This window comes from Catharus ustulatus, chromosome 9, assembly GCF_009819885.2.
Source record: "Catharus ustulatus isolate bCatUst1 chromosome 9, bCatUst1.pri.v2, whole genome shotgun sequence".
NCBI classification, from domain to species: Eukaryota; Metazoa; Chordata; class Aves; order Passeriformes; family Turdidae; genus Catharus; species Catharus ustulatus.
Genome location: NC_046229.1, coordinates 31,594,346 through 31,855,658, shown reverse-complemented (window position 1 = coordinate 31,855,658; position 261,313 = coordinate 31,594,346). Strand labels below are relative to the sequence as shown.

At 47.2% G+C, this 261,313-nt stretch overlaps 10 protein-coding genes and 1 long non-coding RNA gene across 24 annotated transcripts; 7 read left to right on the top strand and 4 right to left on the bottom strand.

Annotated features, from left to right (window-relative positions):
- Positions 1-14,791: 14,791 nt before the first annotated feature.
- On the top strand, positions 14,792-41,347 carry SOAT1 (sterol O-acyltransferase 1). Its single transcript, XM_033067866.1, has 16 exons — positions 14,792-14,854; positions 17,268-17,401; positions 24,668-24,726; positions 28,472-28,620; positions 28,715-28,774; positions 29,088-29,195; positions 30,848-31,130; positions 32,234-32,312; positions 32,933-33,014; positions 33,661-33,706; positions 34,779-34,908; positions 35,310-35,407; positions 35,887-35,985; positions 36,466-36,601; positions 37,358-37,503; positions 37,924-41,347. Exons 2-16 carry the CDS (start codon positions 17,278-17,280, stop codon positions 37,978-37,980), a joined length of 1,656 nt encoding a protein of 551 aa, XP_032923757.1. The 5' UTR covers positions 14,792-14,854; positions 17,268-17,277; the 3' UTR covers positions 37,981-41,347.
- A 13,861-nt stretch (positions 41,348-55,208) lies between these two features.
- On the bottom strand, positions 55,209-60,981 carry NPHS2 (NPHS2 stomatin family member, podocin). Its single transcript, XM_033067669.1, has 8 exons — positions 60,705-60,981; positions 59,044-59,147; positions 58,124-58,196; positions 57,721-57,803; positions 57,251-57,454; positions 56,861-56,916; positions 55,978-56,056; positions 55,209-55,595 (listed from the first exon to the last, which is right to left on the bottom strand). The coding sequence occupies exons 1-8, from the start codon at positions 60,979-60,981 to the stop codon at positions 55,317-55,319; spliced, it is 1,155 nt and encodes a 384-aa protein (XP_032923560.1). The 3' UTR covers positions 55,209-55,316.
- Positions 60,982-63,400: 2,419 nt separating this feature from the next.
- On the top strand, positions 63,401-75,531 carry TDRD5 (tudor domain containing 5). Its single transcript, XM_033067677.1, has 10 exons — positions 63,401-63,422; positions 63,781-64,019; positions 64,972-65,571; positions 66,368-66,498; positions 68,468-68,673; positions 69,351-69,557; positions 70,132-70,198; positions 71,147-71,347; positions 72,203-72,362; positions 75,079-75,531. Exons 1-9 carry the CDS (start codon positions 63,415-63,417, stop codon positions 72,356-72,358), a joined length of 1,815 nt encoding a protein of 604 aa, XP_032923568.1. The 5' UTR covers positions 63,401-63,414; the 3' UTR covers positions 72,359-72,362; positions 75,079-75,531.
- A 9,205-nt stretch (positions 75,532-84,736) lies between these two features.
- FAM163A (family with sequence similarity 163 member A) lies at positions 84,737-101,487 on the top strand. 4 transcript variants are annotated; one of them, XM_033068139.1, is made up of 6 exons: positions 84,737-84,990; positions 85,110-85,256; positions 96,660-96,755; positions 97,125-97,147; positions 97,623-97,737; positions 98,559-101,487. In XM_033068139.1, the coding sequence occupies exons 5-6, from the start codon at positions 97,645-97,647 to the stop codon at positions 98,964-98,966; spliced, it is 501 nt and encodes a 166-aa protein (XP_032924030.1). In that variant the 5' UTR covers positions 84,737-84,990; positions 85,110-85,256; positions 96,660-96,755; positions 97,125-97,147; positions 97,623-97,644; the 3' UTR covers positions 98,967-101,487. The 4 variants fall into 4 exon arrangements, with proteins under 4 accessions (XP_032924030.1, XP_032924033.1, XP_032924031.1 ...); XM_033068142.1 differs by lacking the exon at positions 85,110-85,256; XM_033068140.1 differs by lacking the exons at positions 84,737-84,990; positions 85,110-85,256 and adding an exon at positions 86,280-86,344.
- A 211-nt stretch (positions 101,488-101,698) lies between these two features.
- On the bottom strand, positions 101,699-121,950 carry LOC117000368 (ADAMTS-like protein 2). 3 transcript variants are annotated; one of them, XM_033067934.1, is made up of 18 exons: positions 121,845-121,950; positions 115,273-115,415; positions 113,178-113,253; positions 112,609-112,711; positions 111,789-111,934; positions 111,429-111,552; positions 110,092-110,172; positions 109,581-109,756; positions 108,938-109,355; positions 107,846-108,254; positions 107,010-107,116; positions 106,698-106,824; positions 106,143-106,356; positions 105,394-105,549; positions 104,842-105,012; positions 103,079-103,255; positions 102,303-102,447; positions 101,699-102,194 (listed from the first exon to the last, which is right to left on the bottom strand). In XM_033067934.1, the coding sequence occupies exons 1-18, from the start codon at positions 121,911-121,913 to the stop codon at positions 102,076-102,078; spliced, it is 2,961 nt and encodes a 986-aa protein (XP_032923825.1). In that variant the 5' UTR covers positions 121,914-121,950; the 3' UTR covers positions 101,699-102,075. The 3 variants fall into 3 exon arrangements, with proteins under 3 accessions (XP_032923825.1, XP_032923826.1, XP_042635516.1); XM_033067935.1 differs by having other exon boundaries at positions 101,699-102,191; XM_042779582.1 differs by lacking the exons at positions 101,699-102,194; positions 102,303-102,447; positions 103,079-103,255 and having other exon boundaries at positions 104,891-105,005.
- Positions 121,951-128,129: 6,179 nt separating this feature from the next.
- On the bottom strand, positions 128,130-134,621 carry LOC117000441 (torsin-1A-interacting protein 2-like). 2 transcript variants are annotated; one of them, XM_033068061.1, is made up of 6 exons: positions 134,475-134,621; positions 133,535-133,735; positions 131,340-131,909; positions 130,898-131,209; positions 130,352-130,516; positions 128,130-129,587 (listed from the first exon to the last, which is right to left on the bottom strand). In XM_033068061.1, the coding sequence occupies exons 2-6, from the start codon at positions 133,566-133,568 to the stop codon at positions 128,827-128,829; spliced, it is 1,842 nt and encodes a 613-aa protein (XP_032923952.1). In that variant the 5' UTR covers positions 133,569-133,735; positions 134,475-134,621; the 3' UTR covers positions 128,130-128,826. The 2 variants fall into 2 exon arrangements, with proteins under 2 accessions (XP_032923952.1, XP_032923953.1); XM_033068062.1 differs by having other exon boundaries at positions 130,418-130,516.
- Positions 134,622-136,437: 1,816 nt separating this feature from the next.
- Positions 136,438-137,426, bottom strand: LOC117000243. Its single transcript, XR_004418723.1, has 2 exons — positions 136,746-137,426; positions 136,438-136,624 (listed from the first exon to the last, which is right to left on the bottom strand). It is a non-coding gene; the product is annotated as an uncharacterized LOC117000243 (long non-coding RNA).
- Positions 137,427-137,689: 263 nt separating this feature from the next.
- LOC117000378 (torsin-1A-interacting protein 1-like) lies at positions 137,690-148,194 on the top strand. The gene is made up of 6 exons (XM_033067949.2): positions 137,690-137,891; positions 138,118-138,186; positions 141,115-141,216; positions 142,019-142,078; positions 144,546-144,605; positions 145,668-148,194. Exons 1-6 carry the CDS (start codon positions 137,723-137,725, stop codon positions 146,459-146,461), a joined length of 1,254 nt encoding a protein of 417 aa, XP_032923840.1. The 5' UTR covers positions 137,690-137,722; the 3' UTR covers positions 146,462-148,194.
- A 4,542-nt stretch (positions 148,195-152,736) lies between these two features.
- CEP350 (centrosomal protein 350) lies at positions 152,737-225,353 on the top strand. 6 transcript variants are annotated; one of them, XM_033067252.1, is made up of 39 exons: positions 152,737-152,835; positions 163,349-163,434; positions 166,676-166,719; positions 167,628-167,742; positions 168,369-168,501; positions 169,469-170,055; positions 170,600-170,710; positions 173,101-173,214; positions 176,463-176,606; positions 177,388-178,040; positions 178,375-178,496; positions 179,760-180,811; positions 181,389-181,542; positions 183,534-183,697; positions 184,014-184,203; positions 185,514-185,734; positions 185,849-186,012; positions 186,642-186,752; positions 186,995-187,126; positions 188,576-188,712; positions 189,092-189,211; positions 189,652-189,818; positions 190,300-190,496; positions 191,035-191,219; positions 192,107-192,194; positions 192,546-192,692; positions 193,642-193,799; positions 197,306-197,428; positions 200,898-201,097; positions 202,829-203,040; positions 204,230-204,374; positions 208,176-208,336; positions 208,934-209,073; positions 209,927-210,009; positions 210,652-212,708; positions 213,002-213,403; positions 213,491-213,637; positions 214,750-214,872; positions 221,309-225,353. In XM_033067252.1, the coding sequence occupies exons 2-39, from the start codon at positions 163,362-163,364 to the stop codon at positions 221,471-221,473; spliced, it is 9,441 nt and encodes a 3,146-aa protein (XP_032923143.1). In that variant the 5' UTR covers positions 152,737-152,835; positions 163,349-163,361; the 3' UTR covers positions 221,474-225,353. The 6 variants fall into 6 exon arrangements, with proteins under 6 accessions (XP_032923143.1, XP_032923141.1, XP_032923142.1 ...); XM_033067250.1 differs by having other exon boundaries at positions 169,439-170,055; positions 177,391-178,040; XM_033067251.1 differs by having other exon boundaries at positions 169,439-170,055; positions 189,655-189,818.
- A 6,899-nt stretch (positions 225,354-232,252) lies between these two features.
- Positions 232,253-242,760, top strand: QSOX1 (quiescin sulfhydryl oxidase 1). Its single transcript, XM_033067920.2, has 12 exons — positions 232,253-232,547; positions 234,647-234,747; positions 236,053-236,101; positions 236,281-236,383; positions 237,179-237,269; positions 237,502-237,647; positions 238,094-238,231; positions 238,327-238,456; positions 240,305-240,427; positions 240,537-240,681; positions 240,922-241,101; positions 241,476-242,760. Exons 1-12 carry the CDS (start codon positions 232,280-232,282, stop codon positions 242,195-242,197), a joined length of 2,196 nt encoding a protein of 731 aa, XP_032923811.1. The 5' UTR covers positions 232,253-232,279; the 3' UTR covers positions 242,198-242,760.
- A 1,866-nt stretch (positions 242,761-244,626) lies between these two features.
- Positions 244,627-259,959, top strand: LHX4 (LIM homeobox 4). Of its 3 annotated transcripts, none has more exons than XM_033067711.1 (6): positions 244,627-244,695; positions 253,312-253,483; positions 256,439-256,641; positions 256,820-256,974; positions 257,529-257,700; positions 257,791-259,959. In XM_033067711.1, exons 2-6 carry the CDS (start codon positions 253,419-253,421, stop codon positions 258,186-258,188), a joined length of 993 nt encoding a protein of 330 aa, XP_032923602.1. In that variant the 5' UTR covers positions 244,627-244,695; positions 253,312-253,418; the 3' UTR covers positions 258,189-259,959. The 3 variants fall into 3 exon arrangements, with proteins under 3 accessions (XP_032923602.1, XP_032923600.1, XP_032923601.1); XM_033067709.1 differs by lacking the exon at positions 244,627-244,695 and adding an exon at positions 247,848-248,006; XM_033067710.1 differs by lacking the exon at positions 244,627-244,695 and adding an exon at positions 252,014-252,189.
- The last annotated feature ends 1,354 nt before the right edge of the window (positions 259,960-261,313 follow it).

Here is a 261,313-nt window from a genome sequence, read left to right as displayed (position 1 = left end):
CCTCACGGCTCAGAACTGTGTAGCTTGTGCATGTATCTGTCAACTGTCAACAGCAGCACATTAACCATGCTGAGGCTTTGCAGGAGCTGTACCCATCAGGGTATAACACATAACCTCACCCAGCTTCCAGCAGAGTGGAGCCAGAGGTGGGGAGAGATGGAATTAAGGAGATTGTAGGACTTCTTTCCTGTCCACTATATTTTTCTGAGTACTACAGCTGCACCACCCTTCCCAAGCATCTGTTCTAGGTACCAAAGGCCCCCTGTCCCCATCCCAGCCATTCCCCTCCAGTGTTCCTTGTTCCCAGGGGTGTCACAGGGCCTTGGCTGCCCCCCAGCATTCCCAGCCTCTCATCTTCCACACCCTCAGCCTTCCTTGTGCTGGGAATCTGAGACAGCATCACTGCCAGAGCCACTCTGGTCACACCTGGGAACATGGCCTTTTTCCAGGGTATCTCCAGTTAGAACAGGCTCCAAGGATTTAATGGGATTTTGCTCATAAACCCATTCCTTTGCAGCAGGGGCAGTGGCAGGCACAGCTGGCTGTGGGGACAAGATGCTGCGGGTCCTGAGCTCCCACCTGCTGCTCTTGCTCCCATTTTCACTTAAGTTTTCTTTCAAAGCAGCTCCTCTGTTGCCCAACATGAACTTTTCATTCCACTGCTCCAGGTTTGGGTCTTTTTTAAAAGGTGCTTTGTCCTGAGAAGAATTTCCTTCCTTGGAAGGCTCCCCCTCAGCTTCTTGCAGCTTCTTGCAGCTTCTTCCTCCTTCAAAGGAGGCTTGGAAATCATCAATCTTGTCCTTCAGTGACCTCACATTTGCAGGTTTAAAAGGAGTGATCTGGGTGAAAGCTTCTTTCTGCCTGCTACTCCTCTGCTGGGCCAGGTACCTGATCAGGGAGTTGTTTTCTGGTGATCCCCTCGAGCCAATGGTTGATCTTCTCCTGAATTTTAGTGAAGCTAGGGAAGTGCCCATGGGTTGTTTGCCAAAACCTTCCTGAGCGATCCCAAACTCAGCACTTACCACAGCAGCAAAATCAGGATTGCTCCTCTGTTCAGACAGCCCAAAATCAGGATTGCTCCTCTGTTCAGACAGCTGCTATCCCAAATGCCCACCTGAATCCTTTTGGGTCTTTAAAATACCCTCTTCGGAGATAATCTATGCCTAAAATGCATGGGGCCTCTGGGCCAGTCACAATAGGGTGTTTTTTCCATCTTATTGATGACCTCAGTGGGGATCTGGTGCCGTCCATCTTGCCACTTTACTCCCAGGAGCTGGATCTCTCAGGCAGGTCCTTTGACTTTGCTCTTTTTAATGGCAAAGCCGGCTCTCAGCAGAATCTGGATGATTTTCTCTCCTTTTTCAAATACCTCCACTGCCGTGTTCCCCCACACAATGATGTCATCAATTTATTGCAGGTGTTCTGGAGCCTCACCCTTTTCCAGTGCAGCCTGGATCAGTCCATGGCAGATGGTGGGGCTGTGTTTCCACCCCTGGGGCAGACGATTCCACGTGTACTGCACGCCCCTCCATGTAAAGGCAAACTGAGGCCTGCACTCTGCTGCCAGGGGAATGGAGAAAAATGCGTTGGCAATGTCAATGGTGGCATACCACCTTGCTGCCTTGGACTCCAACTCGTACTGGAGCTCCAGCATGTCCGGCACGGCAGCGCTCAGCGGTGGAGTCACTTCGTTCAACGCACGATAGTCCACAGTCAATCTCCATTCTCCATTAGACTTGCGCACGGGCCAGATGGGGCTGTTGAAGGGTGAGTGGGTTTTGCTGAGCACCCCTTGGCTCTCCAGCTCACGGATCATCTTGTGGATGGGGATCACAGCATCTCGATTCGTCCGGTACTGCCGGCGGTGCACTGTTGAGGTGGCAATTGGCACTCGTTGCTCTTCCACCTTCAGGAGTCCCACTGCAGATGGGTTTTCTGACAGTCCAGGCAAGGTGTTCAACTGCTTAATGCCCTCTACCGCTACAGCAGCTATTCCAAAAGCCTACCTGAATCCCTTTGGGTCTTTGTAATAGCTGCTCTGGAGGAAGTCTATGCCTAGAATGTGCGGAGCCTCTGGGCCAGTTACAATCGGATGTTTCTGCCACCCCTTCCCACTCAGGCTCACCTCAGCTTCCAGCAAAGTCAATTCCTGTGATCCCCCCGTCACCCCAACAATGGAAACAGGTTCTTCCCCCACATGTCCTGATGGTATCAGAGTACACTGTGAACCAGTATCAACTAACGCCCTGTGTTTTTGTGGCTCTGATATGCCAGGTCATCTGATCCACACCGTCCAATAGACTCTGTTATCCCATGCCTCTCCCTGGCTAGAGGCAGGGCCCCTCTAGCCCTGGTTATTATTTCCTTCCTGGGCATACATAGTAGAGGTTCCTTCAAGTGTGTCTGACAGATTATCCTCCCTTCTGTAATACCCTACACCTTGATTATGGGAGGTTGAGGCTACCTTCACTTTAGTAAACCTCTCTTGGTTAGTGTTTCCCTCCCTGAGCTGATGCACCCATGCTGCCAGGACAGAAGTGGGTTTCCCATCCCATTTTCCCATGTCCTCCCCATGGTCACGCAAAAAGAACCATAGATCAGTTTGTGGGGTGTACCCTCTCTCCCTAGCTGGGGGGCGTTGGGCTCTGACTTTGGGGCTTGTGACTCGCACTAGTACTGCATTGACCTTCCTTACCTCTTCCCTTATCTCCCTCATCTCCTCCTTAAACTCCTCTTTGAGTTCCTTAACCACAGCAGAGACATGAGCCTGCATTGGGCCATTGATCATGCTTTCAAAATTTCTGAGCTTGTTAGCAACAGAGCCCACTGTCTCTTGGCTGTTGTCAGCATTAATCGTTGCAATGAAGGTGGTGTATTGAGATGGCCCTCGGTTTGCCAGATTCCACAGCATCTGCCCTGTGCACCTGACCTTGTCAGGGTCATTGTCATGCTGTCCACCCCTCCCAAAGGGTACCTCCAATACTGCCACTTCCCTCAGCTGTTGGATCCCTTCCTCAAGGGTCTTCCAGCGCATTCTATAGTGGTGCTCCTGCATTCTTTCCCTGTGCACGAATCTCTCTCTCTCTCCCTCATTAAAAGCCGCTCCCAGAGGGAAAGGGGGCCTGTCTCTCTTACGAATACCTGATCTACACCTGAGTCCTGGGTCAAAGGTCCCAAATTCCTTGCCTCAGTATCATCCAATTGCACACCTGCACCCATAAGGTCCCAGACCTGAAGTAACCAAGTTGTAAAAGCCTAACTGCCCCACTGTACAATGTCTTTTCGCAGATTGCAGAGACTTTCATATGACAGGAACTCAGTGACAACCTCAACCTCTGGTTCCCCTGCTCGTTGTGAGGGCCCTCCTTTATTATCCTTATTGTCTAGGTGCTTTGTTTTTGTCTTAGACTTTCTGTTTTCCAGAGGGGCAACTGCTGCTGGCTGCGAGTGCCCCTGTAGTTTAGCTGGAACCTGGACAGATGTAACGTTAGTAGGTTCCACTGCAGCATCGCTGGGTTCTCCCTTTGTAGGGCAGGGGGAGGGTTTCTCGCCAGCTGGGGAAAGGTACTTCTTTAACATCTGGCCTATCTCTTTCACTAGAACCCCCACCCACTCTGGGTGGTTCCTTTCTGAGGTGGGCTGTGGGGCAGGGTCAGGCTCTGGGGCAGCATCCCTAGTCTCTGGGGCAGGGTCAATGTCTGCAGCACCATCCCTATTTCCTGGAGTAGGTATCAGGGTTGTTATCCAGCTCAATCCCCCTTTATCTCTAAATGTTAAATAGGACAAGCCTATCAGTAACACCAGCCACTGTATAATATAATTAGCATTTAGAGGAGAACTGAACCCTTCAAAAAGTGGTGGGGTAGACCCAAAACTCTGGGTGAAGGGTTGGGAGAAAATTTCCCCTGGTGTCATTCCCTCACACTAAGTACCATTATTAGAGTAACCCCAAAAATGTACAGTGAGTGTGTGATAGCCCTGAATCCATATACCCGCCTTCCAAAGGAAGTTAAAAATCCATGAATTCCTCACCTTGTTAACCCATAAAGCAAACTGGATAACAGCCACAGTAGCCTTAGTTATAGGGTCCATGTTGAGATAAGGGCCTGCAAATGGGAGAAATACAGCCGCAACCAAGTGCCAGCCAAACCAGGCTAAACTAGACAACATATTGCCACCTAATGAGGTTTCTGTATCAGCACACAAAAAATTAGGTGACTCAAGAACTGTTATTCCTTTTATCTCTTGATGCCCTTGAGTCCCATGTTGGGTGCCAAAATCTGTCCTAGTTTGGAGCACAGGTGTCTGCTAAGAAAGCCAGGACCCTCTCTTTGAAAATGGAGAATGTAAACCCCCTCCCTCCAAATTATTATAATTTTGAAATCAAACTGCTCTCAGGCAAAGATAGGGGAATTAGGAATAGCAGTTCTTTACTAGGGAAATTAAAATAGAAATACAATACTACAAAGAAACAGACCCAAACCCTGACAAAGTCAGAGTACAACCTGACACCCTGTCAGGCAGGGTGTTGATAGCAGTTTGATTAAATGGTGGCTGTAGTCCTCTTGTAGTGACAGATGTGATTCAGTTGGAGCAGTGCTCCTGCAGAAGGTGCAGTTTCCCTCTGGAGGTCCAGTGATGATGTGGAGAAATCCAGCTTCCCTCTGGAGTCCAGTGGAGAAGGGGGCTACCTTGGTGTCCCCCACACCTCTGTTTTATCTTGGTAAGAAATGTTGGGCTCTTCCCCATGGCTGGAGCAACTTCCAATGGGATGAAGTAATTTTATCAGTCACACAGTGGGACTCAATGGGCCATTAGCAGAAGATACCTCCCTGGAGGAAGGGTGAGTTGTGAAAAGATAAAGAACAATGCCCCACCTAGTTTCAATGGATGGCCCATTAGCAGAATATCTCCCACGGAGATAAGGATCACTGCCCCCACCCTGAACAAATGGTGATAGAATAGACCTTTTATCACACCCTGTATTGTAACCCAAGACAGTTACAATAATGAATCCCACAGTGACTGCACTCCTAACATTGTTTTCAGTTGTACACACTTCTGAGTATAACCTTGGATCTCATAAGGAAGCCTGAGGATACAGCTTCTTACAGGATTGCTGCTCTGTGTCACGTGTTTAGGATGGTAGGGATCCAGCTTTGCTCTGGACCTGTTGTACCCTGGCCATGCATGGTGTAGTGCTCTGTGAAATGTTCCTAAACAGTTAAATCACTTTGAAAGTCAGAGTTGATTCTAAAAGATTGTTATTGTTTCATTCCACAAAGTCTGGAGAGATTCTTCCTTGACAGGCTTTTTTATTTGATTATGCAAGAATTCTAAGTGCTTACTTTATCTTTCAAATGACACTGTGTTCCTTCCCCAAACAGTTATTAAATAGCCATGCTTTACAGTTTCAAACTTTAATGTTAATCCTGTAAAAAATGCTTACTAATGTGAAACTCTAAAAAAAATGTAATAGTAGCAACTGAAGCAGGAGAAATCACCAGAGTTTTGTAAGATATTTCTGTGAATGCATTTGTGTATGTGTGTACAGAATAGACTGGTACTCAAGAAAGCAGCATTTGCATTTATAATCAAATCTCACTTAAACCTAAAACTTGTTCCTTCTGTTAGACATGCAAATATTTCCATTCTCTTTGCAAATTCTGCTTCTCTGCTCATTACTAAACCTTTCAGGAAAGACATAGGCCTAAATCTTCCTCTGATCAGGCTCTTAATGTGTTCTGTGTGGTCTTTATTTAGACTGTAAACTTGCTGAAATAGGAAATGTCTTATAAAAAAACCAACTACACTGTCTCATTTCACATCCAAATTCTTCTCCCATACCAGCTGTGTGTGTTTGCCTAGCAGCAAGTCTCCTGTTAATGAATGACTTGTTCTCATTAACTTGTCAGGCTGTATGTGTAGCTTGTAGTTCCCACTCATACAGAGCAGCACTCCTTCCCTTGTAGCTTCTGGTAAATCAAACAATGGGATACACAAAGCCTTGTGTCTTTGCATCTGACCTTTGTACTTGGAATCATTAACTACCACAGAATGCCAAAATAAAGTAACTAGCTGCTGGTTAAATATATTTAACATAAGCAGAGCCTTATGGACTGCTTGGTGTGGGGATTGTCACAGGCTTTACCATGGGCTACTGCTTCTATATCTCCTTTAAAAGAGGGGGAAATGAATTCTCTGATTGGCAGAGCCAAAGGTGTTGCACTCAGAGTATTTGTTTTGTGAAACTGAGGTCCAGAGTAGATTCCTGACACCTCAGAGGTTTTCAAAATGAGGTCCTGAGCAGCCTCATCTGACTTTGAAGCTGGCTGTGCTTTCAGCAGGAGACTGGACAAGCAGTCGCTGCCAACTTAAATTCTTATTCCAAAAAAAGTTTCCTCCATTCCAGGCATTAATTAAGACTCTGTGCTCTAACTAGGCTGAATTTTTTACAAAAGCCATTGGAACGGATTATTTCTTGAACCTTCGTCTCTCCATCCGATTTGCATAAAACTGGCCAAGAAGTTCGAAAGTTACTGGGAGAAAAAAGACAGCTGGGCCAGAGAGAAAGATATGCCCTTCCTCATATACATAGGACAACTGTATAAGCCTTGTTTTGTTAAGAAAACCTTTCTTCCCTTTATGTTAGTGCAGAAAACTTGTCAAGTGTGCATCTAATGAGGCCTAAAGTCATGCTACATACTCCCAGCTGCAGCCGACCTGAAATAATGTCTCCCCAGAGCCAACAGCACGTCTCATGCAGCCGAGGCATTTACTGTGCAATCTGAACTATGCAGAGAAGTTGAGACATTCAGGAGCATCCCTAAAACCCGGGCATCGTCTTTCTGATGGCAGAGATTGCATGGTTGTGCTCACAGGAGCGTGTGTTTCAGTCTGCCTGGGGCCTCACCCATCTCTGCCAGCAGACACGGGAGTGTGTCTGGTACCTCTTTGTCGTCCTCAACTTTCCCAGAGCCGAGAGTGGCAGAAAGGGGAATTTGACCTCAGCATGCTAGAGACCGCCTGGCTGTCTGCCTTTCCCTTTTTGTCTGCTCTTGCTGAGGATGCAGTCACACTACCAAATTACCTTGAGTCATCTGTCCTGGAAGTTTTTCCCATGGGTTGCCTGTGATAAACTGTGAATGTACTGGGAGCATTTTAATCTGTGCTGCAAGGGCAGGCACTGGTGTGGTGTGAATCCACTTGTGGACCCTTTGTACTTTTAAGATATCTATCTACCGGAGCCAATATCACATGCCTCCCCAGAATCTTTTCTGTGAGGGACCAGTTCCATAGCTTCAGTCCACAGAGCTTGCTGATCAGCCAAGAGCCTCCTTTAGCTGCCACAGCAGCAGATTATTCTGTTTCCCTTTCTCCCAGATTGCAGAGAGCACACCTATCTTCCTCTGCTTTTGATGGCTTTGGAAAACGTTACTTCTGTGTTCCTGGGAAAGAGCTTCAGAGCACTTCTATTTTCTGCCTCACAGGGAAGCAGAAACTGTGAAATTATCAGCATCCTCTGGTTGTGCGTTCCCTCGAGCTGTTATACTGTGCAGTCTGAAATAGACATCCAGCCCCAGGGAATTGCTAATGATGCATTCAGTCTCAGCATGGCACATGCTCATTCCTGGGGAGTTACTGAGTTAGCATTTATAGTCCTACTCTTTTCTTCTGAGTAGATGAAACCCTCTGATTTTCCCTAAGCACTGAGGTCTTGGGTGTTGGATTCTCTTCTCATGACAGCTTACTTGGAATGTCACCAGAAAGCTTTCAGCCTGGATCCTTCCTCCGAAAATCATAGACTTACAGTAGCATCATGCCACAGATTCTTCCATAACTTGGTGTCTGATCAGCAGGCAACAGGAAACTGAGGTCTTGCTAGACACAGTTGCAGAATAATAAACCAAAAACTTCTGTGCTGAAGATAGGTGATTGATATTGGGGGCACTGGAAGCCTTTTGCAGCTGGGGGAGAAAGCTCACAAATAGAAAGCAGAGTCAGCAGCCACCAAGCAAAGCACAAATGGAAAAACTGTGGGGAGTGAACACTGCTGGATGTTTTGATGGTGGTCCTTAGTGTGGATCCCTACTGTAGAGAAACAGCAGATGGTAAAGGATGAAGTGAATTCACTTCAGGTATACCTTGTTCTCTGGTTGCTTTGTCAATTTGTGTTTCTCCGGCCTCTTTTTGCAATGAGAGATTTTTTTGTGTGGGCAAGGTTGAACTAACAGGAACACTTTTACTATATTTCACATTAACTTGCTAGTGAAGACAAGAGCTCTCTTGCATGACCTACATGCCTGAACTCAGAATCCCTCTCCTGGGCCTGCCATCTTCAGATTTAAATCCTTTAAACAAGCTCAAGTTTTCATCTCCTCATCCATATTTCCAAAGCGTGTAAGCCTCAAGGCACTAGGCCAACAACGGAATAGTGCTGAGCACAAAGATGTTTTTGTAACCACATCAACTCGGCCCAAGGCAGATCATCTGCAGCAAACCCTTCAGATTGCTTCACCTCCTGGTGTAGTTCCATTAGAACCTCCCATTTCTGCCAGCTGATTATCCTCAGCTGATAGCAAAAATGCCTCTTTCAGCTTTGTAACTCCTATTTTCTCCACTTTCAGTGAAATATTGTTGGGAGCTGCCAGAGACTCAGCTGTGACACAGATCTATCTGAATTCAGAAGTTTGGAAGTGTTCCTTTACGCTTGTCATCTCCTTCAATAAGCACTGCATTGTACCAAGTCTGTACATTCTTTACTGCTCTATTTGTTGCTATGGCCAGTAATGCCAAGTTTCAGTGCGATTCTTTTGGGAGACTAGACAGAATTCTGGATTTTCCTTCCTTCCGCTTTGTTTATGCTCCTGGCCTCTGCAGTGCTCTCCCTTACCATCATCCAAAACTTCTTCCCAAACAGGAAAGCACTGCCTTGTCCGGTCCCTCCACTTGTACGCCCAGCAGCAGTCCCTTATTGGCCTGAGTCATTTCAGCAGAGAAGCAATGGATGGATTCCCCCTCTAGCCAGGTGATTCTAAAATCGAGGAGAAGCAGGAAGGAACAGATGGGACTGGCCTTGAGCAGAGAAAAGGGAGGTTTTTGGCAGGGGAGCTACAAAGGCACAGTGTTGTCAGTCTGTGTCAAACTTTGGAAAGGCGCTCATGGAAGGGAGAGCAGCAAGATCTGCTGCCTCATTGCCATGGAGACAGCCAAAGAGCTCGCTGGGCAGATTTAGAAATGTCTCCTTCTTGGGACGACTTTTAGTACTTGTCATCTATTTTTGCAGAGATTAAAACAAGGTGGAAAAGAGGAAATGTCTGACACTGAGAGTAAAAACCTGTTTTCTTTCTTAGTTTACAGCAGAGAGTCAATCTTTTGTGGCTTAATGGAGATATTTGTTCTCCTCTGAGAAATATCCTGGTTTTGATGGAGTTATTTTTCCCCCTGTCCTCTTACTTTTTGGGGTCTTTCCTCAATCACTTTTGGCATTATGATTCTAGCTGCCATTTCAGTGTTCTTGGACTTTTCCATGGTGTTCCCCATGTGCCCTTTGTGACATTTCTCTGCAAGGTCTCTCCTTGATGACCCTGAGGATCTCATATTTCCCCCAAAGAGGGGATTTGGTCTCACCATAGCACCTCAGTGTTTTTTGTCTCATGTCTTTCCCACTTGATTACTGCAAACAGAAAGTTATTAGTCCCCAGAACCTGCACTTTGCAAAGTACAGGACAGGTAGAATGGCATGATTACCTGCAAATAGCTTGGGAATCATCCTGGATCTGTTATTCCATAAGCACTGATTCTCCTCCATGTCCATCAGCAGCCGGCACATTTGTACTGTAGCAAATAAACGGGAGACAAGGAATGGATACAAAATACTGGCATACATTGGTTTTTTCCACCTCAGCAGCTGTGGGGAGAGCAATAGCAAACTGGTTTGTATTTATTTAGGAAAAAATATAAAGTATGCACATGCTTACAAAAAATTGAGAGGCAGGGATTACCACAAGAGTAGTAAGCCATCCTTAAATAAGGTATAAAGTGCCTGCCCTTCCACCTGCTGTGTCTGACCTTAACAAGGAGGGGTCCCAGGTGTGTAACACAGCTGGCAGTCTGTGGAGTCACAAGGAGCACATACAGTTGCTACTGTAGGAGTGGGAAGGAGATGCTGGCCAAGTTCAGTGCTCTGTTTCCACAAAAATATTTAGAAAGCCATTATATGCAGAAGAGTCAACACTGGTAACTAGATCTGTTTGTTTTGGAATGCATCTCTCTGAAGTCACCCTTCCAGGATTGACTGCACATTTAAGTCCATGTTTTCCTGCTGAAACAACTTCAGAGACTCTCTCATTGAGGCAGTTCAATATTTTCATGCATTTTTAATAAGCAGCAGAGTATGCTGTAGGATAAATTGGAGGCTGGTTTGAGCTGGTGTCACAAGGAGAACAATGATATTATATAATGTGGTTGGGACCCAGGTGAAATTGTTTCTGAGCCCAACAGAAAGAGAAAGCTGGTGTGGCAGAGAGGGTAAAGAACAGCTCAGGAAACACAGGTCAGCTTAGCGGGTGAGACAGTATTTACACAGGGTCAATACCTCTCGTGATTTGATGTTTAGCCAGACGAGAAAGATCTCCTCCTTTTAAAACATACTGAAGAAATAACCTCCTCAACTTAAATAAATAAAACCCCAATTATTACAGCATCCCAGCTGGAAAGATTCATTCTATTAACTAAAATGGCAGGGAAAGGCAAAATTAATTACTCCTGAAAAAAACCAAAAAACCCCAAAAAAAGCAAGTTTCCCTTTCAGCAATGGAATCACAGAAATTAAATTGGCTGTTGCATCTCCTGCTTGGTCATGGCAAGTTCATCACTTGAAATTCTGAGCTGGGAAATGAGACCAGGAACTCACTGGTTTGCAGTAGGGCTTCACTTTTATTTTTTTTTTTTTTGTTCCCCAAGGATGATTTCGGTTCAGTAGCAAAAAGCAATGTGATTCTGAGTAAGGTTACCACTGCCCTCTGCCGAGAGGGATGGGGGCATTTCTTTCTAACTCATCTACCAGCAAAACCAGCAGCTTCATGGCTTGCAAAGTGAGTGTAACTGCTGCTGCTTCTGCCTTTTCTCCAAAGTTTGCTGATATGAATCTCTCACACCAAATATTTTGAAAACTCCATGCCTCACACAGAGCAAAAAGGAGCAAGGGTATTTATGCACAAAATGTTGACATGATGATAGCAGAAATTGTGAAAGCTTGAGCCAGAGTTTTTAAAAAGCAAACTTTATAATTTATAAACACTTCAGGCATCCTCAACAATGTGATATTTGCTGGATCTAGTTTTTTGCTTTCCTGCCAAAATTCAGTCATGCATTATCAGATCAGGCTTAAGTCCTCCACAGTTTATTAAATTATTTCCTTTTTAACTGTAGCACTTGCCTGACTGAGTTCTGGCCTCAGTCTTACATGCGCACCATTATTTCTGGTTATATAAAAGTGGAAGCTCATTCAATGCTACATTTATAACTGGCTTTGCATTCTAAATCTGACATTGCTGTCCTTTCCTTAATGTTTTTAATAGGAAAACATTTAAGTGGAATAGGTAACAATATTTTTCACCACTTGAGGGAGCTCCTTCATTTATCCATCCCGATGTTCCCATTACACCTGCACATTGGGAAGCTCTAAACCACACTTTTAAACAGTTAATTGTAGGATCTGCTGGCATATGTGAAAGCCATTGAGGCTCTCAAGTGACTAAAGCTAAGACAGAAGTTTTAAAGGAATTAATCATCCTGGTCAATAAATGTGGGCATCAGAAAGAGCCACAGCTGCTCACTCCTAGGCTGACTGATACCAAAATTCTTCAAATAGAAAATAAATTACACAGAATTAAAAGTAGGCAGCATTAATCACATCTGTCTTACAGCAGTGCCAAAAATGGCAGGAAGTAGCAGGATCCAGCACAGCAATAATGGGAAGGAAAGAAAGAAACATAGAATGTCCTGAGTTGGAAGGGACCCTCAAGGATCATGAAGTCCAACTCCTGCTCTGCACAGAAGACCCTCAAAAATCACACCTTGTGCCTGAGAGCATTGTCCAAAGAAAGAAAGAAAAAAAGAGAAAGGAGGGAAACAAGCAGTACTTTTAAAGTCAAGTTGCTGCCTGGTGCTGGCAAGGTGAAAGCTGAGGCAAGAAATTGGGGTATCTGGGCCAAGGTTCCCATGTCAACAATGGGAACGACCACGCGGTGATTCAGCCAGGAGTGCTCAGGAACGACTGTGGTTGGGCAATCATTGAGCAATGCAACCAGAGGATTAATGTACAACACTCCAGAAAATCAGGATTACAAGCACCGTGGTGACAAGCAGAGTAAATGATGCCGCTGATGAAACGTTGCAGCAATTTAGAGTGGGAAAGACAATAGCAGATGATGGGCGTGAGTGGCAGGAAGCAGAGGCGGCAGTGCCTTCTCCCAGCAGCTTGTCAATAATGGGGAGGAACGTAAGGAGAGCAGCCACTTCGTTTTTCGGTGAGCTGCAGGTAAACAGCCTCTAAAGAGAAGGGAAGGAAGGGTGTGAAAAAGCTGCGCTAGGGAAAAACCCAGAGCCCAGGGAGGTAGCTCAGTGCTTGTCACACTGCACTGCTTTGGCCTGAGAGATTTGTCAAGAGCTGCCGATAAAATCTGGTGGCACCTCTGTACAGCCTCTTTAGGGCAAAATAAGCAAAGCAAACTTGTTCTGAAGGTTAGCTGCACTTTTCTTTCTATTAAAGGAATCTCATTTTCCTACCACCCAGTCAGGCTTTTATTAATTGGATGAAACGGTTTCAACAAGAAATTGTTGAATCTTATACTTTTGTACATTGTGCATTATTTTGTTGGGTTTTGATTTTTATTTTCTTTACACTTGCTCGCCCAGCCGATGCTAGCCCCGCAACTTCATTGTAAGTAGCTGGCACAGCATTTTTGGCATGAGGCCACCACAGATCACATACAGCCTGACTTGAAGTGTCTCTAAGCAGCACTGGGTTAAAGTCCACTTCTTAAGAACAGGGATGAGTTTATGTGAAAATTCCTGCTGCTCTCACCCATTGCATTTCAGCAGGGATAATAGTGTGAACGCACATTGCAAAATAAATAATTTTTGGACTTTTTCACTCTGTGGCTCTGGTCAAGAGTCCCCACAGATATTTAAAACAACTTCTGATAGTTTCAGCAGCTACAATTTAATTGTGTGTCCGGGGTGTGTGTTGGTCAAAATAAATTTTAGTAACAGGTCTGATAGGTGAAAAGTGACAGAAATGTTTTATTACCCCATTGTAACTTTGTACCTTGTTTTGGGGTGACCTTTCAAGGTGCACCTGGGGACATATCATGCATAGCACAGCCCTGATGTCGTGAGGAGGAAGAAGAGGAAAGACGTGTTCTTGCCAGTAACAGATTAGTGGATAAGTTCCCCTGGCTTTGGGAAAACTTTCCCATTTGCAGTGTGAAATGCAGCTCACAGGAGGTTACTAGAGTTTGTTTGCTGGTGACGTGTTCTGTGACTCACTCTCCATCACGAGCCTGTGTCTGTCTGGGGAGAGGGAGAAAGCAAGGTACAAACCCCAGCCTTTGTCCCATTTTTGGCCCTCTGGAGCAACCTTTGTCCTGGTTTTTGTCCCTGTGGAGCACAGCTGGGACTTAAAGGAGTGCTCTCCAGCCAGGCCCGTTCTCAGCTCCCCCAAACTGGTGAGCTGAGCTCCCACTCCCCGGGGTAACATTTGGAGGGAGAAACCCCCTTGACACAAAACACCACTTCTTGTGGGACGACTCAAATTGGGGGGCACTCCATTTTTACTTCCCTGGCTACCGTTTGGAAGAACCTCAGGGGATAGGACACACATTTGTGCTGAGCCTGAGTGCTGGGGGAAGCAACTGTGTTGTGTTGAGCAACCCGTGTGTTCCCATTGAAGGACAGGGACAGATAACACCGCTGGGTCCTCCCAGCCTTGACTTCCGTGTCCTCCCGGTGCCTTTAAATAACTTTTCCTTGTGCCTGGGGTGTGGGGAGTGGAGGGGGGGCCCTCAGGGCAAGGACAGTCCTTGCCCGTGGTGGGGACAGAGCCCACCTGGACTGGGTGGTCACAGCTGGAATCGACACCCTGGGACCGGGACTGACATTCCCTCAGCTGGATTTTGGCCAGAACCAGTGATGTCTTTTTCTTCATTTTTTCCCTCTTTTTCTTTTCCTTTCTTTCTCTCTCTCTCCCTCTTTAATTAATCTCTTTCTCTCTCTCTTCCCTTTTCCCCTACCCCTTTATCCAAAACCCACTGCCTACTGCTTTATGAAGAACCCACTGTTCTTATAGCAGGTCAGGGACCAACATACCAATTTGCATGCCAAGTCTGTAGCTTGCTGATAAAACTTTGATTGCTCGCGCCCCCTCTGACTTCCGAGCATTTAACAACCTCGGCTGTTCCCTCACACTTAAGGGGGGTCACCACATTTTCGGCGCCTCTCTTCCCTCACTTGGCTTCCCGCCTGGGGAGCGCCAGGAGGAGTTGGCGGTGCCTGAGGGGGTGTGAGGGGGAAGGCGGGAAACTGAGGGGAGGGGCGGGGGGGGCGCCCCCCACGTGCGCCTCACGTGCCGCCCCCCAAGCCCCCCCCCCCCCCATGGGCGCGCGCCTCCCGGCCCGCCCCCGCGGAGCCGCCTCCTCGGCCAATGGGCGGCGCCGCCGCGACCCCCGCCCCCTGCGCCGTGACGTGCGCGAGCCCCGGGAAGAGGCGGCGGCGGCGCGCGCGGCGGGCGGGAGTGGGGCAGAGCGGAGCGGCGGCGCGCGGAGGAGGCAGCGGCTCGGCCGCCCCTGAGGTGACGCTCCGCGGGCTGGCGGCCGCCCCGACCGGGGCACCGGCCACGGGAACGTGCCCGCGGGGGACGTGGCTCCCGCAGCCCTCGGGGCTGGGACTCGGCGGAGGCGCGGGGGTGTGTGGGGAGGTAGCGGGGCAGGGGCTGGCTCGGAGCCTCTCTGGCTCCCGGTGATATCCTTAGGCTTCGGATAAAAAACGTTTTGCTGCCGAGTGTTGTGCGCGTTGCGAATGGGCCGTGGATTGACCTTAACTTTGGTTTGTGGAGTGACCTTAACTTTGTTCTGGTCCCTGTCCGGTTCGCCCTGCAGGACCGAGGGTCCGGGGCTCCGAGCTGGCGCTGTGCCCGAGGACCAGGAGTCGAAGGAAAACTTTAGACAGCTGAAAGTTTTTGGGATAAGGTTGTTATCTAGTGTGATTAGTATTAGAGGCAGGGGATTGGAATGAAGTGATCTTTAAGGTCCCTTCCAGCCTAAACCATTCCATGATTCTTAGCTGTTCCTCACCGAGCCTACTGAAATGCAAAGATTAACTTCCTGTAAAGTGTTGCTATTCTCCCAAGGCATCTTCTAATTAATTACTAGTTTGTCAAAAGGGAAGGCGAAGAAGCTTGAGGTCTCCGAGCCCTCTACAAGTACCGTAAATCAGGTGCAAGTGAAACCAGGGAGTTTCTGCTAGCTAATCTTTTTTAATGGGTTTGTAGCTCTGCAGACCTCATCTGCAGTTGTGGGTGTCCTCAGAGTGGGGTGAAAGGAGTGACTGTTTACTGACTGTGAGGAGCGATTTCCTCTTGTCAGGGGATGGTGAACATCTTGGAGTTATCGTGGCATTAATGTTTGTTTCGGTCAAGCAGAGATGGGGGGAAAGGCTGATATCCTCTTTAGGCTCTGATAATAAGCTGATAATTGCTTAGGTACTGTAATGCTGCGCCTCTGTTCATATGGGAACTAGACCAGGAAAATATTTGTTTTCATAGATTTCCCCTAGCAGACTTATTGTTTTTGTGTGAAAAAGGCTGTGATAACTTAGCCTATCTGAACTATTAACTCTTTAAGTGAATTATTTGAAGTTTTATTTCACGCCACACATGACTTTTTCTCCCCCCATCCCAAGACTGGTGATTTTTAACTCCATTCTGTTAACCTTTCAGTAAGATACTTTAACCACTCTGCACCGGTGAGGAAGGAATGCCTTCCTAACCTCTTGAAAAAGGTGAAAAGTGTCCTGAAACAAAAATTAAACTTCTGGTCCTATGTTTGAACTGGAAAACTCGCCCAACTATTGATTTGTTGTTTGGTGGTTGGCTGGTGTTTCTACCCTGTATGCTGTGTAGCCTGAAAGGAGAATAGGAGACTCCTACTAGAGGGACAAACACAGGAAGCTGAGCTCTGAAAGCCTCTGGTCATAGTTTTATTTCCCTTTTGTCAGCCTCCTTATTCTGAGGAAATCCATCCTTAACTAGTTTTTTCACCAGTTCCTGAGTTTTCCTGGCCTGTCTGTAACAACTCGTCTGTGCTGGTGCACGTATGCTGTTCACTAGCAGCTAAACACATCTGCTGCAGAGTTTCTGCCAAGATGAAAAAAATATATAAAGCTTAAAAATGTGGTTACATACATACCTGTGAGGTTTTCTGGAAAAAATCTGCAAATTGTCCCTGGTTGTAGCTACGTCTCCAGGAGATTCTTGAGTTGAGTTTTATGGAGAATGTTCTGGGATAGCACTTTGTGACCAAATTAGTGTCTCCTTGTTTACTTCTCATTAGCTGAGAATTTTGTTTCATCCTGCCTGTGGTGCTTCAGGTGTTCCCTGCTGGCAGCTCTGTCCCCAGCAGTGACCTTTGTCATTGAAAATGGTGTCATTCAAACTTGATTCTCTTCCTGTTTTTCCTTGGTTTGCAACGAAACCACTGCCTGGCTGTGCAGAACTCGAGTATCCATTGAGGAAGCTGCTCCTGCAGCAACAGCTGAGAACTTGATAAGGAAGGGATTTGGGTCAGGTCAAACATTGCTGGTGATTTCACAAAATAAATCTGCCACATCCCATGGAAGACAAGTCTTGATGTCCACCTGGCTGTCAGAAAGAATTGCAAGGGTGTTTTATAATTTTAAAGATTTTGCAAAAGCTTAAGTTATTTTAAGTAGTTATAAAGTCTGTAGGGACAAGAGTGTGGGGAGGTGTTTTGGTTGTGGTAGGGGAACTTGGTTACTTTGTTCCTGTACTGCTTGTAGTAAGGGAAAAGAAGTGTGATTAACAGTAAATGACTAAGTCAAGTGTGTGCTGAATTTCTTCCAGCCTCTGAATTCACAATGAAGGGGGAAGAAAGTCTAACTACAATATGAAAAAGGCTATATCAATATATTATTGAACAATATATGAGGTTTTTATCATTAATTATTTCTCTCCTTTTCTGATCTAGCTAGGTAACCATGGCTGGTGATGACTGTGTAAGGAAACGCCAGTCTGGCTCCACTGCAACCTGCAAAACCCCTGAGAATGAAGAAACGCAGAGGAGACCCGAGAGTGAGAGGCCCTTCCAAAACTCAAGCAATGGTGAGACTCAGTGGCTCAGCACTGGCTGCATCTCTGGCATGTCATCTCTTTTAAGGTGCCCTTTCTACTCATGGCTCTACATCTTTGCTCCTTCATTTCTGTTTTTCTATCTCTGTGAGGGCTGAAGGTGGAGCTCCCTGTGTCCCAACTGCACTCCTTTACCAGGTATTGGTTGGTTGGGGTGCTGTCCTGCAGAGCTTTCCCTCAGGAGCTGTGCACTGCAGTGCTTGAAGGGATCTAAAACAGTGATTAATTGTCACAGGAGGAAGAGATTCATTAATGCTGCAAACGATGCAAATGCCTTCTGGCAACACTTTTGAGTAATCCTGGTAAATGCTTTTTCTGGGACTTCATGTCACTTCCTTTACAATCTTTAAGTGTCTGACTTCTCAAGGTGTAAGAAAATGGTCTTTAACACACCAGGCTAAGGTGGTGTGTCCACCTGACAGACAGGTAGAGGTAGGATGCCACAGGGAATGATTCTCTGCTGCTCTGGGGTTGTGTTCGTGTCAGGACAGCTCCATTTTATTCAGCCTCAATCTTGGCTACCAGAAAACTGAACAATAAATGGTTGTGTCTATGTTCATTTGTTTTGTGGTCACCTTAAAAGTAATGTGGCTTAAAGTTGCCTTTGTGGAAGGATCACTGCTGCCATACCCTGTCCCTTGGGTTGCAGGGACAGTTGTGTGGCACTATGAGTGGTTTTGCCTATGGACTCTGTGACCCTCTGTAATTCCTGGTTTATGCTGTACCACATTCCAGCCCAGTGATAGGGAGGCTAGAGATGAAGCTGCAGCTTGTTTCCTTTCTCTTTGTGGGATAGATTAAGCAAAAAACTAAAGTAGGTTATCATAATATGTCATGTGAGTATGAGATCCAAAACCCTGGTGCCAGTGACTCAAGAAGGTAATTCTTACTGATATGCTTCTGGATATCCTCACTATTTCAATAGTGCTTCTTTCAACTGAAATGGAAGTTGGAGCAAGTTTAGTTTAGGACAAGTCAGATTTCTTGTTGGAAACAGAATGCATTGGAGAGAAAGCCATCCCACAAACTGCTTGGAGAACTGGGATTTTAAGATGTTGGTGACACGATTATTTTAATTGGATCAAATGGGACTGTATTAGAAAATTGCAGGGAGTTGGTTCTACTGGAATCCAGTAATGCTGGGTTTGGGAGTAGAGTTCTAGCACTTTAACCTTTTTGTGTGTGGAAACTCCTTAACTGTAATGAATGAAGGGTAAGAAATAAGTAGAGCAGTGATAATTAGGATTTGATGGGTGGGTGTGTCTGTCTTTTAACACCTCTGAGATGTGGCAAAACCTCACTGCAGGTGAGATAGAGTGTGTAGCAAATAAACATCTTGGGGTAGATCTCTTGGAAGTGTCCATGTGCCTAGTGTGTTGGCTTGGAGGAGTGCAGTGTGGTTTTAATCCCATACAAACTGCAGTGAAGGACAGCAGGGAGGAATCCTGGTTAGTCAAGACTTGAGTGCATCCTACCTGCCAAGGTTGCTGTCAATTAAGCAGAGGTGTCACAAAGTGTTACTTAGCCCACTGTTGGTGACAAGAAGAGTAACACAGGGAGGTAGGAGGCATGAATCTGATGCCTTGAGGCGTGGGAGAAAGATGCATCCCTCTGGTCAGGAATTCCTCTGTACAGGGGAGTTAAATCAGCAGCTCTGTAACCCAAAGGTTGAAGATTTATGAAGCTGAGTTGTAGACAGTGGCCTCTTCATGTAGTCCAGGGTGCCTGTGAAACTAGGTGAGACTTGCATGGCTGAGGTGGGAGAATTTCTCGGAAGAAGCAAGAATGTTTTTTCTCTTTCTTTTGTCCTGGCTATTCTCTCCTGAATAGCTGTTTCTAAGGCATTAGTGCTGATGTGCACAAAGGCAGTGTGAGGCTAATGATCTGCTGTCTGGCAACAGCTTTTTTTGGTATTGTAACAACTTAATGCTGGGTGTTGCGAAGATTTTTCGACAAAATGGATGTTTGTTGCAGTCAAGGGATTCTAGCCAGGACAAGAATGCACAGAAGTAAATATTGTAGCATGTTTGTGGCAGTTATTGCCATAGAAAAACTCAAACATTAACGTGATTACCCACCCTTGATCCTCTCTGATTATAGCAAACACAGGCTCCTTTCTGCACTAAGAGTTACGGTGTTGAGGGCCAACTGACTTGTTTCCAGAAGTGTATGAACTTTCTACAGAAACTCTTGAGCCCTTAATCCTTTCTTCATTAAAACTCAAATCTATTGGCTGATCTGGAATTGCTTAGAGGACTAATTTTAGTACATGTATTGGTTTTTGAGCTACAGTAGGTCTGACTCTTCTGTTTGTACAGTTGAGGTTGTTTTTTTTTTTTTTTTTGGTTCTTCAGTACTTCTGAAGACTGTCTCATTGTTTGGGTTCTAAGATCAAATAGTTTTTATTCAGGTACACCAAATTTTATAGAAGTGTGGAAATACAACTTGGAGACTGCCAGAAGATTTCTTCTGTGCCTTGATTTGTTTCTATCTTGCCATTATTCAGCCTACAATTTCACTTTGACAGTGTAGCTGAACTTCAGTCTTGTACATCATTCTCTTCCTTGAATTAGTTCTGTTGTAATTAAACAACTAATTTGGTCCTGGCTTAGAGTCAGCAGATGATCTAGGCGGCAATAATCTCTGCCAAAAGCCAGGCTTCCTTAATAAGATTAGTCTTGCATTTAGTCTTGCATTAGTTTTCAGCAGGAGATACATTGAGAAATATAAAACTGTTCTGTCTAATGGGATATTGGTATTGGACTGTACCAGTCACCTGGAATGAACATAACAGAAGCTGCATGGACAGATCTCAAAAGGCCAGAGAGGATGTGGATCATAAGTGTGCACATGAATACCTCTAAAATGTTCAGATAGTCCATTCAGAGCAGTAAAATTGTGGGTTTGGAGTCTGTTCTTGTTTGCTGAGAAATCAGGGGAGGATTGGAAGTGTCTCTAGAGGCTGATCTGCAAACAAGCTGTGTAGCATATCTGTTTGGTGTGAGTAAGCCTGATTGGTAATCTTAGAAAGGGCTGTTATCTTCCAGTGGAGAGGTTACTATCGATCATCCCTGGTGCAGAAGTTCATGGTGATGCACAAATGGTGTGTGCCTACGGAGAGATGGAGGAGGAGAGAGCTCTCCAACAGGGAGCAATTTGGAAAGATTTAGCCTTTGCTGTATGACTCACAGCAATGATGTTCACTATTTCAACAGGCTGCTTCTTGTGGATTAAGCTGCTTGAATTAAGTATCTGGGATGTGTTTCTGAGAGATAGATCAAAAAGCTGTTTTCTCTAAGTGGATTCTGGTAGTTCTAGGGCCTGTCATGTTTTGGAACCTGTGGGTTGGGTGCAGGTTCAGCAGTTTCTTGTGAAGAGCCTGTGGATATGGTAGCATAATGTAGAGAATGCTGGTGTTCCTTCCTGCTAGTGAAGAGGCTGTTTGGGTTCCATGTCCCTGCAAAAAGGACTTTTAAAACTAAATACTCGACCAGCTGCAGTGCAGCGACCTATGGCCTGTGAATTCTTTAAACAGATCAGCTGAGTCTAGTCATAATTTGCCTGTACTTGCTGAGTGGGCAAATAAATTAGCATAAGTAAGGATAAGGGCTCATTAGCATCAAATTATTAATGTGTGTTATATTGTAGCAATATGGACTCCTCCTCTCTTTATAGTAGCCCTGCACTAGATTGGCTTTAATGTGGCTTTGCTTCTGATAACATCTTCAGTGTTTTTGGAGAGGGAGCCTTTAAATCCAGGTGACTGACAGTAATGAAGTCCTTCTGCCTGTGTTGCTTTAACCTCTTGAATGGGAAGTTGTCTTACCAAGAAATAACAAAGCTGGGTTTTTTGGATCCCAAGCTGTGAGTGATTTTTTGCTCTACCAATTTCAAATGTCACTTATCAAATGTCACTTATCTGTAACGTGTGCAAGAGTGGGTTGAAAAAGGGACATCAAGATTCTTTAGAAGAGGCACTTTGTCAGTCTTATGAAACTTTAGTTGCTCAACTTCTCAACAATTAAGAAACTTTCTCAATCTTCAGGTGATTTTTTTTTTTTTAAATTGGCTTGGTTTTCAGAGGGAAGCAAAGCTTACAATTAAATTGTTCATTAATTTTTGCTTCTGACTTTTGAACCTGCTTGGAATTCGGTCTGTACAGAGGATCAAGCCCAAGACCAGCGATCCTCTAAAGATCTAGTTAATGTCCTTGCTAATGGGAAGGGAACCCATTATATAAAAACTTCTCTCTGTGAAAAAAGCTCTTCCAAAGCCAGCCCCGCTTAAATCTTCTCTGAACTTGGCCACTATTTCATACTAGTCTTCAAGACAACTTTATCATTACTTTAAATATTTTTTCTGTCTTCTTAAGGCATAACTCAACTTCTTTTAAATGCAAAGATGTGCCTCCTTGTATAGTGCAGCCTTGAGTCCATTTTTCTGTAATGCTGTTGCAATCCCAAATTGATAGAGAGATCCAGGCTTCATTTGCAGGGTCAAAGCAAAGTGAAGATTTGGACTTCTCAGCAGTGCACATTTCCTTTTAGACTCAAAGTCATGTGTTGAATCTCTTCTCCAGTGACCTGACAGAGCATAAGTGGTGTCTTGTGCAAGGGAAGATGAGTGATTAAAGATGGTGTGCTTTTTCTTTGGTATCTGCCTTGTGACACAGCTGGATTTATGGGCTGATGCAATACAGCAGAATGGCTTGGTTTGGGGTGGGTTTTCTTCTACAGAAGATTTTGTATTGAGAAAGACAAACTCACAGGTGAGTTTACTTTGTCATATGAGTTGCTTAGACTGAAGCCATGAAGATCTTAATTTTAAAACCAATTAAAAGAAACTGTTTCTAATGTTTTCTGTGCATGCACACTAGTATGAGGGCAAATAAAGCGACAGGAGGACACTTTAAATTCCAATTTAACATTTACATCAGCAGGTTGGAGACTGTTGTCATTTCTTGTACAACTGTTAAAGCTGGATATTTGTTTTATATATAAAGCTATACCCAATTATTGTAGTCTACAAGGATACTTTATTTCCAGAGTGAGCCATATCTGGGTAGTTTTTAATGTGAGTATTTAATGACTGAGACTTCAAAGGCAAGATCAGACAGGAGATATACAGTCAAAGAATTGGTTATTTTTAAGTTATCTTAAAAATGAGATAATGCATTTCCTTAAGTGCCATGTGTCCTGTCCTCTTTGGCTGTTGTTGGGTGGCTTCAAGCAAACTTGATATAATCTTGAAGATTGGCAGCTGGGCAAGGGACACCAATTCTTTGTTTTTTGAAGGAAAAGGTTAGTTGTTCTTTGAGCTCAGCAGCTCTGTTCTGCTTTCTAGCAGGTCAGTACAAGGTGGTTCTTCCCATAGTAGTAAAAGGAGTGGGCCAGGAATACAACTGTGGGGTGGCACTGTGAGGGAGTAGAGCCACTGAGAACATCTTAACAGGATACAGTTCTGCTGCTTGTGGAACAACTTGATTTATTTTTGTGTTGGGGGAGAATCTTTTTGAGACCAGCAAAGTGCATGAGCTGAGTGGGTCAGGGGTATTATACATTCTTCTCAGGCTGTTTTCCAAACTACTGTTGTTCTGCAAATGTAGCAGCACAATGGGCTTAAATGCTGAGGTGTTTGAGTTTTTTTTGTCTTGGAGGTGAGATGCTTAGCAACCAGGAGTTCTATTTTTGTAAAAATGGATCTTGGATAAAGCCAAAATCAATGGTGTTAAGCAGTTTCCTTGTTTGCTGTTACATTAGAAGTCTGCTAAGTAGTAGCAGTTGTTGCTGGTCTGTCCTTATGTCTATAGCTTGTGTAGCAGATAGAAAAAAATAACAAAATTCCTGCTTGATCAATGGGAAGGGGAATGAATGTTAACAACTGAGTATAGCTGCACTGAAAATGAAGTTTCTTGTGCTGTACTCTTTTCTAGTACTGGAATTGGAGTCAGTTCTAAAACGAGTCTACCTAAAGTACTTAAAACCAGTTGCTCAGACAGGTTGACTGAGACTCCTGAGTGTCACAGAGCATCACAGAAGCACTTCCTGCTCTGAAAATGAGACTGCATTTTGTGTAGAGGCTATGCTCATGCAGGAGGCAGTGTTATGCACCATAACAGTGCTATCAGTCTGTTTTCCTGTCTCACAGCAGCACAACTTTGGCACCTCTACAGCAAATCTGTTGGCTTATGCTTCCCTGGAATCTTATTAGGGAATCATTTCAGTACCTTCTTTTTCTAAAAGTGGTAATGTTGTCGTAGAAACCAAACATGCAAGTTGTAATGCTGAGTATGTGTCGGTGTGTAAGGTGGTGCTGTAGCTGTAGATGCCAAAGGGCATGAACAAGGCAAGGTTTGCTGCTAGCTTTTTACTCTGAGTGGTATTTTAGGGGGATGGATGCTGCTGCTTCAATCTTGATTTTTCTTCATGTGCAAGACTCTCTGTTTTAAGTAACTTTATCTTCTGTGTTGTTGTTATTGGAGAAGTGAAACACCCCAGCTGGTACTTGTCCTAAAACACAGCTAGTCTGAAATGTCTGACCCGTGGGTGTTGTTCCTCTTGATGTCACAGAGGCATCTCAGTTGTGAAGGAAAAGTGGCATTTGAGGCTTTTACCTGTTGGCCAATGGTGTTAGTAATGACAAAAGTCAGATTATATTGATGGCATGTTAGACCTGACTGTTTATTTAAAAACATATTAAGGAATACAGTCACACTGATATCTAGCACTTCTCCTGGGAGATAAAAGGGGTGGAAATAGCCAGGTTTGAACACAGGATAATTGTCCAACTTGCCATTCAGTCTTCTTAGAGCTGATCATGGTATTTTACTAATAGCTGTGACCGACTGCCTTGTCTGTTGGCAATGTAGAGGCCTCCAGACAAACTAACCTTATGTCTGGTTAAGATAAAACCCTGATAAAAAATCAGCACATTTGGAAATGACCTTCTAAGGGTCGTTCTGATTGCTGCTTCAAGGCTTAATATGCTTAGGGACCTTGGAAAATTTTTCAGAGTTGCTGATGAAAAATAAAATCCAGCATGTTTTCAGCTGTTGACTGCCTTACAGTGCTGTGATCCTAAAATACATGGTCATAGTTCATGGAATTCCTGCAGCTTTGATTTGAGTTTAGTGGGACCCTCTTAGGAGTCAGAAATGCTATTGAAAAACTGGTGTCTGAACTACTGTATGCTGTGCTTTTTTGTAACTAAAAATATTCAATATTTGCTTTCCTTCCTTAGGCTGGGTTGATGTCGACCACGTGATAACGAGGAAAATGCAGCTCATAGCAGAAGCTGAGGTAAACACAATACTTGCTTGTGGTGGGGAGCAGGACAATTGACCCTGGAAGTCTTTTGGAGAGTCACTAGCCCTGGAACATAAATAGCCCTATTCAGTCCTAGCTTGAGTGCAGTGACTTTTCCACAGCCCTCTTTCTCTCTCCCACTTTGCACAAGAGGGGTAGTGTTATGTGATGAGGTTCTGTCTTACTTGACCCCAATAGGTTGAAGTCTAAAGATAAGAATGAACTTTGAGACCTGTAAATAAAATGAAAATTGCCTTACCACTAACTTTTGGCAGTGTGATGATTAGCCAGCCCCCTTGCATATTGAGTGTTTAAAATGCTCTGTGTCCTGTTATCCACTGAATCAAGGGCAGCATGGAGCCTGCATCCCACAGCTTCTGCTGCCCTGGCTGTGGAGATGACCTTCCTGAGCTCTGGTCTCATTCTTTTTGTCAGTGAGCAATATCCTCAAACAAAGTAGCACTGGGTGTTTCTGGCACTGTCTGCATCTGCGTGGGCTGCCTTTGTTTTAGATTATATTAAGGTGATTTATGCCCAAATTAAATGAAATTGGCTGACAATGAACTGCACCCTCCTTGTTAACCATTGTTTCGTGGCACCCATATCCTTCAGGGCGAATTGCCCTGCACTCTTGCATAATTTTATTGCAGAAAATTCCGTGGTAGATCTGAAGTAATCTGAATGGACCATCTTGACCTGAATAGCAAGTGTGGATACTTAGAAGACAGAGAAAAATACCTTGTATCTTTGAGGTATTTTCCTGTTTCACTTTTTTTTTTTTTCTTCCTTTTTCTCCCTACCTTTATAGGTGGTGTGTCATTTAAAGCAGGTATAACTAAAGTGTGTTTAAATAGTCTTCTGCAAAGGGTGTGCTGCTTTTTTTTTTCTGAAATTCTTAAAATTCAGCCCTTTAGAGGGATAGCCAGCTCAGAATTTTATTTTGGATGTTGTCTTATCCTGTTTATCCTTACTGAGAACAGGAGATCAAGCCTGGTAACTTCTTTGCAGACAAAACAGTCGTTGTTAATCACTGTTGGCAGCGGGTGTTTGCAGGAGAAGGCTTTCACTGTCAAGCACAAGTAGCTTTGAAAGGACCAGGGAGCACTAGCTGGTTGCAAGGGGACAACTTGACCTTGGACTTCTTTCTTCAGGAGTGTCTCTTAGGGGGTTTTTTTGTTTGTTTGGGGTTTTTTTTCTTGGTTTTTTTTTTTATGGTCACTGGCTTTGAGACACAGTTTGTAGAAAAAGTGATCTCTTACCCACAAAGAGAATCCTAGAAAACCAGTAGCGTTTTAATTGCTGAAGTTTCTCCCCAAACACAGGGAGTTCTGATTTTAAGCTTTCAATTATGCAGCTAGCAGATTTGTTTTAGTTGCCTCAAGGCTGAGGAAAAAGAAATCACCCTACTGCAAAATACCTGAGAATTTCTGTAATGCTGGGCCCTTTTGTTGTGGGAACAGAGGCTTGGATTGCAGTTTACCTTTTCTGTGATAGATACCTAAATTCTAGATGCTTGACTTGTGAAAAGGTCAAGGTGTAAATGGGATTTGTAGGAGCTGGGTGTTACTCATGCATAGGAGGTCTTCAGGCACCTGCAGTGTGAAAGTCCAGTCCTTTATTCATTCTAAACGCAGTTGAGAATTGTGTGCTCTGTCACTAGGTCAGGGCTGCGTGTTGTCATATGCCAGTGACAAAAATTACCAAATCTGTTAGAATGAGTAATGTTCTGGGGGACTTTATAAGTAAGGGTTACTTCCTTCAACTTTCTCTGACTTATTACCAATTTTTTGTTTTTGGCCAGCTCTGCTTTTGATGGCATAGCATTCTTTTAAGGGTTTTTGGTGTGTAATTGCAGTTATTCACAACTGCTGTAGGGTCTGTACTATGGATGGGATTGGGAGAGCAGGGCATGAGTTCTTAATAGTTTAAATAAAATACAAACACGTGCATGTGTTAGTGTCAGCCCTCGAGGGCTGCAATCTCAGCAGAGTGCCAGCCAAAGGGAGGAGGTACTTTAGGGAAATACCACCTGCTAAACCCTCACTTGAGGAGAGATTAGGCTAAAAAAGGGGAGACACTATTTAAAAAAAACCGGCATTTTTATGGGAATGAATAATGCTTTGTTTAGCATGGAAATTTGAGCACTCCAACAGAAGTAGGAATTTCTATTTGACTTTTTTGTAGGGATATGTGCATGTATGCTGTAAAATTAGGCTATACCAGAGAGCACCAGTGTCTTCTGTTACAGATTATATTCACAAGTACTCAATATTTGTTGGTTTTTTTTTTTTTCTCCTGTTTTTAAAGGAGCAAGTTCATCTCTCTTGCAGAGACAATCCTCTGCCTCCCAGGAAAGCAATATCTAAAAGCAGCCAGATCCTAAGAATTTTGTTAAGCACTGGTGAAGCTTGTTTAATCTGTTCTGGAAGCTGCCAAATAGGAGAAACGTTTTTTTAAAGTTAAATACTAACTTGCTCTTTCTCTTACTGCAGCTTTTGTTTCAAGAGATCTCTCTGGATCTGACCACTATAGAGTGGGAGGAATGTAGAGTTCTGATCCATTGTGATTTCAGGGTCTTCTGCTTGTGTGTGGTCTCACTTTAGATCATCTTGTATTTTCTGTCAGAGAGTTAGACTTACTTGGCTGTTGTCAGATTAAATAGGAATATTTTGTAATAATACATCATCTTTTCATGTATTTTATAGGATCATGGCATAGTTTGAGATCAACTTGTTAAAGATAGTTAAAGTAGTTAAAGATCATCTTGTTCTACCCCTTCCTATGGATAGGGACACCTTCCACTATCCTGTCCAACCTGGACTTGGACTTTTCAGGGATGGGGCAGCCACAGCTTCTCTGGGCACCCTGTGCCAAGGTGTCACCACCCTCACAGGGAAGAATGTTTTTCCTCATATCTGATTTAAATCTACCCTTTGCCAGTTTGAGGCCATTGCCCTTTGTCCTGTCACTACAGTTCCTCATGAAGAGTCCCTCTCTGACTTCCCTGAGCACCCTGGCAGGTGCTGTGAGGTCTCCACGCAACCCTCTCTTCTCCAGAAACTTCCTTGAAAACAGTTTTTTCCTTGTCAACCTTCAAGACGAGAAAGTAGATAGGAATTGGGAATTCTGATCTGGGAAACATGTGTTTCTTGAGCAGCTGGTCACTAGGAAAAGCAGATGAAATGATGACATGTAATTATCATGTTGGAAGACTGTACCTTGAATCTGGAGGCAAATTGGGAAAAATATCAGGCAAAGGATGGTCAGCCAAACATGGCTAGTAAACACTTGCATTAAGAAAACAAAATATAATGTGCAATTAGACTTTAAATCATTTCTTGAAACTTACCTTTGCCTGTACTGAAGGTGATGGCTGCCTGGCAGTTCAGGAACTTAGGGGCTGCCTCTCAGCTGTGCTTCCTCACTAGGTTCATCACATTTAGTGTTTGAGGACTAAATGTTAAGGAACTAAATTCTCAGACCTCTGGTAAGTCTTCTAAAAGGCCAGAGCAATTCTGTGTTGAATCTGATGGAGAAGGTAAATGTTATTCAAAGTCCTCTGGCCTGAGGTGTGTGAGCAAGCCAGGATAAGCCCCAGTCTTTATCCAAGTAGGGTCCAACTGTTGGCACATGGTACAGAAATGCTCTGTCTTGCTGCAGGATAAAAAGGAATATAAATATTTTATGAAAATATATCCAGCAAGTTAAACAGTTTGCTGCTGTGTTTTCACTCTGTCAGCAACTGAAGCCAGCTTTCATGAAGGAGGTGGACAGTCACTTCACCGAGTTTGTGAACAGTTTGGTAGCAAAATCAGCACTCCTGGATTCCTCATCTCCAGCCTCCGTTTTCCCAGCTTCCTGTGCAGAGAAGGAACTGCACAAAGCCAAGTAAGTCCCTTTTAAACTGTTGCTATAACAAGGTTGTGTTTCCTGCAGGCTTTATTTCCTTTTTTGTCTCAAACATTCTCTTCCTTGCTTGCAGGACTTCGAGGGCCCCTCCAGAACATGGGAAAATCTTTACTGCCAGGAGATCCCTCTTGGAGTGAGTAACAACTTCATCAAAGTAATTTCATCACATTCACTGAAAATGCCATTGGTATCAAACTAATGAGCCTTTGCTATGAGGTACTTTCCCTGCCACCACCCACAGTCTTATGTTCAAGTCCATGGGGATTAATCTGTTCAAGCTTCTCTTTCTAAAATATCTGGACTACATCTTGGAAATACAAACATTAATTGCAGTGCTCTCAGTACCACTGGGGTCATGGCTAATTACCCTTTGTCTGAGGATAAGCTGAGGAAGTGTCTTTGTCTGTGGCCCCACAATTGTACCTTAACTCTGGTCTCTCCCTTAGTGAGCTGTTTGAAGTGAGTCACATCAGGACAATCTACCACATGTTCATCGCTCTTCTCATTGTCTTCATCCTCAGTACACTTCTAGTAGACTTCATTGATGAAGGAAGGTAAGAATGCCATGGAAAGACAGGGATAAGGGATGGGAATAGCTCTTCCAGAGTACCAAATGCACATGAAACTGCAGAATGGTGCAGAAAGAAGGGGGAATCCTTCTCAGGGTGTTGTTGGAAGTATGGGTTTCAACTTAGCATACCTGGAATACATGCTGGAATTCCTGTTGAGAGGGTATGACCATTTCAAATTGGAAAGCTGGATATTAGGAAAACACTGCTAACAGATGTTACATGAGAGTTGTGGCCACACAGTTCAGCCTAATGTGCTTAGTTTATCACGAGGCTGGCAAAAGGGAATGTGGAATACTTCAACTGAATATATTTAATGAGATGGCAGCTTTCATTTGCTTGTGTTACTTGAAGAAGGACTCAACTTAGAAAAACTTTAAATACTTCAGCAGTCTTTCCTCTGTTTAAAAATGACAGTTCTGGAACACTGTACTTGTACTTAACTTAAAATAGTACTTTGTTTTTCCTGGGGATAAATCTCAAGTATGTTGGCAGAGCCTTTGCTAAGATAGTGCTTTGCAGGTAGCCAGTTGTGAACAAGATTGTGAAAGGCTGCTTTCCTCACTCTTACTTGTTGCTTAAATAGTATTTTGGCAAGCTGTATCTCATGTACACAAGTAGGATTACATGTTTATCTTGCTGATTATCTGCTCTTCAGTGTACAAAACCAGCTGTATCTTGATTATAACCATTGTCTCTTTAGTCTGGGTATAATAACAGGCTCATGTGCTATTGAATGTTCTTTAGCTGATCCTAACTTACTAGTTAGGACTTACTAGTATGGACCTTGGGGGCAAAGGGGTATTTACCTTAAAACCAACTAGGGCTGGATATCCTGATTACTTTAAAAATAATCTGTTTTAGCTAGATCTAATAATTTGGATCCAGTTTGTAATTAAGCCTCCAGCTGAGAAGGAATAACTTTTGCTGGTGTGTTCTGTACTGTTATCTTCTCTGGTCCTTGTTTAGAAGAGCTGCTTATTGTAGGAGTAAGCTCTGAGTATCTAAGTTGATCAGCCTTTTGTTTATGTCCTTATGTTTTAAGCTTGATTAGTGGACTAAAGCACCAGTTGCACACTGGTTGGTCGTATTTGGACTGACCTTCTAATTACCCTGAGGCTTATAGGTAACTTCTAAATGGAATCCATGTGGAATCCCCACAAAAAAAGGATTAAACTAGGTTTGAGTGCCAGATGTTAAAATGCCCCATGCCTGTAGCAGCAGGGAAAAAGGCTCTTCAGGCTTAAGCCCCTGGGAAGAGCTGAGTTTCAGTGAAGTAGTGATGATGTCTTGGGAGTGTTCCCCAAAAGCTCTCACGGACCCTGTTTCAGGAGTGGATTGTTCAGTCACGTGCTTGTTCTTAGGAGGGATGAGTTCGAGCCTACTCTTAAAGCACATGCTGATCTTAGAGATGTGCTTAAGCCCTGTGGGCTTTGAAGGTAAGCTGTGTCTGACAGCACTGATGGCATCAGTCCTTCTCTTATGTTCTGGGATACTTGAGGGTGGCCACTTGAAGCTGCCACAGACAACCCTGAGCCAAGTTGAGATGGTCACTTCTATCCAGACTGTCAAACACTTATGATCTGAAGGCTTTGTGTTTGTAGCTCAAAAATTGTCTTTTTCTTTGTGCATTCTAGGCTGGTCCTTGGATTTGATCTCCTGGTCTTCGTTTTTGGAAAGTTCCCAGTTGTCTTCTGCACTTGGCTGTGCATGTTCGGTGCCACAGTAGTTGTTCCATACAACCTTTTTGTCTGGTGGGCCCAAGGCTATTCCAGTTCCTCCCATCGTGCAATCCACTCTTTCTTCTATGGCATGCTGTTCACACTCTTCCAGATAGCTGGGCTTGGGTTTGGACCAACCTATGTTGCTGTAGCCTATGCCCTGCCTCCAGCTTCCCGCTTCATTGTAATACTGGAACAGGTGAGTCCCTACCCTGTATCCTCTGTATCCTGGGATATGTTGAATTCTATTTTCCAAGTGGAAAGGGTCCTTTTTCCTAAAGGAGTCAAATGTTGCTTTTATTCATTAAATTAAGCCAAGGCCATGTATGCAGTATCTCTCAGACTTCAGGGCAGTTACATGCAGTAAATCTAATAAGAAAGAGTAGGGAATAAACTTCATTTTGACCTGGAAACTTGTGGCTTTTTACCCAGTATTTAAGTTTTTACTGTGGGTTTTACTGAAATTCCCTTTATTTCTGGTTGTCTTGCAGATGATAAGTGCTTAAACCAATTTTAAGAACATGTTGTGCCATAGTGCACAAGGAAGCTGTGTAGCATTCCTCTTTAAGAAACAAAACCCCCAAAAAGCAAATACATAGTCAAGAAGTGGTTCCTGTTGGCATTTCTGTTCTCAAGAAGCAAGTGTCTTGCCTCTGTAATCAGAACTTGTTTGGAAGTAGATTTTATTTTTGTGGCAGGGAGCAGAGGAAGAGAGTGCAAGAGTGGAGGTCTGGTCACACCATCAGGTTAAACAAGGATGATCAGGGATGAGTTTTAAGAATTAACTTTGGACTGGCCCTACTTTTGGTTCTTCAGTATTAAAAGAAATTTAAAGAAAAACCTGCTTCACAGCTGTGGACTATTTATGTGGAACACCACCTTATACCCAGGTAGTGATAATTGCTGTACAACATCTGTAACTTCAAGAAGTCATCTAGACTTTGAAACATCCTGGCCTGCTGAAATGGAGAGGGGTTTCCCTTCAATTTTAAGTTAATGTTAGCTGATTGGTGACTTGCTGGTGTTATTCAGAGTCCTTGTATATGTGGTGGTCCTGCAAGTGTAGATGAGATGTGTTTTGACTCTCCTGAGCCATGGTTGCTGCTGCATGTTTCCTCTTGCAGAGTCTGGAATTCATGTCAATCAAACAGGCTTGTGGCCAGAGCAAGCAGCCCTTTCCTTGTAAAAGGGCTAAATTGGAAAGAAAGATGCTGAAGGTTTTGCTGTAAAATGCTTGATCCAGTCTTCACTGGAAAGTTGTGAAAATGAGAGCACTAAGCTGCTCTTCTCTTGGCCTTACAGGTTCGTCTTGTTATGAAGGCTCATTCCTTCATCCGGGAGAATGTACCCAGAGTCCTGTCCTCAGTGAAGGACAAGTCTGGTGAGTCACTTGACCTGCTTCGTTTTACACAGCTCTAGCTTTCCTTCTATTGCTTTGAGCTGCCCTCATGAGCTGGAGAGGTGGGATTTGAATAGGTGACTTTGGATGGGGAGGTCGAAGGTTTTGCATCATAATTTCAGCCTGAACCTTTTCATTTGTATTCAGCTGTATTAGACAACAAGCTATACTGTTGTTCAGGTCTAAGTCCTCTCTGTGTGTTAAGTCTTTGTTCTCCAGGATTCCCTATTTCTGCTTTTAGGAGTAAAAGGTGTCTAGATGTTGCCTGCAGACCTCCAGCTCAGTGCTCTGGTTGAAGTGACAGCAATCATAGAACAAAAGGCCTTTTAAGCAAGGCATGCTGGAGTTGACTGGACTGAACCTGGAAACGTGATACCAAGGTGTTAGCAGATAGTTGGTTACCCTCACTTGTTAACTGTCTTTCATGCATACCATCTGAAAGGTCAAGTTTGTTTTATTCTCTGCAAATCCCACACCTTTAGTTCCAGACTGAGGTTTCTGAGGTGGAAGGGTTCTGTTTTCTGAAAGGATACTGGAGAAACTGAACTGTCAGTAAAAAGATTGCAGCATGTTCTTTTGTTTTTTTTTTCTCTCTCTCCCAGGGACATTACACATTCCCAGAATTTCTCAGTACCTGTACTTCCTCTTTGCTCCCACCCTCATCTACAGAGACAACTACCCCAGGTAATGTGAGCACAATAGAATACTAAAGTAGTCTGAAAACTGAACAACATTAAGCACCCCTGGGTGTGATCAATTTATGAGTTAGAGCTTTCATAAAGATGTGGTTAAGCTGGCAAGGGCAAAACTTGCCCATGGACTTCTGCTTTTATTTCTTTGGGAAACTCACTTGAAGTTTAACAAATTAAGAACTTGCTACAGAGTGTGTAGTGATAGGCAGTTCTGCAATAGGAACATGTGTGTTTTATGAGCTGCTAATAAGCAGCCCTGTCTCTGAGTTTGAGGCTAAAGCCTTTAAAAGTGGCAACTCCCAAACTCTTCTGTACATTGCTGGGTTGCACTTTGGCAGTGTGAAGTCAGCTGTCCTTCACACAACTGTTGGCAGATCCCCACCTCCTATGGAACCGTGCAGTGCTGCCCTCCAGACACCTTTCCATTTATGGAATTGCAGGAGTTGTGCTGTAGTTGAAAGCGAGGAACCAGCAATTTGGGCAGACATCCTTAGATACCAGGAGATTAAGAATTCTGGAATTTAAAAGCCTTTTTTTTTTCCAGATAATAGGTCAGTGAAATTGTAAAATCCTTCAAGTAATTAAGAGGGCTTGCTGCTTAGAGGTCCAATTTAGCTATATCCTGTTCTTTTTCCTAGGAATCCCACAATAAGATGGGGCTATGTAGCTACCAAGTTTGCCCAGGTGAGTGGTGCAGCTTTCTGCAGAATACACTCTTGGAGATCATCTAAGATGTGTTGCTCAATAGCTCTCTTTGACATTAAATTATTCTACTTGTTATGGGCTTACCAATAAAGAATGCTTTTCAGTGACTAGCAAACTGTGATCTTGCTGCACTAATGGTTGTGCCAAAGAAAAAAAAAATTAAAATCTTTGCTTAAACAAGACTCCAGATAAAATAAAAACAGTGTATGTATGTAGAGCAATACCCATGCCTCTTTCTTCACCCTGATTCTAGTGCACTGACACAGCTTCCTCTCTGCAGATATTCAGAGCAATTTTGAAATAAGGAGGCCTGGATTCCAAATCCTCAGTGCTTATTTGAGTTCAAGGTTGACTCCTAATTCACATTTGTAGCCATGAGCTTCAGTAGTTTCTTGAGTGTTTTTCCAAGTAATGGATTTGTGTGAGTGAAACCTTTGCTGTCACACAACACATTTATGGTTTTAAAGAGCAAGACAATTTAAAAAAAAGGCAGCATGAACAGGCCTTTGGCTGTTGGACAAAGAGGGTGACAGAGCACACATCTGCCTTACATCAGAGTATTTCAACAGTGACTGACATTTTGACCTCAACACCAACAGCATCAGTTCATGAGCCAGAGAAAGCCTGAGATGCTTTGGCCTGTAAACATCTCCTTTGGAATAAATAAATATAAGATTTAATATTAGATTTAATTACAGTATGTATTTTACAACTCTTTTTGCCCTTACCTTGGATGTAGATCAAGGGTACTTTCCCCACTTTGGCAGCGGCATGAATTTTTTGTGTCAAAATGTGAGTTGATAGGACTGGGAAAAACTGACAGCTGTTGTAGTAGAAAAGAGAAGTTGACTTTGCTGCTAGCTGTCAGCATGCTCCAGGGAATTGCTGGGGGTTTCTTTCTGCCTGGATTGTTAGGGAGGTTTGTTGGCAGCAATGTGAAATAAATTATTTTGCCTTTTGTTGGCAGCTGCTTTTCTCTCCTAGAGCTGGCAAGTGGTGTTGTTAATTGTGTGTTCCTGTTATGAAGTCGGGTTTTGGGATATTGTTCCAGGTGCTTGGTTCACTTTTCTATGCCTACTACATCTTTGTGAGACTCTGCATTCCTCAGTTTCGCAACAGTAGTCAGGAAACCTTCAACCTTCGAGGGCTTGTCCTCTGTATCTTCAACTCCATCCTGCCAGGTAAGGCGCAGATCCGTGAGTGACTTTTATCTTTGTGAAAGCGGTGGAAGGGAGAAGTGTTTAATTTGAGACGCGTTCATGACAGGCAGAGATCAACAAAGGAGATCTTGTGGGCAGACTGCGGCATTAAGGGGCAAAACTTCAAAATCAGCAATACAAAATAAAAGCAGGGTTTGAATTTAACTGTCTTCAAATCAAGTTGCAGGCTCTGGGGCAGCCTTGCTGTTGCCTCTGGGGCAAGCAGGGCCTGGTGAGGTGAGAAATACTGTTGTGCTACCTGTACAAAACAATATAGCTCACCTGTCAGTGCCTATATGAACAATTTTTGACTGTGTTAGGTGCTCTTGCTTGTGGCTGAGAGAGAACACCACAAAACTGGTGTGGATGTCCCTTGCTTCCAGGTGTGCTGATTCTTTTCCTGGTGTTCTTTGCGTTCCTTCACTGTTGGCTCAACGCGTTTGCTGAGATGCTACGCTTTGCAGACAGGATGTTCTACAAGGTGAGAAGCAGGATCTGCACTTTATAAAGCTTCTGAAAGTCATTGTCGTAATGAAAAAAGAGGAGGAAACTGAAGATTGTTTTACCAAACAAAACAACCATGGAATTTTGCTTTTGGCTTTATGGTGTTAAGGCTGAAGTTTGTTGCTGTGCTGTAGAAGAACAAATTTGATTTCTGCTTGGCACTCTTGAGTTGCTTTAAGGTGAAACACCCCTGTGCATGAACAGAACCAGTCAGCAGACCTACCCAATAGCTCCATTAGCCCTCTTTTTGTTCTTTTACCACATCAGCCACTGTAGTTTGGGGTAAAACCAGACCTTGATACTCCAAGAAGAATGTTGAAAGTGCAATGGAAAACTTGGTCAAATTGTTATGTTAGCTTAGTATTATTTTGTTCAATATTTTTCAATTTGATATCCTAGAAAGGCCCTCTAGAATGTTTTATAGTTAGATTTATAGTCTTTCAATTGTGCTTTCAGGACTGGTGGAATTCCACATCCTATGCAAACTATTACAGAACCTGGAATGTGGTAGTACATGACTGGCTCTATTACTATGCCTACAGGGACTTCCTCTGGGTGAGTAACAAGCAGATGTATTCTTTTGTTAATTAAACTTTCAACTATTGGGCAAAATGGTACATTTGTCAAGATGCAGCATCCCTGTCTGTTTAGAAGCACGAACATGTTTCATATCAGCTGTTGTGGGGAGCCTCTGTGTGTTTTAGAGAGATCCATTGCTCATTTCCAAGTCCTTAATGTGTGCAAAACGTAGGGCTGAGATGTAGAAATGCAGGGACTGCCTCAGCAGTCAGAACTCATGTTGCACTGTTTCTATGAGTGGGCTCAGCACAAGTACTAATGCAGGAAACCAGAAATATACCTGAAGAGAAACACCTGAACCCCATGGTGCTCTGTAAGGCACTTAGCATTTCACACATGCCTCTTGGCTGGAGGAGAACCTTCTTGGCTCAGGGAAGAAAATCCAGTGTGTTGTAACAACCAAACAAAAACCACAGCAGAGTAGGTCCTAATACTTGGCATTCTTCTCTCTCCCAGTTTTTTGGTAAGAAGTTCAGAGCTGCAGCCATGCTGTCTGTCTTCACTGTGTCAGCTGCTGTGCACGAATATGTCCTCAGCATCTGCTTCGGCTTCTTCTATCCAGTTCTCTTCTGCCTGTTTTCATGCTTTGGAGGTAAGTTCCAAGGAAGAGAGCGTGGGAGTGGCTGTGGGGTTTGTGGCTTTTTTTAGAAAAGCATGTTTTGTGCTTTTGATAATGATGATGCTATTCCTTCAGCACTTACACACAGTTCTGCTGCCCAAGGGTTGCAATTGTGAGTCCAAGCTTTGTGAATGGATTTTTGCAGCTCAGTAGATACACACCTATATGCACACAGAGGATTTGGAAGCTTGGTGCTTAGATGATCAAGGTCTTGGTGGTGAGGAAGAGAGATTTGTGTGATATACTGCTGTTCCTGTGACACTGCACAGAGTTTAACAGCACTGCTTCCTCTTTGCGAAGCTGTAGTTGAATGGCGGTGTGCCGGCAGCTTGTCAGTCTTACTCCATAAAGTCACAGTATAAGACAATTACTTCACTACTGCAGTGAGGAAGAGTCCATTTATAGTCAGAGCTCTTGAATTTTTTTGTGTTTTGAGTTAGAGGGCTCTAATAAGCTCTAGGCAACCCCTGCCATGCCTTGGTTACCAGTGTAGCACAAATGTTGATCCCCAGAGGCACAGAGCTTGTTGGCAAACTTACTGGAAGTAAATGTCAGAATCAGCTCAGAGTATTTGCTCTATTGCCAAGCATAACCAGATTTTCGTGCTGTAGCCTTGTTGCTCCAGAGATGAAGTGAAAGGAGCAGAAGATCCAGTAAAATCAGTTAGTCTTTGATTCTTGAATCTTAGGTTTGTTTCTGAATAATACTTTTCATTTCTCACCTTTTCAGTGGTCTTCAACTTCACCCTGAATGACCGTCGGAAAGGGCCCTTCTGGAATGTGATCATGTGGACTTCCCTCTTCCTGGGCCAAGGTGTCATCATCTGCCTCTACAGCCAGGAGTGGTATGCCCGCCAGTACTGCCCCACAGAAAATGTGAGTGCTGGCTCTTCCCGTGGGATAACCAAGTGTCCTGTCTTGCTGTGCAGGAAGAGTGAAAGTTAAATGGCACAAGCATTTCTGGCAATGTGCTACATCCATTCCTTAGGAGTTATTTAGCCTAAAGGCTGCATAACAGAAGTGCTTTCAGTAGTGCTCCTGCTGTGCTGTTAGTATTTCACTGCTTGAAAGTGAGGGTGGTGTTACCCCATTTCTGAGGATGTGCTAGACCTCATTTAGGCTGTGGCAATGGAAATGCAGCACTTAGACAGTGAAGTCAGAAGAAACTTCTTGTAGGGTTGTAGGGTGCAGAAATGTGGTTTGATCTTTTCTCTTAGAGAAGTTTGACTTCAGCAACTCATACCACAGCTGGTGCTGTTGGCCTGTGACTAATTATTGCCTCTCCATGTTTTGCAGCCCACATTCCTGGACTATTTAAAGCCACGCTCGTGGTCCTGTCATATGAAGATGTGAAAATGGGGTGCTCTGGCTATGTCATCACAGAAAAACAGAGGTGTCCTCCAAGTATTTGGACCAATGATGTAACTCACAGACTTTTTCTAAGGGAAGTTGTGCCTCCTGATTATTGGGGAGAAACTGTAATTTTTTTTAAACATTGCTGGAGCAAACCAGTTGACCTGGATTGCAACAGACTTCAAAGGCAGCATCTATTACATGCTGTCCCACTTTGAGCCATTTCCATGCCAGTAAAGCATTGAAGGTGGAGTCTACTGGAATCCTACTCATCCAGGGGTCCCCCCAAATGCTACTTTTCTGGACGAGAGGCAAGCTAGTCAGATTTGCTGGTAGCTCATTGTTGGTATCCGTCCATCTTTCTTAGCCATTCCTTTGCAATTATTTTTCTCCTTTTTGGTAATGGGATGTCTACAAAACTTCTGTTCTTCATGATCCAGCCTGCCACTGTGACAGGGACAAGTGGCAGAGCAGCAGAGTGTTTGCCTCCTTGCTCTGAAGATGGCTGAAGTTTTCCTGGCTGGCTTCAAACTGGATCCTGTGTATGCTGGCTGCCAACACATAACATGGGCAGAGGAAGAGGGATTGTCACTGTGCTGAGTTAGGTTCAGAGGCAGGGCATGGTGTGTGCAGTCTTTATATGACTTTTTACACCAAAAATTTGTTTTCTCTGTATTCATTTAGTTTCCAACTGCCTTACAGCAATTTTGTTCTTTGAAGGCCCTTGTGACTTTCTCCTTGCTCTTCCTTTCTTCTGCTCTAGGTAATCAGTTCTTTTAACATTATTAACTTGTAAAAGAGCTTTTGCTTTAATTTGGCAGGTGCTTTAAGGTATACAGGTTGTTAAGGGTTTCTTTACTAAGAAAAACTTGAAATACTACGACCAAGTGTAAGGAAATGGGATCAACTTTACATGTACAGAGCATGATCTTGTTTGAAATGGCCACGTGCAGCTCAATGTGCCAGCACACCTTGTGTATTGGAGAAGCTTCTAGTGCTGCTGGGAAATGAGGATTGGCCCAGAGCTGCTTTGTCACCTGCCTGTCTGCCCTGACATCAGAGGGGGCTTCAGGTGGAGATCAGCTTCCTGGGTACTGCCCTCTTGGTGAAGAGGTAGGAACACCCTCCAACACACACACACACACACACTAATAAAGGCATTTGGTGATTTTGGTGTTTCCATAGAAATTAATCAGTCAGAGTTTTTGCAGCTCCCTTGTTCTGTCAGGTGCCAAACAGAACAGGGAACTTCCAGAGTGTCTGAGTTCAGATCATTCCAGCTCCCATTATTGGAGGCAGGGTCACCTGATGGACATACCTTAACTTTAGTGGAAAGGACCACCTGATAGAGATATCAGAATTTTGGTGACAAGTATTTTAGAATTACTCAAATGTTATGAGAAACTGCCAATGGAGAACAGCATTTCTTTATTACCTACAGCCCTGGGTATTTCATACTAGCAGTATTTGGGACCATTGATGGACTTGTCTCCCAAGCCACTTCAGCCTCTCCTTTGGGCTTCTGCTTTCACTAATCTCAGTCAGAAATAATTTCATGAAAGTTAGGCAATACTTCAATTCTTCCAAGTCTTCAATAAGAAGCAATCATGCTCTTGAGAAAAAGGATATTGTAACAGGTCAAATTTGCCAAATAGTGTTTCTGTGCCAGATTCTCCTCTGAAAACAGCTCCTGCTAAAATTAATGAAACTGTTGAAGTGATTTGAGGGGAATTGTATGCTCAAGTTTGGCAGTATTCATTTATAAATTTCTGAGAATTAAATGGATTACTTTATTGTCAGTCAGAATGAGTAATCTCAAATACTTCACTAGACCTTTTGTGGGAGGAAAGAACAGAAGTTCTGGAACAACTAAGCTTCCTTATTGAAAAGAGTAAAATATACAAAAAAGCACCCTTTGGCCAAACAGCTTTGTCACCTCCTTGGTACATGATGAGATTCAGTCCAATTCTTTTTTGTTTGGTGCTCAAAACACTTAGAGGTAACTGCACTCAAAGAGGGTGGGATGGATTAAGAACTTGTTTTGCCATCTTGATACAGTTGGCAGATCTTGATACAGTTTCAGTGTTTTCAAAAAGAGACCAAAGGATGGCACTTTGTGCCCTGTTTTGGCACTTCCCTCACACCTGGCACTGTGTATGCCCAGAAGGAATATCAGCATTTACCGTGTCAGCATTATCACTGTTTGAAGCCTGAGGGCTTGAGCATCTGGCAAGCAAAAGGCAACCAGAAAGGGATGCTCAGCTGTTGGAACTAGTCTTGGTTTTTGACAAGTTGAGGTTTTCAGCCTTGTAGATCAAGGCATCTGGTAACCCTCCTGTCAGGGCATTAACAATTTGGATTAGTTACAATTTTGTGGGTTTTTTTAATTGCTTTTTAATGTGGGCTTATTTTCATTTTTCTCAAGAGTGCTAGAGGGAAAATACTAAGTCTTTTGCATGTTGCTTATTTAATTAAAAGTCAGTCATACCATGTTTGAGTTTCTTAAACTGCAAGTGCCAGAGCACTTGAGCAGAGCAGTGCAATGTTCTGATCAGTGGTGAGGATGTGAAGGTTCCCAACCTGCCCATTATCAACTCTTAATGTAATACAATACAATCTGTTTTCTGTGGTTCTTTCCAGCACGAACTGTGCAGCTCACTTCCATGGTACCTCCCTCCTTTGTGAGGTGGGAAGCTCCCAGCTTTGGAATGGCAGCCAGTACAGCTACAGCTCCTTGCTCAATAACCTCACGAAAATCAGTGTTACAACAGCAAAATGTGTCCTGGTTTTCATGCAGAAAATAATTTGTTCCTGGGAAGGCCAAAGCTCTGTGGAGTCCTCATCCCTAGTCAGTCTTTTCTGTTGGGGTGTGTGGCTGCCAGCCTTGGGGCTGAAGCAGTCCTGGGTCTGATCTGTGAGCTCTGTGCTCTTCTGTGACAGCCATCCACGTACTGTGTATGCTGTGGTGGGAGCTGGGGGAATTCCTGGTGCATTTGTTCAATATGATATTACATGGATGGCACCCAGCCTACCTGCTGAAGGCAAACTGAACTGGTTGAGCAGATGTGCCAGAGGGAGGGACAGCAGCTTCCAAGAGTTCATGTGCTCTGCAGCATCAGGACCAGCTCCCTACACACCTCTGAGCCAGCCTCTGCTGGTCCCTTCTCCTGGTGCCCCCAGCCATGGTGCCCTTCCCTGGCTGTGGCAGAGGACACCCCAGCATTGGTCCTGGCGCTGGCACCAGCTGTTCCACGATGCAACCTGTACATGTTCTGTCACGTACAAGAGCTGTTTGTAATCTACTGTATGACAGCAGTTAAAATATATTTTGCTATTAGGGGAGGAAAATAAATTGCCTTGGCCTGTTTTTTTTTTTTCTCTGAGGCTCCTGGTTTGGGGGGAGTTATAAGAGAGCACAGAGGGATGGGATTGGGAGCAGAATAAGATATTGGGGGGTTTCTTTTCTGGGAAAGGTGGCTGCTGTGGGGAGATTTTGGGAAGAGCGTTGTGAAAGAAGGGAAGAAGGAAAGCCTGAAGCTGCCTCTCCCCATAGCTGTGTCCTGTATGGGGCCGCAAATGTCTTCTTACTTTCCAAGGACGGGGAGAGGGATGGAGACATTCATGCCATTATCAGACCCAGGCTTAGAGGCACCAGGCAGGATCATGGGATGATAGAGGAGAGATCTTGGCTGAGTTTGGGGGGAGACACTTTTACACAAGCCCTTCTTGAGTTCCTGGACACCAGCATGAAATGTCCAAGGTAAAATAACAGGTGAGAAGGGAAGTTGGGGGTTTCCAAACTTTGTATCAGCCATTGCATCGCTGAGAAGGGAAGGGATATCCTTGAGGTGTGGGACAGGGAGACAATACCTCTGGGAACAGACCAGAGTTTCTCACCTCTCCTGATTTAATACACATCAAATCGGAGCAGCTGCCAAATGTCTATCATGTTGGTGACTTCTGCCTTAACTTTGGGCCTGAAAAGGGTTTGTGAGCCAAGAATTTAATGTGATATTTTTCCAGCTGTGTACCATGTGCTCCAAAGTCCTGTCTGTGTCCTTAAGCTGTAACAGCTACAGAACAAGGCCATTAATCTTCCCATTCTTTCTGGTGGGAATATCGAGTACTGCCAAAGAGGCATGAGATGGAAAACAAAACTTGTGTCAAGATTTTTTTGCAATTTTTTGTATTTCTTTCCAAGAAACCATTTGCACAGCAAGACAAGAAACTACCTGTCAGGGTTACTCCTAGATTATACCTACACCCACCACCATACATCTGAAGGCTAAGAAATGTAATTAACAAAGTTAAAGTGCACAGTATGGGGATAGAGCTGGTAAGGAGGTCAAAAAGTCTTCATAGCAGAAGCATTTATAAAAACACATTTGGCAAGGTTGGTGGGGGAGGAAGGCCCAGAAGAGAATTCATGAAGAAGAGACTTCATGGGGACTATGAGACTAATATTTTTTTTTCATTAGTAAGATACACTTCCAAGAAGAAAAAGTGGTAAGATTATTAATTGGTGACAAATACCCTTAAGTCTATTAAATCTCTGGCCCAGTAAGATCTATTAAAGAAGCAGTTGTGCTTCAGGCAGTTTGTAGGTAGAAACCAAGCAAGTGCCCTTTTGGAGGGTGCAGCAAAGCACTGAGGGCTCCTGAACATATGCACAGAGTATCAGGTGTAAGGAGGAGTTCCATAATAAATAATAGCAAAAAAAACCTTAACCTTATGAAGTATAAATGTGGGTTTAATTATGCTACTGGACCATTCATTACTGCAGACAATAAAAGAACCCCACTCATGATGCCTACAAGTGGAGTGCCTGTTCCTGGACAAAAAGCCAATGGCAGGAGGCTCAGAAGAGCTGAGGGCTGTGGGGTTCTACATCTGGCTCTCCATCCTTCCAGCTGCCCTTTAATAACAGGATCTTTCCCTGCATTACATTTTGCCTTCATGCAATTGCTGGTGTTTTAGGGCACTCCCAACTCTGCAGGATGATGACTGCTAGCAGTCCCCCAGAAGGAAAATTACTTTACAGGCACACAGACCAGAGTTGACTTAGAGCATCCCTTTGTGTCCATGCACCCGGAGCTTCATCTCCTACAGGTAGCAGGTAACTTGTCCTAGGCTTCACCAAAGATCTCACAACCACTAAATATGGGATTAGCTGCCCATGGTTTAGATCCTGCTTTGGGGTAAGGGACCAGGAAATTTTCCACTGTTTTTCTCAGTCCTGTATTTTATCATCAGTTTTGCTTTCTCTTTCACCAGCAGAGTCAATGCTGTTGAAGAGGTTCTGATGTGTTATTCTTTAGAAATCCCCAAGCTGTGGGATACTTCCAGGGTGGTTGACCACATCAGGCCTTTTCTTTCTCTCTGGAGAATAGTTTTGTTGCAGAGGAGGTTTCCAAAGCCTGACCTGTGCCAGTGCTTCTCTCCCACAGCCCAGGGTACTTACAGTCCCCACAAACCACCAGAGGCCTAGGAGATTTTGGGGCAAGTATTTCCATCTCCTGTCTTCTTCTGTGTAGAATAGTCTTCCTAGGTCATGTGTTTGTTCCCTGGGCAAAAAGTTTGCTGATCTCCTAAGTTAAATTTATCCTATATTGCATCACTTTGCTGACCACACCATCTGACTCAGATTTGAAGTGCTACCTTCCAGTCCCTGCAAACATGCTCAGAAATGCCCTGTGTTGATGTCAATCCCTTGCTGAGGATGTTTTGTCCACACTGGTTTCTTTAGCCTCAAGAAATAACACACAGAGCTTGTTTAGATAGTCACCCTGACCTCTCCCATTCCCTGACACATTTCTTGCTCAATAGTGACAGCCACATGTGCCTTGTCTGCAGAGCTGCCTGCAAATGCGAGATCAGCTTTGGCATTATTCTAATCGCTTGAGCAAATTCAGACACCTGACAGACCACCCTGTCAATTTGATGGGCCCTGGAAGGTAGGCAAAGAAGGGATAAGGAGTTCAGGGCAATGGAAAGACAGGGCTGGGAACACATAGCAAGGTCTCTCCCTTGGTCTCTTCTGGTAAGTGGCTGTGCTGCCTGATGTGGCTGATGTGACCAGCTGTCCTGTCGGAGTGTGGGCCAAGAGGTCTGAGGGAAATATGTTTGGGGATTAATGAATAAGAGAGTTACTAAATGAGAACTTCTTAGAACCATCCTTCCAAAGGATGCCAGGCTGGCAGGGCTGCTCTGTGATCCATGATTAAGAAAAGAAGCTCTCCTGGCTTTAATTGACTTAGCAGGGAATAGCTTTACACTTGGTACATAATGGCGCTTGGAAGGGAGGAATGTTTTGGTTTGTAGGCAATAGGGCATTGGCAGCAGGCTGAAAAATGGTCTTTGGCAAACCACGGGCAACACAAACTTAATCTGCCTAAAAAGCATGATCTCATCCATCTTTCTTGACCCAAGGGAGGGAGCCTTGGCTGTAAGGTTCAGGCTGAGCAGAACACAGACTGGTGCATGTTTTAGGTTGCAGTAAGGGAGTCGTGGGCTGCTGTGGGGTTGGTTAGAAAACAAGATCTTGCCCTCCATTTCAGAGTGGGACACTGCAACTTATCAAGAATCTAAGGAAGCAGTGACTGGCAGAAACTCTTTTTCTGAGTATCATTAGGACCATGGTAGAGTCACACTTACTCCCATCAGTGCTGTCATTCAGCTGTTTCTCTGAGTGTATCACTTGCTGGGAGAAGGGACACCCTCATACATGTGTCCCAGTTTTACCCTGATCCTAAAACTCATCAGCTTCCCTGGCACAGTTAAGGGTTGGCTGTTTCCATCTGCTTTCAGATGCAGATTGTTTCTGAATCATGTAGTAAGAAAGGTAAAAGCATTTTGAAAAGCCATTATATGAGCTTTCCTCTTCCAGCCGCCAAACCTCTGTCCTTTTTGGGAGGGAACCAGGAATATGTGTACACCTTTCATGTTTTTACAAGGGCAGTAGTGACAGGACAAGGGGGAATGACTTCAAACTGAAAAGAGAGTAGGTTGAGATTAGATATTAGATATTAGACAGAAATTCTTAGATATTAGAAAGAAATTATTCCCTATGAGGATAATGAGGCACTGGCACAGGTTGCCCAGAGAAGCTGTGGCTGCCCCATTCTTGGGCAAGAGTCCTTGACTACTAATGGAGTTTTTCCTCAGTTCTTATCCCTTTTTTCCCTCTGCTTTAGCTACTCTCTGATGATGAAAAGGCACTGGATGAAATCCTACAAGACATCACGGAGTTGATAAATGCTGAGTTGATAAAATTTTGGGAGTTGAACATATTATCAAGCAGTGTTTGCTCAGCAAATGACCTTGTGAGCATCTAAGTCCATTGCAAGTGTGAACAAAACTACTTCAGCTCAAACCTTTTGCGCTGAAGCTCAAGAGTCTCCACATGAGAAGTTATGATTGACCAATGTCATAGTTCAGGCAGTGAATTAAACTCAGTCCCATTTGAGCACTATCTGATCAACAGCTCTGGTGATTGACAAATTACATTAATCTGCAGAAATGCCCAAAACTATCACCAGCAGATTTTCAATTTATTGTACTACTTACTCACGGTGGTATCTTTATGCTCATGGATTCCTCATACTTCTCTTACCTGATTTCCATCGCGTTTCTGTCACAGTCAAAGGCTGGTCCAGCTTTTGGAGGCAAGGCAGGCTTATGCTTTTCTTTCAGATGCTAAAAGCAGACACAGAGCAGTAGGGAGGCATTACCTCCATGGCAGCCTGCCCTGGAAGAAATAAACTGAAGGGCATGTAAACTACTGGGAATCCAATAGAAGGAAAAGTGGGGGGAGTGGTAAGGCGTAACCAGTTTTGCAGCTCAGTCTTTAGCTGGGGATGTCAGGAAAGCAGCAGGGACCAGCAGGGACATAATGTGTACTGCCCTTTTCCAAAGTTAAAGTATGACCCCCACATATAACGATATGTGCTGGGAATCAAGAGCATTCAAGGGATAAACTTCAAGAAACTTGATTTGCAGTCACAGGTGAAAAGAATTTCTGTAATTTTAAATGTGATACAGTGCAAAGAACGTGCAGTGCAGATATGACACAGGGAAGTCATATGTTTAGTGGGAGAGTGGGTGGTTTGTGATTGTGTGGATGATTTATGGAAAAGAAAATAAAAAGAAATTATGGATATTTGAAATGTAGAATAAAACATCACTTTGAAGATCATTAACTAGATAGCACTCTCTGAGGGTAATACTTTTTTTTGCCTTATCAGTAATGAAAGTTATCTTCATCTAGATACGGAATTATCCTGATAATAAAGTATGTAAATAAATGTTTTCTTTGTTGATACAAATTTATCATCTCCTGTGTAAGATAACAAACAATTGTTGAGTAATTTGCCACTAACCTTCTCAACCTTTGCCTCTGCAAGACCTTGACTCTGCTGATTGCCAAAATGTTTCATCTCTGCTGTTTTTTAAATCATCTTACTTCCTTTATTCAGACTAAAACTGAACTGCATGTGTGTTTGCTGAGCTGCTTCTCATATTGTCATCTTATTCTTTCACTTAAGAAGCTGAGACAGCTAAAAGAAAGAAATAAGTAGTTGTCCTAAGAAAGGGAGAGCAAGATGAAGGAATGGGGCCAGAATCAGCCAGACACCATCATAGCTAAAGGTTAACAGCTGATTGTCATAGTCAGCCAGGGTCTGAGCACAGGCACAGCATGGGTATCTGATCCAAAATCGATTCAGCCAGTAGAGCCCAGAAAAAGAAATCTTAGCTCATTTTCACAAAGACTTTGGGAAGTGGGCCACAGGAAAGATATTCTCTTGATCCACACAAGGCAACGAGTTTTGAACGGCTTGGATTCATTTTTGCATTGTAATGTGATGAATGGCCTTTCAGTAGAAAACACAAGGTATCCTTTCTCTTTACACTGGCTCTTTGGTAAGAAACAGTGAAAATGAGAGAGATTATAAAGAATAGCTAAGAGACAATATTGAGAACATGGTAATTTTGTCCTGTAAGGCAAGGGCACTCAGTTACCTGAAGTATTTATTATCTTCTAGGATCCAATTACCTGGTCTCAAGCAGCATGTAACAGAAATACAAATGTTTTGATGATGAGGATGAGAGAGGGAGAGAGAACAATGATAAATGAGATTTTCTAAAACAAAGGCAATGTAAGAAGGTACTTACAGGAAATTTATAAGGTTTGGCTTAAGGTCTTAGCTTTTATTTAGTCTTCCTTAATCAGTTCTTAAAGCCTTCAGAAAGCACCTTCATTGTGAGAACAAGGTGTGTTTTTACCCTGAAATTTGTACTTGGGACTAGAGTGACCTCTCCAATGAGCTTCATTTAAGTCTCTCTGTTGGGCTTTAGTTAAGTGCTAAGAATAATGCAATGACACAGACAACCTTCCCAAAGCAAGATGTAAGGAGTTAAGGATAACAAAATGTTTGTAAGGGCTAATATGGCCAAACCCCATAGAAGTGTTCCCAAGTGACTGCTCTCTCTCATCCCATGCCCTTATGGGATCTACCTTTTCTTTCCCCTTAAGCTGATGCTGCACAGCAGGAACACTTAAACAATAATGATAGTTTAAATAGTAATGGTTATTACTACTGCTTCTCTTTGGCTTCCTGATAATTCAAAACTACTGACTGGTAGTGGCGCTCCCATTGTGCATTCTAAAAAGTTCCATCATCCTATAGAGGGTAAATAACTCAATTTCTTACCAGTCTGGACATCTCAACTCTGCTTCATTGCACTTCTCCCAAACCAGAGAAGTTAACCAGCCCTACTCCACAGCTGTGCAGAGAGGAAACCAAGCTATGCATCAAAACCATTGAAATATAAAAGAATTGTCATTGCCTTTGCTACAAGATGTCATGGAGACTAAGACCTCCCCAGGATTTTAATCAAGCTTAAACATTGGCTATCAAGAGCAGGCATTGTTACATCTCAAGCATATTCCCCAAGAAACGGAATATCCATCAGCATGCACCAGATAAGTGAATGAACAAGTAATCATTACTGCCTTGTCCAGGCATTTTGCACATCTGCATCACCTACATCTTTGAAGAATGTGGTTGTAACTGCAAAGCTCTTTTAAAAATAGTTATATTAAGCCTTTATGCAATGAGGGAGCCCAATCTGCCAAGACAAGAAGTTGGGGTTTTACACCAAGCCTATTTTCTTTCCACTTGCTTTGTATTCAGTGTTTATTAAACAGCTAATTCTTAATCCTCAGTGTAGCCAGTTCCCACATAGGCTGTTCATCCCTCTTGGCATCCTTTACAGAACCCAGTTTTATTTTTGTTGGCTGAAGGCATTATAATTAAAGGTTATATTTTCTTTCCCTGTAGGCACAGCTAGGTTTTTGACAGCACTGGGGAGAAGTATCCAAGGTGTGAAAGTTGAAGTGAGGTTCTGGTATGCACAAAGCCAAGCTTCCAGCATTTTATCACAAGATTCCTGCCTGACTGGCCCAGTGGATGCAGTGAGGAGCTGTACAGGCTCCAGCCCATTGCATGAAGCTGAGAGTCATGATAAACCACACTTCCTGTAAGACAGAGGTGTTAATTGGACATGGGCTGGCCTTGTACAGAAAACTACACTTAAAAATGTGCTTTTGTGAGGCTCCTGGTGCAGTGGGATAAATGTGAGCATCTAAAGTGTTAAAATGATTGGTGACTGCCATTTATTTACTTTGGTTTGGCAACACCTGTAGAAACAGTTGGAGATTTCAATATCCTTTCTGGAACACCCCCATCTCCCTCAGAACTGCCACCTGTTTTGGAAATCTTGACATTTGAAAAAAAAAACCACCAAAATGAGTGATTCATATAGAGTCAGATATGTGGGGGCATATTCTTCTCCATAGTGTTCCATTGTCTTTAGTAAATATCAAGAAATAAATAATTTCCAGAACATACCCATAATGTGTATGTGCAAGATTCCTTGTGAATGCCAGGTTTGCCCACAACTACAGCATCAACAAAAAAGTCTGGGTCAGGTTTCCAGCAAATGGTGTATTTAAATATACTGGGGCTTTTTGAGCTGGGAAGCAAAGGATATTTTTAAGACAGGAGATCCTTAGGGTGTGGTGCTCTAGATGTCACTTTGCTCCTGGATTTGGGGCTTTCTTTGTCAGTACCTGGGGATTTTTTTTCAGATGATTCAGCAATGGGTTCCATCCTTGAATTAATTATGTTCTTATTGAAAAAGGAAGTGCAAGACTCCAGTTGCAAGGGATAAGAGCATTCTATCTAGTATCCAGTCCTTCATCTCCCTCTGGTCAGAGCACAGTTGTGAAGAACACTTGTTTCTTTTCGACACTTTACTTCCTGTTTGAGTTGTTTTTAGTTTTTTTTAGCCAAAGGAGCAGAGGAGAACTCCTCTAAAAACAGCTGCAAGGTCTCCTGTACAGTGTATGAGCATAAATTTAATGTTTCACCCTTAGTAAGCATTTCCTCTGGAATAATACTGATGTTTCCTGTTCAGAGAGCAGCTGTGCCTGCTGTGGCTCTCTCTGGTTTTACTTCCTTCTCCTGGGTCTGTAGATTCCTAGGGAGTTTTTCTCCTAGGGTTGCAGTGTAGTGTGTGATTTTTGGTTTATTGCTGAATTCTGAACATAAGAATGCACCACATGGCTGATAAGCAGCATATGATCCTAAACAAGAACTGGGAGAAGGATATATCCATAGTAGGAAAAGATGTGTTTGTAACGAATATGGAAGGAAAAAATGGCAAAAATAAACCTTTCTGTCATTAGATCAGTTTGCAAATTGAACAAGGTGGGACATTGACTTATGTGAAATACACCAACTTCAGATTCTTGGCAAGACCAGTCGTTCATTAGTGTCTTAGGTTTGCTCTGATGCTTTGTGCAGGTCACAGAACTACACAGAAAACTGGTTCTGTGGCTGGTGGACTTCCTGTGATGCGACAGCAGACTGCTTGTCCTGTGAGTGTCTGTTTTACCCCCTGCTAGATCAGTTCCCATGGTGCATGATGGCTTTTGTTTCACCCATTGAGGTGGACTTTTGCTGCTATCCTGGTGGTTGCCTTGCCCAGGAGATCAGGTTGAGCTTCTAATTTAATTCCTTATGTGGAAGGATGTTTGAGACTGCCTGTGACAATGAGCTGCATTGTATAGATGGTTGGCCTGGCATTAGTCTGCTTCCATGAAAAAGCAGGTTACCTTCAGATGACAAGGAAATGGATTTAGATTTATTATCTTGGGCAACTTCTTCCCATAGGTTCTGAACTCAAACCCAAGGCAGAGTGATGTTGTTCATTACTCCAGTGTACAGCCAGTGCTGCAGCTTTCATGCTGCCTTTTCTTCCTGCTGATGTAATATTAAGTAATTAGCATATTCATTTGTGTTTAGAAATATCTATACTCAGGATTCCCTAGCTGGCTGGAATTTAAGTCTAGATAGGTGCAAGAGAAAATCAGAGACCAGCTGGCTTTGTCTAGGTTATTTGGGATGGACAAATGGAGCACGTTACTAACCTGATCCTGATGGTGCCTTACAGGAATTGCAACTAAAGATTAAGTTTAGGGACTTCAAGGACTATAATTTCTTCAACTCAAGAAGAGTTTGAAGGTGAAGATGCCAACACCAATAGTAAATGTGTAACAGAGAAAGAAAATTAGAAGAAAAAGAGGAAGTTGCTATTATGCAGGTGACAGCAGTAGTTGCAATGTGCTACTTTCTGACAGGACATTTTTATTTATTACTCACAGTGTGTGATCTGACGTGGCCCTACAACTCCCCTGAATGCCACTAGGCCAGTGGTATTTCCTACTTCTCTTTTTTCCTTTCTTCCTATTTCCTCTTCTCTCTCAGCATCAGCCAGGTGCTGGTATGAATTATCTGGCCAAGCCCAGCAGTTCTGCATACCAGTGGAAGATGCAGGAGCATTTCTTTATGGACTTTGATTTGTTGTACAGAAATAAATACCTGGAAATCACAATTATGTTCCAAGGCTTAGAGCAGGAGCCTCTCATCAGTTACTTTTACTGAAAAATCATGGTTGAAAGCTGACTTATGCCTGTTGGATCCTGTAAGGAGCTGCTTCTTTCTGTATTCCAAACATTTTGGTGTGTGTTTTGGGGTTTCTTTTGCTCTTGGTCAAGCTACAGCCATCTCCAACCTCTGTTGGAGCAATCCAAGACTATGAGCCAGTCAGAGTTTCATGTCTGCATCAGAAAAGGATTTCAGTCTGGTTTTAATGCCAAGATGCATTCAGTGCCTGAACTGGCCTCTGGTTGTACATGTTTTGCTGCCACAGCGCTCTTGCCTGGGTTGGGACTGTGAACTGAGACCTGCATCAAACTGGGCACACGCTGCTGATGACATGTGGCACTCTTGGTTTCATGTTCACCTAAAAAAAAAATGGTTTTTCCCTTTCTAACCAGATGGAAGTGACTGCCAACAGGTCCTCCACTCCCTTTCTGAAGGAAGACTTTGAAGTTCTGGCAGCACTGGAATGTCTGCAAGTGCAGATGCTCTGAGTGCTGCCCCTGTGCTGGAGGCCTGAGCAAGGTAGGGTTTCATTTCAGGCAGGCGCTTGTTTTATCTGAGAGCTTGCATTAACCATCTAATAGAACTGACTCTGCTCCATTTTTATCCTCTCACAGTGAAGATCAGCATTACCCTCTGCTAGCAAGCACTGAATTTTATAATTCATTAAATTTGCAAAGTTTACCATAAAAACCTTTGTAGATATTTTAACAATGCCCTTCTCTGAAACTATAAGCATGTTTTATAGAGTCAGCCAATCCCACTGGACTTTTCAGGTCTCCAGATCTTTCTCTTGGGTCTCCTGCCAGCAGCTCCTTAGATTGCAGGTTTTTGCACTGACTTTGCTTCTGTGTTTCAAAGAAACAGACATCCGTGCTCAGAATGCAGAGGAAAGATTTGAAGGTCTTGAAGAGAAGCAGGAAGAAGCTCTGCAGGGAATCAAGAGTGTGAGCTGGAGAAAGATGAGGAAGGCATCCAAGAAGCAACAAACAGGGAAAGGCAAAGTCAGGATAATCAATATTCTGAACCTTTTTCCAGATTTGGAGACTGAAGCAATCTTTGAGAACACCTCACTCATCTATCTAATGCAGAACCCTCCCCTGCTGTACACATTCTGGGGTTTTTTCTCAACTCTTTCAGTGGTCAGGCAAAGAGGCTTTTAATGTGATTCTAGATCAGGGCAGAAAAAAACTGCTGAATGTGGTCTGGTTTTGAGAGAAACTAATTTTGATTTTGATATGTAACATAGGGTCTGTATCTAGCAGATCACTGTAACAGGCATCACGTTCCTTGGGAATGAGTACTCTCTGTGACAGTCAAGAAGATCTGTTTAAGATCGCTGATTTTGGATTAGAAAGAAATTACATTCCAGAGGCCACAGATCTTCGTGTTCATAGAATTGAGCACTCTTGCTTTCCCCAGGAGGTATTTGAACAATGCTTACCTACTGTTCTTGCCCATTTGGTGTGGCAGTGAGTTCCTTGGGGCACAAGCTTATTAGACATTAAAGCATTTCCTTGTGTCCTTTCTCAATTAGATTGATGAGATTTAAATGTGGAGAAGGAGAAAGAATGGGAATTAAAATTTCTTCCTTTAGTCCTTCAGTATATCTTGTCCCTTTGACTTCAAAATTAAAGGAGGGTCTAACTTGTTTGTTAAGGATGTGATACCTTGGGCACATTTTAACTCTGTGATATTTTCAGTGGTTTTGGTTTGCTGGATTTTTTTTGGAAAAAAATAAAAAAAAAATCTCAGAAGTCGTGACCTGCTCAAGTCTCAAAGCTTCTCCCTCTGGTCAGCTCAAAGGATCCAGAAAAAGCAAACACTGAAGAACAGCAATGGCTGAGTAGTGTCTTGGTGCCCATTTCCAGCAGTATTTCACCCTGATCCTCTGCTGTTACTCCTTACCTACTACCCTGACATGTCTCTGCCATTTCAGCAGCATTATGCTGCTCTTCTTCTTGCCTCTGCCACTTCCACAGGTGTCTTGCTTGTCCTCTGCCTCCTCCCACAGTTCTAACATCTTTACACATCCTTACAGTTTGTCATCCCTGTAAAACTATTGCTACCTCAACTTTCTATGCAACACATCTCTCTTGCCTTTGCCTCTCCTGTTTGCACTCATCAATCTTTCTTGATGCTTTATTTCCTTCTGCCTCATCTCTGTTGGATCATGCAAGCATGTTGTTTGCACCTCCTCCTTCTCATATCAAGAGGTGGTTTTTTACCTCAGTGCCAGCATGGCCTGGTTATGTATCTGATAATGCGTACCCTCTTCATCCTCTGAGCTTCAGATGATCCAGCTACCAGGTGTCTGACTGATTAGGAGGAAAATGTGCAAGAATCAGGATGACTTTGCTATTTGATCCATTCTCAGCTTAGAAGAGCAGGCAGTGAAACTGTCAGGAATCACATCGCTCAGATAACACCTGCCCACTCACTCAGAGTAAATTCTCTCTTGGAAACTTCTTCTGTCACTAATCCTTGAGTACATTTTTAAACTATGTTTTCTTTCAGCAAGGTTTTTGAGCATAGTATCTCCTGATGGTAAAATGACAAGTTTCTGCTGGCTCTGTATATGCAAAAGAGAGAAGATCCTGCTGGAACAAGGCATGTTTTTTGGAACTGAGGATGCTCTTAGCTATAATTTGCCTTTCTCTAAGAAAGTGACATGTTTGAAAAACCCAGGCCTGGCTTCTGCAGATACAAGTGCAAACAGGGTAATGGGTGTGCCCTGATGTAATGCTGCATGACTCCTGACAGTCAGCTCTTGGGCTAATTGCTGCTCCTTTGAGACTTTATCTGTTGGTCCTTTGTGTGCCAAGAATCTTGGTGGGGATGGATCATTTTACGTGGAGTTCGAAATGCAGCCAAATAAGTGTTCAGAGAAAGGATCAGCTGCAGCTCAGTCTGTAGTATCAGGCCCTTTTGCCCTAGAGGTTGGGAAAGAAGGGCCTATTCCCGCAGAAGCGAAAACAGCTTTAGAGGGATAGCTACACAGTTCATGTTCCCCAGTGGAAGATGACAGAGCTGTTCAATTTCCCAGAGCTAATTTTCCATGAGCAAATCACTCCTGAGATCTATCACAGACACACCAGCAGAAGCCACAGTGCTGCCCCTTCCCCTCAGAGGGTTACAGTGACAAATTATGTAAGTGGGAGGTTACACTTGGAGGTAGGTGCTTGCGTAGTCACTGCCAAGTTCAGAGTTGGATTTTTCCCACTTTCCAGCCACCTGCAAGTGGGCTGGTTTACCAGGTGTCCTTGCTGTAAAAATGCTGGCATTTACATGTAGATTGATTATCATGGGAGCACTTAGAGTTACCAGCAGGCAAAGAGCTGTGAATAAATGAAAATTTAAGAATGAGTGATTGGCTGAGTATCCTCTGCTATAGGCATGGGCATCATGACCAACAATGTGGGGGCAATTAAGAGAAGGGCAACAAAGTGCCCTCTATCTTGATCTGTACAGGACACCAACAGCAGAACAGTGGTGCTGGGAATGGCTGTGCAGGGAGATCTGCTTTGAACCAAGGGGAGATGCCACAGGGCAAGTAAAAGGGCAGGAGCAGAGCTGATGTCCACACAGAGGGCACCAGGATCAGAAAAATCTGAGTGCAGGGATATTTCCTTTGACAGCACTCAGACGTTGTCCTGCCTCACCACCCTGTGGAAGTGAGCAGCAGCACATCCTTCCCTCTGCACAGCAGATGTGCCCAGCAGGGAAGCACCAAGCTTTAAAGGCTGCCCTCTCCTCCTCTTCCCTTTCCTTCTACTTCAGAACTAAGGCTAAACGCCTTGGTTATGGGGATGTATGTGGGTGGTTACTGAAATGCCATACCCAGGACACCACAAGGACCCAGCTCATTCCCTCCTTGCAAGACCACTGGGATGGCAGCACCCACCATTCTCCCTGTGTTCTGCTCCCCCATGGATTGTCATGCTCCCACTCCCACCTGCCCGGCTGCTTGGTTTGTGGATGGGGGCATGTAAGGACATTGGGGAGGGTCTGTCCTTCCTTCCAAGGTGATGGGACAAGATGGATCAGACCCCGGGAGCTGGGCTGTAATGTGTCAAGGATGCATCTGGCTCTGTGGAGGGGAAGGGATGACACTCCACTTCCCTCAACCCCCTGCTCACGCACTTGCCAGGCCTGCTTCTTTCATTCCACATTTTTTCCTTTCCAAAAGAAGTAGAGGCTTTTTCTGTGTACAATCCACTTTATATTGCAGGCCTGGGCTGCTTTCCCTCCTGCCTCCAGGTCAGAACCTGATGGTGGGCCAGCCTTCCTGCTCCTTTCTGAGCAGGAGCAATGTGGGAACCAATTCTCTCAGAGCATGGGTGAGTCCTTCTTGTCTTTTGGGTTTTCTGGGAGCTTTGTGGTGCCTGTGAGGAGGCTGCTCACAGCTGGAGGGCTGTGGGTAGCTGGAGAGACTAAGTTCATGGCATCCAGAGGCAAGGGCAAGATGAAAGCAGCAGGCTTCTCTGTGGTAAGGGAGTGCAGTGCATGGAGATAACGGAGCTGAGCAGCAGCTGGAGCACTGGACAGGATCTCAGCTGCCATCCGCAGGGACTCGGAAGCAGCCTTCTCCCCCTCTGCAGCGATCACCTATCGAGCAGGGGAAGAAGGAAGGTTCTGTGAGGCTGGGAGTGAGGGGGCATGGACTGTTTGTTACAGAGGGAGGTTGCCATGGTGAAATTTTCAGGGTCAGTGTGATTATAACATTCCTGCTCCTTGAAGATCACAGCATGTACTAACCTCTTGGCATTGCCAGAAGTCTGGAAGTTCATGTCTAGCACGTTTTTACCAGGCCCATCAGAGCTCACAGCTGAGCTCCCCTTGTTAGACTCAGCTCTCGTTCAGGAATTAAAGAAACATCAACTCAGAGCTGTGTGCCTGTGTGGCATGTCCCAGGGACCTCAAACCAGAGGTGGGAAAGGGAGGAGGAATGCTTTGGAAGGAGATGAGAAGTGTTCAGATGTTGGCATACCCGCACTTTGGCCTGTCTCTGGGCCTCCGCTTCCACAGCCAGGGACTGCCGGAGCTCAGCAGGCAGCTGCACGTTGTTGCTGTGGTAGTAAAGACAGGCATTAGCTCTTGGCTCTCCTGGCAGCACTGGATGGTCAGTCTGAGGCTTGGGCTGGGTTCAGTTGGTCTCTGCAGAGCAGCTCATTCATATTCTTTGCCCCCCTGGGTGTCCCTCTTTCAGTGTCTCATTTCAGCCTTCTACCTCTATTCCCATCCTTTTCTTTCAGCCTGGTCCTTTAGTAACCATGCCTGCATGATCACCAGGAGACCTCTTTGCGTCTCTGAGGCTTATAGTTTAAGCTCACTCTTTGTGAGGTAGCAGAGATTCCACTAGGAGACAGCTCTCAGGACAGGCACAGGAATGCTCTGTTCACAGATTTATTCATTCACTGCTTGGCTTTCTCTTCCATGTCCCTCTGTGTGATCAGTGAGCCCCACCTTTCTGCACAGACTTGAGTGATGAGCCCATCCCTACCAGTGCTGAGACCCCAGGGCTTTGCTCTAGAGTGTGACACAGAGAGTTCAGTGCTTTGCTGTGCCTTTTGGGCTACCAGAACTGGGTGCAAACTCTGCCTGCAGCAGCAACAAAATGGTGATGAGATCCCAGCTAAGGATCCTGCTCTGGCTGTCAGGGCAGGAGAAAGAACAGTCTTACATGTGGAAATTTTACATAAGAAGGGCAGGGAAAAATAGGAAAGTGAGAGGTGAGGCTCTACCTTGTGCAGAACACCTGCAGGGAGAGAGTCAGAGGCAAAGCAGGAAGAGGAGCAGGCAACAGTGAGCAGCACAGGACAGGTACTTGGAAAGGGAGAGACAATGCCCTTCTACTGGCATTTCCTACCTACATTTCTATTCTCTCCACTTTGATCCCCCAGCAGCCTGTGACCGCATCCAAAGCCACCTATGAAGACAAATATTTGTAGAGCATGGAGAGAACAACAGCCCTGGCCTAGGTCCCTTACAGGGAGCAAGACAGGGTAGGGACTTTAATTGCAGGACTGTAAGGCAGATTTATCAGGTTCAGTGTGCTACTGGGCAAGGCCCCTCAGAAAAAAAAGGACTGCTCTCACTTCCCATTTGGGTTTACCCCAAGGGCTTAGGGTGATTTAACTAGAGTCCACACTGATTCCAAGTGAGGAGCCAGTGTCTGTGATTCTGAGGGACTGGCCACCTAAGCTTCCTTGTGGAGCCTCAACTCATCCCTTGCTTTGCTGTCTCCCTCCCCACAGAAGCACCTTTATCTCCTGGCTGATGTTCTTCCTCTCCAGCAGAAGCTCAGAGAAGGCTTGATGTGCCAGGAGGCGCTTTGTGGTGGTCTGCACCAGTAGCTGGATGGCACTGGAGATGCTGGTCAGGTTGGTGAGGAGAAGAGAGGCATTTTCCAACCGGTAGTAGCAGACAGCATCTATCTCCAAAGTAACCATGTCTTTGGTCACCACCTAAGTAGAAGATATTAGGGGAGATGGAGCTGGTTCTGGCAACTCTAAGGTAGCACAGAAAAGCACACAACTGAGAGAATTATGAAGATGGCTGAATGGTTGAGTCTTTGTAGCTTCCACCTCTGCTACTGACTGATCATGGGCAAACTAGAGGTTACTTTGAGATGTTTTTCCAAACTTTTCTTTGCAAGGAGTAAGGTTTCAAGTATAAGCTTTAACACTGAAAAGATCCCAAAATTAATGTAGAGTGGGGGTGTCAGTCATACCTGATGGAAAGGGATCTCTAGGGTTTTGAGGCGGAGGTCTATCTTGTGGTAGGTGTCCAAACAGGGAAGGAAAAAGAAAAGGCCTGTGGGAGGAAGAGAAAGACAGCAGGTAATCACCAGAACTACAGAAATTACTTCTGTTTTGGAGAAGGCCGGGGGGGAAGGGGGGGATGGTTTAGCACGCAGAACTACAAAACAACAGCAATTAGCTGTTCAATTAGCAACCAGGCTGCTTCTGTAATGGAAAAGCCATCAGAAACTACTGGCCCTTAAAAGGAAGGGAAAAAAAGCCATCCCATCTCCTGTCTGGCCATGTCTGCTTGGAGGGTACCAGCATGTGAACTTTGGTAAGGCAGGCAGAAGAGGAGCAGCGTGGCTGGGGGGAGCTCAGTAAACACCTTACCGGGTCCTTTGGCTCTGCCAGGAAGGAGATGCCCAAGTCGGAAAACAATGGCTCTCTCATACTCCCGCACTACCTGCAGAGGGAAACAAAAGATAGGCTGGAGAGGAAGAAGTAGGACTGGGAAAAGCAGCCTCACCAGCATGGGAGGAAGATTATTCTGGAAAAACCCTGCAAAGGGAGGATTTCAGCAGGTTGTGGCATCACCTATCACTAAGTCACTAACCCTTTGCCCAGAACTGCTGACCAGCCTTGTATATGAGGAGTCCTGTGACAGAGAGATTTGATTAGAGCAGCTTCCCAAGATGACCCAGAATTTTGCTTCCTTACACTGGCCAAACTTAAATAACCCGAGTTAAAATGTTTCATATTGCTTGTTTCCCTCCAAGGCAAATATGTGCTCATCCTAAGAGCTGAACACTGACATGCTTCTTACCAAGACGAATGTGAAATCTCCTGAGAAGTGGTAATCAAAATGCCTACAGGTGCCTACTTGTAGCCATGCTATAAATCTGAATAAAAATGAGAGGAAGAGGGAAAATCTGCTATTAACTGAGAAATCAATCTCTTAAATTTTGAATTTAAAGCCTATTTACCCTGCTGCTGTCATGCAGCCATGTCTGGGCCAGGTAGGCTGAGGGACGTGCCTGAAAGTGAACAGACTTGCAATTTGTTCTAGAAAAGAGAAACCTTAGTTCCTTCCTGCGGGTATTTCAGCAGGAGTATTTGATAGGCAATGGTTGGACCCCTGTGCTGTAGCAACATGTGATGAAGGACAAATCAAAATTAATGATGAGTTGAAGAGGTATAAATAGGGGCCTTTTACCAAAAAAATCTTTATGCTCATGTCCAACACATCCTGAATCAGTGTGTGACATCCTGAAAAGACATCAAATCCTGAGAGACCCCATGGCTATTCTCACCTTCATGCAGAACCAGACAGAAATGGGGAAGGTCATTATGATGAACAGGAAAGACAAGATGGTCAAAAGCCACTCACAGACACCCAGACCAGGAGACTTTACACCTAGGGAGAAATACAACAGGACTGTGTTAGAAGAGGACTGCTCCCAAAATACTGACAGCCTTACAAGTGCCTGCACACATCAGCTTCACTGTTGTCCTTTGCCTCGACTCATTGTAAATGAACCACTTGGCTCTCTCTGGAGGTGAGTTAAGGAGCACTCCCTGCTCCAGATTGCCAGGAGCTGCAAGGATGGAGGGATAAATTTTGTCTCTGCTTTACTGACAAAAACTGAGCCATGCTTCTCCATGGTTGCTGGACTAGAGAGCAGACTTTATCTTGAAAAACTGGGGCTACCAAGCAGGGTTGAAAGGCTTGGAATAGGCAACTTTGCTGAGCTGCAGTCCCTGAAGTTTATCTGGAAAAATGAGCTAAAGATTGAAAATAAGAGAGAGCTTTATACATGCACAGCCTGAAGTGTCCCTCTCTATAGGAGTATTTCAAGTTATTTTGGAATAGGATTTCAGTTGCATCCCAACTCCCTAATGCAGTGGGATGAAGCCTCTGGTGCCAGTAAAATATTCCTGTATTTTAAGAAGTCACCTCAAGGTACTGGAGGCTGATTGAGGTGGTCAGCCAGATTATTATTACTTTCTACATCTCCCCAAAGTGAATGTGGCTTGCTCTGGCTGTCCTTTGTTGAGCTCCTGTCTGAGGGAAAAATCGGCAGGTATGGTATGAGGTCAGATGGAGCCAGAGAGTAGACCAGGATTTCAACTGTGAAGTTGGAAAGTTACCATCCCTCCCATTTTTAATCCCTTCCAACCCTTCCATCCCTGCCCCTCTGCCTTTGAAATACTTTGCAGATCCACCAGGTCCTGAGGGAGCTTCAGATCCCAAGAACCTGTGTAGACACCAGAGCCCCTAAGCACTGCCCAATAGCTGTAATTCCTGTAATGGAGGCAGAAAGATGAAGCTGTGAAAAGCTATCTCCCAGTGAGTCAGGAGCAAGTCTGAACCTTTGTGTCACTCTGGGGCAGCAGAGGTGTGAGCATGGAAGGGCACAAGTGGTGCTGGCTCCTCTAATACACATCTGCATGCCTGTGTGATGCGTCCCCAGCCTACTACAACAGAAGGGATGCTCCCTTCCATTGTAGTAGGCTGGGAATGTGCCTAGCAAACACAAGGAGAGGAGCTGCTTCTAAAGGTTATCCAGCAGGTGAGCAGCAAGTGTGCACCTCAAGGGCAGTTCCGCCCCACAGTGAGGTCCTTTGGACTATGAACTGGCAGTAAGGCCAATGCCATCCACCTAAAGGAGGCCAGGCAAGGAAAGGAAGAGACCAGAGCACGAACAGAACTGGGGAGTAGCAAGGTGAAGCATGAAGGATGCTGGGAATGTAACTGCTTGTATCCAGGTACACTGCTTTGCTGGATGGTGCTAATAAGCCTGCAGAAGCTGGCTGGGAGGCTGGCTGGAAAATCTCCCATATCCTATCCTGAGGATAACCACACCTGTGCAAGGCGGGTGTGATGAAACCATGCAGAGAGCAGCCATACTGTGACCCACGCAGCAACAAAGAGCCCACAGTTTTCCAACCCCTTCCCTTGTTTAAGCCATACCTTCCTCTTGCTGCTCACTATCCAGCAATGCCATTGCATCCATTTCTTCATCAGACACCACATCATCCACGTCCACCACCGTGGAGGTGTGCACCCTACCATCACTCCCCATGGTGCTTTCGGTCTCCTTGGCTTTCTCCTGCTTTACATCTCCCTTTCCTTTGCCAGCTTCTCTGCTGCTCTCTCTCTTCTGTCGTTTGCTCTGCGCAGCCGGGGACTCTCTGCGTCTCCTATGAGACTCCTTGGAAGAGCTCCGAGACCTTTTCTCCATCCTCATCTGTGCCAAGGAGCATGCCGCTGCCCAGGGAGTCGAATGAGTACATGCTCAAATTTATTGCTGCAGGCAGGAAAAGTAGGCAGGGGAGGAGAGAAGGGGAGGTGTCACATCAAGAAGGCTCATTTCAAGTTCATCACAGGCTTGTCAGGCATAATGGACAGTAAAGTGAGCAAGCTGTTTCCAGCTGCTCTGCCCTCATCATGCACGGCTGTGGAGATGGGAAGGAAAGTTAGACCTGGACAGGGTGGACCCCAGGAGGACATTCTATTTGTATCTTCCTGCTTTTGGAAATAAAATACAATCAGAAGCACTCTGGTGATTTTTAGTAGATGGTTTCTGCACAGCTGTTAAAACCTACCTAAAAGTAACTGTCAGGCATGTGGCCCCAAAGATATCAAAAGGGGATTGTGGCTCAGAATAGACAGCAGGGTGAAAAACCTTTGCTAGTGAGACCAGTGGCTTACTTGGGAGTGGCTGGAGGGAGTGTTGTGGTGAATGTCTGGGTGAGTACCATCTCACCCTGCTCTGCTCTCCAGAAACCCTTTGGTTGGGACACTGGCAGCAACCCCCTTCTCTCTAGGGTCAATATTTCAGCTTTCCTGAATTAGTGTTAATTTGAGAGCCATCAGAGAGTCAGAGCTGTTGAATCTAAATTGACAAAAGAGTTTGTGCCTAAATGCCTCCCTAGTTTTCCACAGCGGGAGCATGGCAGAGCAAACATAGGAGCTTTCTCTTTTCATGCTCCTCAGCCTGTGTTGACGTCTGCAGAAAACTGTGAAAGAAACACTTTTAAAGTCACCAACTATCAGCACCTGGCTCGAAATTAAACTACAGAAAGACACACCTGAGACATAAAGCAGGGCAGGGCTAAACAGGGCAGGGATTCCAGTCTCTGGTGTGGAAGAGCGGCTGGAGGGAGCTGGGAAGACAGCTGGAGAGGTGCTGATCTTGTTTTCTCACAGATTCCTGTTTTATTGGCGACTTGTCCTCCACCTGGAGTCAGGATATTGCAGGAAGAGAGGGCAGGAGCACCAGCTGCATGCTTTCTCTGCTGTGCTGGGTGCTGTGTCAGCAGGTCACCAGAGAAGTGATAGATGGAAAGGGCTAAAGGCAGAAAAAGGCTGGGTGTAAATGGGGTGTAATTAATAAATTTCTACTGTGTATATTCTTTGGAAGTGCTCCAGGAACCTTTTGCACTTTGTGTTTATCACTTGGCCAATATGGGACTGGCAGAGATGGTCCCCAGCTGCTGAAAATGTGGTGTTTTAAGCAGCAACAGCAAAAGGCAGCTCAGGTCTGGTTTTGGATTCCAGTTGGTGTCTTGTCAAAAGCACCCTGGCATGTTTAACACCTCCAAACCTGCAACATACTGTTTTTGTCTGATGTTTTACTCAGCCACTGGGTCGTGACTCCACCATGCCTAGATGTGTTTGATTACTGACTTTCGAAAGGAGATTTTTTGAGGACACGTGCTGATGGGTGTCCCAAAATTCACAGGTTCAGTTCCCGTTTTAATCTGAAAAGCACTCCTGTGTGGAAATTAGCTGTGAGCCCGTAGGAAACAGCCATTGCACCCTTCTTTAACTACACTCTGTGACCTCTGGGAAGTCAATGTCTCCCCTGTGGATTTTCCTCTCAAATGGGACTGACAAAAATACAAGGCTCCTCTATAACCACATCTGGCTTTAAATATTGTTATGTCGAAGGAACCAGACCTGTTCTGTGCACAGCTCTTTCCTAATGTGTTTTTTGTGTTTTCACTGTGGATTTTCCTCTTAGATGGGAGGAAAAAGAAAAAAAAGACTTCTTGGAAGACTGCTCTTAGTAGCACTAGGACATGGAGGCTCTGGAGGAAGTCCAGAGAAGGGCAGGGAAGGGTGTGGAGCCCAAGTCCGATGAGGAGTAGCTGAGGGAGCTGTGGTAAGCTCAGTCTGGAGAAAAGGAGGCTCAGGGGAGACTTTATCACTCCCTACATCCACTGGATAATGTAGCCAGGTGGGGGTCAAGCTTATTAAGCAGGCAACCAGGACAAGCAGACAGTCTCCAGCTGCACCAGGAGAAGTTTGAGTTGGACGAGGGAGAAACTTCTTCACGATAAAGAGCTGGGAGGTGGGGACATCACCATCCCTGAAGGTGTTTAAGGAAAGCCTGGGCATAACGCTCAGTACTCTGTTCTGGCTGACGTCGTGGTGCTGGGTTATGGGTTGGACTCGATCATGTCAGAGATCTCCAATCGTTTTCCTGCCGGTCGTCCTCAACCCCGAGGCAGCGGAAAGCCCATCCCGCCTCAGCGCTGAGCACGGCGCCGGTCTCTCGCGCTCAGGGGCGCAGCAATGGCGGCCCCGGCCGATGTGGGGCGGAGGGGGCCGGCCCGCCCTCGCGCCCCGGAAAGGCGGGAAAGGGGCGGCGCAGGCGCACGGGGAGCCCGGAGCCATGGCGCCGTGCGTGTGGGAGCGGGGGCTGTCCCGGCATGGGGATGAGGGGAGCGGGAGCGCGTGTGGGGGACAGAAAGCCTGTGGGGCTGAGGGGCGAATCCCCGCCTTGGGAGCCGCTGGGGTTTCTGCGAGGAGCGCTGAGCCCGGCGGTGGGTGGGGTGTCCTTGGGCAGCAGTATGGACGCGCAGGGTGTCTGCGCCGGCAGAGGTTTAGGGGTGCTGCAAGTGACTACAGGGGTTGTTGGTGAACCTGCTGCCCACTCCCCCTGCCAGCTTTCAGCTGCTGAGTGGGAAAAGTTAAAATTCCATGTAATTATGAGCAGCTGTGGTATACAAGTTGTCATCTCCTTGCTTGTGTTCTTTAGTACAGAGGCGTCGAAGCAGGCGCCGCTCATGGAGGTGCTCAAGAAGGAGGTGAGGGCGATGCTGATAGCGGCCAAAGCGGGCCTGACGCCGGAGCAGCTGGAGGAGCAGTACATGGCCATGGTCTGCAAGCCTCTCCCTCTGCACGACCTGGGCTTCCAGTCCACCTTGGAGCTGGTGACACAAATGCCTGAAGTTGTCCGAATCTGTTCTTCTAAGACAGGCACTTTAATCCTCAAAGGTGAGGTTTTGTTTTCCAAATGGGTGGAGGAGTTGTTTGGAGCCTCATACTGGAGTGAAGCAATGTTCAGATGTGCGGAGCTGTATGTGACACATCTGTTAATGTATTTCTCATACGACTCTGGTTAATTTTGTGTCTTTGATATTTCTTCTTGTATTTTGATCTGCCTTTTAACACTTTTGTGCTCTTCCCTCCATGAAAAGTCACCCATGCTTCTAGTTATTTTTGTACACTTTTTCACTCTGCACTTGGTTTAGAAACTGATGTAACATTTCCTTCTGGGTACACTAGAACTGGTGAGTGTCACTTTTCCTGTAAATGCAGACTACAGCAGGAGCCAAAACTAAAGATGGGGCCTCTTGAAAGAAGCTGTGGAGGTTTCCGTACCTGACCCCATAGGAAGCTTAATTTCTATCAAAGAACTTTTTAAATTTCCTTTTCCTTTGTGGAAGACTTGTGGAAATAAATGGCAGTTGCAAAGGGTTGATTGGGAAGGGTGAAATGGCAGGGGGCTTTTTGAGTGCTACAGTAACACAAGAAAAAGTTGTTTAGAAGCTAGGAAAAGGCCTGGGCTGTTCTCCAGAGAGACCTTTCCTGGGCAGGGGGTGCTCTGTAGTGAGAGTTTACTGTGGCTCTGTTTTCCCAGCAAAACTCTCAGCAGCTCAGTTTTTGTTTGTGATTCTACATCCAAGAATTTGACCTGCGTTCCTGCCTGGTCTGAATTTCTAGGGATGAGGGTGCAAACTGGTTGCTGGCTTTTAAAAATAGTTCATTCCAGTTTGCGAAGGGCAGGATTACTGGAAATCAGCTATGGTTTAGTGTGATTGCTATTTGGAGACAGTTGCTTCTGGGAAGGGTGTGGAGAAGAAGAAAGAAAGGAGAGAAGTTTTACCAGTGTAGAACTTTCAATGGTTCATTGTTCTGGTTGTCTGTTCATTTCTTTCTGTTGCAGCCATTGCAGATGACTCTACCAAAGGGATTGCCAGGCTGGTTGCCAACCAGAAAGTAAAGACACGTAAGGCATCAAAGAAAACTGCTATGAAGGCAAATGCTACTTTTCCCACTAAGAATTCTAAGTATCCACAGAGTTTCCAAACTCTGAGTGCCAGGACTCCCGTCCTGCCAGCAGCAGTGAAGGCTGAGCTGCAGGACCTGCTAAGCTCCTCACCGCTTCTGCTCACAGACTTGGACAAGGCCTTCCTCAGACGCTTCGGCCGGGCGTTCCAGTACAGGCAGTACGGATTTTTGTCCATGTTTGAAGTCCTCAGGAGCATGTCTGATTCCATTGTCATTGAGGAGACAAAGGCAGGTTCCTTGGTGGTCCTGAGGAAGTACTTGACAAGCCAGGTAGAACAGGAAGAGGTGTCTCAAGGTGAGGCTGAGGAGGAAGAGATGTCTCAGGGTGAGGCGGAGGAAGAAGAGGTGCCTCAGAGTGAAACTGAGGAGGAAGAGATGCCTCAGGGCGAGGCTGAGGAGGAAGAGATGCCTCGAGGTGAAGCTGAGGAAGAAGAGATGCCTGAAGATGATGCACAGGAGGAAGAGATGCTGCAAGGTGAGGTGGCGTGTTTAACTGAAAGGGTGTAGCTCTTACAATCTCTGTGGCCAAGCAACTGCCTTTCAAGTATCTGTTGCTGCATTTCCAGTTGCTGTAGAAGTCCTAATTCCCCTGGGGTTTAGCACAGAAGGGCTGTTGAGTGCAGCAGAAGCAGCTGTCACAAGGCAGTTGTGTTGGTAGCAGAGAATTTAAGGGGAAGGTTTTGACAGGTTGCCACTGTTTTGTGGTGTGAGGTGAAGGAAGCGCTGGTTAGTCCATTCAGAGTATGGACTTGCTTGAACCTGTGTGTGGGACTGGAATTTCTAGCCATTCCAGGGAACAGGTGAAAAAATTACAAGGATCTTCTGAATGTCTGCTCTGCAGGCTGGTAAAGCTTTTGTCATACACTTTTTGAGACTGAAAGTTTAACACTGACCTGAAAGACATGGCTGCAGGTTCCACAGAAGAGACAGGACTGCAGATGCCTTTATCATTCTCATAAAACCTATGGGAGAGGCTGGATAATCTCATACAGTTCTAGCCAAACTCACAGCTTTTTAAGGGAAAATTAGTTTTAACATTATTCTAGCAATGGAATTTAACCCTTAGTTTGCTTACAAGAGCAAGTGATTCTTGTTTTAACCTACTGGCACATTGAATCCTCATGAATGTGGTGGATGTGAATGCTAGAAGTATTGAGGAAATCAAACCCAGTGTTTTCAGACTTCCATTCTTTTATGTTTTCCCTTTCTGTTTAATATGCAACACTGTATCAGTCCAATGAAGAATAACAACCAAATTATTGTCTTTGCAGCCACATCTGCAGCTGAGATGCCTACTTTGGAACCCATCCATGAGACAGAGAGCTTCCACCAGGCAGCACTTCCGGTGGATTCAGAGCCAGTGCAAACACAAGCAGTAGATTTGGGTGATGACCTCAAACAAGTAAGTGGCTGGACAAATGATCTGTAGATTTTTCATGTGGATTTCAAGGGGTGATGCTTTTTTTACTATCTTTGTTTCTATTGAGTTTGCATTGTTGAGGCACCACTGCTTCCAAGCGTTTTTTGTAGCTGTTTCAGATGTCTCTGGAGGTGACCAGACTCACAGTGACCTGGTGGATAGCTTTATGTGGCACCCAAAGTCAGTCTGGTTTCCTTATGGTCTTGAGGTCTAGCAGATCATCCCAGGCCAGTTAAGTAACTGTCTTGTCGCTTACAAGACTAGTGATACCTTTCGGTATAATAACATGTAACTGGATTTTAATAACTTTGTTGTGAGATGACTTGTGTGAAATTTCCCCTGCTGCTGTTGATGGGGCTTCAGTGTCAACCAGTTTGACAGAGCTGGGGAATGTTCCTCAGTGACCTTGTTTCCTGCAGTCTCAAGTCTGCTATTTGGTAGGAAATTGTCATTATTTTGTTTTGTTTTGCAGTGTGTTTTTAAAAAGGGATGGAGAACAGTGGTGCAGAGATTCTGAGCTGCCAAATCTTTTTGGCAGAATTTGTTTGTCCCTCCTTTAGGTTTTTTTTTTCTGAGCATCTTTAGGCCTTCTTTTTCTCAGGAAAATCTTCCTGCTTAGAGGTGTTTCCTCTGCCAAGCTTGTCTTGTGGCTATACCCGGCTGTACAATTGGAACTTAGAGATAGGGCTCACATCTGCAGGGACTATACAGAGGAAATTAGTGAAATTGTAAGGGGTTTTTAGAGGTGATACTGAAGCTCAGGCCAGAATTCCCTCAGTTGCTCTTAGGCTCAAAAATGTTAACTCACTGTTTGATTCAAATGTTTTAGTCAAATTTTCAAAATCTTCAAATCTCCAAAGAATTGAAGGGCATTAGGCTTTACTCAGTCTGCAGGAGGAGAGACCAGGGAAGTGGTCACAGCACCAAGCCTGCCAGAATTCAAGAAACATTTGGACAATGCTCTCAGGCACATGGTGGGATTCTTGGGTTGGTCCTTTGCAGGTCTAGGAACTGGTCTTTGATGATCCTTGTGGGTGCCTTCTAACTCAGAATATTCTGTGATTCTATGATCTACGCCTTTACAAAGTGATTAAGAGAGCCACTATTGCAAAACCCCGTTGTTTGCAGTTGAATTTAGATATAAGCAACAGGAAGTGTGCTGGAATGTGAATTGCCCACACTTTGCCTAATGTATGATGCAGTGATAATTTGTGCTGTGTTCACAGTGAGAAAAATTGAAGTATTTTTGATTTCTAATCATTGGAGAAATGCTGTCTGCTGGCACATAAGAAAGCTCTTGAGGCAGTGAAAGTAGCTGATGTCTGATTAAGGCTCCCATCCATACTACTTCAAAGGAAATAATGTTTTCAGCAGTTAGAATAATGAAATATTGAAAACTGTGTGAATAACTCACTTGTACAAATTTGTCTAAAGTGAGAAAAGAATAGAATTTGTAAATTTTGACTGGTTTTGTCTTTGGTAAGTATCGCTAGTGTGTAAGTGGCATGCATTCATGTCTTCTGTCACTGGTTAAATCGTGTATTTTTTTCATAGTCATGGAACACAGAAATAATAACTTTTCAGTAAAGTACAGCAAATGAGTAGATTGGGTTTGGGGTTTGATTTTGTTTTGCTTTTTTGGCAATAGTCATTCACTACTTGTACCTAGATTAGTGATCTGACTTCGATTCCTTGAAGGGATATGAGCAAGGTATTTTTGTTGCACCCCTCTTAACACTGGAGGGAAGAAAAAAAGAGTTGAAAATGATTGTTTCTAGCACAGGGAAAGTTTTTAGCCAAGTTTATCCAATTTGTTGGAATTCTCTGATACTCAGTAATTCACAATTCCCCAGGAAAACAGAACTATTTTTTTAATTAAAGGAAAGGCCAATTATCTGTGTTCAGTGCATGATGAGACATCTGAATCTACCTCCCGCTTATCCCCTTGTAGCATCAAGGTTCTGAGCAGTTCCCACCGACTCCAGAAATCCCTCCAGATGCTGTTCAGGACAGAAGACTTTGCAGTTTGCCACCTCTAAAGAGAAGGTGTTTGGTGGGAGTCATTGTGGAATTCGTTGTCTCTCCTAGCCAGTTCTACATCCACATCTGCAGCTCAGAAGCGTCCTATAAACTGCAGGACCTGATGTTTGAGATGAGGTGGGAGCATGCTATGGCAGTGCAGTGGATGTTTGTGCTGAGGGAACTGGGCACCCAGCTCTTGGTGATGGGCACTCCTGGCTTCAGTATGTAGTACAGAGATGCTGGTGCTATCCTGAAACACTACTCAAAATGTTTATCCATTACTTTTAACTAACAAGCAGTAAGTGTGGTCACCAGCAGTTCCTGTGGTTTGTCTGTGTCCTAGCAGTTCTGAACTTTGGAAAGGTTATGGAAAGGAGGTTGAAGGGTTCTTTGTCTTGTCTGTGCAGCTGTTGCTAATGTGCTCAGTTAGGGTTTTTACTTCCACGTCCAACACTGCACCTGGGCCAGTACTCCAGAACCTGGTTCATGAGAAATGCCGATATGTCAAGGTAATGGTAAAAAACTAATGATTAGGATGACTGTATTCGGCCTCTGATTAATCCCCATTAGTTAACTTTTTGTTGGACACTGAGAGTATTGTTCCAATGTTAAAAGTTTGGGGTTGCAGTTTGATTCCCATTTCAGTTTTAAGTGTGGCAGAACAGAGATATGAAGGGTCTGTTTAAACAACTCCTGAAAATTCATGTCATGGGGACTTTAAAAAGTGAGGATTCTTTTGATGCCCTGTATATTTCTCCTTGTTCATGTCCTGCATCCTCCTAAACCTGGTTTCTCACTGTGATCTTTTGCAGACATGTTTACTCACATAAGGTTGCTTCTGATAAATACATCATGCCTGAGTCTGCAGTGCGGCCTGGGCAGCTCTGCTGTGTCATGGTCTGCAAGTGGTGGTATCGTGTCATCATCCACCGTGTGATCAATGACCAGGAGGTAGAGGTGTTCTATGCAGATTATGGACACCTCCAAATTGTCCAGAAGTCTTGGCTGAGATTCCTCAAGTAAGTAAATTACATGAGAGTGGCAGAATCACAGAACAGCTAAGGTTGGATCAGGCTATTGAAGGTCATCCTGTCCAAGCTTCCTGCTGAAGTGGGGCTGTCTAGAACAGGCTGCCTAGGACACATACACATTCTCTTGAAGGCTCATCCCCTAAGTGGCAGTTCTTTGCAGGGTCAGAGGTACTTTTTCTCTGCTGTTCAGCATATTTTCCATATTTGTATCTTCCCTCTCGCTCGCCTCTCCTGGTGCCTGGCTGTTGGCATTCTTTGGTTCAAAAGTCATGGTTCTATGTCTGTAACTTTGTCTTGTTTCCATCAAAACAAGGGGTTTTGATGTGAATATGCTTGGGCCAGGGAATGCATAAGGGACTGATTGTTATTACTGTTTTTGCTGTGCCCATTCTCTGGATACCGAGTGTTTTCTGAAGTTACTGTTGGGTTTTAGTCATGAGTGTACAATCCAATGTATGCTTCTGCATTCCTAAACTGGTAGTAAAACCCAAAGAGGAGGAAGCTCTGTTCTTCTGCTGATTTATCCCTTCTTTTGCTGTAATGGTTCTGCTTTGTATTTTAGGTGGCACTACTTGAAGCTCCCTGCTCAGGCCATCCCATGTTCCTTGGCATGGGTAAAACCCGTGGAGGTACGTGTCCACATGCAGTTTTGTCTATTGACATATGCAGAGGAGTTATCAAGTAGAGGTTGTCTTTTTCTCCTGCCAAGGGCAGACATTTGGATGACATCAGGTCCTGTTGATATTTACAGCAGAATTCGTACTGTTATGTTCAGCAGAGTGTGCTGGGTGCTCTATAAGCAATCACCCTTTCACTGCTTTCCTTGTCATCACAGCATTTTTGCTTATATTCTTGCAGAAACAGATGGCTACTGTTAAGCAACACAGCAAACTTGTTCCTCTCCCTACCAGTAGTTCCCCAACATCCTTCTGAAGCCTTGGTAGCCCCAACCCTCTGTTTTAAAAACTTATTCTGTAACAGAGCTTTAAGTGAGTTGGTTTGATGCAATTAGCACAGCCAGAGTTATAGATGCCATAAGAAAGTTTCTCTGTGATGGAGAACCTCTTGGTCAAGAAGCCTGGTACAATCTCTGAAGGAAAGCATGTGAGCTGAGTTGTTGCCTGTGTGTTTTTAAAGATGTTGCTTTTCAAAAGTTATTTACCCTGGGTTTTGAGGGCTTATCTCACTTTTCCTTGTGGTGAGGCTTTAGCAGCATCTTAATGACTTTTGGTACTTTTAATATTTGTCAAGTCTTGTGATTCCAGGAATTAAAAAAAAGAAGACCCAACAAACAACTGTATTTTAGGCAATTGGGATAAAATCACTGGTGAATGTCATGGAACTGTGTTTGGAAGTAGGTATTTAGGGAGAAAGGGCATTCCCAGTGTAATGAGAATTGCAGGCTTTGGGGTAGTTTGGTTTAGTTTCAAGCTGGGAAGCTTGTCTGCCTGACTTTCCTGTATTTGTTGCTAGCCTGGCCTAGCTCAGTTGGCTTTTGACAAGTGCCCATCACCAGGAAAAGTCTCAGGTGGTGGATATTGGTCTGTTTATGGTAACTTACATTGTTTCCTCTTCAGGGTACGTGGTCCAGTGCTGCAGTTCTCCTGTTCAAGCATCTCTGTCGCTTCAAGGAACTTGTGGGGATTGTAGATGAATACGTGGATGGTGTTCTGTACCTCTTCCTGTGTGACACATCCAGCAAGGAGGATGTCTACTTCCACTCTGTCTTGAGGGATATGGGATATGCTGATGTCTGTGGAGAGAACATCCCTTCCCAGGTCAGGGGGGAGGCGAGTGCTGCTGAAAGGAAGGGAAGGGAAGGATCCCTGTTTGGGTGCCTGTAATGGGAAGATTCTTACCTTGAAGCAAGTGGTTTTGTGGAGCACAAAACTGGTATTCCCACTTTCCTGTAGCTTATCATTTTGTGACTGCATCTCAGAGTGTTGAACTCTATGTGGAGAGCTTGCTTTTTGGTTAAGGTGGAATCTGATGGTACAGCAGAGATGTTCTGTTTAGTAGAACAAACTGTTTTCAGCCTGTCTTCTAGAAATGAATTAAAAGTTGATACAGAAATGGTTTTAGTTTACAAACCATTGTACTTTGCCAGTGAAATGTACAGTGCTGGATGGCATAACCATGGTAATTGCCTATTGTCACACCAGTTGTAAGCCAGGTCATTTGTGCTTTTGGCTTACCTGTGCCATTGTTTGCATGTCTCAGCTCAGTTCCAGTAAGAACTGTGTGGATTATGCAAACCTGTGGAAAGGTACTGCCACAATTTTATATTTCAACAGAAACTGAGTTTTAACAGCCTGGAGTGCTTCTATCTGTTGTTTTATTCAGCAGATGCAGAGTTCAGGTTCTGGCAGGATTAGATCCTGTGATGGTATTCTTGCATGTGTAGGCCCCGTTTTGAGGAAGAGAGGCCTTGCTGAGAAATTTGCTACTGGCAAAAAAGAAGTTGATTTTCTTAATAAGGCCATTTGTGCAAGAATTTGGAGCTAACTCTTAGGTGTTATGCACCGTCATCCATTTGCTGACCTGTTAGAGATTTTCTGAATCCTTTTTATTCTTCATGATCATTACAGTGTAGAGTTTTTTTACTGTTCTGGTGTGGTTTTTATTTGTTCTAGGAATTTGAGGAGCTGAATCCTTCAGCCTTGTATGTTCAGCCCAGTGGAAAGCAGGAGAATGCTGGAGTGGTGGAGCCAGACCTTTGCTTGCAGCAGGAATCTCAAGATGAAGACAGTGAAACAGCAACCTTGAAGCTGCATGGGGCTGAGCTGTGACCAGGTGAGAGTTTGGCACAGCTGTCATTACATGAAATCTGCTCTAGCCTCAGCAGATACATCTTGTTTTAGTCCTGTGGAGTTTTTTTGTGGAGTTGGTTTTCTGCTTTTGTAAAAAGCAAGAAGATACATAATATGAAAACTATTATTTGTGTGGACCCCAAATACCTTTCCAGCTGACTCTCCTCTGATCCCTTTGCAGACTTCAGGGGGTCTGTGTGCTCTCTAACCTCCCATTTGTGCACCATAATTTTTCAGTTTGAGAGTGGACTCTGAGAGCACAGAGAAGTGCCAGATTCTTGGGATCAGTTTGACTTGGCATTTCCTTGGTTTTGTGCCCATGGGAGCCAGAAAGTGTGTGTTTTCCTCTTAGATCTCTGGGGCTTGGCAAAGGATGTGTAATAGTTCAAGGCAGTAGTCTGTAAATGCAGGGAAAGACCAGAAGTGTGCTAGTGGTGAATATTTGCAGTAAAGGGTCTTGCTCATCCTAAACTGACCTGAAAGGAAGTGATTTGCAGTCCTGTTTGTTGCTGGGGATAAGGTTCTATACAACTACAGGTTTATTAAAAAAATAACTCTAAGGGTCAGTGTAAAGCATATGTGTATGCTTTACAGCTTGAGTTTCAGAGCGTGTTCAAAGAGATGCCCTTGGCTCTTTAACAGTTTGATTAACTGCTGAAGAAGAGTAAAAGGAGTGTAATGTTAGTAACTTGTAAAGTAGTCATTTTCTCTGTTTTTTTTCTAGCCAGCTTAGGTATCTGTGTAAGCTGCGTGTCTTGGGTATTAATGTCCTTGCTCTGTCAATTTATCAAATGAACGAAAAGACACAAACCATCATCCTATTGTATGTATTTGGAAGAAGGTAATGTGGGGAGGACTGCAAATCTGAGTTTGTCTTTCAAATGCAGGGATCTGGAGAGTTCTTGACCTAGCTGACTAAAGCAAGATTCATAAATGTCAAACATAAGTGGTGATTTGAAGACTAGAGGAATGTAAATGCATCCTGTCCCTCAGTAAGAATGGCGTGGGTGGCAAGAAGAGATAAAAATCATCTTGTAACCTTGTCCTAACACTTTTTTTTCCCTGCATGTTAAGCAGAAGTTTTCAGTGGGCTGCTGGTATCCAGTGGAGTAGTTGGCTAATTGGGTTCTAGTGATGCCTGTCTTGGCAGCCTGTCAGCACTGAATTCCTGCTGCCCAGCCATCCTTACTGCTGCAGAAGTGCCTCACAGTCCCCTCATGCCCTGACAACAGAATCAGCCTAGAGAGCAAGTACCCAGTTTTTGAGCAGCTGTGGTTGAATTGCTGCTTGTCTGTCATTTCACCAGTTTTCTCCTCCATACAGAGTTAAAAAATACAAACATCAAGCTCTCATCTGTGGCTGAGGCATGAGTGAGTGAACATTCCTGAAATGTAGATTTAATTTGAATTCTTAAGCAAAAATGCAGAGAGGCTTCCTCTGACTCAGCTCCTACCTCCTTGCAGAAACTCCCTCTGTCATTGCTGATGCTGGTTCTGTGTGGGGCTGCTCAGAGATGAGACAGCTGTTAATGCTTTGCTGAGAGAGGGTGTATTGTGTCTTGTAATAATCTGCTGACCATCCACTTCTTTGTAAATTTTGAGAGATAATTAAGATCAGGGCAGCTAATGAGCCGAGTGTGCACTTAATTGCACCCTCTCGATTTTTTTACATACATTTACAGACACCTCATTCTCTTGGAGAGTCCTCAATGCCTGCTGTCTTAGTCAAGTCAGTAGAAGACCTTTACCCCTCCTTTATTTACTCCAGGCAACCAGAGGAAATGAAGCAAGATGACCCAGATCAGATAGAAAGTTTTTCCAGCAGGGTCCAGCTTAAAGCTGTACATCCCACTGTTGGATTCATGGCAGCACCATTCCTGCTGTGCCTTCTTGACAGTATGAACAGATCCATCAGTCAAAACTGAGTGACAGAAAGTTGAGCAGTCTGTTATTGTGCTGTGAGTTTTGCAGCCATTCTTGGGTATCCTAAGGCTGGTGCTGCTGGAACAGATGGAAATGTTGGTGTTTCTGTGGGCTGGAGATGCCACAATAATAAATAGCTGGATGCAATGTATTGGGTTGACCTTTGTACAGCAAAATGGATTTCTCATTGTTTAATGGGAGCAAATGAATTGAGGGTTAGTTCTCTCATTGTTGGATTTTGTTCCCTTTTCTAGACTTTCTGCTGCTTGTGTGCAGAAGTATTTGTTTCTCCACTCCAGTGTTCATTTCATATTGAGTCTCCCAGTCTCTCAACCATAAGGAACTAAAGCATTTTGTAAACCCTCTGAGTTCCCTGTGTGGGTGTTTGTCTTCCATCTTCCAAATGATGGAAGAATTTATAACACCCATACAAAAGCTGCTCGTTTACAAGGTGGGTTAAGTGACTTACCAAAGCCAGTGGCTGCTTATGCCTTGGGACTTTATCTCTGGAGTTCCCTAAACAAAAATACTGAATTCACATCTGATTTCCCACCTCTGGGGAAGTGGAGGTGGAGCAGCAGGAGGACAGAGAGAGAGGGGGGTCCCTGCATTATGCCGTGTCAGTCTCATCAAGTAGGTGTGCAGTAGCAAGTCCTCTTTCCATGACCTGGTGAGGTCCAGGCAAAAGGGATTTCAGTCTAAACTGGAGCTCTTGGGTCTGCCTGTGTAGATCTGATCTAGATTTGATCCTTCTTTTCTGTGTTCCTCTTTATGCAGATAAAGAAAACATGAAGACCAAGACCTTCCTGGGAGTCTCACGGTTGGCCTCTCTGGTGCTCTGGGCTCTGTGACCAAGGGCCACCTCAGGATGTGTGTGTCCCTCCTGCCCTGCTCTCTGCAGTGTTGGCAGCTGCATGATTGGCCACTTCCCATGCCTACTTCCAGTGGCTGCCCAGCCTGAGAAGGAAGGTGTGATAAGAGTGGAGAAGCTGGTGCTGCTGCCGAGGAAGGTTGTCTGGAGCAGCGTACAGGCTCTCTGTATGACCATGCTGTCAGGGGTTTTTTTAGTTCAGAAATGTTTAATCCCTTGAAAAAACCTGGAGTGTGATGTCTCAGGTGTGCCCAGAATGTGTGATAAATGTTAGTTTTACTTTCAGGAAAATAGTTTGGTTTTGTTGTACCAGTGCTGTACTGAGTTACTGCTCTTCAATATAACGGTTTAGGAGAACATCCAAGTGTCGCATTGTGTTATGTATCCTTTAAGTTTAGGAGAGGGAAACTGGCTGCCCATCCCTCCCTCCTTTCAGTGCATGAGCTGTTTTGACATTGTGTGGGGATGTGGTTTTGGTTTTTAACACAGTGGCTGCTCTACACATACCTTGCTCTGAGGAGAACCGAAGAAATCTCCTTCCCCAAGAAGATGATGATGTGATTTGTTGGGCGTTGCCTGTACAGAGTGTCAGGAATCTCATCTTAAAGATATGGAATAAAATCTATGAGGAATCCAGTGAGAGCCTGAAGCTTGACTGTGTTTGTGTAGCTCCTTGCCTATGGCAAGTGATTCTAATGGGTGTTAATGCAGAGAAAAGCTGTGAAAACAGACGTGCCCTGGTTAGGAATGCTGGCATCCAGCTGCTTTTCTGGTACCTGCAGTGTTTCTCACATCTTCAGGGGCTTCAAGGGCCATTCTGTGCCCACCTGCAACCATGCCAGAGGTATCTTCCTCTGCAAACCACCAAGAAAAGCTGAATTATACTAGCAGTAGTAGTGGAATGGGTAAAAGCCCAGCATAAGATAACATGTTTGTGGATTGGACTAGCTGATCTTTAAAGCTCTCTTCCAACCCAAACCATTGTATTATTCTTTCACTTTTTTTTCTTTTTTTTTTTTTTTTTTTTAATTTCAGCATTTAAGGGTGGTTTGGAATGTGAAATAGTTAAAAAACAAAAAATCTGTGGCTGGTTAGAGAGTAGCTGCTGGTAAAGCTAATGAAGGAGGTGAAAGGAGAGTGCTGAGGAGTGGGGGCTGTCCAACCCTGTGGAGAGGTTCAGAGGTTTCCTGACTTCTCTGGTGCTGCATTTGGGTTGGGGCAGTCACTGCACATTTTTGTCATCCATCACTATAAGGAAACTGATCTTGCTCAGAGCTCACCTTCTGCTGCAGAATCCCCTTTTGGTTTCAGGGAGGTGACAGCTGGGGCCAAGGTGGGGTGTCCTGAGAAGATGCCCTGATCCTCTTTTACTGTTCTCTGGGCTGCAGCAGGGCCTGAACTTGGAAGAGTTGACAGCGTGTCCCTGCTGCTGCTGGGTCGCTGCTAGGTGGCAGCCGAGGGCAGTGCTCAGCAGCTCAGCTCCCTGCATCCTCAAACTCCTCTTGGCTGAGGGCTTGGGAAGGCGAGGGAGGTGAGGAGCTGAAGAACATCCTGCTCAGCAGGCAGGTCCCCGTGCCCACCAGGAGCTGCCTCTGTCCTGCTCCCTGCCTGGGGTGCAGCAGGTCTCCAGGCTGCCTGGGCATGTAACTGGGAGCAACTGGGAGCTTTGGGGATGAGTCCCAGTGTTGCTCAAGGAAATTGGGAATGGGGTCTGGAAGGTGCTGTGTGGACACTAGGAGCTTACATGTGTGCAGAAAGGTAGCAGCAAGTGATAAACAGTATTCCTGCGATTTGGGAGCTCCCAAACCTGCCAGATTGGGTATGGAGGGAGCATATTCTGGGCCCATCACTCTTTCTGCACCCTGGGTACCTGCTGAAGGTGGGCTACAGAGCCTTGCTGTTATTCCATGTACCTGTCCTCCTGCTGAACTGATCAGGATTTCTTCTTTCTTTGAGGTTTTGCCATTCACATGTTGTCTGCAAGTGCTTGGTTAGTTTTCTTGCACTTTCAATCAAGATAAAAGGTGAAGAACTGAACCTTAACCCTGAGCCTGGACCCCCCCCAGCACCTGAGGGACAGAAAACCCATGGACCTGCTCCCCTACTCCAGGGTGATCTGAGCTGCACTTCCCAGCTCTGTGATGACATCTCCCTTCCCAGAGCAGTTCAGCTCACATTCCTCATGCCCAGCAGGTCCCTATTTGTACATTTGTTGCCTAAGGCAGTGGAAAAAAGAGAAAGATGCCTCAGGGACTGGAAAGCGATGCTGTATTTGTGTCCTTGCTCTTGGGCCAGTGCCAGGTGGTGGGGAAGGAGAAGTGGCTGTGCCAGGCACTAGGATAAACTTGTCAATTTTGGGGCAACCCAGACCCACAGAGGTGTCTGATGGAAGGAGGAGGGCACTCTGCTCTGCAACAACCCTGTCTCTGCAGGTGTCATGTCCCTCCTGGAGGGATTGGAGTCATCCCCCATCCTGCTTCTTGTGGAGCACCTCCATGGGGCACTGGGGAGCCTGGTGTGGATACCTGTCATCCCAGGGTGCGTGTAAAGGGGTCCTGCTCCTCCAAAGGAGCTTGGGGTGGAGATGCTTTCCCCTTCTTTGCCCCTGGTTTCTTCCTTCCCCACAGCTGTGGGGCAGCTGTGCTGCCAGCAGAGGTGATTGAATCAGAGTCCCTGGGGAGAGGACCAAAATGTTTAGAGGAAATTAAAAATTGAAAGGCAACAGAGCTCTGCAGCTCTCCCTAAAAGCCAGGGTTAAGCAAAACACCAGCAAGGTGTGTGCTCCAGGGATTTGCTAATGGACTTGGGGGTGGGAGGGGTCTGGGGTCAGCCCTGGCAGGTGGATACAGCTGGGGCAGGTGGCTCTTCCCCTGCTGGGCTGGTGGGAAGCAGCTTCTGGAAACGTGGTGTCCCTGTGGCTGGGGCCATGCACTTGAGAGCAGAGCCACACCTGGACCCCCTCAAGAAAGACCCAGGTACTCCTGGCATGTGGGTGGGTCTGGGAAGGGTGAAGAGCAGTGCTCTGGACAAGGATTTTGTTTTGGGGGGTGTGTTTATGGAAGAGTTTCTCCTGGCTGCAGCGGTAATTGGGTACTTTGAGTTTTAAACGGGATGTCAGGAAGTATTTGGCTGGCAAGGAGGATGGGAAGTGACAGCTCACTTCGGATGAGCAAAGTGCTGCAGAGGTGGCCAAACACCTCCCTCCCTCCCGGCACTGCAGCCAGACAGGAGTGGAGCTCAAGGTTCTCAGGCTGCACTCCAGGGACACGGGTGGTCCTGGTGGTGGTCAATGTGGCTGAGCCCTCTCAGCTAGGGTGACATTTTCCAGATTGATGCCTCAACTCATCCCTCCCCACCCCTCTGCACTTTTGAGTCAAGCCATGCTTTGCAAAGTGGGGCTCAGTTAAGAAAAGCATTTGGGCTTGAAAACCAAAATTGAGTGCTTCTGACCCTAAAAACGTTTTTATTTTTAGATGGGTTTTTTTTGAGATGGAAATTGAATCTTTTCCTTGTTTGGGGAGGATAAGAGTGCATTCAACCCTGCATCAGATTGTTTCACTTGACCCATGAGTAAATGCTTTTCTTTCCTCTAACCTGGAAGGCTTTCTTTTTCTTTCCATTTGGCAAGAAAAAGGGAAAAGCCAAATCTTGGTACAGGTCACTGCAAAATAAGGTCTGGAGCTGGAGCTTTTCAGCCTGAGCGCTGTGCCAAGATCCATCAGCTCTTCCCACCGGTCCCTGGAGTGGCTCTCTTTTTTTTGCAGTAAAGCCCTGGGTTTGCCTTGCATCTTGCTGGGAGAAAATGACTGCCAGGCAGGAGAGCAGCCTCTGGCTGCTGGGTTTCAGATGAGCAGAGATGGGGACAATGCTTGTGCCTTGCTGGCCTTTTGGAGGACATCCCTGGGATGGCTCATGCAGGCTGGCCACCACTGCACCTCTGAGAGGCCCCTTTGGGTGGCTTCAGGGGAAATGCCAAGATATTCCTGCTGGCAAGAAGGAATGTGAAGGAAACGTGTGGCAGCAATTCTGCTGGAGCATCCCTCGGGTGGGAAATGGGTCAGTGCTGCCTTTTGGTTGAGCTAGGGCTGTGCTCTGGGGCTTGGTGCTGGCTGCAAGGACCTGTGTGCACCCTGTCCCATGGAAACGGGGCTGTGGGTGTCCTCCTGAGCACCCCTTGCATCCAGGTGACTTCTCCTATCTTTCTCTTTGACCTAGCTGCTCAGGTGTCATTCCCAGTGTCAGTGGCACCACTCCAAGCACAGCATTCAAAGGAGAGGGAGAAAGGAGGGAGCTCCTTGTGGATGCTGTGGAATGATTTGACCTCATAGGCAGCAAGAAGAAGGGGGGCAGATTGCATGAGCTGTTCTGCATCCAAAGTTTAGGACCAGTTGGAATTGGAACTGCTGCTGGTGAAACCCTTTCCTGGTGCTGCTGCAGTAGGGAAAGATTGACTCCTTCCTACTGACAATGAGTTGGCAGGGCAAGTGAAGAGGGCTTGGGATGGACGAGGCTCCCCCTGGCCCCTGCTGCCCTCAGCCTGTGCAGGCTCCTCATCCCTGCTGCCAGATTTCTTTTCTGATTCAGCTCTTCCAGGGCAGAAGCTGATTGCAGAGGGGTTGCGATCTCACTTGTGCTTTTAATCCCACTGCTGTCAAGCTCCATTAGGAGGTTTGGCATCATCTCACTACCTCTGGGGCCGGGCCGCCGTTTGCCCAGCCTGAAATGAGGACAAGTCTGGGCTACGCTGGAGCGAGCAGGGGCCGGGAAGGCAGGGATGCTTTAGGGGCCCTGGCTGCCCCCACTGCTCTCCCCAGCACTTCCACACATAGGGAGGGGCTGCAAAAAGTGTGAGACCTGCTCGTTTCGGTGGCCTGGCCCACTTGGGAGCGGGATGGAGAGGAGCTGGGATGGCGCTGAGAGGCACTCCCCAGGCACTGAAGGTGCTGGGAAAGCTTTCGGCTCTGCAGCCTCAGCCCACGCGCTGCTCCAGCTGCGTTTGGGTGACCCGGGGCCACCTCCCCGCGCTGCCGTGCACACGTGTGGCCGTGGCCGGGCTGCGTGCGGAGCCGGGCATCCCTTCCCTGCTGCTGCATGCGGCTCCTCGGCGGAACCCAGCGGGAAGGGAGCCGAATGGGCCAGAACCTGGGGCTGAGCGTCCTCCCCAGCCTCACCAGTTGGGCTGCACTGCGCGGCAGTGCAAGGGGAAGGTGCTGTCACTTGTCCCTGTCCTGGCCACCGATGCCCTGTGAGTAGCTCCCTGGGTTTCCAGGCCCATTTGCTGCAGGGGGGTTGCCCTAGGACCAGCCTAGCTCATCATTGCTCTCCTGGGCTTGTTCACAGTAGTTCTGTCCGTCTGTCTGCCCATGTGCTTGCAGTTACCTGGAAAGGAGCTGACATATGACAGGAACATGAGGAAGGGCAGGTGGGAATACAGAGAGACAGAGCCCTACAGGCTCCTGGGGGCTGTCTGGGTGGTCATTGGGGTGGTGTCTCAATCTTCCCTGATCTCTCTCTCAGCTATGCTGAAGGAGAGTAGAGCCAGGCTTGTCTGCCCACAGTCAGGAGCAGCCAGTGCCAGGGTTTGGGCAGGCACTGCTGTCTTGATTATGGCCAGAGTGTGACTGAAAGGCTCCTGCCCAGCCAGGAAGGTTGGAGAGGGCTCTGCTCCCTAAAGAAAGAGAGGAGAAAACATTCCAGTGGAGGTCTTAGCCCTGCCCTTTGCTGGGACTTAGGGGTTCTGATTGGGTTGGGGTAGCACCACTGCACCCCTTGCTCCTCACTGATGGCTCCTGAAGCTTGCCTGTATATGAGCCTGACTTCTTCCCTGTGGGTTTGCCCCATGCTGCCCTATGACGTGGATAACCCATGGGTGATCCCTGGGAGGATGCTCCACCAAATCACGGAGCTTGCGTTACCATGAGCCTGGAGAGGTGATTGGTGTATGTGTGGTAAGGTCACACTCGGCTGCAAGGAGTTAATCTTCTACTCTGTCTGTCCTTCCTACTCCACTAAGCATCTCCCAAACTCCCCCTTTAGGGCTGGGATGGGCTTTTCCCTGTGTCTGCTGCTGGCCCTGCTTGGCGCTACAGGAACCACAAATCCCTTTGGGCATGTTTTCCCTACCAACCCAGTGCTGTGGCTGTGCCCACAGTGATCGATGGGCCTCTGCCAAGACAAGCAGGGCTGTGGCTTGGCAGGCACAGAGACCCCTCAGCAATCGATGCACCAAGGATATCCTTGGCTCTCACGAGAGCCAAACAGCATCACCCTCACAGCCCATCTCCCCTAGCCAGGGGAGCACTGGAGCAGGGTAAAACCTCCCTGCTGGGGAGCTGTGCACAAGGTGGGATATTTCCTTCCTGGAGCCAGGAAAAGAGGTTCAAATCCATCAAATATTTAAGCTTCATGTTTGTGGGTGGGCAAAAGGAAAGCTGTCTCATGCCAGAGCCTGTATCCACTAGTGAAGGAAAGAGCATCAGCACTTTCCCCGCAGGATCACTGTGTGTTGGGGAAAGCCCAGCCTCCTCACATGTGCTGGGCAAGGAGGGTGAAAATCAACAGGTTTTTAATTCATCCAAGTTTGCTATGGGCATCACCATTCTCATAGCTGTGCCAGGGATACAGCTGGTGGTGCTGTCCCTTCCTGCTTTTTTGTCCCAAAATTGCCCAGACCCTATGTGTGTTCCCTTTGTGTGGCTCACTCTGTGTCTCGTGGGGTGGATGAACCTGGAGGGATGTGTTTAGGATGTGTTTACTCAGTTCATCCCAATTTTAGATTGAACAGTCTAAAATGTAATATGGGATGTTTTCCCCACATCTAAACTATCTCAAGGTAAGGTAAAGTGCATCCTTCGCTCCTGGCAGAGTCTAGGAGCACACGGGTAAAGTACCCCATGGGCTACCCAGATTTGCCCTCCATAGCTTTAAACCCTGTCCCTTGAACCACCTGGAGCTTCTTCCCATGCCTTGGGATGGGGAGAGTGAGCTAGCTGAAGGAGGGAAGCAGCTCTTGCTCCTCCTCCATCTTGCTGATGCTCTGGGAGTGCAAGGGGTTAATACTACCCTGCTGCCTAATCACAGCCCAAAGCTGCAAACCCCTACCCAGGGGGAACATCATTGCAGCTCTGGATGTGAAATACTCAAGCCTGAGCATTAATGATATTTATCTTTGGGAAGGAGAAAGCATAACTCTTGGCTAACGATATTAGCCAAGGCTCATTCTGTCTCTCCTCCAGCACACAGATGGGCAGCCCTGTGTGTCCCTGTAGACAGGGTCGTGTGGACAGCCCTGGTCCTCGACACCCGGGCTGGAGTTCCTAGATAGCTGTAGTGATGGAGAAAGATTCTCTTTTGGGCGATGCACCTTGCCTCAACCATCTGTCTCCTGGGGGAAAACAACCATCTGCCCCATTCAGTGGGTGCACAGGTGCCACAGCACATCTTTCCCCCAGCCCACTAAGATGGGGCGTCTCTGCAGTCCCCTAAACACATCAGATTTGGGAGGGAGTGCAGCTGTACGGAGACCTTCCTGTGACACTGGTGCCTGGGTATGTATGATCCCTGGATTGCAGGATGGACTCATCCCTCAGATAATGGAGATGTCAGGGCTGCTGGGCAGCTGCTGCTGAATATTCCTTGTGTGGCTGGGCTCATTTTTCAGTGTTTGTGCAGGCAAAAGCAAACCCACTGAGGTGCATGATGACTAATGAATGCACATCTGGCATGGGAAATGTGCTGTGCAGGGCAAAGCTGTGCATTAGCTCTGCTGAGCTCTCCCCAGGGAGCAGGCAGGCTTGGGAGGCTGTGGCCATATGCACCTGGACAGGGATGAGAGGGATGAAGGTCCAGTGAGGAGTAAGGGTATCACAGGATTGTGCTGAGACACTGTAACCTATGCATACACTCACTCCCCAACCAGAGACACGGAAACACGCTTTGTCTGACTCCCGAGGAACTTTTCCATGAGTTAATCCCCCGTTATCTGCCTGGAAGCCCTGATATTGAGTGCACAAGGCAACTAGAGAGCTTGAAACCTGTGAGGAGCAGAATACTTGCAGGTGAGGACAGAATTTGGCACTGTCAGGCTTTTTTTGATTGATACAGCAGCCTTGGCCTCTGCTAAAATGAAAATAAAAGCAAGATCTAGCACAGAACGAAATAAATTCTCCTGCCAGCAGCTGCAGGTTCAGCTCCTGAGCATCCTTCAGCATCAGCGTTTTGGGCTGGTGGAAACGCTGGCCTGAACAGGAAGGAAATGATTGATGTGCTGGAGTGCAGGGGGGTGAGGTGTACCAAGGCAAGGGCACCCAGGAGCAGGGCTCTGTGGCAGGGCTGGGGCTCTGTGCACACACCTGGGCATCTCACAGGTTTTCTATGAAAGAAGCCTCTAAACAAAGAACTCGCTGAGTTATTTACCTGAATATTCACCTCATGAATAAGGTTGTGGAAAGAGAAGTCTGGGGGCTTAGACTTTTTTACAACTGAGAAAAACCCAGAAGGAACCAGAAGTATTTTATGGGTTTTTTTTTTAAAAAAACTAGTCAGTGAAATCCTTTCCAGCATGGGAAAGGTGGAACTTCATAAAACCCACAAGAGCTTCCCATGCTGAGCCTCACAGGATTAGCTGCGACACTTACAAGCTTTAAAGTCAACATCTGAGGGTTGCAGAGGGTGAGAGTCTGGCAGGCTCATGATCCCTCTATTGCCAGGCTACCCATGTACCTGGGGCCTGGGCATGCTGAGCTGTTTGTGGTGCCCTGGCAGCAGCTGATCCCAAGATGCCAACAAGGCAGGATGCTTTGCAGGTGCTTTGTGTTGCTCTTGCCCCAAAACAAACTGAAATAAAAACTTGACAAGTATTTTGTATCAAACTGCTGCTTGATTTGCCAGCAGTGCTAACCTCAAACACTCTGAACGTGCCAGCTGAGCCTCCCAAATGCTGTGTTTTATTTAAAACCACATTGACTGAAAACCAAAACTTCGGCTTTAATTTTCTTCCTGATTACAGAGCATCTGGTACTCCTGTTTCTGAGCTTTTTCCCAGCCACCACAAAGTGGGAATCCCACCTTCTCTGTTCTGTTTGGTCACCCATGCATTGCTTTAAAAAATAATGAAACAACAATAGGAAAGACAGCTTGAGGGGGAAAAAAATGAGACCAGCATTGGAATCAGGCGAGCTGATAACCTGCTCGCTGGAGCGATGCTGTTTCACATTCACTTTGTTGTGATCTCCTGCAGTGCCCGCCTGCTTTGGGCCAGAGCCACAGGGGTGATGGAGGAGCATCATCTGGATCTGGGCAATCTCAGCTCTGTGTAAGCCAAGTGACTCCTTAATCCCAAATAAACTATTTTCCATGTCCATCCATGGAAACGGCAAAATCTCAGTTCCTGAATTAGCTGTGATAATGCCTCCCATGGCCCTGGCAGCACTTGCCGAGGGGAGAAGTGGCTCTCCCTGCATCCTGGGCTGTCATCACCTCCTTGCATCCTGCTCAGAGCAGCCCAGGAAATGACTTTGTCACTTTTCCTGGCCTCCTCCTCCCTGCTCGCCTGGATGTCTCCAATTCCCATCCCTCCAGCAGCTCTGAAGCCCAGCTAACGGGAAAATGCGCAGAAATACTCCTCGTGCTTGCTTTTCTCGCCCAGTGCTCCTCTGTATTTGCCAGCCCTCTGATGTGCTGGAGTGGATGATGTGGATTCCCCTATCGGCAGGGGAGTAGGGAGGCTGTCCCTGGCCGGGCTGAGTGCAGGTGTTTGTGTGTGCCACGCAGCCCTTCATCCCGCAGCCAGCCGGCGCTTGGATCCTGCAGCACCGAGGGTAAGTGCTGTGGCAGGATCCACTTATCTCGCCTTTGCATTTCATAATTCATCCTGCCCTTTTGCTAAAGGCGCAGAGCCATTTGCATCCAAACGAGCGCTTATTTCCTCCCGCCTCAGCTCTGCCGCTGGATCCCGGGGAGAAATCAGCGGCTCGGGCTCCTGGCACTGGCAGCGAGCAGCTGCAAGGGCTGGGCTGGAAGAACAGGGAGAGCAATCCGTGCCTAACGGGATGCCCTGACGGACAGCAAGGTGACAGAGGAGAAGGTGAGTGGTGTTTTCTGCCCAGCTTTATAGCTTGCTCTGCAGGGAGGAAAAGTATCAGTGGTATCTTGTCCTTAGAAACTGAAGCACAGGAGAGTTTGCCTCGCTGTAGCAGAGGTTCTGCATTGATCCCACCAAGCTGCACTGCCTTGCCATGCCCTGTTGAGACCGAAATCAGAGAGAAACAGGCAAACACATATTCTCCTGGCACAGTAATCCTCATACTCGCAGCGGTCAGCTTGTGGTGCAAGGCATGAGATTCAATTATCTTTATCATAGCTCGCAGCAGTGAGCAGCTGTCTGCTTCCAAAGGCGATGCCAACTGCAAACTGTACCTTCTCCAGCTTAAACTCTTGCTTTGGAGCTTCAAAGCTTCCCAGTAGCTGGAAAATCTTACTGGGGACAATACCTTTTATGCTTCCCAGTGCCAGCATGGACTTGGGGCACCCAGCAGTGGGCTGAGCTTGCAGCAAAGCCAGCAGTGGCTCCAGCCTCACACTGAGGAACCAGTGTCTGCTCAAAGAGATGTGTTTTACCGGGAGTCGTGGGGAGGGGACGTTGTTCTGTCTGAAAAATGGTGGACAGGCTTGGCATCCCCACCCCCGGGCCTGGCTCATCCCTGTGGCAGTGGTGTGTGATGGTTTTTCTCCTAGCTGTTTGCAGAGGCAGAGGAGTATGAGTAGCTGGGACATGGTGAATGGATCAAGCCAGACCCTCCAGACATCAGCATGGGGCCGAGGCAGTGGTGACATCAGGGGATGCTGTTAGGGATGGGGGTGCTCAGGGGACTGCCAAGAGTGGCTTTGGGATGTCTGGGGTGCTGCAGGACCAGAGCATGGGGATGTTGAAGACTTGACAGTGACGGGATGCTGTAGGGCTTGGCTTTGAGGGTACTGAAGGGTACTCAGGAGTTCGGGGGTGCTGCCAGTGCGTGCTCCCGGGGAGAAGACTAGGCTTTGTGTGTGCTGAGTGGGTGTCCTCCCTCTTTCCCTACCGTGGGGCCGGGGGCGGTGCTGGGGGCGGCAGCTCCGGCCCCGGCAAACTCCTCCCCCGCGGCCGGACCCGCCTGGGCGCTCCCGCTCCACTCTCCGGTGATTATTCTTCTTCCTATTATTTATTATTCCCGCTGTTATTGCTCTTGCCCTCCTCCTCTTCCTCCGGCCCTCCCCCGCGGTCCCGGCCCGTCCCCGCCCCAGCCGCCGCGCTCCGGACCCGCCGCCGCCCGCTCCCTCCCGGCCCGGGTGCCCAGGTAGGGCTCGGGCACCGCGACCCCGCTCCGCCGCTCTCCGGGGCGTCGGGGCCGGGGAAGGGCTCTGCCGGGGATTGGGGCTGCCATGGGAAGGGGGAAGCCCGAGTGGTGGGGGGCGCCGAGCACAACGGGCTGGGATGCTCGGGTGGGATGCTCCCAGCATCATCCTGCTCCCTGCATCATCCTGTTCCCTGCATCATTCTGCTCCTTGAATCCCGGGGCTGCGCCGAGTCCCTGCGCCACAGCTTCGTTTGGGCGAAGCTGCTGGGTTGTGGTGCCCTACAAGATCCCGACTCGTTTTTTTCGGGCTTGTGTGGTCCGACTTAGCACTGTGCTGGGTTTGTTCAGTTCCCGTGAGCTCTGATGGCAGCTGGGGTGGGTAGGACAGAGTTTTCCCATCTCTAAACCTACTTTTTGGCAACCACTTGAAGTTTTGGAAGTCCCAAGCCAGGGTACCAGCCTCCTGCTCCTTCTCTTGGGCCCAAAGCTTTGCTATTTATCAAGGACATGTCAGCCTATCAAATCCCCAGCCTCACCACCAAACCTCTCCATAGAAATGGTGGCTGCCTTTGCTGAAGAGGAGGAAATCAAATCCTTTTGTTTATTCTGAAGGATCTCTGTTTTATCTCTCACTGGGCTGCAGTAATTAAAGGAGACCTGTGCTTGAGCTATTTGCCTGGCTTTTGTTTTCTCTTAAGGTTATCCTGAAGGATTTTACTCCCTCCAAAACGGCATGTGGGAACATTTAGTGTTTTCAGCTGTATTTCATTTGTGTACTATTGATTGTCTCTCCAGCAGAGAGATTTTCTAAGGGGTGGTGGAATATTCCACCCTGACAGAGGCTTTGTGCTTCTGGAGCTGGTTTTTTCCCCTTCCCCAGTTTTGCCCCTTGCTTGCCTAAGCCTCAGAATTCCCTGTGAGGCTGTTTGAGGGTTACTGTGTGTACTGGGGCTACTGGTTGGGATTCAGCATCATTCTTGTAGGATCTAAAGGTTCAAACCGGGGCTTTGCCAGGGATTAGGAGAAAAGGCTTTTCCTAGGAAGGACTTTTTCACCTGTTGAAAATCCGAGGGGAGAGCATCAGTAGGCTGCCATTCTCGATGTGATGGTGAACATCAGATCAGTGAGTCCGATCCTATTCCAGCACCATCTCTGCTGTGATGTGAAATCCTCGTCCATCTCTTTCCAAAGTGCTGGATTTCAGCCTGGCCACAGGCATGAGGACAGCCAGCTCCAGAGATCTGCTCAGGAGAGGCAGCTCAGCCCTGCGCTGTTCCAGCCCAAAAGACCCTTTCCGCTTGGCAAACCCTTCTCTGTGGAAAAATGCAGAGCATCCTCCAGCCATTTTGTATGGGGCATTTTGGGTGCACGGACTAACAGGAGAGTTGGGCAGCTGTGTGTGTCTACTGGGAAAATTTAGGATGGAGCATTGGTTGAGCTGCTCTCAGCTAGTGCAGGATCACCCACTTTAGCCATGGTCACAAACAGGAACACAGGATATGCTCCTATTTCTAGGAGCTACTTTGTGGTCATGCCTCAAATTCAATAGTCCCCAGGGCAAGTGGCAAACAGAAATAAGGTCAGGCTGCGGTGTTCCTTTTGTTCCCTGCCCCAGCTGCCTCCACCTTCTCCCACTTCATCCTCCATCCCTGCTGCCCCCTGTCCCTCCTGGCATCTCTGCCCTCCTAACCTTCCCTGTCGCTGCTTTCCCACCAGGATGAAATATTTATCGTGGCTCTGTTATCCTTGTTTTCCTGAAAGCGAGTTTCACACTTCATTTGCAGGAGACATTCAGAGGCTTCATGTTGGGTTTTCCTTCTCACTGGGCGCAAGTGGCTGTGTGTGCGTGACCACCCCGGCCAGCCCCACTCCTGCCTGATGGGGCTGCGGGAGGTGGAGCATCCTGAGTGATGGATGAGTCTATAGCCCTGCTGTGTGATAGATCAATGAGAGAAAAAAAATAGCTGGTCTGAAATCCAGCAAAGAGTTTAGCTCTTGCAGGGCCAGCTCACCCGTGCCCAGTGCACCTCCTTGCTCTGGCTGGGATGCAGTGCGTGAAAGGAGTGCGAGTAGTCCTGTAAAGCAACGGCAGGTGAGCCTCCCCTGTAGCTTTATGGGAAAGTCAGTCCTGGACCTGATCCTGGAATGACTCCACTTGGATTTACCACAAATAGTGGGGTTTGGGTCAGGTGCTGTGCCCTGCCTTTGCCCCCAGAGCAATGTGTGGCGTTGCTTTCCCTGGTGTGTGCAGCCATGGGGCCTGGTCCAGGATCCCAATGGATGGTCCTCTCTAAGAGATGGATTCCTGGTGGCTTGGAAAGCAGAGCTGTGGCTGGGTAACCCTGGCCATCCCACGGGGTGTCTGTCTCCAGACGGGCTGTCCTCCCACAACACACCGTTGGCATCGTTGTGGGTACTGTGAGTGTCTCACTCTGGTGACAAGAGCAGGAGGGGCTTCCCAGAATGTGTCCTGAGGATGGGAATCTCTGGAGGTCAGAGTGGCTGTAAGATCCTGTTCCCATGGGTGGCCTGGCTGTCACTAGGTCTGCACCCCGCTGGGAGGGATGAGGTACGTGGTGTCAATAGCAAGGGTTTCCCTGGATCTCCAGGGGTGGGGTTTGGCTGGTTTTTAGCATGGCCACTTCATGGTACCCTCAGGATGGGAGGAGCAGCTCATCCCTGTGTCATGTCCAACTCTGCCTGGGTGACCTGGGGTGGCTCCCGTGCAGATCCCACCCTGCTGCTGTTATTGGGGTCCTTGGAAGCCCAGGGGGAAGTTACAAACACTTGTGTCCCCAGGGCTAGGAAATGGTCACCCAGAGCCCTGGAGACGGCAAGTCACATCTCCCTGGAGCTCAGGGATGAGCAGCTGGTGGCAGCTGCCACATCGGGCAGACAGAGGCAAATGAAGAGAAGATCAGAGAGTTTTCTGGGTTGTTTTTTGGATCCTGATCACAAAGCCACACTTCCAGAGCCAGCAGCTGGCCCTGATGTCTGGCCCCACTAAAAAGAGACAGTCTGTCTGCCTTGCGCTTTCGGGGAGGCTCCGAGAGCCCTCCTGACTGTAGTACTGGTGCACGTGGGAGGCTCCTCTCTCTGTATTGCTGCCTGAATGCAATTAGGCTTTAATGAGTCATTAAAATAAATCTCTGTTTCTACTCCAAGTGAACATGCCGGGGGGATGCTGGCAGTCGGAGCAGCAGGTCTTGCATCATGAGGAGGAAGAGGCTGCCCCTCCCTGTGCCCTCCTCCCCGGGACTGGCACCCTCCATTTCCTTTTCCCTTGGAAAAAAAGATATTTCCCATGCACCATGCAGATTAGCAACTACTGTGAGAGTGGAATTAAACTATAACCAGGCCTAGGGTTGGGTTTTTTGTTGGAGGAGCTATGATCTGGGGGTTGTCTGTTCCCTGGTGCCAAAGGGCACCTGCCCATCTGGAAGTGGGCACAGATGTACGTGGTTTGTTAGAAATGCTGATGGCCATTACCTGATAACCCTTACCTGGATCTGGTAGGCAGATGGAAGACATCTCAGCTGGCTTCATGGCTGGATGGAGATGAATATGAGGCAAGCAGCAAAATGTGAAAGGGAAAGTGCAGTGGATCATCAATAGGCATCCATACAGTTTTCCTAACTGTAATGTAGATGGAATATAAAGACCTCCTAAACCAAGAAGGATGGTGGTGGCCCCTCACTTTATGGGCAAACACAAGGCTTCTCTCCCTTCATTCCTCTTGACTGGTAAGCAGTGCAATTACTCCTAATGATGTCTTTGTTAACTGAATACCTCCACAGTGGCTGTCTAGCTGGCACACTTGCAGGCAGGAGGGCAGATGCTGGCAGGACACAGGGACATCCCATGCTGAGGAGCAGCACCCCTCAAACACCTGCCACTGTTTCAGCCACTAGTTCCCATGTTGTGGGAGGGCATGGGTTAAACCCAGGGGATGAGACAGAGAATTTACTTTGTGTTTTATTTTAGCAAAACATATAAATTGGGTGATGCCATGGCACAACAGATCTGCCCCGGTGTGCCGTGCCGGGGGACTGCAGCTGATGGGATTACAGAGGCTCCAGCCTCATCCAGAGCTTTTCCCCTGGGCTTTGCTTTCAGGAGCAGGGCTTGCTGCTGCATGGAAAGGTTTTGCACAAGTTGTGTTTCATGTGTCAGGCTAGGAGGAACTGGGATAGGGCAGCAATGACAGAGCTTTGTGGGAACTGGGAAACTGGGGAAAGAATTTTCATGGGAATGGTGGAAATGAGGTGGAAAGGGTGAGATGGCATCGATGTCCAGGGCAACAAGGGTGATGATGAAGTGGTGCCTTGGAGAAGAAGCTGTCCTGGGGGTTGTTTCACAGACAGCTGCTGAGAAACTGGCTTAATGAAAAAAATCTTTGGAGGGAAACTCACTGCTCATTTGGATCTTGTTGGGGATGCTCTGTGGGGTTTCTCTGAACAGTGCTACTGGGATTGGTCCTCCTCTTCTGCTGTGTGCCTGGGATGAAGATGCATTTGGTGTCACTGAGTTCCACTGGAATTAGCCTCACTGGAGAGGAGAGCATGCACCTTCCTATGTGGGAGGAGCAAGAAAATCAAACCAGGGAGAAGATCATATATCCACAGAGTGTATTTGTAGCCCCTAGGGAATGGAGGGATTCAGCTCAGGTTTTCATGTCCTTGCCCTGACAGGAAGAGCCCACTGGCGTGCAGAGTTGAAGGTTTCATCCTGAAGCAATGAGAATGCTGGAGAGACCAGGGCTGGGAATAAACAGTGGAACATCTTTGATGGGAGGCTGGCTCCATCCCACTGCTGGGGAGTGTCTGGGGCGAGTGCTGGGAATGCTGGCTGATGCTGGGGAATACCTGCAGCTGTGTTGGTGCCTTGCCATGGGGTTAAATCAGTTGTGGGGTACCCACAGCAGTACAAGGTGGAAATCAGCAATTCCAAGAGTGGAATCAGGGTGGAAGCAAATAACCTTTCCCGATCCTTTCCAATCTCACAAGGATCCATGTCTTTTGCTGGACATTGTAAGCACCCACTGTGACAGGGGCAACATGGGGTGCGAGTAACATCCAAGCCTTTGCTCTTCAGGTCTGTGTTCTCCAGGGGTCCACAGTATGGCAGGATCCAGCCTGGGCTCTGGCTCTCCTCAGGCTGTGGCCATAGGCAAGGTCTCAAGCCTTTAGCACACGTGTGTGGGAAAATTCTCCAGGTTTTTGGCAAGGGTCAATCTCACCTGGGACACACCCAGCGTCCTGGCCTGTTCCACTCCTGGCTGCTGCAGCTGGTCCTCATGGGGATGGATGTGTGGGTGCTGGGAGGGACAGTGCCTGCAGCAGGGATGCTGGCCAGGTACTGGCCGGCTCCAGAGCGCCCGTGGGGATCTGACGTGCAGGATAATCTCAAAAGCCTTTCTCTGTGTGACTTGGCTTCATGCCACCGGTTTTGTCCCTGGTTATTTTGGGAGCACGGTGGAGCAGCTCCCCGGCACACATTCCTGGCCTTGGCCACGCGGGGCTTTTGCCAGGAGCTGCCCCGGCAGGAGCCCTGGGCACAGCGGCGGGAGATGAGCCATGTGGATCAGGCCCAGGATATTCCCATCCCGCTGTGGGCTGCCCACGTCTGACACCTTCCCTGTGTCTGGGGCTGCTCACCGCCCTTCCCAGGACTGCATCCACCCACCCTGGCTCCCGAACTGGGCTGACTGGGAGCTGGCTGAGCAAACACAGCGGGTAGGAGACGTGCGGGGGGGATGAGGAGGGAGCTGCCATTCTCCTGCCCTGGCATTTAAAATGCCCAGGCTTAAATGAGGAGGAGCAATGAGGAAGAGTGCAAATGGGGTTGTCATTATGTAGAGACTTGCCTTGATCCGGGTCTAGCCCTGGCTGAGCCCATGGGGTTTGGTGTCTGTGTTTTTGGGGACAGGGTGGGGTGACAGTCCCTTCTGTGTTCCTCCATCCTGTATCCATGGCTGTGGTTAATCCACACGGGCAGGCAGGATGGGATCTGAATAGTCGCTTAAGGAGATAAAGAGCAGATGAGATGTCCAAGTAACAAGATACCAGGATAATCCATGCCTGAGAAGTCCCACCCTGCAAAGCTGCCCTTCCTCCAGAAGTCTGAGAAGTGCTAGGAGGGCTCCCAGGGAGAGGAATGTGGATGTTCCAGCTGGTCCCAGGGTGTGCCGGGGCTTCACACACCTGGACAGAGATTGGAGGGGGATGCTTGGTCCTTTGTGGCTGTAAAGACAAATTGCTCGGCAGGGAAGTTCTCTGGGGCTCCCACCCCAGTGATGGGGTGGATGGGCAGGGTGAGGTGTGGTGTGGGAGGCAGTGAACCTGGGTGGGCGAGGAGGTTTTTGATGGAGTTTGATGGCCAGGAGAAGGGATCTCCTGGAGGGTCAGGAGCACAGTGCTACAGCAGGGGTGCAGCCCTTCATGCCCACCCGGGAGCTGGGGTATGCTGGTAGCTGCCACCATTGAAGGTGTTTGATTCTTTTTAAATTGTGATTGATATCTTGCCATTTCCACAAAGCTTTTGCAAGAAGAGAGCTGGTTTCACATCCTTGTTGGTGTTTTGTCTTTCCCATTGCCGGGCTGGGAAGAGGCAATGGGGAGCCTTGGGGAGCTGGTCCAGCTAGTGGAGAGAGAGCAAGGCAGACTTGCAGCAGGGCACAGAATTTTTGGTTTCGTTGTCTGACTGATTCACTGGAGTCTCAGCTGGGGGACAGTGTCACCTCTGCGACCTGGCTGCCCTTGTGATAGCCAGGTGCAGGGTGCTGGCTGCAGCAAAACTGCTGGGAAACTCCCACATGGCTCAAGGCACCAAAAGACATCACAGCAGGCAAAAGCCTCCGGGAGGAAATGAGTCACACAAAACACCCTTTCTGCTGGGAAAAACCTTATTTGGGGTTTTCTGCAACAGGCAGAGATAAAAGTTTTCCCAAGTGCTGCTGTGATTTCTGTCTGCAGACTGGTTCAGACTTCAGTACAGCTCCAGCAGAACCAGCAGCAGGTTCAGCTGATTTGGCTTCACAGTGAGCCAGGGCTTTGCCACCAGGGCAGGAAGCCTGGAGGTGAGCACTGGGACCAGAGGGAGGCTGCTGGGGGGCTACCAGCTGCATCACACAGTGCCATTGCTCTAGGCAAAAATTCATCCGGCTTGGCTTGTTTGTGTGGCTCTGCCCCCTGTGGCTTGGTTTGGCCCCTCATGCTCTGCTGCACAGAGCACCTGACACACAGGGAGTTTGGGGGACCCCAGCCTTGCCTGAGCATCTATCCTGCCCCATGGCTGAGGGTTTGCAGCAGAGAGTTGATCCCCCTGAATCTCGCCAGGCCGGGTCTGTACGGGGCAGGTCACGGCTGCCTGGGAGCTGCCCTGTTGTTTGCTGCCATAATCTGTTTTGAAAAGGCAGCCCCTGATGCTGGTTTTTTCCAATTAGGCCCTGGGAGATGACTCTGGTGAGGCAGCGGCCGGGCTAATTTACCAGGCAGACATTTCATTGAATTATCCCGCGAGCTGCAGAGCAAAACCAGGAGAGCAGAGCCTGGTTCGGGGCAGAACTCGGGGCAAGGTTCGGCGTGATGCTCTTGGTGTACAGCCATGCCCTCCCCCAGTCTAAACCTGCTCCCGAGCTCTGGTGTGAGTGTTTGACCCCTGTCGGGTGGCAGGACTGAGCTCGAGGCTGTGGGGACACCCTGGGTGAGTGAGGATGGAATGTCTCAGCTGGGCTGGGAGGGCTGGTGGCTGGCAAAACCCTCGCCACTGGCTTGCAAACCGTGCAAATCTGCTATGGACATCATCGGAGGAGAATAAATATAGAAGCCTGAGATGCCGCTCATTCGCAGAATCACTTTTCAGGCCGTAACTTTGAGCAACGTTAAAGAAAATGTATCTCTGCAGCAAGGGCTCTGCCCGGAGGAGTTGGATAAAGCCCTGGACCCACCCTTCGCTCACTCCCAACCCACAGGGGACAGAGTGACACTGCTGAGTGTCACCGCTCTGCTGAGTGTCACTGCTCTGAGTGACACCGCTCTGCTCACTCCCTGAAAGGCAGGGAGGGTAACGCAGCCCTGCTTGTATAAATCCTGATTTTATTTAGATGATTTGTGTGCCAGAGGGTCCCTGCGGCCACCCTTGGGTTGTTGCCTCTTCTGAGCCACCCGGGAGCAGGTGACCAGTGAGTGCAAGATACCTGCTCGACCTGGGATATTTAAATATTTAAACAACCCTCGACTCCCCTTTTAAGCCGGAAGGAGAAATGGGGCTGTGCCTCGGAGAATTGGGTTTGTCCAATCGGATCCATCCCCTGGGATGCCTCTGTGTCTTGATCCTCTCTAGGACAGCTCAACTCACAGTGCAGCCCAGGCTTTTATAGGATGCACAAAGATGCATGTCCTTTTGTTGGGATGGAGTGGTGGGGCTGTGTGGAGTTGAGCCAGTGGAGCCCAAAATGCTCCTTTCCCAGCACGCTAGGATGTGTTTGGGAAGGGTGGATGGAAAATGGGTATGGGCTGGTTCCTGGTGGCAGAGATGTAAAAAGCCTGCTGTAATTGTTTCTGGACATATTAACTTGTGATTCCCAAAACCCCAGTTACTCCTGAGACTATGGCTCTTGCTCCTTACCTGGGAGGTGTTACATTCCCTTATTCCATGCAGGAGAGAGCTGTGGACTAATGAAAGTTTCTTACAGGCACAAACTTGGTAGAAAATGAGCTTCTGGGTTCACAGTGGGTTGGGTTCGGGGAAGGAGAAGGGCAGGAACTTCCTCCTCTTGAAAAACACCTCCTCCAAAGAGAAGAGGAAAGGCAGCACTTCTCTTGTGCTTCATTTTCATTTTTGCCTTTGTTTAACATTCACTGTTTTAATAAGGAAGGGCCCAGTTCCTCAGCAGGGCTAGTGAAATGCTGATCCTGGCATTCCCAGAAATGGGAATACCAGAGATGGGGCATGTGGAAGCCCAACCATCCTCTAAGGCACTCAGATCTCCAAGGTGACCAAAGGATCCCCAAGGCTAGTCCCTCCTTGCCCAGGGTCATTCTCCAGGGCTGCCTGTTCACTCCAGTCCTCAAGCTAATTGGATGTTGCTCTCTAAGCTCTAAATCAAATCACAGCTCGCATGAAACGAAGTTTTCTGGACGTGAATAGCCGCCTTCACCATCCATCACTGCCCAGCTTGCGGCGTGTCCCTCTTGGGGTCATCAAAGGTCAGTGTTTGCCATTTTCAGCCACCCACTGTCACCTTTTTCCTGTTAAGGAAGGCACCTGGGGAGGTAAAAACTGCACCAAAGGCTCCCTGTGTGTCCCCTCACACTCCTGGCAGCGGTTCAGGGTACAGTTTGGTAACAGGGAGAAGGAGCTGAGTGTGTTGGTCTCTATTATTAGCTCTGTGCTGGGTCTCCTGATGGATGGAGATATTAGCTGGGTTATGGACATATTGATTTCTTTGGGGTTTTTTTTCCTTCGTTTCGTGTGTGAGAACGGCTCAAGGAGGAAATCCAATGCGTGCCCTCCTTTTGGCTTCCTACAGGAACTTCCCATGAGCTGAAAATCAATTTGTGGCAGGCAGGATGTGCAAACCACTGCAGCAGAGTGAGGAGGGTGGGTGATTTTTTGGGAGGAAGGTTTCACACTGTGCCTGCTGGGGCGTGCGGCAGAGAGGGGCCAGGGCAGAGTTGGGAAGGTCTCGCCTGGAAACTGCCACCTCTCTCCGTTAATTAGGGCCGCGTGGTGAGTGGGTAATTAGATCTCCTAAGCTGCAACGGGCTGGCACTTGGGCTCTATCAATTATCCCTGCTCTGGATGAGGCACAGAGGGACACGGGGGCCAATAATGAAATGCGGCTGCGCTGGGCATTGCTGGGGGGGTGGGCAGTGGTGGGGGGGAGGCGATGGCTGTACCCATTTCTTGGTACAAGAAGTGTCCTCAGTTTTGGTGAAATGGCAGATCTGGGACACAGGATCATCCTTTCCTGGCAGTTTGCTTTACCCACCTTTGCAGCACCCACCTTTCCTGACAGTCTCCCTAAAAAAAGCAATTTCTTTAGCCCCACTGCGGTGACAGAGGTGGCATTGGTGGGGATGGACAGTGGGCAGCCCCTTTGGGAAGGGAGATGAGCTGATGGTGGAGTTTTTCTGCTTGTTCTCCCCTCCCAGGGCTGCCGAGTCTCCCTGTGGCCATGTGGTGCTGCCTGTCCCCACCGTCCGGCCTGGGGCCAGTGTGACTGCCACATCCTGCCTGTCCTTTTCTGGGTAAGTGTCTGTGGGGTGGTGGGGGGATGCTGGGGCTCACCTGTCCTGGGATGGATGGAGGAGAGATTTCATTTCCCAGCGACACCTAAAACATCAGTGAAATGATGCATCTGCCTTCCTTGTAATAAATTTTAAAGTGGAAAAGCCAAGTGCTGACTAAGCCAGGCCTGCGCCCTGTTCCTGTAGAGCATTGCTCCAAGCTTGGGAAATGCCTCCTTTCCCTGCTTCAAATTAAAGAAAATGACACGGGCTGAAGCAGGGCTTCCTGCAGATCCTGAATCAAGGCAAATTCCTGGGAAGTGGGGAAAGGCAGGCAGGTGCAAAGGCTGCTGTCAGGCCACGTCTAACCTCTCCCTCCACTTCTTCCAGGTCCAACGCCTCCGTCACTGAACGTGAGTATCCCCTGGGTACCATGGCACAGGGATGGGGGTGGGGGCTGCTTCTCCTGGTGAGGGCCTGACAGGCAGCCGGGCTGCAGTTTTTGGGCTCAGACTGGTTGTGGAGTTCAGAGGCTCCTCTTTGGCTTTGCCTGATGAAAAGCCCAGGTTTGTTCCTGCATTTTGAAGCAGGAAGTGGATTTTCTGCTGGAGGGTGGAAATCATCCCTTTTGGGTCAGTAAGGGTGAGGTTTTGCCAGTGGACTGTGGGGTGACAAAGACCCCAAGCCAGAGCAGCAATAACAGTGAGGGGATGTGATGCTGCATCTCAGGTGTCCTCTCACTAAGAGGAGGAGGATAATATTAGATGATGCTTTTCCAGCTGGGGAGAGGGGAATGAGGATCCAATATTTTGGAATGGCTTGTGGGCATCACCTCCACGACGTGATGACAAAACCAGGGAAGGTGAGTTTTGTGTCCCTGCTTTCCAGAGTTTGATGGAGAATCGGTCGGATGACAGCGGGAACTGTTGTTATCACCGGGGGAATCCTAGCGACGGTGATCCTACTGTGCATCATTGCTGTGCTCTGCTACTGTAGGCTACAGGTGAGTGTCCTCTGCCTTGCCACCCCCAACGAGCACTGGAATGGGCACCCCAGGGCAGTGGTTACAGCCCCATGCCTCCCAGACCTTAAGAAGTATTTGGACAATGTTCTCAGGCACATGGTATGATTTTTGGGCTGTCCTGTGCAGGGCCAGGAGTTGGACTCGGTCCTTCCAGCTCGGGATATTTTATGATTTTGTGCTGCCCAGCCCAAGGTGCTGCTGCATGAAGAGTCTAGATGGGCTTTTTTTTTTTTTTTTGCCTGTGATGGCAAGGAGTTGAAACCTCCTATCCCCCCGGGTGCTGCAGTCATGTCCTTCCCTCCCCTAGGTGTGGAGGGTACTGCCCTGAGGCTTTTGAGGCTCTGCAGCACTTACTGAGTGAGGTGCAGGCTTGGCTGGGTTTGCAATAGCAAATGGAGATTTTTATATAATTTTTTTCCCCCTTGTAAATCAACCGTGGAGGCTTTCAACAACGGCTAGCTACAACCTCCTGCTCTTTAAAAGTTAATGTGAAGTCTGTGCCATGCAGCAATGCCCGTGTGATGAAAAGCGCAGCGCTTACTTGGAGCAGTTTTCAGCAGGCAGGATGAAATACCTTCCCCTTGCAAACCTCACGGGGGATGGGGGTGAGTTCCCCAGCAGGTGCCTCCTGCAACATGCTCAGGTCCAGGTTTTGTCTGGCTTCTGCCGCTTCACAGGACGCAGGAATGATGGAGCAGATCAGCAAGAGGCCCCGGAGGGATGAGGGGAGTGGGGATGTGGCAGGGCTGTCCCACCGGCTGCTCCGCTTCCCCTCACACAACCCCTTCCCTTTCCTGCAGTACTACTGCTGCAAGAAAAATGACTCCAATGAGGAAGAGGAGGAGGAGGAGGAGGAGGAGGAAGAGGAAGAGCCCGACCTGCCCACGCACTCGCACCTGGTCATGTGCAACGCCTGCAGCTCCCGCATGGTGGACGGGCAGGGCAGCCCCGCGCCGCCGCCCAGCGAGCTCAACCAGCACGGGCCTCACACCTACTGCCCGAGCTGCTCCCCCTACGGCTCCCCCTTTTACATCCGGACTGCCGACATGGTGCGCAACGGGGGCGAGAGGGTCACCTACACCCCCGCGTGCTACAAGGAGATGGGGCCGCCCCTCAACATGGCCACCCTGCAAAGCTACACGGTGAGCCGCCACGGCCTCCTCCGCGACAGCTTCCCGAACCCGCGGGCCATCAGCACGGAGGTGTAGTCACCATTGCCACTAGCACAGGGTGTCCCCAGCCGGCAGGGCTCCGAAAAAGGGGCTTTGCACTTGTCTTTGAGGAGAGGAGCCCGTAGCCCAGCCCAAGGCCGGCACGGTCCTGCGGAGCCGCCTGGCATAGCCTCGCGGGCCAGAAGGCGAGCGAGACCTCAAAGGGCAGCGTTGAGCCGGCCACCTCCGAACCCATCGTAAGTGTCATTATTATTTACTCTCTCTCCCAAAGGGACTTGTCTAACGAGGGCTATGTACAGTACAACCTAATTTAATTACCACTGGCTTGCTGAGCCCAGCGAGGCCTTTGGTGTCCCCACACAGCCACCCGAGGTGACGCCCGCAGCCTCCGGCACTCGGAGCAATGGGCTGACCGGCCGCCAGCTGCCATCCCCAGTGAATCCCAGTGCTGAGCGGGGCATGGCAGCGCTCCTCAGCGATGGGGAAGTGAAGAAGGGAAGATCCAGGTCATCCTGCTCCCCTCGTACTGCGTCAGTCGCTGCTAGCAGTTCGCTTTTCTGTTCAAGTGTAAGATAGGGCACCGTCTCCCACCTGCTTCGGTTTTCACACGTGCTGAAGAAGTTCCAGACATGAATTTAGGTCATTGCTGGGGAGGCAAAGTTCCTCGCAAAAGTGCTCACCCACGCCAACAGGCACAGGCCAGTCCTTCTGCGGCCAAAGCCCCCACCTCTTCTACTCTTCACGAGCTTTCTTAGGAGCAATTTTAACTTGGACCCATGAATATGGCAAGATTTTACTATGGGAAGAATTGAATACCTAAATAACTGCAGTTTTGGTTACCTTCAGCTTTCAAAGCTCCACCCTGACAGCTCAGACAGCCAGAGGAAGGTTGGCTTTAGGATGGATTTTGCTTTTGACAGCAACAGCAGAGCCCACTGGCTCATGTCTGCTTTGCAGGGCCCTCCCACTGGAGAGTGGTGGTTGCTTTTGCTTCTGGAAGAAGAGGGTGCAAGACCTAAATGTGTCTAGAACATGTTGTGAACATGGGTTCACCGGCACTGCAGCTGGGAGTGACAGCCAGTGACTCTGCCTTTCTGCAAAAATGAATGTGGGAAAGTTTCTTCTTCCTCCATAAATCAAATTAAGTGAAAAATTACTAAAGGGACATCTCCATCATTCCTAGGCACTTCCATAGCAACCAGTGCAGGACTGCTCTGCTGAGCACTTCCCATTCATGGCAGGGAGGAGGGACTGGGACAGCAGTGATCCCTGCGGATGCTGTTGGAGGCGATGGTAAGAAACCTTTGCCATGCCTTTGCAATATAGGATAGGACTGCTCAGAAACGTGAGTGGTGGGGTTTTATTTTTACCACTGCAATTTAGGAATGATCCCACTGCTCACAGAAGGATTTGGACTTGACCTCCCCATTCACACACAGAAAAAGTAGGTCTCAGCACAGAGACACAGGGTGCACCAGCCTCAAATGTCCATGCTGCCAGGCAAAAGGCTGACATACCACATTGCACCTATCCATGCCTTAGCACTTCTGGTCTGAAAAAAGGAGCCAGACAAAACATGGTGATGGTCCTTGTAACCAAACACCTTGCCCCAGCCTGCATTTTACACACACTTCTGAGCAAATGTTATGCACCATCTCCCTCACCTCCAGCCCAAAAAGACATTGCATTCCCATTATCTGGAGACTTGGTCTGGCCACATCGCTTTTAAAGTCTCTTTCCATTCTCCAAATAGTGATAGCATGTTTTAATGTCCTCTCACATTAAGGGCAGGCAGGAGGGAAGATGAAAGTTACCAGCAGCAAAGCTCTCTGGATCCCACTGCTCGATGATCTGTAGCTCCTACTGCCTCCCATCCGGTGCTCCTCCCTGAAAACATGGTTTGTAACTGGAGAAAATCTTGGCTAACTTGATAAATCCCATGCTTTCCCACTAGAGCATCTGCTCAGCTAGGTCTCATCATGCTGGGAGCCATGAGAAGTTAATGTGTCCCAGCGTGGTCTCTGCCAGACAGCCCCATGCTGCCATCCCCTTGGCAGGCGCAGAGCCAGCACATGGACACAGCAGCTCCCAGCATCCAACTCTACCTCTTGGCACACAAAAAGGCTTTCCACTGCCACAGCAGCACTGTGACCTCCAGAGGGTGGGGATAACACACTTCTGTGGGTTACCCTTGTAGTTGAAGGAAGGCCACTCCATTGTCATTTTCGTCACAAGCAAATTAAGCGTGACCTGTCGCAGGCTAATGAGGCGCCAGGGCTGGGGAGGCAGTTCCAGAGCAGCCAGATGGCCAAGATGAGGGTTGGCCTTGCAGCCAACACACACCCTGGGTCTGGCACAGCTACAGGGAAATGGGTGAGTCTGGAAGGCTTCTAAAAACAGGGGATGCAGCTGAGAATTAGAAGGTTTGGGAGCTGGTGGAAGAACAGGATGGGGTAGGGGTAGGGGCAGGGATCCCAGATTTTTTTCCACTTCAGATTCCTCCTGTTACTATTCTCTGTCTTTGTTGTTCAGCTATGGGTCCAAATTCAATGTCAGAAATAAACAAGGACTTTGAAATACAAACTAGGAGTGGTTTCTGTTCTTTTGGCAGGCAACACTTGGGGCTTTATCTAGTGCTGCCTGGAAGCTCTACTGGTGCAAGGCTTTTTCCTCCCCACCCTTCCTACTCCTGCTTTTGCTCCTCTTGTGTCCCCTGCTCCTCCCTTGGCTCCTCCCTAGGCACATGCATTCCAAATCCACAGTTTTATAGTTTATCTCTTTATTATGACACAATTTTTCAGTGTGTTTTGGCAGTTGTCCTTGTAGCAGGAAGCCTGCAGGGCAGAGCAGAGGGATGCTGCTGTCCCTGCCCTGCTGCAGACTGGCCTTGGCACCCTGAGAGATGGTGACAGCAGGGACAGGCTCTCCCAACTCACTCCTCAGTAGCTTTCTAGGCACTGATGGTTTGTCTCTCGGTGGAGAGGGAACAGTGGTGACTAAGTCATAGGAATCCTTCCTTGCTGAACAGGCTGCTTTACAGGGACTGGGTCCACAGCCAAGCCAAGTGGGGTGGCTTCAAGTGGAAAGTCTGGCTCGAGGGGACTGCTGCCCCTGAACTTGGAAGGAAAGTATGGCCTGGAGGCGCTCAGGGTGACTTGAGGCGACAGGACCAGCAGCAGGCCTTCCTGTAGTACCAGTGTGAGCACAGCTTCACCTTCAGCACCAGCACACAGTTGGCCGTCGCTTTGTCTTCACAGGCATCTTCTGGGAAGCAGAAGCACACAAGGGGTTACAAAGGAGATGTGCTTCCCCAGCATGGACATCATGGTCAAAGCCAAGGGCTCCTCGACCTCCCTGCCCTCCCAGATGTACCTGGTGCCTCTGTGGGGCACGGCTGGAGTTGGCAGGTCTGCCTGGCCTCTGGTTTGGCAGAGGGGTCACAGCCCTGAGCCAGCGCTTCCCCCTGGTAGCACTTCACCTCCCGCAGTCGCACGCCAGCACCACACGTCTTGCTGCACTGTCGGGGTGAAGAAACAGGAAAGAGAGCATGAGAGGCATTTTCTGTTTTTCTATAGCTCTCGTCCCTGTTCTTGAGGAGGTTTGGGTCAAATGCCACACTGATCTCAAACTTACTCTCCCTTTTTTTTGCCGGAGGAAAGCATCCCCAAGTTGGGGCTGGGGCAGAGCAAGGGAGAGTTTGCTTTTCATTTCTTTGTTGCAGCTCAGAACTATTTTTGTTTGGAGCATTGATGCTGTGACAAAAAATTGAGAAAATGGCTGCTATAAACCAGACACAGCTCCCCACTCTTCCCATACCCTAAATGTTCACCAGTTACGAAGGGGAAAGAAGGAAAGACAAAACATGGATTCCTGGCAGCGGAGGAGACATGGCCATATCCTGCATGCCTGGAGTGTGGTGCATGCTCTTCCTGAGGCAATAACCCCCATGCCCCAAGATTTTCTCCAGCCTGGGTGTGCCAGTCTCTTATCCTGCTGCCTGTTCTGCAGAAGAACAGAACTTGGGGTCCCATCCAGACTTGGCAGATCCGTGGCAGAGCACGCTGTCAGAGAGTCTCAGCACAGGTCCTACTCCACCAAACAGGGCTATGAGGCCTCCCCTGCCCCTTCCCCACCACCCCCAGCCCTACCTGGGACCAGGAGGTGGTGAACCACGTTGAACACGGCCTCCTGAAGCAGGCAGCTTGTTCCTCAGGTTTTGGAGAGGTCTGGCAGCGTTTCTCAGGGTACTCTCTGTACAGCCCATTTTCCAGGCCCACGCACAGCACCAGCCGGGTCTTCACTCCTCGCCCACAGCTGGCATCGCACTGCGAGGAGACAGAGCAGCCTGCTAGCAAATGATGCTTGAGCTTCAGGCAAGAGGGCATTCTGCTCAGAAGGAAGGCTTAATGCCTCTGCTAACACCAGTCCAACAGAGGGAAGAGCTGCCCAGATTTCCCAGGGAGCAGGGATAGATGCTGGTAATTAGTGGTCAGTTGAGTTCACCTTGGCTGGCCCCGAGAGCAGCTACCGCAGGGAGCCTGGAGCAGCCAAGCTAAGACTGCAAGAGGCTGCTTCTGTCTTATTTTGTGTGTATTTATGTTCTGAAAATCCACATAGCATATGCATGCAGCAACCTACATCTTGGAGTACTGCCAAGCTTTGTGTGGGCCCAAAAGGGCCGAAGTGGTGCAGTGCAGGTGATGTGCACAGACAAGCACTGCTGAACCCAGAGCTATGCAGGCTTAGCTGGGAGGGCTCTCACCATCAGGACACCACCAGGAAAAGCAGCAGGAGGCAGAATCTGCTCCCTGATGCCCATGCAAGCAGTTGCCAGTTTGAGATTTCACTGCTTTGACTCCTTTTTCACCACAGCAGGGCCAGCACAAGTGGCTTGCATCTTCCCTTAGTCATCCTGAGAACCCAGAGCTCATCAGAAGAGAGTACACAGCAAAGAAGCTGGCACAGGCAAAGGTGGGGAGCTCAGCTGGTCTTTCAGAGCTCTGATGGTCTTCATAGCCGGGTCACAGCTGAAAATGGCACCTCAGGACTGTGTGTGACCCACACAGAGGGCCAGAGCAGGGGAGGGTTACAGAACTGCCAGGTTTAACCAGCCTGTGCTTGTTACTGGTGCTGGAAGAGGCTCAGCTGAATGCAGTCAGCAGCTATAAAGAAGAGAGGCTTAGCCATGACTGGAGAGAAGAGGGCTTGGCTGCTTCCCTTATTTCCTAGAAACCTTCTTCCTTAGTGCTATATGAATCCCAGTTTTGCTCAAGACTTCAAAGAAAAAGCCCAAGCCTCACAACTGACTCAACGTGTTTCTTTGGATACTCTGGGATTTGGATCAGCATGTATGGGGAAGCTTGAAGTCTTTAGGCCTTGAGCAACAGAAAGACAGTAAAAAAAGTGCAGAGACTGAGTGTTGGGTGGAACAGAGCACCTGAACCACATTCACTGGACTGTCATCCCTGAAGCAAGTACACAGTTATAGTCTGGATGTGACTTTCAGCACAGGGATCTGGGCTGTGGTTCAGGTTTACCTCCTGCTGTTACTTACCAGGGACGAAGCCGGTTTTGTTCAGACTTTACTGGTGGGAAACTGGTATCCTTTGTGGGGGTGAGTGAACTGAGGAGCCAGGTGGGAGAGCAGTTTCCTCAAGGTATTGCTGCCCTCCCGTGGAGCTCTTTGGGAAGGCAGTGAATGCCACAAATTTTGGGGGTTTTATGGGGTATGACAGGGACAAGCTGGGATATTCACTACTCCTTCCCTCTTTCTCAAAGGAGCTGGGACAAGGATACAGATCCATGTCTGAAGGTCACACTATACAACTGTGCTCTGCCAAGCTCCCACCACATCCTGTGGGATATGAGGTGGAAAGGAGGTCTGAGGACACACGGGTGGGCTCGGCTTTACCTGCTCCCATTCCTGCTCCACCCAGTGTGCGGGGCAGTTCTTGTCTCCACACGGGTGGACAGCCAGGGGCTTGGTGGCCAGGTCACACTGCGAGCTGGAGATCACCTTGCCCTCCAGGTTGCGACACGCGATGAAGCGGCTCATGCGCCCCTCTCCACAGGAACCTGAGCACTTGGAGAGCAAAAGGCATTTAGACACATCAGAAAGCAGGGAATTGGAGAAGTCAGGGCTGGTGGTGCCAGTAAAGGTGAGTCCAGGGTCCAGCCCTGACACCAGGACTGTTGCACTGGATCCCAAGGGACTTTAGAGGTTCATTTGGTCAGGGGCTTCCATTCTCCAGGCACCATGAGCTTCCCAGATTATTGAATGGAGCTCAGCTCACACTTAACCAAAATTTACAGCAAGGAGAGGCAAAAACAAAGGTTATTTCAGTTTCTGTAGCTTGGCCTCTGCCAGAAGAAAGCCGACAGATGCTGCAGCACATCTGCCCAGCTGCTCCCACCCTCCAGCCCAGCGCTGGGTGCCAGAGGCACGGCAGATGCCAGGACTCACGGGGCCCCAGTCGGAGGCAGTCCAGCGGCGGTCGCAGGGCGGGCCCGTGCACGGCTTCTCGCTGCTGGGCTTGCGGGATTCGTCGCACAGGGGAGCTTCCACGGAGCAGCGCACCTCCCGCTTCATCGTCCCCGGCGTGCCACACCGCGCCGAGCACTGCAAGGGCCACACGGAGTCAGCCCCGGGGCTCAGGAGCACAGAACAAGGGCGGGGAAGCAGCTGTGCCGCCTCCCATTTTCCTCCTGGTGCTCTAGGAGAGAGGGGAAGGGCCCCAGCAAGGACAGAAAAAGGTGTGTCCGCCTCTGTCTTTGCTGCTCATTTAGTTTGGGACCCAGAGCAATAATACATCAATGTGCTGATGCCTAAACTGCTGTTCAAAGTCATCGGGTCACAACCCGAGCACGCTATGGGAAGTCAGTCAAAGGGACTGCAATGGGCTTTTAGTCTTTCTGTATCTCCATGGTACTGTTTCCCAACTGGCCCTCAGTTTGATTGTCTAAAAGAAGCTCTTGCTGGCAGGGCTTTCATTTGATCAATGTCCTGCTTTAGAAGTGACCACAGAAAAAATGTTTTGCAATAGCCTTTGTGTGCTGAGCAGTGCCAGAACAGGACAGCTGCAGATAAAGGCACTCCTTGTTTCCCCAGGGTGCAGTTGGCCAGGGGCTTCCTCAGCACCCAATATCCACCAGCCACCTTCCTCCATGCCCCACCCCTAGCCCTGGCTGCTCAGCTCTGGGAGCAAAGCCTACCTCGGACCACTCGGAGAGCTCCCACTGGGGCCCACAGGCCTTGTTCTTGCAGGCTTTCCTCTCCATGGGCCTGGGCAGCCCCGCTGCCTCGCAGAGGTCATCATAGACAGAGCTGTCGAAACCCGGCGCCAGCATCTTCCAGCAGCGCACAGTGCGGTACTGGAAGCCCTCACCGCAAGTCCGGGAGCACTCGCTCCACCGGCTGGTCTCCCACCTCCACGAGCAGAGAAAGCACAAAGGAACACCCAGGTAAGGGGGACCAGGGGCACAGGGGGGCAGGGCTGTGCCTGCACACCCAGGACACCCTCACCCAGCAGCTGCTGCTGTGGCTCTGCTCATCACATCTGAGTAAATGCAGTGCTGGCCTTGAAGCCAGCTTTGCCCTTAGCAGGCAATTTAGGTCCCAAATTCTTCCCCTCTTTTTGCTTACAAGGGGACACAAGGTCTTTTTAGTTTGAGCGTACCTTTCAGCCCAAAAATGGCTGTATGCCTTGAGCAGAAAATGATCCTTAGAAAGATATCTCCCTGTGGACAGCTGATGTCACTTCTACTCACCTAGGCTGGCAGTCTCTCCCTGTGCAAAATTCGTGAGTAGGTTCTGGTCGCGTCAGGGCATCACAGTAGGATTCATCCACTTCCACTCCATCATAGCGCACACACATCACGTGGGAGGTGCTGATACCTGCTGGGCCAGCAACACCCTCAGCCGTGCTCCATCAGATGCAAGAGCCTCCTCCCACCAACATTAAATAACTGGAGTGCTCACTGCATCTGAACCTCTCCCTGTCACATAAAAAAATACCAGGCTTCTCTCCCTCAACAGCCCAAAAGGACCTCATGTGATCAGTCACCTGAAGCCAAACCTACCTGAAGTGCAGGTGGAGCTGCAGGGGGCATAAGCTGAGACTTTCCACCTGTACATGTCAGCCAAGCTGATGTCATCATGGCCCACGGGGCTCATGTCAAACTCATTGCTGTGGAAAAAGGAGGTGGTGTGAGCTAAAAATGAAAAAAATTGCTACAAACATGAAATACAGGGAAATTCCTCCTTGATGTCTCTGAAGATGGAAAGAAAGACAGTGTTTCTGCAAGGCAGACCACTAGTGAACAGAGAGTGCAAAGCCTTGATCCAGTTCTCAAATTCAACTAGGAAGGAGGAAGCATCGCTCATAGTGAGCCTTGTGTGTATCATGGTTTGCCAACCACGGGAGTGCCCTCAGCCTCAGCTCATACCTAGCCTGGAGGTATGATTTGGGCTGGGAAGGGAAGCTCAAGCAAGGTCCCTCTCATATCATATAATGTGGTGGGGAGAGTTCATATGTGGCTTGCCAGAAATATTTAAAAGCTGGTCCTCAGTCTCCTGCCAAATGTTTACAGAAGCTTCAGAAGCTTATGTGCCCAGAGGAACGGGACAGGAGGGGCATGACATGATGGTATATGTGTATATGTGACATGCTATGGATTCCAGGCCTTCTTTACAACCACACCAGGTCCTTCAGCACCCATTTAAATGGACCCTGAAATATGTTCCAGGAACTTCGTGTCAGGCCAGTTGTAACAATCAGTCTCTGGAGGAAATACCAACAGCAGCTTCCATGGATAGCCACTGGTGAATGGGGACATCGAGGACAGCAGGGAGACTCCCAGAGGACTGGCTTGGCCCTCCCTCCCCAGCCAACCATGCCCAGGAAATCAGGCGCCACCTTTCAGTGCCAGGGGCTCGCAGAGGCTCTGCCTGGCTGATGTTGGTGGTCGTGCTGGCCCTGAGCAGAGGGCTCTCCACAGATGCCATCATGCTGTAGTTGGCTGCTTCCCCCTGACTCCCAGCAAATGCCTCCACCTTCAAGTCCTCCAGCGAGTTCTTGCGAGCCAGTGCCTTGTGGAGGCCCTGTGGCCAGCGGGGCCAGAGCCCAGCTGTGGAGTTCCTGGGGGCCAGCCTGGCTGCCAGGGGCTGCAGCTCCCTGCAAAAGGCAGCGTTGTGAGGGTCTCGGTGGCAGAGGCGCCTGAAGAGACGGAGCCTGGAGGATGTCACACGGCTGCTCTCCGACAGCTCAGGTCTCCTCCTGCTGTAGGGCACAGCCGTGCTGATGGAGATTTGGTTGAACCTGACGGCTGGAATTAAAATATATACTTTAACTATATGGGATGGTTTGTACTTCAAAGTGTGGCATTTAACAGTACAAAAACCATTCAGTGTTCAGCCTAAAAATAAAAAATTTCTACCAGGGAGCATCAGCAGGCTTTAATTACCCTGGCCAATCCCTCCCTCTGTCTGCCCAGTGCTCTGGAGCCCCATTTAAGCTCCAGTCTGGGCCTTCAGTCCTGGGCTGCACAATGTTGCACATGTTCTTTATTCCTGGATTTTTCTGTGGCTCTCCCAGATGGACCCCAGATAAGAGTTGTCCCCTTGCTGTTCCTTGATGATCACTGGACTGTTGCTAGGCCCTGTTGCTGTCACTGCCCTGCCCGCCAAGCTCAGGCACTGAGTGAGTGCCCTGCCTAAGCCGTATTACAGAACCCGGATCACAGAACCACAGAATGAGCTAGGTTGGAAAAGAACTTTGAGATCATCAAGTCCAACCTATGCCCTAACACCTCCTCACTGTAGCCATCCTCTTGCAGCCTCCCCTTCCCCTACAGAGCTACTGGCCCTTGCTGTTTCCTGACAGTCTTCACCCCAATATTTACTACCCTTCCCTCCTGTCCATCCTGATGCTAAAGCCACCTTAGATTTCAAGAAGAGAATATCTGCTTTCAGTCAATAAAATGGGGGACGGAAGAACAAAGCAACCAACCCAACTCTGTTTCTTCACCAACTGCTGCTGCTTCCTCCTCTTCCTCTCCTGCTGTGTTTGCATGGTAGACCTGTCTGATCTGAAAGTCGTACTTCTCCTTCTTTTCACTTTGTTCCCAGCCCCAGTCCCGGGTCTGACTGGTAGAGTTGAAGAAGTGTGGGGGACCAAAGTCTAAATCTTCTTGCCCTTCCCTTAGAGGAAGCTGCTCACTGGTGTCATCTGGTGACAGGGAGAGCCATGTGGCATTGGAGTCCTGGGCAGCTCTGGAGTTCGCTGGAATGGGATGGCTCTGGCTGGTTTCTGGTAGGTGGTGATAGAGAGGCCTGGCAAGAGCAGGGGCTGCAGTTCGGAGAGGCGGCGTCCGTGGGACAGTGTAGTCGTAAGTTATGTGAGGCATCTTCCCATTAAAGTTATAGTACTGGAGGAAATGGGGAAAGAAAACAAAACTGCTTTTATTTTAAGGATATGACTTTCCCAAAAGCCTGCATCAGTTTGGTGATGGTTGCTCAGAGAAGACAGCATGCTCATAAATCCAGAAGGAAAGCCCCCCTGCCCCCACCTATCTGGCTTCCTCAACCCACCCACGCATGCAGGTTTGGCTTGGGAACCAGGTTATATTCCTGTTATCTGGCTCCTCACGTACCATGGCATTCAGAGACTGGTTAGTGGGCCCGTGAGCTATGATATACTCCAGCCCATCCGAGTTCAGGCTCAAGGGCCGCCGGTACTTGAAGATGGTGCCAGCTACCCTGAAGTTCTGCGGGTTGTCAATGGCAGAGTTGCCGTTGAAGAAGAAATGCCCGGATTCATCTGCAAGTGCTTCAAAGAGAGAGAAAACAGACAAATAGGACATTCTGTAGAACTCTGGCACTCAGGAGAGCAAAGAGCTCACGAATGAGAAATGCCCAGTAGAAACAGAACCGCAGGCCCTGCCCATAGTGAACTTGGGTTCCAAATGTCTGTCCTGGTACTAGAGATGTGGTAGCCTTGGTTTTTGGAGAGAGGAAGCACCCATGTAGGTGAGGAAACCACCATTACCCATTACCCTGGAGGAAATGCTCTCAGTAGCTCTCTCACAGCATAGGTGGGAGTGCAGAGAGCCTCTCCAGGCAGCTGAACTGGGGTCTCCACACCCATGCAGCTCCGCTGCTCACCCAGGATGTTTTCTGTTTTCCTGCGCTCAATGATGAGGATGTCCATGGCACCAGCAGGGATGTTGGTGATGAATACGTAACCTGAGGAACAGAACAGAGTGTGAGGAGATCCCGAGGACAGAATAAAAAGGTTTGGGTGGGAAAAGCAGCTCATGGGACAAGTGTGTTTGTAGGGAGGCAGTGCTGCCCTTCAGGAGCAGGGTGCCAAGGAACTAAACACACATTGCACCAGTCTGTGAGCTCTCATCCCAAATCTCCTCTGAAATCCCATTAACAGAACCCCATTACGGATGTCAGTCTGAGCACTGCTGGGTTTAGAGTCGGGAAGGAACTGCACAATGAAACAGTCTGGCTTTGGGGGCGTGGATGAATGTGCTTTCACACTCCTTCTGGCAAGAGCACACAAAAAAAGCTTAGTAGCGATCAGGGCTGATGCTGAACAGAGGGTGGAAAAAGACCATAGGTCCCCTCAGCTCCTGACTCCGTGGAATTTGTCTCAGGAGTAACATAAAAATTGACCTTTAAAGGGAGAGGAAATAAGAGGCTCTTAAAGTTGCCTGGTTTGGCAGATTGTCTTTCCCGCTGGAAGTGCCAGTCTTGTCTGTTCTGTAAGGTATTATGAGTGCTGGAATGGGAGGCCAAAACTGTACCCATACTGCTACAGGGGGTAACACCAGTATCCCTGCCCTCGAAAGGGGCCTGAGTGCTTTTCTAGGCTAGTGTTTGTAGGGAGTGAGGCAAACTAGTGAAACAACAACAGCGTGAAATGTTGTTCCAACACATCCTCAAAACATAGTTCATTAATTACTAATGAGCAACCTCCATTCCTTTTGTGGTTGGAGGACTGGCCCATCAGGCTGCAGGGATGAATCTCAGCCTGATTTCAGAGGGGACTGTCCCTCAGCTGTGCCAGCCACAGGACTGGGGAAAGCAGGAGATTAAGTGCTGGCTGAAATAAATGCTGTGACCCTCATCATAGCTTAAGTTTCAAATGAACACGTAGCACAAATAAAAGAAGATTCATTGATCTCTTCACATTATCTGAGGTGGGCAAGATGCCAAAATCAATAGGAACAAACAGATCCCCAGCTGCTTCCTATTCTAAACAGGTGAAGGGAAACCTTACCAGCCCAATATAAAGCACATCAAACCAACCTCCTCTAATGATTAAGTGAGAAGGACAAAACACAGGCATTTAAGCAGGGGTGGTGGCACTCCTCAGCTCTTTCCACCAAGCAGCTGGGAAGCTCCTACCCACGTTCAAGCCAGTTCCCCCTCCGTGCCAGCTGGTGGTAAGAAGCAGCAGGTGAAGTCTCCAGGCTGGTAGCAGGGAGTACCTATCTGTGAGAGTGTCTTTCGGAAGGTGCCCGAGACACGGTGGCAAGTGCTGCCGTCCCCTCCACACACCCTGCATCTGTCCATCGTCCGGGGCGAGTACAGGCTCCCATCGCACCCAACTGGCTGCAAAGGACAAAACAAGACAGGGTTTCCTGGGGTCAGCTTATCCCCACAGGGGCAAGGTCTGTCCCACGAAATGCTACTGTGCTCTTTTGGGGAGGTTCTGGGGGGTTGTAATGAATGAATCCAATACAAGGCCTCTGTTCCAATTTCCTGCTGGGACCCCTTGGCTTTGCAATGACCAGGAGGTCCAGCCATTAAAATCCCAGTTTCTCTACTGCTTCCTCCCAGAGCCTCACCTCACACTTCCCATTGATGCAGACCCCTTGGTAGGTCCTGTCCTTGCAGGAGGTGCCATCCTGAGCTCGGGCCAGCAGCTGCCTCTCTCCGCTCCGGGTGGTGCACTGGAGGTCACAGGGCTTGTTGGAGATACTGGTGTAGTCATCTGCAGGGACAGAGGCAGAGGGTCACCAGGCAGGTCAAGATGCCCAGAGATGGGCAGTGAGGAAGGGGACCTTCCCCTTGTCCCTGCTGATGGTTTGATGTCACCTTAGATGTTCCTGCTACTAGTGATGACACCCCAAGGCCATGGATTTTACAGCAGCCAAGGGGTGATGGTGTGAGGTTGCACTGGGGACTGTGCCAAGCAGAAACACTTCTTGCTGGCAAACCCTCACCCTTGCCATGCCCTTGTAGTGCCATCACTGTGCCCAACATGGGAATGTGCATCAGCAAATCCCCAGTCACTCATAAATGCCCAAGAGCACAAAAAGGGCTGTAAGAAGGGCACTGGCTGTGTGGGGTGACGGCCAGCTATGCCCCGTTCACCTGAGCAGCTGGAGGTGCAGATGTTCCATGCCCCCTTGGCAGAGAATGGAAATACAGGTGAGTCCAGAAACAAGGTAATATCTTAGGTGAACTCAGTCTGGGTCTCAAGGGACAGCTAGACACCCATGTGAAGTCACTGTGTAGGAAATGGATGAGCATCCTGCTCAGAACAACCCAGAGCAGCCAGGAGCATCCATCCCTTGTCCCCTAGCACTTCACTTTTCTGTGCCTGAGAAGATCCCGTGGGTGTGTTCTGACCGTCACCCCTTGTGTGAAGTTGTGAAAACCCACCTGGATAGAGGGGCATCCAGTGGTAATAGCGCTTCCCAAAGGCTTTGGCATTGAAACTGGAGCACTGCTGCTGTTTGAAGCTTGCTGTGTTGGCTGGGCAGGGCTATGGAGGGAATAAATGCAATCAAAAAGCTCCCTATCTCACAGCCAGTCTTGTGACACCTGCTTGTCCCTGCTGCATCCTTGCAAGATAAAAATGTCCACCCTGGAAGGAATTGGTGATGGACTTGGAGGTCCCCTAAGAGAGGCAGAAAAGCCAGGCCTTCATTGCCAAGGGCCTCTCAAACATTTAACAGCCCAGCAAAAATTCCTTCCAGCAATAGGAAAAGCGGCAATGGGAAAAGCATACTGGGAAAACTTCACCCCTCCCCTCACCTCACCCCACAACAAACATGCTTTTACATCCTTTGGTCCCATCTCCCACATCCTCAAAGGCACCATATCCCTTGTCTCCATCTTCTGAGGGATCAATCCCACTCCAAGAGCTGGTGATTTTGCAGCTCCAAGCAGGACCCCCTAAGTCCCACAGCCTCCAGTAAGGACCAGTCAGAATTGGAAGTGGTTCTGACCTGCTGCTGGCACAGTTGGTAGTGCTTGGCTTGACCAACACACATGGTGCTGTTCATTCCCTGGGGCATCTGGAGCCTGAAAAGCAGAAGTTTCCAGACATAAGCTGGAGGTCTGTGAAGTACCCAGGTACTGAGGATGACACAGGAGTCAGGCCTGACTCAAGGGGGAGAAACAAGACAGGTGTTCCATCAGAGCAGAGCTTTCTGCATCTAAACTGGCCAACATCTCTGAAACAGATCTTCAGTGCTTTTAGATGGGCTGTGATATTCTGATTTTGGGGTAGGCTGAGCATCAGGTAGAACCTGATGGTCCATCACTCCTATGGATGTGCCCAGGATTTGCAGTGACTGGGGGAGCTGATTTCAGAATCCACTGTGCAACAGGCAGAGAGATGGGGGGGGACTGGGGACTGGCACCCCAACAGATTATCAGGGAAGGCTTGGTACAGGTGATGAACCAAAACCACAGGAATTTCTCAACACTTGAATCTTTCACTCCAGCCAGCTTGAGCTATCCAGGAGATACTGGACTGACGCAAAGACAGAAAAAATTTTTGAAAGCTGAAGTTACATGGAGAATGGCTGAGACCACAGGTTAAGGCAATGCAGTAGTGATTTGCAAAATAATTTAGGCAGTGTGTAAAGATCTGCAGCAGACAATGTGTTAACATCACTGGGCACCGAGGACATAAGGAACAGCATAAGCATATTCATGCTGGCCTAGCTGGAGGTACTGCAGCTGTCCCTCTAGAACAATGCTTTACATGACACAGGCAGAGCCTAAATTTGCAGTAAGACTTCAAAAGTGCCATGCCTTTCAGAAGCAGAGGCTTCCTGCAGACTCAGGCAGAAATTGTTTCGTTGCCATACCTGGCTCACACTTAAGCCATTCACCTTAAAGCTGTAGAAACCTGCTGAGATTTCTCTTTTTTTAATTCAAATTTGATCCCTGGACCAAAAAACCACAGCAAACTCTTTCCTCCCCAGCTGTGGAGTCAAGCATAGAGCTGGCATCAAATGGAGAGAAAAATATCTCTTCTGGAAGCAGGCAAAGGGCAGAAGGGCTGCTCTGGCTGTAGGGGTGCAGGACAGCCCCAGGCTCACTCCCTGTGCTGTTCCCCACTGCTTTCCCAGGGTGCTGGAGCAGAGAAGCAGCAGCAGAGCCATCCAGGGAGGCCACAGCCAGAGGGAAGGTCCTACAGCACATCTGGACCTTCACCATGCTGTCAACCAGCTCACACGAAAAGTTTTCTGCTGCAGGAAGGAGGGCAGGTTGGGGGCCCTGGTCTGAGCTTGCTCTGCTCAGGAGTGCATTCACGCAGAAGGGAAAACTCGCTGTGCTGCAGGACGCCTGCTCTCATTAACATCCCAGCAGCCTGGAGTAGCAGGTTACAGAGCTGCTGGGGGAAGAGGAAGAGGGGGAATTGGTGGCAAGGTAGCCCAAGAGAGGAAAGCAGAAGTTCAGGCAGCAGCAGTTCTCCTGGTCTCCCCACTCCCACAAACCCAATCTGGCTGATCCCAGGACTGTAGCAGCTGTAGGGGACAAATCCAGATGCTGTCAGGTGACACAGCCAGATAAATGACAGAGGGGAAGAAACCTGCCAGCTCTGCAGGGAATGAAGTGGGGAAATTGTTGAGATGTGGCTGAGCTGGCTGCTGCCAGGAGTAAATCAAGTCCCCATAGGGTGTCTGGCAATATGTGTCCACATCCTGAGCACAGAACTAGCCACAAATCAGGGGGTGGTCAGAGCAGCCATGGCAATGAGGGTTTGTGAAGGGAAGGAGAAGAGGAACAGAGCCAGCCCATAACCCCCTCATCATCAGTACTCCAAGAGAGGACCAATCCCTTGCTCTCCATCAGGTAAGTCAAGCTGAGTGGGTGACATGTTCAGGGAACCTGTCACCTGCCCCACTGCAGCATGCTTCTCCTGTCACCCTTCCCCACCACTGCCCACAGACAACAGCTGCCTTCCTTTCCCAGAGGCCACAGATGAGGGAATGGCTGACCCTGCAAACCCAGCAGGTTCAGCCCCAAAACAAAGGTCCGGGGCATCCCCTTTCCCTGGCCACAGGCTCAGGCTGGGCCACAACTCACCTCTGTCTCAAGCAGTGCCTCTCTCGGGACATCACACCCCCTCCACAGGACCGGGAGCAGGTGGACCAGGAGCTCCACTCTCCCCACCACTTGGTGACTTCTTCATCCCAGGCACCAGCTCCATCTGCTGCCTCACTACTGTCCTGACAGAAACAGAGCATTGTTAGCTGGAGAACCTGGCTTCTTGCCACCAAAGGTAGCTGTCCTGTCACCTGGATGCCTCCTAAACAGGCAACAGGATCTGAGTCCTGGGGGGGCCACACCAGGATCTCAAAATTAAAACTTCCCTCCAAGACTGAGTTCTGCATGGGAAGCAGGATGCCTTGGGATCTCACGGAACAGAGAAGGGCTGGACATGTGTGGCAGTAACAGCAGCTGCAGCCTGGCCCCACAGCATCACTCCCAGCCCAGGTGAGGCAGAGCAGCAGAGCACAGCTCACGTCTGGCTCAGGAGGGAAGAGGAAGAGCTGCAGTTCTTGGCTGTGCAGGGAAGCTGGGAGTACACAGGTGTCAGTCCTCGGAGCTGCATTTCCATGAATAACCTTCCCTTTGTGACTAAAGCAGCTTAGATCCAGGCTCCTCATCCCCCAATCCTCACAAAAATCACTTTCAAGGGAGCTTCAGAAGCGGAGCCTTTCCTCACAAACCCCACTATGTTCAGAGGAGGAATGCTCTGTCTCCCAGCACACCTTGCTGGGGCTCAGCCTTTACATTTAGCAAACCTGAGCTCCTCTGGCCCCAGCAGGGTCCTTGCAGTAGGCAGCTGTTGGCTGTGCCACCATAATTCCCAGCAGGTAAGTAATTCCACGGTTTAGTTAGTTATTTTGTTGTTTTTTTTTTTTCCTGGCAGTATTTTCCTGTTTAATGTCTGATGGTCTGAAAGCTCCCAGGGACTTTGGCAAACTTGCCTATGCAAGAACTAATCTGCTGTTCACTGAAACACAGCTGTGAGTAGTGTTGAATGCAGCCCCGAGTTTAACACAGGACAGTGACTGGAAAGGATTTAGCCAGCTAAAATGCCAAGTGTTTAAATATTAATGGACAAAAATTAATGCACTGTGTGTGTGAAGTGTGCTTTCCTAAAGCAAGGGCTCAGGGAAGTTGTATCAGTGCTGCTGTTAGCAAAACATGCTGGTGTTGATGGTCCTGTTGTAAGCAACCCTCTGCAAAGCAGAACTGATGGATTTGAGAGAAAACTCAGCAGGGTTTGCTCATCACTAGATGCGCTCTGCTCACTACTTGGGCTGTCTCCTGGCTTTATGCTCTTTCACGGTGTAACAAAGCCAAAGTGCTCTTCATTTTGTCATGTAATTCCTGCCTGAGAACTTGTGTTTCCTCAGTGCCTGCCAACAGAACAGCCTCTGGGCAGAGGAGATGCAGCTGGTTTATGCAAATGTTTTTAAGTTGTAACTTAAATGGTTGAAATGTGCATAGTGCCTCTCTTTGATGTCAGGAAGGAACCTATTCTGCTGCAAAAAAAGCACCCTGCTACCTGATGCTTTGCTCTCCAGTGATTGCAATAGTTGACTTCAAAAACAAGACAACAAAACTCCTTGTTGTACTTCAGTGTTCTGGCTGAAGCTGACTTGCCTGACAGGGACCAAATGCTGTGGCCAGCAGCTGAGCTGCTCATTAGGAAAACGAAATTAAAAGAAACAGACATGTTTTCTAAAATACCTTTTTCTGTTCTTCCAAATGATCATCTCAACCAATTTCCTATGAGAATTTTTGTCTCACTGTATATTATCAGGCTGTAAATGGAAATTTTGACTATGCTTCCACATTTACAAAGCAAACAAACCAAAAGTCTCTCATTGTAAGGTATTTTCAACTAAAATTTTTCCCTGATCACTCCTATGCTTCTTTGTGATACATATTTCAAGGCTGGGGTGGAAGAGCTCTTCACAGCTGTCAGGAAGGAGAATTCCAGTGATTTATCTGGTGTCGGCATGGAGAGCTCAGCACAAAACTCATTCTCCCAAAGCTGGGGGAAAAAACAAAGCTGGTGTCTTACCCCTTCCATGAGGCACATAGACCAAAAGCTGCAATATTTGCACAGCTTTTCCCCAAATGGAAAAAAAAAAACCATAGGGTTTTTTTTTAAAAAAAAACCACTGGTTTTTAAAAACTGAAAACTGTGTAGCTGTAACCTATAAGGTAGTCCTGCCCTGAGGATCTTGTGATCCAAACAGGATCACAAGGTGAGAAGGGGCAGAAGGAAAACAGGTGAAGTAAAATACTCTGCTCTCTTGATCTACCCTCAGATACAAAGCAGGGTTTGTGTATTTGGAATGGTGAGACATTGCAGGCTCCTTTTCAGGGTTCCTGAAACCTGAACCTTCAGATTCCTTGGGGTGTTCTTCCAGGGTGCAAGGAGATCAGCCATGTGGGTGCAGAGCTGAGGTTTGGGGGAGATCAGCATCCTTACCTCTGTGAGCTCCTTTCTCACGGATAGGATAGGGTGCATCTCTGCACTGCACCTCACTGACAGGAGCCCAGCTGAAGATTTATTGAAAGATTTTAGTCAGGGAGACTTGTTCTTTTAATAGAATGTGTTCCTCCATATCCATAATCCCTGTGCCTGCTTCCTCTCTGCGTTGGAGGAATCAATCACTTCTTAAGTAGATTGATTTGGCTCTCAGGTTTTCCATGACTAAGCTCCCTTGCCAGACCTTCCCTAGGAGCATTTATTTCCTTGTGTAAGCAAGGACAATGCTGAGCTGTCCCCTTGGCCATGTCCCTTATGGCATGACCACATCCAAGTCCTAGGCCTGGACTAGGAGTGGGAACTTCAGGTACTTAGAGCTGGAGCAGCTGGTTCTAATCTGTGCTGAATTTATTGTATTGTCAGAAATAAATCTGCACTGACCACAACACACAAATGGTTCTTGTTTTTAATTGAAGATATATGCATTTTCCTAAAGTCCAGATAATAAATTAAGGACTGTGAGACAGACTCCAGATTAGATTAACTCCTAGCTTCAGTTTCCCAAGCCTCTCAACAAATCCCAAGAGTGGATTCTGGACAAATTAATTCCCCTACCCACCTACTCCTCACAGAGGGAGAAATGAAAGGGGCTGAACTCTTTTGGACTGTCATGGTTATGGGAGATGCTGGAGCTGCTCTAATTTGCACTCTGCTGCAGAATCCTGGAAAAGGAGCAGGCTGAAGGAGCATGTGCGTTTCCTGTGCTTTAAACACCAGAGCACATGGGTCCAGCTTTTATAAGGCTGGCTCTGCCTGGGCTTGGCCAAGGGCTCTGTCTGAAGAAGATATGATTCCTTAGGTGATGAGAATTTCCATCCCTAGAAAAGACAGACCATATTCCAGCTCAGCCAGGTGCTCCCCACAAGAATTTCCCCTGAGGTGCTTGTGGTTTGGCACCTGGTGGTTACAGAGCTGCAGCTTTTCCTCTCTGAGGCTAACCAAGGAATTCCAGTGCCTCCACACCTGTGCTGGAGGCCATGTGAGGGCTGCCCTCCCACCCCTCACGGGGGGAGCAGGGCTGGGAACCCCAACCTGCAGGGAACTTCCCAAAATACAGTGCCTGTCCCCAGATTTGCCAGTATCAAAGGAACATCACTCTCCAAGCTCTCCAAACCAGTGCTACTGAAAGCTCTTTCTGCCCAAGTAAAGCACCAGCAGCTGTTTCCCCTCTCCCCCCTGCCAAACAAAAGCTGCCACAAGCAAGAAATGCTTCAGCCCTGCACAGGAGGGTGGGCCTGGCCTGACATCCTATCAGATTTCCAGGCGGCCTTTCTGAAGAGTTGAAAGGGATAAAATAAATTCTCCTCTGCCTCTCTGTCGTGCTCTGGATCAGCTTGGACTACACTGGGTTTCCCAGACACCTGGGAATAACTTCAATTACTGTGTCGGTGGCCCAGTCCCCTGTGTTGCTTATTGTTGTGCCTAATCTTGAGATTCATTAGAGCCTGGCTGCTGGAAAAAAAGCTGTCTGGGAAGAGAGACCACAAACATGCCTCCTTAATAGAGGAGCTGAGGGGAAAGGCTCTCCCTGCAGCCTTGAGGGCTGGCCCACCAGTGAAGGGCACAGTAGCTGTCGTAAAATGTTCTGCTCAACCCTGTCTGAGCGTGTACGACAACTCGAAACAGCAGCTGAAAATGAAATAAATTCTTCCCAGACCTTTTCCAAAGCTGTTAACTGCATGTCCTCTACCAAAAATTTCCACGACCCCTTTACTTATGGGCTTCTCTCTACAGCAAACCACACCACTTACTGAAATACTAAGTAGCTTCAGATGTCTGAATGCCTGGAATGAATGGCAGATTATTATCTGGGAATGAATGACCATGTTCAACGCCCCTGGTTTGGATTCCCCATCTCATTCTCTGACTAAAGCTGTGATGATACACTCTACCAGAGCCCTGAGAAAAAAAACAATAGCAGTTGCAATTATACCCTGATGTTTTACTAAAGAAGTGTGGTTTGTATAAAGCTATTTCTCATCCTGTCATTGTTTTACACTATTTATGTAGACTAGATAGTCTGCGTGAGAGATTCAATATTGGAAGCAGACACAAACCCAAATTTTCCCTACAAAAGCTGAAACAAGATATCGAAGGAGTTTTTCATAGGGGCAGGTATCCGGAGGTGAAACAAGCAATGCAGGATAATTTTTAAGGGATCAGGAAGAACAGTAATCTGTGAGAAATGGAAGCTCGTTAAGAATGTGGAATTGCAGCCGATCAGTAACAAAAATCTGGACATATAATGAGGCATAGATGAAAATCAAATTAGAAAACCAGTGAACAGAAGCCAGTGGAGAACTATCAAGTTCTGTTCATAATCCTGTCATGACAGAAAGGTCACAGGCAAGTGCTGCACATCATTGCAAAACACTTGGTCCAAGTCGGTCAGGTCATTCCCTGCAAGCAGGATAACGCCCTTACCCTGGGACAAGCCTGGCAGAAAAGATGTTGAAAACTGTGAAGGGGAAAGAGGGAGCAACAGGCAGTGAACATGAGACATGCCTGTCACCGGGTTTTTCAGAGGCATTGAATGCAGTTAGGAAGGAAGTAAGCTCGGAAGTTGCCTGCCCAAACTACGGATTGAGGTTTGCTGACACTCTTTGTATAAAGTTTTATATGGAAAATGGGAAGGCAGGAGGAACCACAGGTTAATTCCCCAATGAGCAGAGATGGACAACAATCAGTACCAGCAACCACGTCATCTGTGATCAGATTGCTCTGTGGGGATCTCCAGGAGCAAGGGCAGAGCTGGACGCAGAACTGGTGTGTGTTTATCCTGGGGAGCCCTCCTCCCACCCCGGGATGCCCTTGTCTGTGTTGTGCAAACACAGCTGCTGGGGGCAGGGAGAATGGAGCAGCCTGTGCACGCGTGTTGATGGAGGAGTCCGTCCAGGTCGGCCCCCAATGAAGGAGTTCACATCTGTTTAGCTTGACCTGGCTTGCTCTGCCTGAAGCTTCTGACTTAGCCCTGCAGCTCAGGGGTAAACACAACAGGCAGCAGATGTGCAGGAAGGTAAAGACAAAGTGGAAATGAGATACTTGAGCCTCAAAATGAAGACAAACCCCAGAACAGAAGACACTGCTGCTCCTCAAACCTGAGTTATCCCCAGTAAATCTGCAGTATCTGGTCCTCTCTGCGTCTAAAATGGCTCATGTGGGATTGCTTTATCCCAGCCATGAGTCTGGGGGTGGGAAACACAACCCAAAATCCTCTTCCTTTAGCAGAGCAGAATTCCTTAGGCAGCAAAGGAATCCGGCCAGGTTCCCCTCGAGGAAACGGGAGCGCCGAGGCACAATGCAGGCAGTGACCCGGGGAGGCAGGGGCACCGCCGGCGCCCCGCGAAGTCGGGATTTCTGCCGGGAACACGGGATTTCTGCCCACCCTGCCACGGGAACGGGGTCCATTCACCACGGCTGGGCCTCGGGAAGGAGACGGGACAGGGACAGGGGTCTCGCTGCTGCGGTGAAACAAGTGCCGCGGGAGGAGGGCCAGGCTGAGGGTCCTTTGTGGACGAGAGAAGAGATGAGGGGAGCGCGGGGCTCTGATGCCTGAACACGCACCCCGTGGTTAGTGGGGAAAGCAGCTGCCTAAAGCCATGCTCGGGGCTGCGGGAGGGACAGGGAAGGGGGAAATCTGTTTGTTTCCAGCCCTAAACTTGGGCCAACCTTCTGCTAGGGACGAACGCGGAGGGATGAACGTGGTGGGCAGCTCCGGGAGAGCCCCCAGCCCGGGAGAGGCGCCGCGCCCCCGCGGTCCGTCTGGTGATGCTGGGACCCTCTTCGTGCATCCTCACACCCCCATCAGCCTTTTGTTAGTGCCAGGCACGGCAAACGGGCAAAGACCTCGAGGTCAGCTTGGGGGAGAGGCGACGAAACCCCCTCGCCAAGCAGCGCATGAGCGAGGGAGGGAAGCGCGGGGATCCCGGGGCACGGGAACATGAAACCTGCGGGGAAGCGCGAAGGGCCGCGGGTCGGACCCCTCTCCGTGCCTGCCCCGCCGCGGCTCCCCGAGGGGAGGGAAGAAGGGAAGCAAGGCAGCAGGGAGGAGGGCGCGGGGGGAGGCTCGGCGGCCGCCGCTTACCTTATCGCCGAGGGGGGCGGCGGCGCGGAGCAGGAGGAGGAGGAGGAGGCGGCGGGGAGCGGCGGCCATGCCGCACTGCTGCTGCCGCTGCCGCGGAGGAGGAGGCGGCTCGGCGGCCCACCAGCGGCGGCAACGGGCGCGGCGGGGCCCGCGGAGCGCGGCCCGGCATGGCTGGGGGAGTTAATGACTTTACAACCTGCCGGGTGGCGGGCGGCGACCCGCGGCGCGGCCGCTCGGCGGGGGAGGGATGGAGGGATGGGGTTGGGATGGGGCTGGGATGGGATGGGGGCCGGGCGGTGCTCGGGCCCCGCCGCGCCCCGCCTGCCCCTCGCACCGCCCTGCTGCCGCCGCCCCGGGGCTCGCAGCTCGCTCCGTGCCGCTCCTCCGGAGCCCCCGCAGCGGCCCCGGCACCGAAAGGTCCCTGCGGAGCCACCCTCGCTCTCCAGCGGAGCCCTCCGTTCGTTTCCTCCCACACAAAACTTTTTTGCTACCTGATTCCTCCTTCCTGCCCTCTGTAGGCAAGCTCTGCTTCCCAGGGCATCCCTCTGGCCGGGCTGGAGCAGCCTGTGCTCCGTGCTGGGGCAGAGCGCAGCATCCCCTGGACATGGGGAGCTGCTCTTGCTGGGGGGGGAGGTGGTTGAACCCCAGAATCCTAGTATGGTTTGGGTTGGAAGGGACCTTAAAGACCATCTTGTCCCACCCCTTGCGTGCCACGGGCAGGGGCAGTTTCCACTATCCCAGGTTGCTCCAAGCCCCGACCCAGGTCTTAAACAATGTCAGGGATGCGACAGCCACAACTTCCCTGGGCACCCTGTCCCAGGGCCTCGCCTCCCACCCAGGGAAGAATTTCTTTCCAATATCCCGTCTAAACCTGTCCTCTGGCAGTTTCATGCCATCCCCCCTTGACCTGTCACCCCATGCCCTTAACAAAACATCCCTCTCCAGCTCTCTTGGAGCTGCTTTAGGCACTGGAAGCTCGCAGATCCCTCGCCTCCTCCTTTCTGGGTTGTCCAGAGGGCAGCTTGTGGCAATCCCCATGCTGGCACACCTCGGCCCTCCCGGGAGAGCCCGCTGTGATCCATGGCCAGGCTGTGCAGAGCTGGCATCAGGCGCACCCGGCCGGGGCGGGCAGCTGGGGAGCAGCGGGTCCTGCCTGCCAGATGTGCTGTAATTAGCGTGGGGAGGCGATCCGAGTCCTCATCGCTCCCTCACCAAGGGTTTCAGCCTCAAGGTGGAGGGAGGGGAAAGGAAAGACAGGGATGTCAGCAGGGGGACTCCTGATCAAAGATGTTTGCTGGCAGGGAGGGGCGAGGGGAGGAGGGGGCGATCTGCTTCTGACCCAGCCGGAGAAAATGAGGGTGAGAAGCACTGACAAAGAACACGGTTGTGCCTACAAAAGCAGGGAGGGGAGAAAAGCTTCAGTCAGTTCCTGCCTGTTCTGCCTTGCTGCAGCCCCTTGTAATGTTCCTCCGAGCTAGGTCCTGCCCCGCAGATAAGAAAAATTGTGGAAGGGCACGGAGATGTGGGAGAGGCTGTGCCTAAAAGAAAAGGGGGGCTGGCTGGCTCCAGCTCAGCAAGTTTCAGTGTGTCTGATGTTCTTCAGGCCCTCTCTAAAGCAGTGTCCGAGCAGGAGCCCTGGCAGGCAGAAGGAAGTGTGCAGCACGGATGATTTGGAGAGAGGGGTCTGCATGTGAGGCTCTGCGGGAGCGTGACGGGGCAAATCCAGGTGGCCTCCAGTGCTCTCCCCTCCGGGGCCCCTCCGTGCCCCTCTCTCCTGACCCTTCTTGCTAGTCTTGCATTCATCCCCTTTCATCACTCCTGAGCCTCCTGTGCTTACAAGGGTGACATAAGTGCAGTGTGGAAGGCAGAAAGACAATGTTTGAAATGCTGCTTGTCATTTCACATCCTGAGTTTAGGCAGTGTGATTGTTTCCTCGAGGTGCAGAGGAGGATTTGAATACTCTCAGTCAATGTGGGAATGAGGATATGGGAGATAAAGGTTCCCTTGTAGTCTTGAGACACCCCCCGCATTTACCAGTGTCTAGGAAAGTTTGGAAGTGTTACTCAACTGATTAAATACGTTTTAAATCTTGTTAACAAAGCCACCACAGCTTTGTTAACTCCCAGGCTCCTAATAATTTCTAATCCACTTTTCTCAATTAATTTTTTCCCCTACTGTCTTTATTCAGACCTTAAAGTAAAGCTGCCTCTTTCTAACTGGGCCAGCTGGTTCTGCTGTGGGATTTATGTGTGAGCAGACTGAGCCTGGCAAGTGCAGTAGCTCTTTGTGGTCTTGTATTCATCTTTACCATCACCAGGGGCTTTTCTCCTGTTGCTTTCCAGTTTTATGTGTCCTATTAACAGAAAGCAGGTCTGTACTGCCACCAGGCAGTGTTTGAAGGATTCATGAGTTTGAGCATCTCCCCTGTAGTAGCACCCATGGTTTCATCCCAACTGTCTCTCCATAGCCAGTGTTTTTCATTATAGGATGCCAATCCTGTTTGGAATGGATTCACACTCATCCCCTGCCCTCTGGAAGTTGCCTGGGATTATCTCAACCTCTTGTTTCACTGAATTTGGTTCCATCAGCCAACAGTTTCTCAAAAAATATTCCAAACACAACCAGGAGAGGAATCACAGGCTTCTGGAATGGAGAAGCAGTGTTTGTGACTGCTGTTGCATCAGGTCCTGAACATGACCTGAAGGGATTCCTTCTGCTCACAACTCACCTGTCACAGGTAGCAGCTGCCTTCTCATGGGGAAAGTCTTGGGATCATAATTATAGAGGTTGAAGTTAAGCAAAATGTATGTGAGACTGGCCTGGTGTGGAAAGGCCTTTAGGCACCTCTTTATTTCTCTGTTTATTCCTGCTGCTGGAGGGGGCCTGTGCCTGCCCCAGAACAGATGGCCCTCCTGGCCCAGGGAGCAGGAACAATTGGACTTCTCTCTCCCTGTGAGGAGGAACCTGAGTGATCCAGACACTCTGCAGACACAAGCTTTGCCCAGGGCTGTGGCTGATCCTTCTTTCTACTGTTCTGAGCAGCCCTAAAGATTCAGCTCTGTTCATACAGAAAACAGGGGCTTAACTCAGCTCAAGCTGTCATTGTGGGAAGAGGCTAGATCTGCTCCTCTGTGGACATTGCCATGTCCTGGTTTTTGTTTTCCAGAGGTGTCTGAGTGATCCCTGGGCTGCTGGGGCAGGGGATGGAGTAGACCTCAAAAGACCGTGAGCTGTGTGGAGGCTGTTTCCATCCCTTGTGTTGTGCTGTCCTGATGCCTCTGTTTTGGCTCAGAGAAGATCCTCAGCTCTTGAGTGCCCTCACGAGGGATCTGCAGAACCTCTCCTCAGGCTCAGCACAACTGCTCAGTCCAGCTACAGCAGCAAGAGGCCAGGGGGATGCCTGCCATGGCTTAGCCCCCTCCCTCTGTGGGGAACACACTTCTAAGCTGCATTGTTTGGGCCTTTTCATCACAGGCTCTTGGATCTGTGTCCCACAGAGGGGGACAAGCTCCTTTTCGTACAGCTGCTTCCCCTGCAGAGTCGAAGGTGGGAAATAAAAACAGATTCCAGCTCCCAATATCTGCAAATCTCAATCACAATGGAGGTTTTGTAGGCCATAAAGTGGCCCCCGAGGGAGCAGCCCTGTGGCAGTGGAGTCTGTGCACGGAGCTGCAGGAGGGTTAAGCTGCAGATGAGCTCAGAGATTAAAGCTCAACAGGAGAGATGTGGCTGAACTGGGTTCACTCCTCCTCTTTGTGCCCTGCCTTCTCCCAGCTCCAGCCCATGGTGGTGCACAAAGGTGAGAAGAGATGTGCAGGAACGTACCTGTCACAGGGTCAGGGATGCTGCAAGTGCCACACCTGGACAGCACTGGCTGGGCCACTTGGCTTTAAATGCTGAGGGTGAGAAAGTTACATTGGCTTGCAGGAGAGCAGCACATTCACAGGGATCATCAGCACCGATTTTGTGGTGGAGCAGTCCAGGCTGGCCTTCCAGGACTGGTTTTGTCCCTCAGATGTGCTCCTGTGTAATTTTCAAGGTGATTTTTAGGATTGTTGAGCACCTTGTGGCAACACATCCTTCCCTGCAGAACTGCTGCTGTAGAGATTTGGACTCAAAAAAACCCACCAGTGACCTTCCTGCCTCTGAGTTTGTTCAGCTGCTCCCTTTGGACTTGCTTTTTGATTCATGTGCAAGACTTTAAAAAAGCAGCCAGGTTTTTGCATCCAGTGCTGCTGTACCTGGGGACACTGGATTTTCATGTAAATCTTCAGTGTAGGACCAAATCTCTTGCATTAAACAGGAGAGGGATGATGTTTACCTCTGGCAATCAATCACATGGACATCCATGTGAAGGCAGGTGATATTGTTATGAGTATTGTTGTTAGAGGACTGAAGAAAATCCAAACTAACAGCATAAGTCCTCTTTTCTTTTCCAGACCTTTCTCTCTTCAGGCTAGAGCTGGGCAAAATAATGCATCACAAAAGTAAAAGTTTGTGTGTGCTGAGGTGGTGGAATATCAAGTGGAACCAATCTGCTGAAATGAGAAATATTTGCTTTTCCTATTTCTAAAACATTTCAGTTGTCAAGTGGATTTCAGTTTCATTTATTATCATTAAGTATTATGCAAACCCCAGTGTATTTCAGCCCGGGTTCAATCCAGCAGCTCTTTGGGTATTTGTTTTTAATTTTGTCTCAGTTGAAAAAGCTGCAAATATTTGCCCCAAACAATTGAGAAAAATGTTGTTTACAGTTTTTTCCAGGAAAAGCAAATATTCACTTTGTTTGCACAGCTACAGCCCTGATGTAAATAAAACCTTGCCTAATATGATGATCTCTTTAGCTAAGAAGAAAGAATGGAATACAGTCATACTCCAATCTCAGTTTGCCGGCTTCTTTCACAATCTCACCATTTATTTTTAAATAGAAATCCTGTTCCAGAAGCAAGCAGATACTTGTCTTTGAAAGGCCATAAAAATATCCCTGTATTGGAAGAACTCAGGTAGGTGACACTTTCAGCAATGGGGAGTTGCCTTTGCATACCTGGCTATGCATTGCAAATACAGTATGTAAAACAGAGAGAACATTAAAACACATGTTTTCATCAAAATATCGGCATAACATGATTAATGCTCTGCTGGTTCTTACATCAACACCCACACTTAACCCTGCTGAGCAGGATACAGTGTTTTCTCTCACAAAAGTAGTGTACAGCAATAGAAAAGAGGGAGAGGAGAAAGCAATCTGTATATCCCATATCAAACCGTGCCCTGGGCTCCAGCAGGTAGTTCTCACATTTAGCCCAGTGTTTATCACAGTTAAAACCCCAGTGGTCTTGTCTTCACATCCCCAACCAACCAAAAACATCTATTCTTTGGTCAGAACATGAACAAATAACTCTCCCTCTTCCTTCATTTTGTCCCCTCCTCCAAGCTGAGGGCCACTCATCTCCTGAGACAGGTCAAGGCACACGGCAGGGGGAAGAAGAGGCAGACCGTGGTTTTTAGGGTTTTTCCCTGCATCCTTGGAGGGGCAAATCAGCAAGGCACTGTTGGCTTGAGACCCATCCAACACCAGGGTCCAGTTGCTCTAAGGAGCACCCTGATGTGCAGCTGCTAAAAACCACCATGGTGGAGTGGATTTGTTCTTGTTTGGATACAGAGCCTGGCTCTGCAAGGCCTCAGTCTGTGCTGCTGCTGGGGAAATGAGCCACGATCTGCTACAGCTGCTCCTTCTGCACAGGCACATGGGGCTGGCACCTGCAGGTGTCCCTGAGCTGGCTGCTCTGCCCCCCAGTACCTGCAAAAACACAGTGTGCAGGGGAACCACAGTGTTCCCAGGACTTGGATTTCTCTGCCTAGGATGCAGAAAAGGAGGCATGGAAAGAAAATAACCTGCTTTGTCAAGGACTTTCAGTGTTAATGGCAGAGATTTTGTCTTTACCAGCTAACCCAGCTCTGCTTCTACTTGCTTTGGCAGATACCAGACTTCTATCTGCCTAGCAGGGAGGCAAACGAACCCTTGGAGAGCAAGGATGCTGTGTGTTACCCTACATGGTTTGAAATATCAACGTTAACCTCTACATTCATCAATGCAAGTCACCTGGGGAGAGGCTGGCAGACAGGTTTCCAGCCCTGCACACAGATCAGAGAGCCAGGTGAAGAAAATCTGTTGTATGGGACCAAAACATTGGCTCGAGGAGAGAGTTGCAGCCTTTGTGTGGCAAAGGGATTGTGTGGACTTGTTTCAGAGGTAGCATTAAATTACATGCTATTATTCATTTGTTTACCTGTGTAATCCCTTGAGGCTTCACACTATCTGAGTGACAGCAATGTTTCACTGCTCTCTGGTTCTGGAGCTTGTTCTTTGGCACGTGGGATCCCCTCATGGGATCCCTGCCATTAGGGTAGTGTTCAAGTGCTGACAACCTGAAATTTCTTGTAGTTGATGTTACAGGGATCTGGGCTTTGCCTGGTGTCAATCAGGCAGTGCAAGTGGGACTCTACTGGGGCTGACTGGCAAACTGCTTTTCTTTTCAAAGCATGCCTTCAAAATATTTGGCTTTGAGGAATTTGACCTTTCTGCGTTCTAGCAGCTCCCTGGATTAGGTATACTGAGAGACTGATGTACACAACTTTAGCAAGCAGAGGGGCAGGGAGAGATGAAAGAGCTGCTGAATCACAGCACCTTTCTGTTGTCCTAGTTGTGAACATAATTTGTCTATTTCTGCAAGGTCCTGTTTTCCCTCCTGCCTCCCCACACATTGATGTTCTCCTGTGGAACTCTACCCACTGTTTCCCTGTGCCAAAAAGAAGCTAGTGTATCACCTCCAGGACTCAGCTGCCCAAATGTCCTGGATCAACCTGTACCTGTCAAACTCTTTTCAGGAATCTACAAGAAACCAACTGAAGAGAAGTAACACTGGCTTTGCCTGTACCAGAGCCAGCCAGGACCATCTGGGGGCTCTGTCCCCTTTTGTCCCTAGGGTTTGGCATAGCAGCCCTCCTCCTCGATGTTCTGCACTGGGTGTATGGGCAGGACAAGGTGGGAGATGCGGCTCCACAGCCCGCTCAGCTTGTCGGAGTCCATGTGGTTGTAGGAGCTGGGGGTGCTGGTGCTGGTGAACTTGGCCCAGAGGAAGTCACGGACCCTCTCCTCCACCTGCCGGAGGCTGATGTGGCTCTCCAGCGTGTCCTCCTCCAGCAGCACCGTCAGCAGCAGCGCCACGTCCTTGAAGGCGGCGCTCTCGTGGTCGCAGTACTTGTAGAAGATGAGGGTGGCCCCCGCGGGCAGCAGCTCGAAGCGGTGAATCACCGCGGCCCGGCCCCCGGCCTGGAACGCCGAGGTCAGCTCCGAGTCCACCTCCAGCTTGGCCCGGTCGCTGTGGAGCCTGGCTTTATCCCTGCCGTCGATCTGCACCGTGGTGCCGTGCAGGGCGGCCGAGTAGGAGTCGGCCAGGCGGGCGCTGAGGCAGCGCAGGGTCCGCTCGGCGCGGCGGGCGGCCGTGAGGATGATGATGGCCGGCTGCATGTGCTGGGACGCGTTCAGGTGCTTCCGCAGGAACGTGCGCCCACGGCGCCACAGGTCGGGGCTCTGGCCTGGAAACCTGTGCTGCAGCTGGTCGAACTGGGACAGGAATGCCTCCACCGTGGGGTTCTTGCGGGGCTGCTGGGAGCTGGAGGTGGGGCTGCCGAAGCAGAATATGCAGAAGCCGAGCAGTGCGAGGCCCACGATGAAAAGCCCTGCTCAACAGGGGAGAGACATGAGACGGGAAACAGGAGTCAGTCCCAAGTGACCTGCAGTGGCATGCTGGAAAGCAGCTACAAGGGCTAATTTTCCCTTCTCAGACCTTCCCCCCTGCACTAGGAAAGTGGAGCGAGTTGGCCAGGAAAAGTGAAGGTGCTGTGTTGGGAGACTCCCTATCCAATACACCAGGTGAGGGGGCTACAGCTCCAGGGATGAGGGCAAGGTTACAGCGTTGTGCAAAACCTCCTGAGGAAACTGCAGCTGCTCACGAGCTTTCTTCACTTTTCCCCTCCTCTGTTTTTCTTAGGGTTTGTGGCTGTTCAGAGCACCACATATGGAAGTGTCTGACCCAGGTAAAGTGCTGCATTCACTTCCCTCCTCCATGCTATGAGTGAACAAAGGCCACCATACTTCTGCTCAGAAAACATAAGGCAGCAAGGTCCAGACACAATGGTTGTGTCCTTCTCCAAGGCAAAGCAGAGTCTCTTTATAATAGGAGAAATGTGCTGATGCAGATCAGCATCACTGTTCCTGCTTAGAGCAGGGCTGGGGAGGGGAACCCAGACCTCCCAGGACACCCCAGGGCACTCACAGCATGACAAGCACAATATGCCAGCTTTTGAGGATGAAGAGCTGGAGGGGAAGCTGCCACTATACGCTCAAACTGAGCCTGTGTTTAAGGGGATTTTTTTTCTCTCAAACCCTCAGAAGAGGCTGACAAAGGCCCCAAGAGAGAACAGTAATTAATGTGCTTCATTACTTGTTCCTGGAGGATCAGTGCCTTCTGGTCGATGAGTAACATGCAAGGGAAGCTTCTTTTCCTCACCTTTCCACGGGAGGGACTTTTTGGCCTTCTCCTGCTCTGTGTTTTGGGTGGCGACATTCTGCAGGGAAGACTGAGTCTCTGGGTTTGGGGTCGTCTCCCCTGCAGCAAGAGAAAAGAAATGTGCCACTCACTGCTGAGGGAACAGGAAAATGGGGCTGTAGTAAGCAAAGCAGGAGGTCCCAAGTGAGGAAAGAGTTAGAAGTGAATACTGCTTTGAGTTAATACTGCTCTTGAGTCTTGGCTCTCTCCTCTAATGCTGGATAAGGAGAAAGACAGTGCAGAGTGCAGTGTTGCTTCATGCCTTTCAAAGCATGACAGGAGCCAAAGGAGAGAGAAAGAGAGAAGCCAATTAATTTCTTATACCTTCTTTCCTGCTTGATTCCAGGAAAATGGCTCCTAGAGATCTCACCCAACTATTGTTCTAATGCCTATGGGAAGTGTAGGAAGCAGGAGAGCAGCAGTGTTCAGCCACCAGCTCACCTTTTGGTCTTTTCCTTAACATGCCTTGGGACCCGCTCTCCTGTGTTTCTTGCTCTCTGGGTACCTCTGGCTCCCAGTCTGGGAGAGTGGCACTGCTGCTCTTCTCTGCCAAGAGGCCACTGGGGACATCTTCCATACCAGTCACATCTAAATGTGTTTCACTGCCAGAGCTTTGAGCCTTGCTTGTTGATGAGGCATCTTCCTCTGCCTTGCAGAGGCTTTCACACCGCCCAGGTGTCCCCTGGTGCTCCCATGGTTGCTGGTGGACAGGGCTGTCTGCTTTGCTTTCCACATTCTCATGGCCCAGTACAGCTGTGGGGAACAAAATTCACAGACCTACACTTAGTCTCTTTTAGCCCAAGAACCAACAACTCTTTCCCCTGTTCTGTCTCCTCTAAGCCAAGGCCCAAGTTATCAGGTCCAAGGGTGGGGAGAGACTCACCTTGATCCAAGTCCTCTTTTTCCTGGGGTCTTTTTGTAACATGTTTTTGTGTCTTGTCAGACTCTGGTGGCAATACATCAGTTTCCTGGGCAGCTTTCTCCTCTAGAGTGGAACCAGCTGAACCCAAGAGTGTTGTCTCTCCCCCATAAGCAGCTGATTCACACACTGAAGAGTCCTCCTCTGGTTTGCAGGATATCTCAGGCTGCCTGCTTGTCACTTGGTGCACAGGTGATTCCTGGCTAGGCTCTTGGTGCTCAAGAGGTTCCTGGGTGGCCTCTTGGAACACAGGTGTTTCTTGAGTGGGCTCTTGTTGCCCAGATGTTTCCTGGGTGGGCTCTTGGTGCCCAGGTGTTTCTTGAGCAGGCTCTTGGTGTCCAGGTGCTTCCTGAGTGGGCTCTTGTTGCCCAGATGTTTCCTGGGTGGGCTCTTGGTGCCCAGGTGTTTCTTGAGCAGGCTGTTGGTGTCCAGGTGCTTCCTGAGTGGGCTCTTTTTGCCCAGATGTTTCCTGGGTGGGCTCTTGGTGCACAGGATGCTCTGTTGTGCTCCTCACCTCATCCTGGGCTGGTCCAGCTGTTGGGATTAGAGTTCAAAAGCCCAGTAAGCCACAAAGGAGTCAAGAATGCCCAGTGCTTTACCACCACCCATACAACTCTCAGTTCTGGCACTAAAGAAATATTTACCCCCAGTGAGACAGGAGAGAACAGAGTGACCAGAAGTGAGAAAACTCTTGGGTTGTGATCCAGACAGATCAGTGAAGGGAAGGAGGGAATCAGGATGCAAAGGGAATTGCTCAACATCTCCTACAAGCAGACTGATGCCACTCCAGTCTCCCAGCAATGGTCAACTTGGAAGCCACCCCTTTCTACCTTTCTTCCTGTGCCTCAGTTTTTATTGCTGATCATGATACTATATTGTATTCAACAGCCCTTTTCCCACCTTGGATCCCTGCCTACCCCGGGGTAATTGCTGGGCAGGAGCAGAAAGCCTTGATGCTGTGCCAGCTCTGATCAACAATAGCCAAAACACTGCTCTGTTTTCAACATTTTTTTCACTAAACCCACAAATCCAGACCACAGAACTTAGACCTGTCATGCTAAAGCTAATTCAATCCTAGTTTATGTCCTACGTGGGATGGGCAGGCAATTCCTTCTCAAGTGGTAGGATATGTTACCACATCTTCCACAGACAGTGGGTTTTCACAGATAGTGATAGATTTGAAGAATTCCTATGGCTGCTGTTGAGTACAGTTATGCCAATGCATTTCAAGCATCGGTCTGAGTGTAAATTATAATTTTGCTCATGCTCTGTCTCTGTTTCTGTCCTGGAGCTGCTCTCCCAAAGAGCTATGGCAACATTTAATTAGAAACAAACACTGGAGCATAATTCAATAGAGAGATTCTGCAGCTGAACAGCATCTGTGACATATTCTGACTCTTACAGAACCAAAGCAGCTCATGTTTCAGGCACTATTTGTGAAAAATTGCTTATGAATGATCAAGCACTACAATGCCAAATGATTATGCTATAATTAGAATAGATACTGATAAAAAGGGCAAGGAACTCCTTTCTAATTTGAAAACAGAGGAAAAGCTGCACTTGTCACTTGTCAGAATATGATTTTTACATTCTTTGTTGCTGATTATTACAGTAACACTTGTGATTATCCAGGACAGATCACAGCTGGTGATGGCATCACTGTATCAGTGACGAAGTCATAGGTACTAGTCATAACAAGGCTCCCACGAAATGTAAGTACACAGTAGAAATTGAAACACAAGGAACTTGGATATATCCTGCTGTTCGAGCTGGGTACAAATTACTCCTTGCCCTGCCTCTTCCAGAACTTTTTCAACCACAGGTGATGGAAAACTGGTTTATTATTTAAGCATCTGTGGATGGGAAGCCCAAGGATGTAGAGAAGAAAGCTCTTCCAGTCTGGATCTCTCTCTTCAACATTCCCTGTGCTGCCATCTTGGGACACAGAGTGTAAACCTGTTGCAGATCGCAATCTAAAACTGAAAGTAACTTGTTCATCTTTCACCCATTAAACAATGACGTCAATTTGCTTTCCTTGGCCTGGAAAAGATGGGATTTTTTTACTGTTTTTTCTTTTGCATGGGGTTCCCATGCCACTGCTGAAAGCTTGCAGGAAAGGGATTTTCCTAGCAGATGGAGTAAGCCTAGGATTCACTTACCTCCAGGCAGATCCACGCTTAGATTCTCTTCCATTTTCCTTTTCCCCTGGAGCTCTGGCTTCTGCACTGTTTGCTTTCACTTTCTCCGATGCTCGTACGGAGCTGGATCTCCCTGCTGTTCGAGAGGCTGACCAAGTCCTACCCCCCTCACAGGCACCATCCCGTCCTGGTCCGGCCAATTCCAACTACACGCCCACAAACCTGATAAGCAGAAACACAGGAGCCGTGATTCCGGTGGAGGAGACTCCTCCTCCATAATTCCCAAGGTGAAAATGGGCGGATTTCGCCTATAACCGTGAACCTTCAGCCCGCGTTTATCCCGGGACATGCCAGGGGGGTGAGGCACTGCGGTGTCATCCCGACGGACTCGGCTGTGCTCCGGGACGGCAGGCCTGGAGTCTGGGGCTCGGCAGGCTGCCCCGTGGGCTTTGGGACACCTGATACCGGCAGCCAGGCCGGCACGGAGCGATGAGCCCGCTCCTCCCAGCGGGTCGGACCGGGAGGCGATCCGGCAGAACCGCCCCTGGCGGGGGCTGCGAAATCCGAGCCGCAGCCTGACTCCTGCACCCCTCCCGAGATGGTTCCCCCCTGGATAAAGCACTTGGGGACAGGGCACAGACGGAGCCGGGCTCGCTGGTGTAGCCCAGCCGATGGCTTTCCCAAGCACAACTAGGGCGGCATGGAAAACTCCCAAGAAACTTTCCCCGCTGGAGAGCGGTCCGTGCGGCTTTCTGCACAGAAATCTCTATCCCGGCCTCCTCAGCAGCTTTTGGGCACAGGGGGACACCTCACCCCCCTGCACTCCCTCCAACACGGGATTTGGGAGGGGGTGCAGTCGCTGCCCTGCCGCCCGGCTCTCGTCCTTCCCTTCCCAGTTCCCGACGCTGACGCTCCAGCAGGAGAAGCAAGTCAGCACAACAAAGTGGAGCCGGACGCTTACCCAGGCAGCTTCGGAGCCGGTCAGGGCGGCGATCAGGAGCCAAGGGGTGGCAAGAGGAGGCCAACGCAGCCTTTTCCCCTTGCCCTCCGTCCCCGAGGCCCTTTGGTGGCAGGACACCAGCACACACCCTGAATCCTCCGCTGGAAACGTGACGGTGAACCCTGCCCTTCCCAGGCTCCCGGCTGCCTGCTGGGAGCTGTAGTTTTCATTCCCAGTCATTCTCGGGAGCCTTCAGGAAACAGTAACTTGCTTTTTTTGGCCGCGTTTCCGCGACTCAGTGGTTGTGTGCTTTTTTCAGCCCCACAGCATGACTGGCGGCTTCCTGCATTCAGTAACAGTGTTGCGGATTGAAGCAAGGAAATAAGAGTGAGGAAGGAACTGGTTTGAGAGATTGTTTAGGAAAAGGTCTACAAGAAAAGCCGCCCAAGCACGTAGGCAGCAAAGCCCAGACTCTGGAAATATCACGTTGCCAGTACAGGGAGGCTGGCAAGGACACGAAATGGAGGGTCTCCAGCATCAGCCTGGAGGGAAAGGGGTGCAGAGCCCACTCAGTGTCCCCTGAAGTGGTCCAGAGACTGCAAGGGTGGGGGGAAAGGTCTGAGACTGTGTGTCAGCCCTTGGCCTCATTTAGGCAATGCTTTTAAAAAAATTTCTTTTCTAACTTGTGATGCCTGCACAGTGGCATGTATAGGCATGCCATTCCCTATTCCCCTTCTGCCCAGGAATTTCATGGAAAGAAGCAGCATGGAGCACACCAGGGGAAAGGCAGCAGCACAAGGAGCAGCAGAACAGAGACACCAACCCCCCTGGAACTCAGCTCAGTGCCTTTTCACCAGCATACCCAGAGGAGCCCAGTAAATGGCTGAGACAAAACACAAGGAAAGGCAACTGAAATAGAGGCATGGAGTGCCTGGGACTCCTCAGTCTGGGGGTTGAAGGCTGAAAGGGGGATTGGACTAATGTGTTTGATTTGTTTCTATTTGACTACATCTCCCCCTTACTAGTACTGGAGGCACTTGTTAAACAGGTAAGAGGTTGGGTTCAAATGGGCAGAACAAAATACTTCTTTATGGTGTGTAGGAGCCCTTACTGGCCCAGGGAGCACACAGGCAGTGTCAGAGGGGTCACTAAAATGCATGTGCCATGTTACCCAGGGTGTCAGCATGTGCACAGTTATCAATACTGACACTGCTCGTGTCAGGAAGGTGATGAGAAGGCGAGGTGTGCTGGCTACTGCACCCTATTTCTGTCAGTGGCCTCCTCTGTCACCCACAGAGCCTAGGAGGGGACAATGGCCATGGCAGACTCAGAACATTCCCTTGTCATGACCAACCTCTCACCAGGTACAGGAGAGGCTGTAAAACCAGGAGAATGGAAAAGCAGGAAGGAAAAAGTCAACGTGGCTGATCCACAGAGGCCAAGGTCACCTTGAGGGCCCTGCTCCTGGCTGCCATCAACCTCACACCCTGACTTGATCTCCATCAGTGAGGAACAGCCAAGGAACAGCAGAGAGGAACTGCAGGTGGCAAGGGTTTCATGAAAATCCAAGTATTTTCTATCCCTCTGTCCCTAAAACCATCCAGTCCCTTCACCATAGCAGGTATTTGGTGCTGAGGGGCCACCCTTTCCACAAGAAGCACAAGTGTCACAAAACTGGTGGCAAGTGTGTGACAAAACCAGGGGGTCATTTCAGCCACTCCAGGTTGAGAACCTGGTTCCCAAAGTCGTTTAGCAGGAAAATAGGGCATGAAGTCATCACAAAACAGTTACAAAAAATGATCTTGACATTGCTGATTTTTTTTTTTCCTGATGTGGTATTTGTAACATCCTCTTTAATTTTCGCTTAAGAAAACAGTGTTCAGTGTGTGTGTTCTGCTTTTAGGACTGAGAAGAATGACAATATTTACTGCCGGTACAGTAGGAGATATGTATAAAATCTCAAAAATATTCAGTTGCTTTTGGGTGAAACAAAAACATTTATTGTGTGTTAGTAAAGAATTTAAGATATTTTTTGTTTTGAAATCTTTGTACAGAAAAGACAGGCAGAGGAATGGAGGCTGAATGGCACTCTCCTCACCCAGCCTTCCTGTTGGATTGCACAGGAGTGCCAGACTCTCTGCAGTGACAGGACAAGGAGCAATCACCATAAACTAGAACACAAGAAGTTCCACCTCAACGTCAGGAAGAATTTCTTTACACTGAGGGTGGCAGAGCACGGAACAGCTGCCCAGGGAGGGCGTGTCTCCCTCTCTGGAGACATTCCAGACCTACCTGGAGGTGTTCCTGTGTCACCTGCTCCAGGTGACCCTGCCTTAGCAGGCGGGTTGGATTGGATGATCTCCAGAGGTCACTTCCAACCGGAACAATTCCGTGAATTTGTAAAAGGATTTCTATTTGTGTAGCAACTCATTTCCAAGGTGGTCTTGGACTGCTCAGGAGGGAGTCTAGAGGCGATCTTGTAGTCCCGTCAAATTGCATTTGAAAACCTCCGGTTGTAGGAACTCTGCCACGTGCCTGGGTAAAAATGCTTTATCAAGAATGCAATCAAATGCATTTTAAAATCTCTGTTTACCAGTAATGCATCTGAACAAACGGGTAAGAAAATTAAATGCCTAGTGAGATAATCCAGACCTGATTAAAATGATTACCACTCTAAGGAACAGAGCAGTGCAACGTTATCAGCGCCAGAGGATCTCACGTTCCCCGAAGTACCTCCTAGTTTTCTCTCTCTGCTATTCAGTTGCTATTCGTGCTTATTTTAGAGGGTTTTTCTGCCTCCGAGAAATGCAAAACTGGCCCCGTTCCGCCACGATGGGGTCGCACAGAAAACACCGCGGCAAGGAGCGGAGGCGCCGGGCCCGCGCTGCCCTCAGGGCCGCCCCCTGCATTTTTTTCACTGGGGGGCAGCAGCCGCGGGGCCGCCGGACGGGCGTCGCAGGGGCTCCTGCGCCGGGCCCGATCCCGGCCCCGTTCCCGGTCCCGCGGGCGGCTCCGGCGGCGCCGGGACCATGGCGGAGCGGCCGCGGTACCACGTGACGCCGCGGCGGCCGCTCCGCGCGCGGGCGGAAGCGGCGGCCGAGGGTCCCGCCCCGCGGGAAGTGAGGCCTGCGGAGCCGCCTCCGCCGCCGCGGGAAGGCGGCAGCTGCGGGGCCGGACGGGCGGCACTGGGCGGACGCGGAAGGGGCCGGGGCAGAGGACGGGGCCGGGGCAGGAGCAGGGGCAGGCGGCGCGGCGCGGCAGCGGACGTGATGGTGGGCAGCGGCGACGATGAGACGGCTCCGCCGGACGGCCCCGGGCTGGCTCCACCGGACGGCCCCACGCTGAAGCGGCGGCGGAAGAGCCCCCGGCTGGCGGCGGCGCGGCCGGAGGAGCCCGGGGACGAGGTGGACAGCGCGGCCCAGCACAGCGCGCTGCAGGGTGAGCGGCGCGGGCGGGCGCAGCGGCCCGCGGTAGATCTTGTGGTTGAGATTGCGGTGGGGCGGGGCGAAGTGTGGCGGGCGGGCACCGTGTGGTTCCCTCCGGGGTGTTGGGACGGGACCGCGGGCTCTCGGTGAGCGTGGTGCTCCTGGAAGGCTGTCGGGCCTGGGCCTGCTGGGCTTGAGCTGAGTTGCTGGCGGTGCCCCTCACCTGTTTCTCGTTTCAGAGGACGAGCATCACTTTGGGACCCCAGACTCGCTGACGCGCCCCCCTATAAAGGCGTACAGATCGCCAGGTAGGCTCCAGCTCCCGGAGCTCCCAGATTTAGGGAAATGGGGTTCATTGGGTTCTAGCTGCTTGGCAGGCATTACCGTGGCTCTGGCACACAGGTGAGGAAATCCCGCTGTGGATCTTATCCCATTCACGAGGGATGCAAGGAGAAGCAGTGCTCAGAGAATCGGTGTGTGCAGAGCACGCTGGAACCCTCAGGTGGCTGTTTTCCCTAGTGCCTCTCTCGGCACAGTGTTTTATCACAAAATTCAAATTTTACTACCACTGCTTGGTTTCGAAAGGCAAGATTTAGATAAGGTATCCTGAGCTGGAGAAATGAATCCCTCAATGGCTGTGCTCCTTACAGGGAGCAGTATTGCTTATGAGGAAATGCATAACTGGGGCTTCTCCTTTCTTTGGAACACCAGGCATGCTCTGGGACTTGCTCCCGGACACTGGGCTGGACAAGCTGTTGTGTTAGCACTGTGTGGCACCTACTTGTTGCTTTAGTTGATGAAACATTTGTCTTTCTTGAAACTACAGAAACATGCTAACTCAGTGTAGCAGAGTCATGTGATTTAATCGTGTCATTCCGCCAGGAAACTGAATAAATTGTACTTCCTTCCCCTTTACTCTCTTTTGGAGTGTATGCATTATCAGTGAGTGTGTGGCAGTGGGCAGTGCTCAGAGATGAGTGGGGGTAGCCTGGGACCGTTCTCCATTCCCATCTGTGTTTTTGTCACCAAGAATTGTCTGCCTGTATTCTGCTCCAGAAGCAGAATTTCCAGGAGGCATGGAAAAAATGCTTATCTCGAGGAAGGAAAAGCAAGGCTATGAGTATTTCTTTAGGCAAATATAGAGGTTTGTCTGTGAAAAAAGCTCTTGTTCCTACATGGTGGCTAACAGGTATAATAGGCTTAGTGTTTCAAACGTGTGCTGCTTCAGGAAGTACAGCTGAGGGTTGGGGTTTTAATTAGGTGGTTCCAAAAATGAGGCTTCTCTTCCCCCACACCCTCCCCAGCTCTTAACAGCTGTATTGGATTATAGGCACAACAGGTGTAACAGTATGGTGAGAGACTCTAACTGTTTATATAGAAGCAGAGGATTAGTTTCCCCTCCTCACAGTCCCCCAGCCATAAATGTGCAGTATTGTGCTTTTCCTGTAGAGTTCAGGGGATGGTTCAAGGTGAGGCAGGGGAATAAGCAGGCTGGGTTGTTAGAGGATCATAATTGTCCTGCTTCCCTGAGAACAGAATGGAAGCAAAACCACACCTTGAGAAACTGGTTCCTGGCTTCTACTAAGAGGTTTTAAATACGGGTTAGACAGCTCACTTGGGGAGCTGAAAAGCTTTAAGAGCTGTAAGAAGAGTTTGTGGAGTTTTAAGAGCCTAAAAACTCCTGCCTTGAATCAGGCAGCTTCTAGATCAGTGAGCTGAAGATACAGGCTAGCAACCTCCGTGGAAGTTGTCTCTTATTGGCCTTTCTTTTCTACAATTCTAAGAAGTCTTTGAGACACAAAGAGCAGTGATTGGTGCTAAGAAGGGTAGAGGCATTAAGAGTAGGGACTGCTGAGTAGCCTGCTTTAGATTCATAGGTTTTTTTGGTCTTCTGGTCACAATTACTAGGGAGATTTTCCTTGTAAAATCTCGGTACATAGTGAAATGTTATGGATATGTGGTTTGGCATTCCTGAAAATAAACTAATTTTGTAAGCATCTTTGTTCTGGGCTTTGTGAGAAATTAGTCACTTAACAGCTTTTTTAGATGGATTGAAAACATAGGGCCCCGTTAAGTGTGTGCAAATGCTCTACTGTTACGTCTGTGACTTACCATAGTTTAAAACTTGCAGCTTTTTCCCATTTTTTGTGGTTTGGATGGGTCTGGTGGTATGTTTGACATACACTGGTGTATGGCTGAAACTGCCAGAACACATTAGAAAAAGGCTGTTTTCTTTGTTGAAGTAAAATCACTAAACACTAGGTGGCAAGCTGTGCATTGCCCTTGGCACATGGTGAAAGAGCTACAGGAACACATTAAACCTCAGCAGAACTCTGGGCTGTTTAAAGAGTAAATGGGCCCAGAGTGAATGTTAGAAAAAAAATTACCAATTCTATACTTCCCTTTGGTGTTTCTTTCCTTCCCTTGCCTCTGCTGATGCTTGATAGATGTGCCACAATCTCTGTTCCTCAACTGTTCTATAGCTTTTTTTCCTATACCTGAGCTTTTTCTTACCAGCACCTTGATTCTTGGATTGCACTTTATCCTTTCCTGCATTTGGTTTCCCAGCCTCCACCTTTGCTCTGTGACCTCTGATATCTTACAGGGCTTTACTCTTTCTAGTTAGTGACATTAACTAAGCTGGGTTTCACAGCTGAATGACTCTGTAATTTGGCAAACTGCTGAAAGATGTTGCTTTAGATTCTTCCCAGCTACCTGAGGGGTGAAATTAGGTTGCTGTTATGGATTAGGAGAGAATGAGATCTAACTAAAGCATGGCTTGGACTACATGAAAAGGGGATTTATTTTCTATATTTGCTTCTGTCTGTTTTCCCCCTCTGCCCAATGCTGTGTAAGACAGCACAATCACTGTTTGTAAGTTGGGTTCCCAAAGCTGTGGGGAAAACTCTCGATACTTCCATGGTGTTTATACTGAATCCCTGTATTGTAAGGAATTTCCTGGGTCCTAGTATTCATGTTTTTAAGCCAAGAACTCCTAAAAGATTATTTTAAAGAAGGGTGTGGTGGTATAGACAACTATATTTCTAGTGAACTCAATTTTACCATAAGCATGTTAAGTCTTAGTTGCTTTTTGTTACATTTTAAGAGAGTAACTTTTGGGCGTTTTACAATTTGGAAAATCGCTGATTTGTATCGTGAATGTTTGGAAACTACAACTTGGTCCTTTAGATTTATGAGGTTGCCAATCATCTTTTTGTCTTTTTTGCTCCTGACAGGTGGTACTACATCTTATTTTGAAGATAATCCAGTAAATGAAAATGCAAAGGCTTGTGACAGTAACAAAACTGAGAAACCAAACATTTATACACCATTAAAAGGTAACAGCTTTTATCAGTACTTTTTCCATGGTGTAACAAATGATTGCTTAAATGTATTAAAGTCACAGTCATTCAGTTCTGTAAGAAAAGGGGGAGTTTTTGAGCTGAAATCTGAATGGATGGAAAAGGGTTTTTTTTAAAAAAATAAAGTTTCAGTGTGTACTCCTGCCTGACCCAAAGTAAAACTGATTATAAATAATGATGATAATCTGCTTGGGTGAACCTTAAAGACAAGGCAGATTTCAACTTTGATAAAAACACAACTGTGTGGTTTTTGCTTCAAAAAACTTATGAGAGTGGATTTTTAATTGCCCCAGGCAAAGAAACTGAAAACTGTTCCTTTTCTAAAAAGGTGAGTTTTCTTTGACTTTTTCAGGGGGAACCAAGTGATTTCAAGGTGAGGGAGTGCTTTGCTCATTGCTCAGAGATTTTTCTCAATGTGTGTTACAGAAGCAATGGGGAGGTACAATGAGAAAAAAAATGGGATCATTTTTAGCCACAGAAGGAAGTTACGTGTCTTTTTACAAGAAGGTATAAGAAGAATGATTTGTCATGTTAGCAAAAATGGGGTGAAGGGCCAGATTAAGCCCTTTCTAATAGGTAACAGTAGCTTTCTCCAGCTCAGAGGAGTCCCAAGAGGCTGTTCATTTGCTACACGCTTGATTTGGTAGCACAACATATCCTCCTGCCCTAATAGGCTTTCAGGATTTCATAGAAAGAGCTAAAAGCATGTATGGCTGGTCTGTCTTATTCTGACCTCTGATGTGGTAGCTGAGTTCTTCCATTTGTGCTTTGGTTTCAGAAATAAAGGCTGACTTCCTTGAGAAAAATCAAGAGTGCTACTCAACTTCTGCACCACTGAGTAAGTAAAACAAAGGAACCTAGTCTTTGCCTGTCAGTAAATGAAAAGGACAGAATTCTTTTCCTTTGCTTCTGGTTTTTCTTGTACCCTTGGACACTGTCTGGGAAGATGGACATGCACTCAGGAGACAGATTCAAATAGAAACTGGAGAAGGCATCAGATTCCAGTCAGAGCCTTTCTATGAGGTTATTCAACTGACCAAAGAAAATACTCCACTTTCTCTTTTGTTTTTCTTTTTGGTGTTATCCCATGGGACAGTAAGTGCAGAGCATGGAATAGAGGCATTGTGGGGGTAAGCTGAGAAAGGGAATAAAACCTCCACCTTTTGGTGATAGTGAATGTTAGTTTGTACACAAGCCTTCTCTTTTATTATTTCCCTGAGAACTGGTGGCTTGCTGTGATCAAATTGGTTGTTCTATACTCCTGGAAAGGAGCAGCATTTTTCTTGCTGGCAAAATCCAGTCTGCTCATCTAATGACCAGCTCCCAGTATTTCAGACTTTTTTTGGTTGGTTTTTTGGTTTTCCTTTTTTTTTTTTTTCCTTCTATTGGAAGAGTGCTTGAAAGAAGAAGAAAAAAAAAAGTTCTGAATTCTTAGTAAAATCTTGGTGCTTGTTTCTGTCCTCAAAAGATATAGGTATAGATACGCAAAGTTTTGCAAATCAGATTTGTCTGAAGACCCTGCAGGGGATGCTTGAGGTTTTTTGTTTCTTTTTCTTGGTTTTTTTGGGTATTTTTTGAAAACCATGGTGCCCTTCAGGAAGAGTGGTAGCTGCATATGTGTGAAATGCCTTTGACAAATGAATCGATGCAGGGAGTTCTCTCTTGTCTGGTACTTTTACTTTTTTGTGCCACTCCAGGTCTGCAGGAGTGATTAGTTGTGTATTGGGTGAAGAACTTTGGAAGATCACTTGAAACTCTGAAATCTTTAAGGTGTCTGCAGAAGTTAGACTTTTTGAATTAAACAAGACAAATTGTGTTGTAAATAAGGCACAGTTCTTAGGCAGACTAAGATCTGTTTTTAGACTGTTTATTAAATTATGTTTTCCTTTAGCGTATGAGTTACAGCTGCCACCTAAATATGAAACCTGATCTGAGCAAACAGAGCTGCATTGTGACATATTACAAAATCGAGGTGATTTTGAGCTGTTAACTCTTAGAAGGTTGAGATAAGCTTAGCCAGTCACAAGCTCCATGGCCGTGCCCTTTGGGAGTAGTGGGTTGAAGTTACAGAATAGGGCAGTTCATTAAGCCAGTTAAGCTCCAGCTTAAACCTGAGCTGCTTTTAGCACCTTCTGCAATTACATTCATACAGAAACAAGGTTAGAGAGTTTATTTCAGTGTCTTTAAATAACTACTCCAGGGTATGTTTGTTCAATTTATTCTCAATAGTGCCATTGACACTGTCCTGATTTGGTTATATATTATTAAAGAGCCTTCAGCTTTGAACTGGTTGCTGTAGTTCACAAGGAGACATAAATTCTGTTGTCTTTTTAATTAACTGGCTAAATGCAGAAAACATGCTGACCAAAAATTGCACAGTATATATTCATACTGGTCTCTTGGGAAAGTTGTTCATAACACTTTATGGATAATGCCTCTTGTACTTTGCTGTCTGAGCCATTTAAATAGACCAAAAGTATATTTTGAAGTTGAAAGCTTGCACTTTGCTTTAAAACATAACCCATCCCAAGAAACTGACTGCTGATGAAGCAGGCCTCAACCCAAGGTACATGGAGAGGGAAAATAAGACTGTACATTTAACATATTGTTTTGTTTTTTCTGTTAATATCTTGCATTTTGTTGTTTATCTAATGTGTCCGTTAATTAAGTTTCCATTTTTACGCCTCTCAAATTCTTGAGCAAAATCAGGAGACTTAACTGGGACATGGGATCCTTGTGCAGTAAATAACAGATTGCTAAAACTCTGCCATTTTATCACCTTGTACTTGAAATAGAGGTTTATTTGCATAATTCTTCAAGAGTTGAAAATTTTTGGGGGTGATTTGTGGTAGACTGAGGACTTGTGCTTTTTAGGTGAGATTGTCAGGATGGCTTGGGAACTGGCATTTGGCAAAGAGCAGAGATTATTTGCTTTGACATTTGGGTGAGAATTTTCAGGCTGGTAATAGTGGTGAAGGTGTCATTTTCCTGGTTCAAGATGATTCTGTTGAGCACGAGGGGGTGAATGATGCAGGGAAGAACTGAAAACCCTGAACTTGACCCAGCCCCACCTGGGATGAGGTGACAGCCTCACCTTTGCTCCAACTTAGCAGGACTGTGTTTGCTTCAGCAGGGTGCTGTTACACTTCCTGTAAGCTTTGTGGAATTTTGTATGTAAAAGCATAACTAAGAGCAGCTTTTTGTTGAAAATAATGCAGTTTGGTGATTTCAACTCCCTGCTGGAAGATTGGTCATAATTGTTGTCTTATTGTTGTTCTCCTGTTCTTTTCTTAATCTCTTAACAGACAGAAGTAAATCTCTGCATCAGTCCAGTACAGAGAAGCAGTCACGGCCTCTGGCCAAAAGTAAGACTTCTGCTTTCACTTCTGTTTCATGCTTGTGTAACATTTAACCATTTTCTTGCCTTTCCACATATTTCAGTTCCTGGGGGTTGGTTTTAAGCTGAGGGTCCTTGTCAGAACAGATGATTTGCTTGCCAGAACGTGTCATCAGCATGAAGGAACGGTGTTGCATAAGGAGTAAAATTTTCACTTGAATTTAAGGTCTTTCATCTGTAATGCTTACATGATTGAAACTGAGGCAGGGCTAGCGGTGGTGTTTTTTAACCATTGTTGGGTTGCTGTCCTGACAGAAGTTAGGGTGTAAAAAGCTAACAAAAGGAATGTAGTTCTTTCTGTTTCCAGGAAGGCTATTGTATTTTGTCATTCATTTTACTGGGAACAGAATTGAGCCCTTTGCTTGCAGTATGTGAAGCAAGCGTTAATTTAACTGTTCAAATACGAAACCAAATCCCAATATATGATATTTGATGTGCACAGTTTGCTGTGTGTACTTTGTGCAGCTCACTGATCCAAAGGCCACAATGTTTTCTGATAGCATTGACCACCATTGTTTGAGATGCAAAAATTGCTGCTGGAACTATTTTTATCCTTAAGGGAAGAGGGAAGAGAAATAACAGAGAAACCATTCTGGCGCAGCCAGGTTTTCTACAGGATCTTTTCTGCAGACCAGAAATGTAGGAAAAGATTTAATCCTTTATCAGAACCAATCTAAATTCTTAGTTTGGATTTTATTATATTGAATGGAAAGTTGATGAACTTTAAGAGCTCCCTTTTCAGAAGAAGGTCTAATTTACTCTCAGTCAATCTGGAAGCATGTCAAAATGTTCTTTTTTTTAATGCTGTCACTTCACAAAGTGTCTTAAGTTCAAAACTGCTTTCTCTGTTTTGTGGTTTGTTTTTTTTTTAGCTAGATCATGTTTTCTGTGCTCTTGTACTACTGTACCAGTACTGAGAATGGGCTGTTTCAACTGTTTCCTCTAATTTTTCTTTCACTTGTGGACTTCAAAGTGAACAAGTTGTGTTTTGAAACATTGTTTTCTTCTTGCTTGCTCCCTCTCTCTATAGATGACCGTGAACCGCAGAATGGATTTCACAAGATATGGACTTTGTTACTGGGTCTGCTAATTAGTGTCCTATTGCTTTATGTGCTGTGGAGTGGAATGCAAGATGGAACCTCCTCGAGGAGAGATGCTGAAGTTCTGCAAGAGTTTCGGGCCCGGATGGAGAAACTAGAAAATACTTACCAAAGTCAGGACCCCAGCCTGTGGAGAAAAGCCCGTGTTTCTCTTGAGAAACCTCTTAACTCCTCCCGTGTGCATCTGCAGCCTGCTATCCTTCTGCTCACAGCTGGCCAGGAAGCTGAGAAGGCCTTGAGGTGCCTGGGCAACGAGATTGCCAATGCCTTTGCCTCCTCCCAGAATGCCACTACCATCAGCATCAATGGGGTGGACAAGGCTGTACGGGACAGTGACGCTGTCAAGGAGGAGGTGGACAAAGAGCTCAGCTCTGGGTTCAGTGAAGGCAAGAAGGTGGCAGTGGTGCATCGATTTGAGTCACTGCCTGCAGGCTCCACCTTGATCTTTTACAAGTACTGTGACCACGAAAATGCAGCGTATAAGGACGTAGCTCTTGTGCTGACAGTTCTCCTGGATGAGCAGTCACTGAGAAAGAGCCTCACCTCTCAAGAGGTGGAGGAGAAAGTCCGGGATTTCCTCTGGGCAAAGTTCACCAGTTCAGATGTTCCTAGTTCTTACAATCACATGGACACAGATAAGCTGAGTGGACTGTGGAGCCGGATATCTCATCATGTGCTGCCTGTTTGGCCTGAAAAGGGCCTCCCTCTGGAGGGATGCACGTAAAAGTTGCTGGAGAGCACTTGGGAAAGGAGGAAGACACAAAATGTGTGTTGCAAGGCAGAACAGGGAATGGTGTGGCTGCTGAGCTCAGGCAGCAGCAAACCAGTCTTTTCTGTGCAGAGACTTTCCACCAACTAGCAGGGTTGTTTCTGCCAAACTGGGACTTCTCCAAGTAAACGACAGAGTGTAAGCAAGAACTTGCTGTTTGTTGAATTGTATTCAGTGATGCATTCAGCCTTGGTGTCCTGGAGCTGGGCATTACTGTGCATCAGTGCAGAGTCACTCCTCTGCCTCTGAACCTGTTGAAGCACTGTTGGCTATGCTGTGAGGATCCTTCTCTGGTGGTGCATAAAGCTGGTATCATATTTGACAAGGTAACAGAATGTAAAACTATTGCCTTCATCTCCCAGAATTGCTTACTTTTCTTCTAACATAAGAAATAAACAGAAAATGATGATAAAGTGATGTGAGTCTAAGCACAAGCTTCTTCTTGATCCACTTGATCACAGCATAGATATCAGCTATCTTTGGCCATGTGCAGAAGTGGCAAAATTGCTTGAAAGATCTGTGACCTGTAGAGAACCTTTCAGCAAGCATTTCTTCCTTAAATGAGCCTGCCTCAAATAGTTCTGGAGAAAGAGAAAAGCTGAGGTAGAAAGGTTGCTTAAAATCAGTAGTACTAATGTCAGTTAAATAATTCCTCAATACCTCTTTGCCTGGCTGCTTGCAGGAGTTCTACTCTTTTTCAAAGTTTTACAAGTTGTGAAATTTGGATGGAAATGATAAAATGTGATCACCATGTACATACTATCTTTCCAAACAAAACTTTAGGAAGTCATAGGTTATTTCTCATTTTACTAAGATAATTATTTTTGCATTGAGAGAATCTATTTATTTGTGGTACTTGATATCCTAAAAAAATAACTTTTCTTCTTGTATCTGTGTATAGATGGCTGCTTGCTGTATAAATTTCTAGCAAAGAACAGATTTGCAGAGCATGCTTTTAAAATGTTTTTTTGTCTCTCATGTCAAGAATTCCTCACACCAGATTAAAAACAAGTACCTGTTTCTATTGTTAAGTACTTTGCATGAAAAAATAAAGAGAATAGCAGCACTTCCATTTCATTGCTGTTACTTCACGCTCTGAGCTGTTGGTCTATTTGGTTTTATTGACTATGAAGGAATGTGTGAAGATGCTCTCAAATTAATACAACATTTTCTTGTAACAGCTGAGAGATTTGGCCCATCCTTCATTCACAAGCCCTTTGAACTGTCCTGTTGCAAAAAAAAAAATAAAATCCTTTTCAACCAGGAAAACCTGTTGAGGAGCTGGAGCTTCTGGCTTGTTTGTGCAAGGCAAGGTTTGGGGTGTTAAGTGGAATCAGGTAAAATCACCTGAAGCATATAAAAAAGCACAGTTTGAGACACAGAGCTGCAGTCACTTAAACCAGAGGTGGATTTGTTCTAACTATTGAGAGTCAGCAATGGATAATGCTTCCTATTTTAATGGTCAGAAATAAAAACAGCAAGAAGACATGGAAGTGCTGTTGTTCTGGATGTTTAATAGCTCAGGAAGGAAAAGATGGCATTTCCATTTTGAACATTTCACTGGACAAATGTTTTTTATTAAAACCTGTGACTTATTTTCAAATTTATCCTCATAGCATATTTGTTTGTATATTATGTAAACTATTTTAGTAATGATTCAAAATAAACACACTTGTTTGTTTTATAAAGCTGTTTTAAGACTTGCCTATTGAATTTTTAGTAGTCAGACTTTTTCTTCCCCCAGTGTTTAAATTGCTCATTTCACCTTTGACCAACCACAGATGCCAAAAATATGGCCTTTTGGAAAATTTAGAACTTTTAAGAAACTTGAGTGGAGTGGTAGATACTGGGCTACAGATGCATGTATTTCATAATATCAGGGCTTCTGTCTAACAGGGAACATTTCAGGAAACGGCTGTGAATTGTCTTTTACTTGGTGTTCTTGTACTAATTGCCCAGTTCTGATTTCATCTGGAACTAATGATAAGATACGGTTCACTTGTTTCATTAGCCAATACAAGAGTCAGCAGCTGACAAAAGGGATGACTTCATTCTTGTTCCACTCCTAGCTGCATGTTCTGTACCTTTGGTGTTGCAAACTAGTGCACTGTGAACTGACTGGAAGGACAGCCTTACTGAAAAGTAACTTTAAAGAAAAATTATCAGAACTGGCCCCACCAGGAAAAAAAAAAAGACAAAGTTGTGATATGAAAGCAGGAGATTGCGCACACATACAAATAAAACATTTAATACAGGTTATTTTCTGATTTTAAAACTTCTCTTCCTAACAGGTATTAAAACGTTCAAGAGGGAATTAGGATGGTGTCTGGAAACCAAAACCTTAATGTTATGCTAGCCAAAGGAAAATCACTTTTTTTGCTGTTGTGAGCTGTAGGGAAAGCCTGCAAGGTTGTATTTCCAAATATATTGTGCTGCTTAGTCTGAAAAAGGTGCAAAACAAGATGATATAGACAGTTGCCCCTTCCATGGGAGAGGGAAAGGCTCAGGATTAGAAGACTGTTCCTGCTCTTGCAGCAGCAGGTCCTTTCGTAGCTGTTTGTGGCTTTTTCCTTAAAAGGCTCTCATTAAATATCCACAGGTACTTAATGCAGATCTCATTAAACAACTCCTACTCAGCCAGAGGTGAAGAGTAATGTCTGTCTGTGTTCCTCACAGGCAGCTGATTATTATCCTCCTTGTATAATTATTTTGTTGCTTGGGGCAAATTGAGCCATTTGATGTTTTCCAAACTGCAGAATAGTTTGGCTTCTTCTTGAGAAATATCACTTGTGAAGTTGAAGTGTCCCTGACTGTCAGCAGATCAGGAAATTAGTTCATGACAGAACAAATGTGGTTTTACAGAGCAAAGACACCAGATCTGGCCTTGAGACCAAGAAGGGGATTTTTCTTTCTCTGTGGCCTTTATTAAAAAAAAAAATAGACTGTGGGTTGAGGTTTTTTTTGTTTGGTTTTTTTTTTGTGTTTTTTGTTTGTTTGGTGGTGGTTTTTTTGTTGGTTTTTTGTTTGTTTTTTTTTTTTTTTTTCCAGGGGAAGGTGCTGAACCAGCTAAACACCAAGTTGCAGACAAGATTTCCAGCACTCTGCAAATTGAACTGGACATGGTCAAAGTGCTCCTTGGGTTGTGAGCAGATGGAGCTGCAGCTGGTGAGAGCCCCTTGCAGGTGGGAGTGTGGCCCTTCTCCTGCTGTCACCTGTGGGCACCTGCAGGTTGGAAACACCTCTCTGCCTTCAGCAGTGGCTGTTGTGAAAGGGACCCAGAACAAAGCACTGCCCAGCTGCTGTTACCTTGTCTCTCACACCCTGCTCTGAGTCACGCTGTTCTGAGTGCGGAGCATGCTAAGCAGGTTTGGGAAAAGGAATTTATTTTTCCCCCTGTATTTTCACATCAACAAAGTCATACTTTCTGCAAATTAAATATAAAAAAAACCCAAATGTTGTGGCTTTCATATCCTTGTTTTTGAAAATTATATTTGTTTTGAACAAAAAGTCCAGCTCAAACTGAGTGCAAAAGGTAAGGGGAGAGCCCCATGTTAAGGCAGGTATAAAATTTGCTGTGCAGGATGCAGCTATATGCACCATCTGCAGTGCAATTGCCAGCATGCCAGGAAAAAGAATCTGGTTTTGGAGGGGTGTAATGAGACACAAACAACTTGCCAGATTCTGTTAGGACCCTGTGGCATAGTTGGAAAACTGTGGGAAGAAATCTGAAGTGATGCTTTTATTTTATTAAGAGAATAATTTTTCATGCATTGTTTCTGCTGTCAAATGGACTGCAAAGTCGTAGGAGTACAGAGAAGGGAGGGGAGTGTTCCGTAGTCCTCACAGCTGTCCTGTGTCCTATTTTATTGTCAGCTCCTGACAGTTGGATTTATAATTGTATGCCTGGAAAATCTCATTCCATGTCCAACAGGTGGAAGCACCCTTCCCCAAATTCCTCCATGGCTCTTGGGAGCCACGTCAATCAGGGTAAGGGGGGAGGGAGTCTGGGGGCTCTTGGCTGCAGGAGCCAGCTGCCCCTTTCTAATTTTAGAAGGGGTGTGCAAGAACAGTGTGGAGTGGAAAACTTCCCAAACCTCTCTCTTAGAGCTGCAACAACCGAGTTAGTGAAAGATGAGAATGTGGCTCCTTACTTTTAACTTACTGTGTGTCTCCATCCAGCACCTCCAGCCCTGGGGCAGTGCTCGCTGCTGTTCCCTCCATTGCTCTGCCATTTAGGGAGCTCGTCCAGCTGGAGAGTGTTCAGCTCCTCCGGTCCTCTCAGCTGTGGCTGTTTGCAGGTAAATGGTTTCTTTATTTCTGAGAATTTCACAAGGTGACTGCGTTTTCCACAAGAATGTCTTTTTCTTTCTCTTCTCGTGTAGGATGTTTGCCCATCAGAGCTTACGACTCACTGCAGGGGAATCTTTGAAAAGTGTAATCTAAAGTGTTACAGTTAGGTTGCACTGGCAGATACAGAGAAAAAATAGGAGCAAAACCAGAATGCAAACACTGCCTTTTAATTTTATTTGGCTGAAACCAAATGATTTCCATGTTTGAGAAAATCCTAATGTGATGCCTAGTTTGCCTGGAGATGAGGAGTGTGAAACTAGACTAACTGCTTCCAAGCAGAAAAGAGAAACTATGTTTAAAAGCATAATTAAAGAGGCAGTACATTACGAAAGTGCTGAATAATTTAAATGGGTTGCCAGTCCAGCAATATTAAGCAGTAAATTTAAGCAAACACTATGTGATGATGGGGAATATAATAATTTAATTTGCCCTAGTCTGCAAGCAGGGCTCCCATACATTGCAGTAATATTGTTTTCATTGACTGAAATTGCCATTATTATTTTTATTATTATTACTTACAGTCTTCTGCATTTGGAAGCAGCAAGTTCACTCTGTGAGGACTCAGGAGGGAATTTGACACTACTTACACTCTTTCCCACTGGAGCTGTGCTTGTCTTTCCATGGTCAGGCATTTTTTTCTCCTCATCTGGCAAAACAAAACAATTTCCAAAGGTTTAACCACTGACATCTCAAGCTTACTTCTTCTTTCAAAGGAGGTATGCTTATGCAGGAAAGTATAATCTGCAGTTAGTTTGTATATGTAAAAGACCCAAATTAAGGCTAAATTAGTATCCTGTAATTAAATTCTGCATTGCCTAAGCTTCATAGCTGTAATCTCTCAGTATTAAGGGTATTTTCCTATGATGTTCCCATACTGGAAAAACTTACATGCAAAATGTTGACCATTTACTACAGGAGAGGCTATGTAAAAAGAGGTTAATCCTTTTTAGTGAAGTAAAAAAAAAAAAAAAAAAAAAAGTAGCTCTGGTAGTTGCCATGATCCTTTAGTGTTTAGAGTAGATAACTCTCCACCCCCGTGTTCCCCCAAGAAATTTGGCACCAAACAATCACACTAATGACTGAAAACCAGACCGAGAAAGTTGTAGACAGGCCCTGAAGGGAACATTCCCAAAATAACTATAGGAAGAAATTCTTTTTTCCTATTCTAATACCTTTCCTTCTTCAGTGGAAATAATTTTGCTATAGCTGGATAATATCTGAGACCTATTTTTGAAGTGTGGGTGGTTTTAATGCATGTTCAGTGTGGAATCTATGGATTAGAAGTCAGTATACTAACAAATTCTTCCCTGTTTATAATGAATGTTAAAAGTGAAATGAAGTCTGTGGTACTCAGTCATGTCTCTGAAGTTCTGTGAATGTTTATTTAAATTTAAATTTGGGAGAGTGTAATTGGAGATGCTTTCATTTGCCAAAAAAAAAAAAAAAAGAAATTGAATTATTTTTCTAAAGATGATTTAGCTATGAACACAAATGACTAAAAAGCGGTGCCCTAGTTTCGGCTGGAGCCGCTTGGGGAATGCCAACATCAGCGCTGGGTTTAATTAGCATCGCCAAGTCCTGGCCTTGCACCAACACCCAGTCTCTGCATATAAAACTCAATGGGACTGACCCGGCAGGTCGAGCCTGTAGAACTGTGAGGAGAAAAAGAAAAGCTTCGAGGGAAATACTGGAGAGCAAGGCTCTCCCGAGGCTGAGGGAGGGCACGGCGGCCGCGCCGCACCCAAGATGGCGGCCGGCGCCGAGGGGAGCGGGCGGGATGGCGCCATGCTGGGGAGGTCGGCGGCGGGCCGGTTCTCGCGAGAGTTCCCGGTGCGCCGCCGCCGCTGCCGCTCCGTGTCAGTTGCGGGCCGGTAATGGCGGCGCTGAGGGCCCGCTGAGGGGCCGCGCACCGGGCTCGGGCCGCCCTCCCTCCGCGGGATGTGCCGCGACCTGCCGCCGGCACAGCGGGCTTCCACCAGGTGAGGAGGTGGCGGGAGCGGCTCGCGCCGCCGCCCCAGGCCGCGCACGGCCAGCGGTGCCGCCCCGCCGGGGCGTCGGGCGAGGTGGGGCCGGGGCGGGCCCGGCCCGAGGAGCTGCCGGCTGTCACTTGGCTCGGCCGCTCCGCCCGGCTCCGGCTCTCCGCGGCATCCGCGTCACCCGTTAAGTCTCTTTTTTTTCTAGTTTTAATTTGTTTTCCGCTGCTTGTCGTACCGGGGGGTGGCAGATGAAGGGAGAGGGTTGAGGTGTTCCCTTTCACTGTTGTCTTTCTGCGTTGTGAGGGAAACCGCTGACCCCGGGTGTTTCTGCGGAGAAACAGAAACAGAACCCGGGGTGGCCTCGCTGCCCTCGAAGCGGCCCCGAGCACCGGGACGGCGCTTTTAAAGTTTAAATGTGCGCTTTGCTCGTGCCTGTGCTGTGCCAGGGCGTCCTGCCCCGGCATTGCGGCCTCACTCAGTGTCTGCCCGCTCAAAGTCCTCCTGACATCCCCGGGAACATCTGCCCGAGCGTTCTCTGACTTCATCGGCGCCATTCACTGTGCCTGTTGGAGACATAAAGGCTTCTGTACGAGTATGACTGTGTTGGGGTTTTTTGTTTGTTTTGTTTTGTTTTGTTTTTTTTTGGGGGGGGTGTTGGTGGGTGTTTTTTGTTTTGGTTTTTTTTCCTGTGGACGCAATTTTGTGTGGTAAATTGACTTGTCGGTGTAGTTTTTGTGGAATAGTAAGGGGGGTTCTATAGGTTGCCCAGGGAGGTGGTGGTGTCTGAATCTGGCGGTGTGGTTTAAGGGATGCAGTTGATGAGTGACTAGACTTGATGATCTTAAAGGTCTCTTCCAACCTTGACAATTTTCTGATTCTCTGATTGTTTCTGTCTGTGGATATGAGCTGTAGCTCAGCAGCCGAGCATCTCCTGGCACATTGTGTAAGTTTGCAGGTAGAGGTTTGCCTGTCAAATAGTTTCATTGTGTAGATGAACAATCCACTGTCTTGAAATTGAAAATTTGACACTTGACTGGTCAGTTCTTGGGAGGGAGGGTTGTCATCTGAAGCTGCTTCAACTTTTATACTGACTGGAAAACTCAAAGTACAGTGACCAAAAGTGTTTGTGGGACAAACGTGTGGAGCTCTAAGTGATTCACTGCTTTGCATGTAAGTTCTCAATGTTCTCTCAGGCTGTCTGCACAGACGGGCTAAGTTTTGCTGTCTCTCTGCTATAGTTCTGGTTGCTGCAACAGTTTCATTAGGTAATGCTTGAGATAATTAGATACAACTGAGGGTGTGGCCACGTGAACACTGTAAACTGTCCAAGGCTTCGGTTTCTTTAGGTGGGTGATGTGACTTTAAACAGAAGGTATCCTACTGCCACTAAGCAGAGCAACTCAATTTATGTAGCAATGGTGCATTTCTGCAAGGGGCCAGGGTACTGTGGAAATTACGTGCATCCAAAGGAGCGTGGGCAACCTCTTGAGAGAGGCGATTGTGCCCTTCTGGTCCACTCTCACGAGACCTCACCTGGGGTGCTGCATACAGTTCGGGTGTCTCCGGCGTAGAAAGGACATGGAGCTCTTGGAGCAAGTCCAGAGGAGGCCACAAAGTTGGTAAGAGAAGTGGAGCACCTCTCCTGTGAGGACAGGCTGAGAATGCTGGGGCTGTTCGAAGAAGATTGCGTGGAGATGTCACAGCATGTTCAGTATCTGAAGGGACCTACGAGGAAACCAGAGGGGGACTCTTTGTTAGGAACTATAGAGGGATAACAAGAGGGTATGGCTTCAAACTGAGAGACTGGGTTTAGCTTAGGCATTGGGAAGAAATTCTTCCCTGTGAGAGTGGTGAGGCTCTGGCACAGGTTGCCCAGAGCTGTGGCTGCCTTGTCTCTGGAAGTATTCAAGACTAGATTGGATGGGGCTTGGAGCAACCTGGGATAGTGGAAGGTGTCCATAGCCAGGAGTTGTAACTGAGTAATATTTAGAGTCCCTTCCAACCCAAACCATTCTAGGATTCTGTGGTGCTAATGGGCATGGATCATCTTGTAGGCTGCCTAGGCTGGGTGTGGTGATGACTGAGAGAAAGTGATTTTAAAATTAAAGAACATATTGTTTGTGTGGGTTTGTTTTACTAGTCTTTGGTGCATAGCTCGGGTTTGAACACTTTACTGATAAACCAGTCCCAATGTGGATCATGTCTTTTATGTCTTGAAATAACTTTATTGGCAATTTGTGTCACCACAGCAAAACCATCCCTTAAATGGGTAAGACTCTAATCTTGGAGTTGCTACATGTGTACTGAAGGTTTTGTTGACTTGGATGTAATGAACTTTGTATCTCCTTTCACTCTTCTACCAGACATACAGCTGCTTTCTGCTAAAAGAGTTTTCTTATATCAAGCAGACTTGTGGATAAAATCATTAATTTGTTTAGTCCCATTGTCTTTAGAGATTGCTCAGATGAGGCTGCAGTCCTGTTAATGTGTTTCCAGTTAGGTTTGAAATCAGGACTGTCAGTGCATACAACACTGGATCTATTCTATATTACTATTTCTGGGAGGTGAGTGAAGCTACGCAACATAACTTGAATGGTGTGATGTGCTGCTGCTGTTTTCCTCCCACTTTGACTGTCCTGAGAGCAGCCTGATAAACTGACAGAAAAGTCACCATAAAAGAAAAAATATTAATTTTCTGCCAGGTTAGTGAGTTGTGATGCAGTCAGGTGAGCACTGCATCTATGACAGTGACATGATTGCTAGAGAAGGTAGCAAGGAGTATTTCGATTCCTTCATCACTGTGGAGCTGCTAAATCTGCTCAACTCCACCTTGAAAACTTATATCAGAGAGCCACCTTTTTATCAGTACAGCAGAACTGTTTAACTCTGCTATTGATGTACTTAAAGTAACTAATGCTGTTGAAAACAAGGTGAGTGTTAATAGGAGCTACAGTAATGATAGGAGAAGGAGTCTGATGGCTGAATGCAGAAAGAAAACTTTCCCAATGCAGTCAATATACTAGGCATGTGGCTGGATTAGAACAGAAGTGTGAAATTTATCCATAGATGTAAGTGCTCGGAAGATAGATGTGTGTCGTCGTGCTGATGATATAATGGGCTTTAATGGACTACTCCATTGAGAATAAAATTACTTGTCTGCCTAAGTCTGAAACCTTTGTCAATATGCTAGAGAAAGAATAGAGCAAATAAATGAACTAATCAATTATACCAGGTCAATTGAAACTTAGCAAATGCTAACAGAAATTCTGACTGGTTTAGCTTCCTAAGAAAACTTCTCACTGGTGGCAGAATTTCTCACTAAGTCACATCCATGGCAATGCACCAGGTGGAATTCTCATACTGAAACAGAAAAACTTTTAAAGGGGATGGTGTTACTTAAATATGAGAAAATATCTTATTGCTACATTTAACTAGATCAAGAGAAAGTCTTTTAGCAGAGTCCTGGTATCTGCCTTTGTAATGCCAGGTCAGAAACAGAGCTGGTGATCACTGTTCAGCTTGTCATGAGATTTTTGTGTTTGGAGTGTTTTGACATCTTGTGTTGTTATTGAGACACTTCTTAGATACTCCTTCTGAATGCGATTCTGAGCAGAGACATCAAAGGTGAGAAAGTGGCATTTGGAACATTTTCCCTGAAGTTTTCATGCACTTTACTCTGCTTTGAAAGAAAATAGCAATCATCCTGCAGTTGACACAACTGCAGGTGAAGTTGCTTCTCTGCTCATGTGTCCATGGTTATGTTGAGACATTGAAAGCTGCTCCCTTTCTCACAACTAATAGGTCTGCTTCTTGTACTTGGCTGAGAGCATTGCCTGGAAGCTCTAAGAAGACTCCCTCACAGTGGGGTGTTCCTTGTGAGAGGAGACAGGACTTGAAGATTTTGAGCAAATTCTGCTGAATGGATTTCTTATGGGCTGCAAGAATTGAAACATTCTAATGTGTAGTTTCTGGTAACTAGAGGTGGAATGAGTGAACAAACTCATGTTTTGAAGGCCAAGGAAAGAAAATGCAGGAGTACTTTATTGGTTCTAGAAACTGCGGTATTTTCTTCTCCGTCATGAATGCTAAGATCTTTGAAGTCAAAGAAAATACAGAACATGTGAATGGATAGGCAAACCCTTGTGTGCGTCTCTTTAGTAAATGGATGCATTCTCTGTGCTTTGTACTCTGATTTCTTCATGAACAATGAATCAAGTTACACTAGCTGTCACAACATTCATCTCAATGGATTTCCTCAGAGTACCTCCTGGCACGTGATGCAGCAGAGAAAGACGTTCAATGCATTTCACTTTTAGTAGAACCACTAGTCCCTTTTTAGGGCCAGTTTTATTTTTTTAATCCCTTCTCCATCACTTGTGATGAAACAGAGACACTTTTGCAAGTTACCATGTCTTTTCATAGCAAAAGGATGTGGTAAATGTCCATTCTTAGCATACAGTTGGAAAGAATCAGATTCAGAAATGTTTCATTTATAGAGAAATCTTCATTATAGTTTGGATGCAAATTTAGTAGGTGACTGGTGCCAGTGGATTTAATCATAGAACTCAGGAAACATATTTGTATTTTCTGCTGGGTTTTTTGACATTTGATGGATGTGTGTTTATGTCATTTGTCTTCCTGGTTAACACCTAGAGGTAGTGACACATGTTTTGAAATTTTTAAATGCTCTTTTATCTGCAAATGTGTGGTGTATCTTGATTGCTCTCTTTTTGTACTGCCTTAGTATCCCTAAAGTTTTTTTATCTTTAGCTTAAGACAGATCAAATATTATTTCATTTCTTTTACTTATGAAGCTGTTTTGTTTTGTTGTAATTATTTTCCAAAGTAATGATGACTGGAATAGGAGTTCTTCTGGTATATGTACAGCTTGTACTACAAGACAAAATATTGTATGTTTCCTAAAATAAGATCACTCAGAGCAGCTAATGTTGATGAGCTTCTTGGGCATTTCTGGTGTTCACTTCCTTTACATTTCATTTTGAAAGCTTATTGTATAAATGAGCATTGGAAGAAGGTGGAGGGAGGACCTGCCTCATTCTGCAGTGTCAGCTGTAGATTCTGGAGATGTGGAACTTTTTGGACAAACATGTCATGCATTTGTTTGTTGTGCTGAAATTTGTCCTCAGTCCTGAGGAAGGTCAGTACATTGCCTGCATCTGATAGTGTTGAAAGGCAGAGTTTTCTCAAAATATGCTCTGGCCAAAGAAAGAATGTGTCAGTCTTATATCAAAAACATTTTAAAAGCCCATATACATAACCAAAGCAAGTCTTATAACAATGCATTATGGAGTTTTTAACTCTCATTTAAATAGGATAATGCAATATGGTAAGAACTTGGATTCTGGAAAAACAAGTAGGTTAACATTATTTTTATTCCAGACTTAAGCATATCATAATAAATTGTATTTTGTGATATTTGAGAAGACATGGAAAATGTTTCTGGCATCTTTAAATATAATTTCCATCACTTTCTGTGGACTGGCTCAGCTAAACAATTTGCATGGCTGGGTCTGCCTGTGCCTGTCCACCTGTGTTTGTTACTGCTAGCAATGCAGAACTTTAGCTGCACAGACAGGAGCTCCAGAGGGTCTTTTAAGATTAAAAAGTCTTCTTTGTATTTATACATGGAAACTTAAAATGTTTTTGCAAACAGGAAAAGCCATCCCCAAAACCGATTATGTGTGTCTGTGTCCATTTCCCCCAGAGATGTGTGCACTGTGTGAGGTGTGGGTGCAGTGGCACACACCAGGGCAAGGTGCCCTTGAGCTCCAGTGGTGTCTCCACTGGTAAGAACAGTTTTTGTTTTTCCCAGTTCCACTGCTCTCTTTGAGGCAAAGGCAAGAGCAACTTCACACATTTGCTCCTGGGGAGCAACAGCCAGTACCGGACAGAGACTGATCCAACTGTTCACTGTGTTTCCATCTCTTCTCATTGTGCTTGCATGGAGGGTGTTGCTTTTAGTGTGACATAGATAAAACTAATTAAACAAAAAGAACAGTAAAATTCTTTTAGCCTGTAGCAGACTCCCGGTTCACTTTGCTTTATGACATAAACCTTTTTGCCTGACTAAGACAAGGAGAGACCCAGGCATAAAGAAAGGAAAAGATGGTTTCTTTTATTGGCACTGGCACCTTATTTTTGCTTAAAATGCATGAAATGTTGTCCTTGTGCGCCGTGTACCCAGTTTGTAGCACAATCTGCCACTATGTGGGTGAAACATTTGAGAATATCCCATAGAAGTCAATGTTAGTAACTTGTTTCATTCCTTATTCTTAGCAAACCTTCATCTTTTCTTTTGTGGTATCCCTTTTGTTTAGTGTCCCTTGTGTTTTTATAAGAAACAAAATATTGAGGAATACTGTTTCCTGTGCATACTTGGGGTTTTTTTTCCATAACCACAAAATGTTAGTGAAAATAGCTTGCTCACATTGTCTTCCTTCCATGAATCTGCACAATTCAGTTTCCTCTCCTGTTTCCTTGTTCCAGTGCCATGACTTCTGAGTTTCCTCTTTCCTTTTCTTATCGTCTGTGCTACTAAGAAAAAAAAACCCTTGCCAAGGAGCTTTGAAAAAACTTCACAATTGGACCAATATACAAGTTTCTTTTGTTCTTTTTTGCCTCTCTCTATACCAGTTTTTTAAAAGTTCATTGCATTTCTCTCACCTTCCTAGCTTTCTCATTCTTTTCCTTTTTATATCCTGCTTCTCTCACCATTTTTCTTTCCATTTTCCCAGTCTTGTTTTTAAACTCTTTGCATTTTTTTATATCTTGGTAAGAATATTCTGCTTTCATGTCTCCCACTCTTAAAAAGAGCTGTGTTCTTAACTATGTTGACTTCTTGTTTGTTGTCTGTTGTACCTTTCAATGCCATCCTTGGTATGTTTAGTATTAAATGTGTTGGTTTCTCATGTTCCTTTTATGTGGCAGTGATTTTCTCTTTGTTTCCATTTCCTCCTTTCCGGTGCTTTCTCAAGCATTTTCTCATCTGTCAGTTCTCTTCAGTGTCTTCTTGTAGGAGCAGTGTTTGTAGAAGAGAGTGGCTGTCAGATCCTGTATCCATCCCCCTGCCCAGTTTCTTCCAGGAGTTTGGAGTATATTGTTTCCTTTCATGTTTCCTCTTAGGTCCTCATTTGTAGCAGTTCTGCAGTGCCTTCCCTTGTTTTTTGGGTTTTTTTTGGACAAGTGATTAAAGAATGAGCTGGGCGCTTGATTTGGGATTGAAATGTCAGAACACAGTGGAGTTTGTCTGTTAATCACTCACCTGAGGATGGGCTTGGCAAACCAGCCTTGAATGGACCTGTGTGGGATGGCTGTGTCTCCCAGGGAGCAATCCAATAACCATGAGATTAGTTTTGTTGGTTCTGCAGTCTTCCACCTTTTTTCCAAAATCTTAAAATCTTAAAAACGCCTTATCCAGCCTGCAGGTAACCTTTTGCCATGAATGTTGTCTCCTCAGAAGTTCTTTGACATTTCATCTTTGAGCTCAGTCCCTTTGTTTAAGGTCAATATTAAATAGAGATGGAACATTTAGTTTAGCAGAACAAAATCTCTTTGAAGGAGTCATTTCAGAATGTAGTTTTAATGTATTTTATCTGAAAGTTATTCATGGGACTTTAAGACGAATTTTGTATTGATGGAAAATGTATTTTTAAAATAATTTAAATTTCCTTCATATAATTCTTTGTTTAGTATTATTATCTGATCAGTATTAATTTCAATGTATTTTAGTGTTTAACAGTTCTGTTACCCTGCATGCAAGTCCTGTAAACAGACATGGTAGCTGTGTCTGGATTTATTTCTTTTTTATTTCCCTCCCTTTCTGTACTCTTGGTAATATTAAACAGTCTTCTCTGTCTGGTTGAACTTTTTGCAGAGGCAGGGTATTGAATTGTACAAATACTTGGGGTTTTTTTATAAAGTGCTGCTTATTCACATAAACTGTAGCAATAGAGAGAAGGTATTTAAGTAGTATGTAGGAATTCAAATGTATGGGAATCAACGTAATTTATTTGTATGTAGGTTTTGAAAAGCTCACAAATTTCTCCCACCCTTCCAAAGGATTGGGAGAGGGACACCTAAACCCCAAACCCTCAGAGTTATGATTCCATCAGGACTGAAAACTACTGTAGCATTGCCTTCCTGAAACTGTAGACAGCTCCAGAGGGCTTGGTTCTGACATGTCTTTTTTTTCAATCGGCAGCAACCCGAGTTAAGCAAAACTGCTCAGTGAGTGTCAGGGGCTGCTCTGAAGCCAGTGGGGGTTGTACTTTACCCTTGGAGCTGCTGCTGAAGTTGTGTATTAGGATAAGTACAGAAAGATGCTTTCTGATTTCTTCCCAGCTTGAAGGAGAGGTTGAATTGTTTTTTATTGAGGGGTGTTAGAGACTTTTGAAGGGGTTGGGATAGAATTGGTGACCACTGGTGATTATCAGCACACACCTGTGGGAATAACTCAGCATCTGTTATTCTCACAGATGTGTGATGGTAATACTGTGTACAGTGTGCACTGTATGAGGTGTTCTCTGAAGTGTTTCACTCTCTGCGTTCTGTTCAGCTCAGGTAAAGGACTGGCAGGTTTTAGTGTCAGGATGAAAGCTATTAGCAAATAATTTCAGATTGTTTGATCTGGTACTTTTCATATAGATTTAAGAAGTGTGTTACAATTCTACCTTCGCAGGGCATCCTAAAATCAACTGTATAGATTTGTCTGTGTAAAATAAAAAGAACAATTATAGTCCCTTATTATTCTTTCTTATCTATACTAATAATTGTAATGATAAGAATAAATCCCAAGCAATTACATTAAAATGGATACTTAATCCTTTAATAGATGGCTGCTTGTCCAGAAGTTATCATATGCTAAATTTGCATATTGAGTAGGTTTTGTTACATATGTGTTTGGGTAAGAAACTGATACTGGTATGGTACAGTATTTTCAGCAGCTCTCAAAATCAGTTCTCTATGGAAAATTCCCTCATTTTTATTAATATTTATTTTCTACTTTTGTAGCCCAACAGATCTTTTCTGCAGTGATGGAGAGCATCAGCTGGATGATTTTCAGGGCAGGGCAGCACTGTGATTTACAGCAAGAGTGATGTGAGGCACAAAGTGCCGTTCTGCATGAATGAGTTCTTCAGCACCTGTCCTAGAAGCAGAATTTTCTAACTACACTTGACTTGAGGCCAATAACCATTGGATACTTAAAAACTAACACACCCACCTTTCCTTTCCAGTATTTCTGTGTTATTGTGGACTTGTGTTTCTGTACCTATATATATAAGTTTACATGCCTTTTCCTCACTCTTTCAAGCACTGGGACTCCTCAGAGAAAGTCACAACTAAAGGTGTTTCGAAGACCTGTCTTCTTATTATTGATAGTTTTTCCTGGGGCATAGGAGCAGGTTTATGGGATAACTTCCTGCTATAAGTACAGGATAATATGACTGAATGTAAGATCAAACTTTACTGTTGGTCACTGTGAGTATCCTTAAAACCATATATGATAAAAATCCTTGTCACAAAATATATGGGCAAAAATCTGTTTCAGTAAGTAGTAGCTAGTGTTCATTTTGGTCTACTTTTACCAGAAGATTGGTCTTTATATTTGATGGCTTTTTTATGTGGCACACAGGGTAAGGAAGTGAGAGCAAAATAAATTTTCAGCAATTGAAAAATAAGAAAAATTACATCTGGGAGCTCATTAAAGAAGAGAGAGGAAATTGTGCTTTTATTACTCTTTCAGAGGTCTAGAACTTCCTGTTGGAATTTTGTGGTTACCTGATTTTTTTCTTTCCATAACAGAAGTGTTGTCAGTATGTTATGAAGACAGCTCAGTAGGCATGTGCTGGCATCTTCTTTTGTTGTTTTTTTTTTCTTTTCATTTTATCCTTTATAGAAACTGCTTTGGTGACAGTGGCTGGGAGTCCACACTTTAATTTTTAATTCACTCTGAGTCTTATCTTTGAAGTTCGTAGGAAAAGAATGGTGGCACCAGCCTTGTCTTTTTTCCTGTCTGTAGAGTCCTGCAGTTCTGCTGTGCCTTTTCCTTTTACAGAGACTGGTGACACATGCATTCTGTCACTGGTGCAGTTGGGTATTTTCCCCAGGCATTTATAGGTGCAAGCCGTGTGGCGCTGTCTCTGTTAGGCCTGTGTGTGCAGTATTCCAGCGTGGACTTCTTCAGACTTGCTGCAATACCTGTTACTCTGATCTAAATTGTGTCAACCTCTGGGCCTTCCTTTATCAAGTTAATGTTTCTTTATGACAGAGAACAAAATCAAACCCTTCTTTATCCATGGAATTACGTGGTTTCTGCTGGAAGCTGTGACCACATCTGTGATTTCATGCTGATTATCTGACCTTGTTCATGATCAAGGTTTGAAGTCATTAGATGAGATGGACATAATGATCAAGGTTATATTATCTTTCAACTAAGATACATTTGCTTTTTCTTTATACCTCTTTGATTCTTATATATATATTTATTGTTTTTTAGGTAAATTGACACAATGTGGGGCAACAAATGTAATGAGGTGCCTCTACAAAATCCGAAGCATAACCAAAGCAAGGATTCCACCAGAGGTAAGGATTTTCTCTGTTTTGCTGCCTTGTTTTGGGAGATATTTTGTCATGAGTTTTTTGAAACTTTAGGGAATTGTTGCAGAGAGCATTCTCCTGCCCCAGTTTGGAGCTAAGAGCATGTGTTCTGTGGCTTCCTTTTTGCAGATAGCAGTTTTGTACTCTGATCTCTGGAGTATTTGCTGATCTGCATTAGCAATTGCCAGCATGGGATACGGTTGCCAAGATGGCACAGGGACAGATATTTTTTAAGTGCTGTAGAGGAGGAGCAGTGCAGGAACAGAAACTGGGAATTGTTGGGTCTTGAAGGAAGTAAGGAAGTGGAGAAGAGCCTCTGTGACAGTTGCTCAGTTCACAGTGGTGAAGATGCTTGAATAGCGGCAGTGCATCTCCACTAGGATACTTTACAGCACTTTTGTCTCCCTTAGCTGGAGAAATTGTTCAGTTTTTTACTGTTATGATTACTCTAGTTTAGGAAAGGAGGGAGCAGAAAAATTTAAAAATTACAGTAGTTCCCTGAAAAAATCTTCCCAGAAAGGAGGAAAGATCTCGTCTGTGGAGCAAGACGCGTGCTAAGCCTGTGGTTTGAGATCGATCATATGATCTCCAGTATGACAAAACTGGACTCCAGAAGTTATTTTGAAAGTAGCAAGATTATTATTTTATCTGTAAGAGAGCATTTTTGCTGATCATTTCCTGTGGTATGTTCACTTACTTTTAAAATTACTTACTTTTTGAAACTGCAGTGTTCTGTGGACAAGAAGCACCATCTCTAGAAGTCAAAACAAAGTTGTTTCTGTGTTGCTTCCCTAATCCTCTTCCTTTGAGTTGTTGCATCTTGCCTGAAATGAAATTGGCAGTTTTTTTACTATAAGGAAGATATTATTTCTTTCAACTCTCTGTAACTACAGTAATTTCACGAATACAAGCCGCACCAATTTGACCAAAATTTTGGTGGAAACCCGGAAGTGCGGCTAATATTCCGGGGCGGCTAATCTATTAACAAAATTCTAAAAGCTGCCAACACGGAAGTGAGAGCCCGCGGCAGCCCCAAGCCAAGCTGGAGCCCGGCCGGCCCCGGCTGAGGTGGGAAAGCCTGGCAGAGGCGGGGCCAGCAGTGTGGGGGGCGGGCGGCTGAGCCTGAGCCAGCAGGGCGGGGCAGGGAGGGCGGCAGAGCCTGAGCCAGCATGGCGGGGGAGCCCGGGAGAACTGGGGCTAGCAGTGCAGGGGGGCATGGCAGAAGCAGGAAGGCCGGCAGGTGGGGCTGCCTGGCAGCGGGGGAAGCCCAGCAGAATCGGGGCCAGCAGCGTGGGGGAGCCCGGCGGTGCGGGGGCCTGCAGTGCCGGCCAGGGCGAAGAAACGCGGCGGCGGTGCAGATGGGAGGGGGCGGCCGGCGTGCCTGCCAGCGGCGGCAGTGCCTGGCCCGCCGGCAGGGCGACTACGTAAACAGCGCAGCGGCGACGCGGCCGCCGTGCCTGCCAGCGGCGGCAGTGCCTGGCCCGCCGTCAGGGCGACTACGTAAACAGCGCAGCGGCGACGCGGCCGCCGTGCCTGCCAGCGGCGGCAGTGCCTGGCCCGCCGTCAGGGCGACTACGTAAACAGCGCAGCGGCGACGCGGCCGCCGTGCCTGCCAGCGGCGGCAGTGCCTGGCCCGCCGGCAGGGCGACTACGTAAACAGCGCAGCGGCGACGCGGCCGCCGTGCCTGCCAGCGGCGGCAGTGCCTGGCCCGCCGTCAGGGCGACTACGTAAACAGCGCAGCGGCGACGCGGCCGCCGTGCCTGCCAGCGGCGGCAGTGCCTGGCCCGCCGTCAGGGCGACTACGTAAACAGCGCAGCGGCGACGCGGCCGCCGTGCCTGCCAGCGGCGGCAGTGCCTGGCCCGCCGTCAGGGCGACTACGTAAACAGCGCAGCGGCGACGCGGCCGCCGTGCCTGCCAGCGGCGGCAGTGCCTGGCCCGCCGTCAGGGCGACTACGTAAACAGCGCAGCGGCGACGCGGCCGCCGTGCCTGCCAGCGGCGGCAGTGCCTGGCCCGCCGTCAGGGCGACTACGTAAACAGCGCAGCGGCGACGCGGCCGCCGTGCCTGCCAGCGGCGGCAGTGCCTGGCCCGCCGTCAGGGCGACTACGTAAACAACGCAGCGGCGACGCGGCCGGCGTGCCTGCCAGCGGCGGCAGTGCCTGGCCCGCCGTCAGGGCGAGTACGTGAACGCAGCGGCGGGGCGGTGCTGACGGGAGAGGGGGGCCAGTGAGCCCGGCGGCGGCTGCAGCACCACCCAGCCGGCCCCGTCGGCAACCATGAGCGGGCCGAGCCTGCCTGGCCCCGCCCCGAGCCAGTAAAGCCCGCTATGCCGCGATCCTGTTACTAATTGGCCAGTTTGTGAAAGCTGCGCACGGATTCTCGCGACGAACGAAAGTGCGGCTAATATTCGGGGTGCGGCTTATCTATTGACAAAGACAGCAACATTGTCGAGGCACCGGGGGTGCGGCTTATAATCCGTGCGGCTTGTATTCGTGAAACTACTGTACTACTCTTCGTGGTTCTGACACACAGATGTTGTGTTTTATAAACCATTAGATTGTAAGAACTGTTAGAAAACAAAAGAAGAGGGGAACTGAGGAAGTAAATATTTATAGAGGAAAACACTACTACATCCTCCTGAGCTCAATTGCTTGTAGAGTAGGTGCTGTCTGTTGTTTAGATTAAAAGGCTTGGGTTAGTACCTGCTGCTTGATCACAAACATTATTTCTGTTTTGTTTGTAGGGTGTACAGTTCAGAAAGATTACTGTGCATAATTCTGCTGTTCGGAGCTTGGGTTTTGAGTAGAGTCTTTCAGTGACCATGTATTCATGCTTAGTTTACTGAAGAAGAAAATGGAAAGGGAAAAAAAAGGTAGTTAAATTATAGTATAATAGAAAAGTATAAAGTATTTATGTCGGGGTAGATAACCAGCTTCATTTTATCTTCTAAACATCTTCTGTTATGTGTTGTGGATTTGATTTCAGGTCATCATGCATTCAATGTAACTTAGTAAACTCATAATATGTTACATTAAATACTTTATAGCTTTGCTAAGATGAGCCTTGACTTATGACAGTCTTTCATAGAGGAGATTTACAGACTGGAACTGGGTAGTGAAAAGAACTTGATTAGCAAGCACATGAAAATTGTTTTGAAGCAACATTTTATTTCATTGTTTTTCATGTACTAATGAGAAATTAATTTCTTTGTTTCTGCCCTGGAAGATCTAACTGCAGCATGGGCTTCTTTTTCTCAGACTAAGGCTGCTGTAAGTACTTTTTTTTTTTGCTTTTTTTTTCCTTTGGGATTATTTGGTTTGGGATTTTTTTACTCATTTTCAAATCAGTTGGTGTCTACAAAAGCTTTAACCAAAGTATTGTTTTATTCAGTAATTGTCTCTTCAACAAGCTGTAAATAGCACAAAGCCATTGGAGTATGTGAATGTTGAACATTGTTGTATCTTGGAAAAGTTTTCTGCCACAGCAAGCTTAGTCTGGAGTGTAGTAATATCTTTTTATTTAACAAAGTGGTGATGTCACATTTGTCTGAAAACTTGGAAAAATAGTTCTCCCCTGCTTACTCAAACCAGTCAGAAACTGGGGCAATACCAGTGTATTTAATAATTTTCCATTCTGGGCATTGGGTTTGCTGTATTTCTGTGGGAATTAGGTGCTTAAGATGATGTAGTGGTTTCTAAAACCTGGCTTCATGAGGCCAAGCAGTTTGGGTTTTCACAGAATTCAGCTCTTTCCCATAGCCTTGTCCCTCTTTTTTCTCAGTGTGGAGCATCAATGTGGGGTTTTACATGCAGAATTTGTATCATGCTCCATTTACAAGAGCATATTACAGAATATTTTCCAAGTGAAATTAATATTTTATTCAGGCCAAGCACTAAGTCTCTGAATGGCATATTATTAATTTTTTCAAAACAGCCTACTTAAAGGTATAAAACTATGCAACAAAACCTAATTTAGATAATCTTATTAAACAAAAAAAACCTTAATAGTAGTTTCTGGCCATAAGACCATGCAGTTTTGCAATGTTAGCCTTGTGAATTTGCTCTTGCCATTTGATTCGTCATGAAAAAGGAAAAATTTGTCCTGTTTGGGGGGAAATAGTTTAAAAAGCTTAAAAATAGAAAACAGTGTTCTAATTTGCATTATCTTCCAATTCTAGCTACGTCACATAGAGAACAAATTGGAAATAGCTCCCAGCAGCACGGCTGTGTTTGATTCAGTCATGGATGCCAAGAAGCCCTGTGCTAGTGCCAGCAGGAAGAGCAGCAGGAAGGGTATGTATTATTGAGGAGAGAATGTGTAAGGCAGCATAAAGCCACTGCATTCTGGGAAAGCTTGGGTTCTCCCTGCCCCCAGTTTGTCTCCTGCCTGTGGTCTTTATTCCTGAAACTCTTAATTGCCCAGGAGAGGCTGATGTTTCCTTTCCAGAGCTTAGGAAGGAGAGTGTTCTGTCCCAGTCACTTGGTTAGAGGGTGTGACAGGACTTACCCCACACTGTGAGAATCACTTCTCCCATTCTGATAAGAAGTTTGCTAAATCTGGTGCTTCTGTTACCTGACTGAAGGAGAGCATTTGTTTATAGGAAATAAGCCCTCATTTTTATATACTAAGAGCATTCTGATAGTGCATTACTGAAGAACAGACAGATCGACCTCTAGTGGCAACACAGCCAACTTCACAGATTTAATTACTTATAATTAATCTTTGAGCATTATTATCTCTTTTTAAGTATGATTATTGTTTCAAGCACTTACTGCCTTGCTCCTTGTTGTTGAAATCAGCTTGCTGAAAGACAGAGAACTGTTCAAACCCAAGAAAAACTATGTCAATTATTCAGCCCCAGGAGCTTTCTCTTTCTGGAGAGGTTGATACATAGAGGATTCTTTGTTTTCTGCTTCAGGTTCCCGGTCCTCCAGCCAAAATAAATCAAGCAAGGAGAAGTCCTCACGCAGCCCTCTTCGAGCAACCACTCTGGAAAGCAATGTGAAAAAATGCAGTCGTGTGGAATTTTGTGAACCATTGGCTTCGTACAGGTTAGTGCTGGGATGGCTGACTGTTGAAGAAAAACATGCTAAGAATTAGATTTAAGCTAACAGGGGTGTTTTTGACAGCTCCTCAAAAATTGGTTTAGTTCCTCCCATCATATTACAAATTTATTTTTTGTTTAGTGATTATGAGTTTAAAGTCAACTGTTTTGAAATGGGGCCAGGTCATCAGATGGTATGGCTGTGGCATTAGTGACCTGGTGGGTTTGATAGGTATTTAGTTTCACTACTAAGAACCAAAAAAGACTATTTCCTTATGCTTTTCCAACTTTTTGTCATTAGTTCTTCAGCATATGTTCCCAAATGTATTACCAAGACAGTGTGGAGCAAGGGTAGTACTAGTAGTACGAGAGCTAGGACTAAAGATACATTCCATTTTTGTGAGTGTGAGAAACTCATACAAGAACAGCTTCTCATGGAACAAAAGTGGCACAGAACACAGAACAGTCCATAGAACAGGATTATTATCCTGACATCTAAGTTTTGGTCTCTTTTTCCACTACTTGAGTCAGCTGAGGTGGTCCTTCTTGTTGCATGTGAGACTGATTTGGGTCAATTTTGTTAATTGAATAGCTCATGTACTAATTATGCTTCTCTTAAGTTCTGTACTTGTTATTTAAGGCTTTTCTCTTTTAAATTGAAGGATGATGTTACTGCTTGCTGATACTCTAGTTTTCAATGTTACATATAGTTCTTTTCAGGCAGAGAGTGCAACTAACAAAATTTTGAACAGAAGTCTCTTTCTGTTTCATCAGACTTGCACTATTAAATGTGAGGTGGTCAGACTTTAAAATAACTTGCCTTTGAAGTGGAGCCAGGGTAGAGGAAGTCATTCATTTAGTTGATGAATGTGTTGATTGCTGAGTTTGAAAGTCCTACATTTGTGTTGCTGATGGTGAATTTTTTTCCCCTTCTGTTATATCAGGGATATATATAGTTCTCTGTCTTATCACAGTTCTACCCAGCTTGAGGCCAAGCATCTGCTGTCTGGTTTGGAGCTGAGTGAAGCAGAAGGGAAGAGTGAACTCTCAGCCTGTCTGGCACACGAGCGGGACGAGCGGGATCGGCACAGCAGAGGCTTTGACAGCCCCTTCCCTTCTGCTGCAGACGAGACCGTCGTGAGGTACCTGAATGACCGACCAACCATCGATGCCCTGCAGAGTAACGAGGCATTTCTTAGGCTTGCAGCACCTCCAAGACTGGAAGAAGAAAAAGCCAATGGCTCCAGGGGAGATGAGAGTAGTGCTAGAGCTTCTCAGAGTAACACGTCCAAGGACAGTGAACTGAAAGTGTCTTCCCCTTCTGCCACGAGTATTTGCAGTGCTCATAGGCTGGAAATCCTGAAACAGCGGCAGCACGATGCCAAGTTGGAGAAGCTGAAGGAGAGGATCCGGAAGCAGTGGGAGCATTCTGAGGAGCTCAGTGGCAGAGGGCAACGCTTGGGATATACTGAGCAACCTGTTGTGGTGACTAACGTGGAGAACACGGTGACTCCCAAGGTCAGGAAGGTGACAGCTGTGCCTGCTGCTCCATCATACAGAGGTATGGAGGTGGAGATCCCTTCCCTGCTGGCTAGACTGGGTGAGGGAGCAGAGTTCAATCCACTGAGCAACATTTCAAAGCATGGGCCTGGCTCATAGCTCTCTTTGGGCAATATGGCAATGAATAACATGATCATGATCAATAACATGATCACAGATCACAAGTAGAAAGAAATTCTTGCTAATTTACAGAAATTCCTTTGAAATTTTTCCTGTCTATTCTTAGAATTACTGTAAAAAGAAGCTCCCTATATTGGTGTTTGGATTGATTGCAATAATTTTTTTAATGGTCTCAGAGCTTAGTAATATTGTCTTGATTGAAAAAACCTGTCACATTTTTAATAATCTTTTCCTCACCCAGTCTGCTGTTTTTCAGCTGTGAGCAAGTGGCAGACTGGTATATTGTTTTCTTCTAATTAAGCATTAGAAATGCATGTAGTTTCCCATCCCTTTTTTGCTTAGCAGTTTCCCATCTCTTCTACCCTGACAAAGCTGTATTTACATTTAATGTAGTTATTTTAAACTCTTGAATTGTTTACTTTCAGGTTTTAATCCTGCTGAAACAAGGATTCGCACTCCAGATGGGAAGATCTGGCACGCGGATGAGTTTCGTATTAGTCGGGAGCTTTACAGAGATATTGCACTCCAGTTAAAAGGTGAGCCACAAGTGGAATTGATTAAGCCACATAACCTTCTCTAAGAGGCAGAGAAATATACTTTGTACAAGTTACAAAGTTGTGGAAACAAACAATTGAAGCAATGAGTGTTAAATGTAATTTGTTCCACAGGAGGAATAATTTTTTAAACACTTAAGCAACAACAAAACAAGTCCTTGTCCCAATTCTCTCATTCAAATACTTTTAATAAAAAAACAGTACTGAAAAGAATCAAGTAACGGCATTTCTTTGGAACAGGAAAAAAGAAGAGTCTCCATTAGAATAATTTTTGTTTAATTTTGTGGCTTTTTAATGTGTTTGCATGAATGAGTACCATTTCCTGGTTAAAAGGACAAAATTCACTTTTGGTTTCTGTTTTCGAATGTACTGCTCCAAAAAACAATCTTTATTCGTCTTTCACTCTGGAAAACTGCAGTACCATTGGCAGCTCTTTTGTCTGTGTGAGCTGGAGTAGGATACCCAAGTGTACTTTTTTTTATTTGCTAGGCTGGTTACAGTGGAGTGCTGTAAGCTTGAATTGCCTCTGACTGAGTTGGGGGAGAGATCAGGTGAATAAAATGGAGGGGAATGGAAAATAAAATCCCTAGAGAACCTCTAGTTTTGCAGCATAAGAGCTTACTTATTAAGAATAGCTTTTCTCTTTGCTCAGATCATGTAAGACTGAAGGAAAATTGAGATTTTAAATCTGTAGGTGTGTGTAGTAATAAAACAATTTGTCTTTTTTCTTTGTACAACTCAATAAGTTGCTGAGGACTTTTTATGGAATCACTCATAAAAATAGTTCAGAAAGAAGAGATGCTCCTTTTCAGTAAAATTATTTTGCAAATACACTGTGCAGATCGATCTGTGAAATTAATGCCAAATTTCCACAGACTTAATTTACACTAGCATTTATTTTTTTTAGTTTTGACAAGCATAGCAAGCTGTTTATAGAAATTCAATTTTTTTTAAAAGTGTTGTTGAAGAGATCCATTTAAAAGGCATTTGGATCATGTATCTGGTGCCTACAGAAGGAAGGAGCTATGTATGTGTTGATCCACACTCCTGTCCTGATGCCATGTGTAGAACAGCTGTTGTGGAACGTGTCTCCTTTCCGAGGTGAAAAGATTGTACTGAATAGCTTATTGCTAGTAAACAAACACTGGTGCTGCATATAATATATACTGTAAATGTATTTTTAGGTTGTCAGATTATCTATCCATGTGTTACTTCTGTATTAAATTTACAGCATGTGGCATTTTGGGTGTGTATACACAGTTGTATCAGAACTGTTCTTTGCTCTGTAGTGCTGAAATTATCTGTCATATCTCTGATATCTACAGCATCACTGTTCTTTACAGCAAAAGGATTTTTATGTGTAAGCATAGACCATACAGGGTATCTTCATCTTTGTATAGCAGTTAGGCTGATGGATATTGTATGGACCCCAAGCTTCCAGTAATTTTTGTCTTAAAGATGCTCAGGATTTGCCATAGTAGAACAAAATTGAAGCAGGTTTGGAAGCAACCTGTACTCTCCCAGGGTCAGGAAAGGGCTGTTTGTTGCTAAAAGAGATGAGGAGGAAGTTAACTTTCTGCAAATGCAGTCACTGAGGCCTCTGGTACTCAGTGCATTGATTGTCTTACCTGCTCATGTCAGCCTTAAAGGCAGCTAGAAAATTTGTAAGGAAAGGGTGCTAAAGGTGAGAAAGACTCCTAAAATCCCATTCCTGTATCTTTGAAATATAATCTCCTCCTCTGCCTCTGATGCTTCCTATGGACATCCATGAGAGAGTGGATTTGCATGAAATTAGGGGCTGTAAATGTTTGCATTGGCATCTAAATAAAGCTTCAGATCTGTCTGTGGGGAGGGGTGCATCTTGGTTGTTTTAGGGTGTCTGATCCCATTCCTTAGAGAGGAGGAACCAGAAAACAGTGGTAACAGAAGCCACAGAGTTCCTTATGTGCTGAATGTGCTGTCATTCATTAACATGGAAGCAGCAGCCCTTGTGTTCAAGAACTACATGTCCTTGTGGAGCATTAGAGCAGTAAAATGTAGTATCTGTAGCAGAAGAGAACCAATAGTTGTTAACGTAAAACTGCCGACGTTTCTTTTAGCATTGAAAATCAACTTTGTAATGATTTGTTATGGCCTTGCTGTGGCTTCACTGCCTTCCAGTGTGTAGGTAAACAGACCTTGATTCAAAATTCCCATGCTGTGAGGATTTTGAAGTACTGGACTGGAAGTCATTGATCTGGATGTATAATCTGGGAAAGTCAGTGAATTCTATTATGTTTCTCTGAGTTCTGTTTTTTCAGATGTTGAAGCAAGCTTGTTATTCTGTGTTCTCCCCTGTGGGATATCACTTAACGGCTTTTGTTTGTTTTTAGAGGATTCAACAGTGAAAGGAAAATCTGGTGAGAGAAACAAAGAGAAGAAAGCAACCAGACCAGTGCGGAAAGTGCAAAAACTGACACGATTGCCAAGTCCAGAGTCCAAACAAGGTGACTATTTCTGCTGTCGGGGGAGGATTGTTACATGTCTTTCAGAGATGAGTTTTATCTCAAGAAAGAAAAATTAAAGTGTATTGCTTTAAAAGCCTTCTTAGATGTGCAGAGTGCTGTTGCAGTGAGTTTGTACACTGTACTGCATTGGGGGTTGTGTGTGGTTTTGTTGAAGGTTAGTGCCTGTGTGCACTTTTTTTGTGGTTTATTTTAATTTTTTGCCTTTCCACTTTCTGTGTGCACCTTAAGGAAACTGTTGCAGAGTGCAAGTTTCTTGTGGGGAGAGGTATCCTTAGGTGTCTGTCAGGGTAATGTAAACAAAAAGAAGCAGTAGCTCTGCTCTGGGTCCTGTTTCTGTTCAGCTTGTGGTGAGGCTGACTAGAACCTGACCCATGGCTCAGTCAGCAATGCTGAGACATGACATTAAAATCTGCGCCATTGGGACTTGCCAAGTTGCTCTCTTGTCAGGTAAGGAGGGGCTGCAGTTAAAGATGTTGTCTTGGATGATTTCTCAGTGGGGAAGCAGAGAATAGAATGCTTCTGGTTCTTTTCTGGTTGTTGTTCTTCCACGTTTCAAGTTGTTGCTATTCTGCACCTTCAGTTCTGGCTTAACTCACTGCTGGCTTTTTCAGTTGGTGGAAGAATGTAAACATGCATTCCCTGACTAGTCTTCCAAATCTTGGTATTTTTAAAGAAATGTTTATTTCTTTTACCAACTGAGAACTTTTTCCCCCTCTGTTGTCTGACAATTCCTCTGATTATTAAATACAATGTAATTATTTAGAGAAGATGATGAAAGCAGGTTACTCTAGAACAGTGCCTTATAGAAGAAAATAAAATTAAACCATTTGGAATTCTGACAGTGCTTCTTAGTTTTCCAGTAGTGTGAATCTTTGATATTGGCAGCAATAGAATTAGGAAGACTTCCAGATATGCTTCATATTTGGTTTTAGTTTTCGTACAAAGTGAGTAGCTATGCCTGCGGTCACACACAGAGCAATTTATTTTCTTTAAATATGTGCAAGTTTAGGCACCCTTTGAACCCCTCTTAAGGTTTTATATTTCTCCTTGTGTAGAGTGACCCATAATCTGTAAAAATTTTGAATCAAAAAAAAGCAGCTTTAAAAATTATTACAAAGGATTTTTAGAGAGTGTATATGTGCTTCTGCATGCTGTAAATCCTGCTTGTGAATATTTTGTGGCAAGGAATACAAATACTTCAAGTGATAAGGGTGGATTTACTCCCTCCTATGCTGATCAATCCCTATTTAAGGAATCACACTCAGCTGTCTTATGTATATATGACAGTTCTAAGTGAGGGAGGAGCTCAGAGCACAGGACACCCCAACAATCCCACCCTATGTCTGAGAGCTTTGTCCAAACACTTCTTGAGCTCCGTCAGTCCTGGGACTCTGACCAGTTCCCTGAGGAGACTGTTCAGTGCCCAAAAAGTCACTGAATGCAAAATCTTTTCCTAGTATCCAACCTGACACAACTTCAGACCATTCCCTCAGGTCTTGTCACTGCTCACCACGGAGAGGAGATCAGTGCCCACTCCTCTGCTTTCCCTTGTTGAGGAAGTTCTCTCTGCCTTCAAGGGAGTCAACAGCTGTAAGCTCCAGCTGCTCCATTATATACAAAGCCACCCCCTGTTACAATGGATTAAATGTGTAGAAAATAATGGCCTGAAATCCCTAGAAGACAAGAACCAGCTCTAAGTGACATATCCATCCTTGTCCATCCTCCTCCAGTCATTGCAGTAAGAAACTGCTTACCATGGCCAAGGCTATTAATAGCCATGGCTTATGTTCTGCCCCGTTGGCATGTTTTAGTTAAACAGCTGACTTGGAGTGGAAGATGACACTTTACACTGGCTCTTCAAACACACACAGAACTAACTGAGAACAGTGAGTTCTGCAGGAGAACCCCTTTGGCTGATGCCTATGTTTCAAAGAGGCTTGTAGTGACATATTTCAAGTGACAGCTCTTTTTTATAAAATTCTTGGATAATTTACAATGCAGGCAAGGAGTTCTGCTAGCAAAGGGTTGCACAGTGGGCTGCAGACTTCTACATTAAAGGAACAACAAGGAAGGGGCTTGGAAACTGAGGACTGGGATTGCCAAAACAATTACTCTGCTGTGCTGGATTTCACTTTACATTGTTCGTATCCTGTCTTCAAAGTGCTGTTGGGCCCAGTACAGTGCCTTTTTTGTTTGGCTGTGGTGATCTCATGCTGCAGTGGCTGGGTTTCTTTAGGCAGAGCACTTGGAGGTAGAGCCTGAAATGGAATTGTTAAAAATCAACTGTGTATTATAGATTCAAGTTAGGTACTTTTCTAGCAATTAAATACCTCTGAAAGGTCTGATTAATTTACAGCTCATTAATTATCTGAATTACCTAATTAAATTTCCTTTTTTTTATACTGTGATTTTTTCCAAAGCACTTTTAAGGTCATTATTAAAAAAAATTAGTAAATTGGAAGTTAGTGTGTTGAAAGGTGAGTTAAATAAACCTATCATTTAATCTGCCCAATATTAGGTTAAGATACCACCATAACCAATTGTTATCATTTAATTATATATAGGATGATAAACTAATCCTAGAACATTTTGGGTTTTTGCCACCTGCAAGGTATTCTGTCCTTGAGTTAAGTATCAACTGACAGGGTTTATTCTTAATTGTTTTCAGCTGGAACAGAAGTCCCAGCTAAGGGACAGTGAGTTAGCATTGGTGTAAAATGTCTGCTGCTCAATATTTTTTAACCTCCTCACAAGACTTGTATCTCACCAATTAATAATCTGTAAAAACCTTTAAAGTAGTTTTAGGTTTTTTTTCCTAGAGTATTTTGATAGGAAGGTTAAGGGATTTTTATATCTCACCTTTATTTTTGTTCCTATTATTGTAACGATTGAGTTGCTTTTATATTTTTATTTCTTATTCTCCATGTTTGAGTGGTGGTGAGCAGCTCTAGTCATATTACCCCTGTCCCTAGTAAGGCTTTTTTGTGTATTTTAGATTTGCATAACCCGTTCTTCTTTTTGAAATCAGTTTTTGTAGGGCTTTAATGTGCTGAAGTGTGGTTTGGGTGTTACACTGGAACATCAATGTTCTGACTGTGTAACTGCAGCTGTACCACTAATGCAGAGTTAAATGGTACAGAAATGATGAATGGCTGCAGTGATTGCTTCTTTCTGATACCATGGCAAATACTCTAGAGCTTGACTTTTATTTATTCTTTATTTTGCAGGTGGAAACTATGTGATAAGTGCATCCTCCTGGCGGGAGGGACAAAGGCTGGTAAAAAAGATCCTGGGTCCAGCTCCCAGAATAGAACAGGACAGAAGAGCTGTATCCAGTGACAGAACAGGCCGAGATAGAGCTACCAAGTCTGGTATGTTTTTCTTTTATCACTGGACTTGCTTCATTTTACTTTATTAAATAACACTGCATGTCTGCAGACTTCTGAGTTAGAATGTTCTGAGATAGAAGTTTCTTATCAAATTACTTCTATTTTTAACCTGGAATTTGAAGGAGATGGGGGGGAAATTTTCCTCAGCCATGGCTGGGGTGCATAACCTCTGTTCCTGGGTTCATTGTCGTTTTTTTTTTGGTGTCATGGTCCCTTCACATGGGACTTGAGGGGTAGTATGTGCTGCAAGGGTGCTTGGGGTGTGTGGAAAAGGTGAGACATAGACTGCAATCAAAAAATTGCACCATCTGCAATCTGTCTTTGCCTCTTGAACCCAGTGGGGAAAGGAATGGCTAGCAGTGGTCCACAGGCCAGATTAATTTTCCTATTGTGCTGTATATAATCCTTAAGCTGATTGATGGAACATCCCAGTTTAACAGGAATTGTGGTTCTTCCAGATACAATATAATGTCGTCCATGTGCATCATAAATATTCATTGATTCCTCCACCAGCCTTTTTCAAAATTTATCTAGAATCTCAGACAGGACAAATAAGGCATGCTGGGAACTGCTGTGCTTCTTATGCCTTGAGGTGGTGAGGCTGGTAAGAGTAGAAAGGGTGTAGGCTCATTCTGAACTGTGACACTGAATGAAGCAAAGACCTGTTTACAGCAAGATCTGCCCTCTTCCCTCAACTTTCTTTTTTGCAGCTGTTTTCACAAATTTAATTGTTACCTGACATATGTGACATTTCATTCTTTAGCAGGCTGCATTGGAAGGACAGGTTCTGATTCCAGATTGGATGTTACCCGTAAAAGCTCTTCAAGAAGTTCTGAAAGGACGAGAAGTAAAGTACGGTCTGAGACCAATCTGAGAAAACCGGAAGCTGCTCTTCCAGGTGATAACCAAGATCATACCTCTGTAAACAAGGATTTCCTGCCCGTGGAGATACGTGGTATTCTTGATGACCTGCAGTTAGATTCCATGAGTACAAAGCAAGAGGCAGATGGGGAAAAGCAGAATCAAAAATCTGTTTTGCCTACTCAAAATACGAGGAGCCACAGTCCCACCAAAAGGAAACCGGACAAGGTAGCAGCCAGTGAGGAACCTCAGGTGATCTCTAAGAAGCGCCACTATGACAGTAATGAGGTTCGTCAGTACATCATCAGGCAGCAGGAGGAGAGGAAGAAGAAGCAGAATGAAGAGAAGAAAGCACAAAAGGAGGCAACAGAACAGAAAAACAAAAGGCTCCAAGAGCTCTACAGAAAGCAGAAGGAGGCTGTTACTAAAGTGAAGAATGTGCCTCCTCCTGAGCCTTCAGCAGCCAAACGGTTACAGGAAACCTATTCCAAACTCTTGCTGGAACGAACGGTCTTAGAAGAGCCACCTCAGCTGCCTACAGTGCAGGAAACACAGGTACAGCTGATTCACTCACTTAATGCCTTGCAGTTGTTTGCAGGAATAGGAGGTCATGTGTTTAGGGAGGTTGTGTTGTTCTGGTGGTTATCAGTTAAGAAAAAAGAACAAATCAAAATGTGTAGCTTTGCTTAAACATAGTGATTTCAATGTGCAGCCTCTTGGCTAGTGGCTGCTTTTTGGCCCAGCAAGGCCTACTAGAAAATTGATTGAAAATCATCTTTCTATTTTAAAGAGAAACTGAATATTAGCCTTTTCAATTGTAATGAGGCAGGAGCTCCTAAAGTCTGACACACTTTTGAAAATGCGTTTTTCTGGTTGTCTTCATGTCTAGCCCAGACCTGGTTATCAACCATCTGGGGAATCTGACAAAGAAAACAAGGCTCAAGAACGTCCTCCGAGTGCATCTTCCAGCAGTGACATGTCCCTTTCGGAGCCACAGCTGCCGCTACTGAGGTAGGCAAACGGGGCCTTGGGAGAGAGAGGAAAGGGCTCCTGCTTTCATCTGTGACAGGTGAAAATAGCCTTTGCTCTTGAGTTTCTGTTCTAGTGAGAGTAATTGTCAATTACAGCATTTTCCTCGCAGTAAAGAGGAAGCTGATGCAGGAAACCATATGAAAATTTTGGCTACGGCTGGTTTGCGAGTGTGTAAATAAATAGTGAATGGTGGTTGTTGGTAATGTTTTGTTGACATCAGTGGGAGGTGTATTTTCATGTAGGGACACTCATTTCCTCTGCTATTTCCATGGGGCAAGAGAAGCCGATCGTATGAATGTATCTGTTGATTTTTCTTACTTGATTTACCCAGTGTTGCTGTTTAATCTGTTGTCTTGGATTCAAACATTAGTTGCTCTCTATGAAGTACCAAACACCTCTGCTTCTGCTTGGAGCTGGCCTTTCCCTATTTCTTTTCATGTAGCTTTCCCAATTTTGAATTGGTCAGTGTATGATCAAAGTTTTCTTACTGCAAGTCAAGGTGCCTAACTAAACTCTTAGATGTAAGAAACTAAAAATCCTGAAGTTTTTTGGATATCCTTAATATCTATGTTGTACAAGTGTCTTCATTTTTAACTACATAATGAATGTCTGCTTCTTAAGTGTATACTTGCTTCAGTATCTGTACTCTCAGTAAGTGCAATGAGACCTGTTCCCTTCTGGAAAAGTTCAAGCAAGCTCACTGGGAATGCCATGTACAACTATGTGTAGAATCAAAAGCTGAACCATATAGTAAATATTGTTAGTGTAACATCAAAGAAGAAATGTGATTGCTAATAGTACAGGAGAGATAAGACTCTCAGGACTGCATCAGGTATTCAGAGACCCTCTCAGTAATCAGAGAAGAAGTTTTTTTGGGGACTTTCAAGGTGTTCTAGTGTTCTGGACATGAGCAGGTGATGAGGAAATAAATTTTCTCCCTTTTGGAGTCAGAAAGTTTTTGGAATAGACTTACTGCTAACAGTGAAAAACCTCAACTTGTTACAACCCTGAAACAAAGAGTACACCATGAATGGCATTTCAGATTTGGAAGGTGCTGTGTTGTTTGGTTTGTTGTTTTTTTTACTAAATGACATTGTGGTCTGTTTACTGTCCCATTCCCCACCCCTCTGATTCCACCAAAAAGTATTTTGTCCTGAAAATAAATATGTGGCAATGATGCTTTAATCTAGGACATCAGTACTCACATGAGTCATCAAAGTAAATGTTGACTTTTCATTTCAGGAGCGATTTGGTGGAGCCCCCGTGGGTACAGCCAGACAGGTTGAGCCCGAGAGTCCAGCTCCCCCACCCACAAGCTCTCTTGGGCTCCAGTGGAGGCCCTTGTTCCCAGCTCTGGAGTCTGGAGCAGATGGACCTTCTGTCAAAGGAGTGTGACACGATGTTGGCAGGCAAGAGGAGCCATCCTGCCCCTGTGGGGTCCCTGATGCCTCAGTTGTACCTGAATTCATCTGCTGCACAGGAAAACCTTGTAGTAAAACCTTCTGCCAGCCAGTATAAGAGCAAATTGGATCGCCTTGAAGCTTTGAAAGCTACAGCTGCTTCCCTTTCTAGCCGGATTGAAACTGAAGCCAAGAAGTTGGCTGGCGCTGGTATCAACTATGGTACCATGTGGAACTCAGAATTTATGCAAGAAAACCACGATGAGGGACGGTGGGCAAAGGCTGTGAGTCCTCCTGTGAGAGAGGAAAATGAAAATACTTTTTCAGACAGAGTTCAAAGGATGTTGGGTGCCTGTGTGTCTCATACAGCCTTTGATGACAACCTTCCTGGGGTGGGCAACCTTAGTGAGTTTAAAAAGCTCCCTGAGACTATCAGACCTCTTACTGATGTAATCAGCCTTGGATTGAGGTCTCCTGCTGCTAACAGGCATGAAGGGATCCTGGGACATTTATCCAAGAGGCAGACAGACTCCCCAGGGCGTGAGAACCAGGCACATCCTCTGAGCAAAGCCGTTACTCCTCACGAGTCCAGCATTGACTCCATCAGCGAAGGGCCTCTCCTGAGTGATGAAAACCTCTCAGAGGAGGAAGGAGGCCAGCACAAACAGCTGCCATTGAAGATGTTGGATACATTAAAAGAGAAGGATTTTTGCATTCGGGAGAGAAATGCTTTTGAGCCTATAAAGGAGTTTCAGAAAGCAGCTGAGAGGTACTCCCCACTTTTCACTCAGACAAGTGACACACACAGCAAGGGGCCCTGGGAGGAACTAGCAAAGGGAAGTCCCCACAGTGTCATCAACATCTTTGCAAAGAATTACCAACTTCATGGAAAAGGTAAAAATGGAAACATTTCTTAAACCTCTTGTGCATTGCTATTTTCCCAGTCTTACTGTTCCATGCACTTCATACTTCGCAGTTAAGGAATGTGCTTTCAGAGGTCTCAAATGTGAATCTGTGTAAGACATGATTTACAACTGTCTCATGCATTTTGTACAAATTTATTCCTCTTTTTGTGAGTATTTTGTCTCTGGCCTGGAGCTCCTCGTTCTGAGGAGGAATGTTTTCTGAGAAATTGATTTTTGTCTTGTGGTTTTTCTTGATTCTTTTTACCTTCATATTATTTTCTTTAAAGATGATTGCATGAAATTTTCTGCAGGTGACTCTAAAGTACTGTGCTATTCAAGAATGTTTTGGTTGGAGTATGTTAATGAAGTAAAGAATTTGATAATTTACAAAAAAGAGGAAGGCTGCTTGTTGTCTTGTGTTAAAACGGCCATGGGACAGCTGTACTGCTCTTCTCCTGATGATTTTGTGTTTGAAAATTTGGAGCATTTTCATTCCTATTACCTATTTGATGTATGTTTATATTTGTTGTAATTTTTGTCCTCTCCCTTCTCTCTCCACACTTCAGTGTTTGAAGAAAGGCTGAATGGAGGCTCTGCCCTTCTGCGCCCTTTGCTCCCTGCCATGAGCCCTCCAGAGAGCGTGGCTTCTTATGAGGATGATTTTGCCTCATCGCAGGGAAGCAGCACTTTAACAGACAAAAAGATTTCACGTGACCTCAGGTAACTGTGTTAGACTTCCTAGAAAAATAAGAAATGCAGAATTCAAGAGAAAATAGTTAATACAAAATTTGTTTCATAATATGCTGGGTATATCTTTCCTACTGTGCTGTACTATACTAGTCAAAGTGAAGAAGTACTTTCTTAGGACCTTGCAGTTAATATGACTGCCAACACAGTTAAGGTAGAGTCCAGTATTCCTGTTCCCTGTCTAATTTTTGCTGTTCTTTAGCCTAGACAGGTATCTTTAGACAAGGTTCTTATCCTTTGTAGTCCAGTGAAAATTAGTTCTGACTGGTATGGATACAATAATGCTCAGTTGGGTAGTCTTGTAAATTGTAATTCAGAAAAAATGGAAAAGCTATTTCTGAGTCTGAAAATGTCTTCAGTACTTCAAATTCTGTAGTAAATCTTTAATTGCTTTCAGTAAGCATTTTTCAGTGCTTACTTAGTAATGGATACATAAACTGTAAGAATTTTTAAAAGCTTTTGTTAAGATTAAAATTTGAAGACTGTAGATCCTAGACTCTCCATGTCTACTACATGGCTTCCTGAATTTTTCAAGACCCTCTTTTTTCTAAAGAGCTGTATTTATATCTTATGGGCAACGTGGAGGAGTGGCCACAAGTGTGTTTGTGCTAATGATATTACAGTAATTTCACGAATACAAGCCGCACCAATTTGACTAAGATTTTGCTCCTAAACTGGAAATGCGGCTAATACTCAGGAGCAGCTACTATGTGAATAATTTTCTGACATTTACAACCTCAGAAGTGCCAACCAGAGTGCCGAGCCGAGCTGCTGCAAAGTTGGCATTTTGCGATTGTTACAAATTGCTACTCTGTTGCACCGCGGGTGGAGTCTGGCTGCCTGCAGGCAGCACGGGGGGCGGGGAGAGAGGAGGGAGAGCTCTCTTCTTCCCTCCTCTGCTGCAGCCTGGGGGAGAGACGGGAGGGCCCCGTGCCGCCATTGCCGCGGCTCAGGGAGGAGAGGGGGGACCCGGGCCGCCACTGCCGCGGCTCCAGGAGGCAATGGGGGACCCGGGCCGCCCCTGCCACGGCTCGGGGAGGTGGCGGGGGACCCGGGCCACCCCTGCCGCAGCTTGGGGAGGCGGCGGGGGGCTCCGTCCCTGCCTACCACCACAGGGCAGCGCCGGGCCGTGGTGACCGAGCCCAGTGGCAGCGGCGGCTGGCCCCCAGTGGCCCCGCCGAATGGCAGCGCCGGGCTGGGCTACCTGGCCCCGTCAACAGCCCCGAGCGGGCCGAGCCTGCACAGCCTTAGCTGAGCCAGTAAACCTCGCCTGCCGCCATTCTGTTACTATTTGGCAACTTTGTTGCACGCGGGTCCTCGCTGCAAATGACAGAGCGGCTTATACTTGGGTGCGGCTTATTTATGGACAAAAAACGAAATATTTGCCAACACCCAGAGATGCGGCTTATACTCAGTGCGGCTTGTATTCGTGAATTTACTGTAATTAAAAGAAATTAAAAGGCACTTTGCACACTGAAAATGTTGTGTGCAAAAAACCTCCTGATTAAAACTTCTTTCTGCTATTGATATTATGTAGTGTATGATTCACTGATGTCTCTTTTTTGCAAGTCTTTTGTAATCCTTTACTGAAAATTGCTCGTATTTCTGGCAGTTGATATCTGTATCAACTGCCCAGAGATTATCTGAAGTGCAGTCACGTTTTCATTCATTCTTGTGTTGTTCAGGTATGGAGTCAAATAGCTCTCAAGAGTTAAAATTGGAGAGGACAGTTGTTATCCATCTTTTAGTTTTTCATGTTATTGAAAACACATTTCAATATCGTATCAAACTTCCCAATGTCTTAGCTGTCATAGCTTTTCATTCTCAAAACCAATGCTTTTCTAGATGGGCTGATTAACGCAGTTTATTCATCTGTCTCTAATTCAAAGTGTGGCAGTTTTCCTGTGCACAGTACAACATGGGAGCTGGAAGTCCTTAATCACTACCAATGTGCTCCTTTTTAGCATTGCTGGCAGCAGCAATTCAAGCATTCAGGAAGAAATTCCCAGTAGGAGGTCACCCCTTGAGGCCCGATCTGTGGAGCTTGGTTCTCAGCACTCGTCTGGACCCCGGTCTGCAGCGTCTTCCCGCTCATCTGCTTCCTCTAAAAAGAGAGGGAAAAAGGAATGTAAGTGCAGAGTATCCTTTTTTATGAAGGCTTTTCTTGTTAGTCCTACATATCTGGAAATTGTAATCTAATACTGATAGAATGATTGGCTTATTCCTCCAGTGATTCCTTCTTAGATTCTTTTTGACTTTGATTATGCTCTGACCTTAAAATACGGTAATTTGAATAAGCAAAAGGTTGCTAACAGCTTTGAAAAAATTCCTTTCCTAAACCAGTCTTCTAATAAATCAGTTAATTTTAATTTTGTGTGGAAACTATCCTTAGAGGCTTGTAAGGTATTCACCAAACAAACTTTGATACTGTTGTTGCTTCTTAGGGTTGGACTCTTTCAATGGAAGCTCTCACCACTTTTCTGTGGAAGAAGATAAAATACTGTCTGAATTAGAGAGGGGATCCCAACAGCCTAAGAAATCCTTACCGAGTAGCAGAATTTCTAATAAAGAGCATGAGCAGAACCCAGATACAGACAGCACACTGGAAAACTTGTCTGGACACTCCCTGATGAGGTAACAGGAAGGTTACAAGACTATGCAAATATGATGATGCTTGGTAGTGTTACTGGCTATGTCTTTGGATATGCAAAAGGGGAGTAACAGAAGTGGTCAAATGTTAGTAGGCCGTGCATGCAGAAAACATTTTTCTCTGTATTTTAAATATGAAACGTGGTGTCCTGTCATGTTTAGTACCTTAAGCATTGAAATACAGTTTTTGTTTCCTTCTTCTAGAAAAGGTCTGTTAGAAATGTTTCAGAGTCTCTGTGCAGTCACCTTTCTTTTTTCAGTAGATACTGACAGTTTTGGCTGTACTTGTGTTCAGCTAATACTCACAAAGCCTGTCCAGCTCTGTGAGTCGATGCCTTTTGAGAGATAAACCCAACCTTGGAAAAGAGTATATTAAAAAAAGAAAGAAACATATATTTTCTGTTGCAACCTCTTTTTGTCTAGCTAAAAATGCAATTTTTCTGCTAATGGTCCAATGAAGGTGGTTGTAAAACGCTCAGTTTTCACTGCACTTTTTTCTAAAAAGCATTGAATAATATGAGTGATCTCTCATTCTGTGTTGTTTAGAGGAGTTCTGAGTTATTGGCTTCTTTCAGTGACTGTTGCTGATATCCTGCTTGGGTTTGAAAGGTCCTTTGACCCCCTAAGATGTACCAAGTAAAGCAGAATGTCTTCCCAAAGGATTTAAACAGCTACTGTTAATCCCCTTCAGCCTAATAATATTGAAATAATAAATTTAAGAAGCATCTGTATAATTTTCTCTGTTTAAAAAAGAAATATCTTTTCTTAAAAAGTGTTACCATAGTGTCTTACAAATTGTTCAAATCAAATTTTGGTCTCCATTGCATTTTAAGAGAGAGGTTAAAACTCGAGGCAGTGGCTTGTCACAATCAGTTGTATCCATGTGCTCATAGTAAACTGTTCACTTTTTAAAATGCACGTACACATGATTGCATCCTGACATTCTCATGCCTGGCTCCTAACAGGAGGCACTGAAACTGCTTGTCTGATCATGTAGAACATGAAGATACTGTGTTATTCTAAAAAAAAAAAATTGTGTGTGTGTGCTAACTACGCTTAATACTTGGGGAAAAACAAGGTGCTCTAGAAACTGAACTCTGAACTGGGATTTAGGGACAAAACCCATCTTGTGAGACCATTTCCTGAGGACAGACTGGGCCTGTGCAAACTGAACTGACTGTGCCCTTTGCATGGATCTGTTTCTGTGTAGGAATGGAAGAACAAGGTTATTCCTTTATTTTATGAAATGGATTAGGAGAATTATTGACTCCTTTTGCTTTTTGTTTCACCGTCAGTTTCTCAGACAAGGGAAGACCCCAGAAGACACCGACTTCTTCCCCATCTCCCAGCTCCCAAAAAATGTTGCAATTGGATTCTGTAGGCAATACAGCAGAAAGAGTCAAGTCACCTGCTGGCTTTTCTGGAGGTACAGCCCCAGGGCTGAGGCCAAACGTGACCTTCCCTGATGTGGGCCTGGGAACCAGCAGGTCTGCATCAGGAGCAGCCTCAGCAAGCGGTGAGTATTTGTAAAAACTGTGCTGATACCAGAGCAGCCTACAGTGTTTTTCCTTGAGTTTTTGATGTGGGACACCGAGGTCTGTGAGGGTGAGCAGTGTGTGCTGTCCTGCAGGGTGCATGCGCTTCTCCCCTGCGGGGCTGCAGCACCGTCTGTCAGCAGAGCTGAACTACCTGAGCGCCATCGAGGAGTCCGTGCGGCAGCTCTCAGATCTGGAGCGAGTACGAGGCATTTCCCTTGCCCAGCAGGAGAGTGTTTCTTTGGCTCAGATTCTCAAGGTAATGGCAAAATACTTCTTTGTCTTAACCTTTCTTTTTTTTTTCTTTTATTGTTTGTTTGCAAAAAAATTAATCAAGTTAGGGCAAGTTAAGCTTCTGTTAGCAGTGCAGGGAAATCGTAATGGCCATGATAGGGCATGTGTGATAATGACCAGTTTTTAGGATTAACATCTGTTACCTTTCTTATTTTAAGTTGATACCAAGGAAGTAGCTACTCTGGAATATGTGTCATTAATATACCATTAGCTGGAATCACTGTTTTGTGTTCCTCAGATAAAAGCATGATTGTTTACTGGGATTGATGTTGAGTTCCAGTGCCAGGCACTGGGCTGGATGATTTTATTCCACAAAAACAATATTTTTAGTTGATGGTTCCTTATGTTGACAAGATTGTTTATTCTAGTTTATTGAATTAATTGATCTCCTAAACTCCGATCTGCACTGTGGTGGAATAACGTACGTTACCTTAAAAAGGAAGAGGGTCAGTGGGTTAAAAATTCTGTTTCAGCAGAAGACACACCCCAGCAGAGTAGATCCAGATCTTTGAGAGGTAGTTGCAACCAGTGGCTGAGGTAAATCACGTCTTTATGTTTATTTGCATGGTTAAAACTTGTTTTCCTGCTCTGTAGGCACAGCAGCAACGCCATGAACGGGACTTGGCTCTTTGGAAAATCAAGGCTGAACAAGAAGCTTTAGAAAGTCAGAGACAACTGGAAGAGGCAAGGCAGAAGGCAGCTCAGGTAAGGCTGCCCTTCAAAATTGTGGAGTGTGTAAGAGGCAAAATGTTTTAAGTAAATCCATGCCTACAGGTATCCTTAATTTGAAGCTGTGAACATATGAAAGTGCCAAAAGGGTTAAATATAGCTAAAAGAAACTCTCAAGGGCCTATCTCAAACTTTTTTCTGCCAGATTTTGAGAAATAAATCTTTAGTTACTATAGCCAGAGCACTTTGAAGAGCTGAACTCTGTGTTTTCTGCATAGGTCCATGCAGAGTCACTGCAGCAGCTGGTCCAGTCACGGCAGGAGGTGGGACAGGAGCCCCCATGCAAGGCTGCAGCTGAACAGGCAGAACCTGCACTACTCTCTACAGATACCACTCACCAGCTCCGTGAGGTGAGGCCCTAGGGAAAGAGAAAGGCTATTTTAATTGCAGTATTGCTTGAATACTTTCTTGCCTTTTAAGTTATTGTCTGTTTGGTGCCATTCTTGGTACAACTTCTTCACTTTCATAACATGACAAATGATAGGACTTCAAAGGAGCTACTCTGGCATCCTTACTTAGAAATCAATCAGCAACCTTAAATCCCTGTTCCATATTCTTATGATCTTCTAAACTAAGAAGTTTGTTGTTCCAGGATAGATTGATGACAGTGAACACAGCATCTTTAGTTTGTAAGAGTTACTCTCCATCAGGGATTGATCCTGTAGCTGTTTCATGTGCAAATTAAATTAGAAAAACAGAGAACTGCAATTTTACTTACAGCTGAAGGTAGAAGAACTACAAATAAAATTTTTAAAAAAGGAGGAGAATCTTCAGCAAAGCTCTTGATTTGGTGCAGAGATTGAAGTTTCCTCATTTTGAATCTCTCTTTGTTCTTCTTGTGCTATACAGAATATTTATTAGTTTTCAGGTTTTTGTAACGGTTTATCAGTTCCCATTATGTAGCAGCTGCTTCAAACATGGATAAGGAGCACAGTAACCAAGAAATGCTCTTACTCCATCATAGTTTAGAAATCACAGTGACTGTGGGGTCAGTGTTATAGGATGGAGTGCAAACGGCTGATGAGTGTGAACAGAACGGTTTCTTCACAGCTCATGCACATGTTGGTGCTCACCAAGGCTGATTTTATGGTGAGTAATGGAATTGTAGAATAATACTGATGTGTTTGTTCTGGGCTCTGCCAAATATGTGACATTTAAATAATTTTTGAGTAGATAAGAATGGGTTAAAGAGCAGAAAAGCTCAGACACCTCAAATAGATGCAGTGAGAGTAGGTAGTGAAGTCTTGGATAAAGACAAGGAACCATTTGTAGCTTTTAGAGCTGAAGTGTGTAGAAACCAGTTAAGAAACAATGGAGAAGAAACAGAGAGGACAACTTTTATTTGGTGTAGGGTTTTAATCTCTTCAGGTCTTGATTGAAGTTTGAAGTCAGAGCATAAGAGGTGCTGGTAGAGAGGCTGATGGGGATGACCTAGTCACTGATGCTGGGTCAGCAGAGTAACTTTTCCATCTCTGTTCACAAGTGACTCCACAGTTGAGCAGCCATTTGTTTTAACTGGAATGCAGCAGTGGAAACATCTGTCACCAGTGTGCTGGGAATATTTTTGAATATACACTGTAATTTATTATGTGTAAAGGATTGGAGTATGGAGGAATATGTATTCACAGAGCAGTGTGCACCTTTACCACCACAAGTGACATATAACAAACCAGTTTAACCCCATGTCTTACACAGTTGTTATAAATCACTAAGTTGCCTGCCAGAATTATTACTTTCTCTTCCAGAAGCATTTTGGTGCTGCTAAGCTCACTGCATTTCCATGTTTTTGCTGTACTCAGGTGACCGAGTTTGCACGGACGCAGATCTCTGACACTGTCAGTGCCCCAGCTGCTCCAGTCTCCACCTTGTTTGAGCACCAGCGGCAGCACCACTCAGAGTTCATGAAGCAGCTGAGGGCCCAAGCTGATACAAACAGGTTTGGCTTAATGTTTCACATCTTGGGAGGGGGGAAGTAAGACTTGTTAGGTTTTGCTTCACCTGTTCTTGCAGAAAATGTTAAGATGCCATAATATAGTGAACATTTAAGATGAACTTGGATTCCATCTTTATGCCCTTTAGAAGCATACACCAAAGGTGACATTAACTGGTTCTGTGAAACACTACATAAAAGAGTAGAAAAAGATGATAATTTAAATGTTTTGTGGGATGATTTAACCTAGTTTAAGCTTTAAGAAATCTTTTGGCAGAAATTTTAGTTGTTACTACTTCTAGTAAAATGATGAAAACTCGTGAAAACTGTATTACTCCTATGTTTAAGACAATGCATATATACCCCAAATGCTTCTCATTTCCAGGAAATGTGAGTCTGGTGCCATATCACAAAGTAAAGAGGAGATAGGTGACTCAAAACAGATGTACTCACCAATGTTTGATAGTTACTCTGAGTCCTCAAGATCAAAGGTTCATGATCAGAGGTAAGAAGCTTTTTGTGTCCTGTTCACTTACCTGATCTAGTTAGGTCCCATGAAGTTTCTCTCAGCCCTTCTCTGATCTTGAAATGGAAAAATGTCCTCTGTAGTTCTCCTAACTTCTAAAATAGAATTTCTAATTTACTCATTCTTTTAAAATCTGAAAGGAGATTTGTTTGCATTTGTTTATCATCACTACTCATTGTCAGGTAAAGAATGTGCATACCTTCAGACCACATGGATTTTAAACTAGAAGAAAACAACTATCAGTAGTTTGATGAAACTTGGAATTTTAAAGTAGCCAAATTGCATTTTAAAACCAAAACCAAACCATCTGCATGTTGTTTATGTTGTGATGTTAGTCATGATGTGTATGGTAATAATGTAATATAAGTATTTTGAAATGTGCAAAGTATTTTTAAAAAAATAATCTCTGGATAACACAGTAGTACCAGCAGCCGCCAGGAGAGCCCTTCAGTTCCATCTTCTAAGGAGAATGAGAAGAAGCTTTCCCGGCGTGAGAAGACAGCCAGCAGTATTGAAGAGGAGGCTCAGACTGCTGCAGATGATTCCTTGCCCAGTGACAGTGTTTTGTCCCTACCAGATGAAAAAGGTTGGCTGTGCTGCTGGTGTGTGATGGGTCTGAAGGTGGTGAGGGGAAGGGAGAGAGGGTGGTGGTGGTGTTTCAGAATGCATTTCTGAAATAAATGAGGGAAAGTGTGTGAAGAAAGCTGAGCCTCAGGTGAATTGTCTCTTAAGAGGTAACAGAGAATGGCCCAGTGAGATGGGAACTTTTGAGATTCAGCTCTGTTAGCCTAGCCAGATGCTCACATGCTGAACCTGTGGGCACAACACCAAATGTTTCAGTAACTCCAGACGTGTTTATACCTGGGTACGCAAATCTGTTAGATTGCTCAAAGCTGGATAACAGATGTTTTCTAACTCAAAATCACTCTTTCCTAAACACACATTTTTCTACATTAGCTATCTCCCTGTCTTTCTGACCCCCGCTAACATTAGTGAGATGAGACAGACTAAAATTGCATTCATGCTGTAAAACTGAGTGAAAGCTTCTTCCCTCATTTCTCCCTCAGATTCTGCTTCTGTTGCAACAGAGTATTCCCTGAAATTTGATGAGTCCATGACAGAGGATGAGATTGAAGAAAAATCTTTTCGGTCTTTGCTGCCCTCTGAGAGTCATCGCAGAAATAATCTGGAGAAGAAGCGGGGCAGTCGTGATGATTCTGATGAGGAAGTGTCCCCAGACAAAACAGCTCTGTCATCTATCAAGGTAGATGAGGCAACCATATTTAAATTAAATCAAATTAACTGAGCTGACATGGTTAAGCTGATAAGCTTCAAGTGTGCTGTTTTTAGCTGTGTTTGCAAGGTTGAGGGTTCTTTTCCTCCCTGTGGTTCTCTGAGCATCTCAAAACAGAGATGTGTGAATCATGCTGTATGTCACTGTTGTACAAGTGTGATGACTTATGGAACAGTCCATCCCGGCCTCTACCTTGTGGCTTAGGAGGAGGGACTTCTTGAGGTAGGTTTTAAAAGCCCGGTGGATTAAGTCCTCCAGCTGTGCTAACACATAGCTAGGAAATACAAGAAGATTCCTCATCTCTCTGGACAAAGTGGGGACCTCCCAAAACTGTCACACAGCCCAGGGCAAAAAAGTTGGTCTACACAAAGCTCAGAGAAAAAACAGCTTCCCTTCCTGCATCTATTTTTGTGTATCTGTGCATATACACACACGGGCATGTACTTTGTAATTGAAAAAAAGCCATAGCATTTGTGTGGTTTTGTGCCAACTTTGTCTTTTCTTCTAGGAGCTAAGCATGCCATTCTCAGGGGGGCAGGATAGTTTCTCTAAGTTTACCATGGAGATGGTAAGACAGTACATGAAAGAGGAGGAAATGCGAGCAGCTCATCAGTCCTCACTCCTCCGGCTCCGGGAGAAGGCTCTCAAAGAGAAGACCAAAGCTGAACTGGCTTGGCTGGAACACCAGAAAAAGTAAGGCAGCTCTGAATATATATAACTGCTGACTGACCATTTCCTTCTATTTTTCAAGGCTTTGTTTCCACTTTACCACTCCCTTATTAAGTATTAATGGTTGAACTATCTTCCAACATCGGTATTCTATACAGTTGTTTCTGGGACTTGGAAAGAATGGGACCCAGTTTATAAATGTGCTTTGATATTTACAGTGAATGTGGTTTGATTAAGAATTTCACTGAAACAGTAGAAGAGCAGATGTTTGTTGTCAGTTAGAAAAGGTAGTTACCAATCATTCCAACACACAGCTTAATTCAGGAATCTACAGAACTGTCAGACAGTTTGCTTGACCTGTATCTGAGGGCATTTTAGTTGACTCAGGCCGCATTTTGTGAATCTGGACGCATGTTGTACTTAGTGATTTGTTTCCAATCTGAGGTACACTTTGTCCTGAAGTCCACTTGAAGTACCCACTGATACTAGTAATCAGTAATTTTCTCTGCAGGACAGTTACCCTTGTTCAGCAGACATTTTCTTACAATTTCTTGTTCTTGTGTATTTGACAAAGTATTATTAGGTAGTGAGCCATGTGTCCTTCCTTCTGTGTTTCTCAAATGGTGAGTGTGCTACCTCTGCAGAGCTTCTGCCATTCTTGTGAGATCTGTTACCTGCACTGGCCTTTTTACTGTGTATGTCTGACCAAACCATGCAAAATATTCCACCATAGAGCATACCAAGGATCAAGGTATATACCCTTCTGCAGAATAGGAAAAGTAAACTTCTTTTTTTTCACTTTAAAGAGTAAAAGGCCTGTTGTGCACCTTTTATATTACTTTATCATTATTTATTATTATAAAGTAATCTTACTACTTTATTCATGCTTCTTCCTTTCAATCTATTTGCAGGCATTTGCGAGACAAGGGGGAAGATGATAAAATGCCTCCTATTCGAAAGAGGCAGCGTGGTCTGCTGCTGAGATTACAGCAGGAAAAGGTAAGGGATACCCTCTAGGAAAGTGCTATTGAAAGCCATGTGTACCCATTAAATTTTCAGACCTGTAAATACAGGAATGGAGTACCAGCAGTATTTCTTACCTGTAAATTTTATTTGCATTTCAGTCATATTCAGCATATTGTTCTCAAGGGTCTTTCTGTAATCTCATGATTGAGACTCTGAAGTATTAACTGATCTCCAGTTCTTGGCTACTGAAGTTCAACCTAGTTCCTTCCTCATGTAATTGCAGTCGTGTCAAACCCATAGCAAGGGCACTGTGGCAGCTTTGAGTGTGCTCTTAAGAGGGAACACTTGTCAGTGTTCTTATGCTGAATCTTTTATACCTAAAAGGCAGAAATCAAACGTCTCCAGGAGGCGAACAAGGCTGCTCGGAAGGAGAGGCAGCTCATCCTTAAACAGCAGGCGGAAATCGAGCGAATCCGTCAGACTACAATGAAATTGCAGGAAAAACTGAAATCTGCAGGAGAAAATAAGCTGGTGAGTGTTGAGCACAGAAGCTGGAGTCTTCCCTCTTCAGCCATGCAACTTCAGTATTTATAGGAATGGAAGTCTACTAGATTGGACCTATCAGTTGGAACTTTTGTGTGCCTGAAATAATCTCACCCCTTTATCTCAGCAATTTATGTTTAATTTTGATGCCTAAAGAGGCTACCTAGAACAGAAGCTAGACAATATTAAAGTAGGTATTTATTAAAAAGGTCTTCAAAGGACACACCTTGGGCAGTACAAGAGCCTGACCATGGCTACACCCAAGATGGATCCCAAGTCCCGAGTTTTCACACTTCTTTAAGCTTTGGTCCATTCCCATATTGGGGTTCATTGTCCAATTCCAGCTCCAGGTTCTGCAGTCCCACCCTCCCAGATTCTCTCCTCAGTTCCCTATTGTTTGCACTTCTTGGGGCTGAAGCTGCAGCGGTGTCCTTGGTTCTATTTGATTATTTGTCAGGCCCAAAGTACTAAATATAAGCCCTAACTGCAAAACTTCTGCTATGTGTATTAGTGTAATTATGTTAAGTTTCTTCCATCTACTTTACAAGGTAGCAAAATGAGGTTTTGGTACCTGGCTGCCTCCTTTACAAAATTTTGAGAAGTACTGTAGAAAAGACTGGTTTCCTGTTTGGGTAGCTGAATTCTGTTGGTTTGTTGCTTTTGGGGGGCTTTTTGGTTTGTTTTGGGGATTTTTTTTTTTGTTCTGGACACAGTTAGGGGAAAACTTAAATTATGGAGAGAAAATGTGTGCTAAAAACTGTGTGTCAAATAAAAATGAGGTTATGAAGTTAAATCTGCAAGTGGACAGACTTACCTAAAGCAGTATTTCATGTAATCTAGAGATTACAAGCTAAATTAACACAAATTAACAGAATTTTTAAAGGATTTTGGAATATTCTTTTAATACTTCTTTTTTCTTTTAACCCTTTAATTGCAGGAGCTACCCAGCGAGGATGACATCAAGCAGAGCAATGGCTCCAGCCCACTTCCAACTGATGCAGAAACACGCAGCCCTTCCCCAATCTCCATCTCCAGCAGTGAGACCAGCAGCATTATGCAGAAACTTAAAAAAATGCGCAGCAGAATGGATGAAAAGTAACTATATTTCTTTTCTTTCATATAAGTTTTCTATTTTATTGGAGCAAGTTGGTTTGGCCCACATCTGCACTAAAAAGTGACCATCAGAAATATTGGTGTTGTTGATATCACTCTTTGATCTGAATTGCCTGAAAAACAGCTGATTGGGAGCATGAATAAAACCATATTAATCTTTGAATATAATAATACAAAAGCTACAGTTCTTGCATGATACTAAGATTCAAACGTTTTGGCAGACCATGTGGCCAGGTTTTATTACAGAAGATTTGGTTTAATATTCTTGGTACTTGATAGAGTTGGTAAAAGCACATCATCTTTAGAGATGTTGATGTTTGTAGGTACAAGGAATGTGTTCTGTCTTCACAGCACGTCCTGTCAGAGTTTCTCTTGAAATGAGAGACCTGAAGTCAGATGATGAAAATGGTGCCTGTATTTTGTATCTCCCCTTTTACCTTAAAGAGTAAAAAAACATAGGGAGTGAGACTCTGGAATTACAATGCAAGTTTTTATTTTGAGTTGAAATGTAACTTGTAACAGCAATTGTCTTATGCAAAAACTAGTAAATGAGTTTCAGATCTATCTCGCATAAAGAGACTGAGGTTGTCAGCTATGTGATTTCTATCTAATTATCCAGCTACTGAATTTTAATTCTGGTTGCATTAATATCAACTAGGATAAATTCTTTAAATATTTTCTTTATTAATGGAGGTGATATGTATGGAGGTGATATGTGGTTCAGAGGTTGGAAAAATGTTGAAAGTGTTTGTTAGGCTCAAGAGGAAATAGCAAAATCTATGCAATTTCCAGGTCTGAAAACGTAAAATGAATCTTCTGATTTCACCTATGAAGTTGTTTTAGATAAAAAAATTCTTTCCTCATCCTTTCAGTGTAGGAATTGCTTTGTGTGCATGAAACATCCCAAACACTTTACCCTCTTGTGCTCATTAGTTTGAAGCCCTAAATTCTTATTTGAGGCTAATTCATTGATAGTCTGGCTTCTGGCAGTTGCCACAAGAAATAGTCTTTGCTTAGACAATTCTTTTGAACTTAGAACCAAGATAGTCACTGCACTTTAGTCTGTGTGGGTGATCTTTGGGATGTGTTTTCTCTTGAGACTCCAGACACAGCTGGATAAAGCATCCCAAAGCAAGCAGTGCTATGTAAAGGCCAGCTATCCTTGATCCTTAGCAGCCTGTTTGCTTGCAGTCATTTGAGATCACATTTCCCACCCATGCATGTATTTGAGTATGATGAAAATAAAACCCAACAGCAGTAAGGCAGGCTTTGGTAGAAGTAAGAAAAACTCAAAACATGTTGTAGTTTTGTGGCCTTTGTGTCTAGCCTGAGTTGGTTGCTGTTTTATTTGGACTCTTATGATGGCATCTGGTAAACTTAACAGCTCAAATCACTGATAATTAGAAGTTTCTGAGGTGCCATATTTCCAAAGCTAAACTCCTGGGATTCCAAGTTGTATGAAAACCACCCCATTGTCATACTGGCAAATTCTCAAAGTATCTTTTGAGACTGGTAAATTACTTAAGATGGGAACTTGAAAAGCTTGTGTGTTGTAGGCCATGCTGACTTCTGGGGTTTCAAGAAAACAACTTTTTTCTTCTGATATTATTTTTTTTATTAAAAGAGGGTTGTTATCTTATTTTTTCCCCCACAAACAAATTCAACAAATTTCAAATGGTGATAAAAAACAATCTGCAGCTTACAAATTTTGAGATAGGGTATTAATCCTAAAAAAGATGACAAATATACTTGTATATTCAAGACTTCTTTGCCACCTTTTATCAGCTAGTGTCTTTGTCAATACTGTTCTTGAAATGTTGGGTTTTTTTTTCAAAGTACCTTCATTTCTAAGCAACATTTTCAATTGCATAAAGACATATATTACAAGGGATAGTATCAGATATAAAGTGTGTTCTACCTTTAAAGATATTTTAGACTTCATTTGATTATTATTTTATGTAGTTGGAAATATTACTCACTGTAGAATACTTTTCAAAAGCTGGATACCAGGATTTGAGATGGAACAATTACTTCTAGGAAGAACAAGTGGAAATTGTGTGTGATCTATGTGGTCATGTGTTTTTGGTTTTATGGTTTTAAAAGTCTTCAATTTTTGTATATGTTCAAAGGTGGAAATATTTTGTGTAAGCATAAATTATTCTCTAAAACTTGATTTCCCTCTTGTACAGTTTTTGCACACCTTTGCACGTGTTTAGGTAGTGATAGCAGTGCTTATTGATTGAAAAACAGTGCTGACTTGGTATCCTTTTTTTTTAATGTCCTGATTTGTAAAATACATAAAAGTAACAGTAAGGTGGTTGGTTTGGAGTGTAATGATAGCAAGTTGCCGTTTGAGGGGAATCAGGGTGGGAAATAGGGCTCATGGGAAGAAGCTGAATGATAAATACAAAGGAACTGGAGGAAGGAACTGGGAAAGCCTGCTATGCTGGATTTGCTGTACTCCACAGCAAGCTGGAAATCCTTTGGCTTCCTTACTTAGGAGGCAACTTTAATATTTATCTTCTGCTGAAAGGGGAGTGAAAGAAATAGTTCTGTTTTCATTTTAATTTATGAGTCTGTGTAGCCTGCATGTGAACAGGAGCATGCTCTGTCAAAGAGAATTAACCACTTTCCCCTGGCTTTCCTTGCATATGCAGTGTTAATGATAATCTGTGCAATAACAGATTTAATGCTTATTTTCATTTGCTTTTCCTTAGTGTGCTTTTTAGCTTGCATTGTAGCTGATAGAGCTAAATGGAGCATGTATTTTTCTATAAATTTGATAATTCATTAGGAGTTAGCTTTAAATGGTATTTTAAGAAATACCATTTTAAGCAGAGCTATAAGTTATGTAGATTTTTTTTTTTAATTGGTATCATCTTTCTGCAGTTAGTACTTTAAATGAAAGTGCTGTACTTTGTTGCAAAAACTCCAAGTTAGCACTAGAATGTGAATGGCAGGTATATCTTGGACTTTTCCTGGAACTGTTCATATTTTAAAAGAAAGTTATTTAATCTCTTTTTCCTTTGCTCTTTCACTGGTGCTTACCTTACTGGAGAAATAATTTTACTGAGGTTTCGCCAGGTGAAGAAAATGTGTTTAAAGTTTCAGACCAGCAAATTGTTGATATTGCAAAAACAGCATACTCTTTAATACCAATAATGCACTCTTTTGAGAGAATAGCATGATAAAGGTCAGGCTGAGATATGTTAACTGAGCCTGTAGAAATCTGCATCAAAGGAATAAAGCTCTCCAAAATTTAAAGAAAAATAGCTCGTCTTTCATTAACAGAAAACAAGGTGTTTTAAGTGTATGCTCTATAACCTTCTGCATAACAGTGTATAGTTTTTGTACTGCAGATGTTGGGTATTAACTATACAATGTTAAATGCAATTAATTTTAAAGTTCTTTGCCAGATGCTATCCTTTTCTCATTCTCTCTGCCTTAATTGCTATCTTAGTTTTAAACTCTTCCTCCTTATTTTGTAGACACTGCTCTCCTGTTCACTACTTCTTCTCTGTCTTTACGTCTCACCACTGGGCCTCTCTCAGTGTCTGTTTTCCCAACCTCCACCCCAAATTCCAGCTGTATATCTACAACCAATTGGTCAGGTAACTATATTTCTCCAGTGCTAGACTCTTTGATAGAGCATGCTCTGTTCAGTCCCACAAAGTCCAGAGGTTCTTCAGCAGTGGATGTGTTTGACACTTGCCTCACAGTTTCCAGATCTTTATCAATGACATAGACAGGGGGATCACTCCACCCTCAGCACCAGGCTGAGCAGTGCAATTGATTGGCTGGAGGAAGGAGATGCCATCCAGAGGGACCTGGACAAACTTGAGGAGTGGGCCAATGTGACCCTCGTGAAGTGCAAGCCCTGCACCTGGGTCAGGACAATCCCCACTATCCGATCAGTCTGGGGAGTGAATGGATTGAGAGCAGTTCTTCAGAGAAGGACAGACCAAAATATTGGATATGACTCTGCAGTGTGCACTTGCAGCCCAAAAAACCAACTCTATTTTGGGCTGCATGGAAAACCAGCAGGTTGAGGGAGGTGCTTCTACCCCTCTACTCCACTCTGGTGAGACCCCACCTGCAGTCCTGTGTCCAGCTCTGGGGTCCCCAGTGTTAGAAGGACATGAACCTGTAGGAACAAGTCCAGAGGAAAACACAAAGAATGAGAGGGAACACCTTTCCTGTGAAGAAAGGCTGAGAAAGTTGTGTTTGTTCAGTCTGGAGAAGAGAAGGCTCTAGAGAGGTCTTATTGTGCCTTTCAGAAAAATGGAGAGAGACTTAACCAGGGCAAGGGGTAATGGTTTTAGGCTGAGAGGGTAGATCTATATTAAATATAAGGAAGAAGTTCTTTGCTGTGAGGTTGGTGAAGCACTGGCACAAGCTACCCAGAGATACAACCTGTCCCATCCCTGGAGGAGTTCAAGGCCAGGTCAGCTGGGGCTTTGAGCAGCCTGGTGTAGCAAAAGGAGTCCCTGGCTATGGTAGAGGGGTGCAACCAACCCAAACCATTCCAGGATTCTAATCTCTTATTCCTGCTGTGTTCTGAGTGGCAAACAGTTCACTTTGCTCCCACTGTCTGGTTACTGCTTCAGAATAGCTGCTGAAACCTCACAGTTTGGGCTTATAGTCAATATACCTTAAAATGTGCAAGTACAGTTTAGAGAGGAGGTTAATACTGATATTTGAAATGCATGAATAAAATGTGTGATGTTAGCATCAGGGAAATAGACTTTGAAATCATGCTGCTGTAATCTGAGTGCTGCTGCTTCCTCATTGCTCCCCCACATTTCCAGCTGCATAGATGCCAGATGTGCTTTTGCAATTTTTTTTCTGCTTTTGAGGATAGATGTGTACGCTTGGTGTTGCAACTGGAACCCTCTAGACTGCAGTAAATATTAAGGCAATGCATCTGCTATTTTGTGGCTCTAGCCTTTAAAACCCTAGGGTTATGGAAGGGTCTGTGTCTTTGGCCATGCTGCTTTGATCCTCCTCTTGTGGGTTTTTTGTTAGAATCCTCTTTCTCTCCCATCACTTCTGTTGACTTATCTTTCTTATTAAGTAGTTTGTGTGGTAATTATTTTCATGGCAATTTCATTAATTCTTCTCCTGTTTGTGGTCTTCTGGGTTAATTCATTTGACATCTGCTTTTAAGGAGTCCTGCTCTTTAGAATCCATTTATTTCCGCCTTTCTCTTGCATTTTATTTGAACTGGACTTGTCTCTCTCAAGATCCAGTAAACTGCAAAACTTTCTGATGAAATCGAACAGTAGAAAGAAAGAAGAAAAAGTTGCATTGAGGTCATTGTAATAATGACCTCTAAAACAAGTTCCACATGCACGATCTGCTGGACTAATTGGAACTGATGTGTGTGTGAGAGTAAGAGTGGATAGATCTGATAGTGCTGGTGAAAGACACAACATTATCATGACTGTTGCTGCCATCTTTGTAATGCAATTGCTGTTGGTAGTTTGCTCTCTTAATGATACCAGCCTGTCAGTTTTGCATATGTGTAGATGATGTTTGATGTTTGTCTATAGAAAGTGATAAAATAATGCACAAAATCATGGAATCTGTCAGCTTGAAGGTGGCAGATGTTCCAGAGATTCTGAGGTACTTCTGTTTATCACCTTCTCTTGTTTTGACCATCAGAAAGAAGATTGTGAGCATCTCTAACTGGCTTCTGAAACTTTTCTCTTCATGTCATAACTTGCTCCCTTTGTCTGAATCTGTCTTAGACAAAGACTTATCTGAATCTCAGTCTTTCTGATCAACTGCCAGCTCACTTTTCCAGGGAACAGAGCAAACACTAAGTGAACAAATGAGAAATGTCCCTTAGCAGGCAAGACCTGCACATTAGTCCCTTGGCTATTCCAGTCTCTGTAAATAAAAGGGTTTTTGAAAAACATGAGAGATTAAAAAACACAAATGAGATTATTACCTACTTTACAGCTTAAAAACTTTGAGTGCTTGGGATGGCTTAAAAATTAGAAGAACATTTGCAAAAACAAATCACAAGTCTTTGAAGTCTGCCTTCTACAGCACCGCAACTTCTGTACCAATAGCAAACTCTCTAGCTGGCAAACAATGGACTTTCTACAGAGTGATTCTCTGACATGTTAAAGCTTTCAGTGTAGGAGATTAATGGATTGATAGACACTCTTCTCTAGATTTGGCGTGCCAGAGGAAGTGTGTGCAATTGATGTTGAACTTGCTTCCAATTTACTGTCTTAAAGGTTAAGTGCTATGGTTACTTCAGTGCTCAGAAATGAGACAGGAGCTGGCAAAGAGAACAAGTGTGTGCACACAAACCTATTCATACTTACAAAATCCTGTGAGAGTTTTGTCAATTCAAGGGTTTCATGGATCATTTAAGAGCTCTGTGTCAGAAAGAAAATTTTGAGCATGAACTTTGATTTTTATTTCTTCTTAAACTACCAGCCAGATATATTAGCAGTTGGGAAAAACAGTCCAGCATCATTATTCTCTTGATACTGTCAGCTCACAATTAGCATTCCAAGTGTGCTAATCCATAGAGATGATACTTAAAGGAAGAAGAATTAAAGCTCCAGGAGGACTATTAAAATAGAATCAACTGCTCTTATAATAACATACTTATAAAAAAACCGAGGGGCAACTGAGGTTACCATTTTTCTGTCATTGGGGTTAGCAAAAAAGAAAAGTTCATTTTTCAAATGGTCACGGCTTTCTAGAAGGTTCCAGTTTAATACCACAGGTACTTTTCATGTCCTGAAATTGGGAAGTTTTTCTGCTCAGTTTAGCACATAGTTTGTAGCACTTTTAATGATTTTGAAGATTTTTTTAAAATGTAAACGGCCTGTTTACAGTATGATGTAGACATTACTTCCTGCAGAGAAAAGAACCCTTATCTACTTGTGGGGTTTTTGCAGCAGCACATCAGAAGTCTGGGAGTTAGCAGTTATTGTGGATATTATCCTAGAAAACAAACCAAACAACTGCGATTCTGGGGATGGTGGCAGTCGAGCATCTGGGTATTGGGAGCTCAGAGTTGGTTGGTTTGCCATTGTCCTGTGCTCTGCCTGCCAGGTTCCTCACTAAGCGGGAACAGAAGCTGATGCAGCGCCGGCAGCACGCAGAGGAACTGCTGGAGTGGAAACGGCGCCTGGACGCAGAGGAAGCAGAAATAAGGCGGATGGAAAAGCAGGCTCTGGCTGCCTGGGACAAAGAGCTGCTCAAAACCAAGATAGCCAAGAAAGAACTGGGGGATCAGAGAAATGAGCTCAAAGGTAATGGGAACTGGGGGGAGGTGACATATGACAAGAGTGAAGCATATTTTGACACAAGATTACTTAGGTTTGCAGTTGTTTCCTTTTCTGATATTTTGGTTGTTTTCTGGACAGTCTTAGAGTCTCAATTTCTGCACTCTGTTGCCTGTGTACCCCATAGTTAAATGTGTATTTCTCCTTTCCTATGTATCCTCCCAAGTGAACAGTGCAGCATAAGCCCATCAGTCACTTCTACATACAATTTTTAAACTATATTTCTGTATTTCAAAGCAGAAATACTGCAGTATGACATAATCTTTTGCTGGTGGTCTTCTGAACTTGCTCTGTTGAAACCATTTTCCCCAGCAGTTAGCAAAGTGTCTCTGCTTGTTAGCTTTAGTACTATTTATGAGGATGGCTCCTGTCAGGAGCTGCTTTGCCACTGTCTGTGTTTTCAAAAAATTGAAAGTATGTTTTTCTTCCCTCCGTTGTTAATGCAACCTGTTTGAAATGTGTAGCTGTGGTGAAGTATGCTTGGATGTAATTAGCATAAATTATGCTATTGTGAGGAAAAACTGAATTCCCAGATGTTGGAATCTACAGCTTTACAGTTCCGTCTTAAGTGGATCATGCTGATTCACAGGGAACTGAATTGCAGTGAGAGAAAATTATTTCAGGGATTGTTTTAAACCATATCTATTTTCCTTTTTTCCCCCCACTTTTCTGAAAGTAGGCAACACATCCTTTGAATGTGCAAAGGGAATTCAGAGTAATGTCCTATTACACTTATTACTGAAAGCAGTCATGTGGATTTTAGGCGCTATAAGACATTTTAAAGATGGTATGTGTATGGGTCAGTAAGTTCCAATGAACAAAATTCAGTACAAATGCTGAATTCCTATCAATAAGTGAGAAAAGCCTTGCTTTGTACTGATTGTGTCTACCAGTAAGCATTGGAGCACAGCCTTGCTTCAGAAGGAAAAGTCCTTCTCCCCAGCCTTTACTCAAACACTGAATAGTTCTCCATGGCAGCCTCAGTAATGCCATGACTCCTGCGGAATTTAGTAAACAGGAATATTGAAAACCCAAATTATTATTTTGTTTGTTGCCATTTGAGAGACTCATGATGAAATCATAACATTAAAATGTTTTCTGCAACTACTGTAAAGGAAGCAATCAATTCTGAATTCAAGATCTGGCCTGCAGATTATATGCTCCTCCATGACTTCTTCAGAGTAATAGTGACTCTTGCTTCTGTATGGTTAACTGGAAGGACAGGTTTCCCTAATAATCTTTTAGGAGTGTGTTGTCTGGAATATATTAGAATATCCTGAAAAACTCTTTATTTTAAATATTCAGGAATCACTAAGAATGTTGGACAGTTTTCACAGATGCACAGAATCATTTGGATTGGAAAAAACTTCATGAGATCATAAAGTCCAACCTCTTACTGATACCATCTTGTCAATTAGACCAGGGCACTAAGTGCTAAGTCCCACGTCCAATTGTTTCTTGAACACAGATCATAGCTTTAAATCATACTTCTCTGGTAAACAGGCTTGTTCTTGCTAAATATTTCACCATCAGTGTCTAGGTGAGTGAAATAATGCTTGTTTGGCATGTACTGCTAGCAGTTACTAGTTTATCTGCAGACAGCATAGAAAGTTTACCTTCAGCCATATGGCTTCAGCCTCTGCATAGAAGATGGTGCAAGTTCTGATGTGCTTTGTTTCTTCTCTCATTGAATCTCAGAAACAGCTAGTGAGGAAGAGTCTCCAGTGCCTTCTTGCTCCCATCTGAATAGTGAAAGCTCTATCCCAGAAGATCTTGGCAGTCTAGCTGCAGAGTCTGTCCCATCAGAGCCCATGAGCCATGGACAGCCAGAAAGCCCAGATCAGAGTATAATTAATGAAGAAATGGCTTATTCTGAAGATTTCAAGTCTTCTGCCTTGCCTGACAAACTGGTGAGTGAGCTGTTCTGCCATATGTACTCTTACACACTATCAGAGAAGTACAAGCCATGCAGAGATTTCACTTTTAACTAAATCTGTTTTCTCTGTTTGTGATACCATTTCACATTACTGTGAGTAATCATTGTGATCAGACGTGTGCTTTGAAGTCTTGAGGAAGTATTGTTTCCACACAGAGTTTAGATATTTTTAAACTTGTGGGTAGTCCTGCAAAACATTTGGCGTATGTCACGAAGGTATGCAGTGCTAAGTGGTGGAACACTGACCCAGTTTGGCAGTGTGAATTAGCTGTAGGCTAGCTTGTTGCCATTGTATGAATTCTTTGAGGCCATGGAAGCTATGCTCTGTTTTTCCGTTGCCTTATTTGCAAGTAATGTATCTCAAAGTGTAGCTATGGAATGAAGAAGCAGACCTGTAACCTCATGCACAGTCCTTTGGGTTTCAGATTGTGTCTGCTTGCTGCTTAATTCTGCCTTATTGTTCTATTCCAATTGTTATTTCTAGATGGATGATAATTTTAATGAATTTCATCCTGACAACTTTGCCCTGTGCTCAATAAGACAGAAAATGCAGTAAGGTAAAAGAACTGCTTATCTAGACTTATTACAAATATTTTCTTGGCAAATTTGCTGAGGAGATAATAATAAAATGTCTAATGTGTGCCAGAAGTTACGTCTAAGGTGTTTTAAAGGTTTGTAGGGTAATGTTGCAGCATTAAGCAACATTTTGGAGGGACATTTGCTCTTTGAATTCTTGCCTGGCCTCAGAAAAATAGTGCACTGTTGTTTCACTGATACAAAATGTCATCTCCCACCCTTTACATGAAATGGTTAATTTCATTAGTTTACTGGCTAGGAGTTACTATTGCTGCAGATGACACAAATGTATTGAACACTTGTGAGTCAGAGCCGTGGTGGTTCACTTAGGTGGTAGTAGAGTAGTCTAGACAGGTTTGTTGAAATCTAGGCTCAAAGTAAGCAGTCAGCTGTTGTTGCTCTTGGTATTATTGTTTTATTGTCCACCAAAGATTAGAAGAATCTTCTTAAGATTGTTGTATAGGTATGACTGTTTGACTGTTTGAGATGTCCTCTTGTCGCACTGTTCTTTCCTTGTAACTGGTTCCTGATGACAGTGATCTTTTACTTTAAACTGCAATTACTTATTTATCTGTTTCTTGTCTCAGTCTCCTCCCAAAAGCAGCATATCTGTATCAAAGCAAGACTCCAGCAAAGGCAGTCACAGAACTGGAGGACAGCTGCGTTCACCTGTGAAGTCCCACCAGACATCTCACAACTGGTCTGATGAATCTTTATCTATGACACAGTCTGGTAAGTGTAATACCCACTTGGGTTTAAATTGCTTTTTCAAAGCTTTTGCTTTTAACAAACTGGAAATGCAGACATAGATGTAGGGAAGCAGACAAATTCCTGGAAACTGCCAAGGCTTGGGGTTGGTGGGACTATTTTCCCAGTATGTCATTTACCTCTTCAGCTGAAGAAGATCTTAATGTAAGAAGGTTTATGCTTTTTATCTTCTTGTAGAAAGCAGTGCAGGTTCTGCAAACACAGATGAGGAAGATAAGAGTCAATAGTTAAGGTGGTCCTAGGATTTAAAAATCCCTCCTTTTGCACCCAGCTCCAGAAACAGAACAGCTCTGTTACATGGCAATATGGGAGAGACTTTTGGGCCTGCTCTGCCATGTGCAGAATCAGTGGATGCTTCAGGTCATAGGGCTTTATTTTTGGAGGAGTGTTTGGTCTGTGTGCAGTAAAATAGGGCTTAAGGTGGCATTTTGAGCTATAAAATCTCTTGTATGGCCTCATTATACCCTTTATCCAGTACCCAAGCTGGCTGCCAGTAAATGCTGAGGGAAGGAATACTGGAAGTGAGGTGGTACAGAACAACCATTTCCCTGCTGTGCTCTCAGTCATGTGGATTGCAGGGGTTCCTGAGCCACCATCCAGTGGGTCACCATCATTCACTCTGTTCACCTGGGAAGTCTGTTCTGACTCTTTCCATGCTTTTAGTCTCTTGAACATCTTGTTTTCTACAGTGCAATTGATAGAGCACCACAAAATATTTCTTAGGAAATGAGATAGCATTTTCCTTCTTGTTTTTTTTGATGGTAAGTCTTCAGTGGAAAAAAAATTAGCAGGTTCTCTTTTATGTACTGGCTGTTGTTTGTGATGCTTGGTAACTTACTGTAAGAAATATCTACGTCTTTGCACTGAGTAATCTGTGTTGGGATTCTGTTTGGAGAGCAGTTTCCAACACAGTGAAGCTTTCAACACCTTGATAAAGTTATTCTAGAGCTCCGACTCAGCAGTCATGTAAGGAAGCCATTGTGAAATGTAGAGCAGGCAACAGTGGTCATGAAAATAAACTTGTGAAAAACAAAATATTGACAGTCTTTGATCTCAAATTCTAAAGAAAGGTGTAAGAGTTGGGAAGCCGATCAGGATGGTGCTGATTTCACAATAAATCATTCCATTGTAAAGAGACAAATGTTCTGGCCTGCTGAGTAGCAATGAAGTCATTGCCCTGTCAGTCTGATGCATGCGTAGACAAGATCGTCAAAGATGAAAGCATGTGCAGATCTTTCCCTTGTGAGTTGATCAAGAAAGCCTGTAATTATATTGTAGTCACTTACTGGTAGGGAGGAGCTGTTAATTACAGTGGCATCACAAAGTGCTCCTGATTAGCAAGTGAGGTTCCATTCTTTTTGTTTGGGCTTTTTTTTTTTTTTTTTTAATTCTTTAAATAGTGAACAACAGTTGTTAATGCAAAAAGAATACAGTAGTTTGATTGCATTTGCTGGCTGTTGTTAAGAATGGAATCCTTCATTATGATGGTTTGTTATGTTCAGAAATGAGATGGATTAGGGAAATGTCAGCTATTCCTGCTAGCTGACCAAAGCATATTGGTAACTGACCTTCTAAATTACTAAATAAAGTAATTACTAAATAAAGAATTTATGAGCATCCAGAAAAAATTACAGGTCATACTAAGCATTACAAAAACAAACCAGCCACAATCCTCCTCTTAGGAGTGGCAGCTATAGAAGAGGAAGGGGCACATCAGCTCAGGGAGGGGCTCCAGTAAGGCTATGTCAGGTAAATAATTTGAAGAGTTTTTGGTAGTTGATTGTGGTAGCACAATCTGGGACAAGGATCTTGTTTTGCACTCTGTTGGTATACGTTTAAAACAAGAAACAAGTGGACATGGGCAGGTGGGTGGGGAAAAAACAACTAGTGAGAGACTGAGGCAAGTCTGAGAGACAAAGAGGAAATAAGGAAGGCTGTTATGGCAGAAATAAGAAAATCAGAGTTACTGGTAGAATTACCATGCGGAGACTAGGTCTTAGTATCTGGGGACAGTGACAATCCCTGCATTGTTCAAACTGACTTCTCTTCCAGCTGTTGGCTAGTCAGCTCTGTATTTCATAGATGTATTTAGTCTAGGTGAAGGAAAATCTACATGGGCCAGAAACTTTTACTTGGTTTGAAATCCACTGTCCCAAGTGACATTCTCATCAATGAAGTGTACAGTAATTTCACGAATACAAGCCGCACCAATTTGACTAAGATTTTGCTCCTAAACCGGAAATGCGGCTAATAATCAGGAGCGGCTAATACAACCTCAGAAGTGCCTGCCAGAGTGCTGAGCCGAGCAGCTGCAAAGTCGGCATTTTGCGATTGTTACAAATCGCTACTCTGTTGCACCGCGGGTGGAGCCTGGCTCCCTGTAGGCAGCACGGGGTGCGGGGAGAGAGGCAGGAGAGCTCTCTTTCCTCCTCTGCCACAGCCCAGGGGAGAGACGGGGGGGGCCCGGCGCCGCCATTGCCACGGCCCGGGGAGGAGAGGGGGGACCCGGGCCACCCCTACCGCGGCCCGGGGAGGAGAGGGGGGACCCGGGCCGCCCCTACCGCGGCCCGGGGAGGGGCAGGGAAGCCCGCGCCGCCATTGCTGTGGCCCGGGGAGCCGACGGGAGCCCCTCACTGCCATTGCTGCGGCCCAGGGAGGGGGGGGGAAGCGCGCGCCGCCATTGCTGCAGCTCGGGGAGTGGGGGGAAAGCGCGCGCCGCCATTGCTGCAGCTCGGGGAGGGGGGGGGAAGCGCGCACCGCCATTGCTGCGGCTTGGGGAGCCGACAGGAGCCCCGCGCAAGCCATTGCTGCGGCCTGGGGAGCCGACGGGAGCCCCGCGCAGCCATTGCCGCGGCTCGGGGAGCCAACGGGGTGCTTTGTCCCCGCCCGCCGCCGCCGCGGCAGGAGCGGGGAAACTCTGTCCCTGCCCGCCGCCGGCGCCACGGGCGCGGGAAAGCTCTGTCCCCGCCCGCCGCCGCTGCCGTAGGAGCAGGGGAAGCTCCGTCCCTGCCTGCCACCGCGGGGCAGCGCCGACCCGGGGTGACCGAGCCCAGTGGCAGCGGCGGCCGGCCCCGAGCTGCAGCACCGTGCTGGCCCACCTGGCCCCGTCAGCGGCCCCTAGCGGGCCGAGCCTGCACAGCCTTAGCTCAGCCAGTAAACCCCGCCCTCCCGCGGTTCTGTTAGTAATTGCACGCGGGTCCTCGCTGCGAACGACAAAGCGGCTTATATTCGTGTGCGGCTTATCTATGGACAAAAACCGAAATATTTGCCAACACCCAGAGATGCGGCTTATAGTCAGTGCGGCTTGTATTCATGAATTTACTGTACTCTGCAGCTTAAAACTCAGTATTAGAACTGTAAGCCTGTGTTTCAGATATATTTTTGGTGTGTAGATTTGACTTGTATTTTTAAATACATCAGAAAATTAATTTCTACAATACCCAACATGACAAGCAGCTAATGTTGAAGACCATAAACGTGTGGTTGATGTGAATAAGCTTTGTAACAAGTTATTGTATCAGAGCCTATCTCTTTTGAATTAAGCAAGATTCAACATCTTTTTATATGTTACACACACAGTAGTGTTTTGACTCTGAATTCGCACCTTCCTTAAGAGTCTTATCATGTTAGATAATATGTTGACATTAAATTCTTTGACATTTTTCTTGGACTGTATTTTGTAATTACTGAATGACTGTTTATTGCTTTGCTTAGAATTGTTTTGTGAGGTGCAAGTTTGTAAAGACTAAAACTAAACTTTTTCAGAAACCACCTCTGATCAAAGTGACATCGAAGGACGCATCAGGGCCCTGAAGGATGAACTGCGGAAAAGGAAATCTGTGGTTTATCAGCTGAAAAAGGAGCAGAAAAAGAGACAAAAGGAGAGACTGAAGGCCCAGGAAGCCAGTTTGATCAAACAACTGGAGGTTAGGAACAGAAGAAAGAAGGGCAAAGTAACAGATTGTTAGCTTTGGATAAATCTTTATAGTATGGATGTCGTTGGCAGAATATTGTATCAACTGTGAAAAACACACTGTTGTGATAGAAGTGTGACTATTACACAGAGTCACAGAACAGTTTGGGTTGGAAAGAACCATGAAAATCCTTTCATTCCAATCCCCCTGCTATGAGCAGGGGGGATACCTTTCACTGGACTAGGTTGCTCAAAGCCCCATCCAACCTAGCTGTTTAACCATTTCCAGTCATGAGCCAGAGCCTTGAGGCAAAAATGCTATTCCCTTTTAAAATGTCTATCTGTAATAAGTTGATAGCACATTCTGGAGGTTATGTGCATTTATACACATTACTATCCTAGCTGGGATTAAAGATTAGTGCTCATGTAATTTGGTTTTGGAAGTAAAGTACTGAAATTTCTAGGATTTGCAGCTGTAGATCTTGGGAAAGTTTAATAGATTGGTTTATAGAGAAATCAAATGTATTCTTTATTCACTAAATAGGCTTTGATTGTTGGATTGTAGTTGTGGTTTAGTGTATTAACAGCTGGAATTGTTTTCCATGTGCAGTCATATGATGAGTTTATCAAGAAGACTGAAGCAGAGCTGAGCCAAGATCTGGAGGCATCACCAACAGCCAAACCTCAGATTAAAACTCTGTCCTCAGCTGCTGCTGAAAAACCTAAGATCAAGGCACCACCACTCCATAGGTAGCTGGGATTTCTCTTTCTTCTTTCTGAGATTATTCTGGAGCTGATTGCTGTTTTAGCTAAAACCATAGATGCAAGCAAAGCTGCTAGCTGCTCTGCCTTAAGGCACTGTACATTGGCAGTATCCAGTTGACCTATTTGCTGCTGTCACTAGACCCAACACAGATAACATTTACCGTGTCTGCTACCTTATGCACCTTACTTTTCTTCTGCCCAGCCTTTCAAACTCTATTTTCAATTTTTTTAATATAATTTTTTTTAATAAAATTTTTTGTTGGGCAAGAATTTTGCCAGATACTTTGTGTGGATTATCAGCCTGAAGGCTTTTTTTTTTTTTTTTCCTGCCATTTTGGTCACTCATTATGTCCACTGCTGTGAGGCAAACTGTTCATCTTTGCAACTTAAATCTGATTTAGATCTTAGGTTTTAAATGGTAGAGAATTCAGCTGATCTTCTGCACTTCCTACTGTATTTTTAAGCGTTTCATTTTCTCCAGCAGATGGTGCAATTTTAGTGCATTCAAATAAAAAATAACAGAAACAGCCCAACTTTTTTTTCTCTCTGTCTCTCACTCTCTTTTCTTTTTTTTTTCCTGGAAAGAGATAAAGTTTGATTAATCTTTAAAAAACATTACTTTCCAGGACTCTCCAGACTCTCCTCTGTACCCATTCCTATTTTCTAAGGTCACAATATGTTGACAAAGCAAACTATTTATGTTATAATTATAGTGCCACATTGGTCTGGTGTTTTAATTTTACATGCTTGTATTTCCATTTTTATTTATTAAGAAAACCAACCAAACATCACTCTCTGGTGTAACTGTAATTCATGCAATTTTATTTTTCCAATTTAGGCCTGAGACAGCTAAAAACTGGAAATCACTGACTGAGTCAGAGAGATCCAGAGCATCTTTGGAATCCATTTCAGAACATGCAGGTATGTAACTGGAAGAATCCATACTACAGATTAAGATCTTGAAGACTGACTGTTTTAAAATTCTTGAACCTTTTTCTTCTTGATTCATGAAGAGGGTGACTCCTCCCTTTAAGAGAGGATGGTGACTTCATAAAATGATAGTGATGGATTTGTATTTTTTTGCAGTTTTATTTAGCAGGATTCTGCTTTTGTAGAATATCCTGTGTATTCAGTATTTAGTTTACTCTTTCTGAGGTGTATATGAAACCATAATTAAGTGACAGCCTTTTTACTTTCTTTTGTTTCTTGTTCCTTTACCACTTGAGTTCAGATACTTTTCACTGTTTTGCTGTTGGTGATTATCTCATTATCTCCCGTTCTAATCTTCATTGTATTTGTGGCTTGCAAACAAATAACTGAGTCCTTACCTTAGGATGCTGGTTAAAGGAACAGAAGTAAAAAGAAAGCTTTATAACCCTGGAACTAAATGGAAGTTGCTCACGTTCATAGCACAGCCAGAAGTATATGTTTCCAAGGCACCAGTTTGTATCTTCTTTTAACATAGAGGTCTTGATATTAATTTATTGCAAACTTCAATCACAGGCAACTAAAACAATGTGGGTTATACAATCTGCTGAAATTCACTTTTTATTTTCTTTTAAGATGCTGTGTCATCAAGAACCGAGAGATCTGTGTCTGTGCACACCAAGAATGTGGCTGTGACAGCTGTCCATGCAGGAGAACCTTCTGGAACAGCTTCCTTGGCTTCAGTGTTACCAAAGAGTTCCAGAGGAGGATCTGGTGATTTCTCAGATAGTTTCCATTCTTCAGCTCATCTCAAAGATGTGAAAGACATTAGCAGGATATCCCTTGAGTCAGTGAACAAAGTGGCAAATGCATCCAGTGTTGGTTCTACCATTAGCCATAAATCTGAGATTCCAGAAGAACTGGAATACATTAAGTCAGAGGAGTATGAGAGTGGAAGTTCTTACGTTAAGCCTGTGGAGAGTTCTGATGTCTTGCTGACGTTAGATGAAGGACGGGAGAGGTCACTGGATCACTGCTCTGAAAACAAACACTCCCAGAAGGAGCTGTTAGATGTGGCTGTGGAAAGTCTTCATGATACAGAAGAAATCTTAGAACAGAGACAGTCAAATAAAGATGATGTAAGTGGCCCAAGCATAGAGGAGACTTCTCACAAAATCACCAAATCTGCAGGGGAAAAAGGTGATCTGCTTTCAGAACGGCTCTTGAGTCAAGAAGAGCCATCATACCTTGAAGACTTTGAAGGATCCTCTTCCAGAAAACAAGCTTCAGCTGAAGAAACGCTGCCTGGGGAACGCTACAAAGATGACTTTGAGGGATCCCTGCTCTCTGCTAACGGGGAGTCCCTGAGGGAGCAGTCCCAGCACACCCAGGCCAGCCGAAGCAGCTCCACCAGCCTGGGCAGCGATGGTGAAATCAGTGAGTGCCTCAGTGACAGGTCTCTCTCTGGCAGCATGCACTCAGAGAGGCTGCTGGAACTTAAGTCCCCAACAGAACTTATGAAAAATACTGAATGCAGAGATGCAGAGCAAGAACAGGCTCCTTCTTGTTCACCACTGTGGGCCTCAGCTTCAATCACAGAAGAAATAGATAGTTTGTCCAATTTCAATATTGGAGATAGAGTCCTTGTGAGTAAAGTCCAGCCTGGAACATTGCGGTTCAAAGGGCTGACTAAATTTGCCAAAGGGTTTTGGGCTGGCGTGGAGTTGGATAAACCTGAAGGGAACAATAATGGAACTTACAATGATATTAAATATTTTGATTGCAGAGAAAAGCATGGTATTTTTGCTCCTCCCGAGAAAATCTCTCACATGACAGAAAGTATCGATAGCCATTTAGACACAAATAAGGATGACGAAGACTCATTCTTTGATGATATACTGGAGAAACAACACAAAGCCGAGCAGAAAGATAGGGAAAGTTCCAAACCTGGCAAAGAAGCTGAAAGCCAGAGCAGAAATGCTACAGAGGACTATTCCCAGGGTAAAACTCCTGTGGGCACAGCTGTTTCAGAAGCCTCAGCTGAGGAAAGGGTTGATGTGGAGTTATCATCTAAAGCAAACAGCACATCAGAGATTTCTGTAGCTACTGGTTCATTTGCCCAAGAACAGTCTGTGGTGGATTACCTGAAGGATGCTGTAAAAGAGGAGGCCAGCCACACTCATCTCACTTCTAGTGTTGTGGATGAGATTTCCACTGTTCACTTGGATGACGTGTCAGATTTCCTTTCTGAAAAACTGGAGAGGCAGAAGACACTGGGAGAGGAATGTGCTGAAAAGTTAGATGATCTCTCTCCTGGTGTCGTGGAGAAGCATGCAACTCCACTGCTGGATTTGCTGACAAAAGAAAAGAACCAGTTAGAAGCACAGCTCAGCCTGCCTTTTAGAGAGGAAGAAAAGTCAAAAGACCAACTGGAAAAGGTCCGTTTGCTGACAGACAGTCTACTAAGAGATTTTGTAAAAGACACAGTCAATCAGTTACAGCAAATAAAGAAGATCAAGAATGAGAAAATCCAGCTCAGCAACCAGGAGCTCTGTGAGGTGAAGGAGGAAGCCACCACCCCACCCCAGCAGGTTGAAAAGCAGATTCCAGACAGACTGAATAACTTCTTCCTAAGCTCTGATTTGGAAGATGACAGAGAAGAGCTTTCCTCTCCAGACATGTGTCCCAGACCAGTGAGTAGCAGATATCTTACACTGATTTTAAGAGTTGATTGTGCCTTTGACTGGGGATGATTGAATCAGGAATGTGGTGTGGCACCAGTTTCTCTCCCAAGTTCTGTTAGATGATGTGGAGATTACCTGTATGTTCTGTACGTATCTCTCATGTTTTTGGGCATCCCAGTGCATGGCTTGTTTTGGTAGCCATTTATTGCCAACTACATCAGTAAAGCATTTAAAAATGTGAGCTGAGTGAGACAACAGTGTGACACTGCTTTCACATTTACTCTGTGGCTCTTGATTCGCAGGAGAGTCCCGTGTTTGGTGCCAGTGGCCAGGAGGAGCTTGCCAAGAGACTGGCAGAGCTGGAGCTCAACCGGGAGTTCTTGAGTGTGCTGGGAGATGATCAAGACTGGTTTGATGAGGACTATGGCCTGAGTTCCCGTAAGCTGCAGAAGAAACAAGCTGAGGAACCAGCAGTGCTGCCTCAGGCAGAGCCACAGAAGGTGCTGACAAAGCCAAGTGAGGAGCCTCTGGCGGTCCCTCACACTGCAGTGGAGGTGGAACTGATGGTGCATGCAGCAGCTGAGGAACTCTGGAAACTGAAAGAGCTAGGTCACAATCTTCAAAGCTGCAGCCTTAAAACAGATCTTAGTGGTACCCTCCAAGAGCAGGACACAGACACCATAAACAAGCAGGTCTACAGAAAGGTATGGTCTTCAGACATTTTGGTCTTGTCCTTTGAAAGTTTATCATGGGCAAAAGAAGCCATAACTTTTACTTCTTTCTTTGTTCAGGTGGTATTTGATTTAACAAGAGAGATTTTTGGGGAAATCTTCGCTGAGGATCCTAATCTAAATCAACCCATTTGGATGAAACCATGTAGGATCACATCTGCTTATTTTCGCCGAGTCAAAGATCCAAATGATCTGGATGAAATCAAGGTAAGAAGAAATCTTTGTTGAGCAGGGAAAGTAAGATGAAAAACACCGAACTGGCATTTACCTGAGTGTTAGAAGATCATAAGAGGTGTATCCAGCAAGAGATGAATTGAGAAAAGCCTGAAAGAAAATATGTCAGAGAAGTCCTTTTTTACTCAACAGATTGGCCTCCCTGTCCTTATGACTGCTACTGGTTGTTATTAAACCTCAGTCCTCTGTGCAGAGCTGCCAGGATGACCTTGATCTTATAAAATTGGTATGCTGACAGGCTGCTGCTGTAGCAGATTTCTGTGGAGCTCTGTATGGCTAAATTGGAATGGATCCAATGGTAGAGTTGGGCCAAATGGGATGAGCTAGATTTTTCAGTCAGACACACACACACCTATGCCAGGCTCTCCGAGGACAGCAGGAGTTGCCCAGAGGAACCTCAAATTTGACTAGTGAGAACATGGTTGTGTTTGACAAGCCAGAGGAGGCCTCCATGTTCTTGGTGATAGCACTCAAGGAAGGACAAAATCGCAGATCCTGGGAGGCAAACACGAGCCTAACTGGACCTAGGTTAAACTTTCAGGGTGGACATTGAGAAAAAACCTGTCTCCCTTAAAACCTTCTGCAAAGAACCTTCTATATGGCTCATCAGGACACAAATGAAAACTTCCCACCTGCACTGTTTCTTCTGAAATTGAGGGGGTTGACTAAATTTTGATTAACCTGCTGAAGATACAGTGTGTTAACTGTACAGAAAATCAAAGAAAATAAAGAAATAGTATCTAAATCACTCAGTCATTAGTTGAGAAGACTTTCAAAAGAGTGTGGCTGGGGACAGCAGGGGCACAGGACAAGGACACTATATTCCCACCCTGCTTTTCTTTAATATTTCCCCATAAAATTGTAAGAATCTTCTGCTTGTGTAGTGTTGAAAGTGTCTGTTCTCAAGGTTGTTACAGCAGTGGGTGTCTTGGTGTCCATCCTCCCACTCCCCCCACTTCTGGGTTTAATAATTGTCCTGACAGCTGATGTGAATTCTATAGTGTGACTTCTTAGGGGAGCTGCTTTGTGCATACCTATAATTTCTTAGTTCAAATGTGATAAATCTCACCTTTACTGTTCTGTAGAACTTCATTGCAGCTGAAGTACTGAAGTTGTTCAGCCTGAGGAAAGAACCTAATCACAAAACAGACTGGCAGAAGATGATGAAATTTGGGCGGAAGAAACGAGACCGGGTGGATCACATACTGGTAAGTGTATGAAAACAAGCAATTGTGTCAGATACTGTCCACCAGACTGAAGTATGGCATATGAGTGTATTTTTAGTATTCAGTCATGCTGTTTAAAAAATACAAAGTGTATAGGAGCTGTCAGAAGTCCAGTGCCTGTGAGGGAAGTTGATGCAAGTTAATTCTGCCTGCTCATTTGACTACAGTATAAATTGGCTCACTCCCAAAAAGTTTAAAGCATGAATTTTCAGAAGGAAACACTGAAATATTTGACTAACAGTAAACTTTTTCTTTGAGAAGGAAATATGTTTTTCCTCTTACTTTAATTTAAAATGCTTTTATTTTGAAGTAATATTATTTATTTTGAGACAGTGATACGGAGAATGTAATTAAACTAGCGAATGCAACTAACTGCCACTGGAGCAGAGACAGTTCACTGTTAAAACTGCCTGAGATGGAGCATGTCTGGCTGTGTACAGTTTTTGAAAGTTATTTTGTTGGCTTGTATTGCCAGGATGATTAACATCTTTATTGGCTGTAATGATAGTGAAGGTTCTGCTTGGGAATATGAGTCGTCATTAGCACTGTGCTTCACTTAATTACACCTGGAATTGATTCCACACAACAAGCACATATAAGTAATTTGGAGTCATGGGTTGTGTGGTCTTTTAATTGCCTATCACTGGAGGGTTTCCAACACAGGGGTTTAATTGTGTTTAAACAGAATATCTCTTTATAGATCCCAATACATCCTGATGCACTTGATTCTGGGATGTACAGGTTGTTAAAGTGCGCACAAGAAAGTTCTATGTTTAGATCCCCAAGGGAACTAATATTACAGCTATTATGCATGTGTACCAACTTCCTAATTTTTTGCAACAAGCTAGAAAGAAAGATTCCTGACTGGAAAAATTTGTTCTAGTTGAAGGCATACAGAGTGTTTCAGGTGAGGTTTGAAGTTCAGACAATCCAGTTTGATTTACATGCAGACCCAGACATCAAAGATTAATGGAGCTTGGACAAGTTTGGCCTCATAAATAATGTGTTTAATTTTATTTTGTTCTCACAAGAATATAGTAATAAAACTTCAGCTGAAGTCTGGGAATAACTCTGTGAAGGTTGCAGTATGCCATGCTTTAGGAATAAGGCAGTCCCAGGGGCATTTCTTACAAATATATACTGTTATGTGAGGCTCTCTCAGAGGAACTTTTAACTGAAAATCTAAGGAGATAGGGCAAAAGAAACTGAACTCTATTTAATTTAAATCTCTGTGAAGCATGAAGTATCTGGACAGGTTTCTCTGTCTCCTGGTCAACCCCAGCTTAAGGTCGTGAGTTCTGTGGTAACACAGATCCAAGGCCAGAAGAGGATATGCAGGTGCAAGACCTGCTGCCTAACCCCAGTAGCTCATGGGGTAGCCCAAAACTGAGAGGCCAGTTTTAGGATTCTTTACATTTTTTTGAAAGTGTATTCAAGTAGTACAAGAAAGAAATTTCTGAAAGAGAAAATGAGATGTTTTTTGTAGATTTAGGTGCTGTAGAATCATCTTTGAAAATCACAATTCAAAATACTTAGTTCCAGTTTTTGTGAAGATGTAGCCAGTATACACCACTGCAATGTGTAGAGGATGTCATGTGAATACATACATGAGCCGAGTGATGCTCCACATTCTTTTGATGCTTGTAAAGACAATGACTGTTAAAATAAAACCTGATCTTTTAAAGCAGAGATGAACATTCTTAGGCTTCTGTTACTTGCATTTAAACTTAGGGCACCATTTCTTCCCAGTTTCTTCATTTCCATTTTAAGTCAAATTAACCTTAAAATGAAAATATCTCTTCACAGTTTCTGTTGAGACAACTGTTTATTTTAGTGACATTGAGAAGATTGAACACACCTGACTGTCCAATACCGCCTGACCCAGGAGCTGGGTGTGACTTTTATTTCTTCTATAGGCACAGAAACAAATGCCAGTAAAATGTTATTTTACTGAACTTATTCTCTCCCTGATTATGCCTGGATACACTGTTCTAGGTTTATCATATTAAACTTAATTCCCAGTGGAAGGTTCATCCCTATGGGAAGGGACACAGCAGGAGAAGCAGCACTGGTGATCTCTGTGACACTGGGACCTGTGGGTTGCCATCACACCTGCTGGGAACTGAAGGGACAACTAAAGGATGGATTAATCCTTTGCCTCCTTGCTCTGCCTTCAGCTTTGCTTCTTCCTCCAATCGCTGCACTCTTAGTTGCCTTTTCATTTTGGTCTGTGCTTTACCAGCATTGACACCAATGTGGTGAGTCATGTTTTAGTGCCAGTGACAAAAGAACATCTTCCTCTTCTCCTTTTTGCAGAGTTATTTTTGTATTCAATCAGGCATCTCTGTCCTCAGAAAGGATTTGTATTGGGATTCTTCAGGGTTCCCTCTGATCTGCTGGGTATTTGCACCAGTTACTAACATTTCCAGCAAATCTTCACTTTCAGTAAACACGTACAGGAAATTACATTTATGAAAAGCTATTTTGTTTAAAATCAAGCTAAAGAAATGTCTAAGTGTTTGCTTTCTTCCCTTCTTGTCCCTTCATATTGTTCCTTTATCACATGTGTGCCGTCTGTGCTTTGTGGAGAATCTCAAATGTACATTTTGGTACATCAGGGCTGCCAGCATCTTACAAAACCTGTTTTTAAACTACAGCAAGAACCCTCACATCTCCTTATTTAAGTTCAAGTACTGACAATAGGTTACTTCTACTCCTTTTTTTCCCACTTGGGTCTTCAGCCAAAACTCCCTGTGCTGATCTGTTTGCATGGAGCGAGAACAAACTCTGCCATTGCTTTCCCTGTCAGCCCCCCTTCTCTTTTATCGGGAGCTTGAGAAAGCAGAGCTCACATGATACTGCCAAACCGATGTGTTTGGTTTTCACACCTGAGGAGTCTGCCAGCAGAATGCTGAAAAGTGCATGATCTTCTGACCTGTTACCTTAACAGCCAAAATGTTTCTTTCTGTGCAGAAACTTTGCAACAAAGCAGGGCTGTTCCTACCAAGCTGGTTTAATTGGAAAGCTCAAGGTGCCACTGCTGCAGATCCTCAGATCTAAACCCAAAGGGAGTGCACAGTAAGAAGAGACTGAAAGGCTGCTTGTATACTGTTTGAAGATTTCCAGGCACTCTGAGAACAAAGGGCTGTGAGAACACACCTGCCTGCCTTCTTCCTGCTGGCCTTATTCCAAGACACTACTTTATATCTGGATGCTTATTCTTTTCAAATAGTCTACTGACTCCTGAAATGTAGTTTATTTAAGAGCTATTCATGGTTTTGAACAGGAATCTCAAAAAATCAAAACATGCTAAGTCACTCTCCAAAGTTCTTTCTGATTATATTACTTTATGTGGGTTTTTTAGGTGCTGTGACATTTACTAGATGGCCAGCAGGATCATGTGACCATGTTATCTCTTGGTTTCCTGGTTTTTCTTTTGTGTGCATTCCCCCCTTAAGTGTTTTTGTTTGGTTGGTTGGGGTTTTTTTTAATAAAAACTGCATACAAAAAAAAGGCACAGAGAAAAAAATACCACACAGCCTTCTGCATTTCATCGCTATTTCTTTTCATGTCGAATGGAATTCAGTTCCATTAAAACTGTAGTTTTCCTGACTTTGCCCAAATGCAGTTTCTTTCTGGTATAGAGATCTTGCTTCCTGCTATCAAATATGTGAAGTTTTACTTTTGTCATGAGAAAGTGCAAAGTACTGAAGACAGGGCAAAGCCCATTTCCATGCAAGCCACGATAGTTGCCAAATATTAAAGAAACTGTCTCAATTACTAACGAGCAGTTTTTGGTAACATAGCAAATGGATCAAACCTTCCCCAGATAAAGGAGTCACAACTGCCTTGGCTCAGAGGGTGCAGCCAGGGCTGCAGAGCAGCACAGCAGTTTCCACACGTGTTCTGAAGACACTATAAACAAGACTTGCCTGCAGCTGCAAATTGCACATTCTTGCAGTTTCCCAAAAGTATGCTCGAGGAAGTCCTCCTAATGCCAAAGGAAATTGTGTACTCTGCCTCTGAGGGAGGGGGGAATGATACAGACAAGAGAAAATTAATCATTGATACTGTTTTTCTTTCTGGTGCTGTTAAACATCCAGCCTTTCTCTGCCTGGATCAAGTACCTTCTTCCTCTTCTGTTTACTTTTACTTCTTTATCCCATGTATCTCTTTTCCCACATAAAGAAATTGTCTCATCACACAGTTGTCAAGGAGACCGAACAAACAGCGCTTTAGTGTGAATCTGGACACTGAGGTTTGTTAAGGCCAGTGAGATCAGCGCTTTTAACCTGCTTGATTATTTATTCACTCTCTTCCCCTGCCCCCAGTGTTACCTTCATTAAGTCTTGACTTCACTTTTCAGCAGTGGGACTGCAGCTGGCCTGGGAGGGTTGGGCAGAAAATCCCGTCAGTCGCTGCCATGCAGCTGCTCCAGGTTACCAGCCCTGGATGTCATCAGTCGAGGTCCCTGGACATCCCCTGGCATTTTGTCTCCACCCACCTCCTTTGTACTCAGGATCTTCCCTCATTTCTAGGATCTTTCCTGCAGCAGCCATCTTCACCTTCTATCTTTGAGTCCCCTGAATCACTTCTGCTTTTAGGGAATCCTTTTTCAGCATCACCTCTTTTCATGACCCCTGTCTCTTTCTTTTCCTTATTTAAATAATCCATGAAGCCGACACTCATCACATGATCAGTCTGCAAATTGCTGCTTCTATCTTATGCCTCTTTATTGATGGGAGGACTTGGGACATACTGCTGTTTATTTTATCAGAATTTACAACCAGCACATACAGGTTGCAGGCAGCACATTCCTGTGTGAGAGTTCAGGAGTCTCTTTCAGACATTGACCCCCACACCCACATTCAAACCCACACCAAATTATCTACCACTTGTTAGTTTTCCATTTAAATTATTTTTCACCTACAGCACTCCTTCAAAGTTTGATTGCAAGTAATGTTGCTTCTTCCTTATTAGTAACAAGCCTAATGAAGCCATTAATGCCTCGTCCTTGACAGCTGTGTGGGAAAGAGGTACTTGCTGTGGTAGCACAAATTTGTAAGCATGCAGCGTGACTCTTCCAAAGCTGTTTGCAGGATAAGATCCCTGCCCCTCTCCCCAGGCTCTCTCAAAAGGGAGAAAGGAGCTGTCAGCCTGGAGCCCCGTGTCGAACCGGGGCCTTATGAATGCCTGCAAACCCTGCAGCAGTGCCAGTTCCCTGGGGTTCTCACAGCAGGCTTTTCTTGGGCTTCACACTGTGCTGAGGTTATTGAATCATCATTGTGCCACAGCAGCTGTCATCTTCAAAACAGATCAGTTTCTAGGAGGTTTAGCCTCAGGCAAAAGGAAGAGAGTGTGTTGGGGCTATAGTTTATGTTCTCTCTCAGAAAACAACACTAGTACATACTGATCCTGGGTTAGTGGATTTTTCAGTATGTTTGAACTTAGTTTAACAGTGTGTAGGTGTCTGCCCCATTTGTATGCTGTAAATGTATTTTGAGTTTAGAGTGTAAGATTTATGGGCAAAGGAGGTTTCTGCTGAAGCTGAACAGAGACAGAGCTTTCAACAGGTTTTTTTTGTTGTTTTAAATACAAGTGGTGTTTCACTCATTCCTTCTTTTCTAAAAAGTTTGAGCTGTGTTAAGGTTTATCTGTAATACTGAAATGGTCAGTAAGACAAATTTTTAATAAGTTTAGTTGAAGACATCCAGTTTGGAGAGACTCTCAATAAGACTTGATTTGCTAAATGAAATGATGTATTTCAGTCTGGTACTAAACCACCTATTTGTCAGTGAGCAGTAAAAGGGGATTTTCTTTGTCAACAATTTAGTAATAGAAGGAAATATGTACTTTTCAAATGTACTGGTACAAAATTCCATTTGTAGTAATGCTGTCAAATCCAATGAAGCGTGGAGTATTCTGTGCAAATGAATGCTGTCTTATAACACATGCAAGCATTTTGTCTTCCTGTGCAGAAGAATTGAAAGTTAGTTGCTTTTTCTTTTTCCCCTTGCCTTCTTGAATGCCTTTCCATTATTTCTTACCACTTTAAGTCACATGGAATCAGCTTCTTGCAAAAACATAATTAGGGACTGATTAATTAATAGAGCTTCTGCTGTTGGCCAAGAATATCCCATTAGCTGAGTCCTTGCAAGTGAAAAACTTGAGCAGGAATATGAAAGCCTTTAAAATGGATGCTACAGTGAAAAGTAGAAAACATTCATACAGTGAAATAGCCTGGTTCAAACAGAACTGTGTTTGTTTTGCTACTCCAAGCGTTTCCTGTAATCTCTTACAAAGACAGATATGTTGTTGGCAGATACGCTCTGCTTTGGACTCTTTCTGGAACTTTGCAAGCAATATTATTTTAAAGCAACAGAATGTAATGTTTGTATTGCCTTTCTTACCCTCCAAGGTGCAGGAACTCCACGAGGAAGAAGCGCAGTGGGTGAACTATGACGAGGATGAACTGTGTGTAAAGATGCAGTTGGCAGACGGGATCTTCGAGGCCTTAATCAGAGACACTGTTGATGTACTGAACCAGATAAACGAGAAACAGCGGAGGCTGCTGCTTGTCTGACAGTGCTGAAGTGAGCTCAGAGCTGCCAACCATGGAGTCACAGGCCTCTCTGACTCCTGACCTGCTCTCCTTCCTGCACGTGGTGCGGCTGGACTTCCACGCATGGGGCTCCCAGGCAGTTCTGGTGGGATGAAAAGAACCTGAACTGGCTGCCAAGACCTCACACCAGATTCATTGTTTGGAACAAGCTGATCCCTCACTTGAGGCTGCTTTGAGGAGTGCTCAAGACTGTTCATGTGCCAATGCAGTTATGTCACATAACTGTTAGCAGCTGCCCAGGGTCCCAGCCTGGGGCTTTGACATGCTTGGCTTGTTCCCTGAAAGGGTTGGATTAAGTTGGGGTATTGGCTGTTTTGCTGGAATGGTGGTCAGCCATCAGTACTCAACTTGTCCTTGGAAATGTGAGTAATTTGGAGAAGCAACAGTTTGGTGAGGTTTTGGTTATAAACAGAGACTTACCATACTGAACAGTGTTACAATCTTAACACATCTTCGCCTGCAGCCCTAACAATGTGCATCAGTTCCTTCTGCTTCAGAGCCTATCTAATTAATTTCTCCGTGAAGCCGATTTTCATCTTTCTTCTGTGATGTGGTACCGAGCATGGTGCCAGCCTAGTCCAGGGAAATTAGATGATGTTGCTTCCTGCCTACAAGTAAAGAATTCTTGCTGCTTTGCTCCTAGGGTGGAGCAAGATAAAGCCTGCCTAATGTCAAGCGTGAAAGATGAGCCCATGGACAACTTTCCTCCTACCGTGTAGCACTTCTCTTCCTGGAGCACCAGCTGCTCCCAGATAATGGATACTCAGGATTTTCTCAGGCACAAGACATGCAGGAGTGGAATATATTTCCTCACAAAAATTTGGCCTTCAGTCCCTCAGCTTTCTCCCTTACTGTCACCTAATGAATTGGAGAAGCTGCTACTTGAACAATTTGAGAACAGAGTGTATTCACCAAAGAAAGCGATGTCTGGTGCTTGACTGTCTGCATGTTTTGTGCTTGTGGGTTTTTTATTTATTTTCAGGTAATTTATTAAGTGGGTTACAGGAGAGTGTCCTGTGCAGTTGGCTGCACTGTCTTGTGTTTTGAGACAGATGAACTGGAGACAGCATCTGGTTTGGAAACTTCCAGAGCCCCATATTCTTCACACAAAACCTCCAGCTTCATGAGGCAGATATGAGGGGGATGAAGGTAGGAAGAACCAAACCTCAGTGACCAAGGGTGGGACGCAAAGACAGGTCTAGGAAAACTGAAGCACCTGGTTCAGAACAATGGAGAGTTGAGGGGGCTAAGCTGAAAAATTGCATGAAAATTCCCAGCTCTTTCTATTCCCTTCCTTTCCCAGAATTTCTGCACGGTGTTACGTGGTTGATTTGATGCTGGATTTATCTGCAGTGTCATTCTGCTGAGTGCTGGTTCCTGACCTGTTCTTCCTGTTCTTGTGTTTTTCTTGGAGGAACATGGACAATCTGGGGTCAAACGTTGATGCCTTAATAGTGGATGTCCGTTTGCTAACCTGGAACAAGACCCAGAGGAAAGTCAGATTCTCCAGGCACTGGAGTGTAGACAGACACTTGGAAGCCCTCAGAGGTGTCCCAAAGATGCTGCAGCCCCCAACAGGCATGGCAGGGAGATCTCAATTGTTTAATTCATCTGCTTGCTTCTTGGGCTTCCTGCTGTGCGTACCTCTGCTACTGGTCCAGTTTGGTTTTTCTTTTCCACTTTTTTTTTTTTTGGTCAGGTTGTTTATTGTTTGGGATTTTTTGAAAGCTATCATTGGAATATTTGCATTTTGCACAATGACACACAGCTGGTAATTCTTCAGGGACAGCACTGGGAAATGTTGGATTTGCCAGAGGTCCATGCAGATTCTCAGATGTAGTGTTGCCAGCACCTCATTTGTGAGTTAGTGGTGAGCCATATCCAGCTCTGTGAGTGGAAGAGCAAGGAGGAGGTAATGGTGGATAGGGACACCTTCAGTGGGCATATACATGTATGTCCCACACTAGTGGCCCTTCTGGCTGGAAGTCAAATGGTTTTGGTGGAGCATTGCTCAGCTGTGTTTTTTTCTGAGTGATTCATTTGTTCATGTAAAATGTCATGATGCTGAACCAGGAAACCCTTGGATGCTTAAGACAGAAACAAACTAAAGCTGCTAGATTTAACCAGCATGGTGTCACTGATTGGGTCACCACCTCAGATTCCCTTTCCTGGGTGTATCTCTTTTAATAGCAAGGATTGCTATTTTTATAGGTAGCAATTATGGAAAGAGGACAGAAACCTGCAGAGTTGGTTTGTACCTGGAGCATCAGGTTAGGTTCTGTTCTGTAGATACCGTGGCCAGTGTTGAGAAGGTTGTCCTGTGTGCCCAGGGCTTTTTGCTGTTCTGGGGGGCTCATGGGATGTTTCTGGTCTGTCCAGCAGGAGGGAGGAGGTTGAGCAGTTGGGCCTGGCAGGGTATGGGGGTCCATTGGAGATCGTGTGCTTGTTGTCTTTTGGCTGTAGTACCCTCCACAGAAGCACTAAGTATTTTTAACAGGTGTTTGGACAGAAGGAAGCTATATCTAAGTAGTGGCTTTGTTCCTTTGCAGACATCACTGATTTTTTTTGGTAGCAATCCTTGCTAGGAGCAACCCTAAAATGACTTGAACGTACGTGAATTACCTTCTCAATACCTCACATGTGTTGAGTTGCTTTGAGTTGAGTGTATGTTCAAAACCTCAAGTGGGTTGAGTACTTGTGGGCTGATGATTACTGCGATGAAGCAAGGGTCAGGCTGGGTCAGGCTGGTAGTGAGGAGATATGGGGAAGCCTGGAAGGCTGAATTCTCTGCTTCTCTCCCCAACCTTCCCTTTGTAAAAACAAGATGATATTTCTGCATCCTGGTTATCTCGGTGCAACCACATAAGAAGATTCAAGACGGACATTTTGCTGAGACCTGTGAGCTGTTTGGGGCAGCAGCTGTCATCACTCGAGGCGTGCTGTTCCATCTTTGGAAGGATCTCAGAGCCAGGTGGGAAAGCCCAGGCTTGTGGGAACACGGAGTGCAAGTACCTCGATAACAGCAGGATGCTCTGTGAGCCGAGCCCTGGAATATCAGTACTTCTGCCTTGCAGAGAAGGCTTGTTGCTCACAAGGTGGAATGAGGGATTGAAAAATCCCATCTTGTTCCTTTTCCTTTTTTGAAAAAGTGGCCTTAGCTTTTTGCAATACTTGAATAAGTGTGTACCTGCAGAAGACCTTCAGTAGCACAGTGACAGAGACCTTTTAAGTGACTATTCTGCGAGGAACTGTGTACAGTTCCAACTTTCATATATCTTTGCTACCTTAAGAATAGTAGGAAAACAAAGTACTTTTCAGCAGACAAACAGTTGAATCTTGCAAGTTATTTAGTGCATCTGAAGTGTTTACAAATTAACTAAAATGGAGAAAAGCAAACTATTGAACTTATTTGTAATTTAAGTGTTAAATGCAAAATTATATACAGATGAAAAAGGAATACTGTAATTAACCTGCATTTACTAGGGGTTTTTTTCCTTGATTTTGCAGAGCCTTTTGATACACATTTGCAAAGCCGCTTTTTGGGAGGCTCGGTCTCCCTGTGTACTGTGTTGTGGAGATGCTGAAAAGGAACCCATTTACTGTGTATGTGTAAATAACCTGGTAACTTGGGGTTTGGGCCAGTTTCAGCTCATGTTCACATCCACAGCAGCTTTGCACAGTAGACAGACCCAAGGATGTGGAGGGGTTGGGGAGGATTTTTTGTAATTAAGAACTGTAAAATAACCAGGGTGGTCCCTGTGTACACCAGTGTAAATATCTTTGGTAAGTGAAATGTACTTTAAGAGAACAAAATCTGTAAATAAACTGATTTATAAATTAATCTTGTTTTCTGGTTTTTATAAAATGAAGTTTTCTAATTACCCAAGCAGTTGCTAATTCTGATGGTGTCCTGGAGATTTGTCCCTTGTACGTTCTCCTTTCTGTCTGATGCTGTGCTTGAGATGCCAATCACAGTCTACAAAATCCCATTAGAGTTGCCTTAATTATAATCATAACTTTATTAGAATTTCCTTAGTGTTAAAGCAGAAAATAGCACTGAGCAGTCATTGCAGGAGTTCACTGTGGGAGAAAAGCTACGCCTTGCATATATATATTAAAAATATGTTTTAAAAACTCGTGGTTTAAAGTATTTTAATGTTAAACAACAGTTTTGGAATTAAATGAGGCTCTTCAGAGCCTCGGTCTTGTTTTGTGTCCCTCAATTAGGCTCCTAAATTAGTACAGCTCTGTAGAGCTGCTGTTAGCAGCACTGATCCCTTCTTCACCAAGGGAAAACATTGCTCCCTGGAAACTTTCTGTATTGGTGGAATTTTTCTAAATCTTTGCTGTTTTCTTTCCAGAAAAAAAAAATAAAGAAAAAAAGGAAAAAATCACCTTAACACATGAAAGGTCCTGGAGCCCTGTAAGAGGATGGCCGAGCACTTGCAGTGCCAAACCAACAGGTGTGTGCACATGGTGATGGAGTGGCAGCGTGAAGGTGTGAGCCAGGTAGCACAGGTGTTTATTGAGCCTCCTCAGTGCCTGTGGCCACCCCTGCTCCAGTACCTCTGCTGTGTTTTGGTGCCTTTTATTAATGTATAGCCCAGCAGAAAAAGCTCTGCTTTCCATTTACTGCAGATGCTGTACAAAACCCAGAATTGGTCTTTCCAGCTGGGAGGACACTGTGTGACTGTCAACTCCTCACCTGCCTGGAAGGGCTGTTTGCATTAAATGGGGGGCACCTGTGTGAATTAAACCATTGCAGTTATTTGTTCTTTGCTTTTCCTTAGCAGAGGTACCCCATCCTGGAGGAGGACTTGCTGCATTCAGGCGTCCATTATGGAAGCGGCTCTGCTGCAGTGCCGGTGTGCCGTAGGCCTGGTCCTTAGCAGAGCACCATCACAGTCCAGTCCTCAGACAGACAGGAGGACGTCACAGCCCTCTGAGTTCAGCAATTGAACTGGCCAAATGCAGCGGTGGGTCCTGGGATGTCCAAAGGGCTGAGGCAAAGTGGTGCTGCAGCCTCTGTGTCCTCATTAGTGAGCAGCAGGAGAGCATCCATGTCATGCCTTTCCTCACCCCGCAGCGATTTTACTCCACAAGTCCTGTATTTTTGGATCATTGTCTACTTACATCCATCCCTGGAAGGGGCTCAGAGTGCACTTCACATTGAAAAAAATCAAAGCTGATCAGGGCTTCTCTAGCTGAAGAAGAGCTTCCTTTATAAACAGCTCAAGTAGTGGGAGTGCTGCCAAGGCGCTCCGGTGTGTGACGCAGCAAACTGCTGCATTGCTCCTGCTGTCCTTGCCCAGGATGCCCAGCAATCAGCGTGATGAAGGCTCTCATTTCCTCATTTGCAAGTCTATGTTGCTTCACTTTGTCACTGACTTTCTACCCATGGTGTTTGTGCAACTCTTCCCAGAACCCTCAGAGTAACACCTTGACAGCTGTTTCACCTGTGGACCTGGTGAAACTCTAGGGTTGGCCAATGGCCAGCAGCTGCCTTCCCATGGCATTCTGGATTGAGTGGGACTGTTTGGTGCCTCCCTTCCCAGGTACAGCCGCCTCCCAGGTGCCTCCCTGGGGGTGTGGTGCCAGCTGCAGCCTTCCCACATGATAAAACGCCTGGCACTGGAGCGCTTGAAATGTTGACTCTGCTCTAGACGTCCTGCACCCTGCCTAGCACAAGGGCTTCTGCAATGTCTGGGCTCTCATTAACACGGCCCTGGGAAGAAAAGGAGCTGGTGCACACCAGCAGCTCTTCAGAGTGCAGGAAGGAGAGGAGGGGGGCTGCCCAGCTGCTGGCAGCCAGCCCAGATCATGGGCTATTGCCTGGCAGGAATGCAGATGAGACGTAATGGAGTTTGAAAGCATAAGGCACTCTTTGGGATGCCGGTCCTGTGGGGGAGGGAAAGGCACCCTGTGAGACCTGGAAACTGGAGCAAACTAAACCTGTAGCCCCAGTCCTGCACCTTCCTGCCTGCACCTGAATAAGGTCCTGCAGAAATTTGGGGAAAAGGAGACTAGAGTAGCTCTATTTAGGAGGATGAGGGCTGGGCAAGTTCAGGGGCATAGAGGAGGCTGCTGAGGTACAGATACCTTCTGCCTGCCAAGTGTGCTGATGGCCTGGAGCAGGTGGTTAGTTCCTGTTCTGAATGTTTCTCTTGGCCCCGGTTTTCCAGCCCTTTGCTCCACCTGTACAAGACCTGCTGTGTCCCTTGGGCTGTGTTCCCTCCCTGATGTGGGTTTCCAATGGCTTCCTCTTGCATGAAGTCTAGACTGACTCAAACTCAGATTCTGTCTGAGAATTTGCTGGAGGTGGAAGTAACACCGCTTCTGGGAGGTGTTGCAGATTTTATTTTATTTTATTCCAGCAAAATGAAGGAGGCTGCAGGGGATCCCACTGTTCATGTGGCTTGGCTTGAGGAGCTCAGCAAGGAGCCTGGTCCAGTGTCTGTGTCTGGCTGCGTTGTTCTGTGGACTGATGGAACCAGCGCTGCTCAGTGAACCTGTGATTGGGCACAGCAGTCCTTGGTAGGTGAGACCTTGCTTACGTTGCAGGAGTACTGTCAGAGCAAGAGAGGAGTGCTCCGTTGTCATCCCTGTGGTATTCTCAGTTTCATGTGCTGCAATTAAACCACCTGCCAAATAATGATGTGGCAAATCTGGGCGGTGTGGCCTCCTCCAATCTGCTACTTAAAGCTGGGAACATGAGTTGGACTGGAAAACATCTGCTCTGTGCAACCCAGGTCATGGTAATCATTTATGACTGTTAGTAGATCTGAAATTTGCAGGTAAAACGTTTCCTACATAGACATACCAATGACAGTGCCGGTTCCTCCTGGTCTCCCTGGGTTCTGCTGAGAAGAGCAAGGGCAGTGTGGCTGCTGTCCTTTGGAGCAGGGATGAATCAGCAGAGGGTGAATAGCAGCAGGCTGGTACTGCTGTATTCTCTCTGCAGACGCAAACTACGTGAACACATTCATCACATCCTGAGAATGCACCCCAGATTTGCTTTTGTGCCTCTTGTTATTACAGGCTGGTTGGGCTTGAAAGGTAGAAATCAACGATTTCCGACCTAGCCTGTCTCATGGAGTCAGCAATTCCCAGCTGCCAGTGGGGACTTCGAGGGGCTGTCCTGGTCTTCTCAGGTGTCAGCCTAGCAGGGCCAATGCAGAGTATGGCATTCACATCTGCTCCAGGTGTTATTCCCTGTCTCAGCGAAGCTGGCAGGTTTGTATTGGACAGATTTGTATTGCACAGATGCTGGCAAAGGTCTTGTCTGAGGCCATGTCTCAGCTGTGTGACTTGTGCCACCAAGGAGAAAGTGCCACCTGGATTGGAATGTCAGGCAGGTGGCAGGTGGCACAATTTTCCCTTGCTTTCTGAGGGGAGTGAGGCTTTTCCTTTAATTCACAGAAGGACCACGCTTGATATGTGCTGCAGATCAAGGGGGGCTTCCTTGAGTTCATCATCTTGTGAAGTCTGGATAAAGGAAAACTGTTGAGCTTCCTCTACAGCTGGTATTTCCAAGGGGCTTGCAGAGGTGTTGGATACAAACCTCTGTGAACAGCCTCCAAAATGCCAGTGACGGGGTTGCCGTGGTTGTATCATGAGTCTTGCATTGGTTTCATGTTTTCCTTGCAGTCAGTTCCTGGAATCACACAATTAGGTAGGAATGTGTTCTTTAATTTTCAAGGAAGAAAGTCCATTTTAGGATCTCCCTGTGGCCCTGAACCTTCACAACTGAAGGGAAGTGAAGAGGTCCTGGGTCTGCTCACCCAGCCATTCTGAACATTTTATAGACAGATTCATGCTTTTAAAAAGGGACAATAAAAGCCTTTCTCAATTTTCTGAAATATAGTCTTTTCCATCACTTCAAGGGCTGAACACATAAAATCCAACCACTCTTTTCTTGTCTCCTCTCTAACCCAGCACAGAGGCGATCTGAGTAGCTTCATGTCTGAAAATGATCCATTTTGGGTGCACGAAACAAGTTCTGCAGGGCTTGAATTATTTTGGTGAGATTGTGGCCGCCTTTGAGGTTCTCAGCCTTGTTGATGTTGCCCACGCCTCACTGACTTCAAGGAGATTCCTGCTGGGTGTTAGTCTGGGAAAGGAGATTTCAGAGCTGATGAGCTTAATGAACTAAAGCCACTGCTCAGCTGCTGCGCAGAGTTGTGCAGCACAAGAATCTCTGTGGTCATCCTTAGCCCATGGCCTTGCTACAGAGCGAAGCACAACTCTCCCCAAAGTTAAGGATGCTGAGGTAGGCACTGAAGGCTTTGCTGTGAAAACCAAGAAGATTCCTAAATGTGCCATGGGAGCCTAAAGCTGAGCTTTAGGGCTGGCTGAGGGCTCAGCAGCTGGGGTCACCCAGCACCTGTGTCCTGGTTTTGCTACCTGCAAGTTCCATTAGAGAAGGACAAAAAGGCAGAGAGCACTGGGAGGGCCTTTCTAAAACATCCCCAGACTTCTACTGCTTCTTGATTGCTGTTATTTCATCTTAGTTGCTTTCAAATCCAACTTTAAAATGATTGTTTCAAAGCCTCTGCTTTGTCTTTGGCTTCCCATACTGTCTCAGGGCGTTCTGCCATAAAAATATGTCTCTTCCCAGTCTGGGGTGGAAGAAAAGCCTCGTCTCTTGCTTTGCAGCAGCATTCAAAGGAAAAAAACGGATTTTGGGGCAAGTCTGTGCCTGGAAAACTCCACACCCTGCTGCTGAAGGAGTCTATTACCTGGGGAGCCTTGGGGATGGGACGTGCCAGCTGGGCAGTAGGGTCATCAGTAGCAGCCCGGCTGTTCCCGGGGCAGCAGGAAAGAGGAGCATCCCCACCCCAGGGCTCCGGGGGATGAGCAATGGCATGGCTCACCTCCAAAGGAGCCGGAGCCCCGAGGTGTGGGCTCTTGCCCCTCTGCCTTGGTGTTAGATGCTGCTTTTGTATCTAAAAAAGGATTCAAGGAATTTGGGCTGCCTGGGAGGAAGGGGTGAGCTGGATGGGGAGGATGCTGGCAATTACACCTTTCTTTTGCCTTGATAACCTAATCAAGCTGACGAGCCCTTAAAATAAGGCTTTAAATCTTGGGTGAGATAACGGTGGTGATCCCCCTGAATATGGAGTGTTCTAATCACCAGCTGGATGAGGACAAGTCCTGGCAAGGTCTCTGTCAGTAGTGAGGGACCACCTTTCAGAGCAGCCCTGCACAGGCTAGGCTGTGCCTCTCTCTCCCCTGGTTAGACAACGAGGCGTGATAATCCCTTAAGGACTTAATTACAGCTGACAGAGCTGGAGCAGACCATCTTCGGTCCCATTCCCATCACAAGATGGGTTGGAGCAATGCCGTGGATCGTGTCTGCCATGGGTGGGTCGTGTCCATCCACCATGCTCTGTACCCCCAGGCCTGGCTGTGTCAGGGAGCCCTGTCGTTTCCTGGACCCATGCCCGGTGTGGAGCCCCTGCCCTCCGCTACCCTGGCGAGCCTGGGCTCTGGCAGGCTTGTTTTTCTAGCATGGCAAGTCCGCCTAAAATGCCTAGGTGGGGCCCAGCATGGATAATGGCCTTCCTGGGGACAGAGCCAGTAACAAGCCCTCAGCAGCCGTGGGCACCCCTAGTGCCAGAGGTTCCCTGGCCTCAGGGGCTGGGGAGGGAGCAGAGGGCTGGATTTTGGGGCTGAGTCCACCCTGGCAGTGCCTGGCTCTGCCCCGGGGCACGAGCAACGGGCACCTTCCGTCTGGGAGCCGGTGACGTGTGTGCGTGCGTGAGCAAAGGCACGGCTTGGGCTGGCCAGGAGGATGGAATCACAAAATCCTGGAATGGTCTGGGTTAGAAAGGACCTTAAAGAACATCTAATTCCATCATTCTGCTGACCCTCCCACTGGACCAGGTTGCTCCAAGTTCCATCCATCCTGGCTCTGAACATTTCCAGGTATGGGGCATCCATAACTTTGTGGGTGACCTGTGCCAGCGCCTTACTGCCCTCACAGGGAAGATTTTATTTTTTTCTGATATCTCATCTAACTCTCAGTTTGAAGACATTCCATTGAAGGGGCCACTGGGCTGCTTTTTTTAGCTGTAGAGTGGGATTTTGTGGGTGTCACTGGATGTCCTTGCTGAGCATCCCTGGCAGGGGTGAGGAGAGGGCAGGGATGTCTCCAGGGTTCCCATTCCACAGGGTGCCCAGGTAGTGCCCAGTGACGCTGGCTGATGTCAGGGCATCTGACCAGGGCGCTGCCCTCGGGGTGCCCACGATGGTGACAATGTGCATTTTGGGGCTGAATCAGCTGCCTCCACCATTACAGGATCACAGGTTCATTTAGGTTGGAGAAGGCCTAAATCATGGAGTCCAGCCTGTGACCCAACACCACCCTGTCAACCAGGCCTTGCCACTCAGTGCCACCTCCACTCTTTCCTTAAATACCTCCAGGAATGATGGCTCCGCCACCTCCCTGGGCAGTCCTCACTTTATCAGAATTGTATAATTTGATGCCGTTTGTCCCCTCCCGGAAGGGTAACACCTCAGCAAAGAGCGGGGGAGGAGGGGAGTACTGGGCCCGTGCCCATGAGATGGGGGCGGTGACGGGGGGCTGGAGGCCTGCTCTGGGCTCCCCCCGGTGAGGGCTCCCCCGGTGCACGGGGGGCTGTGGGTGGGTGCCACTGCTCGGGCTCCCCGCCTTGTCCCCGCCCCGTCCCCGCCCCAGGGGCGGTGCTACGGGCGGCTCCGGGCGCTAAAGGCGGCTCCGGGTGGTGCCGGGCGGCCTGGCGGGCGATGTGGCTGCGGCGGGCGCGGGCCGGGGGCCCCGGGGGACCGGCGGCTGTCCCACCGCTCCTGCTGCTTTTCCTGCTGCTCCACGTACCCGCAGCGCGGCCCGGCCCCCTCTACTCGGCCAGTGATCCCCTGGAGCTGCTGGGGCCGGGAGCGGAGGGGCGGCTGCTGGGCTCTAGCAGCGCCTGGGCCGTCGAGTTCTTCGCCTCCTGGTGCGGGCACTGCGTCCACTTCGCGCCCACATGGCGGGCCCTGGCCCACGACATCCGCGGTGAGTCGCTGGCCCCCTTCTCCTCATCCCCCCCTGCCCCCCCACCAGCGGCTCCCCGATCCCTCCCTCTGCTGCTGACCTCGTTACCCCCCACCCCTTATCCCTGTCTCTGTCCTCTCCCGTCAGTGCCCAGCGTCTCTGCCCCTGCACTCTCAAATTCCCCGTGCATCTCTCCCTGTTCGCCCATCAGCACCCCTAAATTCTCCTCCCTGTGCCCCTGCGTAGGGGGTCCCGCTTCCCCCAGGACCGGGAGCATCCTGCAGTCCCTCCTGCGTCCTTGCCCCGTTGTCCTCCCCCTCTTCGCCCGCACTCTTAAATCCTCCTTGCATCCCGGGCTGTCATTCTCTCGGTGTCCTTCCCACCGCCGTCTCTCAATCCGCTCTGCCCTACCCTCCCCAAAACCCCCCTGCGGCCCAGCTCCAGCCTCCCTGGTGGGAAGGCCCAGCTCCCTCCCGGTGTCCAGCTCTTGCCCCCCGATATTCAGGCCTAGCTTAGCAGCATCCCTGGACCCCCTTTGGCAGGGAGAAGCTCAGTCTGAGCCTGCCCCAGGTATGGGGGGTCCCGCTGCCCCCCAGACTTTCCCTCAGCCCCGCTCCTCCCGGTGCCTGCAGGGACAGGGGTGGCAGGTTGCTGGGCGCTGATCCCAGCTGGTTTGTTCCCGGCTTTGACCTTGGTGCCTGGCCTGGCCGGTGCCAGCCCTGCCTGGGGAGCCGCACACCCCGCTGCTGGGCCCCTCGTCCTGCCGGGACTCATCCTGCCTCCCCCGGCATGCCGGGGTGCGCGCGGCTGCTCCCTGTTATTGCACTAATTGATACAGCGCGGTGGCTGCCGCATGAGTCAGGGCGCCGGCCGGGCATCCCGTCCCTCCGAGGGGATGCCGTCCCTCCCTGGGGATGCCGTCAGAGCTCCCCGACGGGCAGGATGTGAGGAATGGGGTGCGTGCCCGGGCCCCGCGGGGCAATGCCGGCTCTCCTGGCCCCTCTCCAAAAGAGGGCTCCCCCAGGGCTCCCTGCTCCGGAGGCCGGACCGCGGATGGTGTGCCCGTGGAGGCAGGGCGGGGAAGCCGCCCCCGTGCTGCTCAGCATCCTCACTGCCATTCCCACGGGTAGATTTTCGTAGGAGTGGGCTGGACGGGGAGGATGCTAGGGTGACCTGCGGGTACCACGTGCAGATGAGTATAGGAACGTGCCTAGCTCCCGGCAGCAGGGGTTATCACGAGCCCGCCTGTGCCACGAGTGCCAGGGCAGTGGGAAGCAGCACACCTGTCCCACCACCTGAGACATGGGACAGTGTGTCCCCGCCTTCAGCATGCTTCTGCCTAGGGCAGCATGGGCTCCATCTGCATGCTAGTGCCGTGTCCCTCCCTGTCCCACTCTAAGGTTGGCAGGATGTTCTCCAGACTGTGTCCTTTACACTAAAAAGAAGCCATTTCAGAGCTTTGTTTTCCATTTTCCTGCTGGTTTTCAGAGGCTGCTGCTTAAAATGCCTCCATGCCCCCTTTCATTCATCTGTTTTACCCCAGGGGCCTGCTGGTCTCACAGACGGGGAGTGGATGCTCAGAACCTGGGCAGGCTCTGTTGCTGTGCTCTGACCTGGCTGCTGTTTTTGGGTTGTCTGCTCTTGGTTATCAGCTGTGCCCTTGGTCTGGGGTGAGACAAGCTGGAGCCTGTGTTCCTTGCTCTCTCTGAGCTATGGCTAGCCATCCCTCCCCTTCTCCTGGTGTTCTCTTCCTGGGAGCTGGGGCAGAGGCTGGACAGGCAGAACCAGCTGGGCAGGCAGTGTCGGGCAGAGCTGCCTGTGCTCCGGCACGGGCAGAGCAGGGCGTGCAAAGCTGGCTCCTGCCTCACATGGCTTTCCCTGTGTTGCTGCTGCCAGGAAAGTAGGGCACCACACACCAGTACAGACCACAGCCCTGGATGTTCAGGCTTGCAAACCATCCGTCACTGTCCTGCGAGGGGCAAGCAGTGGTTTTGGGACAGGAGGATCTCTGCCGCTGGCACAGCAGGAGATCCCTCCTGTCTCCATTTGTGGGGAGGAGGGTGGTTTTTTGGAGGTGTGGGGGTGCTGAGCTGTGCTGACCTCATCCTCTGTGCCCACAGAGTGGAGGCCTGCAGTGATCCTGGCAGCCATCGACTGTGCCGACGAGGACAACCAGCAAGTGTGCTCCGATTTTGGGATAACTGGCTTCCCCACCATGAAGGTGAGACTGCATGTGCTGAGTACTTGTTAGGTTTCGCTGTGCTTTGCCTTTTGGCCTGTCCTTTCTCTTGCTCAATTGGATTGACAGGGGTATTGCACCAAAATACTCCCCTTGGGGCTTTGCAGGCTGAAGCTGTTTCACCCTTCCCCAAAACAATGCTGTGTACTGGCTGCAGACAGTGCAACTGCTGGGCGATGGAGCAACAAGGAGGGAGAAAAACCAAACTGCTGTTTTGTGGCGAAACATGGGGACTGGATCTCTGCTAGGATGAGGGAGTCTGAATCCTGAGTTGGAAACACTTAAGAAAGGCTGTTTGAGGGCAGAGAGAGGCTGTAGACACAGGTTTTGGAGAAGTGCACGGGGATGCTGTGGGAAGTTGCAGCTCCTGAGAGCCTCCTGTGGTGGCTGGCAAGGAGCCATCCCTCCTTCTGGGCTTGTGCCCAGCACTCTAGCTGTATCAACACATTGTTCTGCAGACCTTCCCGCTGCAAACAGAGCCTTGCTCCAATAGAAGCAGTGAAGCCAAAGCACTCCAGGTGCCACAGCCAGCAGTCAAAACCAGGATTGCCTTGAGATGGAATGGGTAGAGATGAAGATTTTATCAAACATGCCCACAGTCCCAGCTTACAGGCTCAGCTCCCGATGGGGTCAGATTTGGGGTTTTCCAGGCAGATTGGCTTGGCCCCAGCCCTGCCCTGGGGTCTTACTGAGTGCCCACTGCCCTGGCACACTGATGGAAACATCTCCTGGGGTGGGGAGGTGTGCTGATGTGGCTGTGCCAAGATGTCACTTGCTTCACGTCCTGTGTCCCTGCCAAGCACCTTTTGCAAACAGCTCCAGCTCCCAGCCCAGCCTGCAAAGCAAATACCTGGCTGATGCAACCTGGTGTTGTACTTTGGCTCTGCCCTGGGTACTGGAGCCACTGTGGGAGGTCAGGAGTGGGAAAACCCTCTTTGTGCTGCTTCATCAGAGTTCTGGAGCAGGGAGACTGGTTTGCAGACTGGGGAGGTTCTAGCTGCCTCCTTGGGACCTCTGGAGACACCTGCTCCACTGTCTGCCGGTGCTCAGCCCTTGACTGGACATGGCTTCCAGCCCATGTTTGCATCCCTTCCCTTTGGGATGCCCCAAAAGACGGGGACATGCCTGGGAGTTCCCTCTGTGCTGGCTGATGTCATTTGGCATGCTGCAGTGTTGTGGGGAAACTGAGGCAGAGCTGGTCTCAGCCTGCTGGGTTACGCTGCCTCCTGTCCCACCCTAAACACTCACTCCAGTTTCCCCTTGTGGGTTTTTTTTTTTCCCTTTCAGTTCTTCAGAGCTTTTAGCAAGAAGCCAGAGGATGGGATAAGGATTACCAGTGAGTATTCAGAGCCGTGGGGTTTTCTACCCAGGGTGTGAAGGGCCCTGCTGTCCACACCTCCCATACTCTGCAATATCAGGGATCTCTGGGGGCTTGGCTCCAAGCAGCTTCCCCTGGTTCAGCCCCTGGGATTGGCTTCCCTAGGTCTGATCCCTTGGTGTCCTATCCCCCTGCAGATCCCAGTGCCACTGTTGAGGACTTGCGCCATGCCATCATCACCAACCTTGAACAGAGCCAGGATGCTTGGCCACCTGCCTGTCCTCCGCTGGAGCCAGCAAGGTAGGGGCAGCAGGAGGCTGGGATGGCCTCTGTCCCATGGGGAGCAGGTTTCTGGGGAAATCCTGAACCCAGAATGAGCAAGGAGCAGCTACTGTATTGCCCATGTCCCAGGGAGACAGAGATGACCTGGCCAGGGCATAGCTGTTTTCATGGCCCAGATGAGATGGGCCATGCTCTTGGATCTCCTAATGAACCTGCTCATCAGCCTTGCTTAGAGCAAGCAATTCCTGGGCTCCAAATTCTTTGGGATTTGGCAGTGTCATGCCATGCTGAGTGAGGCTGTATTAGAAGCTTTTTCCCATCCTGAAAAAGGGGTTTTCTTGATTCTGTACAATTTTGGTATCCGAGTTGTCCTTGCTTGCATGCAAACAGTTGCTGCGTCGTCCTGAGAAAGAGCCTTTGGATATCCCAAAGCAATGGTCAAGCTAGGCATATGCCTCAGGTACTCTGATGCTTCTGTGTCTTGGCCAAAAAAAACCCCCAGCCCTGGTTCAAGTTCATTGCTGTTTTTTCCCTTGGGTAAGTGTGCAGCTCCCTCCTGCCTTGCCCTGCCCTTCCTGTGTTTTGTTTTCTACCTCCTTGGCCAAGCCCAGTGGGTTTTTTCAAAACCTGTAAACCAGAGCAGGAAACTAGGCTGGAAACTTCAGCAGGAGGAATTGCCTGCTCAGTGGGGCTGATCCTGCACCAGCACTCCCTGCCAAATCCCAGCAGGCAAGGGTCAAGCTCCTTGTGAGGGGGAGGGCAGAGCATCCTGCTGATGCCGAGGCACCTGCTGCCGTCCTCCGTCTCTTGCAGCGCCGAGGAGGTTCGCACCTTCTTCCAGAGGAACAAGGACCAGTACTTGGCACTCATCTTTGAGAAGAGCAACTCCTTTGTGGGCAGAGAGGTGGGTACAGCTGCATTTATCCCCCATTTGTTTTGGAGCTTGTATCCCTGGTGCCTGGTAACTCCTAGGTGCCTTTGGCGGGGCAGCTCTCTCCAGGAAGCCTCCCTACCCAGCTTGCACGCAGCTTAGCCAGTGCCAAATGTTACACAGGGCACTGAACAGCTCTGCTGCCTCCCTGGTGGGGCTAGGGAATCCCTCTACACCCCCATCTGACCCCATCTGAGGCTTGCAGGTGGCCCTGGACATGCTGCAGTACGAGAATATTGCGGTGAGGAGGGTGCTGAGCAGTGAGGAGGAGCTTGTGGAAAAGTTTGGCGTCACCTCCTTCCCCTCTGGATATCTGCTCTTCCGCAACGGCTCCTTCTCCCGCCTGCCTGTGTGAGTGTAGGACATGAGGGGTGGCTCTGGGGGTGCTGGTGGGCCTTGTGGATGGAGCCTTGTGCCCATCTCTCTGTGCTCCTTTGTACTTGTGGGAAGGTGTATGAGGAAGGAGACAGTGGCTGAGTGGGAGAGGCTGGTGGGAGGTTGCTGGTGGGCACTGAACTGCACTGCCAGCCCTGGCTGGAGCTGGAAGAGGGGAAAATCCTTGTGACTGAGCCATTCCCTTCCCACACCTGCCTGGAGGTGGCATGATACAGCTACCTGGTGCTCAGCTCTGTTCCAGGATGTGTGTAAGGCTACCTGCTGCTGAGCCAGGTGAAGTGTATGGAGCAGCCCACGCTCCCTCCCCAGGCCTGAACTACCCACTTGGCTAAGCCTTCACTCCCTTCCTTGGGGTTAGGTGTGGGAGAGAAGACGGACTTAAGGCTTCTCCTTCTTGGCAGGCACATAGAGGCGCGTTCCTTCTACACCTACTACCTGCGCACGCTCACGGGCATCACCCGCGGCTCCTACAAGCTGAACGCCACGGCCAGCAGCTCCAACGAGACCGACCGTGTGGCACATCCTCTGCGAGCCGACCGGTCAGACCCCACACACCCTGCTGCTGGGCAAACTGGGGCTGGGAAAACCCCTGGGGTGAGGATTAATGGGCTGATGGTTTCTCTGCCCTCCCCAGCTCCAAGCTGTACATGGCTGACCTGGAGTCCGCACTGCACTACTCACTGCGGGTGGAGGCTACCCGTGCCTCCTCGCTGTCGGGAGCACAGCTGGCTGCCTTCAAGTGCTACGTGGCCACGCTGGTGAAGGTGAGGAGCTCTGGGTGTCAGTAGAGGAACTGCCTGTGCCTCCATGTGTCTGTTTATGAAATGCAAACACACAGTGTGGGCCACCGTGCCCCGGTAGTCACAAGTAGCAAAGCGTGACAGTCTCAGGTGTCGGCCCTGTGTCCTGATGTTGAGTGTATCCTGTGGCTGCTGACAGGCACTCCTCATCCATGTGGATCTACAAACTCAGCCCAGAGTCCCAGTGGGAGCTAAGAGGGGATGCTGGAGTGTTTCAAACAAGATGTGTGTTGCTGGCTTCAGTGGCAGTGGGATTGTCACTTGTAGGAGGTGTCAAGGCAGGAGGTCTTTTCAGAAGAGAGGCTGGGGTGTCAGAGATGGTCACAGAGGTTTGTCACTCTGATCTGGATGCTGGGCTCAGGGAGCCAATCTCTGCAGGCTCCTTTGATAATAGTCCAGGAAAGGAACTCTCACTCAGAGTCAGACTCCAGACAAGCCTAATTTAAGGTCTCCTTTTTTCTTCTGTGTTGAGCCTGGCACAGCTGAAGTGACTGAGAGCTTTGAGCCAGCACAAGCAGGGCAGTTTAATTTCCTGCTGTGATGGAGTCCTGCTGCATTTGGCTGTTTCCTCCACTGGGCCTGCAGGAGCCCTGTGTCCATCTCCATCCAATCCCTGTCACAGCCCAGGCTGCTTGGCAGACTGGGCCCATGCCTTCTTTCTTTGCTCCCTCCTTTGTCACCCAGGGTCTTGTGCTCAGTTTGACCTTGCATAGCCTTCACTGATATGCAAGACACCCCCTGCTCCCACCCCTATCTGCTCTCCCCTAGGAAAGAGCTCCAGACATGAGCCTTAAGTCCTCAGACCTTCATGTGGCTCCTCTGCCTGCCTCCAACCATTGTCCTCACTCTTTCTCCCTTTAATGTGAACTACAGAGACAGGGAAATAAACCCTGTGGCACCAGCTCCCTGCCCATGGGTACAAGTGTGCTGGGGTGGTGGGGAGCAGTGGCAGTTTTATTTGATCCATTTTCAGTTCTTCTGCAAACCTTCCCCTCGATGAGCTGCAGCAATGGTTGGTGGGTGCTGGTGCTTCCCCAGGGACACTGAGCCAGCTCTGCCATTGCCCTGCTCATCCACAGGACGGAGCAGCATCCCCAGGATTGCCAGCACAGGGCTCAGCCTGGGGGAGCTCAGCCAGCAGGTCCCAGCCTTAACTCTTGCATTCCCAAGAGGCATTAAAGGAGAGGGAGAAAAGTCCTAACATGAAAAAAAAGTGGCTCCTGGAGGAATGAATCACACAGCAAAGCCTTCTGTCCAAGGAGTCGGAGGACACTGTGTGTGCAGCACAACTGGCAGCTCACAGATAATTCCCCTGCAATTTTGGGTCTTTTCATGTGGTTCCCCATGGGCCTGGGAAGAAGAACAGCTCAGACCCAACAAACTGCTTCTTCCTTTCACTTCTCCATCACTGCTCTGTGCTGGTGTCTCCTCCTCCCCACAGGTCGGTCCCTCTGTCTGTCTGTCTGTTGGTGCATGGGCTGCCAGGCTGCTCCTCTCCCAGGAGTGCTTTTAAAGTGCAGCTGCTAATCGGCTTTGCCAGACTTATGGACAGAGTGGCTTTTTGCCTCCCTCAGTTGGGGCTGGGGTTTGGAGCCTGAACATGCACACAGTGGACTTGCCACCTGGGGCTGAGGGACAAGCTGCAGCCCCCAGCCTCTTGGAGATAGGCACCACAACCTTGCCAGGACCACACTGCTCTCCAGCAGAGAGGATGCTGGTGCTGCCCAGTGCCTGTGCTGGTGAGGCAGGGGTGCTGCCCTGTTGCTCCCAGGATGGAATCTGTGTCTTCTCACCCCTCTCCCCACTCTGCAGTATTTCCCAGGGCGCCCCTGCGTGCAGACCTACCTGCAGACCCTGGATGTCTGGCTGAGGAACTGGACAGAGCCTGAGCTGCCCCGCACAGTTTTGAAGGAGGCCATGAAGAATAACAGAGATGTAAGATGTCCATGGGGACCCCCATCCCCTGCTCTCCTTACCCCAGCTCCTTGCCCCACAGCTGGCACTGCCTGCCAGCCCCATCACGCTCTGTCCATCTGTCTACCAGGCCTCCCACCCCTCCGTGCTCCCCACCAACGTGACCTGGGTGGGCTGCCAGGGCAGTGAACGCCATTTCCGTGGCTACCCCTGTGGGCTCTGGACCATCTTCCACCTGCTGACTGTCCAGGCTGCCCAGAACGGCCCTGACAAAGGTACTGGTCCCCCTGGGGGCATCAGGGGCTCAGGGAGGGAGTGGCCAGCTGAGCTCTGGCTTGGGTAGGGATGCTGCACATGGACAAAAGTTTGTTTCCCCCCCTTTTCATCTAATTCAGTGGCAGTTTCCATGGGGCACAAGAGATAGAGCTTTGGGATGTGGGATTGCTGCCTCAGCTGTGGAACTGTGATGGTGACGCTGGGGGGTCCAGACTCACCCTGTGCTCTGCCTCCCCCAGAGTTACCCCTGGAGGTGCTGAGCACCATGCGCTGCTACGTCCGGCACTTCTTCGGCTGCCAGGAGTGCGCCGAGCACTTCGAGGCCATGGCGGCCAAGTCCATGGACAGGGTGGCGAGCAGGGAGGAGGCCATCCTCTGGCTCTGGTCCCACCACAATGAGGTCAACGCTCGCCTGGCGGGTAAGGGGGGCTGCCACCGGGGGAGTCGGGGGGGAAAAGGGCAGGTGAGGTGGAGGAACATCCCTCTTCCTGGATGGGTCTGGGAAATGGCTGCAGGGTGTAGCAGAGGATGCTACCTGTTGTCATTGTCCCCCATCCCAGGGGACAGCAGCTGGTCCCAGAGCATCAGACTGCCCTGGAGATACAGTTGGATTTTACGTGCCCCTTATAGGGAGCTTCCCAAAGCTGCTGTTTGCCCTTGGAGGACCCTTCCTCCTGAGGTGGCTCCTCCAAATGTCTCCATGCCCAGCTGCTGGGTTCTCTAGGGTGTTTATGCAGAGGGAGGGCACATCACATGTCCCCTTTAACCCCCTCGCTGGCTCCGGTCCCTGCAGGAGGTGACACGGAGGACCCCAAGTTCCCCAAGCTGCAGTGGCCCCCGCCGGACTTGTGTCCCCAGTGCCACAAGGAGGAGCGGGGGGTCCATGCCTGGGAGGAGCCGGCTGTGGTCACGTTCCTCAAGGCACACTTTTCCCCGGCCAACATCTACATGGACCATGCCGAGCCCGACCCCATGCCCGTGGCCAGGGAAGGCACCAGCGCCAGGCTGGGCACGGAGGGCCCACGAGAGGCGAGGGGGAGAGAAGAGGAAAAGGAGACGGAACGAGAGGCCAGAGTCCCGGGGCGCCCAGGCTCCCCCGAGCCACGGCGCCCCAGCATCGTGCGGCTGAACCCCAAGTTGCGGGAGGGGGGCGAGGACATCGTGGACCTGGATTCCTTCAGCGAGCAGCATTTCAAGAGCCAGGCGCTGCGAGCAGCCGCGGGCCGGCGCCGGCGCATCAGCAAGCGGGACACCATCGCCCTGGCCCGCGATGCTGCGGCGGGCAGGGAGCGCCGGCGGGGCCCCGGCGTCCTGTTGAGAGAGGAGGAGGATGGCGGGGAGGGCCTGCGGAGGAGCCCCTGGCTGCGGGTGCTTGGATTGGGCTTCTCCCGCCTGGACATCAGCCTCTGCGTGGCCCTCTACTTCCTCTCCTCCATGTGCCTCCTGGGCATGTACACCTTCTTCCGCCTCCGCACCCGCGCCCGGAAAGGCCGCCCTGGCTTCCCCATGGCCTGAGAGGGGTTGGGGGGCCCGGGGGTTTTCCCAGGGTGGGTGGGCTGCTGAGGCAGGACACCCCTGGGACAGTGTTTTGTCCCACAGCAGGCAGCGGTGTGGCACATCCCCCTCAGGAGCTGCCCTGCTCAAGGCAGTTGCCTCACCCGGGGTAGCGGGTGGAGGGCTCTTTTTTTGGGAGGAAGGAGGTGTCAGAACATCCCTCTCTCAAGTCATAGTGCCATGATTTTGAGCGTGTGGGAGCTGGGACATGAACATTGGTTTGTGTTTTGGCACGCAGCTGCCCTCAGAAGTTCCCAGGCACTGGACGGGTTTCAAACTGGGAAGCCCAGTCCTGTGCTGGAGAGTAGCCCATTGGGGTCCAACCACTAGTGGGGCCAGGAGGGTGGAGGTTTAGCCCCCCAAAAATCGGACACTGCTGGGTGGGGGCAGCAGTCATGGGTCCAGATGCATTTTGTGTCACCCCTCTGAGATGTGGCCCGGGGCCTCCCCACCATTCCTCACCCCCCTCCCCACGCTGTTGTTCGTTCTCTGCTTGTCTTAGTGGAATAAATTATTTTTGCCGATGCCTGCCCTGCTGTGTTGGCTGGTCCCTGCCACGTGGGTATTCTCCTGCCTCCACCTCCACTCCTGGAGGAACACTTGGTTTTAAAGTCCTTCCAGTATTTTTAATTCTTATTATATGATTTCTCCTGCCTTTTGCTTGAGGATGATGCACCTCTGGGCAGCTGTGCTCCATACATCTGCTACATCTCCAGGGCTGGGATGGCTCCTGGTTTCTCCTCAAGCAGGGGGAGGCAGAGGAAGTATGTGGGGGCCAGGAAGCTGCTGGAAAAAAAAGTTGGCATGAGCTGTGGAGCCGCAGTTCACTGCTGCCCATGGCCATGATCTGGAGCAGGGAGACTCAGATCAGATCCTGGGGACCAGGATTTCTGTGGGTGTGGGCCTGTCCCCGATTCTCTCTGCCCTTTTATCCTTGTTAGGAATCATTAAGGAAAATGGTTGTTTTCCAGAGCCACGGCCGGGGCCATCTGCTCTCCCAGCACTGTCTAAATCCCCCTGTAACAAATTCATTGGGATTACGCTGCCCTCCCCTAATCCCGGCCCATCCCCCCGCGTGGGGGATTTAAAAGGATTAGAGCCCGGCCGATAATAAACTTTATTAAGGGGGAGGGGGGGTGTCAATCCGATTTGGAGCCTTTTTCTTGATATCTTCACTTTGCCCAGGTGGGAGGCAAGGGAGGGCCCCTGGCTCTGGGAGCTCTTGCTGCTCCAGCCCTTCTTCACCTGCCTGTGAGCTGTCCCTCTCCCTCTTTCCCCTAATGTTTGTGCGGGGTCACGCCTCCAGGCGTGGGGCGGGCCCCCCTGTCCTGCCACCTCTGCCCCACTCGGCCTTGGCCCTGTCCCTTAGCCGGGGCTCAGCGCCTCGTCCCAGCACGGAGCGGGGCTGGGTCTCCCGAGCCGGGTGCTGGCCCTGCCCACTGCCGGGTGATGGATGGGGAAGGTGTCATCGCTGCAGCCCTGCTGCCTCCTTCTCCTTGATTTCCCTGGGGGATTCACCCCCAGCATCAATAACCCCCTCCCGCACCCCCTTCCTCGCCAGCTGCTCCCCTGTGTGGGACCGAGAGATTGCGATGTGGGGCTGCCCACGGTCACCTCAGCCCCAAAATGTCTCGGTGGGGTGGGCAGGGGGTGCAGCAGGTGGAGGGAGATTAGGGCTGGGGAGGTGGGCGCTGCCGGAAGGGGGTTAGCGGGATGCCCAGATTAGCATCCCTGACAGGCCCGCAGCCTAAAGCTGCTGTGCACGCAGGAAAAAGAGAGTCTAGTAAATAGACTTTCCGTAATCCTGTTTGGTGCAGTCCCAATCCTCCCGGCCCCCGCTCTCCCGGCTGTGGCACCTGGGTGTCCCCTTCCAACATCTGGGCAGCCCCAGCGCAGGACACAAAGGGGCTGCTGCAGGGCTCAGAGTGTCCCCCACATTGTGTCCCCCTCTCAGTATGACCTGGGGACAGGTCCCCGCTCAGCCCTGCACAGCGGGAGTATCAAACTGCTGTGGCCACACTCACAGGTGGGACAGGCTGTCCTGGAGGCCCCACTCCAAGCCCCCGAGGTGCCCTCCCTGATGGGGTCACCCCTTCCCGGCACTGCCGTGAGCCTGGGGGTCCCTGGGGCTAATTACCCAAATGGCCGCAGGCTGGCGCGGTGCGACCGCTATTCCCTAATACAATTTACCCTCAAGTGCAATTTAATTTTCCACGAGGCCGGTGGCCAGCCCCCCGCACACCCAGCCACCTTCCCACCCCTTCAGTGCTCGCTCCTTCCAGCCTTGCTCCTCTTCCCTTTCCCTCCTCGGCACAGGGAAGAGCCTTTCTCCACCGGCATCCCCTCTCCACCCGCGCTCCAGCCATAAAATCATCGGGTGTTCTCTGAGCGCCAATTAATTTTCAATTACAATTAGCAACGCCCCTGCCTGCGAGGGGAGAGGCTTTCCCTGGCTGCTGGTGAGTACCCGGGTCTCGACGTGCTTGTCCTCGCTCCAGGCCAGTCCTGGCAATAGGGATGTAAGTGGGAGGAGGTAATTGTTGGGGTGATTCAGAGGTGGGGTGCTACGGCCAATGCTGCCCACAGGGGAGGTGGCTGTGGCAGCTTTGGACTTGCAAGGATGTCCCCACCTTGGTCCGGGCGAGCTGGTTTTGTCACACGAGGGGACTTTGGGAGCTGGGCTGACACCTGGCAAACTTGCTGCATGAGTGGCATGAATCCTCAGCTCCCTGGCGCCTCCAAACCTATTTGGGGTTTGCTGACTGGGACAGAGCTGCACTCGCAACCCCCAGGCATGAGTCAGGACTGGGTTTTCCTTATTTTTCCCTGTATTTCTTTACATTTCCCTCAATTCTGCCTAGAAACCCCCTTGTTGCACAGGGCACAATGCGCTGATGTCCCCCTCGGTGACACAGTGTCCAAATTGGTGTCCTAATTCCAGTGTGCCCAGGGCTGGAGCACACATGAAGAGGCTGGGTTTGTATCTTACCACAGACTCTGGGATTTACCTGCATTTTACTAATGATTAATCCCAGCAGGGAAGGTGTGGGAGTACCATCCCTGCTCGTCTGTTGGTTTTGCATCAAAGCCTTCTGCTGCTCGTGTCTTCCTCTGGCTGCAGGGCCAGAGGGCTTCAAGCAATGCCAAGGAAGGAGCAGGATATCTGTGCATGGGGCCAGATGTGCGTGGGGCCAGAGCCCCCCCAAAAAAGTGCCCCAGAAATGCAACCTGATGAAAATCCTTCTGGAGGCTGGTCACCATCAAGCCTTAGCTCTGATTTAGCTCTGGGAAGAGGAGAAAGCCTGGAGGGTGGCATTTCACATCCACCACATATAAACCCCTCCCTAGGCACCACCAGGACCCAGCAGCATTTTGGGTGGCACAGAGAGGATTTGCAGGGTAAGCATCTCATGCCCATCTCAACCACCCTCTCCTTCCTGTGAGACTGGAAAGACAAACTCTAAAGAGACCAAAAAGCCCAAAGTGATCTAAAAAATCTCTAAAGCGACCAAAAGATCCCCACCAACATAAGGAACAGATGGACAGCAGGAAGGATGGAGGGGAACAAAGCAATGCTACCAGGAGAGGAAGGGATGAAGGCTCTACTTGGGAAGATGTGTGAGAGAGCACGGGGAAGATGCTGGTGGGGTGGTTTTTTTGGTGGTGGCAGCCCCACTCCCCCCTCCCTCCCTTCCCCCCGGCAGCACGATGCTTCCCCAAGGTGAAGGCTTGGCGCTGTGTAGCTCCGTTTGCCCGCTCACCACTTCCATGAGTGATCCACAGCAGGGCAGAGGGGGCTGGATCAATCTGGCAAAGCAGAAAAATGAATGAAAATTGAATTCCCCGAGGAGAAGGAGGTGGGGGGAGCTGTTATCCCGGCTGAGAGATAAATCAGAGCGTGCCAGAGAGCTGGGAGACCGCGATGACTCCCAGCAGCGGTGGAATAATTAGGGAAATAGGTTGGAAATGCAAAGCAGCAGGACCGGGAGGCGATGGGGCAGTGTCCGTCTGTCCGAGCGTCCGGCTAAACTTCTCCCGTAAATCTGCCTTAAGGACCTGCCTTTATGCCTGTTGGGAGCCACGCTTTGGCTGGTTGGGGACTTGGGGGACACGGTGGCCCCTGCCCCAAGGGGCTGCGGAGCGCAGGTGGCCGGGGCTGGCGGGGGCTGGCGGTGCTTAATGCACTTAAAAGCTGCAGCGTGATTTAGGGGAAGGGACGGGACGGGAGGGGATGGGATGGAATGGGATGGGAGGGGTTGCCATTCACCTCCCTGTAGTGGGAAGCAGATTTTGGCGTTCAGTGAATTGCAGGATTGAGCTCACTCCTGTAATGAGTGCACACCAGTCTCTGCACAGAGCTGCGGTAATGAGGGAGAAGGGGGTTTGCTGGTAAAGATGAAGCTTTGGGGCATCAAACCCCAACATCTCATAGAAAAATTTCAATTTTCTCCTAAGGAACTATTAGGCTTAATAAATATCTTAGGTTTTATTATTTTTATTTTTAAACATTTTTTCCCAGTTGCTGGCTTGTCCCACCTGCATATTTCTTGATGGGGCAGGGTTTCAGTTTTTTTCAGGTGGGAAAAGCCTCTTCCTAACAGTGTGGAAACGAAGGCTTGGCATGGGCACACCTGAGCTGAGGGTAGCCGTGCTCTTGGCTGGGTGAGCATCCTCCCTCACTTGCCAAAAGCTGCCGTCGGGGGTGTCTGGCACCATTGTCCCCGAGCTGGTGACACGGTGAGCATCGGGAAGGGTGATGCTGGGGGCACCCACTCTAACTTCAGCTCCATTTCATTGAGTTTCCTTGCTCAGCTGCCGGGTACCACCACATCAGGTTCCCTCCAGTGCTGCGGGCTGGGTTGTCCCGGGGTTTTCCCTCAGCAGAACCCCACGGGGATCCTCATGGAAGCTGTAGCCACACCGAGCTCTTTGCCCTGTGGCATTGCCACCCTGTGCCACCATGGCCAGCGGGCTGTCAGGCTGGGCACGCTGCGGCACTGCCGAGTTGGGCTGGCTCTTCCCATGCCCAGCTGTGTCCCTCGGAAGGACCATTGGGATGGGCCCCAGGGCTGTGTTACAGCACCCTGTGGAAGCAGAGCTTGCCGTGGCGGGGTGACAGCCGCTGGCCAGTAACTCATGTTGGCACGGGATGTGCCGGTGTCCCCCGGAGCCAGGGAAGTGTCCCTTGGTTAAGCCTCCATTTTCAGCGGCAGGAGGGACAGGGCTGGGGCTGCGCGCCCGAAGTGGAGACTCGCCGAGGCTTTCCATGGAGCGGGAGAAGATCCTGGAGCCCCGGGAGTGGAGCCCGCCCGCGGCCTTGGGCTCGTCCCTCTGTGTCCCCAAAGGCCCCGCCGGGCACGGCCCGGCCCGGCCCCGCCCCTTCCCCGCAGGCCCCGCCCCCACTGCACAGGCCCCGCCTGCCCGCCCCAGGCCCCGCCCCCGGCGGCGCGGGGCGGGCGCTGATTGGCTGCGGGGGGCCCGTCCCGCCCCCGCCCCCCTGCGGGCGGTGACGTCAGGCGCGCTCCCCGCAGGGGAATGAATGGGAGGCGGGCGGCACCGGCGGGCACCGGCACCGGGACACGGCACCGGACACGGCACCGGGACACGCCACCTCCCGCCGCCGGGCTCCGCCGGCCCGGCCCGCGGCTCTCCCGCCCCTCTTCTCTCCCCTCCACCGCCCCCCGGGCCAATAAAATGATGCAAAGCTCCGCGCTCGCTGCCGAAGGGGCTGTCAAGGGGCTTCCCGAGATCCTCGGTGTGCCGGTGCAACGTAAGGACGCTTTTCTCTTCTCCCTCTTTCGCTCCCTGCCGCAAAGGCGGCCCCGGGCCGGCGGGGCAGCGCCCTGCGGGTGGGCAGGTGCCTCCGATCCCGGTCATTCCCGGTTCTGCACTTTCCGTTTATTTTCCCCAGTGTGTAGCGCCGTTCACGGACATGAAAATGCGGGGGATGCGGAAGGGAGAGCGGTACCTGGGGCGGGCGGGCAGCGGAAAGATGCGGGCTCGGCCCCGACGGGGAGGACGGCGCGGCTCCGGCTGTGAATTCGAGTGTGAGTGTGAGAGTGTGAGTGTGTGTGAGTGTGTGTATGTGAGTGTGAGTGTGTTTTGTATGGCCACGGCTCCCACCCGCCCCGCGCATCCCCGGCCCGCAGCGCACGACATCCCGGTTATATCGTTTATCGCGACAGGCGGCGAACGGCGGCGGTGGGAAGGGGCCCAGGGCCGTGCTAGCGCGGTGCCGGGGATGGCGAGCCCGGCTGGGCGCCGCGCGGCCCCCGGAGCGATGCCGCCGCATCCGCGTTTATCCAAAAATCACGCACGTCTGTACGGGCGCGTATCTGCCCTGCAGCTACAGGTAGCGTGTCCGTGGGGGTGCGCACAGGCTTGGGGGTGCAAGCACGGGTAGATGGACCCCGCTGGGGATGGTGCACCCCAAGGGGGGATGCTGGACCCGAGCTGTGAGTGAGCCACAGGGGCGCTCAGCCCATCGTTCCTGTAAGGCCGAGCCCCACGCGGGGGCATCCCGTGGGCACTATGGATGCCCCCTATGAATGGTGGGGGACGGCCGTGCCCTGGGGCTGCGCGGGCGGGGGGGCCTCCGCGGGCGGCCACCTGCGCGGGTATTGCTGCTGCTGTTGTTATTATTATTGTTATTTTTATTTTTATTTTCATTATTATTTTTCCCCGTTTACAAACGGTTCCCGAGAGCCGGGGCGTCGCTGCGCTCCCGGGATGGGGGGAGCCCACCGGGGCCAGCAGGGCGATGCTCGACCCCCCAGCAGCGGCCCCGAGAAAGTTGAGGGGAGGGACCTCGGGCAGTGGCGGAGGAGGGGCGAGACGGGCCCGAGCCGCGGGACAGCCCCGCCGGGGTCCGGCCACACTTCGGGGGACACGGGGGGCACGGGGGTGTCCGCTCCGGGACAGGTTTCCGCCACCTCCGGCCGCTGCCCCGCCGAGCTCCCGCTCCGCTCCGTGCCCCGCACGGGCCCCGGCCCCCCGAACGGCCGAAATTCGTTTTCCGTGGATTTTTCGGTGGTGCCTCTTCCCGTGGCTCTTAGAGAGAGCTGTCGCCGTTGTCCCCCGTTTCGGTACCTTTGCCGAGCGGCGGGAGGGGAACAGGCCGGCCAGTTTAATCAATCTCACCGCAGCACAGAGGAAGAAAAATCCCGAGGATTTTTCAGATTTTCAGGAGCACGGAGCCAGTGCAGGGATATGGACGGAGACAGGCAGGGTCTGTCCCACGATCGTACCCGAGTCACGCCGCCGGTTCCGGATCGCTGGGTCACTTCTATAGCCTCGGAATCCCTTGATTTAGGAAAAAAATGAGGTGCCTAAACCACCACATTGCCCCAGAATAGCTCCCTGATCTAGCCTTTTTGGGGCCACCAAACTCCCTTGCCCATTGCATTGTCATTCCTGTGCTGACTGATGGATATCAAGAATTGGCAGCAAAGAATCCAACGAGATACTATTATTATTATTATTATTATTATTATTATTATTATTATTATTATTATTATTATTTTAAATTATTATTACAAGTGTTATTATTACTACTACTATTGCTACTTGTATCTCTATTAATACTATTATTAATAATAATTATTATTATAGTTACATATTTATGCGCAAAAAATTGACAGAAAGAAAATAGATGAGGCTGGGCTGCTGAAAATCATCCTTCTGTGGTTTTCCTGCTGCCCCAGCCTGAGCCCTGCGGCTGCTGCCAGCTCACAGCCACCTGTTTTCATGTCGTGACAGATTTGGGGCCTGATCCTGCCTCAGTGACACAGAACACAGCTCCCTCCGAGCCAAAGGAAATTGCCCCTGGGCAGGGCACCCCTTCCCAAGAAGGAGCCAGGGTCTCCCCCCAGCCCCCAGCAGTACCTCGATATTTCATTGTGTGTGAGAGGAAAATCCGTGACATTCTCATTTTTAAACACTATTAAATCACAATTTCCCCTCTCTGTTTAGCCACCAACCTCCTTATTTTAGCAGAGGCTGTGTCCTACAGCATCTTTTTCTGCAGGGTTTTGGGGAGCCGAGATGCCTCTCCCCCCACCACTCCCCCCGACAGACCTTGCTTAGCCTTGCAGATGGGATTGTTAAAAATAAAATTCCGAATATTATTTATGAATATTGTTTTGCAAATCTCACCGAAGTCAGAACTTGTGCCAAAGCCTGCGGGAACAGTGCCCGGGTGCCGGCAGGCTCTGGCCAAGGGGCTGGAGCGGGGGGAGTGATTAATCGCCGCCGAGAAAGTCGTTTGCCTGCAGCACAGAAATGAATTGAAAGGTCTTTGCATGTGAAGGAATGAGGTTTCCTCCCCACAGAACGACTTTTGAAGGAATCCCCGGACTGGTGCTTTCCTCGGGTTCGGCCCTTGGGTTCCTTGGGTTCCTTGCGGACCGGGGCCACCTTTGTGCTCCGCTTTCCCCCCCGCATTCCCGGCCACCAATTCCGCAGCACCCGCGGGTTCCAGCCCTTCCCCTAAAAAGAGCAGCGGGCACCCCGGGCCCGGGGATGTTTGTGCCCCTCATCCCCCGGCGCTGCACCCGCATCTCCCCCCGCTCCCTTTCACAGGGGTTTTGCGGTCTCAGGGATTACAGAGGCCACCGGCGAGTTTGTTTCGTTTCAATCGATATTTCTTTAATTTTTCCCGTCGGGGAGAGAGGCGCGGGGGGGTGGGAAGATGGACCCGCCGCTAATAAATCACGGGAGCGGCGGGGGCCAGGCCATGGCTCGGCTCCCCGTGCGTGGGAGGGCCGCGGGGAGGCGGGGGATTGCGGATCTGCCCACAGGCTCTAATGGGATACGGCCAAATCCCGCCCGGGAGGCCGCCAGGGATGCACAGGAGCCGTCCCCTCCCGGGAACATCGCCCCGGGCCAGGGGGTGACCCCAAACTTCCCCCGGGGAGAGGTTTGCGCTGAGGCTGCTGCACCGCCGGGGGTCCCGGGTGGAGAGGGGGGACCTCGCGGCTGTGTCCCCCCCGAGGACATCCAAACCAGCCTGAGCACGGAGCCAGGGAACGCTGGTGGGCAAAGACAGCGAGGGCCCGCCTCGTTCCCGATGTACCAATTGTACCCATTAACTTTATTCCTGTTCTAGAAAATAATTCAGTTAAAACGAGCGCAGTAAATGCGAGGCAGGGCGGCAGCTGCCTGTGTGGCAAAGCACAAAGCAGGGTGCAGGGCTTGAATTTTAGATATTTTCTCTCTGCAAACCAGAGGGACATCTCCTGGTTCCCCTGTCAGTTCCCCCTTTTGGTATTGCTGCTATTATTACTTTTATTATTATTGTTACTATTATTATTATCCCTGTGTGTGCACGCAGGCATCATTGCACACGCGGGCACCTGTGCGTGGGGTTGGTGCCGTGCATCTGCAGTGAAATTGGAAGGAAAATCAGTATCCTCTTAAAAAACATAGTTTTGTTTGGAAATTTAAAGAGAGATATTGTATTCCCGGCTGCAGTTGTTGGCTTGTTGAAATCGAGCAGGGTTGCTGCTTTTAGGAAGGGGAAAGCGCTTTGTTGGCTTGTGAGAGTGTAGGATGGGTGCATGTAAATACACACGTGTTTACATAAATAATCATTTAGAGACAAAACGTGTTTCCCGAAGATGCACACGCGTTTATGAAACGACCGAGAGGGATTTCCTGGGGCTGGTGCTGTGCCGGTGCCAGCGGCGTTCCCAAACGGGTTTAACAAATCCAGCCTGGAAAAGGTGGCTGGTGCCGACCTGCAGCCGCCGTGCTGGAGGGAGGGCAACGAAGCGTCCAGGTGTTCCCAAAACAAGAAGGCAAAGAGGGATCTCTGGAAGCCGTAGAATTATTAATTTTTAATTTATTGTCCGGTTAATGCGACAGAGGCTTGGATGGCAGCAGTAGCTGTGGTCTGAGGGGCGCTGGGATTTAACTAACCTGGGCAATGATGGAATAAGCTCCCTTCACGTGAGGTACGTGGCAGGACCCCAAAGGATTTTGAAATAATGTTGTTTGAGGCTGTAACAATATGAGATTTTCCTGCGCTCTTTTCCTCCCCCTCCCTTTATTTCCTCCTTTGCCCGTTCGTTCCTCTTCCCCCAGCCCTTCTTTTCTATTCCTCCTCTTTTTCTTCCTTTCCTTTCTCTTTCTTTCCCTTTCTTCCCCTTCTTTCCCCTTCCCCTTTCTCTCCCGTTCCCCCTTTTCCTTTTTTCTCTTTTCCTCCCTTGTACCATTCCTTTCCTCTCTTCTCTCACGTTTTTTTGGTGTCTCCTCTTTTTGCTTTTTTGTTTCTCCTTTATTTTCTCCTTTTTTCCTGTTTCCTTGTTGAATCTTTCCTTCCTTTTCCTTTTTTAAAAATATTTTTCCTTCTTGTGAATTTTTTCCTTCTTAAATATTTTTTCCTTTAAAAATCCTTTCCCTTTTTTATCTTCTTAACTTTTAATAAATTTCTTATATATTTTTTTATTTTTAAAACCATTTTTCATTCTATACCTTTCTCCTTTAAAAATAATTTTCTCTATTTTCATTTTTATTTTTCTTAATATTTTTTTCTTTTTCGTATTTTTCCTTTTCTATATATTTTTCCTTTTTCTTTAAAAAAAACTTCTTTAATTTTAGATTTTCCCCCCTTTTTGCTTTTTTTTTGTTTGTTTTTTCTTATTTTTGTTTGTTTGGGTTTTTTTTCTTTCTAATATTTTTTTTCCTTTTTAAACCTTTTCCTTTATCTTTTTTGCCCCCAATTCCATCTGCTTCCGTATGTGTGAGTCAGTGGGGAGCAACAAGCGGTGTCCCTGCTTGGTGGTTGTGCCATTCCAGAGAGGGAGAGAAAAAAAAAACAGGCAGGGGAAAAACCCGTGTCAGAGAGCAGGACACGGCCTGAAAAACGGGGTGCAGGAAGGAAAAGCATCCCGTGCGTGTCTGTGTCCAGCCATGGGCTTGGCTGTCCCAAATCCTTGGCAAAGGTTCCCAAAGGGCACAGCGGGGAGCTGAGGGGTGGCAGCTCCTCCCCAAAAACCCCAGGACATTGCCGGGCAGGGCTCTGGGAGCCCCGAGGGGGTGGCGGTGGCTGACGCTGCTCTTGTCTCCATCCCTAGAGATCCCCCAGTGCGCCGGCTGCAACCAGCACATCCTGGACAAGTTCATCCTCAAGGTGCTGGACCGGCACTGGCACAGCTCCTGCCTCAAGTGCGCCGACTGCCAGATGCAGCTGGCCGAGCGCTGCTTCTCCCGGGCCGGCAGCGTCTACTGCAAGGAGGATTTCTTCAAGTGAGTACCCCCGAAAGCAGCACCTTCCTGCCGGGGAGCGAGCACGCAGCTGAATTTTCAGCGCGATTTCTCCAAGATCTTCCGCAACTTGTTGTTGTTGAAATAAAGGGAATGTCGGTGCTTTGCGGCTGCTGCCGGCTGGATACTGGTTGTTGGGATTTAAGCATGGGAAAGCCCCAGATCTCGCTGATGCTCCTGTCCCTGCTCTGTGCTGCTGTTCGGGCCCCCGGGATGATCCTGCGGCGGTTCCGGCTCCACTCGGAGCTAGAGGGCAGGAGAAACCTGCGCAAGGCAGCGTCAGCGCTGCCTCTTCCTCCCGAGGGCCTCCCTCGCCTCCTCGGGGTTTGCTGATGCTGTTTCTCCCCCTTCACTTTTTTTTTAAATTATTTTTTTAATCTATCCATTTTTTACTCCCATTGCTGTGAAAACCTCATTTGATTGCCTTGGCAGGTGTCTCTGAGCTGTGCGATGCCCCGGCCTTGGCATTTCCCTGCTCCCATGAGACAGGACAACCCGTTCCCCATTAAGAATGGGCTTTGCCTGTAGGATGCTCTGGTCCCTGGCTGCCGGTGAAATTTGGGAGTTTTCCCAAGGGATAGGGAAGGATTTTTGCTGAGACTGAATCGCCATGAAGCAGATCCTCGTCGGTGGGTGCCTTTCACTGCTTGGATGCAGGAGATGGGGCTCAGCCGTGAGGCAGCTGCTGCCCCTCGGGGACAGAAGCCACCTCTCATGCCATCATCTCCGGCCCTGGGCCAGCCTCCCGGGCTGGGCTGTCCCCACCACCCCTCACCACCAGCCTAAAGCCATTATGATTAGTCCCTAGACAGGACTTCCCATGCCTTCCCATCCCCAGGCTCTACTAGATCCTCATCAGGCATCAGGACCAAAGATGCAGCTTGAGTTTCTCCTTCCCGGAGACGGTCAAAGCGGCCACTCCAGCTTTGGTAATAACACTTCACTTCTGATATTTTCCAGCCTATTAATCCCCGAGTCATTTAAATAGTCGCCCAAAAGGTGCGGGTAATCAATGTTAATTGGAGTTGAAAGATCAGCGACTTTCTCAGATGAGGTCCTGCCTGGATTATTTGGTGCCAATCAATAGCAGCTCGGCGCTCACACCTCACCTTTCCTTAACCGCTCATTGATCTCGGGGTAGGGAACCTGCAGGGGACGTGAGGATTTCAGCCCAACTTCAGAGGCATTGGCAATGCAGGAGCTGCTTTGGAAAGGATCAGATCGATTTTTTGATTTTTGTCTTTTTTTGCTTTTCCCAAATCGCAGTTCTTTGGTCCTCGGCTCTGTCCTGGGTCCTCTGTCCGCAGAGGATGTGGAAGCATCCCAGGGTGTCAGGGCAGTTTTTAAAATGGCATTTACAGTGTTCTGTGAGAGGGGGTGAGTGGGCAGTGGATGGTGGCTGCAGAGCGGGCACCAGCTCAGTCTTGGGAGCAGAAAAGCATCCTCTCTCTATCCTATCCCTCTCTCACACCTGCCTTCCTCCTTCCCTCCATTGCCACCCTTGCTGCGTCCCTCCCTTTATCCTCCATTCTATCATTCCTTCATCCCTCCCTCTCTTATCTCTTGTCCATCTCCCCTCCACCCCTCTCCCACCATTCCTCCCATCTGGCTCCAGGAGAGCTGAGATCTCCCCACCAGATGTCCAGGGACTCTCCCTTTAGGATACAAGTCCAGAAGCAGAGACAAAACAGATTTTTCCTTCTCACCTTCTACTTCCAACGCCCCCAAATCGTGCTGGCATCACTCAGTACCTGCCCAGTACCTGCCACCCATCCCTGGGTGGCACCTGTGCAGCTCAGGGACAATCTCAGAGACCCGGCTTTGGTGGCTGTGCCCTGGATTTCTGGAGGGGATGGGTGACCCGTGGGGCTTGAGAGTGATTTTACACCACTGGGAGATGTTAAGGCCTCAGGGGACAGCCAGAGGTGCCTGGAGTGGCTGCACTCCCTGGACACCGCCTAACACCACTGCCTGTCCCTGCAACCTTGGGGCAGGGGACGGATTGGGTGTTCCTGTGCTGCCTCCTTCAAGGCAGATTTATTCTGACAGCTTTGTCACCTGGGCTGCTGCAGAACCAGGACGGCTCTGTGGTGCTCTGGGGTGTTCAGGGCTGCTGTGGGGAGCAGAGCCCTGTGCTGTGTGGGGGGGGTGAGGATGTGCCCCAGGTCAATCCCACAGCATCTGTTACCCAAAACACCGGTGGAATATTCACTTACTTTTGACTTTTTTCTCATGGCACGTGTCACCCTTGTGCTATTAATTCAGTGAATTCTCTTCTTGCACACTTTCTGCAGCATTCGTGCACGCTCCTTGCATGCTTCTGCCACACTCCTTGCACACTCTTTGCATGAATCTTCCACAGTCCTTGCAGTGCTCTTGTACCATCCTTGCCCATTTCTTTCACACTGCTTCCACACTCCTTGCACCATTCTTGCATGCTCCTTCCACACTTCTTTTCCCACTCTAACCCCCACCTCGCATGCTGCTACCACACTTCTCTCATGTCCCTTGGACACTCCCTGGAGCCATGCAGCGGCTTTGCTCTGCCCCACACCAGCCCACCCCACCCCACCCCACGCCCCTGTCAGTCCGCAGTTTGGTGTAAGAGCCCCATCATTCTGCATTAATCTGGGATTCATCATGCCAGCGGGGCGGCGTAATTAATTTATTTGGTATTAATGTGGATGAAATATGTACTGTCCTTGCAGGGGAAAAAATCAGGCAGCCTATAAGCATTAGTTAAAAGAATCATTAAAATCAAACCTTCCTCGGCTCCATTAGGCCGGTCTCTCACTCTGAGGAAGATAAACCCTCGCCGTGTGAAGTGTCATGCATAATAAGGTTGATTGCTGGTTTAAACTCTGCCCTGTCTCCTGCTCCCCATCCCGGCAAACCCCACCTTGCCGGGGGCTCAGGGTCGCCCGCTTCTCCTCGCAGGCGTTTCGGGACCAAATGCACGGCGTGCCAGCAGGGCATCCCCCCAACCCAGGTGGTCCGCAAAGCCCAGGACTTCGTGTACCACCTCCACTGCTTCGCCTGCATCATCTGCAGCCGGCAGCTGGCCACGGGAGACGAGTTCTACCTGATGGAGGACGGGCGGCTGGTCTGCAAGGAGGACTACGAGACTGCCAAGCAGAACGGTAGGCGCCTCAAAAAGGCTGCGAGGGGCACGGCACGCACCGGGGTGGCCGTGGCTTTTGTCCCTGGTGTACCTGCGGGCAGGTGTCGCTGCGAGCTCTGGGGCAGCTGCTTTTGGGGAGATATTCCCCAGCGGCGTGTGCTGCTGGTCGGGGCTGGTACCGGCTCCTTCGCTTGCAGATGACTCGGAGGCGGGGGCAAAGCGGCCCCGGACCACCATCACGGCCAAGCAGCTGGAAACGCTGAAGAATGCCTACAAAAACTCCCCCAAGCCCGCCCGACACGTGCGGGAGCAGCTCTCCTCTGAGACGGGACTTGACATGAGGGTCGTGCAGGTGAGGCCGCCCCTCTCCACCCTACTCCAAAAGAAGGGCGACGCAGGGGTCCCTCTGGGGTGCCTGGATGTTGGGTTTTAGGGGATGCGGGGGTGATGTGGGTGCCTGGAAGCTGGGCTGCAGGGATGATGGGCTTCTGGATTGCATGGTGTGGGAGCTGGGGCAGGAGTGTTGGCATGCAGGTTTGCAGGGGTTTAGGAATGTTGGGTTGCATGGGGGTGTAGGTGCTGGCATACCAGGATGTTGGTGATCCAGGGTGCTGGCATGCTGGGATGTCGGGGTGCTGGGATGGATGTCGGGGCGCTGGGATGGATGTAGGGGTGCTGGGATAGATGTAGGGGTGCTGGGATGGATGTAGGGGTGCTGGGATAGATGTCGGGGTGCTGGGATGGATGTCGGGGTGCTGGCATGTAAGGGGTACCAGGATGCTGGAGCACTGGGTTTCATGGATGCTGGGTTGTGGAGGCACTGGGAGGCACACTGTGGAGGCGCAGGGCTGCTGCCAGGGTGGCGAGGTGCCGCGGTGCCACGGATGCCCCCATTGCCTGCTCCAGGTGTGGTTCCAGAACCGGCGCGCCAAGGAGAAGCGGCTGAAGAAGGACGCGGGGCGGCATCGCTGGGGGCAGTTCTACAAGAGCGTGAAGCGGAGCCGCGGGGGAGGGAAGCTGGAGAAGGAGAGCTCGGCCGAGGACTGCGGCGTCAGCGACAGCGAGCTCAGCTTCCGCGGTGAGCGCGGCGCCCGAGCGGGACCGGGGGGCTGCGGGGCTCCCCCCCGCACTGACCCCCCGCCTCCGCTCTCCCTCCTGTCCCCGGCAGAAGACCAGATCCTCTCCGAGCTCGGCCACAACAACAGGGTTTACGGCTCCGTGGGGGACGTGGCGGGCGGACAGTTGCTGAACGGCGGCTTCTCCATGGAGGGCACGGGACAGACGTACCAGGACTTGCGGGACGGCAGCCCCTACGGCCTCCCGCAGTCGCCGTCCTCCATCTCGTCGCTGCCGGCCCACCCGCCCTTGCTCAACGGGCTGGACTACGCCATGGACGGCAGCCTGGGGCTGGTGGCCCACGGGGCGCAGGGGGTGAGTCAGACGCTGCGGGCCATGGCCGGGGGGGGCCCCACCTCCGACATCTCCACGGGGAGCAGCGTCGGGTACCCAGACTTTCCCACCAGCCCGGCCTCCTGGCTGGACGACATGGATCACCCCCCTTTCTAAGCGCTGCTCGCCCCCCGCCCCGGCCCCCGCGCTCCCCCCGGCCCGCAAGCGCAGCACCGAGGGCACCCGCCGGCGGCTGACCTCTGCAGGATTTCCCGTGGGAATTGGCCCTGGAGGGCTGGAGGGAGGGGGGCAGCAGTGGCGATGGCTGGGGTGGCTGCGCTCGGGCGGGGGGCACGGATGCCTTTGGGTGTAAGCACAAGGGAGGCGGCGGCGCACGGGGCGCTCGGCGCGGACCCGGCCGCGGCGGGGCCGGCGGGAGGGACAGAGGGACAATCAGGGGTGGCAGAGTCCATCCCGGCACCCGCGCCAGCCCCGCAACCCCTGCCGAGCACCGCTGCTGTTTTTAAGAGTTATTTTTCGATATGGTGTTGAAATGCAACTCGGCGCTGCCCGGAGCCTCCGCAGAAGTCTGTATTATAGAAGGGTTTATTTTGTCGGGGCAAGGCCATTGCTCCGCTGTCCAGGAGCGATGCTGCCTGCTCCCGGCCTAGTGGCCGTGATTCATCCCTGGGCACGCAGGAGCATCCCTGCTTTGTACCATGGTCACACAAGGGGAAGGAATGAAACAAAGCTGCCTCCTGCCCGGGATGCCCACTGGCCAAGCTGTGCCATGGCCAGCCGGGATGCCTGAGGCTGGCACCTGCAGAGCAGCCACTGCAGGGGTGGGTGAGAGAGGTGGGCAAGGTTTACTCTGAGGGCATTGCAAAAAAATTCCTCCCAAGTAGGGGAAAGGGAATTTCATCAGCTGCGTGGTGGGAAGGGGAGGCGATTGAGGTGTGAGATGCTCCTGGTATGAGTCGCCCTCCTCCTTTAGTGCCATGGGTACTAAAGGGTGAGTGCAGGCAGCCAGGACGGATCCCGGTGGCTTTGGCACATCCCACAAGCCCCTTGGGGTCTGCTCCTGGCCAGGTTCACTCAGCACTAGCCCTTGCTCAAAACTCACAAGTCCCTCTTCCCCAGCACAGCCACACCCCGTACCCTCAGACATTCAGCCCCGTGGATAAGATCCAGCTCCACACTCTCTGCCCAGGGTGCCCAGCTCTGGCCCAGCCCCTCAGGGACCCCTGGCCATGGGGTCCCTGCCATCCTCTCTGCCTCTGGGGTGATACTGATGATCCTGCCCTTCAGGGAGGGCTGGGGGTGGATCCCATTAGTCGGCTTCTTCCAGAGATGTGGAAGCAGAGGGAAGAAAAGAATAAAAATGAAAAAAAAAAAAGAAAAAAAGAAAAAAAAAGTCATACGAGAAAGCACATCACTGGTTTGTCCTTGTCCTTCCTTGCCCCCCCAGCTGGGTGCCTTGGTGCTGCAGGATCTGCCCCAGCTGCATCCATGTGCCTCCCCCCTCCCCAGCCTTGGGTGCTGCTTCGTGCCAAGCTCCCGGCCTTGCCGGCACTGCTGGGGAGGGGGACAGGGGAGAGCTGTGCCTGCTGCTCTCCATCCCCCTTCGACAAGGCCAAATGCCTCCTCCCCTCGCTGTGTAAATTTTGTACAGTTCCAGAAAGTGAGAGTCTTGTTTCCTGGGGGAATAAAAAGGAAAAAAAAATAAAACCCACCAAAATAATAATAGTAATAATAATAAAAATTTTAAAGAATAAAACCTTATTTATTGTCATGTCTTGGGGAGAAATGATGCCCCCAAATTGCCCCCGGATTTGGGCCCAGGGCATTGTTTTTGTACCCTGCCTCTGGTGTGTTGGCATGAGATGTGTACAGTCACCCCCTCTGCCGCGAGGGAAAGCGATGGCAAATAAACTCGGGATGCTCTTTAGCAGCTGCTGTCTTTGAGATTTTCTTCTTCAGTGGGAGGGCAGTGGTCACCACTGGCATCCCTGCTCTGGCACTGCTGGTTGTTTGGGGTCAGGATTGCCGGGCTCATGTCTGGATGGTGGAACTGACATCCCTAGGAGATGGAACAAGTGACATTGGTCATCGTGCCCTGGCTTTTTGCTGGCACAGAGAGGTTCGGGGTGGGAATCTCCATGGCTGCCACATGGTACCCCGAGGTGGCACAGCTTTCCTGCCACCATGCAGCAGTGACAGGGGGTGCCTGGCTGTGCCACCACAGCGTTCGGTGGGCACAGGTGAGATGTAAGGGCCATGCCAGGCAGGAGGGCTGGGGGGGTCCAAGGCCCTCCATGGGCACCGGTGTGTTGGCTTTCTATATTTTAATCATTTTAACATTTAATGCTTCTCAATTAAAGTGATTTCCTGGAGTAGATGCCAAGCTTAGGGTGAATGCACATTAACCACTTTCTGTATCGGTAGTTAAAGGCACCAAGGGATTTAACAGCAATCCGCAATGCTGCTGGGGAATGGTTTGGCTGAATAAAGCAGATTATAAACAATAATATATGTCTTTCTCTCCTCCCCCCCACCCTGCTTTCTTTTTTTTTTTGGAAAGGCTCCAACCTCACAAACAGACCTAAAGTGCTATAAACATCTCCAGGGCTGAGCGCTCGGCCCCAAATGTGCTCTCTGAAAGCACCGGCACCGTGGCTGCTGCTTTTCATCCCAGCTTTAACAGAGATTTTTTATTACCCAGTGTGTCCATCAAGCCAGGCAGTGGCTGTGCATTATGGCCCTGCAAAGGAGTGGCCTTGCTTGTCCCCAACCTTGGTGCCACCATGTCTCTCTCACAAAGTCAGTGTGACTCCAGTACTGGGGTTGGCATCTTTGAAAGTGCCAGGTTGTGATGAACCAGCCTGCAGCTGCCCTGGGCAGGGGCAAGGGGAGCAGAAACCAAGGAGGGGGTTCTTGCTTAATGTTAAGTTAATGGAAAATAACCTGCCCAAGCTGCTTTGTCCTCACCTGTGCTGTGTGTGGCGTGGTGGCTGCTGGAGCCAGTGCAGTGACTTTGTCAGCGTCAGCAAATGCTGGCAGGAGCCACAGACACTGTGAGAGGCCAAAACCCACGTGTGCCTACTGCCCAGCCAGTCCTTAGCCAAGGGAATGTTCCCATTTATTTTTCTGAGGTTGGACGTGCTGCAGAACCCGATGGCAAGCAGCTTCCTGTCACAGCCATGGAGATTTCCTCTGCTCCCCCCAGGCTGTAAATCTTGTCTGGGAGAGGAAAACTCATGGCAATATCCACAGGGAAGCCACAGTCTCCTCTTGCCGCACAC

What these genes read in the sequence shown, in the direction of transcription:
- SOAT1 (XM_033067866.1), top strand. Translation starts at nt 17,278, where the DNA reads ATGGCTGGTGATGACTGTGTAAGGAAACGCCAGTCTGGCTCCACTGCA. An exon ending in CTTCAACTCCATCCTGCCAG is followed by an intron (nt 34,909 to 35,309) that starts GTAAGGCGCAGA and finishes CCTTGCTTCCAG; the next exon opens with GTGTGCTGATTCTTTTCCTG. An exon ending in CCTGTTTTCATGCTTTGGAG is followed by an intron (nt 36,602 to 37,357) that starts GTAAGTTCCAAG and finishes TCACCTTTTCAG; the next exon opens with TGGTCTTCAACTTCACCCTG.
- NPHS2 (XM_033067669.1), bottom strand. Translation starts at nt 60,981, where the DNA reads ATGAGGATGGAGAAAAGGTCTCGGAGCTCTTCCAAGGAGTCTCATAGG. An exon ending in TAGAGATCCCTTTCCATCAG is followed by an intron (nt 57,455 to 57,720) that starts GTATGACTGACA and finishes TCTTCTACTTAG; the next exon opens with GTGGTGACCAAAGACATGGT. An exon ending in AAAGTGGAGAGAATAGAAAT is followed by an intron (nt 56,057 to 56,860) that starts GTAGGTAGGAAA and finishes TTACTACCACAG; the next exon opens with CAACAACGTGCAGCTGCCTG.
- TDRD5 (XM_033067677.1), top strand. An exon ending in GGAGGAAGAGATGCTGCAAG is followed by an intron (nt 65,572 to 66,367) that starts GTGAGGTGGCGT and finishes TTGTCTTTGCAG; the next exon opens with CCACATCTGCAGCTGAGATG. An exon ending in CATGGGTAAAACCCGTGGAG is followed by an intron (nt 70,199 to 71,146) that starts GTACGTGTCCAC and finishes TTTCCTCTTCAG; the next exon opens with GGTACGTGGTCCAGTGCTGC.
- FAM163A (XM_033068142.1), top strand. Translation starts at nt 97,645, where the DNA reads ATGACAGCGGGAACTGTTGTTATCACCGGGGGAATCCTAGCGACGGTG. An exon ending in TCTGCTACTGTAGGCTACAG is followed by an intron (nt 97,738 to 98,558) that starts GTGAGTGTCCTC and finishes CCTTTCCTGCAG; the next exon opens with TACTACTGCTGCAAGAAAAA.
- LOC117000368 (XM_033067934.1), bottom strand. Translation starts at nt 121,913, where the DNA reads ATGGCCGCCGCTCCCCGCCGCCTCCTCCTCCTCCTCCTGCTCCGCGCC. An exon ending in CGAGCCCCTGGCACTGAAAG is followed by an intron (nt 107,117 to 107,845) that starts GTGGCGCCTGAT and finishes CTTTTTCCACAG; the next exon opens with CAATGAGTTTGACATGAGCC. An exon ending in GGGAGAGACTGCCAGCCTAG is followed by an intron (nt 106,357 to 106,697) that starts GTGAGTAGAAGT and finishes CTGCTCGTGGAG; the next exon opens with GTGGGAGACCAGCCGGTGGA.
- LOC117000441 (XM_033068061.1), bottom strand. Translation starts at nt 133,568, where the DNA reads ATGGAAGAGAATCTAAGCGTGGATCTGCCTGGAG. An exon ending in AAGCGTGGATCTGCCTGGAG is followed by an intron (nt 131,910 to 133,534) that starts GTAAGTGAATCC and finishes TAATCCCAACAG; the next exon opens with CTGGACCAGCCCAGGATGAG. An exon ending in AAAAGAGGACTTGGATCAAG is followed by an intron (nt 131,210 to 131,339) that starts GTGAGTCTCTCC and finishes TGTTCCCCACAG; the next exon opens with CTGTACTGGGCCATGAGAAT.
- LOC117000378 (XM_033067949.2), top strand. Translation starts at nt 137,723, where the DNA reads ATGGTGGGCAGCGGCGACGATGAGACGGCTCCGCCGGACGGCCCCGGG. An exon ending in CCAGCACAGCGCGCTGCAGG is followed by an intron (nt 137,892 to 138,117) that starts GTGAGCGGCGCG and finishes TTCTCGTTTCAG; the next exon opens with AGGACGAGCATCACTTTGGG. An exon ending in GTCACGGCCTCTGGCCAAAA is followed by an intron (nt 144,606 to 145,667) that starts GTAAGACTTCTG and finishes CTCTCTCTATAG; the next exon opens with ATGACCGTGAACCGCAGAAT.
- CEP350 (XM_033067247.1), top strand. Translation starts at nt 163,362, where the DNA reads ATGTGGGGCAACAAATGTAATGAGGTGCCTCTACAAAATCCGAAGCAT. An exon ending in AGATAGAGCTACCAAGTCTG is followed by an intron (nt 176,607 to 177,387) that starts GTATGTTTTTCT and finishes TTCATTCTTTAG; the next exon opens with CAGGCTGCATTGGAAGGACA. An exon ending in TCAGAGAAATGAGCTCAAAG is followed by an intron (nt 201,098 to 202,828) that starts GTAATGGGAACT and finishes ATTGAATCTCAG; the next exon opens with AAACAGCTAGTGAGGAAGAG.
- QSOX1 (XM_033067920.2), top strand. Translation starts at nt 232,280, where the DNA reads ATGTGGCTGCGGCGGGCGCGGGCCGGGGGCCCCGGGGGACCGGCGGCT. An exon ending in CCTCCGCTGGAGCCAGCAAG is followed by an intron (nt 236,384 to 237,178) that starts GTAGGGGCAGCA and finishes CGTCTCTTGCAG; the next exon opens with CGCCGAGGAGGTTCGCACCT. An exon ending in ACGTGGCCACGCTGGTGAAG is followed by an intron (nt 238,457 to 240,304) that starts GTGAGGAGCTCT and finishes CCCACTCTGCAG; the next exon opens with TATTTCCCAGGGCGCCCCTG.
- LHX4 (XM_033067709.1), top strand. Translation starts at nt 247,931, where the DNA reads ATGATGCAAAGCTCCGCGCTCGCTGCCGAAGGGGCTGTCAAGGGGCTT. An exon ending in CCTCGGTGTGCCGGTGCAAC is followed by an intron (nt 248,007 to 253,311) that starts GTAAGGACGCTT and finishes CTCCATCCCTAG; the next exon opens with AGATCCCCCAGTGCGCCGGC. An exon ending in CAGCGAGCTCAGCTTCCGCG is followed by an intron (nt 257,701 to 257,790) that starts GTGAGCGCGGCG and finishes TGTCCCCGGCAG; the next exon opens with AAGACCAGATCCTCTCCGAG.